Source organism: Mytilus californianus, unplaced genomic scaffold (genome assembly GCF_021869535.1).
Source record: "Mytilus californianus isolate M0D057914Y unplaced genomic scaffold, xbMytCali1.0.p SCAF_7, whole genome shotgun sequence".
Taxonomy (NCBI): domain Eukaryota; kingdom Metazoa; phylum Mollusca; class Bivalvia; order Mytilida; family Mytilidae; genus Mytilus; species Mytilus californianus.
The window spans coordinates 48,742,682-49,031,039 of NW_026262723.1; the positions used below are offsets into that span (position 1 = coordinate 48,742,682).

General features: G+C 32.8%; 4 protein-coding genes and 1 long non-coding RNA gene across 7 annotated transcripts; 4 read left to right on the forward strand and 1 right to left on the reverse strand.

Moving 5' to 3' along the window:
• Positions 1 to 26,702: 26,702 nt before the first annotated feature.
• Positions 26,703 to 201,846, forward strand: LOC127709696 (folliculin-interacting protein 1-like). 3 transcript variants are annotated; one of them, XM_052215330.1, is made up of 19 exons: positions 26,705 to 26,837; positions 37,264 to 37,329; positions 48,310 to 48,427; positions 56,647 to 56,745; positions 60,001 to 60,104; positions 84,441 to 84,512; positions 93,802 to 93,905; positions 96,654 to 96,737; positions 97,038 to 97,299; positions 98,218 to 98,338; positions 115,179 to 115,351; positions 117,048 to 117,218; positions 124,595 to 125,962; positions 129,132 to 129,242; positions 150,238 to 150,406; positions 151,392 to 151,453; positions 175,162 to 175,288; positions 175,613 to 175,743; positions 200,288 to 201,846. In XM_052215330.1, the coding sequence occupies exons 1-19, from the start codon at positions 26,758 to 26,760 to the stop codon at positions 200,358 to 200,360; spliced, it is 3,495 nt and encodes a 1,164-aa protein (XP_052071290.1). In that variant the 5' UTR covers positions 26,705 to 26,757; the 3' UTR covers positions 200,361 to 201,846. The 3 variants fall into 3 exon arrangements, with proteins under 3 accessions (XP_052071291.1, XP_052071290.1, XP_052071292.1); XM_052215331.1 differs by lacking the exon at positions 37,264 to 37,329 and having other exon boundaries at positions 26,703 to 26,837; XM_052215332.1 differs by lacking the exons at positions 26,705 to 26,837; positions 37,264 to 37,329 and adding an exon at positions 27,192 to 27,360.
• On the forward strand, positions 60,116 to 70,640 carry LOC127709766 (uncharacterized). The gene is made up of 2 exons (XR_007985749.1): positions 60,116 to 64,961; positions 65,108 to 70,640. It is a non-coding gene; the product is annotated as an uncharacterized LOC127709766 (long non-coding RNA).
• Positions 201,847 to 264,350: 62,504 nt separating the features above from the next.
• LOC127708444 (uncharacterized) lies at positions 264,351 to 267,384 on the forward strand. The gene is made up of 2 exons (XM_052213313.1): positions 264,351 to 265,417; positions 267,042 to 267,384. Exons 1-2 carry the CDS (start codon positions 264,631 to 264,633, stop codon positions 267,344 to 267,346), a joined length of 1,092 nt encoding a protein of 363 aa, XP_052069273.1. The 5' UTR covers positions 264,351 to 264,630; the 3' UTR covers positions 267,347 to 267,384.
• A 1,415-nt stretch (positions 267,385 to 268,799) lies between these two features.
• LOC127709718 (uncharacterized) lies at positions 268,800 to 274,570 on the forward strand. The gene is made up of 5 exons (XM_052215382.1): positions 268,800 to 269,382; positions 270,266 to 270,435; positions 271,020 to 271,136; positions 272,334 to 272,543; positions 273,635 to 274,570. The coding sequence occupies exons 1-5, from the start codon at positions 268,842 to 268,844 to the stop codon at positions 274,568 to 274,570; spliced, it is 1,974 nt and encodes a 657-aa protein (XP_052071342.1). The 5' UTR covers positions 268,800 to 268,841.
• A 1,661-nt stretch (positions 274,571 to 276,231) lies between these two features.
• On the reverse strand, positions 276,232 to 281,125 carry LOC127709745 (uncharacterized). Its single transcript, XM_052215419.1, has 3 exons — positions 280,789 to 281,125; positions 278,204 to 278,420; positions 276,232 to 277,051 (listed from the first exon to the last, which is right to left on the reverse strand). Exons 1-3 carry the CDS (start codon positions 281,102 to 281,104, stop codon positions 276,238 to 276,240), a joined length of 1,347 nt encoding a protein of 448 aa, XP_052071379.1. The 5' UTR covers positions 281,105 to 281,125; the 3' UTR covers positions 276,232 to 276,237.
• Positions 281,126 to 288,358: the final 7,233 nt, after the last annotated feature.

The following is a 288,358-nucleotide window of genomic DNA, read 5'->3' on the forward strand; positions in this document are numbered from 1 at the left end:
AACTTTACAAAAATGATAATTTGCATGAGTAGATGCACTCTTTGACTTTGGAATTTTCTAAATGGCTGCTGCTCGCCTGGCAATGGGGGAAGGGTGCCATCCGTTATTGCCAGCAATTACAAATCTAGTTAAGTCGCCAAAACGGTGTTTTTGGGACTTTATGTTTTTGTCCCGTTTCTTATAATTAGGTCTTTCCACTTTTCTGTGGAAAGACCTATTGTAATTGTTCTGATTATTAGGTCTTTCCACTTTTCGGTGGAAAGACCTATTGTAATTGTTCTGATTATTAGGTCTTTCCACTTTTCGGTGGAAAGACCTATTGTATTTGTTCTGATTATTAGGTCTTTCCACTTTTCGGTGGAAAGACCTATTGTATTTGTTCTGATTATTATTATTATTATTATTATTATTTTTTTTTTTTTCTTCCGCCAAATTTTGTTCGTGCGATAAATATTTGTTTCGCAATATGTCGCTTAGATATTTCTCATATTGTATCGTATAGTTTATGCGCTTTTAAATTTTACCCTGCTAAGCCGAACAATTATCTTTGTAAGAGTTATCTCCCTATTCACTGTTTATCAAGTGTGTGCATCTCCTTCGTAACAAAAAAAGATATCGACAAAATTCTTTTTCTGAATTGTTCGTTACATCCTCAGAAATTTTTGGCTAATTTGGATCGAAGCAATTCGATGAAATTTTATAGGAGTTATCTACCTTTATCAAATAAATTTGTCGTTATGTTTTTGTTACTCATAAACTGTAAGCCGTATAAACCTATAGTCTTTTTATTTAAGGTCCTTGGATCCTAATTTCAAAAATGAGGTCAAGGTCAAAGGTCAAGGTCATGTTCTGAATTTTGTCTTTTGCTTGTTTTTGCATTTTCTCCGATATTTTTAATGTGATATATTAAAGAACTAGTGCAAAATGTTTGTTATATTGTGATGAAGATATAATACATTTGGTCTGAGACAATCCAGCGACATCTTATTGGAGTTATTGCCCCTGAAATGTTTTATTTTAAGGTAAATTGATTATTACTTCATATTGGTACATGTTAAAGCCATAAGATCTTTTGCAAAATGTTGGGTGACATATGACCTTGAAAAATGTCAACCGGAAGCGACCTTGAGTGAACCGGGAGTAGTCATTTTTGCACTTATTTCATGTAGAAGTACATAGAAACCATATATTTTTTGAATGGTCATACATTAATCTATCATTTGAGACCGGAAGTGATATTTTATAAACCGGAAGTAGCATATTATCTCCCTTATTACAGGCATAAGTATATATAAACCATATATTTTTGGAATCAGTGTAAATAAAGCTATCAAATGAGACCGAAAGTGACATTTTCTAAACCGGAAGTAGCCAATTATCTCCCTTTTTACAGGCAAAAGTATATATAAACCATATATTTTTGGAATCAGTGTAAATAAATCTATCATATGAGACCGGAAGTGACATTTTCTAAACCGGAAGTAGCCAATTATCTTCCTTTTTACAGGCAAAAGTATATATAAACCATATTTTTTTGGAATCAGTGTATATAAAGCTATCATATGAGACCGGAAGTGACATTTTCTAAACCGGATGTTGACAATTATTTCCCTTATTTCAGGCAAAAATCTATAGAAACCATGTTTATTGAATCAGTATGAAGAAACCTATGATTGGACGCCAATAGTAGCTTTGAGTAAACAAGAATTATCTTCTCATCAATTATTTAGAAAATTGATGTGGAAAGACCTTCAATTGTTCTTTGAACAATTGGTTTTTAATTTTTCTTATTTTTCTTCCGCCAAATTTTGTTCTTGTGATAAATATTTGTTTCGCAATATGTCGCTTAGATATTTCTCATATTGTATCGTATAGTTTATGCGCTTTTAAATTTCACCCTGCTAAGCCGAACAATTATCTTTGTAAGAGTTATCTCCCTATTCACTGTTTATCAAGTGTGTGCATCTCCTTCGTAACAAAAAAAGATATCGACAAAATTCTTTTTGTAAATTGTTCGTTACATCCTTAGGAATTTTTGGCTTATTTGGATCGAAGCGATTCGATGAAATTTTATAGGAGTTATCTACCTTTATCGAATAAATTTGTCGTTATGTTTTTGTTACTCATAAAATGTAAGCCGTATAAACCTATAGTCTTTATATTTGAGGTCCTTAAATCCTTACTTCGAAAATGAGGTCAATGTCAAAGGTCAAGGTCATGTTCTGAATTTTGTCTTTTGCTTGTTTTTGCATTTTCTTCGATATTTTAAATGTTATATATTAAAGAACAAGTGCAAAATGTTTGTTATATTGTGATGAAGATATGGTACATTTGGTCTGAGACAATCCAGCGACATCTTATTGGAGTTATTGCCCCTGAAATGTTTTATTTTAAGGTAAATTGATTATTACTTCATATTGGTACATGATAAAGCGATAAGATCTTTTTCAAAATGTTGGGTGACATATGACCTTGAAAAATGTCAACCGGAAGTGACCTTTAGTCAACCGGAAGTTGTCATTTTTGCACTCATTTCATGTAGAAGTACATAGAAACCATATATTTTTTGAATGGTCATACATTAATCTATCATTTGAGACCGGAAGTGATATTTTATCAACCGGAAGTAGCATATTATCTCCCTTATTACAGGCATAAGTATATATAAACCATATATTTTTGGAATCAGTGTAAATAATGCTATCATATGAGACGGAAAGTGACATTTTCTAAACCGGAAGTAGCCAATTATCTCCTTTTTTACAGGCAAGAGTATATATAAACCACATATTTTTGGAATCAGTGTAAATAAATCTATCATATGAGACCGAAAGTGACATTTTCTAAACCGGAAGTAGCCAATTATCTTCCTTTTTACAGGCAAAAGTATATATAAACCATATATTTTTGGAATCAGTGTAAATAAAGCTATCATATGAGACCGGAAGTGACATTTTATAAACCGGAAGTTGACAATTATCTCCCTTATTTCAGGCAAAAGTCTATAGAAACCATATGTTTATTGAGTCAGTATGAAGAAACCTATGATTGGACGCCAATAGTAGCTTTGAGTAAACCAGAATTAGCTTCTCATCAATTATTTAGAAAATTGATGTGGAAAGACCTTCAATTGTTCTTTGAACAATTGGTTTTTAATATTGTTATTACATTTCTTCTCGAAAAAAATTGACCAAACTCTTGTGTCCGCTACTGTTCTAAAACTACATGTCCAATTGACCTCAAAATTTGCAGTCATCAGGGTATACATGTATTACATCTTCATAGAACAACGTGGTGCAGCTACCTCACAAGAATTTCCGTACAGAAAAGAAATTGCAATGCCGTAAAAATCGCTTGCTAGGTCCGTAAATCTCAGTGAAATCCTACAATAAAATGTCTGCTCCTAGATTAAAATACAAATCTGTGTTACAAACTGCTGCTGAAAAATGTACATTGTATGAAAATAATCGATAAACGTGTTTTAAAGTTACACCGGATCAATTAAATCCAAAGCATGCACTGCTTGTGAACTGTGATCGAAACGTCAATTTCCTACAATGACAAAAGAAATACATTGTGTGTATTCCGTCGCTATACATGTTGTCTGTCCAACGTCTCCACCTAAAAAGAAATAAAAATGCTAAGTTTTCGCTATTTTAAAGCGTCGTCACGTGACGCCACAATCTGGCGCGAGACAAAGACGCGCGCGGGACCTAAAATAGAATAAAAACTTTCCAAACTAAATATAGAAACTTAACCAACACAATAATATGGACTCTTGTCTGAAAATGAGGACTTGGGGTCCCTCCCCTCTTTTTATTTAGGGGGGGGCTATTAAACCTGTTTCTTTCTATTACTTGTGGTTTTATCTTTCTTTCTCTCTCCTTGTAATGTGAACAATTGACTGGTAGACGTTAAAACATGCATTGAATAAATAAAACAAACAAACAAACAAACAAACAAATCAAACCAACCAACCAACCAACCAATCATGTTTTCAGAGGGGAAAGACCGTTTACAATTGCTTTTTTAAAGCAATTGATTTATATTTTTTTTTTTCTTCCGCCTAATTTTGTTCTTGCGATAAATATTTGTTTCACAATATGTCGCTTAGATATTTCTCATATTGTATCGTATAGTTTATGCGCTTTTAAATTTCACCCTGCTAAGACGTAAGAGTTATCTCCCTATTCACTGTTTATCAAGTGTGTGCATCTCCTTCGTAACAAAAAAAGATATTGACAAAATTCTTTTTCTAAATTGTTCGTTACATCCTCAGAAATTTTTGGCTAATTTGGATAGAAGCGATTCGATGAAATTTTATAGGAGTTATCTACCTTTATGAAATAAATTTGTCGTTATGGTTTTGTAACTCATAAACCGTAAGCCGTATAAACCTATAGTCTTTTTATTTGAGTTCCTTGGGGCCTAACTTAGAAAATGAGGTCAAGGTCAAAGGTCAAGGTCATGTTCTTTATTTTGTCTTTTGCTTGTTTTTGCATTTTCTCTGATATTTTTAACGTTATATATAAAAGTATTGTTATGAAGATATGATACATTTGCTCTGAAACAATCCAGTGACATCTTATAGGAGTTATTGCCCCTGAAATGTTTTATTTAAAGGTAAATTGATTATTACTTCAGATTGGTACATGATAAAGCAATACGGTCTTTTAGAAAATGTTAAGTGACATGTGACCTTGAAAAATATCAACCGGAAGTGACCTGGAGTAAACCGGAAGTAGTCATTTTTGCACTTATTTTATGTAAAAATACATAGAAACCATATATTTTTTGAATGGTCATACATTAACCTATCATTTGAGACCTGAAGTGACATTTTAAAACCGGAAGTAGCATATTATCTCCCTTATTACAGGCATAAGTTTATACAAACTATATATTTTTGGAATCAGTGTAAATAAATCTATCATATGAGACCGGAAGTGACATTTTTTAAACCGGAAGTTGACAATTATCTCCCTTTTTACGGGCAAAAGTATATATAAACTAAATATTTTTGGAATCAGTGTAAATAAAGCTATCATATGAGACCGGAAGTGAAATTTTTTAAACCGGAAGTTGACAATTATCTCCTTATTTCAGGCAAAAGTCTATAGAAATCATATATCTATTGAATCAGTATGAAGAAACCTATGATTTGACGCTAATAGTAGCTTTGAGTAAACCAGAAGTAGCTTCTTATCAATTATTTAGAAAATAGATGTGGAAAGACCTTCAATTGTTCTTTGAACAATTGGTTTTTAATTATTATTATTATTATTATTATTTTTTTTTTCTTCCGCCAAATTTTGTTCTTGCGATAAATATTTGTTTCGCAATATGTCGCTTAGATATTTCTCATATTGTATCGTATAGTTTATGCGCTTTTAAATTTTACCCTGCTAAGCCGAACAATTATCTTTGTAAGAGTTATCTCCCTATTCACTGTTTATCAAGTGTGTGCATCTCCTTCGTAACAAAAAAAGATATCGACAAAATTCTTTTTCTAAATTGTTCGTTACATCCTCAGGAATTTTTGGCTAATTTGGATCGAAGCGATTCGATGAAATTTTATAGGAGTTATCTACCTTTATCAAATAAATTTGTCGTTATGTTTTTGTTACTCGTAAACTGTAAGCCGTATAAACATTTAGTCTTTTTATTTAAGGTCCTTGGATCCTAACTTCGAAAATGAGGTCAAGGTCAAAGGTCAAGGTCATGTTCTGAATTTTGTCTTTTGCTTGTTTTTGCATTTTCTCCGATATTTTTAATGTTATATATTAAAGAACAAGTGCAAAATGTTTGTTATATTGTGATGAAGATATAATACATTTGGTCTGAGACAATCCAGCGACATCTTATTGAAGTTATTGCCCCTGAAATGTTTTATTTTAAGGTAAATTGATTATTACTTCATATTGGTACATGATAAAGCCATAAGATCTTTTGCAAAATGTTGGGTGACATATGACCTTGAAAAATGTCAACCGGAAGTGACCTTGAGTGAACCGGGAGTAGTCATTTTTGCACTTATTTCATGTAGAAGTACATAGAAACCATATATTTTTTGAATGGTCATACATTAATCCATCATTTGAGACCGGAAGTGATATTTTATAAACCGGAAGTAGCATATTATCTTCCTTATTACAGGCATAAGTATATATAAACCATATATTTTTGGAATCTGTAAATAAAGCTATCAAATGAGACCGAAAGTGACATTTTCTAAACCGGAAGTAGCCAATTATCTCCCTTTTTACAGGCAAAAGTATATATAAACCATATATTTTTGGAATCAGTGTAAATAAATATATCATATGAGACCGGAAGTGACATTTTCTAAACCGAAAGTATCCAATTATCTTCCTTTTTACAGGCAAAAGTATATATAAACCATATATTTTTGGAATCAGTGTAATTAAAGCTATCATATGAGACCGGAAGTGTTATTTTCTAAACCGGAAGTTGACAATTATCTCCCTTATTTCAGGCAAAAGTCTATAGAAACCATATGTTTATTGAATCAGTATGAAGAAACCTATGATTGGACGCCAATAGTAGCTTTGAGTAAACCAGAATTAGCTTCTCATCAATTATTTAGAAAATTGATGTGGAAAGACCTTCAATTGTTCATTGAACAATTGGTTTTTAATTTTTTTTTTTTCTTCCGCCTAATTTTGTTCTTGCGATAAATATTTGTTTCGCAATATGTCGCTTAGATATTTGGTATATGATATCGAACAGTTTATGCGCCTTTGAAAATTACCCTGCGAAACCGAATAATTTTCTTTGTAGGAGTTATCTCCCCGAACACTGTTTTCCTTGTGCAAGGATGTCCTCCGTAACTGTAAAAGAAAGCGACAAATTTATTTTACCAAATTGCTCGTTATATCCTCAGGATGTTTTGTCCAATTTTGACCGAAGCGATACGTAAACTCCATATGAGAGTTATTTCCCCTTCTGTATTTGACATAAGGGATATATAAATGTATAGCATGAATGGTAAGTGATAGAGACCTAAGGTATTTTGATTTGAGTTCCTTGGTTCATTTAAATGAAATTGAGGCCAAGGTCAAAGGTCAAGGTCATATTCTAAATTTTGACTTTTCCTTGTTATTTGATCTCCTCTGTCACTTTTAAAATTACAAATTAAAGAACTAGTGCAAAATGTTTGCTTAATTGTGATTAAGATATGATACATTTGGTCTGAAATAATCAAATGATATCTTATATGAGTTATTGTCTCTGAAATGATTCAATTTAAGGTTAATTGATTATAACTTCAACTTGGTACATGATAAAGCCATAAGATCTTTTGCAAAATGTTGGGTGACATATGACCTTGAAAAATGTCAACCGGAAGTGACCTTGAGTGAACCGGAAGTAATCATTTTTGCACTTATTTCATGTAGAAGTACATAGAAACCATATATTTTTTGAATGGTCATACATAAATCTATCATTTGAGACTGGAAGTGATATTTTATAAACCGGAAGTAGCATATTATCTCCCTTATTACAGGCATAAGTATATATAAACCATATATTTTTGGAATCAGTGTAAATAAATCTTGGGATAAATTTTTGTTTCGCAATATGTCGCTTAGATGTTTCGTATATGATATTGAACAGTTTATGCGCCTTTGAAATTGACCCTGCTTAACCGAATACTTTTCTTTGTAGGAGTTATCTCCCCGAACACTGTTTTCCTTGTGTGTGCATCTCCTCCATAACCGTAAAAGAAAGCGACAAATTATATAACTCATTATATCCTCAGGATGTTTTGTCCAATTTTAACCGAAGCAATACGTAAACTCCATATGAGAGTTATTTCCCCTTCTGTATTTGACATAAGGGATATATAAAAGTATAGCATGGATGGTAAGTGATAGAGACCTAAGGTATATTGATTTTAGTTTCATTGGTTCATTTAAATGAAATTGAGGCCAAGGTCATATGTCAAGGTCATATTCTAAATTTTGACTTTTCCTTGTTATTTGATCTCCTCTGTCACTTTTAAAATTACAAATTAAAGAACTAGTGCAAAATGTTTGCTTAATTGTGTTTAAGATATGATACATTTGGTCTGAAACAATCCAATGATATCTTATAGGAGTTATTGTCCCTGAAATGATTCAATTTAAGGTTAGTTGATTATACTCCAACTTGGTACATGATAAAGCCATAGGGTCTTTTGCAAACTGTTGGTTGACATATGACCTTGAAAAAAGTAAACCGGAAGTGACCTTGAGTGAACCGGAAGTAGTATTTTTTGCACTTATTTCATGGAAAAGTACCTAGAAACCATATATTTTTTGAATGATCATAGGTTAACCTATCATTTGAGAACGGAAGTGACATTTTATAAACCGGAAGTAGCATATTATCTTCCTCATTACAGGCATAAGTATATACAAACTATATATTTTTGGAATCAGTGTGAATAAAGCTATCATATGCGACCGGAAGTGACATTTTCTAAACCGGAAGTTGGCAATTATCTCCCTTATTTCAGGCAAAAGTATATAGAAACCATTTATTTATTGAATCAGTATGAAGAAAACTATACTTTGACGCTATTAATAACTTTGAGTAAACCAGAAGTAGCTTCCTATCAATTACTTAGAAAATTGATGTGGAAAGACCTTCAATTGTTCTTTGAACAATTGGTTTTTAATTATTATTATTATTATTATTATTATTATTCTTAACCCTAATTTGTCCGACCATTTTCTTCCAAGCCTTAAAAGATGGAAACTTTATATTTGGTATGATGTTGGGGTAGTATCCCTAGGGGTGCATTCACTATTTTTTATTTCATATGGGAGTCAACTTGGCACTATTTGGGGGCCAGAACATGGGTTGGGTCATTTTTCGACTATTGATTCGCTACTGGTAGAACCTTTAAGTTTTGTGTAATACAAGAGACCTATGTCCAGGTGTCCATTCCACATTTTTTATTTCAGCCCGGGGTCTTCTTGGCATTATTTTAGGGGGTCAATTTTCATGGAACATTCTAGAACAATAGTCATGTGATTAGTCATGTGATAGTGTTGAATTATTCCTATGTACTTTTTATGTTATATAATGATAGATTATTACAGGTAGCATCATATGTAGCTGTAATTCGACTTTGGAATTTTTAGAATGGTCGCCGGTACCATGGAAACTGCAAAAATGTGATTTTTTTTTAAAATGCTTAAAATTTAATGAAATTTTACAGAGATGTTAACAAGTGTATGTAGATTTGGAATTTGACTTTGGAATTTCCAAAATGGCCGCCGTTGTCATGGAAACAACAAAAATGCGAAAAATCTAGATTTGGTCCAATCTTTATGAAACTTGACAGTAATGTGACCTGTCATGTGTAGATGTGCCATCCGACTTTGGAATTTTCAAAATGGCTACCGTTATCATGGAAACTGCAAAAATGTCAAAATTTCAAAATGCTTCAAACTTAATGAAACTTTACACAAATGTTGACTGTCTTATGTAGATGTGACATTTGACTTTGGAATTTCCAAAATGGCCACCGTAACCATGGAAACACGAATGCCTAAATTTGAAAATTGGTCCAATTTTTATGTAACTTGTAAGTAATGTGACCTGTCATGTGTAGATGTGCTATCCGACTTTGAAATTTCAAAATGGCTGCCGTTACAATGGAAACAGCAGAACAATGGTTGGGGACCGTTTTGGCGACTTTTGTGTTAGCATCCTAACACAGGATTACTTGTTATTATTATTTTTCTTCCACCTAATTTTGTCCGCCCGTTTTCACAGAGCCAAAGGAACCAATCTAAATGATGGGGCACTATAACAAGGAAGCCTGACTTTCGAGTTGCAGTGCAACTTTGGAACTAAAAAATGGCTGCCGTTACCATGGAAACAGAAAAAATATGAAAAAAAAATAAAAATTGCAAATCTATTAAATCTTTCATTATGGGACCCAACTAGATGAAACTTTAGTGGAATGTAGCCTGGCATGCCAAGATGTGTTGACCATATTTAGAAATTCCAAAATGGCTGCCATTACCATGGAAACTGGAGAAACATTTACCATTAGCCCCTATGGGAAATTCTTAAAAGTATCATTTACTCACTTATAATGGTAGGTCAAATTCCATGATACTTTCATGGTATATTCCTGGTCATCTGCCAAAGTGGCATCTGTCTTTAAAATTTTAGAATCGGTCACTGTTACCATGGAAACAGCATAAATACAAAAATGTCCAAAAATTTCAAAATCCTCCAAACTTTATGAAACTTTACAGAAATGTTAACTGGCATGTGCAGAGTTACTATTTGACTTTGGAATTTTGGAAATGGCTGCCGTTACCATGGAAACACCAAAAATGTCAAAAATTTCAAAATGCTCCAAACTTTATGAAACTTAATATTAACGTTATCTGGAAAGTGTAGATGAGACTTTTGACTTTTGAATTTCCAAAATGGCCGCCGTTGCCATGGAAACGGAAGAAATGTGAAAAATTCCAAATTGCTCTAAATGTACTGAAAATTTACAGACAGATGTATAGCAATGTATATACACCCGTATCTGTATTCACTGTTCAAAATTTTCGAAATGGCTGCCGCTAAGTGTCCATGGGGGAAGGGTGACATCCGCTATTGCTTGCAATGGCAAATCTAGTTATTATTACTTTTCTTCCACTATTTTTGTCCGGAGCAGTTCTCGGAATAGAATGGACCAAAGTTGATGGAACTATGGTATAATATTTACCACCATGCAAAGTTGTCCCTCTGACTTTGGAATGGTCAAGATGGCCACCGTTACCATGGAAACGGCAAAAATGTCAAAAATTTCAAAATGCTCCAAACTTAATGAAACTTTACAAAAATGATAATTTGCATGTGTAGATGCGCTCTTTGACTTTGGAATTTTCAAAATGGCTGCCGCTCGCCTGGCAATGGGGGAAGTTGTGCAGTATATACTGGTGTTGGATGATTTTGGCAATCATTGGAACTACTATGTTGCCATGGAAACTACACCAAAAATTTCAAAAATATCAAAATGTTCCAAACTTAATGAAACTTCACAGTAACGATGAGCAACATTGGAAGATGTTGCATTTGGAGTTGGAATTTCCAAAATGACTGTTGTTACCATGGAAACAATGCAAAAAGGTCAAAATGCTACAAAAACTTCAGGGTTTGGTGATTAATTTTGGTATGCTTTAACTTAAATTCATCAAATTTTTATACAATATAGTTGTCCATTATATTCAGGTTTTGAATGATTTTGACAATTATTGGAACTACCATGTTACCATGGATACAGGAGCAAAAATTTCAAATTTTTTAGAATGCTTTAAACTTAATGATACTTCTTAATAATGTTGACTGTCATGTGTGGAAACGGCAATTAGTGTTGGAATTTCCAAAAAGGCTGCCGTTACTATGGACACAAGGCAAAAAAAGGAAAAATTATGCGTAAAATTTGTAAATCCGCTAAATGTATTAAAAAATAACAGAAAGACGTATAGACATCAGTATATATGTGCAGTCACTGTTTAAAATTTTTAAACTGGCTGCAATCTAGTGGCAATAGGGGAAGGGTGCCATCCGCTATTGCTTGCAATGGCAAATATAGTTATGGCACCCTCAACGGAGTTTGGGTAACATACTGTTATTCTACGTTTCTTTTTTTTTTCTTATTTTTCTTCCACACATTTTGTCCGCGCGAGTTCTTGGAATCCAATGGACCAATGTTGATGGAACTCTACTATAATGAGGACCCACATGTAAAGTTGTGGACCTTGCTATGGAATGGTAAAAAATGGCCGCCGTTTCCATGGAAACAGCAAAAATGCGAAAAAAATCAAATTGTTCCAAATTGGAAGAAACTCCACAGGAATGTTAACTGGCATGTGCTGATTTGCAGTTTGACTTTTGAATTTTCAAAATGGCTGCCGTTACCATGGAAACAGCTAAAATATCAAAAATTCTAACTCTTTCGTTATAAGACCCAACTGGATGAAACTTTATGAAAATGTTACCCAGTCTATTAAGATGTCAAGACAATATTTGGATAGTCCAAAATGGCCGCCGTTGTCATGGAAACATGAGGCAAGTTTTACATTGACCCTATTGGAAAATGCATAAAATCAGCATTTTCTCAAAGAGTATTTCACCAAAGTCAGTGAAACTGTAATGATATATAACATTACATGTGGCAATGAGATGTCTGCTTTTAGAATTTTGGAGTTATCCACTGTAACCATGGAAACAGCAAAAATGTCCAAAATTTAAAAAAAAATCAAAATGCTGCAAACTGGATGAAACTTTACAGAAATGGTAACTGGCATAGGCAGAGTTGCATTTTGCAGTTGGAATTTTGAAAATGGCCGCCGTAACCATGGATACAGCAAAAATGTCCAAAATTTCAAAATGCTCGAAACTTAATGAAACTTTACAAAAATGATAATTTGCATGTGTAGATGCCCTCTTTGACTTTGGAATTTTCTAAATGGCTGCCGCTCGCCTGGCAATGGGGGAAGGGTGCCATCCGCTATTGCTTGCAATGGCAAATCTAGTTATTTTTATCATTCTTCCACACATTTTGTCCACGCTGTTTCTCAGAATTGAGTGATACAATGTTATTGGAACTATACTATAATGAGGACCTCCGTGTGAAGTTGTGCATCTGACTCTGGAATATTTTAATATGGCCGCCGTTTCCATGGAAACTGCAAAACAGTGAAAAATTTTCAAAATTCTAAATCTTTCATTATAAGGCCTAGCTTGATGAAACTTTATGTAAATGTTCCTTGGTATGCCTAGATGTTGTGACAATATTAGGAAATTCCAAAATTGCCCCCATTGTCATGGAAACAGGGCGAAAGTTTAACATTGACCCTATGGGAAAACACATTGAAGCTGCATTTATTGCAAGAATATTAGATCAAACCTTCTAGAACTTAATGGATATGTAACATGGCATATCCCAAAGTTGCACCTGTTTTTGGAATTTCGGAAATTGTACCCGTTACCATGGAAATAGCAAAAAATTTTAAAAATTTAAAAATGCTCCAAAATTGATGAAACTTTACAACAATGTTTATAGAAATCTGTAGATGCGCTCTTTGACTTTGGAATTTTCAAAATGGCTGCTGCTCACCTGGCAAAGGGGTAAGGGTGCCATCCGTTATTGCTAGCAATTACAAATCTAGTTATTATTATTATTCTTCCACCTAATTTTGTCCTGCAGTTTTCTCAGAGTCTAATGCACCAATCTTAATGGTTGTTCACTATAACAAGGAACCCTGACTTACGAGTTGCAGTGCAACTTTGGCACTAAAAAATGGATGCCATCACCATGGAAACTAAAGAAAGGTGAAAAAATAAAAATTAGAGTTTTGTGGATTATTTGAATATGCATTAACTTAGAATCATGATATTTTAATGCAATGTAGGTGCCCACTATATACTTGTTTTGGATGATTTTGGCAATCACTGGAACTACTATGTTGCCATGGAAACTACACCAAAAATTTCAAAAATATCAAAAATTTAATGAAACTTCACAGTAATGATGACAACATTGGTAGATGTGAAATTTGGCGTTGGAATTTCAAAAATGTCTGCCGTTACCATGGAAACAACGCAAAACAGGTCAAAATTATCCCAAAACCTAAAAGTGGCATTTACTTTCTTTAAATGGTATGCCAAATCCATTGAAATCTTAATGGTATGTGCCCTTCCATGTACCAATGTAGCACCTGTCATTAAATTTTGGGAATGGTCTCTGTTACCATGGAAACCAGCAAAAATTTAAAAAAATTTCAAAATGCTCCAAACTTTATGAAACTTAATATAAATGTTAACTGGTAAGTATAAATGAGACTTATGGCTTCGGAATTTCCAAAATGGCTGCCGTTGCCATGGAAACAGCAAAAATGTGTAAAAAATTTCAAAATGCTCGAAATGTTCTGAAAATTTACAGAAAGATGTAATGTCATGCATATATGTGCATTCACTGTTTAAAATTTTCGAAATGGCTGCCGCTAAGAGGCAATAGGGGGAAGGGTGACATCCGCTATTGCTTGCAATGGCAAATCTAGTTATTATTATTCTTCCTCTTCCTCTTCCGCCACATTTTTTAAATGAATAGATTTACTTAAGGTTTCACAATATGTTCAACTAACATGTCTAGTTGTGCAATAAGGGTTTCGTTTGTACATTGCGCTACAAACTGCTCAGAGTCTGAAAAGACCAGTTTTTGTGCTCGACTCGTAAAGTCGAGCACAGATTTTACTCGACTTGTCTCGACAGTACTTAACTGTACTCGACTTTGGTCTCGACTTTACTTAATAAGTCTGATTCAGTAATTGATGATCTTGGTGTAGTCTGAAATGGTCTCGACCAAGGCTCGACCTGTCTCGACTAGTCTTGACCTTCAAGTTTAGTCTCAACTTGTCTGAATCAGCCCATCTAACTAAATTAAATATTGATCTTACAAAATTCCAGGTTATTTGGTAGTTGGTTCATTGCTGGGAAATTAAAGAAGTAAATTAATAGGTAAAAAAAAAGCAAGAAATTTCAGTTTTGACTAAATTCAGATAGTCGTCTTTAATTATTTCTATAACTTTTTCAAATCAACTTGGATTTTCATAAAACTTTTCAGCTATCTCAATTATACATTGATCTTACTGAATCCCAGGTCGTTATGTAGTTTGATGTATTGCTGTCAAATTTAAGAAGTTAATTAATTGGTAAAAAAAAGCTAGAATTTTCAGTGGGACTGAATTCAGCTAGTCAACTTTAAATTTTGTTTATTATTTTTTCAAATTAACTTGGATTTTCATATAACTATACAGTTATCTCAGTTGTATATTGATCTTACTGAATCCCAGGTTATTATGTAGTTTGGTGTTTTGCTGTCAAATTTAAGGATTAAATTAACAGGTAAAAAAAAAAAGAGAGATTTTTCATTTTGGTTAAATTCAGATAGTCAACTTTAATTATTTCTATAACTTTTCAAATCAACTTGGATTTTCATCAAACTCTACATCTATCTCAATTATACATTGATCTTACTGAATCCTAGGTCGTTATGCCATCACCATGGAAACCAAAGAAAGGTGAAAAAATAAAATTTTAGAGTTTGGTGGATTATTTGAATATGCATTAACTTAGAATCATGATATTTTAATGCAATGTAGGTGCCCACAATATACTTGTTTTGGATGATTTTGGTAATCACTGGAACTACTATGTTGCCATGGAAACTACACCAAAAATTTCAAAAATATCAAAAATTTAATGAAACTTCACAGTAATGATGAGCAACATTGGTAGATGTGGAATTTGGCGTTGGAATTTCAAAAATGTCTGCCGTTACCATGGAAACAACGCAAAACAGGTCAAAATGATCCAAAAACCTAAAAGTGGCATTTACTTTCTTTAAATGGTATGTCAAATCCATTGAAACTTTAATGGTATGTTCCCTTCCATGCACCAATGTAGCACCTGTCATTAAATTTTGGGAATGGTCTCTGTTACCATGGAAACCAGCAAAAATTAAAAAAAATTTCAAAATGCTCCAAACTTTATGAAACTTAATATAAATGTTAACTGGTAAGTATAAATGAGAAAATTTTAAAAAGTAATAAACACATTTAAAATTAACTATCTGAATGCAGTCCGACTGAAAATTCTAGCTTTTTTTTTGCCTATTAATTAAATCCTTAAATTTGACAGCAATACGCCATACTACATAATGACATGGGATTCAGTAAGATCAATGTATAATTGAGATAGATGTAGAGTTTGATGAAAATCCAAGTTGATTTGAAAAAGTTATAGAAATAATTAAAGTTGACGATCTGAATTTAACCAAAATGAAAAATCTCTTCTTTTTTTTTACCTATTAATTTAATCCTTAAATTTGACAGCAAAACACCAAACTACCTAATGACCTGGGATTCAGTAAGATCAATATACAACTGAGATAGCTGTATAGTTATATGAAAATCCAAGTTAATTTGAAAAAAAAATAAACAAATTTAAAGTTGACTAGCTGAATTCAGTCTCACTGAAAATTCTAGCTTTTTTTACCTATTAATTAAATTCTTAAATTTGACAGCAATACTACAAACTACATAACGACCTGGGATTCAGTAAGATCAATGTATAATTGAGATAGCTGAATAGTTTTATGAAAATCCAAGTTGATTTGAAAAAGTTATAGAAATAATTAAAGACGACTCTCTGAATTTAGTCAAAACTGAAAATTCTTGCTTTTTTTTTACCTATTAATTTACTTCTTTAATATCCCAGCAATGAACCAACTACCAAATAACCTAGAATTTTGTAAGATCAATATTTAATTTAGTTAGATGGGCTGATTCAGACCAGTTGAGACTAAACTTGAAGGTCAAGACTAGTCGAGACAGGTCGAGACTGGTCGAGACTGAGTTAAAACTGGTTGAGACTAAGTCGAGACTGAGTCGAGACAGGTCGAGACAGGTCGAGCCTTGGTCGAGACCATTTCAGACTACACCAAGATTATCAATTACTGAATCAGACTTATTAAGTAAAGTCAAGACCAAAGTGGAGTACAGTTAAGTACTGTCGAGACAAGTCGAGTAAAATCTGTGCTCGACTTTACTGGTCGAGCACAAAAACTGGTCTTTTCAGCCTGTGAGCAGTTTGTAGTGTTGGGGTCTAAAAAGGGGTACTTTGAGGGGCCAAAAGAAGGGAGGGGTTTACTATAGAACCCTATGGGATTTTATTTTATTTTATTTTCAAATGATTATAACTTGAAAACCGTTAGTGATAAACACAATCTTTGTAATTGAAAATGTTCTACATGATAAAGCACATCAAATGAAATAAAGGGTTACTCCCCAGGGGTCATCCACACCCCTGCCGTTTGAAAAAGTTCTAATATCTTGTAAGTTGTCGAGATCCCCACCCCTAAACCATATATATTCTTGTTTGTCATGATACAGTCTATCAAATGAAATAAAGGATTAGTCCCCAGGGGGTAACCCCCACCTCCTGCCATTTGAGAAATTTCTTATGAATTGTAAATGGTCGAGATCCCCACCCCTAAGCCATATATATTCTGGTTAGTCATGATACAGGACATTGAATGAGTAAAATATTAGTCCCCAGGGGTCATCCCCACCCCCTGCCATTTGAGAAAGTTACAATATCTTGTAAATGGTTGAGATCACCTCCTCTAAACCATATATATTCCTGTTCGTCATGTCACAAAGATTCGAATGATCTATAGGGTCAGTCCCCAGGGGTCCCCCACCCCCAATGATTTAATATCTTGTAAATGGTCGAAATGGTCGAGATCCCCACCCCTAAACCATATATATTCCTATTCACCATGTCAAGAAGATTTGAATGATATAAAGGGTCAGTCCCTCGGGATGACCACCACCCCCTGCCATTTGAAAAAATTCTAATATCTTGTAAATTGTTGAAATCCCCACCCCTAAACCACATATATGCTGGTTTGTCATGCCAATATGAGTTGAATGATATACAGGGTCAGTCCCCTGGCATCACTAATGCATATAACTTTTCTGGACCAAATCAATGTTCGCTGGACTTTGCCCAATGTCAGGCGACCCTGGGGATGACGAATTATGAGAGCTTCGTTTGGGAGACTTCGTAACAGCATCCTGTTACAATCATTTCTTGTTATATATAATTTCAGTATTTATTGGAAACTAATTTTATTATTATTATAAACACCCACGATCCTTGACTTATCTAGTAAAACAGTGATTACATTTACCAGAAAAAACAAACGTCATAAACAGATTACAATAGTCAATAACATCGTACGTCACAGAAATGCTGATACTTACTTCTTTCTGCTTTTTTCAACCAAAAGAAAAGAGTTAAAAAAAAAGATGCATTTTAAGGTTTTCATTAGTATTCATTTAATTCATAAGTAGGTCGAATTGGTAGGCCTTAATTCAGTAATTTGGTAAACACGAGTGGGGCGAGTTGGTGAAAAAGGGGGATGATTTGGTGTGGGGCGATTTGGCAGTGGGGCGAGTTGTCATGAATTCGAATCTTTGTTCATATCGGCAACATCTTTGACACTTTCAAAAATAAGTGCTGATCAAAATTTTTTAATGAGTTATGCCCCTTGAAATATTAATTAAATTGGAAATCACATTGAATTTGCTCTGAAGCATTCACTCTAAGATATTTATCAACAGTTTTAAAGAACAAAAAAAAAGTATTTTTTACGCACTTGATCATCGGATAGATAAAATATGTGCAACGTGCGGGACATTGGAACTCTGTTCTTTTATTGTGAAATTAGTCGCAGGCCCCTAGGACATATGGTCTAGTGACTTTGAATTAATAAGCAATTTTCAATTTTAAGTTTTCTGCTTGAATTAGTTTGATAGGATCTAATGATAATTTGTATAAAGTTGCATTACTATCAGTACATCTCAGTATGTCGACCATTTTTAGGCCCTGCGGATGCCCACAAGATCATGGTCCAGCGACTTTGAATTAATAAGCAATGTTGCTGTCCATCAGATTGTCTTTTTCTGAATTTAATGCGGACAGAAGAGACATATCTCTGTGTCAACAGTTTGATTAAAAGAGTAATGCCCTATGGAAATATTAATTATATGGAAAATTGGATTGTAAGCGCTCTCATGTGTTCAATTCTTTCTAAATTTTTTTCAAAGGTTTACATCAGCAATATTTTGGACAAATTCGGAAGACTAACTATTTTTATACACTCGTTTTCGTGACGTATTTGTCCGTCCGTCCGCCTGTCGTCGCCACTTCGGACAATAACTCAAAAACGCTTTCACCATTTTTGTCGAGCCTGCGACTTCCATCGCAGAAAGCTCGACATAGGGATAGTGATCCGGCGGTGACGGCGTCGTAAACAAACTTCTTAAAAGCTTGATATTTCAGAGGGTAAGGAACCTGGATCCTTTATACTTTTTGTTCAATTTTGTCAAAATAAGCTAATAAACATCGCTGATGAATTATTCACTTGCAAGTGAACAATTCGACCTCATTGAATCCGTTTTCACGTGACCTTCAATTTAACCCTTTAGCTGAACATGAGTTACGCATGTATTCAGCTATTAAAAGGGGGAAAGAAAAAAAAGGCAACATTGAAAGTGAAACAAGGATGAACCATTTGGTTGACTGATTCGATCCACAAAAAAATCATTCTTATACAGGTGAAAACGATGATAAACATACTTTTTAACCTACAATATGGAATCGAACAGACTAAGAAAAATCCAATTGCACGAGGTCACGATCTGTTTATATTTATATTTATGTTTATATCGGGTTATATGACCGTCGGCAGTCTTCGGAGGTCATCTCGATGGTTACTTAGATGGCGTCTAGACAAAAATACACACGAAATGATGATAGATATTATCGAGTCCATGCATTGTTAATTGTTTATTTTAGACTTTTTGTAATTTTGATATATGTTTTAGTATATTATAAATTGAATATGAGAATTTGAGTCAAATCAGTGAACATGAATTCGACAGCTAATGCCCCTTTAATAGTACCAAATTATTCATTTTCTGTGTCAATGGGTACCACTGTGTGTGCATAATTTTTTTAGGGGGTGGGGTCTATTCGAACAGTGCAAACAGTATTTCTAGGTTAATCATATAAATTAATTTAAAGCATAAAGACGGGCGTATCCTGCGATCATGGCGCAGCTCTTTAAGAGTTATGCCTCTTAGAAATATCAATTTATGGATAATTGCATTAAAAGTGCTCTCACATGTACAATTCTTTCTAAATTTTTATCAAACTTACATCACAGGTTTATATCAGCAATGTCTCTGACAAGCTGAAAAATCAGTGCCGATCAACTGTTTTCAAAGGCAGTGCCTTAATGCCGTTAATGGTATCAGGCAATAGCCATTTCAGTTCTACGTGGGGGTAAATACGTCATCATAACAATCCCGAAAAGTGGAATTCTCTCTTGTTCTATTTGCGATATTCTGTGTTTTTTTATTGTAATTCATTGACACTGGGCAGTAAAGAATCGAACGGTTTATTTTGAGTTGGTATTTTAATCTTAAGTTGTTTTTAAGGTCGTCTCAGTCGTTGGTTTAATAATGAAAAGTCGACTGAACTATGCCTAGTCGCCACATGTCAATACTAACTCAGTTTTCTCGGGAATCCGATTAGTTTTCCTTTTCTCATTAGAACATTTGGTTAATCGAATTTTTCAAAAACCAACGCTGTTGAAAATTGTCTGACGTTCCGATATAGCTATCATGTCAGACCCTTTGTCAGGTAAACAATTTCGATCTATTACACGGTGTATATTCGGAACGCTTGCTTGCCGATTCCGGTAACGCATACTTTCCGATGTTGCAAAAGAAAACTACATAAAGGGTTGAAAGATAGGTTGCTACAATTGTAAAAAAAAATATCAACTACCAATTTTTTTTAATGAAAATCAAGTTGACGGAACAAAACAAATAAACAGGTATTCAGTTTTATAATATTTCATCTTTTTGAATGATAAATGAAAGTGATTTCTTTTACACCAGAACTGTGTTGTCTTGTTAAACAGACTCTACAGCCAAACCTATCAAAATTTTTACAATCTATCCACAATTATTAATCTTTCTCAGCACGGTTTTTATCAAAAAGGGTTGATATATCATTTTTGTCGAGCCTGCGACTTTTGTCGAAGAAAGCTCGATATTGGGATAGTGATCCGGCGGCGGCCACAGCGGCATTAACTAACTGCTTAAAAGCTTAACATTTCAGAAGGTAGAAGACCTGAATGCTTCATACTTTGTATATAGATGCCTTATGTTATAAAGTTTCCGTCTGTCATATGTTCTTTGTCCTTGACCTCATTTTCATGGTTCAGTGACTACTTGAAAAAAAGTTAAGATTTTTTGTAATATTAATTTCTCTTATTATGAGTAAAGGATAACTATATTTGGTATGTGCATACCTTACACAGTCCTCATGTCTGTCAGACAATTTTCACTTGACCTCGACTTCATTTCATTGATCAGTGAACAAGGTTAAGTTTTCGTGGTCAAATCCATATCTCAGATACTATAAGCAATAGGTCTACTATATTTGGTGTATGGAATGATGACCTCATTTTCATGGTTCAGTGGTTAAAGCTAAGTTTTTGTGTTTTGATCTATTTTTCTAATACTGTATGCAATAGGTCAGCTATATTTGGTGTGTGGAAATATTTTATGATGTACATGTCAGTCTAGCATGTTTTATTTGACCTTGATCTCATTTTCAAGGTTCATAATGTTAAGTTTTTGTGTTTTAGTCTGTTTTTCTTAAACTTAAAGCAATAGGTCAACTATTTTTGGTGTATGATATGATTGTATTGTTTATATGTCTGTCTGACCTTGACATCATTTACATGGTTCATTGGTCAATGATAAGTTTTCGAGGCTAAGTTTGCTTCTTAGATACTATATTTGATCCATGGAATGATTGTAAAAAGTGTACATGTCTGTCTGGCAGGGTTCGTCTGACCTTGACCTCATATTCATGGTGCATTGGTCAATATAAAGTTTTCATGGTTTGATCTGATTCTTGTTTACTATCATCAATAGCTAGGTCAACTATATTCAATGTATGGAATGATTGTAAGGTGGACATGTATTTCTGGCTTTATTTATCTGACCTTGACCTCATTTTCTTCGATCATGATAAGTTAAGGTGATACTTGTAGTGAAACTTTGTATTTAGGGCTATCAACATAAAATCAATGGTAGTAAAGTAGGCGAGATATTTCAGCGTGTGCACTCTTGTTATACAAAACATAAGACCACAAATGGTTTTATCAGGTTTATTCACCGTTTTAAAGTTTTTTCTGAAAATCAATGTGTAACGCTTACTTTGAGATTAAGGAAACGCTTACTTTAAGATTTAAAGGGATGGAAGGATGCAAGTTTAGTAAAATATGTAATGGTAAAAATTGTCTCAATGTAGAAAATCTCTCTATTAGGGAATAATCATTTAAAATTTGAGGGGGTGGTGTTTTTTTTTTTCTAAAATATATTCTGATTCCAAACTTTAAAGAATCATCATAACTAAATACATGAATGTTGGATGTACAAATACCGAGACACGTCTAATAGCAATGCGAATTTACACTCAGCAAAACAGTCATATTCGGGAATAGGTCACGTTCGGTACTTAGAAGGCCAAATGACGTAGATGGTAAACCACAATCTAAGACGTGGTAAAATGTCGTTAGTTAGTTTAGACACAGACACATCGTATTTCAACCAATTCGTGATGGTGTCCATAAAATTGTCATTTTTAATCTTTCCTCCTCATAACTCTGTTGGAGCAGTTTCTGCGTAAGGAGCACACTCCTGTATATGAAGTCCGTATAGTGTGAACATGCACGAGCATAACGTATCAACTGAGATATGTAAACACCGCATACGATGGGGCAGAGTGTATGTTACTGCTGAGAGATGGGAAATTGATAATTGGGAAGTTGAAATCGTCCCGTTTGTCATAGATTTTAGCGTGAAGTCGTCCATCTGTGTCAATATTGAGTAAAAGATCTAGGTATGAAGCAGTCCTCCTAGTATCAGTAGTATCCTTAATTTCAAGTTCACTGGGATATATGAGATGTAAGAACTGGCTGAAATACGGGTTATTCAGTGATAGGAAATCATCAATACATCTGAAAGTAAAATTTTAAACCCGCTGCAATTGTTTGCAACTGTCCTAAGTCAGGAATTTGATGTTCAGTAGTTGTCGTTTGTTGATGTGATTCATAAGTGTTTCTCGTTTCTCGTTTTTTATATAGATTAGACCCTTGGTTTTTCCGTTTGAATGGTTTTACATTAGTAATTTTGGGGCCCTTTATAGCTTGCTGTTCGGTGTGAGCCAAGGCTCCGTGTCGAAGACCGTACTTTGACCTATAATGGTTTACTTTTATAAATTTTGACTTTGATGGAGAGTTGTCTAATTGGCACTAGCTCATACCACATCTTCTTATATCTATTTAAATGAATTCTGCTTCATACGAGTACAAAAACAAATCGGCCAGTAGGGGTGCACAATTAGTACCCATTGGAATACCGACTGTTTGTTGAAATATCAATCCTCCAAACTCAACAAATATATTGTCGATCAAAAGGTCCAGCATTTTGATAATATCATCTTCAGTATATTTTCTGGTAGAATCGGTGTGGTTCTTCACAAAATAAGAATTATTATAACCCAAAACAAGAAATTTATATCTACGATTCCCATTTTTATAGAAAAAGCTCTGTTTAATGAGATGGTGAAGTCGATCTTTTAATTGAGCATGGGGAATAGTAGTGTAAAGCGTAGAAAATTCAAAAAGTTTTAATGTTGCTGCAAAATTGCAGAGATTGTGATCTAAGATTTAGCAGTAGATCTTTAGAATTTTTAAGAATCCACATCTGATTGACAACACTAGTGGAATATATCTCATCACAATATTTTTGAAGGCCATCTTTTACTGTAGAAAGAATAGTAGTCAGCACTTTAGAAAGATGTTTAGTTGAACATCTTGATGATCCGGCTATGTATAGTTCTTTATAAGGAGTTTTGTGAAATTTTGGTATCCAATATAATGACGGTAGATTTTCTTTGTTTTCTTTGATGTTAATACCAAAATAAGAAGAAGGACAGATTTCTGATTTCGTAAAATTTCATCCTTTGTAAATGTTGTTAAAGAATATGTAGGATTACCAGTTTTGTTGTATATTCCAAGCTCTTTTGTGAGACATTCCAAGTAATGGTTCTACATATGAAGACAATATTATTAGAGGCTTTATCTGCTGGAACAACGACATATTTGTCATGCAAAGAGGATAAAGCATCCACAACCTCCGGGTTCTTGAATGGGTTAGAAACCCTTGTGCTTATAGTACATCGTATTTTCTGAATGCGTTTCTGAATGCATGATCGAATAGCTTTGGTCCATTCAGACAAAGTGTCCAGTTCTGGTTCATCTGGTTCGCGCTTTACCCATTTTCTGGCATAGTCTTCAAATGCATCCATCAGTAACCTGAATTTTTTTTTCCAGTAACTCTCTCCCGGACGCAAAGAGGAATGAGCACGAAGAAAATATTTCCAAAAATATTACAAAGCATTTAGGAGTCCTAAGAAAATTAAAATTTAAGATGAATAGACAGAACTTAGAAAAAATGTATCTGGTATATATTCGTCCTATATTTGAGTATGCTTGCGAAGTGTGTGACAATTGTGGTATTTGCTATTCAAACAAATTAGAAAAACTTCAACTGCAAGCCGCGAGGATTGTAACAGGACTGCCAGTCTTTACTAAAACCGAATATTTATATTTAGAGACTGGCTGGGAACCCCTTCACAGTAGGAGCCACAGAAGAAAACTACAATTATTGTATTCTCGCTCCACAATATTTATGTGATTTAATTCCCCCAACTTTACAAAGTACAACTGTTTATCCACTGCGTAATGGCAATGACTTAATAGCCCCCTTTTGTCGACTCGCCTTAACAAATTCTGCTTTGATTCCCTCGTCCATCAGAGAATGGAACAAACTTGATAATTCTATCCGTACCGTACTTGACAAGTGACTCGATACCCTATCTAAGTTCAAACGCTCTTTCTTGAATAATACATACGAAGCAAAAAGTGTACAGTACCTAAGCGTTTTATGTGTGGTCCGCGGAAATTGAGTGTAATTTTAACACAGCTGCGATGTTCAGCCTCTTTTCTAAATAACGACCTATTTGAATCAAATATAAAACAAAGTCCATATTGTGCTTGTGGCGCTCCGCGTGAGGATTCATTTCATTTCTTCTTTAATTGCAATAAATACACCGATATAAGAAACGATCTATTAACCAACACTCATCGTTTTCAAGTGACAATAAATTTACAGTTGCTCACTGAGGGTAGCCAAACTTTAACATACGAGGAAAACTGTGAAATCTTTAAAGAAGTCTTTAAATGTATAAAAAAAAATCAAAAAGATTCCTTGTAGTTTAATCAAATAAGATATGCATAAACAAAAACACCGTGCAGGTCCACAGAATTTCATTTATCTATTTATTTTTTTTTATATTTGTATTATTTCTTATTTTTTCTTTTTTTTTCTTTTATTTATATTTTTTTTTTTCTTTTTCTCAATTCTCTATCCTTTTCCTTGTTAATTGTGTTAGGCATTTTTTTCCTTTTCTTCTAATATTATGTAAAGGAGAAGACTTCATAAGTTGGTTAAACTTGTGTCCGATCCTTTTTGTATCTTTGAGCAAATAAAATTGTTATAAACTAAACCGTATCACCTAGGACATAATAAAGTGAGTATAATAGTTCCAAGTATCACATAACAAAAATTAATTTAGTTTTGAAAATTCAGTTTTAATCTGTTATAAATACAAATTATTACATTCAATGTTTGACAACGGATTTGTATAGTGAGATTCTCACTCCCACTATACAAATCCTGTTTGACCATTATCGTCAGATCAGAGACACATGTATATATGTAAAGCAAAATATTGTTCTATGTAATACTGTCCCCCAAGACAATATTGCATGACTATGCATCATGAACTATTGTCCTCATCTATGAAAAAATGTCCGGAGAAGGACAAATTTCCATTATGAAATTTTGTCTGTATATAGACAATATTTCATAGATGAATACTATGAAATTTGTCCTGTTAAAGGGAGGCTATATTTTGTGTATATTGAGACAATATTTCATAGACAGATTGTCATGAAATTTTGTCTCATAAAAGGGAGGTATTAGAAAGGGACATTCCAGTTACTCCTGAACCTCCAAACGCCGTTGCAAAATTATTTATTCCTCAATCTAGTATTTACAAATACTATTAGGACATTCAATTTTGAACATATATAAAGTGATTGTCAGTACATTACTTATATTTATACAGTATATTGTGAGTACAATGGAACATAGGCAAGACAATTCTTTAATCTATTTAAGGAATGACTGTAATATTTTTTCTGTCTATGAAGAAATAACATCAAAAATGTGGTGCACACTGAATAAGCCGCGTAGCCCGGGCCCCCTCTTTCGTGGGAAAAATTTGGTTGATTATAGGGAATCACTGACCATGACTGTAGCGGGCCCCCTGTTGTGGCAGTCAGTACCCCCCCCCCCCCCATTATAAAATGTGCATGCTTCATGCTTGTGTACTGTTTTTAATTTTGTAATATATAAATTTGATTAAGAATTTTCATGGACTGTATTTCATAGTGAAATATATTCATGCACAGAATTTCACGGTGAAATAATGTCATATAGACAGTATTTCATAGTGAAATATTGTCATGGACAGAATTTTATAGTGAAATATTGTCCTAGCTGCAGGCAATATTTAAATGACATTTTGACCGATTCCATGGGGGACAATATTTTATGTTACATATGTATGTCTCTGGTCAGTCAGATCATATGCATGCTTTTTCAATGGAAATTGTGACGTCGAAACCCCATAATAATCATACGAGGATATGATTGCGCACTCGATATTGATAATTATTTCTCGAATAATTCTGCGCCCTCTATCGGTCAATGTCCTCTAATGTAAGCGATAGATAGTGAGCAGGTCGGGTTTAACGAAAACATAATTTGTGTCACATGCTATTGATTAACAGGGGGTATTCCCGATTTTAGCCAATCAAAACAGGTTTTGCTTTGACCTCATCGGCCTAAATAGAGTGGGTCATGTGAGGCAATTCAATGGAAAATCAATATGGCTCAACAATTTCTAAAGAAGTTGTTCCCGATTTCTCGGAGTAGTGGTGATAAATGGCGAACAGATTCTAAGTCTGAGTAAGTAACGGTGTAATGTATTCAAAACCCTTGTTTCTAATGATTACACATATTACAAACACGTCCAAAAACTCGAGATACATTGGTTTGTGTTTTTGGTCATGGAATCTCCTTTCAGTGAGCATCATTTTACTTCTGTCTTAAAACTGGGTCTGTTGATTATTTTTTTATTCGTCTTTAAGAAAATAACAATTACCGAACCACCTGTTTGTCTGACATTAGCTCGACAATCAATTCAATTGGCAATATATAATTAAACTTTTAGATGTATGTACGTGTTCATTGAATATGACAAATGTAAACAAACTTGTGACAAGCACATGACCATCCAGGTCATACACATCCGATGTCATCGAACAGTAGTAACTTACTTCTTACGTTTATAATCGGTGAATAATTTATTTATGGTCCAGTTTTTGATATTGACATGAGAGTATAAAACCAGTAAATGATGCAGATTCAAACAGAGAACCAAAATGTTTTCGTTGGCCTTTTTGAGTTCCAGTGTGAAAGCATATGACAGGTTTGACACCTTTTTTTTTAGAATGACTGTGTTTCAAAAGCTTTCCCTTAAGTTCATTTCCGAATTATGAAGCTAACTTATGTATAAATAATAATCCAATAAAAGTTATTCCAATGATGGTACTAGTGAATCTGATTTATCAGGTTGGGAAATACCCTCTTAAATGGGTACTACACCCATTTATGGGTTTATACCCAAAAACAAGTATTGATTTTTCGGTGATAAAGATCACGAATATATAAAACTTTATTTTCAAGATTTTTGCTATCATGGTGAAGGCATTCAGGTTTAGGACAAAATTTTGCCCAAAAAGACCATGCCATAAATATCGTCTGGGTAAAAGTCAGTTTTTTGGAGGCCATTTTTTGTGTATTCAGTTCTCATTTGAACTATGGTCTTAAAGGGAAAAATGTTGCCATTTATATGAATGTTAGCGCGCCATGACATCATACCTGCCAACTTTTCAAAATCTCCAAGGGGGATTTTAAGCGCAAGAGGATCTAATGCTCCTCTTATATTGTCATAAGTGTCCTTAATCTACTACTATATTGTTTGTATGAGTAAATATGTGCTTAATTACCCTTTTAACTCATTTGAATATCAGTTTTGATGTCTTAAGTTTATATAATAAAGAATTTCAAAATTCAGGTCAACACCTCTCATGGGGGATATCCCCATAAATCTGGATAGTTGGCAGGTCTGTGACATCCATTATGAAGAAATACAAAATTGTATTTTTTATCACTGTAGATTGATACCCGAGTTTGGGTATAATATCCATAAATATGAGGATATTCCCCAACCTGTTTATGGTACATGTAACTGTTACCATGGTTACTGAAATTATTTCCAATTGTATTATCTGACCTGAAATGTATCAGGTTAAAGAAAAGTTAAAAAAGGAACCTTCAGAAACAGGAACTAAATGTTTAAAAATCTAATATTGTCGATAGAATATTCTTTTTATGTATTGCAGGTATTTCTGGAATTCTTTTTCTTTTATCATCTTTATTATTTTCTCTTGTTATGAAAAGCAGTCCATTGCTTTCTTTAGTATTTTATTTTTTAAATACCTGGCCCTAAGGGAAGGAAATTGCCAGTCTTCAAACTGACATCTCATGTTTTTAATGATTGTTAACTGGTTAAAACAATAAAACCATTCCTGACTATTCAACAGCATGATAAAAATCTTCTAAATGCATGAAAAGGAAAGTTCGAAGGGTTATATATTCTAATAGTTGCTGTTTTTATACAACCCTCAAAAAGTCTGCAAATGGTATGGCAATGTTGTCGTCCGAAGACATTTGGTTTCCAGACTATTACTTGAGACAATGAGTACTGGTATAAGTGTAAGGATCTCTATGACTTTGTACCACAAGGTTTCATACCACAAAATGAAGGTTGGTTATGGTCCTAACTGTTTAAGAATTTTGGGCCAATAAGATGCCAAAAGCAAATATTTTTCTGGTTTCAAGAAAATAACTTGAGTATAACCTCAAAGTTCAAATTTGGGTAGCGTCACTTTTACCGTTCTTCAGTAATGTCCCTTTATAACTATATGATATGCAAGCAGGGGCATCATCTGTGTCCACATGTGGACACTATCCACATTTATTCTTCTTTTCTTTGGTAAATTGTTTGAAGAATTTTGTGGCATGTTTATTTGTTATTCTGTCAAAACTAATTTTCTAAATGCTATATTTTTTTTTTTCATGAAGTGAACTCCTTTAAAAACTAAGCTTATATTGTTTATTAATAAACATATATTTAGATTTCTGATTTTGGGCCGAGTTTTCAAGTTGGTCCAAATCGGGGTCCAAAATTAAACTGTGTTTGATTTCAACATAAATTGAATAAATATAGGGTTCTTTGAAATGCTTAATCTAAACCTGTATTTCGTTTCATTATTAATAATATAATACCACATTGAGGTCCAAAGGGTCCTAAATTAAACTTTTGTTTAATTTCATCAAAAATTGAATTCTTTGGTTCTTTGATATGCTGATTCTAACATTACAATGTTTGAGTGTTAAATCATATCTAATTTTTTAGAGAACTTAGTCATCACTTGTTGGTCCAAAATTAAACTTTGTTTGATTCAACAAAAAAATAATTTATGGGGTTCTTTGAAATGCTGAATGATAGAATCTAACCATGTATTGAGAGATTTTGGATTGTTGGCCCAGTTGTCTGTCCGTCCATTTATATCTATTGCCGTGAGCTCCCATTTGTTTTTTATAAATTTTAGATTTTATGTTTACGAGTTATGGGGTTTTATTCATTAAAATAAGGGGGATTTTCCAGTTGTCGGACAATAACTCAAGAATGCTTTCACCAACTTGCAAGAAGTTGTTGTGAATTGTTTATATATATTGACAAGTTCCCTTTTCGATTTTTATAAATTTTAGATTTATGTTTCCGAGAAACAGGGTTTTATTCATAAAAAAAGGGGGGTTTTCCAGTTTTCAGACAAAAACTCAAAAATGCTTTCAGCAGTTCTTATGAAACTTTGGTGAATTATTTAAATCTATTAATGTAAGCTCCCTTTAGAATTTTATAAATTTTACATTTTACATTTCTGAGTTATGGGGTTTTATTCATTAAAAAAGGGGGATTTTCCAGTCTTCGGACAATAACTAAAAAATGCTGTCAGCAATTCTCATGAAACTTTGGTGAATTGTTTATATCTATTGATGTAAGCTCCCTTTTGATTCATAAATTTCTAATATGACATTGAGAATTAATTGAACTTTATTTGTTTATAGTCCGAGAACAGATTTACTAAGTATTGCGCAACAGCACAGTGTATTGCACAACAGCAAGTAATCTTTAATTGAATATAAATTCAATTCATATAACCAATTTCAAGTTCTTTGACTACAATTATTCAGAAACCTATAATATGTCAAATATTTAATTACAATCCAAATTCAGATAGAATCAAGCTTGAATATTGTGTCCAAATTTGTCCCAGCTGTTCAGGGTTCGACCAATGCGGTCATATCAGGCTGCAGAGGGGGCATTAAGTTTTACCCTTGTCTGTCCGTACGTCCCAAAATTGGTTTCCGTTCTCTAACTTAAGTTTGCCTCGACCAAATGTTATCAAACTTATACACAATGTTTATTACCACAAAACACAGATCAAGTTTGAATTTTGGTGGCGTCACTTTAACCATTCTAGAGTTATGCCCCTTTATAAATGGAAAAATTGCAAAATTTTTCATTTCCGTTCTCTAACTTAAGTTTGACTCAACCAAATGTTTTGAAACACACAGTGCTTATCACCACAATACACAGATCAAGTTTGAATTTTGGGGCGTCACTTTAACTGTTCAAGAGTTATGCCCCTTTACAAATGGAAAAATTGCTAAATTTTTAATTTTTTTTCCAAAAATATCAATGTCATTATTCAAGTAATTTTTATACGACTGCAAATAAATTTTGTGGTTGTATATTGGTATGACGTTGTCGCCGGCGGCGTCGTCATCCGAAGACACATTGGTTTTCGCACTCTAACTTTAGTTTAAGTGAATGAATCTCTAAGAAATTTTACCATAAGGTTCAATACCACAAGAGGAAGGTGGGGATTGATTTTGGGGGTTATGGTACCAACAGTTAAGGAATTAGGGGCCAAAAAGGGGCCAAAAATAAGCATTTTTGTAACTTCCAGACATAACTTGTGTGTTAGTATATGGATCTCTCTGACATTGTACCACAAGGTTCCATATCACAAAGGGAATGCTGGGATTGATTTTGGGGGTAATTGCCTCCAAATTTTAGGAATTAGGGGCCAAAAAGGGGCAAAAAACAAGCATTTTTCTAGTTTCATGACAATAACTTGTGTGTAAGTGTATGGATCTCTCTGACATTGTACCACAAAGTTCCATATCACAAAGGGAATGCTGGGATTGATTTTGGGGGTAATTGCCTTCAAATTTTAGGAATTAGGGGCAAAAAAGGGGCAAAAAACAAGCATTTTTCTAGTTTCATGACAATAACTTGTGTGTAAGTTTATGGATCTTTATGAAATTGTACTACAACGTTCCATATCACAAAGGGAAAGCTGGAATTGATTTTGGGGGTAATTGCCCACAAAGTTTAGGAAAATGGGGCCAAAAATAAGCATTTTTCTAGTTTCCAGACAATAACTTGTGTTCAAGTGTATGGATCTCTCTGAAATTGTACTGCAAGGTACCATACCACAAAGGGAAGGCTGGGATTGATTTTGGGGGTAATTCCCCTAGAAATTTGAGGAATTAGGGGCCATAAAGGGGCAAAAAAACAAGCATTTTTCTAGTTTCAGGACAATTACTTGTGTGTAAGTGTATGGATCTTTATGAAATTGTACTGCAAGGTTCCATATCACAAAGGGAAAGCTGGGTTTGAGTTTGGGGGTAATTGCCCTAAATGTTTAGGAATTTGGGGCCAAAAAGGGGCCAAAAAACAAGCATTTTTCTAGTTTCCAGACAATAACTTGTGTTCAAGTGTATGGATCTCTCTTAAATTGTACATGTGAACCTCCCAACAGGAGTACAATAATCCCGTTTTCAGGGGTCTCCTCCCGACCTCCAGTTGAAGACAAAAAAATCCCGTGGATGAAATATTTCATGAATGAAAAATTTCAGCCCAACATATCTGGTGTAACTGACATTACCTGAAGTTATATTTTACCTGTAAATCAATTAACATGCATAATTATATGGCTTCACTTGTCACCTTGGGTGTCAAACATACTGGTAATCAACGATTTTTACCTCAGGCTAACTGCCGTTGTGTAATAAAACTTTGTGTATTTAAAATGAATGTTGGGTTACTTCCCTTGATTTATCCTGTTTTAAGTTACTTTCCTTTAAATAATGTAAATTTTTAAAAGAATATAAATAAAATATAAATTGAACAAATAATCATAAAAGGATGGTAATTAAATGATTTTAAATGTCTTAGGACAAATAAAAAAATAATAATTTGAAAATTATTTGAGGGTTCTATACTTCCTTTCAAGGCTTAAATTGAGATTTATATAATAACTATGACCCATCAGTACAGTCTAAATGTGTTATAATTACTTATCATGCATTTAAAATCTACTTGCAGATAGATAAGCAAATGTTCGGATTGCAATGAATATATAATGGTTAAAAAGATATGACCTAAAAAATTTAAAGAACATACTAAAAAAGAAGAATGTTAGATTGAACAAGTTGAAAGTTTAAAAAGATAGAGAAAATTTATAAGTACAAGGGTACATAATACATTCGGATGGAAAGTTGAAGAAAACACACTTTAACAGACAATTTCTACTACATTTACGACAGAATTTATGTCGATTAAAAACCTCCTGATCTGAGTCCTAATCTCCTGACCAAAAATTCCCAAACTCCTGATCTTAGTTTCACAGTCCATCACATGTACAGTACTGCAAGGTACCATACCATAAAGGGAAGGCTGGGATTGAGTTTGGGGGTGATGAAAAATTTTTTTAGGGGGGGGTTTTTTCCTTTTTTTTCCTTTTTTATACGACCGCAAAAAAATTTTTGTGGTCGTATATTGGTATGACGTCGTCGTCGTCGTCCGAAGACACATTGGTTTTCGCACTCTAACTTTAGTTTAAGTGAATGGATCTCTATGAAATTTTACCACAAGGTTCAATACCACAAAAGGAAGGTTGGGATTGATTTTGGGGGTTATGGGACCAACAGAAAAGGAAAAAGGGGCCAAAAATAAGCATTTTTGTAATTTCCAGACATAACTTGTGTGTTAGTGTATGGATCTCTCTGAAATTGTACCACAAGGTTCCATATCACAAAAGGAATGCTGGGATTGATTTTGGGGGTAATTGCCTCAAAATGTTAGGAATTAGGGGCCAAAAAAGGGGCAAAAAACAAGCATTTTTCTAGTTTCATGACAATAACTTGTGTGTAAGTGTATGGATCTTTCTGAAATTGTACTACAAGGTTCCATATCACAACGGGAAAGCTGGAATTGAGTTTGGGGGTAATTGCCGAAACGTTTAGGAATAAGGGGCCAAAAATAAGCATTTTTCTAGTTTCCAGACAATAACTTGTGTTCAAGTGTATGGATCTCTCTGAAATTGTACTGCAAGGTACCATACCACAAAGGGAAGGCTTGGATTGATGATTGGGGTAATTGCCTCAATATTTTAGGAATTAGGGGCCAAAAAGGGGCAAAAAACACATTTTCTAGTTTCCAGACAATAACTTGTGTTCAAGTGTATGGATCTCTCTGAAATTGTACTGCAAGGTACCATACCACAAAGGGAAGGCTGGGATTGAGTTTGGGGGTGATGAATCATAAGGGGGTTCAAAAAATTTGGGGAGGGGATTTTTTTTTTTCCTTTTTTTTCTTTTTTTCCTTTTTTTTTTCTTTTAAAATTTTCCATTTTAAGTTGGTTATTTCTGATTTATATTTAAAAGCAAATTATAATGACATGGTAGGAGATACACACCAAACAGGATGTGTAAATTATTATATAATAAGTATTGTGCAATAGCAAGAAATTTTCAATTGCACAGTATTGCACAATAGCAAGAAATCTTCAATTGCACAGTATTGCGCAATAGCAAGAAATCTTCAATTGCACAGTATTGCACAATAGCAAGAAATATCCAATAGCACAATATTGCGCAATAGCAAGAAATTGTCAATAGTACAGTATTGCGCAATAGCACGAAATATTTAATTGCACAGTATTGTGCAAAAGAAGATACTTCGTATAAATTGCTTATTTCTTGACCAATTTCAATGGGGTTTTATTCTTGAATTCTTGGGGTTCTTTATTATGCTGAATCTAACCGTGTATTTAGTTTTTGGAATTTGGGCCCCTTTTTAAATTGGTCCACATTGAGGTCCAAAGGGTCCAAAATTAAACTTTGTTTGATTTCATCAAAAATTGAATTATTGGGGTTCTTTGATATGCCGAATCTAACCGTGTATTTAGATTCTTAATTTTTGGTTCTGTTTTCGAATTGGTCTACATTAAGGTCCAAAGGGTCCAAAATTAAACTTAGTTTGATTTTAACAAAAATTGAATTCTTAGGGTTCTTTGATATGCTGAATCTAAACATGTATTTAGATTTTTGATTATGGGCCCAGTTTTCAAGTTGGTCCAAATCGGGGTCCAAAATTAAACTTTGTTTGATTTCAACAAAAATTGAATATATGGGGTTCTTTGATATGCTGAATCTAACCATGTATTTAGATTTTTGATTTTTGGGCCCCGTTATCAACTTTGTCCACATTGAGGTCAAAAGGGTCCAAAATTAAACTTTGTTTGATTTCATCAAAAATTGAATTCTTGGGGTTCTTTGATATGCTGAATCTAACCATGTATTTAGATTTTGGATATTGGACCATAATAGGTGAATGTCCAATTTAAAATTTTTAAGTTCTTAGACCACATTCATTCTGTGTCAGAAACCTATGCTGTGTCAAATATTTAATCACAATCCAAATGCAAAGCTGTATCAAGCTTGAATGTTGTGTCCATACTTGCCCCAACTGTTCAGGGTTCTACCTCTGCGGTCGTATCAAGCTGCGCCCTGCGGAGTATTTTATTTTCTTTAAAATTTTCCATTTTAAATTGGTTATTTCTGATTTATATATAAAAGCAAATAATAATGATATGGTTTGAAAAGATAAATTAAAAATTTTTAAGTTCTTAGACCACATTCATTCTGTGTCAGAAACCTATGCTGTGTCAAATGTTTAATTACAATCCAAATTCAGTGCTGTATCAAGCTTGAATGTTGTGTCCATACTTGCCCCAACTGTTCAGGGTTCGACCTCTGCGGTCGTATCAAGCTGTGCCCCAGCGGAGCATTTTATTAAAATTGGAGTTATCTTCCTTTGTCCATGATTATAGTTAAATCAACTGCAATCAATGCTTTATACAATACAATGTTTAATTTTGCCTTCCACTGATAAAACACAGATCAAGTTGAATTTGGGTAGTGTCACTTTAACCATTATTGAGTTATGCCCCTTTTTGAATCGAAAAATTGCTAAATTTTTAGTTTCCATTCTGTAACTTAAGTTTGCCCCAACCAAACATTAGCAGTCATGGGTACTACTTGTACAAGTAATCTTTATTTACTTGAAGAAGTAAATAAAATAAACTTATATAACTTATAATAAGTTAATTATAATGTTTGAATAATCTCCCCTTAATTTTCTCAGAAATTTACTTGTATAAGTAAATTTTTTTTACAATCCCACAAAAATTTTTGAGATGTAATAACATGCCTTTAACAATTTTTCTCAGGTTAGCTCATAATTTTTTTATTAAAGTTCAATGTTTCATCTCATTAATTCAGCAAAGAAACTGATTGCGCAAAGATCTTAAGTATTTGCGCAAGGCCTTCAAAAATTGCCCCTTGGGGGCTTGTAAATGAGCAGTGTTCTGAAGATAACAGACAAATGAGATTTTCATTGTCCATGAAATTACACTTAAATGATAAGTAAAGACATCTGCAAATGACAGACAATCAAAAATTCTATTAGAGCAAAGAAGTCCTAAGAATTCAAGAAAAGAAGATAGGATGACTTTTTTCCTTGTATAAGTAAAAAAATATGAATGTCTAAGGGACATAACTAAGCCCAATTTTTTTTTACCTATAGATACAAGTAAATAAAATACACTTGTATAAGTATCCTACAAATTTACTTATATAAGTATATTAATATTTACTTCTTCAAGTAAATAAAAATTTCTTGTACAAGTAGTACCCCTGACTGATTATGAAACCTATACACAATACTCATTACCACAAAACTAAGTTAAGTACAAATATTGTTTCCGTTCTCTAACTTTAGTTTGCCTCAACCAAATGTTATGAAACTTATACACAATGCTTATTACTACATAATACAGATTAAGTACGAAATTTGGTAGTGTCACTTTTACCATTCTTGAGTTATGTCCCTTTACAAACATAAAAATTGCTGAATTTTTCATTTCCGTTCTCTAACTTTAGTTTGTCTCAACCAAATGTTATAAAACTTATACACAACCGTTCAAGAGTTATGCGTGTTTACAAATAGAAAAATTGCTGAATTTTTCGTTTCTGTTCTCTACTAAGGTTAGCCTCAACCAAATGTTATGAGACTTACACACAATGCTCATTTCCACAAAACTCAGATCAAGTTCAAATTTGGGTAGCCTCACTTTTACCATTCTTCAGTTATGTCCTTTTATAACTATATGATATGCAAGCGGAGGCATCATCTGTGGACACATGTGGACACTAATCCACATTTATTTTTATTACATTTGAAAAAATTACTGTCAAGAAAACAAGCTGTTATAGTCTTTTGTTAATGACTGGTTCCATGGTGGCAAGAAATATATTCATAATTGATAAATATTCATTTAATCATGTTCAGTTACAATTTCATAAACTGTACAATAAATTAATCTTATTTTATAATTGTCCCCTGTGCAACATGGGTAACTACAGGATGTCTATTTATTCAGGCTTGTAAGGGCTTTTCATGAACAATTCATGTCAGATATTTATCAAACTTATATAAGAGGTTTATATCAGCAATGTCTAGGACGATTTCGAAAATTAGTGCATATCATACTTTTAAAAGAGTTGTGTCCCTTGGAAATATTAATTATATGGAAAATTGCATCGTCACCATGTGTACAACTCTTTGTTAGGCATTATATTTACATGTATTTCAAGGATTTCTCTTAAATATTCAAACACTTGTTAACTGATGTATATATACATTGTATATATATATATACATATATATTTATATATACATTTAACTTTAAATTTGGGAAAATTTTTAAAACTGCAAAAAAGCTATCTCAAAGAAATCAATGACTTTATATTGAAATAAACATTTTTATGTTCCAGTATGTTTGCTTTTCAGAATTCGAACTACCTGTAAACAGTGGGTTGAAAATGGTATAAATGACACAGAAATTAAGAAACCTGTGTAAGGGATTTATATATTGCTCACTTCCTGTGAATCTTCCCCATTTGTCAACACCAGAAACCTTCACATCTCAATAACATTTTATATTAGGAATTGGTAAAAAAGAAAGTTAATATCTGCATATACCTGATCTAAAAATACCATTCAAAGTTCATTTTCTTACAACACTTTTTGTTTCGTACCAGTAATAAAATTATAAGTGTCATGAAAAAAAAAGAAATTGGTCTAATATACTGTAAAGATCAGACAAATTTCTATAATGTTAATAATCATCAGACATAAAGTCATCTGTCAACCAGACAGTTGGAGAGTTGTCTCATTGGCACTCATACCACATCTTCTTATATCTATATAATAGAAGCTTGTTCAATCTTTTTATGAAAAGAAGTAAGAATATGATCATAAATCTGAACTATGACTGGTATTTTTAAAGGTGATGTTATCATATGTTCCATGCAATTTCCTAAAGCATACACAGTTCAAGACTTCATGATCTTAGTTCACACACACACTTTTCTGCCTTATAGTTCTCTTGATGACAAATTTATGAAAGTATGATATACAATGTATGCAGTACACTTCTTCCACCTTACCCAAGCTAAGAGCAAGGGAATATTTGCTGATGCTTTGTCATATTTCCCAGTGAAAACTATCTTACAGCACCACTTTATACTTGAATTAAGTTTTTATGTTTACAAATTACTCCAGTTCAAGTTACAGAAACATGTCTGATTATGTTTTTACTTCGGCTGGTTACTACATGTACAATGTATGAAGTGTTTAACCATTGGAAGTAAGGGTCATACTTACAATACTATTCCAAATTCATAGGATCTTTATAGTACCATTTGAAGACATGTTAAAAGATGAGTCATTTATACATGTATGTAAAATTACAAATATGTTTATAGCCATTATATATAATTATTATACCCCATGCAACGAGTTGCGGAGGGTATAATGTTTTTGACCTGTCTGTCCGTCCGTCTGTCCGTTTGTCAGTCCTGTTTCTTGTCATCGCAACTCCTCTCAAACCACACAACAGAATTTCACGAAACCTTTTTAGATAATAAGGACATACTACGTAGATGTGCATATCGACAGGAAATTACGATTCAATTATTTTTCTAAGAGTTACACCCCTTTGAAATTATTTACTTTAATGTACTACTGCAACAGTTTGTCATCGCAACTCCTCTCAAACCACACAACAGAATTTCATGAAACCTTTTCAGATAATACGGACATACTACGTAGATGTGCATATCGACAGGAAATTACGATTCAATTTTTTTTCCAGGAGTTACAATGTACGCCCCTTTGAACTTATTTGCCCAATATACTACTACTGCAACCTTTTGTCATCGCAACTCCTCTCAAACCACACAACAGAATTTCATGAAACCTTTTCAGATAATACGGACATACTACGTAGATGTGCATATCGACAGGAAATTACGATTCAATTTTTTTTCCAGGAGTTACACCCCTTTGAACTTATTTGCCCAATATACTACTGCAACCTTTTGTCATCGCAACTCCTCTCAAACAACACAACAGAATTTCATGAAACCTTTTCAGATAATAAGGACATACTATGTAGATGTGCACATTGACAGGAAATTATGATTCAATTTTTTTTCCAGGAGTTACGCCCCTTTGAACTTATTTGCCCAATATACTACTGCAACCTTTTGTCATCCCAACTCCTCTCAAACCACACAACAGAATTTCATGAAACCTTTTCAGATGAAAAGGACATACTACGTAGATGTGCATATCGACAGGAAATACGATTCAATTTTTTTCCCAGGAGTTACGCCCCTTTGAACTTATTTGCCCAATATACTACTGCAACCTTTTGTCATCGCAACTCCTCTCAAACCACACAACAGAATTTCATGAAACTGTGTAGATAATAAGGACATACTATGTTGATGTGCATATTGACAGGAAATTATGATTCAATTTTTTTTTCTGATACAATTTTTATACGACCGCAAAAAAAATTTTGCGGTCGTATATTGGTATCACTACAAACCAGTAAAAGTCTGAAATGGCCTATGTCTGTACTCGTCCTATACTGATTTTTACTCGACCAGTCTGAATTGGTCTGAAATTTACTCGACTTTACTTGACCCTAGTCTTAACCATACTCGACTGTACTGATTTGTACTTTACCCTTATCTTTGCCATTGAAAATAGTCTGAACTATTACTCGACCAGTCTGAAACAGTCTTAACTCATTCTCGACCTGTACTCGACCTATTTTTTTCAGTCTAAACCATACTCGACCAAAGGTCTGAACAATACTCGACCAGTCTGAACCATATTTGACCAAATAACCTCTACTTTTTCTAAATTTTAATTGTTAAAATAAATTTCTTTTTAACTGACATGACAACAGCCACAATAAAATAAAGATATATTATAAAAACAGATTTTTACATTCTTACATGATTCTCAGATTTATCGAATAGAGATAGTTAAATCAAATTATCTTATATAATAATTTAATTATATTAAATTTTTAAAGTTTTAGAGTTTTGTTAAAAAAAGATTTTCTTTTACCTAAAAATCACACATATACTGAGGGTAATTAACCTTATTAAGGTGCTTCTTGTTTTGCATGTGTTTTTTTTCTAGATAAAAACTACATATATAGGTTTCATGGTTACATACAAAAAATGTACAATAGTTATATAATTATCTTTTTAATGAGGTAACAACAGCCAACAAAATCACTGAAATTGTTTAACCTTATTTTAGAAATATATCTTTTATTATAATTTGGGATATATTATATACAATATATCAAAAAGGGATAAAAATTAAAGAAATTAATAAAATTGTTCTTCTGATTAGTGGTGAAGTATAAAGTAATACCTCCTGCTTGGGGCAAACTCATGAAAAAAATCACACCTGGTCAGAGAGTATTAAATTCTAAATAACATTCATTCAAAATTGCAACATCTTGTGAAACTTAAATCGCAAGGCCTTTTGAATTCATTAGATAAGTAATACACGAGTTTAAGAAAAATAGGGCTTTCTTTTTACCTGTAAAACACACATGTACTGAGGTAATTAAACCTTATTAAAGTGCTTCTTGTATGCCATGTCTTTAATTTTGACAAAAATTATTTAAATGTAATTGAAATAAATTTTTACTGTAACTTTGGAACACATTTCCTTTTTTAAAAGTTTATCACAGGATTACTATGGAAGTTCTATTATCAGGATTATATTAAATTCTTGGTTTAACAAAACAAAGGTGTCATTTTTTAAATTTATTAAGTTGCTTTATATGCTATTTTATATATATTTTAATAAAAAAAAATGTTCACTGCATTATTAACTAAACTCAACTGACACCATTATATACGAGGCTTAAGTTAATGGTGAAAATTGTCCAGTAACCATAAAATATATCTGAAACATTCAAAAAAATTTGAATAACATTGAAAATATAAGTCACAATTCAGTTTTGAGATTATTTGATCAGCTTGTTTTATTTTTATTTTAAAGGTGAAATATATGTATGTATATAAGTGTTGATGAATATGGTGATGAAGTTATATTATGTTTATTGTGAAATTTTGGTTTCAATGCTATATTGAATACATTTTTAATTTCAAATTGTTGTTCAAATTTCTAGCCAGGGGAAATAGTTGTTGTTAAAAACAGCTCCTAAATTGATGAAATACAATAGATAGATACAAAAAATAGGTCTAGGTTGGTTAAGACTTGGTCGAGTATGGTTCAGACTAGGTCGAGTATGGTTCAGACTAGGTCGAGTATGGTTCAGACTAGGTCAAGCATGGTTCAGACTAGGTCGAGCATGGTTCAGACACGTATAAAATGGTTAAGTACTGGTCGAGTAAGGGTCGAGTACAAGTTCAGACTGTTAAGTACGGTTCAGACTACAGTCGAGTATTATCAAGTAAATTTCAGACCAATTCAGACTGGTCGAGTAAAAATCAGTACAGTCGAGTACAGATATAGGCCATTTCAGACTTTTACTGGTTTGTAGTGTATGATGTCGTCGTCGTAGTCGTCGTCCGGCGTCGTCCGAAGACACATTGGTTTTCGCACTCTAACTTTAGTTTAAGTGAATGGATCTCTATGAAATTTTACCACAAGGTTCAATACCACAAAAGGAAGGTTGGGATTGATTTTGGGGGTTATGGTACCAACAGTAAAGGAATTAGGGGCCAAAAAGGGGCCAAAAATAAGCATTTTTGTAACTTCCAGGCATAACTTGTGTGTTAGTGTATGGATCTCTCTGACATTGTACCACGAGGTTCTATATCACAAAAGGAATGCTGGGATTGATTTTGGGGGTAATTGCCTCAAAATTTTAGGAATTAGGGGCCAAAAAAGGGGCAAAAAACAAGCATTTTTCTAGTTTCATGACAATAACTTGTGTGTAAGTGTATGGATCTTTCTGAAATTGTACTACAAGGTTCCATATCACAAAGGAAAAGCTGGAATTGAGTTTGGGGGTAATTGCCGAAACTTTTAGGAATTGGGGGCCAAAAAGGGGCCAAAAATAAGCATTTTTCTAGTTTCCAGACAATAACTTGTGTACAAGTGTATGGATCTCTCTGAAATTGTACTGCAAGGTACCATACCACTAAGGGAAGGCTGGGATTGATGATGGGGGTAATTGCCTCAATATTTTAGGAATTAGGGGTCAAAAAGGGGCAAAAAACAAGCATTTTTCTAGTTTCAGGACAATAACTTGTGTGTAAGTGTATGGATCTTTCTGAAATTGTACTACAAGGCTCCATATCAGAAAGGGAAAGCTGGGTTTGAGTTTGGGGGTAATTGCCCTAAACGTTTAGGAATTTGGGGCCAAAAAGGGGCCAAAAAACACATTTTTCTAGTTTCCAGACAATAACTTGTGTTCAAGTGTATGAATCTCTCTGAAATTGTACTTCAAGGTACCATACCACAAAGGGAAGGCTGGGATTGAGTTTGGGGGTGATGGGGGGGGGGTTCCTTTTTTTCTTTTTTTCCTTTTTTTTTTCTTTTAAAATTTTCCATTTTAAGTTGGTTATTTCTGATTTATATTTAAAAGCAAATTATAATGACATGGTAGGAGATACACACCAAACAGGATGTGTAAATTATTATATATCAAGTATTGTGCAATAGCAAGAAATTTTCAATTGCACAGTATTGCACAATAGCAAGAAATCTTCAATTGCACAGTATTGGGCAATAGCAAGAAATCTTCAATTGCACAGTATTGCGCAATAGCAAGAAATATCCAATAGCACAATATTGCGCAATAGCAAGAAATTGTCAATTGTACAGTATTACGCAATAGCAAGAAATATTTAATTGCACAGTATTGTGCAAAAGAAGATACTTCGTATAAATTGCTTATTTCTTGACCAATTTCAATGGGGTTTTATTCTTGAATTCTTGGGGTTCTTTAATATGCTGAATCAAACCATGTATTTAGTTTTTATACGACCGCAAAAATTAAAAATTTTTTGGTCGTATATTGGTATGACGTTGGCGTCGTCGTCGTCGTCGTCGTCGGTGTCGTCGTCCGGCGTCGTCCGAAGACACATTGGTTTTCGAACTCTAACTTTAGTTTAAGTGAATGGATCTCCATGAAATTTTACCATAAGGTTCAATACCACGAAAGGAAGGTTGGGATTGATTTTGGGGGTTATGGTACCAACAGTTAAGGAATTAGGGGCCAAAAAGGGGCCAAAAATAAGCATTTTTGTAACTTCCAGACAATAACTTGTGTGTAAGTGTATGGATCTCTCTGACATTGTACCACAAGGTTCCATATCACAAAGGGAAGGCTGTAATTGATTTTGGGGGTAATTGCCTCAAAATTTTAGGAATTAGGGGCCAAAAAAGGGGCAAAAAACAAGCATTTTTCTAGTTTCATGACAATAACTTGTGTGTAAGTGTTTGGATATTTCTGAAATTGTACTACAAGGTTCCATATCACAAAGGGAAAGCTGGAATTGAGTTTGGGGTAATTGCCCGAAACGTTTAGGAATTGGGGGCCAAAAAGGGGCCAAAAATAAGCATTTTTCTAGTTTGCCAGACAATAACTTGTGTTCAAGTGTATGGATCTCTCTGAAATTGTACTGCAAGGTACCATACCACAAAGGGAAGGCTGGGATTGAGTTTGCGGGTGATGAATTATTAGGGGGTTCAAAAAATTTGGGGGGGGGATTTTTTTTTTTCTTTTTTTCCTTTTTTTTTTTCTTTTAAAATTTTCCATTTTAAGTTGGTTATTTCTGATTAATATCTAAAAGCAAATAATAATGATATGGTAGGAGATACACACCAAACAGGATGTGTAAATTATTATATAATAAGTATTGTGCAATAGCAAGAAATTTTCAATTGCACAGTATTGCACAATAGCAAGAAATCTTCAATTGCACAGTATTGCGCAATAGCAAGAAATCTTCAATTGCACAGTATTGCGCAATAGCAAGAAATATCCAATAGCACAATATTGCGCAATAGCAAGAAATTGTCAATTGTACAGTATTGCACAATAGCAAGAAATATTCAATTGCACAGTATTGTGCAAAAGAAGATACTTCGTATAAATTGCTTATTTCTTGATCAATTTCAATGGGGTTTTATTCTTGAATTCTTGGGGTTCTTTAATATGCTGAATCTAACCGTGTATTAAGTTTTTGGATTTTGGGCCCCGTTTTTAAATTGGTCCACATTGAGGTCCAAAGGGTCCAAAATTTAACTTTGTTTGATTTCATCAAAAATTGAATTATTGGGGTTCTTTGATATTCCGAATCTAACTGTGTATTTAGATTCTTAATTTTTGGTTCCGTTTTCAAATTGGTCTACATTAAGGTCCAAAGGGTCCAAAATTAAACTTAGTTTGATTTTAACAAAAATTGAATTTTTAGGGTTCTTTGATATGCTGAATCTAAACATGTATTTAGATTTTTGATTATGGGCCCAGTTTTCAAGTTGGTCCAAATTGGGGTCCAAAATTAAACTTTGTTGGATTTCAACAAAAATTGAATATATGGGGTTCTTTGATATGCTGAATCTAAACATGTATTTAGATTTTAGATTTTTGGCCCAGTTTTCAAGTTGGTCCAAATTGGGGTCCAAAATTAAACTTTGTTGGATTTCAACAAAAATTGAATATATGGGGTTCTTAGATATACTGAATCTAACCATGTATTTAGATTTTTTATTTGTGGGCCCCGCTATCAAATTGGTTCATATTGAGGTCAAAAGGGTCCAAAATTAAACTTTGTTTGATTTCATCAAAAATTGAATTATTGGGGTTCTTTGATATGCCAAATCTAACTTTGTTATTAGATTTTTAATTTTGGGTCCCGTTTTTTAAATTGGTCTACATTAAGGTCCAAAGGGTCCAAAATTAAACTGAGTTTGATTTTAACAAAAATTGAATTCTTGGGGTTCTTTGATATGCTGAATCTAAACGTGTTTAGATTTTTGATCATGGGCCCAGTTTTCAAGTTGGTCAAAGTTGGGGTCCAAAATTAAACTTTTTTTGATTTCAACAAAAATTGAATATATGGGGTTCTTTGATATGCTGAATCTAACCATGTATTTAGATTTTTTATTTGTGGGCCCCGCTATCAAATTGGTTTATATTGAGGTCAAAAGGGTCCAAAATTACACTTTGTTTGATTTCATCAAAAATTGAATTATTGGGGTTCTTTGATATTCCAAATCTAACCGTGTATTTAGATTTTTAATTTTGGGTCCCGTTTTTTAAATTGGTCTACATTAAGGTCCAAAAGGTCCAAAATTAAACTTAGTTTGATTTTAACAAAAATTGAATTCTTGGGGTTCTTTGATATGCTTGATTATGGGCCCAGTTTTCAAGTTTGTCCAAGTTGGGGTCCAAAATTAAACTTTGTTTGATTTCAACAAAAATTGAATATATGGGGTTCTTTGATATGCTGAATCTAACCATGTATTTTGATTTTGGACATTGGACCATAATAGGTAAATTAAAAAAATTCAAGTTCTTAGACCACATTCTTTCTGTGTCAGAAACCTATGCTGTGTCAAATATTTAATTACAATCCAAATTCAGAGCTGTATTAAGCTTGAATGTTGTGTCCATACTTGCCCCACCTGTTCAGGGTTCGATCTCTGCAGTTGTATCAAGCTGCGCCCAGCGAAGCATTTTATTGATTTTGAATTCAAAGGACCGAAAAAAAAAATTTGCCTTATACTTTCTCCTTCAAAATTAAAAAATGTACAAGGCCAATACCTGAGACATTCACAGCAATAACAATATAATAAAAATTGCACATTTGAATATTCATAATGAGAATAAACATATTTATATTTTTATTATACCCCACGCAACGAGTTGCCGAGTGTATAATGTTTTTGACCCATCCGTCCGTCCGTCAGTCCTGTTCTTGTTTTGCAACTCCTCTCAAACCACACAACAGAATTTCATGAAACCTTACCAGATAATAAGGACATACTATGTAGATGTGCATATCGACAGGAAATTACGATATCATTTTATGGTTGATATTGGTATGACGTTGGCATCGTTATAGTTGGCATCGTCATCGTAGTCGTAGTTTTCGAACTCTAACTTTAGTTTAAGCAAATGGATCTCTATGAAATTTTACCATAAGGTTCAATACCACAAAAGGAAGGTTGGGATTGATTTTAGGGGTTATGGTACCAACAGTTAAGGAAAAAGGGGCCAAAAATAAGCATTTTTGTAACTTCCAGACATAACTTGTGTGTTAGTGTATGGATCTCTCTGACATTGTACCACAAGGTTCCATATCACAAAGGGAATGCTGGGATTGATTTTGGGGGTAATTGCCTCTAAATTTTAGGAATTAGGGGCAACAAAAGGGGCAAAAAACAAGCACTTTTTTAGTTTCATAACAATAACTTGTGTGTAAGTGTATGGATGTTTCTGAAATTGTACTATAAGGTTCCATATCACAAAGGGAAAGCTGGAATTGAGTTTGGGAGTAATTGCCCAAAACGTTTAGGAATAAGGGGCCAAAAATAAGCATTTTTCTAGTTTCCAGACAATAACTTATGTTCAAGTGTATGGATCTCTCTGAAATTGTACTGCACGGTACCATACCACAAAGGGAAGGCTGGGATTGATTTTTGGGGTAATTGCCTCAAAATTAAAGGAATTAGGGGCAAAAAACAAGCATTTTTCTAGTTTCAGGACAATGACTTGTGTGTAAGTGTATGGATCTTTATGAAATTGTACTACAAGGTTCCATATCACAAAGGCAAATCTGGGTTTGAGTTTGGGGGTAATTGCCATTAAACGTTTAGGAATTTGGGGCCAAAAAGGGGCCTAAAACAGGCATTTTTCTAGTTTCCAGACAATAACTTGTGTTCAAGTGTATGGATCTCTCTGAAATTGTACTGCAAGATACCATACCACAAAGGGAAGGTTGGGATTGAGTTTGGGGGTGAGTAATCATAAGGGGGTTCAAAAAATTTGGGGGAGGGATTTTTTTTTCCTTTTTTTTTCTTTAAAATTTTCCATTTTAAATTGGTTATTTCTGATTTATATATAAAAGCAAATAATAATGATATGGTTTGAATAGGTAAATTAAAATGTTTTAAGTTCATTCTGTGTCAGAAACCTATATATGCTGTGTCAAATATTTAATCACAATCCAAATTCAGTGCTGTATCAAGCTTGAATGTTGTGTCCATACTTGCCCCAACTGTTCAGGGTTCGACCTCTGCGGTCGTATCAAGCTGCGCCCAGCGGAGCATTTTATTTTTCTAGGAGTTATGCCCCTTTGAACTTATTTGCTTCAATATACTACTGCAACAGTTTGTCATTGCAACTCCTCTGAAGGTTGCACTTTGTAAATACAGCTGTTTCTCAAACCACGTCTCCCTTTTGGGGAGATATAGAATATTCATAGATAATTAATTTTGTTTACATACTGGTTCCCAGTCATGCCAGTTATGATCTCTAGGTTTCATCTGATAGAGACATAACTTGGGAATGTTACCAGTAAATATACATATGCATATTGTCTATATAGAAATCTGTGGTAATCCTGCAGTCAAGGTATTGATAGTTCAGAAATTTAGTGTTAGTTTAAACTCTTAGAAGTTGGGGGCATATAAACTTTGAAATTATGCGGCACAGCCCTATATTTTTACCTTTGAAAAAAATTGTAGTGCATATGAACTTTCCATTCTAGGATATGATTTTTTTCAAAACTTCATAGTAAAAGGGGTACAGTTTGAGCCGTAAAAGGAGTTCCTATGAGAAATTGCATTGTCAATATTTACAGAAATGCAACCTGAAACCAGACAACAGAATTTCATGAAACCTTTTTAGATAATAAGGACATACTATGCAGATGTGCATATCGACAGGAAATTATGATTCAATTTTTTTTCTAGGAGTTACGCCCCTTTGAACTTATGTGCTTCATTATACTACTGCAACAGTTTGTCATCGCAACTCCTCTGAAACCACACAACAGAATTTCATGAAACATTTTTAGATAATAAGGACATACTATGCAGATGTGCATATCGACAGGAAATTATGATTCAATTTTTTTTCTAGGAGTTACGCCCCTTTGAACTTATGTGCTTCATTATACTACTGCAACAGTTTGTCATCGCAACTCCTCTCAAACCACACAACAGAATTTCATGAAACATTTTTAGATAATAAGGACATACTATGTAGATGTGCATATCGACAGGAAATTATGATTCAATTTTTTTTTCTTACTGTTATTTTATTTCTCCAGTGACAATGTGGGGACGTGGGGTATGTGAGCGCACTCACTAAGGTTCTTTAATTCAAAAGAAAAATGGATGTAGAATTATTGTGCTTGGAATAGTGTTTGATTTGAGAGAAAAGAACACAAGGTAGCAATTAAAGTTTTATTTTTTAATGAATGATGTTTTTTTTGAAAATCATTAATGATATGAAAGTCTCTTTTGTTTTAGATGGAAACCACCAAAATTAGAACGTACCAAAATAAGATTGGTGCTTTACCACGATAATGAACGAGATAGAAATATTTTATATGATTCTACATCTGTAAGGAAAACGGAAGAATTGCAGGTAAATTTTAATAGTCCCCTAGGGTTGCTATTAGTTGTTGGGACTGTGTGGTACATGTAGCTATTACAGAATAGTAAAAGGTCATGACAGATAAGAAAATGTCATAGTAAGTAATTGTCAAATTTGGAGATACAATGTAATGCATTGATTGTAAGGAAATTGATTGGAAGGCCAGAGCTAAGCGTTTTGAAATTTTCCTGGAAATCCAGCAGGTTTGAGAGAAGATCCTTTATTTGAACATAAATCACTTAAGGAATTCTGTGGAACTTGGTCCTATTGACAGATCTAGATTTTGATACTAGTTATTATTTTGTGTTTGCAACTGCTGACAGTATTTTTTCAATATTTTATAATTAAAACATCTCCTCAAACATTGTCAAAGAGAAGCAATACAAAGAAATTTATTTCACTATTACATGTATATAAAGGCCCTGCAAATAAAGACAGTTTTGAATTTTGATTTCAAATTTTTATACTACCGCTAACAAATTTTGTGGTCAAATATTGGTATGACGTTGGTGTTGTCGTCGTCGTCCGAAGACACATTAGTTTTCGCACTCTAACTTTAGTTTAAGCGAATGGATCTCTATGAAATTTTACCATAAGGTTCAATACCACAAAAGGAAGGTTGGGATTGATTTTGGGGGTTATGGTACCAACAGTTAAGGAATAAGGGGCCAAAAATAAGCATTTTTGTAACTTCCAGACATAACTTGTGTGTTAGTGTATGGATCTCTCTGAAATTGTACCACAAGGTTCCATATCACAAAGGGAATGCTGGGATTGATTTTGGGGGTAATTACCTCAAAATTTAAGGAATTAGGGGCCAAAAAAGGAGCAAAAACAAGCATTTTTCTAGTTTCATGACAATTACTTGTGTGTAAGTGTATGGATCTTTCTGAAATTGTACTACAAGGTACCATACCACAAAGGGAAGGCTGGGATTGAGTTTAGGGGTGATGAATCATAAGGGGGTTCAAAAAATTTTGGGGGGGGGATTTTTTTTTTTTTTTTCTTCTTTTTTTCCTTTTTTTTTTCTTTTAAAATTTTCCATTTTAAGTTGGCTATTTCTGATTTATATTTAAAAGCAAATAATAATGATATGGTAGGATGTGTAAATTATTATATAATAAGTATTGTGCAATAGCAAGAAATTTTCAATTGCACAGTATTGCACAATAGCAAGAAATCTTCAATTGCACAGTATTGCGCAATAGCAAGAAATCTTCAATTGCACAGTATTGCGCAATAGCAAGAAATATCCAATAGCACAATATTGCGCAATAGCAAGAAATTGTCAATTGTACAGTATTGCGCAATAGCAAGAAATATTCAATTGCACAGTATTGTGCAAAAGAAGATACTTCGTATAAATTGCTTATTTCTTGATCAATTTCAATGGGGTTTTATTCTTGAATTCTTGGGGTTCTTTAATATGCTGAATCTAACCGTGTATTAAGTTTTTGGATTTTGGGCCCCGTTTTTAAATTGGTCCACATTGAGGTCCAAAGGGTCCAAAATTTAACTTTGTTTGATTTCATCAAAAATTGAATTATTGGGGTTCTTTGATATGCCGAATCTAACTGTGTATTTAGATTTTTAATTTTGGGTCCCGTTTTTTAAATTGGTCTACATTAAGGTCCAAAGGGTCCAAAATTAAACTTAATTTGATTTTAACAAAAATTGAATTCTTGGGGTTCTTTGATATGCTGAATCTAAACATGTGTTTAGATTTTTGATTATGGGCCCAGTTTTCAAGTTGGTCCAAGTTGGGTCCAAAATTAAACTTTGTTTGATTTCAACAAAAATTGAATATATGGGGTTCTTTGATATGCTGAATCTAAACATGTATTTAGATTTTAGATTTTTGGCCCAGTTTTCAAGTTGGTCCAAATTGGGGTCCAAAATTAAACTTTGTTTGATTTCAACAAAAATTGAATATATGGGGTTCTTTGATATGCTGAATCTTACCATGTATTTAGATTTTTTATTTGTGGGCCCGCTATCAAATTGGTTCATATTGAGGTCAAAAGGGTCCAAAATTAAACTTTGTTTGATTTCATCAAAAATTGAATTATTGGGGTTCTTTGATATGCCAAATCTAACCGTGTATTTAGATTTTTAATTTTGGGTCCTGTTTTTTCAATTGGTCTACATTAAGGTCCAAAGGGTCCAAAATTAAACTTAGTTTGATTTTAACAAAAATTGAATTTTTGGGGTTCTTTGATATGCTGAATCTAAACATGTGTTTAGATTTTTGATAATGGGACCAGTTTTCAAGTTGGTCCAAGTTGGGGTCCAAAATTAAACTTTGTTTGATTTCAACAAAAATTGAATATATAGGGTTCTTTGATATGCTGAATCTAAACATGTATTCAGATTTTAGATTTTTGGCCCAGTTTTCAAGTTGGTCCAAATTGGGGTCCAAAATTAAACTTTGTTTGATTTCAACAAAAATTGAATATATGGGGTTCTTTGATATGCTGAATCTTACCATGTATTTAGATTTTTTATTTGTGGGCCTGCTATCAAATTGGTTCATATTGAGGTCAAAAGGGTCCAAAATTAAACTTTGTTTGATTTCATCAAAAATTCAATTATTGGGGTTCTTCGATATGCCAAATCTAACCGTGTTTTTAGATTTTTAATTTTGGGTCCCGTTTTTTAAATTGGTCTACATTAAGGTCCAAAGGGTCCAAAATTAAACTTAGTTTGATTTTAACAAAAATTGAATTCTTGGGGTACTTTGATATGCTGAATCTAAACATGTGTTTGATTATGGGACCAGTTTTCAAGTTTGTCCAAGTTGGGGTCCAAAATTAAACTTTGTTCGATTTCAACAAAAATTGAATATATGGGGTTCTTTGATATGCTGAATCTAACCATGTATTTTGATTTTGGACATTGGACCATAATAGGTAAATTAAAAAAATTGAAGTTCTTAGACCACATTCTTTCTGTGTCAGAAACCTATGCTGTGTCAAATATTTAATCACAATCCAAATTCAGAGTTGTATCAAGCTTGAATGTTGTGTCCATACTTGCCCCAACTGTTCAGGGTTCGACCTCTGCGGTCGTATCAAGCTGCGCCCAGCGAAGCATTTTATTTATACTTAAATTATAGTATGGAGCTTCAAGGTATTTGTAAACTTTTAAATTAAAGACAAATTTTCATAAAACAGGTGATTACGGTTGGTGCAAATACATTTGGATCTTTTTGTGCAAAGGCATACATTCCACTGAAAGATAAGAAATTGAACTTTTTAAAGCATTTATTTGAATCTCAGCCCCTGGTATTAGTTTTTATACAACTGCAAAAAAATTTTTGCGTCGTATTATGCTATGGTGTCGTCGGCTTCTGAGTCGTCATCGTCGTCTTCTTCGTCGTCCGAAGACACATTTGGTTTGCGGACAATAGCTTTATTTTAAGTGAATTGATCTCTAAGAATTTTACCAGAAGGTTAAATACCACAAAAAGAAGGTTTGGATTGATTTTGGGGGTTATGGTACCAACAGTTTAGGAATTAGGGGCCAAAAACAAGCATTTTTGTAGTTTCCGGACAATATCTTGTGTGTTAGTGTATAGATCTCTCAGAAATTGTACCACAATGTTCCATATCACAAAGGGAAAGCTGGGATTGAGTTTGGGGGTAATTGCATCAACGGTTCAGGAATTAGGGGCCAAAAACAAGCATTTTTCTAGTTTCCAGACAGTAAGTTGTGTTTAAGTGTATGGATCTCTCTAAAATTGTACTACAAGGTTCGATACCACATAGAGAAGGCTGGGATTAAATTGGGGGTAATAACTCCAAGGGGGAGGGGGTTCAAAAAGTTTGGGGGGATTTTTTTTTCCAATTTATTTGGGGGGTTTATATTTTTTTTCTTCAAAATTTTTGAAATTTCAAATGATTGCACAGTATTGCGAAATAGCAAGAAATCTCCAATTCCTCAGTATTGCGCAATAGCAAGAAATCTTCAATAGCACAGTATTGCGCAATAGTAAGAAATCTTCAATTGCACTGTGCAATAGCACAGTATTGCACAATAGTACAGTATTGAGCAGTAGCACAGTATTGCATAATGGTAAGAAATCTTCAATTGCACTGTATTGGGCAGTAGCAAGAAATATTCAATTGCACAGTATTGCGCAATAGCAAGAAATCTCCAATTGCACAGTATTGCGCAATAGCAAGAAATCTTCAATTGCACAGTATTGCGCAATAGCATAGTAATGCGCAACAACAAAGTATTGCACAATAGCACAATATTTGGCAATAGCAAGAAATCTTCAATTGTACAGTATTGCACAATAGCACAGTATTGCGCAACAGCAAGAAATCTTCAATTGCACAGTATTGCGCAATAGCAAGAAATCTTCAATTATACAGTATTGTGCAATATCAAGAAATCTTCAATTGGCCAGTATTGAGCAATAGCACAGCCACAGTATTTCTTAATAGCAAGAAATCTTCAATTGCACAGTATTGCACAATAGCAAGAAGTCTTAAATTGCACAGTATTGCGCAATAGCAAGAAATCTTCAATTGCACAGTATTGCACAATAGCACAGTAATTTGGAATAGCAAGAAATCTTCAATTGAAAATAAATACAAATCTTTTAACCAATTTCAATTGGATTAATTTAAAGTCTTTAATTTTTTGGGGTTCTAACCTTGTATTATTTTTTGGGATATTAGGCCCCATTTTTAAATTGGTCTACATTGAGGTCAAAAGGGTCCAAATTAAATTATGTTTGATTTCATCAAAAACTGAATGATTGCGGCTGTATGATATGCTAAATCTTATTATGCATTTAGATTTTTTATTTTGCGCCCTGTTATGTTAAGTTTTACCATTGTCCATCTGTATGTCTGTCCGTCTGTACGTCTGTCCGTACATCCCAAAGTTGGTTTCTGTACTCTAACTTTAGTTTGCCTCAACCAAATATTCTGAAACTTATACGCAATGGTTATTACCACAAAACACAGATCAAGTATGAATTTTGGTGGCGTCATTTTAACTGTTCTATGGTTATGCCCATTTACGAATGGAAAAATTGCTGAATTTTTCGTTTCCGTTCTACAACTTAAGTTTACCTCAACCAAATGTTATAAAACTTATACACAATGCTTATTACCACAAAACACAGATCAAGTTAGAATTTTGGTGGTGTCACTTTCACCGTTCCAGAGTTATGCCCATTTACGAATGGAAAAATTGCTGAATTTTTCGTTTCCGTTCTACAACTTAAGTTTACCTCAACCAAATGTTATAAAACTTATACACAATGCTTATTACCACAAAATACAGATCAAGGTTGAATTTTGGTGGCTTCACTTTTACTGTTCTAGAGTTATGCCCCTTTACAAATGGAAAAATTGCTGAATTTTTCATCTCTGTTCTCTAAATAAAGGCAACAGTAGTATACCACTGTTCGAAACTCATAAATTGATAGAGATAAAAACAAATCCGGGTTACAAACTAAAACTGAGGGAAACGCATCAAATATAAGAGGAGAACAACGACACAACAAAAACACAACATTAAAATGTAACACACACAGAAACGAACTATAATATAACAATGGCCATTTTCCTGACTTGGTACAGAACATTTTAAGAAAAAAATGGTGGGTTGAACCTGGTTTTGTGGCATGCCAAACCTCTCGTTTTATGGCAATTTTAAATATAACATTAAAATGACAACATTACATGACATGACTACAATACCATGAATACAAATAAATGGGAGAACATATAGGACAAAGAAACACACGAATAATAGCTAACAAAAGGTACTAGGTTTAGAATTTAATACACCAGACGTGCGTCTCGTCCACACAAGACTAACCAGTGACGCTCAGATGAAAAAAGTTTGAAAGCCAAAACAAGTACAAAGCTGAAGAGCACCGAGGACCAAAACTTCCAAAAAGTTGCGCCTAACACGGCCAGGGTTTTCTGCCTGGGACAAGAACATCCTTATTATTTAGAATAATATATACTTTTGCAAACAGTAAATTTTATAAAATGACTAAATAATAGATATACATGATAAAACCGAAGTGGGGACTAACTACAGAATAAAAACTGATATATTACATAAAACAACTTAATCCAACACATAAAAATACACAGCCGAGTTAGACAAAGCCTCAACACACAAAGTGACGTCACATTTGAAATTCTAAAAAAACACACAAAGTGACGTCACATTTGAATTTGTAAAAATATTTCCCAAAAATAAGATAGAATTAGGATTGATTCAAGATTAGATCTGTAATACTGACATTACATTTATTAATAACAATGAAAATTACAATACTATTAATATCAAATTGTGGTGGTAATTAGATAATTAATTGTATTATCTAGCTATGTCGGTGTTTCTGCTGAATCAAACTGTAATTCAAGTATATCATAAATTTCGTTGAACCAAACTAATATCTAATAAATGAAGGGGGTGATTAATTATCTTTACCATAACACACGAATATAACAGAAAAGACGTTAAGACATTTGACAAAATCCGACGAGAATAACAAATATAACATCAAAATTAAATACATGAATTTGGGATAGAAAAGTACCGTGACACGTCTTATAGCAAAGCAGTTTCACACTCAGCAAAACAGTCACAATCGGGAATAAGTCACGTTCGGTGATTAAAAGATCAGACGATGTAATGACAAACCACAATCTAACATGTGGTAAAAATGTCCTTAGTTAGTTTTGACAAAGACACATCGTATGGATCAACCAATTCGTGATGGTGTCCGTAAAATTTACGGAGTGTCATTTTTGATCTGTCCTCCTCATAACTTTGTTGGAGCAGTTTCTGCGTAAGGAGCACACTAAACACCATGTAAACATATGTAAACACCATACAAAGGGGCAGAGGGTATGTTACTGCTGAGAAATGGGAAATTGATAATTGGGAAGTTGAAATCGTCCCGTTTATCATAGATTTTCGTTTGAAGTCGTCCATCTGTGTCAATATTGAGGAAAAGATCAAGGTATGAAGCAGTCCTTCTAGTATTAGTGGTATCCATAATTTCAAGTTCACTGGGATATATGAGATGTAAGTATTGGCTGAAATATGGGTTATTCAATATATCGGAAAGTAAAATTAAAGAATTTTGCAAGGTCGTTTTTCTTTTTGTCTTTTAGAAGGTTCTGAATGAATTCTGCTTCATACGAGTACAAAAACAAATCGGCCAGTAGGGGTGCCCAATTAGTTCCCATTAGAATACTGACTGTCTGTTGAAATATAAATCCTCCAAACTCAACAAATATATTGTCGATCAAAAAGTCCAGCATTTTGATAATATCATCTTCAGTATACTTTCTGGTAGATTCAGTGTGGTTTTTCACAAAATATGAATTATTGTAACCCAAAACAAGAAATTTGTATCTACGATTCCCATTTTTATAGAAAAAGCTCTGTTTAATGAGATGGTGAAGTCGATCTTTCAACTGAGCATGGGGAATAGTAGTGTAAAGCGTAGAAAAATCAAAAGTCTTTATGTTGCTGCAAAATTGCAAAGATTGTGATCGAAGATTAAGCAGTAGATCTTTCGAATTTTTGAGAATCCACATCTGGTTAACACCACTGGTAGAATATATCGCATCACAATATTTTTGAAGCCCATCTTTAACTGTAGAAACCATGTACCATGTCTAACAGTAACTTAAGGTTGCCTCAACCAAATGATATGAAACTTATACACAATACTTATTACCACAACACTCAGATCAAGTACAAATTTGGGTAGCGTCACTAATACCGTTCTTCAGTAATGTCACTTTATAACTTTATATGATATGGAAGCGGGGGCATCATCTGTGTCCCATGGACACATTTCCCATTTATTATATGCTGAATCTAACCATGCTGTTAGATTTTGGATATCAGACCATTCTAGGTAAATTAAATGTCCCATTTCAAATTTTTAAGATCTTTGAGTGGGAAATTGACCACATTTATTTTGTGTCAGAGACTATATTATGTCAAAAATTTGATCATAATCTAAAATTCAGACAGTATCAAGCTTGAATATTGTGTCCAAACTTGCCCCAACTGTTCAGGGTTCGACCTCTGCGGTAGTACCAGGCTGCGCTTAGCAAAGCATTTTATTAATCATCTTAGGCTTCTGAGCTTATATTTTTATAACAACTGTTTACCATGTCTACCCTACCAGTGGGTATTGTTTATAATTTCAGGGTTGTCATCTAAGGAAGAAAGGATGTATACAGAACAGATTGATATGTTCCGATGGAGATTTATCAATGAACAAGAAACATGTACCATCAAAGTACATGGTAATTAAAAAAAGTGTTATAAATATATGCTCTAAATGTGTTCTTAGATATGTAAAACATGTCAAGATACTGTCCTGCAACAGGAAGCAGTCCTTTCAAAAATGAACAATCTCTTTCATTGCTCTAGCACGATACTGTCAATTAAAAGGAAGCCAGTCCTTTCAATAAATACACAATCTCTTTATTGCTTTTTTTCAGCACGAAAACTGTCCATAAAAATGAAGCCAGTTCTTTCAAAAATACACAATCACCTTCATTGCTTTTGCACTGCTACATTATGGCATTACATCTAAGTGATCGAAATCAAAGAAAACACACAATAAAAAAATTTACATGATTATTATGTTAAAAAAAAACAGTGCTGTATCAAGCTTGAATGTTGTGTCCATACTTGGGTCAACATCTTTAATTGTTTTTCCATAGGCGGTAATGGTAAGGTTTTTTCCTGTAGCTCAGTCCATATCGTAAACTTGGATATGTATGATAGCTCATTTCGAAGCTGTGACATTTTCACATATGTGGTTAAATTTTCGGGGTACGAAGTGAGATTACTTTTTCCGTAAATTAGCATACCCGAACATCCTTTCGTGATGCGGCACCTCGTGGTAAAAAATCCCTTTTTTAACGCAATAAGTTCTTTGAAAATTTAATACTTTGAACACATTTAATAGCTACATAGTTTTTATACGACTGCCAAAAAAATTTTGTGGTCGTATATTGGTATGACGTTGGCATTGTCGTCGTCGGGCGTCGTCCGAAGACACATTAGTTTTCGCACTCTAACTTTAGTTTAAGTGAATGGATCTCTATGAAATTTTACCATAAGGTTCAATACCACAAAAGGAAGGTGGGGATTGATTTTGGGGGTTATGGTACCAACAGTTAAGGAATTAGGGGCCAAAAAGAGGCCAAAAATAAGTATTTTTGTAACTTCCAGACATAACTTTTGTGTAAGTGTATGGATCTCTCTGACATTGTACCATAAGGTTCCATATCACAAAAGGAATGCTGGGATTGATTTTGGGGGTAATTGCCTCCAAATTTTAGGAATAAGGGGCCAAAAAGGGGCAAAAAACAAGCATTTTTCTAGTTTCATGACAATAACTTGTGTGTAAGTGTATGGATCTTTCTGAAATTATACTACAAGGTTCCATATCACAAAGGGAAAGCTGGAATTAAGTTTGGGTAATTTGCTCAAAACGTTTAGGAATAAGGGGCCAAAAGGGGACCAAAAATAAGCATTTTTCTAGTTTTCAGACAATTTGTGTTCAAGTGTATTGATCTCTCTGAAATTGTACTGCAAGGTACCATACCACTAAAGGAAAGGCTAAGATTGATTTTGGGGGTAATTGCCTCTAAATTTTAGGAATAAGGGGCCAAAAAGGGGCATAAAAACAAGCATTTTTCTAGTTTTAGGACAATAACTTGTGTGTTAGTGTATGGATCTTTATGAAATTGTACTGCAAGGTTCCATATCACAAAGGGAAAGCTGGGTTTGAGTTTGGGGGTAATTGCCTCAAACGTTTAGGAAATTGGGGCCAAAAAGGGGCCAAAAAACAAGCATTTTTCTAGTTTCCAGACAATAACTTGTGTTCAAGTGTATGGATCTCTCTGAAATTGTACTGCAAGGTACCATACCACAAAGGGAAAGCTGGGATTGAGTTTGGGGGTGATGAATCATAAGGGGGTTCAAAAAATTGGGGGGGATTTTTTTTCCTTTTTTTTCTTTAAAATTTTCCATTTTAAATTGGTTATTTCTGATTTATATATAAAAGCAAATAATAGTTATATGGTTTGAATAGGTAAATTGAAAATTTTTAAGTTCTTAGACCACATTCATTCTGTGTCAGAAACCTATGCTGTGTCAAATATTTAATTACAATCCAAATTCAGTGCTGTATCAAGCTTGAATGTTGTGTCCATACTTGCCCCAACTGTTCAGGGTTCGACCTCTGCGGTCGTATCAAGCTGCGCCCCAGCGGAGCATTTTATTGTAACTTCCAGACAATAACTTGTGTGTAAGTGTATGGATCTCTCTCTGACATTGTACCACAAGGTTCCATATCACAATGGGAATGCTGGGATTGATTTTGGGGGTAATTGCCTCAAAATTTTAGGAATTAGGGGCAAAAAACAAGCATTTTTCTAGTTTCCAGACAATAACTTGTGTGTAAGTGTATGGATCTTTCTGAAATTGTACTACAAGGTTCCGGAACATATCACAAAGGGAAGGCTGGGATTGATTTATGGGGAAATTGCCTTAAAATTTTAGGAATTAGGGGCAAAAAATGGGCAAAAAACAAGTATTTTTCTAGTTTCAGTACAATAACTTAAGTGTAAGTGTATGGATCTTTATGAAATTGTACTACACGGTTCCATTTCACTAAGGGAAAGCTGGGTTTGAGTTTGGGGGTAATTGCCCCAAACGTATAGGAATTTGGGGCCAAAAAGGGGTAAAAAAACAAGCATTTTTACAGTTTCCAGACAATTACTTGTGTTAAAGTGTATGGATCTCTCTGAAATTGTACTGCAAGGTACCATACCACAAAGGGAAGGCTGGGATTGAGTTTGGAGGTGATGAATCATAAGGGGGTTAAAAAAATTAGGGGGGGGATTTTTTCCTTTTTTTTTTTTTTAAATGTTCCATTTTAAGTTGGTTATTTTTGATTTTTATATATTAAAGCAAATAATAATGATAAGGTTTGATTTCATCAAAAATTTAAATATTAGGGTTCTTTGATATCCTGAATCTTACCTAGTATTTAGATTCTTAATTTTTGGTCCCGTTTTCAAATTGGTTTACATTAAGGTCAAACGGGTCCAAAATTAAACTTAGTTTGATTTTAACAAAAATTGAATTCTTGGGGTTCTTTGATATGCTGAATCTAACCGTGTATGTATTTAGATTTTGGATATTGGACCATAATAGGTAAATTAAAAAAATTTTAAGTTCTTAGACCACATTCATTCAGTGTCAGAAACCTATGCTGTGTTAAATATTTAATCACAATCCAAATTCAGAGCTGTATCAAGCTTGAATGTTGTGTCCATACTTGCCCCAACTGTTCAGGGTTCGACCTCTGGGTCGTATCAGGCTGTGCCCAGCGGAGCATTTTATGTTTATTGGGAAACATTTTTAGTTTATTAGGATCAATTCTGACCTTTTTTTTGGAATTGTTATTCCAATTTTGAGATGACTTTGTAGGCAGCATTTAATTCATATTTATTTACATGTGCATAATTTATGAATTTCAGCTCACCAGAAAAATGGGATCAGATGTAAAAGTATTGGAGGAACTAATGTTTGGGTCTGTTGGGATGGCCTTCAAAGGCCCTTCATTCAAAGTACACTTTCTCAGGTAAACATCATTGTGATTAAGTATTTCTCATAACAGTTAAAGTACCTATACAGAAAAGCTGATTTGCAACATAACTTAAGGAGTCAATACAGTTTAAAGGAAGATAACAATCAGTAATGTCCTGCTAGTTTCAGTTTTAGTCTCCCCTGTGGTAAGTAATGTAATTTTGACCCACTCATTTTGATTCCAGTAATTGTGTTGCTTGCATAAGCAATTGTTTAAGTTTGTGTTAGGTCAGTTAGAGGAGAACCAATAAAAGTAACGTCTGATATTTGGTATGCAGATGTATAAGCATTTCCGAATCTAACCATGTATTTCGAATTTTTATTTTGGGCACAGTTTTCTTTCTTAATGTAACTTTCCTTTGTTCATTTTAAAATTTAATTTCCATGATTAGTTCATAGGTACTTGGGGACAGGACTTTTTTTTGTTTTTTGCCCTCCCTCTTTTTTCCAAAATCCGTTATTTTTTTGTTTTCTATTAATTTCAATTATTTTCGCCTCTTTCTGTATTATACGAAGATAAAGATACCACAAATAACTTGTATTTGCTATTTATTATCATTTCCAAGTTTACTATCCACAGCGGTCACTGATATATAATCTGTTTAAAAATTACTCCAACTGATCTAAAATGATGATATTTATTCATTTTAATTGCATCGATATATCTAAATTGCCAATACATATATATTTTGTCTATGTTGTAAAAGTTCAACCCCCATTACAAGGTAAACTTGCAATCAGTTGTCAACGTAAACATTCCTGGAGGCCCCACCACAAGGTAATCAAAGTACTGAAGTACTGAACATCGAATGACCGCAAGTTCTGGTGCGGATGATGAATAAATGACAGGGAATTCAGTATCATTCTATTCTTCTATACTAATGATAGTGCAGTGCAAGTGCATGGTGGACATTCTTCTGTAATAATTCGTTTTTGTAATAGATTGGATTTGAGTAGCATTCATATTTTCGGGTGTTTGTTGCAAAACGTCTTGAGATGTTCTTCCGCGTTAATACAAATTTTTGGTATTCTTGATTTGTTATTGATATATATATTTCTCCCGACAAAACATTTTGATATTATTTATCTATGTTCTTAAAAATTATGTTCACGAATATTTATTGATCAAATTAATACATGAGGGTAGGAATGACCTTTACCGTCAGGCGTCAAACAGTCATTTTTGGCTACCGTTAGTGTCAAATTGGTTAAATTTTTACTGTGATTTGTCAAAATATCCTTATTGTGATTCGTCAGAGGTCTCAATTAGATATGGTTATCGTTATTTTTGGAAAAAAATTAGCGTGATTCGTCAAAATCAGTCAATTTTTTTATAGTCTAAAAGAAAGTGTACATTTTATCATCATGCACCAAAAATTACCGTTAACGTCTTTTGGCAGGAATTTTTACCGTTATTCATCATGAATGTACCCCCATTACAACCCTGATATATAACAAGCGATAAGGAATGTTATTTTGCACTCGATAATATCCGCGTAATTATACGAAATACGTTCGGTTATCAGTCAAAAACGCAAGTCACATGGGTAGAAATGTCTGCGGCAACATAACACCGGAATGCCCTCACGGTCATCCGCTGTAAAAATGTAATCAGTTGTCAATGTAAACATTCCTGGAGGCACTGTTTGCACCATTAAATGCTAATTAGATCGCTAATTTGCCACTGAAATGATAATTAGGTTAGAGGTATACAGTATTTAACTACGATCTATTGATTTTTGAAGCATGGGGGACAAAAAATTAAGTGTTGTGCATGAAAATCAAAGGTGGCAGAGGGAAATTCAAGTGTGGCACACCACCACTCTTCAATAGGTCATTGTGATCCCTGAATTTCAGATCTCATTTTCAGGGAGATAATATATGGCTATGCCTCCTCAGACATGGTCTTATGACTGAAACGCAGGGGTGACATGCAAAAATTTAATCCTGGTATCTGTTTTACCACGCCACAATTTTGGGTCCAAGTCAGGAACCTCTAGCCTTTGTTTGTCTTGTGTTTTTTTAGTCCCCTACCGTCGAAGGGGACTTTAGGTTTGGCTCCGTCTGTCTGTCTGTTTGTCTGTCCATCCATCCATCCATCAGTCCGTCCATCCGTCAGTCCGGCAAATCAGTTTTCCACACTTTTTTTCTGTCATGCTTGAAGATATTGATTTGATAATTTGTATATAGTTTTATCATGACAAGTTACAGATCAAGTTTGAATTTTGTTCCGGTCTGATGATTTTGTGCACAGTTATGGTCCTTGGACTTAGAAAAGTCACTTAAATAATCAGTTTTCCACACTTTTTTCCATCATGCTTGAAGATATTGACTTGATATTTGTTATATAGTTTACACCATGACAAGTTATAGATCAAGTTAGCATTTTGTTCCAGTACAATGAATTTTTAACCGGTAGGGGACTATGTATTGCCATGCAATACTCTCAGAATGCTTGTTTAATTTTAGTTCATTTATAAATTTCTCAGTTCTGTGTTTACTTTACTGAATTAGTATAAATTACTGTTTAGGGGCCAGCTGAAGCTGCCTACGGGTGCGGAATTTTCTTGCTGCATTGAAGACCCTTAGTGACCTTGGACCTCTTTTGTCGTGTTGTTTCTGTCACACATTCCCCGTTTCCATTCTCTATTCTACATATATATATATATCTACATATTTTTAGATACCGGATTTTCGAAGGAAATATCGGTTATTAAAATGGTGATGTACGGTGGGTGGCTGGGCGGATCTTTTTATATAGATTGGTTCTTTTGAGTGCATGTTCAGATATTTATAAAACTTCTGAAAACAGGATACTCTTTAAAACTAAGCTTTTCCGGTTGAACCTACCATATTTAGCTGTGTATAGTACGCGGTTGTGTATAATACGCACCCCCTTTTCATCCCTCCAAAATCGTGAAAAGAAAGAGCAAATAAAATATTTTTTTAATTTTTTTTTTAAGTCTAGTTCACTGTAAAAAGCTTTTAATAGGGAACAATTAAATCATGTATTTAATCTTCATTTAAGTCTATTGAAAGAAAAAGATAAAAATAATAGGATTGATAGTTCAATCAAATAATTTTTAAGTCACAAACAATTAAATGGTAGAGCTTTTATCATGTAATTAACATTTATTAATTTTATAAAAGTAAAGTTATTAATAAAGATCTCTTTTGAAATCAATGTTTGTCTAAGCTTGTCCCAAGCTGATGTAGTGTTCAAATATTATAAAAGAAATAATTAGAATGTTATGGAACAAAAGAAGTTAGACCTCAAACAAAAGTTGATTAGCAGTAATTAAAATTTAATGGCTCTTTAAACTGATATTTCCTTTTCATTAATCATGTTGAATTAGAGCACTGCCTGAGGTTATTACATTGAACACCTGTCAAAAGTTGACATGATTATTCAATTGCTACACACCCATACTTAATCCTTAAGTGCAAGTCTTTGTAAGAATCAGGCAATTTTGAAAAAAATCAAAACATAGCCGAAAAAAACCATCGACCTAACCATGCTATTCTGAAGACACCCTCATTCTGAATAAGAAATGGTTGGTCTTTCATTTCTATGTGTCTGGTAATTCGAGAAATCTCTAGATAACTTTTGGTTAGAATGGTTGCAAATTATTAATTGTTAATTTCTAGTGCATTTCAACCAAACTATATCTTGAATTACCAGAACAGGAAAAGGTAACGAATGATATATTCGTGCACCATTATACATTTTGAACATAAAGTAATGTCAACTTTAGTGGGAGTTTTTGTTTGTCATGTTTTCACCACTGCCTGATTCTTAGTCAAATTGGCACTTAATTACATTTTAAGCTCACTCGTGCAGGATGTCACACAAGTACTTGTGTATTCAATGAAGAAGAAAAAAAACCTTTTTTTTTTAATTATAAATTAAGAAATAAAATAAAAAACGTCTTGAACATATCCAATAATAAAGAAAAAAACGCTATTAATAAAAAAAAAAAAAAAAAAAAAAAAATAAAAACTGTCTGTAGTCGTGTATAATAGGCACCCCTTCTACCAACTACTTTTTTGGGGGTAAAAAATGCGTACTATACACAGATAAAGTGCATTATTACATTTATTTTGTGGATATCTGTTTTCTCCGTTTACGGTTTGTTGTCGAGCCTGCGACTTTTGTCGCAGAAAGCTCGACATAAGGATAGTGATCCGGCGGCTACGGCGGCGGCGGCGTTAGCTAACTTCTTAAAAGCTTTATATTTTAGAAGGTGGAAGACCTGGATGCTTCATACTTTGTATATAGATGCCTCATGTTACAAAGTTTCCGTCAGTCACAAGTCCAATGTCCTTGACCTCATTTTCATGGTTCAGTGACTACTTGAAAAAAAAGTTCAGATTTTTTGGAATGTTAAATTCTCTCTTATTATAAGTAATAGGATAACTATATTTGGTATGTGCGTACCTTGCAAGGTCCTCATGCCCGTCAGATAGTTTTCACTTGACCTCGACCTCATTTCATGGATCAGTGAACAAGGTTAAGTTTTCGTGGTCAAGTCCATATCTGAGATACTATAAGCAATAGGTCTACTGTATTTGGTGTATGTAATGATAGTAAGGGGTACATGTCCAACTGGCAGGTGTCATCTGACCTTGACCTCATTTTCATGGTTCAGTGGTCATAGTTTAGTTTTTGTGTTTTGGTCTGTTTTTCTAATACTGTATGCAATAGGTCAACTGTATTTGGTGTATGGAAATATTGTACGATGTTCATGTCAGTCTGGCAAGTTTTATTTGACCTTGACCTCATTTTCACGGTTCATTGCTCAATGTTAATTTTTTGTGTTTTGGTTTGTTTTTCTAATACTGTATGCAGTAGGTCTACTATATTTGGTGTATGAAAATATTTTACGATGTACATGTCAGTCTGGCATGTTTTATTTGACCTTGACCTCATTTTCAAGGTTCATTGCTAAATGTTAAGTTTTGTGTTTTGGTCTGTTTTCCTAATACTATATGCAGTAGGTCAACTATATTTGGTGTATGGAAATATTTAATGATGTACATGTCAGTCTGGCAGGTTTTATTTTACCTTGACCTCATTTTCATGGTTCATTGCTTATGTTACATTTTTGTGTTTTGGTCTGTTTTTCTTACACTTTAAGCAATAGGTCAACTATATTTGGTGTATGGAATGATTGTAAGGTGTACATGTCTAACTGGCAGGTGTCATTTGACCTTGACCTCATTTTCATGGTTCAGTGATCAAAGTTAAGATTTTGAGTTTTGGTCTTTTTTTCTTATACTATATGCAAAAGGTCAACTATATTTGGTGTATGGAAGTATTTTATGATCTTTATGTCAGTCGCACAGTTTTTATTTGACCTTGACCTCATTTTCACAGTTCATTGCTCAGTGTTCAGTTTTTGTGTTTTGGTCTGTTTTTCTTAAACTATAAGCAATAGGTCAACTATATTTGTTGTATGGAAGAATTGTTAGCTGTACATGCCTGCCTGGCATGGTTCATCTGACCTTGACCTCATTTCCATGGTTCATTGTTCAATGTTTAGTTTTCTTGGTTAATGTTAAGTTTATGTGACAGTTGTAAGAAAGCTTTATATTTAGGGCTATCAACATAATATCAATGATTAGTAAAGAAGGCAAGACATTTCAGCGTGTGCACTCTTGTTATTTACAGTAATTTATTTATAAACTCTACACATGTTTCTTTCCGGTGGATTTAAAATTTGTCTATCATATTTTATCAAGGTAAATTTCTAAAATAATTAGTGTGCCACTTAGATAAAAATGACTTTATATGTTTACTTGTATTTGTGTATATATATATATATATTCAAAAAATATCTTTAATCTTTGGTATTATTCTGAATTAAATGTTCAATGAAATTAGATGCTTCAACATGTATGATTTCCTCAAAATTCAGCGTAAGAAGATATATTACTAATTTAGAAAACCGCCTTGTGTCCCATACTTATTTCTATGCGACAATAATAAAAACATCGTAACCCATTATGCAAGAAATCAGTGATTTTTATTGTGTAAAGGGAGAAAACTCTTTAGTATGTACATTACATGCTATTTGTCTTGCAATGTTTTTGTAAGTCATAACTGAATTCTCACACACAATCTTTGTTTTTCATATTATTGGTAATTTGGAATGGCTTTTTAGCTCACCTGGCCCAAAGGGCCAAGTGAGCTTTTCTCATCACTTGGTGTCCGTCGTCTGTCGGCTTCGTCGTCGTTAGCTTTTTACAAAAATCTTCTCCTCTGAAACCACTGGGCCAAATTTAACCAAACTTGGCCACAATCATCATTAGGGTATCTAGTTTAAAAATTGTGTCCGATGACCCCGCCAACCAACCAATATGGCTGCCATGGTTAAAAATAGAACATAGGGGTAAAATGTAGATTTTGGCTTATATCTCTGAAACCAAAGCATTTAGAGTAAAACTGATTATCAGGTCAAGATCTATCTGCCCTAAAATTTCCAGACAAATCTGACAACCTGTTGTTGGGTTGCTGCCCCTGAATTGGTAATTTTAAGGAAATTTTGCAGTTTTTGGTTATTATCTTGAGTATTATTATAGATAGAGATAAACTGTAAACAGCAATAATGTTCAGCAAAGTAAGATCTACAATTAAGTTGTCATGACCAAAATTGTCAGTCGACCCCTTAAGGAGTTATTGCCCTTAATAGTCAATTTTTAACAATTTTTCGTAAATTTTTGTAATCTTTTACAAAAATCTTCTTCTTTGAAACTACTGAGACAAATTTAACCATACTTGGCCATAATCATTATTAGGGTATTTAGTTTAAAAAAATTTGTCCGATGACCCCGCCTTCCAACCATCATGGCCGACATGGTTAAAAATAGAACATAGGGGTAAAATGCAGATTTTGGTTTATATCTCTGAAACTAAAGCATTTAGAGCAAATCTGATAGGTGGCAAAAATGTTTATCAGATGTAGATTTATTTGCCCTGAAATTTTCAGACGAATCCGACAACCCTTTGTTGGGTTGCTGCACCTGAGTTAGTTTTTTTTACAAAAATTTTGCAGTTTTTTGTTATTATCTTAGATATCATTATAATATCTAATACTATTAATTATGATTTTAACCTTATTTTACAAGATTTCCAAAGCATCAGTAAATACAGGTGAGCGACACAGGCTCTTGAGAGCCTCTAGTTTTAAGTTTTAGCAGTTCAGTTATCCAATTAGTTTTGTTTTTTAATTTCTTAAGTAACACCTTTTCTGATATTTTCTCATTGGTATCTAATATGTCATTGATATATTTTTGTCTCGCCTTGACAGAGTCAAAAAGCGAGACATAGGTATGCTGTTTCCGGTGGCGACGGCGGCGTCAACAATGTATTAGTTTGTGATTAGGTCTAGTTCATGGTGAACCACTAGTGGTAGGTCAATGATATTTGGTATGCAGTTGTCTTAGCATTGGCACATCTCATTACCATGGAGATTATTTGGCCCCGTCCCCTCAGTCAAGGTCTATTGACTTTGAAACTTTTCATAGTTAACATGTATTAGTTTGTGATTAGGTCAATTTATGAGGAACCACTAGTGGTAGGTCACATATATTAGTTTGTGATTAGGTCAATTTATGAGGAACCACTAGTGGTAGGTCAAAGATATTTGGTATGCAGTTGTATAAGCATGGGCATATCTCATTTCCATGGAGATTATTTGGCTCCGCCCCCTTAGTCATGGTCTATAGACTTTGAAAATTTTGCTAAGTTTACATGTATTAGTTTGTGTGTTTAGGTCAGTTCAAGGGGAACCATTAGTGGTAGGCTAATGTTAATTGGTGTTCAGTTGTATAAGCATTAGCACATCTCATTTCCATGGAGAATATTTGGCCCCACCCCCTCAGTCATGGTCTATTTACTTTGAAACTTTTGCTTAGTTTACATGTATTAGTTTGTGATTAGATCAGTTTAAGATGAACTGCTAATGTTAAGTCATTGATATTTGGTATGCAAATTTATTGGCATTTGCAAGTATCGTTTCCATGGAGAATATATATAGCCCCACCCCTGATCATGGTTCATTGACTTTGAAACTTTTACATAGTTTACAAGTGAATGTTTGTGTTTAGGTTTGTTTAATGGGAACGACTTATAATAAGTCAATGGTATTTGGTATGCAGTTGTATTAGCATTGGCACATCTCATTCCATGGAGATTGTTTAGCCATGTACCTTCAGTCATGGGTCATCGACTTTGAATATTTGCATTACTTACATGTTAAAGTATTGCAATTTTAATTTCAACATTTGCATTATCAAAATACAAAAAGGCGAGACATATCGCTGTGAAAACAGTTTATGTTACTATCAATCCAATTCTTAAAAACAAGGCTGTTTTTACATTGTATCATAGATCAAATTTATTTGTTCAGTGTATGTTCACTGGTGTTAATATGTCTTTTGATTGAGTTAAGCCATTTCAATTGATATTTTATCGTGTGTCTTTCTATGTTGTGATGTTACACTATTGTTTCAGATAAGGGTGAAGGTTTGGTACCATTAAAACGTTTAAACCCGCTGTAATTGTTTGCACCTGTCCTAAGTCAGGAATCTGATGTTCTGTAGTTGTCGTTTGTTGATGTTGTTCATAAGTGTTTTTCGTTTCACGTTTCTATACGACCGCAAAAAAATTTTGCGATCGTATATTGATATGACGTTGGCGTCGTCGTTGATCTAAGACACATTGGTTTTTGCACTCTAACTTTAGCTGGGGCGTCCCACGGCCCAAGCCTGTCTGGCAAAACAGCCGTTTGACGTCAGAGGAATCTCGGACTAATTTACAGGTATCCATGAAGTCATGGAGGAGTGGTTTCATCTTTGTCGTCTTCACAATGATTAATAGAAAATATTGCATACTTCAGGCTGCTGTGGAATTGTTTAACCACTGATATTGGTTCCATAAAGTCAGGCTCAAAAGATTCTGTACCCGATTTGTTTGAGACAGAAACGGTTATCGTGTCGGTTTTATTAATATCTGCTGCATCATTGTCAATGATGTCATCGAAGACATCATTCCATGTGCAACTCTGTCTGAATCTGTATAAACAGTTTACTATTAAACTTTTTATGCCCCCGCCGTGGCGGTGGTGGCATTAAGTTTTACCCTTGTCAGTCTATACGTACGTACATATGTACGTATGTCCCAAAATTGGTTTCTGTTCTCTAACTTGAGTTTGCCTCAACCAAATGTTATGAAACTTATATACAATGCTTATTACTACTAAACACAGATCATGTTTGAATTTTTGTGGCGTCACTATAACCGTTCTAGAGTTATGCCCCTTTATAAATGGAAAAATTGCAAAATGTTTAGTTTCTGTCTCTAACTTAAGTTTGCCTCAACCAAATGTTATGAAACTTATACACAATGCTTATTACCACAAAACACAGATCAAGTTTGAATTTTGGTGGCGTCACTTTAACCGTTCTAGAGTTGTGCCCCTTTATAAATGGAAAAATTCTGCAATTTTTAGTTTCTTCTAAATATCAAGTAATTTTTAAAATTGGAGTTATCTTCCTTTGTCCATGATTATAGTTGAATCTACAATCAATGCTTTATACAATGCAATGTTTAATTTTGACTTCCACGGATTAAACACAAATCAAGTTGAATTTGGGTAGTGTCACTTTAACCATTATTGAGTTATGCCCCTTTATAAATCGAAAGATTGCAAAATTTTTAGTTTCCATTCTGTAACTTAAGTTTGCCCCAACCAAACATTATAAAACCTAAACACAATATTCATTACCACAAAACTTAGATCAAGTACAGATTTTTTGTTTCCGTTTTCTAACTTAAGTTTGCCTAAACCAAATTATATGAAACTTATACACAATGCTTATTACTACATAATACAGATTAAGTACTAAATTTGGTGGCGACACTTTCACTATTCTTGAGTTATGTCCCTTTATAAACATGAAAATTGCTGAATTTTTCGTTTCCGTTCTCTTATTTTAGTTTGTCTCAACCAAATGTTATAAAACTTATACACAACCATTCTAGAGTTATGCGTGTTTACAAATAGAAAAATTGCTGAATTTTTAGTTTCTGTTCTCTTCTTAAGCTAGCCTCAACCAAATGTTATGAGACTTACACACAATGCCACAAAACTCAGATCAAGTTCAAATTTGGGTAGCGTCAATTTTATCGTTCTTCAGTTATGTCCCTTTATAACTATATGATATGCAAGTGGGGGCATCATCTGTGGACACATGTGGACACTATCCACATTTATTTGTTTGTTATTTGTCTCAAAATTGACAGAAGACGAAAGTGTAAAGTACTCCTCCATGACTTCAGATTGCAGTTTTGTAATTGACGGCTCCATAGGCCTACATGCTAAACAGCTGATCTTTGATAAAAAATGCTACATAGAAAACAAATTTCATGTTCATATCATGTATGTACTAATGTGAAATTGTGATTTAATCGGAAAAAAAGCGGGTCATGCCACGAAGAATAAAAAGTTATGTAACCCTGAAGTCAAAACTATTTTTTTTCTACTTTCTGTTTGCTGTTTTTACTAGGCAGTAAACATGATATCCTTCCACTTTCCTTGATTGATATCCCCAAAAAGATGCAAGATTTTTTAAAAATCTATATATATGTTTCAATTCAGTATAAACTTTTAATCAAACAGAAAAAATTGAGTCCAGAAAAAAATTCAGAAAAAAATGGACTATTTTATTTCCCTCCATGTTTTGACGCACCGGAAACTGGAGTTGTAATACAAGACTGGTACCTTCATAGATACCTGTAAACAATTGCTATGTGCTTTATCATTAAACTGTCCCATGAACGCTTGACAGGAAAGTAAGAGAAACGAACTTGAAACGTGTAATCGACCTAGACTTTAAATAATTCCGGAAACGACCAGAAGTTCTGGATCGCTTCAATGGAAGTATTAAAAATAATTTCTTCAAATTAGGCTAAAAGCAATAAAATTTTCACAGGGGGGCGGATTTTCGAAGGTCGGTTGGTAAACTGCAAACAAACAATATTTTAATTTAAGCCTTATTTTTAACCCTGAGCTTGTACCAAATTTTTCTATTACTTTGAGTATTAAATATATTTCCTTTTCATACGACCGCAAAAAAAAATTTTTCCGTTGTATAATGCTATGGTGTCGTCAACCTCATCATCGACCTCGGTGTCTGCGTCAGCGTCTTCCAAAGACACATTTGGTTTCCGGACAATAACTTTAGTTGAAGTGAATGGATCTCTAAGAAATTTTACCAGAAGGTTCAATACCACAAAAGGAAGGTTGGGATTGATTTTGGGGGTTATGGTACCAACAGTTTAGGAATTAGGGGCCAAAAACAAGCATTTTTGTAGTTTCCGGAAAATAACTTGTGTGTTAGTTTATAGATCTCTCAGAAATTGTATCACAAAGGGAAGGCTGGGATTGAGTTTGGGGGTAATTGCCCAAACGGTTCAGGAATTTTTTTTCAAATTTAAATATGTTGTTTCCTGGGACTTAATGAAGGTCTAGTTCAATTGTCAAGATTTTAGTATATCTCCTTTGTGAGTTATCGCCATTTTTAAAATCCAAAAGTGGAATTTTTAAATATTTTACTCTTGTTATCTTTTTTATGACTAAGCATAATGTCTTATCTCACAATAAAAATTGGAGTGACAGATTTATTTGAAAATTATCTATTTCCTAAGTGGTAATGATTATAAGCTATATTATTAGACATTTTGAAGTTAATTACATTATTAATCATTAATTAGATCTGGGTTATATCTTAGCATATAATATCATTGGAGTGACAGATTTATTTGAAAAAATTCTGTTTCCTGATAAGATCTGTAGGACTGTATATATAAAGTTTGAAATTAACTAGAAGGACTGTATAAATGAAATTTGAAATTTACTGTTCATTATTAGACATTTTGTAGATAATTAAGTCTCCCTAAACCATATATATTCTTACCCCCATCCCCCTTCAATTTGAGATTGTGCTTTTATCTTGTAAATGAGATCCCCACCCCTAAACCATATATATTCTTGTATGGGACAAAAAAAAACAAATCAAATGAAATATTTGGGGAGTCCCCAGGTTCACCCCCACCCCCCTTCTTTTTGAAAACTTGTAAACTGTAGATCCCCACCCCGAAACCATATATCTTCTTGTATGGGACAATAAAACAAATCGCATGAAATATAAGGTGAGTCCCCTGGGGTCACCCCCACTCCCCTCCTGTTTGAGAACTTGTAAATGGTCGAGATCCCCACCCCTAAACCATATATATTCTTGTATGGGACATTAACACAAATCAAATGAAATATAGGGGAAGTCCATGGGGGTCACCCCCCACCCCCCTTCTTTTTGAAAACTTGTAATCGGTCAAGATCCCCACCCTCAAACCATATATTTTCTTGTATGGGACAACAAAACAAATCAAATGAAATAAAAGGCGAGTCCCCTGGGGTCACCCCAACCCCATCCTATTAGGGGAAGTCCATGGGGGTCACCCCCACCCCCCTTCTTTTTGAAAACTTGTAAACGGTCCAGATCTCCACCCTTAAACCATATATATTCTTGTACGGGACAATAACACAAATCAAATGAAATATAGGGGAAGTCCATGGGGGGAACCCCCACCCCCTTCTTTTTGAAAACTTGTTAACGGTCAAAATCCCCACCCTGAAACCATATATATTGTGGTATGGGACAATAAAACAAATCAAATGAAATAAAAGGCGGATCCCCTGGGGTCACCCCACCCCATCCTGTTTAAAAACTTGTAAACGGTTGAGATCCCCACCCCTAAACCATATATATTCTTGAATGGGACAATAAAACAAATCAAATGAAATATAGGGGAAGTCCATGGGGGTCATCCCCATCCCCCTTCTTTTTGATAACTTGTAAACAGTCAAGATCCCCACCCCTAAACCATATATATTCTTGAATAGGACAATAAAACAAATCAAATGAAATTGAGGGGGAGTCCCCTGGGGTCACCCCACCCCTCTTTTTTTTTGAAAACTTGTAAACGGTCAAGATCCCTACCCAGAAACCATATATTATTGCATGGGACAATAACACAAATCAAATGAAATATAGGGGAAGTCCATGGGGGTCTCCCCCAACCCCCTTTCTTTTTGAAAACTTGTAAACGGTCAAGATCCACACCCTGAAACTATGTATATTCTTGTATGGGACAATAAAACAAATCATATGAAATAAAAGGTGAGTCCCCTGGGGTCACCCCCACCCCCTCCTGTTTGAGAACTTGTAAACGGTAGAGATCCCCACCCCTAAACCATATATATTCTTGTACGGGACAAAAAAACAAAACATATGAAATAAAGGGAGAGTCCCCAGGGGATCACCCCCCTTTTGACATTGCCCAATGTCAAGCGACAATGGGAATGACGAATTAATGGAGCTTTGTTTGGGAGACTTCGTAACAGCATTCTGTTACAATTATTTCTTGTTACTGATAAGTTTTATAGATTTTGAAATGACATTGTATTAATGATAAATAAAATTTTGGTTTATTTTCTTCTTTTCTTTGGTAAATTGTTTGTAGAATTTTGTGGCAAGTTTGTTTGTTATTCTGTAAAAACTAATTTTCTGAATGCTATATATTTTTTTTTATGAAGTAAACTCCTTTAAAAACTAAGCTTATATTGTCTATTAATAAACATATATTTAGATTTCTGATTTTGGGTCCAGTTTTTAAGTTGGTCCAAATAAGGGTCCAAAATTAAACTGTGTTTGATTTCAACATAAATTGAATATATATAGAGTTCTTTGAAATGCTTAATCTAAACCTGTATTTCTTTTCATTATTAATAAGATAATACCACATTGAGGTCCAAAGGGTCCTAAATTACACTTTTGATTAATTTCATCAAAAATTGAATTCTTTGGTTCTTTGATATGCTGATTCTAAAAATGTTTGAGTGTTAAATCATATCTAATTTTAGAGAACTTAGTCATCACTGGTTGTTGTTATTATATTATTGATTATAATTTGAAAAATTGCATCATATCTTATTTTATAGAACTATTTATCCAGTTTGAGTTATTTCCCTTTGCACAGAAAATATTATGGATAAAATTAACCTGTGTTTCATTTCAACATAAATTAAATATATATAGGGTTCTTTCAAATGCTGAATCTAAACCTGTATTTGAATATTAGATTTTTGGGCCCAGTTTTCAAGTTGGTCCAAATCAGGGTCCAAAATCAAACTTTGTTTGATTCAACAAAAAAATAATTTATGGGGTTCTTTGAAATGCTGAATCTAACCATGTATTGAGAGATTTTGGATTGTGGGCTCCTTTATCAAATTGGTCCACTTTGAGGTCCAAAGGGTCTTAAATTAAAATTTTGTCTGATTTCATCAAAAATTGAATTCTTGGGGTTCTTTGATATGCTGATTCTAATATGTACTTAGATTTTTGATATTGGACCATAATAGGTATTTAAATGTCCAATTTCAAGTATTTCAGTTCTTAAACCACATTCATTTTGTGTCACAAACCTATGCTGTGTCAAATATTCAATCACAATCCAAATTCAAAGCTGTTTAAGCTAAAATGTAGTGTCCATACTTGCTCAACTGTTCAGGGTTCGACCTCTGCAGGAAAATCCGGTTTGCTGTCACTCTGACAGCCTCTTCTTATAGTTTTCAGACAGTAACTTGTGTTTAAGTGTATGGATCTCTCTAAAATTGTACTACAAGGTTCCATACCAAAAAGGGAAGGCTGGGATTAATTTGAGGGGTAATTACTCCAAGGGGGAGGGGGTTCAAAAAGTTAAGGGGGATTTTTTTTTCCTATTTTTTTTGGGGGTTCATATTTTTTTTCTTCATAATTTTTGAAATGTCAAATGATTGCACAGTATTGCGCAATAGCAAGAAATCTTCAATTGAAAATAAATACAAATCTTTCAACCAATTTCAATGTGATTAATTTAAAGTCTTTAATTTTGGGGAGTTCTATCTAACCTTGTATTACTTTTTATACGACCGCAAAAAATTTTGCGATCGTATATTGGTATGACTTTGTTGTCGTCGTTGTCGTCGTCATCGACGTCATCCGAAGACACATTGGTTTTCGCACTCTAACTTTAGTTTAAGTAAATGGATCTCTATGAAATTTCACCATAAGGTTCAATACCACAAAAGGAAGGTGGGGTTATGGTACCAACAGTTAAGGAATAAGGGGCCAAAAAGGGGCCAAAAATAAGCATTTTTGTAACTTCCAGACATAACTTGTGTGTTAGTGTATGGATCTCTCTGACATTGTACCACAAGGTTCCATATCACAAAGGGAATGCTGGGATTGATTTTGGGTGTAATTGCCTCAAAATTTAAGGAATTAGGGGCAAAAAAAGGGGCAAAAAACAAGCATTTTTATATGGACAAATTCCTTAGTACAAAACATAATTTAAAGCAGTGTAAGGGAGATAAATCAAATACATCATTTGAATTACCTCCCTTACACTGCTTTTAAATTATTTATAAAGTAATGGTTAATGAACAATTAAGACAATTTTAAACAGTGTAAGGGAGGTAATCCACATACAACGTTTTGATTACTTCCCTTACACTGCTTTTAAATTATGTTTAAAGAAATGCATATTTATAAAGGAAGACCAGTAAAAATATCTGCAAATGTTGCATCTTTTTTTTTTACAAAAAAATCCATATGAAAGATTTGACACCATATTTTAAATTCTATTATAAAATAGATTAAGTTAGCACTATGGTAAATTTAAATGGGTAATTATGGTTGCAAATTCCATTGGAAATTTGAATTGAGATTATGACCATATCTTAAGGGAAAGAATTTTTTGGGGGAAAAAGGGTGGGGGGGGGGTGTAAAAAGAAATTGTGGGGGGTCAATTTTTTCTCATTTCAGATTTTAGAAATTAAAAAGAATTATTCTTCAAATATTATTTTTTTTTCAAATTTCAAATATTGAAAAATTTCAAGAAGTAATCTTTAATTGCACAGGATGGCGCATTAGATTTGTAAAATCTTTGACCACATTTATTTATTTGTATGCCAAATCTGACCGTGTATTTAGATTTTTAATTTGGGGTCCAGATTTCAAATTGGTCTACATTAAGGTCCAAAGGGTCCAAAATTAAACTTAGTTTGATTTCAACAAAAATTGAATATATGGGGTTCTTTGATATGCTGAATCTAACCATGTATTTAGATTTTTTATTTGTGGGCCCTGCTATCAAATTGGTTCATATTGTGGTCAAAAGGGTCCAAAATTAAACTTTGTTTTATTTCATCAAAAATTGAATTATTGGGGTTCTTTGATATGCCAAATCTAACCGTGTATTTAGATTTTTAATTTTGGGTCCTGTTTTTTAAATTGGTCTACATTAAGGTCCAAAGGGTCCAAAATTAAACTTAGTTTGATTTTAACAAAAATTGAATTCTTGGGGTTCTTTGATATGCTGAATCTAAACATGTGTTTAGATTTTTGATTATGGGCCCAGTTTTCAAGTTGGTCCAAGTTGGGGTCCAAAATTGAACTTTGTTTGATTTCAACAAAAATTGAATATATGGGGTTATTTGATATGCTGAATCTAACCATGTATTTTGATTTTTGGGCCCCGTTATCAAATTGGTCCACATTGAGGTCAAAAGGGTCCAAAATTAAACTTTGTTTGATTTCATCAAAAATTGAATTCTTTGGATTCTTTGATATGCTGAATCTAACCATGTATTTAGATTTTGGATATTGGACCATAATAGGTAAATTAAAAGATTTTAAGTTCTTAGACCACATTCATTCTGTGTCAGAAACCTATGCTGTGTCAAATATTTAATCACAATCCAAATTCAGAGCTGTATCAAACTTGAATGTTGTGTCCATACTTGCCCCAACTGTTTAGGGTTAGACCTCTGCGGTCTTATCAAGCTGCGCCCAGCGAAGCATTTTATTTGGATATTGGGCCTTATTTTTTAATTGGTATACATTGAGGTCAAAAGGGTCCAAAATTAAATTTTGTTTGATTTCATCAAAAACTGAATTATTGCGGCTGTATGATATGCTGAATCTTATTGTGCATTTAGATTTTTTATTTTGGGCCCTGTTTTCAAATTAGTCCATATAAAGGTTTGAAGGGTCTAAAATTAAATTTTTGGTGTTTTTTTATATGCTGAATCTAACCATGTTGTTAGATTTTGGATATCAGACCATTCTAGGTAAATTAAATGTCCCATTTCAAATTTTTAAGATCTTTGACCACATTTATTTTGTGTCAGAAACCTATATTATGTCAAAAATTTATCACAATCCAAATTCAGACAGTATCAAGCTTGAATATTGTGTCCAAACTTGCCCCAACTGTTCAGGGTTAGACCTCTGCGGTCATATCTGGCTGCCCTCAGCAAAGCATTTTATTATTTTTATACGACCGCAAAAAATTTTTGCAGTCGTATATTGGTATGACGTTGGCGTCGTCATCTTCCGAAGACACATTGGTTTTGCACAATAACTTTAGTTTAAGTGAATGGATCTCTATGAAATTTTACCATAAGGTTCAATACCACAAAAGGAATGGTAGGATTGATTTTGGGGGGTCAATTCGCAACAGCAAAGTGTATTGCACAAAAGCAAAAAATTGAATATAAATTCAAATCATATAACCAATTCTAAGTTCTTTGACTACAGTTATTCTGTGTCATAAACCTTTTATGTGTCAAATATTTAATTACAATCGAAATTCAGACCTGTATCAAGTGCAAATATTGCGTCCATTTTTGCCCCAACTGTTCAGGGTTGGACCTCTGCAGTCGTATCCAGCTGCTCTCGGGGAAGCAATTTATTTTAGAATAAGGTTGTGTAATCTCCTAATTGTGATATTTTAAGATTGGTATTTTCCATCAATTTTATTTCAAATCCTTTTATATTAGAATCTTTTCTAATTTTACATACCAATATTTGCAATGACATCCTTGTCTAATGCCTCAAAGAATAGATATGGGTTCTGATATTCAACTATTATTTGAACTTAGCTTTTAACATCATTGTAAATGGTTTTAATCCATTTCAAAATGATTCTTGAAAGCCAAATTTTTTTGTAACGCTGAATATATAAATTCCAATTCAAGTGTATCGAATGCTTTTGAGAAGTCTAAAAATAACAAGGCTACTTCTATTTTAAATGATTCAGCATAATCTATGATATCCTGAATTTGACTTACAATTACAACCAATATATCGATTTGCAATACAACCATTTTGATCCGCACTCATAATTTTTGGTTGAATACTTTTAATTCTTTGTGCTAGGGTATATGCAATCAGCTTTGTGTCAACATTTAGCAGTGTTCTAGGCCTGTAATTTTCTTAGAGTAATGGATCATTTTTTTTTGTGATTAAGGGAGATAATCCCCAGTGTTTGTGTTTCAGTTAGTCGCCCTTTTTCATAACATTTATTAAATGGATGTACTGCAAATTTCTTTGAGTCCTAGCAACATTGACAATATCATATTTATAATATAAAATATGGAGTTTTATTGGTAGAGATGGAGGACAATCAATAGTGACTACGTTATATACTGACCAGTAATAACAGTTTTGATCAAAGGTTCAGTTATATCACTTATATGACAATTAAAGAGTTTATTTTAACAGTTACATATTTTACAGATTTTATTTTTAAAACGTTTATTAAATTTGACATGTTTGATGTTTCATTAAAAGCGGTTTATATAATATTGCATATTTTGCATAAGTATAAAATGACTTGAAATGGACATTAACTGAAAGAAAAACTACATTAAATACAAAAATTTGTAAGCGGTTCCGCAAAACCCTGTGTCTAGCCTGCGATTACTGCTGTCAGTGTAAAAGTGTAATGTTGACTTAAAAAGTGAGTCCATATACATGTATAAGCAAAATACAGAGTTTAAAAAAAAATCAAACTTTTTCTATAGATTCTATTTCTTTGTCCTGAAGATTTAGCTTCTGTCTTAGTTTGATAAAAATCCAAGACGGTTTACAAATTTATCATGTCAAAAAAATTTAATCCCAGACTGTCTGTAAATGTTAACTATAAAAAAACTATGTCCATCTATCAGACAAATACTAAAAATGAAAAAAATATATTTTCCAAAGTTTGCTTCAGACTTTATCTCTAAATCATAAAGGTTTGACAAAGTAATTGATTTGTAATAAACTTTAACCCCAGACTGTATATCTACTTGTTAACTGTAATAAAAACTTAAGTCCATTTATCAGTAAAAAATGGAAAAAAATGAAACAAAATATTTTCAAAATTTTGCTCTGGATACTATATTTTGTTCATAAACAAGCTTCTGTCCAAATTTCATAAAATTCCATGAAGGTTTGAGAAATTTATTGATGACTGAGAAACTTTAACCTCAGACTAAACCTGAAATTTAACTTAAAAAAAAACAAAGTCCATTTATAAGTAAAATATGGAAAAATGAAAATAAATATTTTTAATTCAGTTTTTGATGAAATCAAACAAAATTTAATTTTGGACCCTTTTGACCTCAATGTATACCAATTAAAAAATAAGGCCCAATATCCAAATAAAATGCTCCGCTGGGCGCAGCTTGATAAGACCGCAGAGGTCTAACCCTAAACAGTTGGGGCAAGTATGGACACAACATTCAAGTTTGATACAGCTCTGAATTTTGATTGTGATTAAATATTTGACACAGCATAGGTTTCTGACACAGAATGAATGTGGTCTAAGAACTTAAAATCTTTTAATTTACCTATTATGGTCCAATATCCAAAATCTAAATACATGGTTAGATTCAGCATATCAAAGAATCCAAAGAATTCAATTTTTGATGAAATCAAACATTAAATTTTGCTCTGGATACTATATTTTGTTCATAAACAAGCTTCTGTCCAAATTTCATAAAATTCCATGAAGGTTTGAGAAATTTATTGATGACTGAGAAACTTTAACCTCAGACTAAACCTGAAATTTAACTTAAAAAAAAAACAAAGTCCATTTATTAGTAAAATATGGAAAAATGAAAATAAATATTTTCCAAATTTTGCTCTGGATACTATATTTGGTCATAAACAAGCTTCTATCCAAATTTCATAATATTCCATTAAGGTTTGACAAAGTTACTGATGTCTAAAAAAAACTTGAACCACAGACTGAACCAAAATGTTGAAGCCGCATACGCTGACGACAGAATCTAGGATCGCTGTGTCTCACTTTCGTGACATTAATGTCGCAGGCTCGACAAAAAGGCCAACACCAAACAAACAACAGAAGTACAAAGTATATTCTTTATTACTTCATGTTTTTATTATGCACGCTAGTATTGACAAAACAATGTAAACATGCACATTTATCTTTTATAAATGATTAAAAGAGTTTTCACATTTTCCCAGTTGTTTATCAACCATTATTTGATTGTATATAAGTGATGATTGATTATGAAATTTCTTCTGATTCCAATCACTAATTATGATAAGTCAATGCTATTTGGTTTGCAGTTGTATCAGTGTTACCATTTTTCATTTCTTGGGAAGTTATTTGGCCCTGTACTTTCAGTCATGGTTCATTGAATTTAAATATTTTGCATAGTTTACATGTTAAAGTTATTTGTCATTTAATTTTAACATCAAAATTACATACAAGTGAGACATATTTCTGTGTTTATTTACATTTCATATTTTCACATATTTAAATGTTTATAATAGACCTTTCCCAAGTGTTTAAGTAAAGTTCTGTGCAACCCTGCTATTTGAGTCTTAATTCTGAGTTTTTATACGTCCGTCTACGGGACGTATTATGGTAAACCATTGACCGTCTGTCCGTCCGTCCATCCGTTGTCAACATGTCGGACATTAACTCAAAAAAACTTTGACCAATATGCATGAAACTTTGGTGAGGCCACAATTAAAAATATTTCAGTTTGCCCAAACCCGACCCATGATGACTGGGTGTGGGTAGGTAGGTAGGGAAATTCTTTTTTTTTTTATCAGAATTTGCATGAAAATATTAAAACAGTATATCTTTTTTTTCCGTCAAACCTTTGTAGAGACAATCAAAAGCCATGAAAAACTGTCTGCCATTTTCACATGTTTTACTTCTTTACAGGGATGTCACTAGGTTTTGAAGTAGCAGGATTAATAATTAAAGTAGCAGGCAAGGATTGTGGACGTCATAGACGTCTGGTGCGACGAGCTTGCTTGTCGCCCATCACGGCGAGGGTTTTTTTTTCTAAAATGGTGCAAAAATCCTGCATTCTGGGGGCTCCTGAACTCTAATTTAGTCCTAATCAAACACCATTTTTTTTAATGATGATAAGGTAAATGAGCAGCTGCAAGATGGTCACATATTTCCATAAAGTTGATCACATAAATATTATTATCACTATAACAAGACTTTCAGCTAACAAGTAGTTGAAGTTGTTTGAGGAAAATGATGAAGGATGACTCTGTAAGACATGGTGATCATTCAGGAAAAGATTCAAATTTGATCTTATTAGTTGAAAATATTTTTAGTTTAACTGTAGACATGCAATTATTCAAATAATTCGTACCCATAGACATTTTTTTTTATTTCTCAGTATTAATAATTTCACATACTTATTACAATAAATCAAATGATGAATTGGACTGTTGCAGGCAAAAAGGTGAACTCTTTAAGGATGTACTTTGGTGAAATTAGAAAAATGTAGAATTTAAAATTGATACTATAAGTCAGAAGACTTCAAGAGCATTTAAGTTAAGAAGCAAACTAATGGAAAGAGAAGAAATCTACAATCTGCTTAAATTTTTGTATATGACCTTTTATGAGTTATTAATTGAAGTATTATATATGGAAAAAATGGGGGTCATGGGGCAAAATATTTTACCCTGTATCGTAGGAAAAAACCAGAGTCCAAACATCTGACAGAAATTCCAAGACCTGACCTAAGTACATCCTTAAATGCATAATCATGCAGGGCTCACACTACTTCAGAATCATAGGGAGAAGTGACTTCTCTTTTTGAAACTGATAGGGAGAAGTGCTACAATGTTTGGTTTTTACTACCTATAGTACAAAGGGTCATATGTAAATAATGTTCTTTTTATATTGTTCAATTCATATCTGAGTATACAATTAAAGTAAAAGTTCAAATTCAAAGTTGTTTAAGTTTAGGTTCTTGTGAGAAACTACCAACTAAATATCTAGCACTAAAAAGATTTTTTTTTTATGACAAAAAGATAAAGAAATTATAATATATAAATCACAATTCAATTAAAAAACTATCTTGTTTATCATGTTTATGAAATTCAGTGTTTCTCATCAAAAGATATACAAAGTTAAGCTGGGCCATATATATTGATATTAGTATTATAGTCCAAGAGTTAATTAAGCAAGTTTAATCAATATTTTGAAACAATCCATATATATGGAATTATATACATTAATCAAGTAAATCTAACAAATAGTCTGTTTATGCGTGTGGAATGCGCAATTTTTCCATTTGGGACCAATTTCCTTGTCAGCTGTTCCATTCATGCGTCCGTAGTTATTATTGTAAAAATACGGATTTCGGTCATAGCTGGTCCGTTTCCGATCCGTAGTTAGAAAACAGTTAATGGCGAACGAAGAAAATTTACCAAATAAACGATGTTTGACAAGCTATTTGGAAAGGAATTTAACGTTTTTAATGCAATAAATGGATTAAACATTTACTGGAGGCAATTTTTATCACGTTCAAATGAAGTAACAAACTTATTTTGTCGCCGAAAGTTAGGTTGATGTACGATCTCGTGTAACAAGTACCGGAAGTGAATGAAGTGATAAAAAGTTGTCTTTTTATTAAATAATCTGCTTCACACTGTAAAGACAATGCGTAAATCTCTGTTCTTCAGAAAATGAATCGTTTATGTCTGAATTTCTTTAATTATCAATGTTTCATCGACTTGGTAAAAAATGAAAACTTTGTGCAGTAGCCGGCGCCAAAGCAGAAGTAACCGTTCGTTAAATCAGAAGATAAAAACCGAGAACATCGAATATCGATTAAATGCGTCTCTTACACACTTTCTTTTAATCATATTCAAAGTTACGTTCAAACGCAAAGACGACGAACATTAAGTTCTGAGTTTTGGGGTTTTATTCATTAAAAAAGGGGGGATTTCCCAGTATTCCGACAATAACTCAAGAATGCTTTCACCAACGTGCAAGAAATTTTGGTGAATTGTTTATATCTACATATTGACATGAGCTCCCTTTTGGATTTTTATAAATTTTAGATTTTACGTTTCTGAGTTACAGGGTTTTATTCATAAAAAAAAGGGGATTTTCCAGTTTTCGAACAATAACTTATAAATGCTTTCAGCAGTCCTCATGAAACTTTGGTGAACTGTTTATATCTGTTGATGTAAGCTCCCTTTAGAATTTAAAAAATTTTAGATTTTATATTTCTGAGTTATGGGGTTTTATTCATTAAAAAAGGGGGGATTTTCCAGTTTTTGGACAATAACTCAAAAATGCTTCCAGCAGTTCTCATGAAACTTTGGTGAATTATTTATAGCTATTGATGTAATCTCCCTATTGATTTTCATAAATTTCAAATATGACATTGAGAAGAAATTGAACTTTATTTGTTTATTGTCTGACAACAGATTTACTAAGTATTGCGCAACAGCACAGTGTATTGCACAACAGCAAGAAATCTTTAATTGAATATAAATTCAATTCATATAAACAATTTCAAGTTCTTTGACTACATTTATTCAGAAACCTATAATATGTCAAATATTTAATTTCAATCCAAATTCAGACCTGTATCAAGCTTGAATATTGTGTCCATTTTTGCCCCAACTGTTCAGGGTTGGACCTCTGCGGGCGTATCCAGCTGTGCTCAGCGAAGCAGTTTATTATATTCAATACTGATATAAATACATTTCAAAAAGTAAATATGTCATTGCTTTTAAGATTTTTGACAACAATGAACTGAAGAATAAAGTGATTTCACACAACATTATTTAAAATTTTAAATATTGTTTCAACAAGAACTCACCAAAAACATATGATATAACTGTAGGCTATTCATTTTATCTTTTTTCAAGGCTCCTAGAAACAATATCACATATGTGTACATGTGACTAGGAGAATTTTCTATTTCTAAATTTAGTGTATAATTCAAAATTGACCACACTATATGGAAAATATGTAATAATTATAACTGATTCATACAAAATTGATTCTACTCTTGACATAAATGGTATTGACTTTAAAAATGTTAAAGCTATCTAAGAAAATTGAATTAATTACGCAATAATTGTATATTCTTATTCTCAGAAATCCATCACAAATGATGTTAACAAAAGTATTCATACCAGAAAACCATCTGATAAGAGAATCTTTATACAGGTTTGTGAATATATAGATTTTGTATATGAATAAAAGGAGATACATGTATGGGGTAAATGTCTATTAGAATAAAAGGGAGATATTGGGTATATGTCAATAAAAATAAAAGGAGATATGGAGTATATGTAAATGTCAATTAGAATTAAACAGGTTGGGAACAAACCCTCTACATGGTGTTTTTACCTGTATAGAGGGATAATCCTTCTATAGAGGGATAAAATTATCCCTCTATAGAGGGGTATTTTTGTTTAGACTGGATTTAAAGCAAAATAGGGCATTGGCATTTTCTAGTTATATTGGCTATAATCTATAGCATTGTATGCATCAATAAATGCACTTTATTAAAAATTGGGATGCCCAGTTTTTTGCTAAAGAGACAGAACTTGAAATCTATTGTATAGCTATCTGAACATCTGATCAACAACAAAAGGGACAGTTGACCTTTAAATTTTATGTTAAATCTAACAATAGAAATTCTGTTCAGTGAGGCATAACTGAGTAGAATTTACCTGATCATCACAGCTTTCAATTATGATGAACAATAGATTGTATATTCAGTCAGTTTAGCAGTAAACTGGGCATGTACAAATTAAATTAAGTACATCAATTGATGCATACAATGCTATAGATTATAGCCAATATAACTAGAAAATGCCAATCTGCCCTATTTTGCTTTCAATCCAGTCTAAACAAAAATACCCCTCTATAAAGGGATAATTTTATCCCTCTATAGAAGGATTATCCCTCTATACAGGTAAAAATACCATGTAGAGGGTTTGTTCCCAACCTGTTAAAGAGATATGAAGTATTTGTCAATTCAATAAAAGGAGATATGGAGTATATGTCAATTAGAAAAAAAGAGATATTGGGTATATGTCAATTAGAATTAAAGAGATATGAAGTATTTGTCAATTCAATAAAAGGAGATATGGGGTATATGTCAATTAGAATAAAAGGAGATATGGGGTATATGTCAATTAGAATAAAAGGAGATATGGGGTATATGTCAATTAGAATTAAAGAGATATTGGGTATATGTCAATTAGAATAATAGGAGATATGGAGTATATGTCAATTAGAAAAAAAGAGATATTGGGTATATGTCAATTAGAATTAAAGAGATATGAAGTATTTGTCAATTCAATAAAAGGAGATATGGGGTATATGTCAATTAGAATAAAAGGAGATATGGGGTATATGTCAATTAGAATTAAAGAGATATTGGGTATATGTCAATTAGAATAATAGGAGACATGGAGTATATGTCAATTAGAAAAAAAGAGATATTGGGTATATGTCAATTAGAATTAAAGAGATATGAAGTATTTGTCAATTCAATAAAAGGAGATATGGGGTATATGTCAATTAGTATAAAAGGAGATATGGGGTATATGTCAATTAGAATTAAAGAGATATTGGGTATATGTCAATTAGAATAATAGGAGATATGGAGTATATGTCAATTAGAATTAAAGAGATATGGAGTATATGTCAATTAGAATAAAAGAAGATATATGGAGTATATGTCAATTAGAATTCTTCTTCTTCTCTTCTTTATATACAGAAAAACATCAACTGGTTGATGATTACTTTCTGGCGCATGCCTGGTTTAACAATATTGTTAATGATTAAAAATATATTTTTAATTTATAATAATTTTTCAATTTTTATATATACAAATGTATATGTAAGTAATATTTTTCAATTTTTATTTTTATACGACCGCAAAAATTGAAAATTTTTTGGTCGTATATTGGTATGATGTTGGAGTCGTCGTCTTCGTTGTCGTCGTCCGAAGACACATTGGTTTTCGCACTCTAACTTTAGTGTAAGTGAATGGATCTCCATGAAATTTTACCATAAGGTTCAATACCAGGAAAGGAAGGTTGGGAGTGATTTTGGGGGTTATGGTACCAACAGTTAAGGAATTAGGGGCCAAAAATAAGCATTTTTGTAACTTCCAGACAATAACTTGTGTGTAAGTGTATGGATCTCTCTGACATTGTACCACAAGGTTCCATATCACAAAGGGAAGGCTGTAATTGATTTTGGGGGTAATTGCCTCAAAATTTTAGGAATTAGGGGCCAAAAAAGGGGCAAAAAACAAGCATTTTTCTAGTTTCATGACAATAACTTGTGTGTAAGTGTTTGGATATTTCTGAAATTGTACTACAAGGTTCCATATCACGAAGGGAAAGCTGGGTTTGAGTTTGGGGGTAATTGCCCTAAACGTTTAGGAATTTGGGGCCAAAAAGGGGCCAAAAAATAAGCATTTTTCTAGTTTCCAGACAATAACTTCTGTTCAAGTGTATGGATCTCTCTAAAATTGTACTGCAAGGTACCATACCACAAAGGGAAGGCTGGGATTGAGTTTGGGGGTGATGAATCATAAGAGGGTGCACAAAATTTGGGGTTTTTATACGACCGCAAACAAATTTTTGTGGTCGTATATTGGTATGATGTTGGCGTCGTCGTCGTCGTCCGGCGTCGTCGTCGTCCGGCGTCGTCGTCCGAAGACGCATTAGTTTTCGCACTCTAACTTTAGTTTAAGTGAATGGATCTCTATGAAATTTTACCATAAGGTTCAATACAACAAAAGGAAGGTGGGGATTGATTTTGGGGGTTATGGTACCAACAGTTAAGGAATTAGGGGCCAAAAAGGGGCCAAAAATAAGCATTTTCTAGTTTCCAGACAATAACTGTGGAACGGTGTATGGATCTCTCTGAAATTATACTACAAGTTTCCATACGACAAAGGGATGGTTAGGATTTGCTTTGAGGGGTTATGGCTCAAACCGTTTAAGAATTAGGGGCAAAAAAGGGGGAAAAACAAGGTTGTCCTGGTTAAGGGACAAATACGTTAGTACAAAACATAATTTAAAGCAGTGTAAGGGAGATAAATCAAATACATCATTGAAATTATCTCCCTTACACTGCTTTTAAATTATGTATAAAGTAATGGTTAATGAACAATTAAGATAATTTAAAACAGTGTAAGGGAGGTAATCCAAATACAACGTTTTGGTTACTTCCCTTACACTGCTTTTAAATTATGTTTAAAGAAATGCATATTTATAAAGGAAGACCAGTAAAAATATCTGCAAATGTTGTATCTTATTTTTTTACAAAAAAATCCATATGAAAGATTTGACACTATATTTTAAATTCTATTATAAAATAGATTAAGTTAGCACTATGGTAAATTTAAATGGGTAATTATGGTTTGGGGGGAAAAATGGGGGGGGGGGGGGGGGGGGTAAAAAGAAATTGTGGGGGGTCAATTTTTTCTCATTTCAGATTTCAGAAATTAAAAAGAATTATTCTTCAAATATTTTTTTTTTTTCAAATTTCAAATATTGAAAAATTTCAAGAAGTAATCTTTAATTGCACAGTATGGCGCATTAGATTTGTAAAATCTTTGACCACATTTATTTATTTGTTATGCCGAATCTAACGATGTATTTAGATTTTTAATTTTGGATCCAGTTTTCAAATTGGTCTACATTAAGGTGCAAAGGGTCCAAAATTAAAATTTGTTTGATTTTAACAAAAATTGAATATATGGGGTTCTTTGATATGCTGAATCTAAACATGTATTTAGATTTTTGATTTTTGGCCCAGTTTTCAAGTTGGTCCAAATTGGGGTCCAAAATTAAACTTTGTTTGATTTCAACAAAAATTGAATATATGGGGTTCTTTGATATGCTGAATCTAACCATGTATTTAGATTTTTTATTTGTGGACCCCGCTATCAGATTGGTTCATATTGAGGTCAAAGGGGTCCAAAATTAAACTTTGTTTGATTTCATCAAAAATTGAATTATTAGGTGAATGTCAAATTTAAAATTTTTAAGTTCTTAGACCACATTCATTCTGTGTCAGAAACCTATGCTGTGTCAAATATTTAATCACAATCCAAATGCAAAGCTGTATCAAGCTTGAATGTTGTGTCCATACTTGCCCCAACTGTTCAGGGTTCGACCTCTGCGGTCGTATCAAGCTGCATTTTATTAATTTTTGGTATAAGATAAAAACAAGATACATATTAAACATGTAGGTGTTTGTAAGTGTCAAGGAGCATCTCTCTAGTGAGTTTCTCCTTGAAGCACTCAGTAGTGGTGCTGCAGGCTATTGGTTCAGGTAATTTGTTCCAGTCTTTTATAGTTTGGCAGAAAAATGAAAATTTGTATCTGTCTTTGCTGCATCGAATTTGTCGGTATGTTTGTTCGTGGCTAGACCTGGTGTTTGATTTGCTTTTAATTAGTATGTCAGTATGTGGTATGGCAATTTTGTTGTTTGATGATATAGTTATACCTAAATATTTTGCATTTTCAACTGACTCAAGAATGTGACCGTGCATGTTATAATAAAAATGGATAGGTGTTTACTTTGTGGTCACTGGAAGTATGTTGCATTTGTCAGGGTGGAACTGCATTAGCCAGTCTTGTTCCCATTTGATTGCCCCTTCTAGGTCTTTCTGGAGTTTAAGGCCATCTGATGTTGATTCTATCTGTCGGTAATTGATGCTATCGTCAGCAAAGAGCCTGATATGACTGTGATGTAAATAGTCAGGTAAATCATTAATGTATATAAAAAATAGTATTGGACCTAATACAGTGCACTGAGGAACACCTGATGTAACTGGTATGTTGTCAGAGGAATGGTTTTCTAGCATAACTGTTTGTGAACGATTTGAAAGGAAAGATTTTATCCAGTTTGTAGCTTGATCTGATACACCGAAAAATTTAAGTTTATATAGTAAACAGTTGTGTGGAACTTTGTCAAAGGCTTTTGCGAAATCCATGATGATTAGATCGGTTTGTATGTTTTTGTCATTATTTGAACACAGCTGGTGAATTAGTGATATTATTTGGAATTCGCATGATCTATTTGCCCTGAAGCTTGTTGCAAGTCATAAAGTATGTTGTTGGATTCAAGGTGTTTCATGATGTTGCTTGCAATTATGTGCTCTAATAATTTGCAGGAAATAAATGTTAATGAAATTGGACGATAGTTACTAGGATGATGTTTGTCTCCTTTTTTGAAAACAGGTGTTACATTTGCGTGGTTCCAATCGTGAGGTACTTTTCCTGTTTGCATTGATTTTGTAAAAATTAGAGTGAGTATGTCTGTGCATGTGTTGATGTTTTCTTTTAGCACTATTCCAGTAATGTTATCTGGTCCTGTTGCCTTTTTTGGATTTATATTTTTAATTAATTTAAAGATGCCTTCTCTGTTGATGTCTATGTTGTCCATTATTGGATGTGTTGATGGACCTTTGTCAGGGATAACTGTATTAGTCTCAGATGTAATAGCTGATTTAAATTGTTCGTTTAATATATTAGCTTTTTTCAAGGGATCTGTATAAAGTAAACCTTCACTCCTAAGAGGTGCAATACCAGTGTTTTCATTGTTTTGGCCTTTTATGTATGAAAAGAGTTTTTTAGGTTGTTTGTTAAATCACCGATTTTCAGGCTCTTGTATTTCAATGTCAAAAATCATGTTTTCGATATAATTCCAATAGGCATTTCTCATCTCTTTCTGTAATTGTGTTTTAATTTGTTTGAACTTTTTAATATGTTTGCTATCATGTTTTTATACGACCCCAAACAAATTTTGAGGTCGTATATTGGTATGACGTTGGCGTCGTCGTCGTCCGAAGACACATTGGTTTTCGCACTCTAACTTTAGTTTAAGAAAATGGATCTCAATGAAATTTTACCATAAGGTTCAATACCACAAAAGGAAGGTGGGGATTGATTTTGGGGGTTATGGGACCAACAATTAAGGAATTAGGGACCAAAAAGGGGCCAAAAATAAGCATTTTTGTAACTTCCAGACATAACTTGTGTGTTAGTGTATGGATCTCTCTGACATTGTACCACAAGGTTCCATATCACAAAGGGAATGCTGGGATTGATTTTGGGGGTAATTGCGTTCAAATTTTAGGAATAAGGGGCCAAAAAGGGGCAAAAAACAAGCATTTTTCTAGTTTCATGACAATAACTTGTGTGTAAGTGTATAGATCTCTCTGACATTGCACCACAAGGTTCCATATCACAAAGGGAATGCTGGGATTGATTTTGGGGGTAATTGCCTCCAAATTTTAGAAATAAGGGGCCAAAAAGGGGCAAAAAACAAGCATTTTTCTAGTTTCATGACAATAACTTGTGTTCAAGTATATTGATCTTTATGAAATTGTACTACAAGGTTCCATATCACAAAAGGAAAGCTGGAATTGAGTTTGGGGGTAATTGCCCAAAACATTTAGGAATAAGGGGCCAAAAAGGGGTCAAAAATAAGCATTTTTCTAGTTTCCAGACAATAACTTGTGTTCAAGTGTATGGATCTCTCTGAAATTGTACTGCAAGGTACCATACCACAAAGGGAAGGCTGGGATTGATTTTGGGGGTAATTCCCTCAAAATTTTAGGAATTAGGGGCCATAAAAGGGCAAAAAAACAAGCATTTTATCTAGTTTCAGGACAATAACTTGTGTGTAAGTGTATGGATCTTTATGAAACTGTACTGCAAGGTTCCATATCACAAAGGGAAAGCTGGGTTTGAGTTTGGGGGTAATTGCTCTAAACGTTTAGGAATTTGGGGCAAAAAATCAAGCATTTTTCTAGTTTCCAGACAATAACTTGTGTTCAAGTGTATGGATCTCTCTGAAATTGTACTGCAAGATACCATACCACAAAGGGAAGGCTGGGATTGAGTTTTGGGGATTCATCATAAGGGGGTTCAAAAAATTTGGGGGGGGGGGGGGGGGAATTTTTTTTCCTTTTTTTTCTTTTAAATTTTCCATTTTAAATTGGTTATTTCTGATTTATATATAAAAGCAAATAATAATGATATGGTTTGAATAGGTAAATTAAATTTTTTTAAGTTCTTAGACCACATTCATTCTGTGTCAGAAACCTATGCTGTGTCAAATATTTAATTACAATCCAAATTCAGTGCTGTATCAATCTTGAATGTTGTGTCCATACTTGCCCCAACTGTTCAGGGTTCGACCTCTGTGGTCGTATCAAGGTGCGCCCCAGGGAGCATTTTATTTCTTTTTATATAATTTGTTTTTCTTATTTATAAGTTTTTTCAATTTTGAATCTATCCATGGTAGGTTTGTTTTATTACCTATTAGCTTAGTTGGTATATGCTTTTGGATACTTTCTGTTGTTTTTGTTTTAAAGAAATTCCACATATTGTCTATATCAAGTTTTAATTTGTGTTTTTCCATATGTGTGTATGTTTCTTTTAAATCTTTTCCAATTTTTTCCCAGTCTGCTTTCTTGTAAATGAATACTTTGTGTGGTGACTGTTTGGCTCTCGCGAGGGAAAGATTAATTTCACTGAAGATTATATCATGGTCACCTAGTGGTGGTAATGTTTCTACTCTGTTTACTAGGGATGGATTTGACATGCACAGTAGATCAAGTGTGCGGTCGTTTCTTGTTGGTTTGTCAACTACCTGTGTGAGATTGTGAGATTGTAATATGTCTAATAGGTGTTGATGAAGAGAAGGATCTGGTTTGCTAGGTATTACTGATGAATTTGACCAGTCAATATTGCCTAAATTGAAATCACCACTGAGCATGATATTTGCACTGGATATGTTGCATATCCTGTTTAGTGAGGTACTTAGATGTTCCAGTGATTCCCCTTTGTCTGATGGTGGTCTATAATATGCATCAAGATAGGTGGTTTTATTTCCTGTTGGAGTTATTTTTGCCCATATTAATTCGCAATCTGTGTCTAATTCAGGCACATGTGATGTAATAAGTGTGTTTGTGATTGCGAGTGTGATTAAAGAGATATTGGGTATATGTCAAGTAGAATAAAAGGAGATATATGGAGTATATGTCAATTAGAATTAAAGAGATATTGGGCATATGTCAATTAGAATAAAAGGAGATATATGGAGTATATGTCAATTAGAATTAAAGAGATATTGGGCATATGTCAATTAGAATAAAAGGAGATATATGGAGTATATGTCAATTAGAATTAAAGAGATATGGAGTATTTGTTATTTAAAATTAAACGAGATATGGGGTATAATGTCAATTCGAATAAAATGAGATACATGTCAATTAGAAAGCAAACCAACAACACAAGAAACAGAAGACATCTAGAGATCAAGATGTATGATTATTTTAGACACCAATTGAACAGCATTGCAACACAGTTCTTAAAAAACAGACAGATCATGTTCAACATTATATACCATGTATACTGAATTATAAACTCTAAATTACCAAGAGTCTAGACAAGTTGTGAAAGAATTCTCCAGTGACAACCATATACCTAACACCTACACTGACTTCCCAATAAACAAAAAAACATGAAGAAAGAACTACTTAGGAGATTTGGCAGTCTTATGAATTATAGATATATCAAATTTTGTATCTTATAAATTATGAATCTATCAAACTTTGTATCTTAGAAATTATGAATAGTAAACGTTGTATCTTAGAATTTATGAATATATCAAATGTAACATATGTAAGTCAAATACAAAATATCAAATATTTGTCTTCGACTTGAAACTTTTAGGAATTATGTGCATTTATTATTACAATTGATGATAAATGGGCACAAATATGAGATTAATTATTGTGATTTCAAGAAATGCTGCATACAAATAATGCTATCAAAATTTAAAATCCAAATAATAAAAACAATGCAAAAATTTCTGATATTACAGTAATATTTCAGAACATTGTTTAAACATGCTAAAATATAAAACAATGTAAGAATATGTTTATAAAGAAAACTAAAGATATATTCGAAATTAGAATATTGTAATAATGTTGATTAAAGGTTGCCAAGATATTTTTATGCCCCCGCCGCAGCAAAGGGGGCAGTAAGTGTTCCCCTTGTTGGTCTGTACGTCTATCCCTACGTCTGTACGTCACGAAATTGGTTTCAGTTCTCTAACTTCAGTTTGCCTCAACCAAATGTTATGAAACTGATACACAATGATGATGTTTATTACCACAAAACACAGATAAAGTTTGAATTTGGGTGGCATCACTTTTACCGTTCTAGAGTAATGCCCATTTAGAAATGGAAAAATTGCTGAATTTTTGGTTTCCGTTCTCATACTGAAGTTGGATTAAGCAAATGTAATGAAACTTATGCACACTGCTTATTACCACAAAACTTTGGAATTCGGGTGGCGTCACTTTTATCGTTCTTGAGTTATGTCCCTTAATAACGTTATATGCAAGCGGGGACATCATCTGTGTCCAATGGACACATTCTTCATTTATTTTTTTTTTTCTCAGTGATTTAGATTCAATTGACTCACTAAGTATACATAGTAATCAGGATCTGTCAATAAGTGACCCAAAACAGATATTGCAACATAACAGACATGGTTCTTACATTGGTAAGTACATCATATGTACCTAGAATTGAAACAGACATTTCATTAATTTATTCAATTTTGCTTTAAACTTTAGGACATTTTTGTGATGCCTTCGAGGAAAGTTGCAGAAAGCTAGACGTAGGTGTTGCTTTTCTGGCAGCTGAGGCATCAACAATTGTTAAGTTTTCTGCTTAAGTCAGATTGATAGGAACTACTTGTGATAGATCAATGATATTTTCTATAACACAAGATTTGCAATAAAAGTCAATTATTCAGAATACCATAAAAACATAATACAACTGACTGTTAAGAACCAAAACTGAATACTGTGGATTCATTTATTTTCGTGGATTGAGGAACAATTGTATTTTCGTGGATATTTGATTTCGTGGTTTTGCCAAAGTCTGCATACAAGCCTATAGAATATTTGTACTTCGTTGAACATTTGAATTCGTGGTTTACCTATACCCACAAAATCCACGAAAATTGGTATCCCACGAATAATAATGAATCCACAGTAAATGACAATAATTTGCAAAGGTGAGGAATAGATACTGCCACCATCAATAAACGAATTACAAAAAGTCAATAAACAAATATTGTACAATCAAAAATAGAAATCATTATCATAAAATAATAAATAAAAACCGGGTATATATATATATATATCTGTTAAAGAATCAAGGGAGTAGGTGGGTAGGAAATTTAAAATCTTCATTTATATTTACAAAACAAAAATGACGTCTGCTAGCATTCAGTGCAATTGCGAGAATGCCGACACATCTAAACGTATGTGAAGAGATAGAATACACTTAATCCTCATTTGGTCAATTAGATATCACTTACCAATGATACTAGTAATTAATCTTGATCCTAATCACGAGATGACCATACTGACCATAACTGCCTGTTTTCAACAACTTGCTGATGCGGCGTAAAGCAATCACCAATCAATCAATGAAAAAACTTGCATAATTCCAAAACAACCCCATGCAAATAAACAGTTTTATATTACACTGTTGATAAGAATAATTTCCTGCCAAAAATGTTTTTATGTACCATAAAATGATTTTCCTAAAAACATAGTGCTGTCTCAAATAAAAAAATAGCACTGACAGAAACTAACATATAAGTATTGTGTAAATTGGCCTAATCTTATTTATACCTAAGGTAATAATTGATAACAAAAAATTTACTGCAAATAAAGGACCACAAGATTCGTAGTATTGTTAGTCTCTGAGCTTAAATCTCAAAGTTGGTCCATCAGCAAGAAGCAAAATTTCACTGCAAGTTCAAGAGGGCCTTGAGCACTGGTTTGAGCGATATTATTTGCCGGATGTTGATAACACTACATATATATAATATATATATATATATATATAAGTACGTCTGAACCAGTGACAACTCTACAACAGATTTATCCATCTGATCACCAGCAGTGATGGTGATACATGGCTGTGTACATATTGTATATACAACTCGTCTAAACATCAGCTCAACATTGTTAGATCTGTAAATTTGCTTTCGCAAATTTTTTGTTCTTCCCCTAGCCGGGATTCGAACTCATGCTACTGAGATATCGTGACACCAAATCGCCAGCACTGTATCCGTCCCACTAGACCACTCAACCACCTAGGCTTCAATAATAAAGCTTTCGGTGGCCAGGTGTTACCTTTCCTCGTCAGTTTTAATCTAGCGTCGTAATACAGTACATGATATATAAGGCATGAAGATGGAATATTTACAGATCAGCTAAAATATCTATTGTAAAGGATCCTACAAATTAATGCAAGATACAGTCACAGAAATAATTATATTTATAAGTACGTCTGAACCAGTGACAATTCTACAACAGATTTATCATGAGTTCGAATCCCCGCGAGGGAAGAACAAAAAATTTGCGAAAGCAAATTTACAGATCTAACATTGTTGGGCTGATGTTAAGACGAGTTGTATATATATATATATATAAACAAGTCTAAATTGAAAACAACGTTCAAACCTATGATTGCGTTGGATAAAAAACCGCATTTTTTATACGTGTGCATGCAAAACAAATTTCTTGGTAGAGTGGTCTAAATACAGCACAAACAACATTTTCCAAAAGACCAAAAAAGTGAAAAAGTATATTTTAACAAAACGCATTTGACTAGCAGGTCGAACAACGGATGTTCTTAAACCCTGCTGACTGCCATGGCGATTGCCAAATAAACAGATCACCAGATGTAAAAATGGATCTTAATTTATTAATAATATATCAAACAGAAAACAATAAACTTGCGGAAAAGATGGTATACCGCAAACATAAGGTGCAAAAATTTGTACACCATATCCGGATTTCGACAATAAATGTCTCTTCAGTGATGTTAGGAATCGAAACGGTATTTGGAAGGCCATATAATTTACCTCAATTTGGGATTGACTCTTGAATTTTGAAGAGTCAAAATAGGATGAACGGATCATATAAACCCGAAGGCAAATATAATACAAGCCCAAACAAAAAAATATAAACAAGTCTAAATTGAAAACAACGTTCAAACCTATGATTGCGTTGGATAAAAAACCGCATTTTTTATACGTGTGCATGCAAAACAAATTTCTTGGTAGAGTGGTCTAAATACAGCACAAACAACATTTTCCAAAAGACCAAAAAAGTGAAAAAGTATATTTTAACAAAACGCATTTGACTATATATATATATATATATATATATATATATATATATATGTGCATTGAAGCACACAGATGTACACCTTAACTATTTTTCAGCACAAAGTATACCTGTAGATGTACCATCCATGAGTCAAAAGAGACACAGTTTTGACTTATTTGAGGAGGATAGTGGGTTATCTTGTGAGTTTAATCTTTATGGTAGTGTTGCTAGGAGTGTGTTGTTCTGTATTGTTAAGAAAAGAATATTAATTTTGTCAGAACAAATTTTTTGTTTCGGTACATTCAAAGAAAGATATAACTACAGTAAGACATTTTACATACATTCATTCCTCCATTGGAGTGATCTCAATTTGTCTGATGGAAATTATTCCGTTTGTGTTTTTGTAATGAATAACAGCAAGACCATGGATATCAAAATAGTTCAACATGGTTCAATCTGGACACTATAATAAATGAATGGATTTACTTCTTCCATTTAAGTGACTTCGAGTGGGAGTTTTCATGCTTCATTCCCGTCCCCTGGTAGTAATCCTAATAGTTATACAAGTTTGCATCGAAGATGGATGAGAAGTCAATCCATGTCACTTGAGGGATATACTATGAGAAAGAGAAATTCCCAAGACAATCTGGTAGCGCAAGATCGACAAGATGTGACCCTTCCAGCTAGGAGACGTAGAAGTAAAATTGCCATGGGGATACTGTTTGAATTGAATGACAATGATAAGAATACAGAACAGAATAAGTGAGTGGAAGTTTAGTGAATATTGACTTGTTGCTTTTTCATAAAAAAGAATTTCTTGAGAAGCATGGGCATGTGCAAAAAAACATTTTTTAACCTACACTATCAGACTACTCGTCATAAGAGTTATTGTCCTTGAATTACAAAATGTACAATTTAAAAAAAAATTCTTGATCCAAATGCACATGATTCCGATATTCAACAAAATAAACATGTTATCCTCAAATTCAGACTTGAATTGTCTGCGGTCTTTTACTCCAACATTAAAATGACCAGACAAGGTGCAGATTATAGAGTCAAGAGAAAAACTCAAGTTTGCGATGTTAGTATACACATTCCGCTGGCGATCACCATTTTCGCATTATTCAGATTGGTCCACTTCATCTTATAAATACAACTTATGAACATTTGCCTTGTATGCATCAGTCTTTTTTGCCTCCCATAGAAATGTGCAAAAGGGTGGGGGGGGGCTTCCTGACATGTCAGTTTTCTCTAGTCTATCTTTAAGGCAAAAAGTCTCTTTGTTCTGATATATGTTAAAATGGAAAACACATGCTTGTTCTCCGTGCATAAGCCAGACATGGGATGTGGTTCGGCATTCATTACTCTAAAATACTACCATTTTGAAAGCTATGGTGTACATGATCATTATGATATAAACTTTATAAATTATAATCCAAATCACAATTTTTACCCTGATTTCAGAGTTGACTGACCATAGAAAGTTGATATTGTGAATCCAGTTCATTCTCAGGTTAATGTTTTTGGTCTTGAAAGGTAGTAAACCATGAAGTTGTAGTCACATCAACTTGAAACTTGTGATGTGAAATTTTATGCCAGAATTCATAGACTTATTGAAAAGTAGAAGTTATTTACATGTATATGAATCAATAATTTTTTTCATTTTTGATCTCTATACAGAATGTTTGAGAACTTTTTCTTTTCCCACATTACCCTGTTGGAATCACATTTAGAAAAGTTAAAGTTAGCCATTGAAAAGGCTCATTATAACAGAGGAAAATTTGTTGACATAGTAACTGAGGTAAGTTTGTTGACATAGTAACTGAGATAAGTTTGTTGACATAATAAATGAGGTAAGTTTGTTGGCATAGTAACTGAGATAAGTTTGTTGACATAATAAATGAGATAAGTTTGTTAACATGATAAATGAGGTATGTTAATTGACATAATAAGAGGTTGGTCATTTTAAAATGTATCAGATACATTGATGTATAAGTATCTAGGGATATAGATATGCAATTAGTGACCATTATCCTATCTGTTTAACAAGGAAAGAAGCAAATATAGGAAAAAAGAATACACACAGTACAATTACTTACAGAAATTTCAAAAATTTCAACCAAAATGAATTTTTATTAGATCTGCAAACTACACCTTTTCATAAAATTGAATTTGAAAAAAAACCCTCTGTCTACAATTGTTTTACGATATGTTGAACAAGGCTTTAGATAAACATGCTCCTGTTGTTAAAAAGAGAGTTAAAAGGGACAGACAGCCTGAATGGTATAACAGTGAAATCATTTACGCTAGGAACATGAGAGATAAATATAATGTACTTGGTTTATGGAGTGAGTATAGATTTTGGGGAAATAAAACTAAACAAATTATAGATATCTCAAAAAAGAATTATTATAAAAATATGGTAAAAGACTCCAATGACCCTAAAACTTTATGGAAATGTCTTCACAGTCTGAACCCAAAAGTTAAAAATACACCATATGAGTTAGCCACAGAAGATAACAATACAACTAAAAGTAAAAAATCAATAGCAGAAACTTTTAATAACTTTTTCACTTCCTGTGCTGAAAAATTAAGAGAACAAGGAAGTTATACACCTGTAAACAAAGCAGATTTCAGTAATCTTGATAAATTTGTTAAAAATAAATTACATAAACATGATAAATTTTCTATACCACCAGTGATCATGAATGAGCTATTTAATGAGTTAACAAAACTTGATATAAACAAAGCATCTGGTATGGATAATATTGGAACAAAAAACCTAAGATTAAGTGCCCCTTTTATTGCATCACCTCTCACATACATATTTAACTGAATGATAGATACTGGCATATATCCTTCTTTACTGAAGAATGCTAAGGTAACAGTTTTCAAGGATGGTGACAAGCTTTTAGCAACAAATTACAGACCTATATCTGTTCTTCCAACTTTATCAAAATTAATAGAAAGACATGTTTCTAATAATATGTACAATTACTTATCTAAACTTAAACTTTTACACCCTACACAATCTGGTTTCAGGCCGCAGCATTCTTGTCAAACTACACTTATTAACATCATTGACAAATGGTTGCAAGAAATGAATGATGGTAATTTAAACCTAGCAATTTTATTAGATTTTAAAAAAGCTTTTCATTTGGTTGATCATGACATTCTTTGTTTAAAGCTTGAAATTTATGGATTTAGTGAGGCTACTGTTAGTTTTTTCAAGTCATACCTAAATAACACAAAACAGCAGGTAAACATTCGTAATGTTTATTCTGAACAACAACATGTAAAATTTGGTGTCCCCCAAGGTCCTATATTTGGTCCTCTATTGTTTGTGTTATTTATAAACGATTTTCCCTTATGCATTGAAAATTGTGAAACAGACCTATATGCTGATGACACCACTCTTCATAAATCAGGGAAAAATATAGAAAATATACATGATGATGTTCAAGAAGATTTATACAGGGTTGAAGAGTGGTGCAAACTGAATAACATGTTCATTAATGCAAATAAAACAAAATGTTTGGTTACTGGAACAAAGCAGAAACTATCAATTCAGACTTGTCAACCAAACTTGATAATAAATTCAAAAGTATTACAAAATTCTTCATGTGAAAAATTATTAGGTGTTAAAATTGACAGCACACTTAATCTGGAGAAATCAAATTGACCAAGTTTGTGCTAATATATCATCCAGAATATACCTTCTTTCTAGAATAAAGAAATATTTAGATATAAATGCACGGAAAACATATTACAATGGGTATATTCTGCCCCTAATTGACTACTGCTGTATTATTTGGGGTGAATGTAAAAATGAAGGGATAACGAAGAATTTTTAAACTCCAAAAAAGGGCAGCAAGACTAATTCTAGATGCAGATCATTTATCCCCCTCAGTCCCCTTATTTAAAAAACTTTGGTGGATGACAGTTGACAATAGAATCAAATACCACAAATATTTACTTCTATATAAATGTATGCGTATGGAAGCACCAATATTAATGTACCTAGTTCAAAAGTTTAAACTGAAATCAGATAATAATCCTTACTCCTTGAGAGGTGTTACTCAAGGTAATCTGATAGTTCCTAAGCCAAAAGCTGAGCTATTTAAGAAATCTTTTGTTTATTCTGGATCAGTGTTATGGAATGGACTACCACACAAAATGCGTAAAGCTCAAAACACTTATACTTTTAAACAAAGTATCAAGAAGTACTTAACACAGTCCTGATAAGATTATGTTTTCTACAATGTCTTTGTATATTTTTTTTTTTTAATTTTTATTTGATTTTTTGACTACATGTACATCTTGAACAGCTTTATATCTTATCATGTTAACAATATTACATTGAACTACTTGACTGTAAATTAACTATGTGTAAATATCTGTTTTTGATTGTATTGTAATTTGTATGTGAGGGCCTCAGGGAAGATTAGTTTATTGTAACTAACTGAGTTTACCCTCTTTAAATAAAGTATTTATTATTATTATTATTATTATAAATAAAATGATATGACTACGATTGTGTACTCTTTTTATACAATCACAAAATTTTTGCGTTTGTATAATGCTATGACGATGGCAAAATATTTGGGGTCGTATATTGGTATGACGTTGGCGGCGTCGTCTTCGTCATCGTCGTCCGAAGACATTTGGTTTTCGCACTATAACTTCAGTATAAGTTAATAGAAATCTATGAAATTTGAACACAAGGTTTATGACCACAAAAGGAAGGTTGGGATTGATTTTGGGAGTTTTGGTCCCAACAGTTTAAGAATTAGGGGCCAATAAAGGGCCCAATAAGCATTTTTCTTGGTTTTCGCACAATAACTCTAGTATAAGTAAATAGAAATCTGTGAAATTTTATCACAAGGTTTATGACCACAAAAGGAAGGTTGGGATTGATTTTGGGAGTTTTGGTCCCAACAGTTTAGGAATTAGTGGCTAAAAAAGGGCCAAAATAAGCATTTTTCTTGTTTTTTGCACAATAACTTTAGTATAAGTAAATAGAAATCTATGAAATTTAAACACAAGGTTTATGACCACAAAAGGAAGGTTGGGATTGATTTTGGGAGTTTTGGTCCTAACAGTTTAGGAATTAGGGGCCAAAAGGGTCCAAAATTAAACTTTGTTTGATTTCATCAAAAATTGAACTATTGGGGTTCTTTGATATGCCGAATCTAACTGTGTATTTAGATTCTTAATTTTTGGTCCCGTTTTCAAATTGGTCTACATTAAGGTCCAAAGGGTCCAAAATTAAACTTAGTTTGATTTTAACAAAAATTGAATTCTTGGGGTTCTTTGATATGCTGAATCTAAACATGTACTTAGTTTTTTTATTATGGGCCCAGTTTTCAAGTTGGTCCAAATCGGGGTCAAAAATTAAACTTTGTTGGATTTTCAACAAAAATTGAATTTTTGGTGTTTATTTATATGCTGAATCTAACCATGTTGTTAGATTTTGGATATCAGACCAATCTAGGTAAAATGAATGTCCCATTTCAAATTTTTAATTGGATATTGGAATACCACAAAGGGATGGTAAGAATTGTCTTTGGGAGTTATGGCTCAAACCGTTAGGGAATAAGGTGCAAAAAAGGGGGGAAAAGGGTTTCCAGGTTAATAGACAATTACTTAAGTACAAAACATAATTTAAAAGGCAGTGTAAGGTTGGTAATTGAAACTCATTTGAATATCTCACCTAAACTGCTTTTAAATTATGTATATTGGAAATTTTCCAAAAATTTTATTATTAATAAATTCCATTGGAAATTTGCCAATAAATTTAGTTTAATGAACTTCATTGGAAATTTGTCAATATAAAATGTTGCTGATGAAGCTTTTTTGTTTATCTCACGTAAACAGCTTTTAAATTATGTATATTGGAAATTTTCCAAAAACTTTATCATTAATAAATTCCATTGGAAATTTGCCAATATAAAATGTTGCTGATGAAGCTTTTTGGTTTATCTCACCTAAACTGCTTTTGGCAAATTATGTATATTGGAAATTTGCCAAAAACTTTATTATTAATAAATTCCATTGGAAATTTGCCAATAACTTTAGTTTAATAAATTTCATTGCATTTTTTCTAGTTTCCAGACAATAACTTGTGTGTAAGTGTATGGATCTCTCTAAAATTGTACTACAAGGTTCCATACCACAAAGGGAAGGCTGGGATTGAGTTTGGGGGTAATTACTCCAAGGGGGGGGGGATTTTTTTTCCCAATTTTTTGGGGTTCATATTTTTTCTACAAACTTTTAGTAATCTTCAATTGCACAGTATTGCGCAATAGCACAGTATTGCGCAATAGCAAGAAACCTTCAATTGCACAGTATTGAACAATTTCACAGTATTGTACAATAGCACAATATTGGGCAATAGCAAGAAATCTTCAATTGCACAGTATTGCGCAATTGCAAGAAATCCTTATTTGCACAGTATTGCGCAATAGCACAGTATTGCGCAATAGCACAGTAGTGCGCAATAGCACAGTATTGCACAATAGCACAGTATTGCGCAATAGCAAGAAATCATCAATTACACAGTATTGCGCAATAGCAAGAAATCTTCAATTGCACAGTATTGCCCAATAGCAAGAAATCTTCAATTGCACAGTAGTGTGCAATAGCAAGAAATCTTCAATTGAAGATAAATACAAATCTTTTAACCAATTTCAATGGGATTAATTTAAAGTCTTTAATTTTTGGGGGTTCTTACCTTGTATTACTTTTTGGATATTGGGCCCCATTTTTAAATTGGTCTACACTGAGGTCAAAAGGGTCCAAAATTTAAACTTTGTTTGATTTCATCAAAAACTGAATTATTGCGGCTGTATGATATGCTGAATCTTATTGTGCATTTAGATTTTTTATTTTGGGCCCTGTTTTCAAATTAGTCCATATTAAGGTTTGAAGGGTCCAAAATTAAACTTTTGATTGATTTCAACTAAAATTAAATTTTTGGTGTTTTTTTATATGCTGAATCTAACCATGTTGTTAGATTTTGGATATCAGACCAATCTAGGTAAAATGAATGTCCCATTTCAAATTTTTAAGCTCTTTGACCACATTTATTTTGTGTCAGAAACCTATATTATGTCAAAAATTTTATCACAATCCAAATTCAGACAGTATCAAGCTTGAATATTGTGTCCAAACTTGCCCCAACTGTTCAAGGTTTGACCTCTGCGGTCGTATCAGGCTATGCTCTGCGAATCATTTTATTTGTTATTATTTTGAATATTATTATAGATATATATAAACTGTAAGCAGCAATAATGTTCAGCAAAGTAAGATCTACAAAAAAGTTAATATGACCAAAATTGTCAATTGACCACTTAAGGAGTTATTGCCCTTTAAAGACAATTTGACACAATTTGTTCAAGTTTGCTAACATTTAAAAATCTTCTCCTCTGAAATACAGGTGAGCGATTCAGGCTCTTGAGAGCCTCTTGTTTTCTTCGTGCTTGAAGATATTGATTTGATATTTCGTATATAGTTATATCATGACAATTTACAGATCAAGTTGGAATTGTGTTCCAGTCTGATGATTTTGTGCAGAGTTATGGTCCTTGGACTTAGAAAATTCACTCAATCAGTTTTCTGCACTTTTTTTCGTCATGCTTGAAGATATTGATTTGATAATTGGTATATAGTTTTATCTTGACAAGTTACAGATCAAGTTTAAATTTTGTTCCGGTCTGATGATTTTGTGCAGAGTTATGGTCCTTGGACTTAGAAAATTCACTTAAATAATCAGTTTTCAACACTTTTTTTCATCATGCTTGAAGATATTGACTTGATATTTGTTATATAGTTTACACCATGACAAGTTATAGATCAAGTTAACATTTTGTTCCAATACAATGACTTTTTAACTGGTAGGGGACTATGTATTGCCATGCAATACTCTCAGAATGCTTGTTTTGTATAAATTAATTTTCAAAATGCTATGTATATATATATATATATAAGTGCCTAAGAATGTAACTTTAACACACTAATGAGTGTTATAAAATTAGTTGTTATATTTTATATTATTCACGCAATATTTTGCTAAACAAATTAGCTTCATCAGGCACGCGCGTGATATTGGACCATAATAGGTAAAAGTCCAATTTCAAAATTTTCAGTTCTTTGACCACATTCATTTTGTGTCAGAAACCTATGGTCCGAGTACACAGTTATCGTCCTTGATTTTTCGTTGTCCACAAATATAGTCCCTAATGTGGACAATGTGTTACTTGCTAATTTTTTTTAAACCCCTTCCAAATTTATTTCTCCATGTTTTATGACTCAAATAGCAAGTAGGGGGGTGAAATGACACTGTAAAAAAATTTGGGTCATGAATTTTAAAGTAAAGTAGTGATTTGGTCCAGCTGAAAAATGTTAAAAATTAGCACTTCAGAAGCTGTCAAAAGATTTGAAGACCCCCTTAACATAAAATTGTCCATATTTTGAGTTAGATCCGATGAAGTTTTCTATAATTTTGATATAATTTGTCCCAAAAGTAGTACAACACACTGTAAAAATATTATTGAGAAAGCACAGGAGGGATTTTTTTAATTTTCATTTATTGTCTAAAAGAAATGCACTACGAAATAACTGTGTACTCGGACCCTATGATGTGTCAAATATTTAATCAAAATTCAAATTCAGAGCTGTATCAAGCTTGAATGTAGTGTCCATACTTGCCCCAACTGTTCAGGGTTCAACCTCTGTGTTCATATCAATATGCACCCAGCGGAGCATTTTATTAGGGAATAACAGGGATCAAACTTCATACTTGGAAACTTTGGGGCAAAAGTTAATTTGAATTTCGTTTTTAATTCATTCATGTCTTTATTTCCTCAAAATTGAGATGTAATGAATATACAAAATTAATTAAATATTACACAACAAAAAGAATGTAAAAGAAATAAAAAAAGGAAAAAAGTTTTATTAAAAACAGACAAATATATACTTTTAAGTCACTCGGCATAAAGTCCTTATGCAATCGTTAATGATAACATATCATGTATTGAACAACCTGACACAATGTCCATATGTTGCTATGCACAGAATTTTGTAGAACTTTGCTATTGAAACGCATGTATGATATTTAAACGACCTAACCTGAATAGTACATTCAACATTTTTAGCTCACCTGGACCCTGGGGGTAAAAAAATTTTTTTTAGGGGGGGGGGGGGCAATTTTTTTCCTCAAGATTTAAGAAATTAAAAGTAAAATTTCTTCAATTATTATTTTTTTTGGAGGGGAGGGGGTAAATAAAAAAAAAATGTTTTGGGGGGTCAATTTTTTTCCTTAAGATTTAAGAAATTGTCAATTTTCCAAAGAAAAATTGGGGGTCACAATTTATTTTGTTAATTCTTTGTATATAGTCTGAAAACAGATTTCTAAGTATTGTGCAACATACAACCAATTTCAAGTTCTTTGACTATATTTATTCTGTGTCAGAAACCTATAATGTGTATAATATTTAATTACAATCCAAATTCAGACCTGTTTCAAGCTGGAATATTGTGTCCATTTTTGCCCCAACTGTTCAGGGTTGGACCTCTAGGGTCGTATCCAGCTGCGCTCGGCAAAGCAGTTTATTGTCTTATATCTTAAAAACTATGATAGATAGAGAGAAACTTTAAATTGCAAAAATGATCAGCAAGACAAGTTCTACATATAAGTCTTATGGTCGAAATCGTCAGTCGACTCCTCATTAGAGTTATTGCCCATTGATGATGATTTTTACCATTTTTTGTCGAGCCTGCGACTTTTGTCACAGAAAGCTCAACATAGGGATAGTGATCCCGTGGCGGCGGTGTTAACCAACTTCTTAAAAGCCTTATATTTTAGAACGTTGAAGACCTGGATGCTTCATACTTTGTATATAGATGCCTTATGTTACGAAGTTTTTGTCTGTCACATGTCCATTGTCCTTGACCTCATTTCCATGGTTCAGTGACTACTTGAAAAAAAGTTAAGATTTTTTGTAATGTTAATTTCTCTCTTATTATGAGTAATAGGATAACTATATTTGGTATATGCGTACCTTGAAAGGTCCTTATACCACAACCTCATTTCATTGATCAGTGAACAAGGTTAAGTTTTTGTGGTCAAGTCCATATCTGAGATACTATAAGCAATAGGTCTACTGTATTTGGTGAATGTAATGATTGTAAGGTGTACATGTCCAACTGGCAGGTGTCATCTGACCTTGACTTCATTTTCATGGTTCAGTGGTCATTTAGTTTTTGTGTTTAGGTCTGTTTTTCTAATACTGTATGCAATAGGTCAACTGTATTTGGTGTATTGAAATATTTTAAAATGTTCATGTCAGTCTGGCAGGTTTTATTTGACCTTGACCTCATTTTCATGGTTCATTGCCATGTCAGTCTGGCAGGTTTTATTATACGACCGCAAAAATTAAAAATGTTTTGGTCGTATATTGGTATGACGTTGGCGTCGTCGTCGTCGTCGTCGTCCAAAGACACATTGGTTTTCGCACTCTAACTTTAGTTTAAGTGAATGGATCTCCATGAAACTTCACCATAAGGTTCAATACCACGAAAGGAAGGTTGGGATTGATTTTGGGGGTTATGGTACCAACAGTTAAGGAATTAGGGGCCAAAAAGGGGCCAAAAATAAGCATTTTTGTAACTTCCAGACAATAACTTGTGTGTAAGTGTATGGATCTCTCTGACATTGTACCACAAGGTTCCATATCACAAAGGGAAGGCTGTAATTGATTTTGGGGGTAATTGCCTCAAAATTTTAGGAATTAGGGGCCAAAAAAGGGGCAAAAAACAAGCATTTTTCTAGTTTCATGACAATAACTTGTGTGTAAGTGTTTGGATATTTCTGAAATTGTACTACAAGGTTCCATATCACAAAGGGAAAGCTGGAATTGAGTTTGGGGGTAATTGCCCGAAACGTTTAGGAATTGGGGGCCAAAAAGGGGCCAAAAATAAGCATTTTTCTAGTTTCCAGACAATAACTTGTGTTCAAGTGTATGGATCTCTCTGAAATTGTACTGCAAGGTACCATACCACAAAGGGAAGGCTGGGATTGAGTTTGGGGGTGATGAATCATAAGGGGGTTCAAAAAATTTGGGGGGGGGGGGGGATTTTTTTTTTTTCTTTATTTTTCTTTTTTTCCTTTTTTTTTTCTTTTAAAATTTTCCATTTTAAGTTGGTTATTTCTGATTTATATTTAAAAGCAAATAATAATGATATGGTAGGAGATACACACCAAACAGGATGTGTAAATTATTATATAATAAGTATTGTGCAATAGCAAGAAATTTTCAATTGCACAGTATTGCACAATAGCAAGAAATCTTCAATTGCACAGTATTGCGCAATAGCAAGAAATCTTCAATTGCACAGTATTGCGCAATAGCAAGAAATATCCAATAGCACAATATTGCGCAATAGCAAGAAATATTCAATTGCACAGTATTGTGCAAAAGAAGATACTTCGTATAAATTGCTTATTTCTTGATCAATTTCAATGGGGTTTATTCTTGAATTCTTGGGGTTCTTTAATATGCTGAATCTAACCGTGTATTAAGTTTTTGGATTTTGGGCCCCGTTTTTAAATTGGTCCACATTGAGGTCCAAAGGGTCCAAAATTTATCTTTGTTTGATTTCATCAAAAATTGAATTTTTGGGGTTCTTTGATATGCCGAATCTAACCGTGTATTTAGATTCTTAATTTTTGGTTCCGTTTTCAAATTGGTCTACTTTAAGGTCCAAAGGGTCCAAAATTAAACTAAGTTTGATTTTAACAAAAATTGAATTCTTGGGGTTCTTTGATATGCTGAATCTAAACATGTACTTAGTTTTTTTATTATGGGCCCAGTTTTCAAGTTGGTCCAAATCGGGGTCCAAAATTAAACTTTGTTGGATTTCAACAAAAATTGAATTTTTGGTGTTTTTTTATATGCTGAATCTAAACATGTATTTAGATTTTTGATTATTGGCCCAGTTTTCAAGTTGGTCCAAATCGGGGTCCAAAATTAAACTTTGTTTGATTTCAACAAAAATTGAATATATGGGGTTCTTTGATATGCTGAATCTAACTATGTATTTAGATTTTGATTTTTGGGCCCCGTTATCAACTTTGTCCACATTGAGGTCAAAAGGGTCCAAAATTAAACTTTGTTTGATTTCATCAAAAATTGAATTCTTGGGGTTCTTTGATATGCTGAATCTAACCATGTATTTAGATTTTGGATATTGGACCATAATAGTTGAATGTCTAATTTAAAATTTTTAAGTTCTTAGACCACATTCATTCTGTGTCAGAAACCTATGCTGTGTCAAATATTTAATCACAATCCAAATTCAGAGCTGTATCAAGCTAGAATGTTGTGTCCATACTTGCCCCAACTGTTCAGAGTTTGACCTCTGCGGTCGTATCAAGCTGCGCCCTGCGGAGCATTTTATTTGACCTTGAGCTCATTTTCATGGTTCATTGCTTATGTTAAGTTTTTGTGTTTTGGTCCGTTTTTCTTAAACTTTAAGCAATAGGTCAACTATATTTGGTGTATGGAATGATTGTAAGGTGTATATGTCTGTCTGGCAGGTATCATCTGACCTTCACCTCATTTTCATGGTTGATTGGTCAATGTTCACTTTTCCTGGTTAACTTTTTTCTTAGATACCTTAAGCAATAGGTCAACTATATTTGATGCATGGAATGATTTTAAGGTGTACATGTCTGTCTGGCAGGGTTCAAATGACCTTGACTTCATTTTCATGGTTCAGTGGTCAGTATAGAATTTCCATGGTTTGGTCTGTTTCTTTTATACTAAAAGCAATAGGTCATCTATATTCTGTGTATGGAGGGATTGTATTAAAGGTGTACATGTATTTCGGGCTTGGTTTATCTGACCTTGACCTCATTTTCTTGGATCATAAATGTTAATGTGATACTTGTAGTAAAAATTTTATATGTAGGACTATCAACATAAAATCAATGGTCAGTATAGTAGGCGAGACATTTCAGCGTGTGCACTCTTGTTTGCGTTTTTGCCTTATATCTTAAAAATTATAATAGATAGATAGAAACTTAAATAAGCAAAAATGATCAGCAAGACAAAGATATACAAATAAGACATTTGGAGGAAATTATCCGACAACTCCTTATTGGTGTTATTGCTCTTTAATAACGATTTTTACTATTATGCCCCCCCCCCCCCCCCTCCCCAATAGTGGATGGGGCATTAAGTTTTACCCTTGACCGTCTGTACGTAGGTACGTACGTACGTCCCAAAATTGTTTTCCATTCTCTAACTTTAGTTTGCCTCAACCAAATGTTATGAAACTTATACACAATGCTTATTACCACAAAACACAGATCAAGTTTGAATATTGGTGACATCACTTTTACCATTCTAGAGTTATGCCCCTTTACAAATGGAAAAATTGCTGAATTTTTCGTTTTCGTTCTTTTAGTGTGCCTCAACCAAATGTTATGAAACTAATACACAATGCTTATTACTACAAAACACAGATCAAATTCAATTTTGGTTGGGTCACTTTTACCATTCTAGAGTTATGCCCCTTTACAAATGGAAAAAATGCTGAATTTTTCGTTTCTTCTCTGTAACTTTAGTTTGCCTCAACCAAATGTTATGCAACTTATACACAATGCTTATTACCACAAAACACAGATCATGTTTGAATTTTGGTGGCGTCACTTTTACCGTTCCAGAGTTATGTCACCTTACAAATGGAAAAATTCCTGAAATATTTGTTTCTGTTCTCTAACTTTTGTTTGCCTCAACCAAATGTTATGAAACTTATGCACAATGCTTATTACCACAAAACTCAGATCATGTACAAATTTGGGTAGCATCACTTTTACGGTTCTTGAGTTATATCCCTTTATAACGTTATATGCAAGCGGGGGCATCATCTGTGTCCCATGGACACATTCCCCATTTATTTTTTTGTGTTTTGCCCTATATGATAAAAATGATAATATATATAAATAGACACTTTCATTAACAAAAATGATCAGCAAGTTGATAATTGTACACTGATGGCCAGTCATGCTTTGGATGTCTTTTATCTTTGATGAATTTGGTGATTTTATACTGTCTTCATGTCATTGACCCATATCAATTCTTTTGCAGAAGCCTATTTCAGTCAGTGATGAATCACCCATTTTGCAAAACACTACCACCGACAATCTAGAAAAAAAAATTTGTTAAATGTTTAAGGTTTCCCCTTAAATAAAGATTTTTTACATGTCACATAGACTTAAAACTCGGGATCAAATATTTTTTTTGATATTTCTCCAGATACTTATACGTCAAAGTATCTGATATGAGTGGATATGATTTAAAACGACTGACCTTTATAACTGAGTCAAGTTTATTGACATAATAACTAAGGTAAGTTTGTTGATGTAATGAATACATATTCTGGTTAGACCACACAGAAATTTTTCTTACATGTATCTTTTTATGCCCCCCCCCCCCCCCCCCCCCCCCCCCCCGGTGGGGGGGCATTAAGTTTTACCCTTGTCCGTCTCTACGTACGTACGTGCCCCGCCAGAAGTTATACGTACATACAATCATAAGTCCCAAAACTGGTTTCCGTTCTCTAACTTGAGTTTGCCTCAACCAAATGTTATGAAACTTATACACAATGCTTATTACTATAAAACACAGATCAAGTTTGAATTTTGGTGGCGTCACTTTAACCGTTCCAGAGTTATGCCCCTTTATAAATGGAAAAATTGCAAAATATTTAGTTTCCGTTCTCTAACCTAAGTTTGCCTCAACTAAATGTTATGAAACTTATACACAATGCTAATTACCACAAAACACAGATCAAGATAAAATTTTGGTGGCGTCACTTTAACTGTTCTAGAGTTATGCCCCTTTAAAAATGGAAAAATTGCAAAATATTTAGTTTCCGTTCTCTAACCTAAGTTTGCCTCAACTAAATATTATGAAACTTATGCACAATGCTCATTACCACAAAACACAGATCAAGTTTGAATTTTGGTGGCGTCACTTTAACTGTTCTAGAGTTATGCCCCTTTAAAAATGGAAAAATTGCTAAATTTTTATTTTCTTCTCAATGTCAAGTAATTTTTATACGACCGCAAAAAAATTTTTGTGGTCTTATATTGGTATGACGTTGACGTCGTCGTCGTCGTCCGGCATCGTCCGAAGACACATTGGTTTTCGCACTCTATCTTTAGTTTAAGTGAATGGATCTCTATGAAATTTTACCACAAGGTTCAATACCACAAAAGGAAGGTTGGGATTGATTTTGGGGGTTATGGTACCAACAGTAAAGGAATTAGGGGCCAAAAAGGGGCCAAAAATAAGCATTTTTGTAACTTCCAGACATAACTTGTGTGTTAGTGTATGGATCTCTCTGACATTGTACCACAAGGTTCCATATCACAAAAGGAATGCTGGGATTGATTTTGGGGGTAATTGCCTCAAAATTTTAGGAATTAGGGGCCAAAAAAGGGGCAAAAAACAAGCATTTTTCTAGTTTCATGACAATAACTTGTGTGTAAGTGTATGGATCTTTCTGAAATTGTACTACAAGGTTCCATATCACAAAGGGAAAGCTGGAATTGAGTTTGGGGGTAATTGCCCTAAAGGTTTAGGAATTGGGGGCCAAAAAGGGGCCAAAAATAAGCATTTTTCTAGTTTCCAGACAATAACTTGTGTTCAAGTGTATGGATCTCTCTGAAATTGTACTGCAAGGTACCATACCACAAAGGGAAGGCTGGGATTGATGATTGGGGTAATTGCCTCAATATTTTAGGAATAAGGGGCCAAAAAGGGGCAAAAAACATGCATTTTTCTAGTTTCAGGACAATAACTTGTGTGTAAGTGTATGGATCTTTCTGAAATTGTACTATAAGGTTCCATATCACAAAGGGAAAGCTGGGTTTGAGTTTGGATGTAATTGCCCTAAATGTTTAGGAATTTGGGGCCAAAAAGGGGCCCAAAAACACATTTTTCTAGTTTCCAGACAATAACTTGTGTTCAAGTGTATGGATCTCTCTGAAATTGTACTGCAAGGTACCATACCACAAAGGGAAGGCTGGGATTGAGTTTGGGGGTGATGAATCATAAGGGGGTTCTAAAAATTTAGGGGGAGGATTTTTTTTTTTCCCTTTTTTTTTTTTTTTCCTTTTTTTTTTCTTTTAAAATTTTCCATTTTAAGTTGGTTATTTCTGATTTATATTTAAAAGCAAATAATAATGATATGGTAGGAGATACACACCAAACAGGATGTGTAAATTATTATATAATAAGTATTGTGCAATAGCAAGAAATTTTCAATTGCACAGTATTGCACAATAGCAAGAAATCTTCAATTGCACAGTATTGCGCAATAGCAAGAAATCTTCAATTGCACAATATTGCGCAATAGCAAGAAATTGTCAATTGTACAGTATTGCGCAATAGCAAGAAATATTTAATTGCACAGTATTGTGCAAAAGAAGATACTTTGTATAAATCGCTTATTTCTTGACCAATTTCAATGGGGTTTCATTCTTGAATTCTTGGGGTTCTTTAATATCCTGAATCTAACCGTGTATTTAGTTTTTGGATTTTGGTCCCCGTTTTTAAATTGGTCCACATTGAGGTCCAAAGGGTCCAAAATTAAACTTTGTTTGATTTCATCAAAAATTGAATTATTGGGGTTCTTTGATATGCTGAATCTAACCCTTATTTAGATTCTTAATTTTTGGTTCCGTTTTCAAATTGGTCTACAATAAGGTCCAAAGGGTCCAAAATTAAACTTAGTTTGATTTTAACAAAAATTGAATTCTTTGGGTTCTTTGATATGCTGAATCTAAACATGTATTTAGATTTTTGATTATGGGCCCAGTTTTCAAGTTGGTCCAAATCGGGGTCCAAAATTAAACTTTGTTTGATTTCAACAAAAATTGAATATATGGGGTTCTTTGATTTGCTGAATCTAACCATGTATTTAGATTTTTGATTTTTGGGCCCGGTTATCAACTTTGTCCACATTGAGGTCAAAAGGGTCCAAAATTAAACTTTGTTTGATTTCATCAAAAATTGAATTCTTGGGGTTCGTTGATATGCTGAATCTAACCATGTATTTAGATTTTGGATATTGGACCATAATAGGTGAATGTCCAATTTAAAATTTTTAAGTTCTTAAACCACATTCATTCTGTGTCAGAAACCTATGCTGTGTCAAATATTTAATCACAATCCAAATGCAAAGCTGTATCAATCTTGAATGTTGTGTCCATACTTGCCCCAACTGTTCAGGGTTCGACCTCTGCGGTCGTATCAAGCTGCGCCCTGCGGAGCATTTTATTAAAATTGGAGTTATCTTCCTTTGTCCATGATTATAGTTGAATCAACTACAATCAATGCTTTATACAATGCAATGTTTAATTTTGCCTTCCACTGATAAAACACAGATCAAGTTGAATTTGGGTAGTGTCACTTTAATCATTATTGAGTTATGCCCCTTTATAAATCGAAAGATAGCAGAATTTTTAGTTTCCATTCTGTAACTTCAATTTGCCCCAACCAAACATTATGAAACCTATACACAATATTCATTACCACAAAAATAAGATCAAGTACAAATTTTTTGTTTCCGTTTTTATAACTTTAGTTTGCCTCAACCAAAAGTTATGAAACTTATACACATTGCTAATTACTACATAATACAGATTAAGTACAAAATTTGGTGGTGACACTTTTACCATTCTTGAGTTATGTCCCTTTATAAACATAAAAATTGCTGAATTTTTTGTTTCCGTTCTCTAACTTTAGTTAGCCTCAACCAAATGTTATGAGACTTACACACAATGCTTATTACCACAAAACTCAGATCAAGTTCAAATTTGGGTAGCGTCACTTTAACCGTTCTTCAGTTATGTCCCTTTATAACTATATGATATGCAAGCGGGGGCATCATCTGTGTCCACATGTGGACACTATCCACATTTATTTTCTCTTAAATTGTAAATGTATTTGATTCATTGGATTTTTCCTAATATATTTTTTTGCATTGCTTTTTTATAAAAGTAAAATATCTTAAGTCATTTGATACTTTAAATTTGAGAATTTGAGACCTCTTGTTAGAACTTCGGCTACCGCACAGCGCAAGTGCGAGGGAAAAACAGTGATGAAAGAAAATAAATGTGCACTGGAAGGTGAATAGTAAAAATTGATTCTTAAAGAACAAATTAAATACAAATATTCATGGAACAACTGTTATGGAAAAGTTGAATTTACAAAACTTGAATGCATGGAGTATATAAAAAACAAATTAAAACATGCCGTATCAATTTACAATCACTGAATGAAATATTATTTGTCAATAATATGTTCTAGATTCATAATAAATGTCAAAAGCGTGCATAGAGGACTTAGTTTATTATAAATGCATGTATTGATTAAATAATTTCCTTAACATTAAAATTACAAGTCTCTCATTTCATATGACTTTAAAGATGACTTTAAAGATCTACAGAAAAATTGTTTATACAGATTTGTTAAAATTTAATATTTATAGTGGCAATGGTTTAATAATGAAGTATATACTATGTAGTTATTAAAAAAACAAATTGAAATGTCTTTCAAATATTTTAGGCCTTAGAAATATTTAGAGATGATGTCATAGATCTCTACACTACACCAAGATTATCTGAACCAGTGTGGTTAAATATGATGTCACATGCAAGCTATCGTTATCCCTTATGTGAAAATTTTATGAAGGATTTCATGTCATTAGTTACAAAACATGAAAATAAAAATAACAATTTGTAAGTATTATTTTCTTATAACAGTATATATAACTTTGGCATTTTGTGGTTATTTCTGTTCTTTGATTTCAGAGACTGATTTTCAGGAAAGTTGCCCTTCAAACTTAACAAAATGTTGGAGATGGCACCAACTATTGTAAACAAAGGGTCACAACTACAATTGCATATTTTGGCATAACCTAACATGCACATTTGTACCAATTAAAGAAGAAGTGTTCAAAACCAAGAATTTGCAAGCACAATACAATCATAATATTTTAATTGTGAAAAAGAACAAATTTTAACAGAGATGTAACTAAACACAATTTATGTGTGCTTCAAAATTTGCCTAGCAAACTGTGAATTCTTCTGGAATTTTCTTGAACTGTTTAATAATGTCGCACCACCATCATTAAATTATCTTCTGCCATTGACAAATGATCCTCGCCATTGTTAAATTGTCCTCCGCTATCATCAGATGAACTGCGCTATGATTGAAGCGTGGTGCTTACAAATATTTCCAATGATTGCTAATCACTTGTACAGATAGATCAACACACTTTACAGGATAAAACATTGATCAAGACAGACGATTGATTGCATTATTTAATTACTTTAAAGCAAATGCTAATGAAAATTCAGATTAGAAAATAATTTTGAATTCAATTACAAAGAAAAATGTTTAACAAGTCTAGCACATGCTTATACATGTTATATTGCTTATGCAATCTGCACCCCCATTTAAAACGAGTACAAGATGAGACTGTTAATGGTTAAACGGAACATAATTTCATACCATATAACATGAGTACAACAATTATCGACCAAATTGAATTACTTTTCAAACTTGTAAAGTGAATACAGGAATATTAACTGCAACTTGATAATCTGAAGAAATTTATTATTCATTATGCTTGTTATGCCCCACCTACGATAGTAGTAGGGGCATTATGTTTTCTGGTCTGTGCATCCTTTTGTTTGTCCGTCCGTCCGTCTGTCCCACTTCAGGTTAAAGTATTTGGTCGAATAGTTTTTGATGAAGTTGAAGTCCAATCAACTTGAAACTTAGTACACATGTCCCTATGATATGATAATTTGAATGCCAAATTAGAGTTTTGACTCCAATTTCACGGTCCACTGAACATAGAAAATGATAGTGCGAGTGGGGCATCTGTATATTATGGACACATTCTTGTTTTTATTCTATAATTACATTAAATGATAAACAATATATCAGTCTATTCACTATTTCTTACAATGAAATATGAGACCATATTCCCTGTGAACCACGAATAACAATTATATTATATTGGAGTGTCCTTATATTTCAACATTAATATAATCATTCCGGTCATCGATTTTTGCTCACTTGGGATATGAGCTCATAAACCCTGTCATGGTAACCAATAAAATTGCAAGGATTAGCTGGGATATTTTACTCCAGAATAATATATGTATATATATAATTCAATATACAACATTTTATATAACATGTATACACACATTATAAATAATGAATGAATTTAATGATCCACATAAAAAGAAGGTGCACTTTAATTCATTGTACTTTGTACACACTTAAGTTGTAAAAACAATGATTTTTCAAATTAACTAAATTGCCTCACAAACATTTTGTTCAATTTGACAAAAAGTATTGTTTTATACTATTTTGTTTAAATTGTTATGATTTATAAATTGTATTTTATCTTTATTTCAGTTTTATAAGTACTCTAGTCACAGCAGTGCTAACACACCATTTAGCCTGGGTTGCAACTGTGACACCTGCAGGTGCTACAACATCAAAAACATATCTTCACAATCACTCTGCCAAATGGGTAGATGCACTTGCTAAGTCACATCCTTACAATCCAATGTGGGCTCAGTTAGGGTATGTATTTCAAAAGGTGCTTTGTAAAATTTATACAGTTAAAGATTTTCTAAACAGAACCCAAATTTCAGGCTACCATAATCCAAACAAAGGAGTAGGGGCAATACAAGCCAAATTCTGTCCTATTGGAAAAAATAATGGTAAAGTTCCTTCAAAATTTAATGTAATTCACTGAAATATACATTGTAATGCATAATATAGCAAATGTTCTTTTTTCATTTAAAAGAACCACGAAAAAGCCATACCGGGTAATTTGTAAAAACAACTCAAAACAAGGTTTTTAAAGCAATTGCTTTCATGCTATAGCATATAGCCATCTTTGTGACCTAGATCAGAGACACTGCCCAGATCAAGCCAAAGTCTTTTTTTCAGCAGATTCCTGGTCTGTCATTCTAAAACTCCCTATGTATGTTTTCTAATGCAATACATGAATTGAAACAGTTGAAAAACATTAGTGGGTTTGAGAAGTTTCAACATATGTTTTTATACATTTTTTTGCGGTCGTATATTGGTATGACGTTGGCGTCGTCGTCGTCGTCCGAAGACACATTGGTTTTCGCACTCTAACTTTAGTTTAAGTGAATGGATCTCTATGAAATTTTACCATAAGGTTCAATACCACAAAAGGAAGGTTGGGATTGGTTTTGGTGGTTATGGTACCAACAGTTAAGGAATTAGGGGCCAAAAAGGGGCCAAAAATAAGCATTTTTGTAACTTCCAGACATAACTTGTGTGTTAGTGTATGGATCTCTCTGACATTGTACCACAAGGTTTCATATCACACAGGGAATGCTGGGATTGATTTTGGGGGTAATTGCCTCAAAATATTAGGAATTAGGGGCCAAAAAAGGGGCAAAAAACAAGCATTTTTCTAGTTTCATGACAATAACTTGTGTGTAAGTGTATAGGTCTTTCTGAAATTGTACTACAAGGTTCCATATCACAAAGGGAAAGCTGGAACTGAGTTTGATGGTAATTGTCCAAAACGTTTAGGAATAAGGGGCCAAAAAGGGGCCAAAAATAAGCATTTTTCTAGTTTCCAGACAATAACTTGTGTTCAAGTGTATGGATCTCTCTGAAATTGTACCACAAGGTTCCATATCACACAGGGAATGCTGGGATAGATTTTGGGGGTAATTGCCTCAAAATATTAGGAATTAGGGGCAAAAAAAGGGGCAAAAAACAAGCATTTTTCTAGTTTCATGATAATTACTTGTGTGTAAGTGTATGGATCTTTCTGAAATTGTACTACAAGGTTCCATATCACAAAGGGAAAGCTGGAATTGAGTTTGGGGGTAATTGCCCAAAACGTTTAGGAATAAGGGGCCAAAAAGGGGCCAAAAATAAGCATTTTTCTATTTTCCAGACAATAACTTGTGTTCAAGTGTATGGATCTCTCTGAAATTATACTGCAAGGTACCATACCACAAAGGGAAGGCTGGGATTGAGTTTGGGGGTGATGAATCATAAGGGGGTTCAAAAAACTTGGGGGGGGGGGGATTTTTTGTTTTTTTTTCTTTTTTTTTTCTTTTAAAATTTTCCATTTTAAGTTGGTTATTTCAGTTTTATATTTAAAAGCAAATAATAATGATATGGTAGGAGATGCACACCAAACAGGATGTGTAAATTATTATATAATAAGTATTGTGCAATAGCAAGAAATTTTCAATTGCACAGTATTGCACAATAGCAAGAAATCTTCAATTGCACAGTATTGCGCAATAGCAAGAAATCTTCAATTGCACAGTATTGTGCAATAGCAAGAAATCTTCAATTGCACAGTATTGCGCAATAGCAAGAAATATCCAATAGCACAATATTGCGCAATTGCAAGAAATTGTCAATTGTACAGTATTGCACAATAGCAAGAAATATTCAATTGCACAGTATTGTGCAAAAGAAGATACTTCGTATAAATTGCTTATTTCTTGATCAATTTCAATGGGGTTTTATTCTTGAATTCTTGGGGTTCTTTAATATGCTGAATCTAACCGTGTATTAAGTTTTTGGATTTTGACCCCCGCAAAAAAAGGGCCAAAAACAAACATTTTTATACGCCCGTTTACGGGACGTATTATGGTATACCTCTGTCCGTCCGTCCGTCTGTCCGTTGTCAACATGTCGGACATTAACTCAAAAATGCTTTCACCAATTTGCATAAAACTTTGGTGAATTGTTTATATCTATTGACGTGAGCTCCCTTTCATTTTTTATAAAATTTAGATTTTATGTTTCCGAGTTATGGGGTTTTATTCATTAAAAAAAGGGGGATTTTCCAGTTTTCGGACAATAAGTCAAGAATGCTTTCACCAACTTGCAAGAAATTGTGGTGAATTGTTTATATCTTTTGACATGAGCTCCCTTTCGATTTTTATAAATTTTAGATGTTACGTTTCCAAGTTACAGGGTTTTATTCATAAAAAAAGGGGGGATTTTCCAGTTTTCGGACAAAACTCAAAAATGCTTTCAGCAATTCTTATGAAACTTTGGTGAATTGTTTGCATGTATTGATGTAAGCTCCTTTTAGAATTTTATAAATTTAAATTTTACATTTCTGAGTTATTGAGTTTTATTATTAAAAAAAGGGGTGATTTTCCAGTTTTGGACAATAACTCAAAAATGCTGTCATCAATTCTCAGGAAACTTTGGTGAATTGTTTATATCTATTGATGTAAGCTCCCTTTTTATTTTCAAATTTCTAATATGACATTGAGAATTAATTGAACTTTATTTGTTTATAGTCTGACAACAGTTATACTAAGTATTGCACAACAGCAAGAAATCTTTAATTGAATATAAATTCAATTCATATAACCAATTTCAAGTTCTTTGACTACATTTATTCAGAAACCTATAATATGTCAAATATTTAATTACAATCCAAATTCAGACCTGAATCAAGCTTGAATATTGTGTCCATTTTTGCCCCAACTGTTCAGGGTTGGACCTCTGCGGGCGTATCTAACTGCGCTCAGCGAAGCAGTTTATTCTAGTTTCCAGACAATAACTTGTGTGTAAGTGTATGGATCTCTCTGAAATTGTACAACAAGGTTCCATACTACAAAGGAAAGGCTGGGATTGAGTTTTGGGGTTATTGCTCCAAGGGGGGGTTTCAAAAAGTTTGGAGGGGGGGGGATTTTTTTCCCAATTTTTTTTAAGGGATACATATTTTTTTTTCAAATTTTTCAAATTTCGAATTTTTGAAAAGTTTCAAGAAGAAATCTTCAATTGCACATTATTGCACAATGGATTTATACGATCTTTGACCACATTTATTTTGTGTCAGAAACCTATATTATGTCAAAAATTTGATCACAATCCAAATTCAGACAGTATCAAGCTTGAATATTGTGTCCAAATTTGCCCCAACTGTTCAGGGTTCGACCTCTGCGGTCGTATCAGGCTGCGCTCAGCGAAGCATTTTATTTTCTTCTTGCTTGAAGATATTGATTTGATATTTAGTATATAGTTATATCATGACAATTTACAGATCAAGTTGGAATTTTGTTCCGGTCTGATGATTTTGTGCAGAGTTATATATGGTCCTTGGACTCGGAAAATTCACTCAAATAATCAGTTTTCCCCCCTTGTTTTCGTCATGCTTGAAGATATTGATTTGATAATTGGTATATAGTTTTATCATGACAAGTTACAGATAAAGTTCAAATTTTGTTCCGGTCTGATGATTTTGTGCAGAGTTATGGTCCTTGGACTTAGAAAATTCACTTTAATAATCAGTTTTCAACACTTATTTTCGTCATGCTTGAAGATATTGACTTGGTATTTGTTATAAAGTTTACACCATGACAAGTTATAGATCAAGTTAGCATTTTGTACCAATACAATGAATTTTTAACTGGTAGGGGACTATGTATTGCCATGCAATACTCTCAGAATGCTTGTTTTTATTAAATTATCTGTTTTTGGTTATTTTCTTTAATATTATAATAGAGAGAAAGTATAAATGGCAATAAAGGCTTAGCTAAGTAAGATCTACAAAGAAGTCAACATGATCAAAATAGTCAATTGACCCCATAAGGAGTTATTGCCCATTAAATGTTTTTTTTTTAACTTTTTTGTGAAAGTCTAATTACTTTTTAAAAAATTTTCTTCTGTTAAACTACTTTACAAAATACTTAAAAAAACTTTAATCGAATGTTCCTTAGGGTATTTATTTATAGATTGTATTCGGGGATTTGATCCATTCAAAAACATGGCGGCAGTTTCTAAAAGTAGAACATAGGGTCAAACGAAGTTTTTGGCTTTCATCTCAAAAACTAAAGCAGTAAGAGCAAAACTGACACAAGTGTTAAACAGGTTAAGATCTACCTGTCAAGTAATCTTCAGACCAATAGGACAACTAATGGTTCGGTTACTGTCCAGAAATAGTTAATTTTTAGGAAATTTTACAGTTTTGGGTTATGTATTATATTTAATATTATTATAGAAAGAGAGAAAGTGTAAATGACAAAATTGATCAGCAAAGTAAGATCTACAAATAAGTCAAATGCCCAAAACTGAAATTGCAGGTGAGCGATATCAGGCTCTCATGAGCATCTTGTTTTCTGTATTCACGAAAATTGAGACCCATGAAAATAAATGCATCCACAGTACTTGCTTTTATATTTTGCAGTCATATATAGCTATCACGTCGTCGTTGTCCGAAGACATTTGGTTTCTGGACAATAACTGTAGATTAAGTGTATGGATCTCTAATTTAACAAAAAGGTTCAATACCACAAAAGGAAGGTTGGGATTGTTTTTGGGAGTGATGGTCCCAACTGTTTAGGAATACTGGGCCAAAATGGGGGTCAAAACAAGCATTTTTATACAACCGCAAAAAAAATTTGGTATATTGGTATGAGGTTGGCGTCGTCGTCGTCGTCTGAAGACACATTGGTTTTCACACTCTAACTTTAGTTTAAGTGAATGGATCTCTATGAAATTTTACCATAAGGTTCAATACCACAAAAGGAAGGTTGGGATTGATTTTGTGGGTTATGGTACAAACAGTTAAGGAATTAGGGGCCAAAAATAAGCATTTTTGTAACTTCCAGACATAACTTGTGTGTTAGTGTATGGATCTCTCTGACATTGTACCACACGGTTCCACATCACAAAGGGAATGCTGGGATTGATTTTGGGGGTAATTGCCTCAAAATTTTAGGAATTAGGGGCCAAAAAAACGGCAAAAAACAAGCATTTTTCTAGTTTCATGATAATAACTTGTGTGTAAGTATATGGATCTTTCTGAAATTGTACTACAAGGTTCCATATCACGAAGGGAAAGCTGGAATTGAGTTTGGGGGTTATTCCCCAAAATGTTTAGGAATAAGGGACCAAAAAGGGGCCAAAAATAAGCATTTTTCTAGTTTCCAGACAATAACTTGTGTTCAAGTGTATGGATCTCTCTGAAATTGTACTGCAAGGTACCATACCACAAAGGAAAGGCTGGGATCGATTTTGGGGGTAATTGCCTCAAAATTTTAGGATTAGGGGCAAAAAAGGGGTAAAAAACAAGCATTTTTCTAGTTTCATGATAATAACTTGTGTGTTAGTGTATGGATCTTTATGAAATTGTACTACAAGGTTCCATATCACAAAGGGAAAGCTTGGTTTGAGTTTGGGGGTAATTGCCCTAAACGTTTAGGAATTTGGGGCCAAAAAGGGGCCTAAAAACAAGCATTTTTCTAGTTTCCCGACAATAAATTGTGATCAAGTGTATGGATCTCTCTGAAATTGTACTGCAAGGTACCATACCACAAAGGGAAGGCTGGGATTGAGTTTGGGGGTGATGAATCATAAGGGAGTTCAAAAAATTTGGGGGAGGGATTTTTTTTAACTTTTTTTCCTTTTTTTTCCTTGAAAGTTTTCCATTTTAAATTGGTTATTTCTGATTTATATATAAAAGCAAATAATAATGATATGGTTTGAATAGGTAAATTAAATTTTTTTAAGTTCTTAGACCACATTCATTCTGTGTCAGAAACCTATGCTGTGTCAAATATTTAATCACAAATCCAGTGCTGTATCAAGCTTGAATGTTGTGTCCATACTTGCCCCTGTTCAGGGTTCGAACTCTGCAGTCGTATCAAGCTGCGCCCAGCGGAGCATTTTATTCTAGTTTCAGGACATTAACTTGTGTATTTTGATTGCTCTGAAATTGTACCACAAGGTTCAATACCACAAGTAGAAGGTTGGGATTCGTTTTGGGGGTAGTTGCCTAAACTGTTCAGGAATTAGAGGCCAAAAAGGGTCTGAAACAAGCATTTTTCTAGTTTTCAGAAAATAACTTGTGTTTAAGTGTATTGATGTCTCTTAAATTGTACCACATTTTACAAAAAGAAAATTTCTTCAAATCTTTTTTTTTTAGGGGGAGGGGGGGCAATTTTTTTCCTCAAGATTTAAGAAATTGTCAATTTTCCAAAGAAAAATTAGGGGTCACAATTTATTTTGCTAATTCTTTGTATATAGTCGGAAAACAGATTTACTAAATATTGCGCAACAGCACAGTGTATTGCACAACAGCAAGAAATCTTCAATTGAATATAAATTCAAATCATATAACCAATTTCAAGTTCTTTGACTACATTCATTCTGTGTCAGAAACCTATAATGTGTCAAATATTTAATTACAATCCAAATTCAGATCTGTATCAAGCTTGAATATTGTGTTCATTCTTGCCCCAACTGTTCAGGGTTGGACCTCTGCGGTCGTATCCAGCTGCACTCGGCGAAGCAGTTTATTTGTAAATTGTTTTGTTATAAATTAGGATGTTAATTTTCTCAATTGAATTGTTTCAAATTTTCATGTCGGTGCCATGTCATGTTACAGCTGACTATATGGTATGGGTTTTTCTCATTGTTAATAGCTGTACAGGTACCTATAATAGCTTACATACACTTCATTTGAACTTTTGTGTATAGTTGTCTCATTGGCAATCATACCACGTTTTTTATAAGGGTGATAGGGTCATATTTGGACATAAAAAGAATTAATTTATTGGCCTGCACCTGTCAACAAGTGCCATATTCCAATTAAATCATGAGATGACAGTCGTTCTTCCTTAATCAATCTTGATTTTTACAGAAAAAGTACAAATAAGGATGTCCTCATTTTTGATTAAAATTCTTGTGAAAAAGTTTGAAATTAATCATCTCTGCAATCATATATCAACTTCTAAAAAACGAGTAGAAACTGAGTTTAAGGTCCACATCAAATATTTTGTTGATCCACAAATGAGGGAGTACTTTTTTATGGCAAAACTGTGGTTTATTGTCACTGCCAAATATAACTATTGAAATCTGCAACACAGGAACCTACCTTGCTAAAAACTGATGTGGACTTTAATAAAACAATGTTTTTTTTTTTTCAGAGATTTATATGGTGCAATAGGATATCCACTAAAATTAGCAAGGACAGTGATAGTAGGCAAAAAGGCAGATCTTGTGAAAAAGCTTTTGTACATCCTAACATACTTCATTAGGTGTAGTGATGTCCAAGAAAATACAGATCTTTCCTCCATGATGAAATGTATGGAAGATATGAATTTAGATGATAGTGAAAAACAGGACATCACCCCAATTAAAGAAGACTGCAATTCAAACTGTTCTATTCCTTTTGGTAATGAAGATGCATGTAGTGTTTGTTCCAATGATATAACAGTTAGTGTTAGAACCAAAGAAGCAGGAAGTAAAAATGAACTAAGACACTCTTTTAGTTTTGATCATTATGATACAAAAAATAAATCAATAGAGTCAGTAGAATCTGATATACCATTTCCTATAACAGTAACTGGAAAGAGTGTTTTTTATGTTGAAAATGATGATCTTCAACTTGAAAACTGTTTATCTCATAATGAAACTGGAAATAAAGTAGATTCTAGTCAGATAAATCAAAATGAAAAGAGAATAGATAGGTCCTCATATTGCTCAGATGAAATGAAAGTGGGCTCTAGTCAATCTGATCGCACTGAAAATAAAAGAATATCAAGGTCAAGCATGCTTGATAGTTTGGACTCTGTTGGTCATCAAACAGAGGATGAGGGTTATGATTCTATTCTAAGCAGTGGAAACTTTGAAGAAACTTTATTGTATAAGCCTTGTAGGCTATCTGGTTCTGAGATCAAAGAAAATGTTGCTGTTGAAAATGTCCAGTTAGTGTCTAGAGCTGTAGTAGATACAAAGAAGCATTCTGATCTGACTTTGCCTTTAATATCTAAAGATTGGTCTGATAGCCATAGTGAAGATATTATCTCTATAAAAAGTGAAGAAGAAAACAAGGTTATAAGCCCTAGAAAGAAATCATTACTGTCAGAAACATTGTCTAACGAAAGTAATAAAATTAGTTCCCAAATTTCTGAAAATAATACTAATAGACCAAAATTAACCACAGCACAAATCAGAAATAATTTTCTAAAGGTTGGCAGTAATAGCCTTTTTAACGAATATTTTGATGATGATAATATCCATACAAAGACGATTGATGAGGTTGATGTCAAAGACCGAGTGCTACAGCATCCATTGGCTTGTGGGCACTCTAAGTCATCTGGAAATATTGCTGACACCAACAAAAAAGAAGATTTGTATGGAAGTCAGTCTGAGTTGGAATTCATTCACGCCACTAGGTTGAATTCTATTGGAAATGGAGTCCGTCCAAGAATTTCATCATTTACACGACAGATAAGTTCAGATAAAAGTCACAAAGCAAACAGACCTAGCTCATTGGCACCTGGTAGATGCAGGTATGTTACATGTGCCATTTTCTAACCTGATATTTCAAATACTATATATTTTCTTGGTTCATAGAATATTTTGCTGACAGATTTATGTTATTTCAATGAGTAGAAATTGACAAACTTAGATAAATTATGAGCCAAGGCAGGAATAGCAGCTGCAGTATACTCAAAATTAGCAGTGTTTTATTAAGTCACTTATTAGTGTGAATTTTAAAACTTAGGTGTACAAGAATATATCTACTGTAATTTCATATTTTGGAAGAGTTTATAGAGGTATTGGTATGATGTTGGCGTCGTCGTCTTTGTCCGAAGACACATTGGTTTTCGCACAATAACTTTAGTTTAAGTGAATGGATCTCTATGAAATTTTGCCATAAGGTTCAATACCACAAAAGGAAGGTTGGGATTGATTTTGGGGGTTATGGTACCAACAGTTAAGGAATTAGGGGCCAAAAATAAGCATTTTTGTAACTTCCAGACAATAACTTGTGTGTTAGTGTATGGATCTCTCTGACATTGTACCACAAGGTTCCATATCACAAAGGAAATGCTGGGATTGATTTTGGGGGTAATTGCCTCAAAATTTTAGGAATTAGGGGCCAAAAAAGGGGCAAAAAACAAGCATTTTTCTAGTTTCATGACAATAACTTGTGTGTAAGTGTATGGATCTTTCTGAAATTGTACTACAAGATTCCATATCACAAAAGGAAAGCTGATATTGAGGTTGGGGGTAATTGCCCAAAACATTTAGGAATAGGGGGCCAAAAAGAAGCATTTTTATACGCCAGTCAATTTTTGACAGGACGTATTATGTTAAACAAATGTCCGGTGTCTGTCTGTCCTTCTGTCTGTCCGGCGTAAACATGTCGCACCGTAACTTGAGAATGACTTATCCAAATTTCATGAAACTTAACATAGTTGTTTCTTATGATGGTCAAACGATCTGTATACTTTTTGGTGAAAATAAGATTAAAACTTTTTGAGTTACGGGACTTAGTAACTAAAACAGGTGTTTGTTTTTTTTCACATGTCGCGCCGTATCTCAAAAACAATTTATGATTATTGCTTAAAACTTTACACACTTCTTAGTTATATTAATCTTAAGATCTGTATACTTTTTGGTGATGATTCAAAATTTTATTTTAGAGATATTGAGTATTTTGTTAAAAAGGGGAGAGGGGTTTTTCACATGTCGCGCCGTATCTCAAAAACAGTTTATGATTATTGCTTAAAACTTTGCACACTTCTTAGTTATATTAACCTTAACATCTGTATACTTTTTGGTGATGATTCAAAATTTTATTTTTGAGTTATTGAGTATTTTGTAAAAAAAGGGGGTGGGGTTTTTCACATGTCGCGCAGTATCTCAAAAACGATTTCAAAGATGATTCAAAATTTTATTTTTGAGATATTGATTTTTTGTTTTTTTGAAGGGGGTTTTTCACATGTCGCGCCGTATCTCAAAAACGATTTATGATTATTGCTTAAAATTTTACACACTTCTTAGTTATATTAATCTTAAGATCTGTATACCTTTTGGTTTTGATTCAAAATTTTATTTTTGAGATATTGAGTTTTTTGTTAAAAAAAAAAGGGGGTTTTCGCATGTCACGCCGTATGTCAGAAACTATTTATGCTTATTGCATAAAAATTCACACACAAGACGTAGGGCATATCATGCGCTCATGGCGCAGCTGTTTATTTCATGAGTAATGTCCCTTATTATTTCAACATTATATGTTTTATTCTATTTCTTTTATGTGCCTTTGTTAAAGGTAATTGGTTTTTAGAAAGAAAAAATTGAGTTTTTTGTAAAAAAAAAAAAGGGGGTTTTCGCATGTCACGCCGTATGTCAGAAACTATTTATGCTTATTGCATAAAAATTCACACACAAGACGAAGGGCGTATCATGCGCTCATGCCGCAGCTGTTTATTCTAGTTTCCAGACAATAACTTGTGTTCAAGTGTATGGATCTCTCTGAAATTGTACTGCAAGGTACCATACCACAAAGGGAAGGCTTGGATTGATTTTGGGGGTAATTGCCTCAAAATTTAAGGAATTAGGGGCCAAATAGGGGCAAAAAAAAACATTTTTCTAGTTTCAGGACAATAACTTGTGTGTAAGTGTATGAATCTTTATGAAATTGTACTACAAGGTTCCATATCACAAAGGGAAAGCTTGGTTTGAGTTTGGGGGTAAATGCCTTAGAACAAGGAATTATTTGAATCTGGAATAATTTTGAATTCTGGAAAATTGATTAGAAATGTATGATGAAAACTAACCCAACTAAATAGGGTTAGCCATGCGTGCATGGCTAAGGTTAATTTTACTTTCACTATCATTTCAGTATGAACTAACTAACCCACCTTAGCCATGTGCGCATGGCTAACCCTATTTAGTTGGGTTAGTTTTCATCATATATTTCTCATCAATTTTCCAGAATTCAAAATTATTCCAGATTCAAATAATTCCTTGTTTTAAATGTTTTGGAATATTGGGCCAAAAAGGGGCCAAAAACAAGCATTTTTACAGTTTCCAGACAATAATTTGTGTTCAAGTGCATGGATCTCTCTGAAATTGTACTGCAAGGTACCATACCACAAAGGGAATGCTGGGATTGAGTTTGGGGGTGATGAATCTTAAGGGGGTTCAAAAAATTAGGGGGGGGGGTTTCCTTTTTTTCCTTTTTTTTTTCTTTAAAATTTTCCATTTTAAGTTGGTTATTTTTTATTTATATACAAAAGATAAAAGCAAATAATAATGATAAGGTTTGATTTCATCAAAAATTGAAATATTGGAGTTCTTTGATATGCTGAATCTAACCGTGTATTTAGATTCTTAATTTTTGGTCCCGTTTTCAAATTGGTCTACATTAAGGTCCAAAGGGTCCAAAATTAAACTTAGTTTGATTTTAACAAAATAAGTTCTTAGACCACATTCATTCTGTGTCAGAAACCTATGCTGTGTCAAATATTTAATCACAATCCAAATTCAGAGCTGTATCAAGCTTGAATGTTGTGTTCATACCTGCCCCAACTGTCCAGGGTTCGACCTCTGCGGTCGTATCAAGCTGCGCCCAGCGGAGCATTTTATTTTTTAAAGTAAAAGCAATTTAAACATACATACTAATGAATATTGGCTTTTAATTAATATTGCTTTTTCTTCTGTAAAAAGGTCAGTTACTCCTACCGAGCTTGGAAGAAGGCGTCATCTATCATCAACAGGTAGTTTTGATATTGATTGGTCTGACCCTATTCAGCATTTGAAAGAAATAGATATTCCAAGGTAATTACTCTGATTACTTAATATTCATCATTTGACATATAGTTACTGATATAGAAATAAGGAGATGTGGTATGATTGCCAATGAGACAACTATCCACCAAAGTTCAAATGAAGTGGTTGTAAGCAATTATAGGCAACCGTATGGACTTCAACAATGAGAAAAACCCATACTGTATAGTGGGCTATAAAAGGCAACCCATACTGTATCGTCAGCTATAAAAGGCCCTGCCATGAAAAATATGAAACAATTTAATTGAGAAAACTAATGCCCCAATTTATAACAAAACAAGATATGAAAAACAAATATGACAGATATGAACCAACGACAACCACTGAACTACAGGCTCCTGACTTTGGACAGGCACATATGGAATGTGGCGGGATAAAACATGTTTGAAGGTACCAACTCTCCCCTTAACTCGGGACAACGGTGTAATGCTACAACATAACAAACTTTAAAAATTAGTCAAAAAGGGCTTAACTAATCAGATCCATACAAAGCAGAAAAACATCTAAGAAAAACACAGACCTGACATGGCAGAGTATTTATACATCCCTCACAACAAAAAAGACCCAAAGTACAGATCTGAGAGAACTTGCAGTTATTGGCAGCTAGTTCAAAGCCAATAGCAACTAATGAAAAAATTATGTATCTAAGACTAAAATATCAATCAGTACACATTCAACATACATTGGAATTTAGTGTAAAGACCTCATTAACAGTCAGAGAAAAACATGACCTAAAATATAGGTATCAACAGATTGTAGAAACCTGAAAGTGCATATGTGTTTAATATTAATAATAAATTGGTTTAAATTTACTGATAACAAATCAATATTTATACCAATAAAAACAATATTTAAAGATCTAATTACAGTGTTGAATTGGTAACCTTTTAGAATAAGTTTATTTAAAGGATTAATAAGTTTACCTGGATCGTATCTAAATTTCAGAGCTCGGTAAACAACTTCTCCAAAAAAAAATAGGATGTGCTATCCCATTTGAAATAAGATTTCTACAGATACAGCTAAACTTCCAAACCAAATCTTAGTATCTGTGGAAGAATTTAGTAAAGGTTTTAAGTAATTTGTGGTAATTAAATCCCTGCTTTATAATTTACCATTAATACATAGATTAGGCTCATTGAAATCCAAAAGTCTCTACAGAAACAGGCATAGTGAACAAATTGGGATATATAAACACTGTAAGACGATGCAAAAGGAACATCACCATCCAAAAAAGGAAAATTGACAATAGTGAAAGAAAAATTGTCCCTTTTGTCAAAGATTTTTGTGTAGAGTTTCTAGTAAATAACTGCAATATCTAAATCTAGGAAAGGATGGTTATTACAGTTTATATTTGATTTATTTAAAGAAAGTTCCTTTGGGTAAATTTTGTAAGCATATTTAGAGAATTCTTGATTATTTAAAGAAAAAATATCATCAAGATAATGGTAAGTATTGTTGAATTTATTAATTAAATGGAATTTAGACGGGTTTTTACTGAGTTTGGCCATAAATTGTGATTTATAACAGTACAGGAACAAATCTGCTATTAAAGGGGCATAATTGGTTAAGGAACTAGTTAAAAGCATTGAAAGATTTGTACAAAATGTAGTAGAACACTTACAAGACGCTGAGATGAAACCGAATTTTACGGGTTTTTTGTGTAGATAAGTTAACCAATACATAGTTGGGGACCTTTAATGTTCAGAGGAGGCCTTAAGCTTAGATGTGGTAGTGACATGATTATTTACTATTTGACTCTGTGGAGCGCACGGCCTTGAATGTAGTTGAATGCATAATTTCATTCTTAAGGACTTCTGTATAGTATTTATGTCATACCACCACCACATTGTTGGCTGCTTTGTCAGCTGGTACAAACACAAAATCCTTTGCGAGTACTTGAGTTTTGTTTTAATCCTAGAAATGGGCATATTACTTACTCTTATATTTATTTCTAAATTATATTCGAATATGATATGCGAATATATACAAACATTTATTTAAATAGGAATCAATTGACTTTTTGTCAGATTTATCCCATTTACACAAATTTTTGTACGACCGCAAAATTTTTGCAGTCGTATAATGGTATGAAGTTGATGTCATCTTTGTTTGAAGATATTTGTTTTCCAGACTGTAACTTGAGAATAAGTGTATGGATCTTATGTACCACATGGTTCCATACCACAAAAGGAAGATTGGGATTGATTTTAGGGGTCGAACTGTTTAGTAATTAGGGGCCATAAACAAGCATTTTTCTTGTTTCAGGACAATAACTTGTGTATAAGGATATGGATCTCTATGAAATTGTACCACAAGGTTCCTTACATCAAAAGGAAGGTTGTGATTGATTTTAAGGGTTATAGCCTAAACCTTTTTTGGTTTCTGGACAATAACTTGAGTCTAAATATATGGATCTCAGTGAAATTGTACAGCAAGGTTCCATACTAGATTTTGGATTCTGGGCCCTGTTTTTGAATTGGTTCACATTGCGGTCCAAAAATTCCTTATTTGATTTCATCAAAAATTGAAATATTGAAGTTCTTTGATATGCCGAATCTAACCGTTTTTTTAGATTTTAATTTTGGGGCCTATTTTATATGAATTTGGTTAAATATACTTACCATGAAATTACATTTATATTATATAGAATATGTTTGCTTTCAGAACATGTTCTCATCACAATTAACTAGGTGATTAAAAATTACATCCATAAGATGTACTCACCTATGTCATAATTTACCTGTGTAACACACAATATCTTCAGTTTTAATTTTTGCGTTCAAGTGAACGCATGTTTCTCGTCGACAAGGATTTTAACAGTCTACTGTTGAAAATCCTTATGGTTTATAAAAAAACATTATTTGTTTTTGGAATATCGTTTAACCTTTGTTGAGTCACCATTTTCAAAATTTTAGTCCGGTGCGAGGAAAGGCAGAACTTTTCTGTCAAAATCGGACATGTTACATGAGTACTCCGTTTATAAAAATAAACGTATGTTTAAATTCTTCTTCCACGCTGACCGAATTTTAGCTGTTTTGAGCAATCTACGAAACGGGTCAAGTGGAAAGTTCGGATGAGTTGATTGTTTACAGTTTTTACACGAGACGGAGTAAACACATCATTAAATTACAATCAGAATAGGTATTATGACCAGATCTGATTATTTTAATGTGGAGAACGTCCTTATGGGAGCGTAGACCACTATTGTCACTAAGTTTGGATGAGTTGATTGTTTACAGTCTTTACACGAGACGGAGTAAACACATCACTATTCAAGTTTACAATCAGAATAGGTATTTTAACCAGATCTGATTATTTTAATGTGGATAACGTCCTTATGGGAGCGTAGACCACTATTGTCACTAGAACCTAAAGTGATTCAATAAATTTCAATCAGAAATGGGAATTTGCCCATAAACGATTGTTTTTATTTGGAGAACGTTCCATACAGGGAGCGTAGACCAAAATTGATACTACTATTAAAAGTAGATAGATAAATCACAATCAGAATAGCGAATTTGCCCAGAACTGATAATGTTTATTTGGTTAACCTTCCATTTAGGGAACATATACCATATTTATTGAAAATAGAAAGTGGTTGATGCAACACAAATAAAATTAAAATTAGAATAGGGATTTTGCCCAAGTCTATCTGATTAATGTTGACATCGTTTCATCCAGGGAATGTAGGAACTAGAACAACATGCATGATTTTGGATCTGTACGTTGCATGCATTGTAAAGATTTGATCTTTCCTAAAAATCATAATTATTAATTGATCGCACATTGATATTTAAGGAGCATAGATCATTCTTGGAAATACAATTTTTAGTATTTGACGTACTGAAATAAAATTAAATCGAATCAGAATAGTGAATTTTAGTCCAGGTCTATCTGATTGTTGTAGAAATCGTTCCATCTAGATAACGTAGGTCTACCTTTATTGTATTTAAAACAACTTGCAAGCACAAGCAGGTTGCATGTTTAGTACAAACACTCATTTTGATATTAGCTAATTTTTGGTTGCACATTGATTTTTGTGATGAACTAACAGTTTATATTGAAAGAGTGTCTGCAAAAGGTCAAGACAGATAAAAAACACTGAAATAGTACAGAGTTATTTAGTACTTACAAATGTGTATGTAGTTTAAACATGTCAATACACAAAATTTATAATTATGTCCAGATTTAATCAGGACAGTAAATTCTTAGAAGCCTGAAATATTTTCTCGGAGCAGGAACCTGCTGTAAATTTTTCTTTACTGATAAATTATTCTCTTACAGATGTTAAGAAACTACTAATATGTTGAGTCAGTAAGAATGGAACACCGTTCTAAAACCTGTTGATAGCATGTGACAACTCATATTATATTTTTTTTATTTTCAAGGTCAGTTTATTACTGACAAGAAGAACATTAATATTATCAGTATGTAATGCTATGACCAATTGGTTGTTTGTGTGCATTAATGAAACACAGATTTTTATATGTTTTTAAGTAAACATTAGGTTGTTTCTTGGGTTCAGAAGAGTTTAGGGGATCATTGCCATTATGGTGCATTTCACAAAGACTCGATTCACGGAAATGGCTTATATTTTGATTTCATAAATCAGAGTGTACATTGCCAATGCATATGACATATAATATGTACTTGTGCTATTTTGCGTTAAGTACACAAAAAAGGTGATAACATAAGACTTAAGGGTATATTTTACCCTCACCATATGAGAATCACTGACAAATAATACATGTAATTTCCAATCATGAAAGGAAGAGATTTTTGGGAAGCTCTTTAAAAAGATAGTAAATAGCCATTACGTCTTGTTTTCAAAGCAATGACAACAAGTTTGGCAAGATTCTACTGTCTTCATTGGGTCTGTTTTTAATCTTAATGTGAGATTGCTAGTTAAAACAGCTAATCAAACTGCTACAAGTTTTTCCTCGAGTTTATATTGAATATTAGAAAGCTGAACTATAGAGGACTCAAAGATACTGATATATAAAAAAAAAAACTAGATTATCATTAGGATTTGTTTTTTGAGAATTTAGATTAAGAATAAAGGCATATCATATAGATTTTGCACAAATTAGATATAACTAGTAAAATATTACTAAATAAATACAGAAAATATAAAGCATTGTTGATGCAAGATTCATTAAAAATACTAGACATTGACGTGGAGATTAGAGTAGTTTACAAGATTCAGCAATGAACTATCTAATACATCTCTTTATATAAATCTTCTTTTTAGCCAGTCTTTACAAGATGGAGGAAAAAGAAGAAGTCTTTTGGGCTACATTGTACCAATAAACATATATATATATATATTTCAATTGCTTCTCATATTTTAGCACCTGTAGAAACAGTTAATCTAAAAGCAAAATACATGAAAAGCAGTTTATTTAAAAGACTGATTAATAGTTAGCAAATAACATTAGAAAGATGTGATTATATAAATCCCATTCATTTTGTTTGTCAAATCTGTGGACAAATGCAAAATTTTTCTGAGTGACTTTTAGTTTAACCAAATGACTGGGTTGAAGTCACAAAAATAATACCAAAAGTGTTTTGGTTAGTTTATATTGAACCATATCAGAATGTATAGAATTCAGATAAGGTGAACTAAGAGAGAAATGAAATAAGCATTTCTGATTGTGAAACCATTTCTTAAACAACTAAGAACACTTATCAAAAACAAGCTAGTACAAGTGTTTTCCATATTGTCAAACATGTGTTTTCTTAAAATACATGTATAGAACTAAATTTGACATGCTAGTATTTCTGATTGCGAAATATTTTCTGAAACAAATAAAAACAATTGTCAAGAGCAACAGTTTAAGAGTTGTTCAATATGTCAAACTTTTATTTCTTTAAATTTGGATCTGTGCATGGCAATTTATAATTTAAAAACAATCGTGGCTTAAGGTTCACATTTTAGACAGTATACCATTGTGAGATATTAATTAGAAATGTCAGAACAACATTGACAGACAGATTTTTCATAGTTTGAGAAACTCATCTGTTGGCATTCTTTTTGGCTTATTAGGACAACAGTTTTGGCTTGATCAACATCCAAATGCCCTGTAGAAGCATTATGATACCATTGGAAAACATGTATACTAAAACATTTCCACTGATTTGTCCATTTTGTTTATTTTTACACTTAAGTAGTCTAATACGAAACACAAAGATAATGTGTGTTCATTGTTGGACTGGTAGACATTGTATTCAAAGGTTCTACCACTCATAGAAATTTTTATCAGACTATAAAATTTAGTTGGTTAACTTAGGAAAATTATCATGTCATTCCTATAATGCAGGACTTCTCTTGACAAAAAATATTTTCTTTCTAAATCTATTAGATATGAACAAGAGTAGTATATCTAGAAGAATATGTACTCAAGGAGACTATAACTTCAAAAAAGTTTATAGATTGATCCAGATTTAGCATAATCATGAAACAACTTTCGTTTGAGTCTTTATTATACTTTGTTGGTAAGGACACTTATTTACAAAGTATATTTTAATTGATTATAATTCTTTGACAATTAAACAGAAAAGAATTTATTTTGAAAGATATTGATAATGATCAGCAGTCATATATTCTCTGTTGTTATATAAAACTATAGAGATAACAATGGAAAATTAGATAGAAGCTAATTGTTTTTAAATAAACTAAAGTTTTGAAAACTAAATATTTCAAAGTTTAAAAGTAAATGATACTAAGGTTGGATTACTTCTTGTCGATTTGTACAAGCAATAAGAACAACCTATTCACATGACAAATTAAAAAATAAATAAAATAAATGCTTATTTACTGTTGCAATAATATTACAACACATTTAACTCATAATGTAGGAACTTTAATGAAATAATTTCTATACTGGCCTGCAGATTATTTATTCAAGTCTATTTTTGCAAAGTTTTATTTATGCAATCTGCAGAGTTTTGCCACTGATACATATAGTTATACAGCATAGCTTTATTGTGTAATAAATTTAAATTTTGTAATTTCGGTTTTGTCTAATTTCAGTATTTACAAAATTTAGCGGAGTTATTTTTTAACAATTTTGACATAGTTTTTGTCGAGCCTGCGACTTTTGTCGCAGAAAGCTCGACATAGGGATAGTGATCCGGCGGCGGCGGCGGCGGCGTTAGCTAACTTCTTAAAAGCTTTATATTTTAGAAGGTGGAAGGATGGATGCTTCATACTTTGTATATGGATGCCTCATGTTACGAAGTTTCTGTCAGTCACATGTCCAATGTCCTTGACCTCATATTCATGGTTCAGTGACTACTTGAAAAAAAAATTAAGATTTTTTGTAATGTTAAATTCTCTCTTATTATAAGTAATAGGATAACTATATTTGGTATGTGCGTACCTTGCAAGGTCCTCATGCCCGTCAGACAGTTTTCACTTGATCTCAACCTCATTTCATGGATCAGTGAACAAGGTTAAGTTTTGGTGGTCAAGTCCATATCTCAGATACTATAAGTAATAGGTCAAGTATATTCGGTGTATGGAAGGACTGTAAGGTGTACATGTCCAACTGGCAGGTGTCATCTGACCTTGACCTCATTTTCATGGTTCAGTGGTTATAGTTAAGTTTTTGTGTTTTGGTCTGTTTTATTTATACTGTATGCAATAGGTATACTATATTTGGTGTATGGAATGATTGTAAGGTGTACATGTCTAGCGGGCGGGTGTCATCTGACTTTGACCTCATTTTCATGGTTCAGTGGTCAAAGTTAAGTTTTTGAGTTTTGGTCTTTTTTTCTAATACTATATGCAATAGTTCAACTATATTTGGTGTATAGAAATATTTTATGATCTATTTGTCAGTCACGCAGGTTTTATTTGACCTTGACCTCATTATCAAGGTTCATTGCTCAGTGTTAAGTTTTTGTGTTTTGGTCTGTTTTTCTTAAACTATAAGCAATAGGTCAACTATATTTGTTGTATGGAAGAATTGTTAGCTGTACATGCCTGCCTGGCATGGTTCATCTGACCTTGACCTCATTTTCATGGTTCATTGGTCAATGTTTAGTTTACTTGGTTAATGTTAAGTTTATGTGACAGTTGTAATAAAGCTTTATATTTAGGACTATCAACATAATATCAATGATTAGTAAAGAAGGCGAGACATTTCAGCGTGTGCACTCTTGTTTATCTGTCATCGTCGTCTGACGTCGTAAACTATTTCAAAAATCTTCTCCTCTGAAACTACTGGGCCAAATACCTTCAAACTTTAACTAAATGTTCCTTAGGGTATCTAGTTTATAAATTGTATCCGAAGTTTTGATCCATCGACAAACATGGCCGCCATGGCTAAAAATAGAACATAGGGGTCAAATGCAGTTTTTGGCTTATATCTCAAAAACTAAAGCTTTTAGAGCAAATCTGACATGGGGTAAAATTGTTCCATATGTCAAGATCTATCAGCTCTGAAATTTTCAGACAAATCGAACAACCCATTGTTGGGTTGCTGCCACCGAATTGGTAGTTTTAACAAAATTTTGCAGTTTTTATTTGTTGTTATTTTGAATATTATTATAGATATATATAAACTGTAAGCAGCAATAATGTTCAGCAAAGTAAGATCTACAAAAAAGTTAATATGACCATAATTGTCAATTGACCCCTTAAGGAGTTATTGCCCTTTATAGACAATTTTACACAATTAGTTCATCAAGTTTGCTAACATTTAAAAATCTTCTCCTCTGAAACTACTGGGCAAATTACCTTCAAACTTTAACTAAATGTTCCTTAGGGTATCTAGTTTATAAATTGTATCCGAAGTTTTGATCCATTTACAAACATGGCCGCCATGGCTAAAAATAGAACATAGGGGTCAAATGCAGTTTTTGGCTTATATCTCAAAAACTAAAGCTTTTAGAGCAAATCTGACATGGGGTAAAATTGTTCAATTGGTCAAGATCTATCAGCTCTGAAATTTTCAGACGAATCGAACAACCCATTGTTGGGTTGCTGCCACCGAATAGGTAGTTTTAACAAAATTTTGCAGTTTTTTGTTATTATTTTGAATATTATTATAGATATATATAAACTGTAAGCAGCAATAATGTTCAGCAAAATAAGATCTACAAAAAAGTTAATATGAACATAATTGTCAATTAACCCCTTAAGGAGTTATTGCCCTTTAAAGACAATTTTACACAATTTGTTCATCAAGTTTGCTAACATTTAAAAATCTTCTCCTCTGAAACTACTGGGCCAATTACCTTCAAACTTTAACTAAATGTTCCTTAGGGTATCTTGTTTATAAATTGTATCCGAAGTTTGTATCCATCGACAAACATGGCCGCCATTGCTAAAAATAGAACATAAGGGTCGAATGCAGTTTTTGGCTTATATCTCAAAAACTAAATCTTTTAGAGTTAATGTAACGGGGGGGGGGGGGGGGGGGGGGGGGGGGGTAAAATTGTTTAATTGGTCAAGATCTATCTGCCCTGAAATTTTCAGACAAATCGAACAACCCATTGTTGGGTTGCTGCCACCGAATAGGTAGTTTTAACAAAATTTTGCAGTTTTTATACGACCGCAAAAACATTTTTGTGGTCGTATATTGGTATGACGTTGGCGTCGTCGTCGTCCGGCGTCGTCCGAAGACACATTGGTTTTCGCACTCTAACTTTAGTTTAAGTGAATGGATCTTTATGAAATTTTACCACAAGGTTCAATACCACAAAAGGAAGGTTGGGATTGATTTTGGGGGTTATGGTAATAACAGTAAAGGAATTAGGGGCCAAAAAGGGGCCAAAAATAAGCATTTTTATACGACCGCAAAAAAATTTTGTGGTCGTATATTGGTATGACGTTGGCGTCGTCGTCGTCGTCGTCGTCGTCGTCCGGCGTCGTCGTCCGAATACATATTGGTTTTCGCACTCTAACTTTAGTTTAAGTGAATGGATCTTTTTGAAATTTGACCATAAGGTTAAATACCACAAAAGGAAGGTTGGGATTGATTTTGGGGGTTATGGTACCAACAGTTAAGGAATTAGGGGCCAAAAAGGGGCCAAAAATGAGCATTTTCTAGTTTCCAGACAATAACTGTGGAACGGTGTATGGATCTCTCTGAAATTATACTACAAGTTTCCATACCACAAAGGGATGGTTAGGATTTGCTTTGGGGGGTTATGGCTCAAACCGTTTAGGAATTAGGGGCAAAAAAGGGGGAAAAACAAGGTTGTCCTGGTTAATGGACAAATACTTTAGTACAAAACATAATTTAAAGCAGTGTAAGGGAGATAAATCAAATACATCATTGAAATTATCTCCCTTACACTGCTTTTAAATTATGTATAAAGTAATGGTTAATGAACAATAAAGATAATCTAAAACAGTGTAAGGGAGGTAATCCAAATACAATGTTTTGGTTACTTCCCTTACACTGCTTTTAAATTATGTTTAAAGAAATGCATTTTTATAAAGGAAGACCAGTAAAAATATCTGCAAATGTTTTCATCTTTTTTTTTAACAAAAAAATCCATATGAAAGATTTGACACTATATTTTTATTAATTCTATTATAAAATAGATTAAGTTAGCACTATGGTAAATTTAAATGGGTAATTATGGTTGCCAACTCCATTGGAAATTTGAATTGAGATTATGACCATATCTTGAGGGAAAGAATTTTTTTGGGGGAGAAAGGGGGGGGGGATAAAAAGAAATTGTGGGGGGCCAATTTTTTCTCATTTCAGATTTCAGAAATTAAAAAGAATTATTCTTCAAATATTATTTTTTTTTCAAATTTCAAATATTGAAAAATTTCAAGAAGTAATCTTTAATTGCACAGTATGGCGCATTAGATTTGTAAAATCTTTGATCACATTTATTTATTTGTTATGCCGAATCTAACAGTGTATTTAGATTTTTAATTTTGGGTCCAGTTTTCAAATTGGTCTACATTAATGTCCAAAGGGTCCAAAATTAAACTTTGTTTGATTTTAGCAAAAATTGAATATATGAGGTTCTTTGATATGCTGAATCTAAACATGTATTTAGATTTTTGATTTTTGGCCCAGTTTTCAAGTTGGTCCAAATTGGGGTCCAAAATTAAACTTTGTTTGATTTCAACAAAAATTGAATATATGGGGTTCTTTGATATGCTGAATCTAACCATGTATTTAGATTTTTTATTTGTGGACCCCGTTATCTAATTGGTTCATATTGAGGTCAAAAGGGTCCAAAATTAAACTTTGTTTGATTTCATCTAAAATTGAATTATTGGGGTTCTTTGATATTCCAAATCTAACCGTGTATTTAGGTTTTTAATTTTGGGACCTGTTTTTTAAATTGGTCTACATTGAGGTCCAAAGGGTCCAAAATTAAACTTAGTTTGATTTTGACAAAAATTGAATTCTTGGGGTTCATTGATTTGCTGAATCTAAACATGTGTTTAGATTTTTGATTATGGGCCCAGTTTTCAAGTTGGTCCAAGATAGGGTCCAGTATTTAAACTTTGTTTGATTTCAACAAAAATTGAATATATGGGGTTCTTTGACATGCTGAATCTAAACATGTATTTAGATTTTTGATTATGGGCCCAGTTTTCAAGTTGGTCCAAATTGGGGTCCAAAATTAAACTTTGTTTGATTTCAACAAAAATTGAATATATGAGGTTCTTTGATATGCTGAATCTAACCATGTATTTAGATTTTTTATTTGTAGGCCCCGCTATCAAATTGGTTCATATTGAGGTCAAAAGGATCCAAAATTAAACTTTGTTTGATTTCATCGAAAATTGAATTATTGGGGTTCTTTGATATGCCAAATCTAACCGTGTTTTTAGATTTTTAATTTGGGTCCCGTTTTTTAAATTGGTCTTCATTGAGGTCCAAAGGGTCCAAAATTAAACCTAGTTTGATTTTAACAAAAATTGAATTCTTGGGGTTCTTTGATATGCTGAATCTAAACATGTGTTTAGATTTTTGATTATGGGCCCAGTTTTCAAGTTGGTCCAAGTTGGGGTCCAAAATTAAACTTTTTTTGATTTCAACAAAAATTGAATATATGGGGTTCTTTGATATGCTGAATCTAACCATGAATTTAGATTTTTTATTTGTGGGCCCCGCTATCAAATTGGTTCATATTGAGGTCAAAAGGGTCCAAAATTAAACTTTGTTTGATTTCATCAAAAATTGAATTATTGGGGTTCTTTGATATTCCAAATCTAACCGTGTATTTAGATTTTTAATTTTAAGTCCCGTTTTTTAAATTGGTCTACATTAAGGTCCAAAGGGTCCAAAATTAAACTTAGTTTGATTTTAGCAAAAATTGAATTCTTGGGGTTCTTTGATATGCTGAATCTAAACATGTGTTTAGATTTTTGATTATGGGCCCAGTTTTCAAGTTTGTCCAAGTTGGGGTCCAAAATTAAACTTTGTTTGATTTTAACAAAAATTGAATATATGGGGTTCTTTGATATGCTGAATCTAACCATGTATTTTGATTTTGGACATTGGACCATAATAGGTAAATTAAAAAAATTCAAGTTCTTAGACTACATTCTTTCTGTGTCAGAAACCTATGCTGTGTCAAATATTTAATAACAATCCAAATTCAGAGCTGTATCAAGCTTGAATGTTGTGTCCATACTTGCCCCAACTGTTCAGGGTTCGACCTCTGCGGTCGTATCAAGCTGCGCCCGAGCGAAGCATTTTATTGTAACTTCCAGACATAACTTGTGTGTTAGTGTATGGATCTCTCTGACATTGTACCACAAGGTTCCATATCACTAAAGGAATGCTGGGATTGATTTTGGGGGTAATTGCCTCCAAATTTTAGGAATTAGGGGCCAAAAAAGCAGCAAAAACAAGCATTTTTCTAGTTTCATGACAATAACTTGTGTGTAAGTGTATGGATCTTTCTGAAATTGTACTACAAGGTTCCATATCACAAAGGGAAAGCTGGGTTTGAGTTTGGGGGTAATTGCCCTAAACGTTTAGGAATTTGGGGCCAAAAAGGGGCCAAAAAACACATTTTTTTCTAGTTTCCAGACAATAACTTGTGTTCAAGTGTATGGATCTCTCTGAAATTGTACTGCAAGGTACCATGCCACAAAGGGAAGGCTGGGATTGAGTTTGGGGGTGATGAATCATAATGGGGGTTCAAAAAATTTTGGGGGGGATTTATTTTTTTTTCCTTTTTTTTCTTTTTTTCCTTTTTTGTTTCTTTTAAAATTTTCCATTTTAAGTTGGTTATTTCTGATTTATATTTAAAATCAAATAATAATGATATGGTAGGAGATACACACCAAACAGGATGTGTAAATTATTATATAATAAGTATTGTGCAATAGCAAGAAATTTTCAATTGCACAGTATTGCACAATAGCAAGAAATCTTCAATTGCACAGTATTGCGCAATAGCAAGAAATCTTCAATTGCACAGTATTGCGCAATAGCAAGAAATATCCAATAGCACAATATTGCGCAATAGCAAGAAATTGTCAATTGTACAGTATTGCGCAATAGCAAGAAATATTTAATAGCACAGGATTGTGCAAAAGAAGATACTTCCTATAAATTGCTTATTTCTTGACCAATTTCAATGGGGTTTTATTCTTGATTTCATGGGGTTCTTTAATATGCTGAATCTAACCGTGTATTTAGTTTTTGGATTTTGGGCCCCGTTTTTAAATTGGTCCACATTGAGGTCCAAAGGGTCCAAAATTAAACTTTGTTTGTTTTCATCAAAAATTGAATTATTGGGGTTCTTTGATATGCCGAATCTAACTGTGTATTTAGATTCTTAAATTTTGGTTCCGTTTTCAAATTGGTCTACATTAAGGTCCAAAGGGTCCAAAATTAAACTTAGTTTGATTTTAACAAAAATTGAATTCTTAGGGTTCTTTGATATGCTGAATCTAAACATGTATTTACATTTTTGATTATGGGCCCAGTTTTCAAGTTGGTCCAAATCGGGGTCCAAAATTAAACTTTGTTTGATTTCAACAAAAATTGAATATATGGGGTTCTTTGATATGCTGAATCTAACCATGTATTTAGATTTTTGATTTTTGGGCCCCATTATCAACTTTGTCCACATTGAGGTCAAAAGGGTCCAAAATTAAACTTTGTTTGATTTCATCAAAAATTGAATTCTTGGGGTTCTTTGATATGCCGAATCTAACCGTGTATTTAGATTCTTAATTTTTGGTTCCGTTTTCAAATTGGTCTACATTAAGGTCCAAAGGGTCCAAAATTAAACTTAGTTTGATTTTAACAAAAATTTAATTCTTAGGGTTCTTTGATATGCTGAATCTAAACATGTATTTAGATTTTTGATTATGGGCCCAGTTTTCAAGTTGGTCCAAATCGGGGTCCAAAATTAAACTTTGTTTGATTTCAACAAAAATTGAATATATGGGGTTCTTTGATATGCTGAATCTAACCATGTATTTAGATTTTTGATTTTTGGGCCCCGTTATCAACTTTGTCCACATTGAGGTCAAAAGGGTCCAAAATTAAACTTTGTTTGATTTCATCAAAAATTGAATTCTTGGGGTTCTTTGATATGCTGAATCTAACCATGTATTTAGATTTTGGATATTGGACCATAATAGGTGAATGTCCAATTTAAAATTTTTAAGTTCTTAGACCACATTCAATCTGTGTTAGAAACCTATGCTGTGTCAAATATTTAATCACAATCCAAATCCAAAGCTGTATCAAGCTTGAATGTTGTGTCCATACTTCCCCCAACTGTTCAGGGTTCGACCTCTGCGGTCGTATCAAGCTGCGCCCTGCGGAGCATTTTATTTGTTATTATTTTTAATATTATTATAGATATATATAAACTGTAAGCAGCAATAATGTTCAGCAAAGTAAGATCTACAAAAAAAGTTAATATGACCATAATTGTCAATAGACCCCTTAAGGAGTTATTGCCCTTTAAAGACAATTTTACACAATTTGTTCATCAAGTTTGCTAACATTTAAAAATCTTCTCCTCTGAAATACAGGTGAGCGATTCAGGCTCTTTAAAGCCTCTTGTTTATATGTTGGAAATTGTATATGTGTGAGAGAATTTTCATCCACCAAAATAAAACACTGCTTGTTAATCAGTGAATATTCTATATAATATAAATGTAATTTCATGGTAAGTATATTTAACCAAATTCATATAAAATGGTTATTTTTGAAATCTCAAGAAGAGATTTTATATGAATTTATTGGGTTAAATATACTTACCACAAGCCACCACCACCCCTAGTATAAATTCAGTTTTTTGTTTCACACAATTGTAATTATTCAATAAAACGACAAATTAAAACTGAAGATATTGTGTGTTACACAGGTAAATTATGACGTAGGTGAGTACATCTTATGGATGTAATTTTCAATCACCTAGTTAATTGCGATGAGAACATGTTCTGAAAGCAAACATATTCTATATAATATAAATGTAATTTCATGGTAAGTATATTTAACCCTATAAATTCATATAAAATCTCTTCTTGAGATTTCAAAAATAACCATTTTCAATAAGTCCACATTAAGGTCCAAAATTAAATTTTGTTTGATTTCAACAAAAAATTGAATACTTGGGGTTCTGTGATATGTGGAATCTAACTTTGTATTCAGATTATTGATTTTGGGCCTAGTTTTCAAATTGGTCTACATTAAGGTCCAAAGGGTCCAAAATAAAACTTAGTTTGATTTTAACAAAAATTGAATTCAAGGGGTTCTTTGATATGCTGAATCTAAACGTGTATTTAGATTTTTGATTTTGGGTCCAGTTTTCAAGTTGGTCCAAATCAGGGTCTAAAGTAAAAAAAAGTGTTTGATTTCAACAAGAATTGAATATATGGGGTTCTTTGATATGCTAAATCTAACTGTGTTTTTATACGACTGCAAAAAAATTTTTGTGGTCGTATATTGGTATGATGTTGGCGTCGTCGTCGTCCTCGTCCTCGTCGTCTGGCGTCGTCCGAAGACACATTGGTTTTCGCACTCTTACTTTAGTTTAAGTGAATGGATCTCTATGAAATTTTACCACAAGGTTCAATACCACAAAAGGAAGGTTGGGATTGATTTTGGGGGTTATGGTACCAACGTAAAGGAATTAGGGGCCAAAAAGGGGCCAAAAATAAGCATTTTTGTAACTTCCAGACATAACTTGTGTGTTAGTGTATGGATCTCTCTGACATTGTACCACAAGGTTCCATATCACAAAAGGAATGCTGGGATTGATTTTGGGGGTAATTGCCTCAAAATTTTAGGAATTAGGGGCCAAAAAAGGGGCAAAAAACAAGCATTTTTCTAGTTTCATGACAATAACTTGTGTGTAAGTGTATGGATCTTTATGAAATTGTACTACAAGGTTCCATATCACAAAGGGAAAGCTGGAATTGAGTTTGGGGGTATTTGCCGAAACGTGTAGGAATTGGGGGCCAAAAAGGGGCCAAAAATAAGCATTTTTCTAGTTTCCAGACAATAACTTGTGTTCAAGTGTACGGATCTCTCTGAAATTGTACTGCAAGGTACCATACCACAAAGGGAAGGCTGGGATTGATGATGGGGGTAATTGCCTCAATATTTTAGGAATTAGGGGCCAAAAAGGGGAAAAAAACAAGCAAATTACTAGTTTCAGGACAATAACTTGTGTGTAAGTGTATGGATCTTTCTGAAATTGTACTACAAGGTTCCATATCACAAAGGGAAAGCTGGGTTTGAGTTTGGGGGTAATTTCCCTAAATGTTTAGGAATTTGGGGCCAAAAAGGGGCCAAAAAACACATTTTTCTAGTTTCCAGACAATAACTTGTGTTCAAGTGTATGGATCTCTCTGAAATTGTACTGCAAGGTACCATACCACAAAGGGAAGGCTGGGATTGAGTTTGGGGGTGATGAATCATAAGGGGGTTCAAAAAATTTGGGGGGGGGGGGATTTTTTTTTCCTTTTTTTTTTCTTTTTTTCCTTTTTTTTTCCTTTTTTTTCTTTTTTTCCTTTTTTTTTTCTTTTAAAATTTTCCATTTTAAGTTGGTTATTTCTGATTTATATTTAAAAGCAAATAATAATGATATGGTAGGAGATACACACCAAACAGGATGTGTAAATTATTATATAATAAGTATTGTGCAATAGCAAGAAATTTTCAATTGCACAGTATTGCACAATAGCAAGAAATCTTCAATTGCACAGTATTGCGCAATAGCAAGAAATCTTCAATTGCACAGTATTGCGCAATAGCAAGAAATATCCAATAGCACAATATTGCGCAATAGCAAGAAATTGTCAATTGTACAGTATTGCGCAATAGCAAGAAATATTTAATTGCACAGTATTGTGCAAAAGAAGATACTTCTTATAAATTGCTTATTACTTGACCAATTTCAATGGGGTTTTATTCTTGAATTCTTAGGGTTCTTTAATATGCTGAATCTAACCATGTATTTAGTTTTTGGATTTTGGGCCCTGTTTTTAAATTGGTCCACATTGAGGTCCAAAGGGTCCAAAATTAAACTTTGTTTGATTTTAACAAAAATTGAATTCTTAGGGTTCTTTGATATGCTGAATCTAAACATGTATTTAGATTTTTGATTATGGGCCCAGTTTTCAAGTTGGTCCAAATCGGGGTCCAAAATTAAACTTTGTTTGATTTCAACAAAAATTGAATATATTGGGTTCTTTGATATGCTGAATCTAACCATGTATTTAGATTTTGGATATTGGACCATAATAGGTGAATGTCCAATTCAAAATTTTTAAGTTCTTAGACCACATTCATTCTGTGTCAGAAACCTATGCTGTGTCAAATATTTAATCACAATCCAAATGCAAAGCTGTATCAAGCTTGAATGTTGTGTCCATACTTGCCCCAACTGTTCAGGGTTCGACCTCTGCGGTCGTATCAAGCTGCGCCCTGCGGAGCATTTTATTATATTTTGGATTTTGTGCCATGTTATTAAATTGTTACATATTGAGGTCTAAAGTGTCCAAAATTAAACTTTTTATGCCCCCGACGTAGCAGAGGGGGCATTAAGTTTTACCCTTGTCCAGCTGTACGTATGTAAGTTATGCCCCTGCAGAAGCAGAGGGGGCATTAAGTTTTACCCTTGTCCATCTGTACGTACGTACGTCCCAAAATTAGTTTCCGTTCTCTAATTTTAGTTTGCCTCAACCAAATGTTATGAATCTTTTACACAATGCTTATTACCACAAATCACAGATCAAGTTTGAATTTGGGTGTTGTCACTTTTACCGTTCTAGAGTTATGCCCCTTTACAAATGGAAAAATTGCTGAATTTTTCGTTTCCGTTCTTTAACATAAGTTTGCCTCAGCCAAATGTTATGAAACTTATACACAATGCTTATTACCTCAAAACTCAGATCAAGTATGAATTTGGGTGGCGTCACTTTTATTGTTCTTGAGTTTTGTCCTTTTATAAGGTGATATGCAAGCGAGGGCATCATCTGTGTCCCATTGACACATTCCCCATTTTTTTATGAAGCGAACCCCTTTAAAAACTTAGCTAATATTTTCCATTAATAAATAGATAAATTAAATTCTTGGTGTACTTGGATATGCTGAATCTAACCGTGACGTTTTCAAACCTCGTTATTTTAGTGTTCATGCTTTTTCAAACCAGATAGTTTATTGTCCATTCAGTGTCAAAGGTTATTTTTGTTGAGCCTGCAACATTTATGTTGCGAAAGCGAGACATAGCGATCCTAGATTCCGTCATCGGCGTCGTCAACATTTAGGTTCAGTCTGTGGTTACAGTTTTTTTAGACATCAATATATAACTTTGTCAAACCTTCATGGAATTTTATTTATTTTCATTTTTCCGTATTTTACTGATAAATGGACTTAATAGAAAAAAAATAGGTTTTTTTTTACAGTTAACAAGTAGATACAGTCTGGGATTAAAGTATAATTTTATGACACTTTGGCAGAAACTTTTTTATGATTAAGAGATAATGTCTGAAGCAAACTTTTGAAAATATATTTTCATTTTCACTATTTTTCTGATTGATGGACTTAGGTTTTTACAGTAAAGATTTACAGATAGTCTGGAATGAAATTTTTTTTACATGATAAGTTTGTAAATCTTCATGGATTGTTATGAAAATTTGATAGAAGCTTATCTTCAAGACCAAGAAATAGCATCTAAAGAAAAAGTTTGAATTTTTTTTTTAATTCTGTATTTTACATTTTTACTGATAAAGGGACTCACTTTTTAAGTCAACATTACACTTTTACACTGACAGCAGCAAACATAGGCGAGACACAGGGTTCCGCGAAACCCCTTATGAAATTTTTCAAAGTAGTTATTTGAGTAACGCGGCTGTTTCAGTAGTTATACCCCCTGCAAACAAAGTTTTGGGGGTATATAGGAATCACCATGTCCGTTTGTCCATCAGTCCAGCTTCGTGTTCAGTGCATAACTTGTGTACCATAAAATTTGAACTTTGTATACAGTTGCATCATGAGCTGGGGGTGTGTCATACACCAAAGTCAGGTCACTCTGAATTTGAAGAATTTTTTCTTTCATATATTATATATAATTCTATGTAATATCCTTTACATGTATTTGTATAATGCTAAATTAAAAATGAAATAATCAAACTTTGACCTTTGACCTCTATGACAGTAAAATCTTATCCAATTTCTGTCTGGCTCATATCTTTTGTACAGTAAAACCTGAGTTAACCAACATTAGTATGCAGTTGCATCATGGGCTTGGGATCTGTACCCAAATGAGGTCACTCTAACCTTTGAACCCTATCATAGTAAAACCTTGTAGGATTTGTGTCCTGCACACAACTTTTGTACCATAGAACTTGGATTGACCAAACTTGGTATGCTGATACATCATGGATGGGGTGTGTCATATATTAGTCAGGTCACTCTGACCTTGAATTTGATCTTTGATCCTTACCATAGTAAAACATTTTCTGATTTGTGTTTGGTGCATAACTTTTGTATTGTAGCACCTAGATTGACAAATTTTGTATGCATAAGCATTATACAGACCTTGATCTTAACCTTTAATTTCTGAATTTACAGTTAACCTCAGACATTGTTCCTTGTCAGTATAATTAGATTGCCAGGTGTCAATCTATTAAATACAGAGGCAGTGATTATACAATGAATGGCTGAAAACAAAATCTCAAAACGTCATTGCCTCAATACTGAATTTAACAGCAGCAACCGAAATGCATGTATTAGTCCTGATATGCACACAGCTCTAGTTGTATTTCAATCAAATGATGTGTCAGTGGTTGTTTTTCAAACCCATTATATTAGTGTCCATGATGTGCTGGTGGTTGCTTTAAGACTACCGGGTAATTATTATCTGAATTCTCCAGTCTTCATTTGTTTTTCTGACCCATGACTGACAGAGTGCAAACCTTTGCTGGTCCCTCAAAACATTTGGTGGTCTTTCTTTTTCAATTGAAAGGTTTGCTCTTTCTCTTTCTCTTTTTCTTTTTCATGTATAATTTTTAAGTCAATCAATTGGGGTCACTTTCCTGAAATGCAACTCCATTGGTATCTTTGATGAGTTTATTTACAAACACTGGTTCAATGCCACTGCTAGTGGAGATTTCCTCCCCAGCCCAGTAGTCAACACTTCTGCGTTGACATGAATTTCATTAATATGGTCATATAATCCTCCATCTAAAATAGGTTGGAAACAGTGTTGTCAGGTCATCAAAATGTTCTTACTGGTACATAATATTGTTAAAAAATCTCTTGATTCTTATTTAAATAAATATATTGATATTGTGGATATTCGAATATCACATTTTGAAAATAATTAAGAAATAAATAAAATGGTACTGGTACATAATACACCTATTTCTAGAATAAGAATAAAAATTGGGTGTAAATGGGATAAATCGGACAAAAAGTCACTTGATTCCTATTTAATTAAATGTCTGAATATTGTCGATATTCATCAGTATATCAAAATTAAACTAAATATTATTGTTATACACATTTTATATTTTTAGCATATGTGATAAGATGTCTGGCAGAAGTATTAACTTATTTGACAGGAATTTTGGCAGGTCACTTTTAGCAGGTTATTCTAATCATTACCTGTCAGACTTTGTATTACATGGTACATCAGAATCTAGTTTTAATTGTAAAATGATGAAGGATTTACAGCTATCTGTTCAGGTGAGTTTGAAAAATAATTCAGGAATTTTTTTTTTATTATTCCCCCGCCATAGCGGTGGGGGCATTAAGTTTTACCCTTGTCCTTCTGTACGTACGTCTGTCATCCCAAAATTGGTTTCCGTTCTCTAACTTGAGTTTGCCTCAACCAAATGTTATGAAACTTATACATAATGCTTATTACCACAAAACACAGATCAAGTTTGAATTTTGGTGGCGTCACTTTAACCCTTCTAGAGTTATGCCCTTTTATAAATGGAAAAATTGCAAAATTTTTAGTTTCCGTTCTCTAACTTAAGTTTGCCTCAACCAAATGTTATGAAACTTGTACACAATGCTTATTACCACAAAACACAGATCAAGTTTGAATTTTGGTGGCATCACTTTAACCGTTCTAGAGTTATGTCCTTTTTTAAATGGAAAAATTGCAAGAAATTAAGTACGAAACTTGGTGGCAACACTTTAACCATTCTTGAGTTATGTCCCTTTATAAACATAAGAATTGCTGAATTTTTTAGTTTGTCTCAACCAAATGTTATAAAACTTATACACAACTGTTCTAAAGTTATGCGTGTTTACAAATAGAAAAATTGCTGAATGTTTAGTTTCTGTTCTCTACTTAAGTTAGCCTCAACCAAATGTTATGAGACTTACACACAATGCTTATTACCACAAAACTCAGATCAAGTTCAAATTTGGGTAGCGTCACTTTTACCGTTCTTCAGTTATGTCCCTTTATAACTATGTGATATGCAAGCGGGGGCATCATCTGTGTCCACATGTGGACACTATCAACATTTATTTCTGAAATAAAATAGGATCTTTTTGAAAAAGTTTTGTACTAATTCAAGAAACACAACTCTGACATAATTTCTATTTTGCAACATAAGAAAAGAAAAGATAAAATGTTATTAATGTCTTCTTAAAAATCACTCATTATCAGTTAGAATATGTGATTTCAATGTAATAAAAACTTTTCAAATTTTAGCATTCTGTGTTAGATGAAACAATATCTGAAGCTGTTGGTATAGTTGCTGATACAGATAAATGGTAAGTGCCATTGAAAAACAAACAGCAATAACTTTCTTTATGGTGTAATATTAGGTTGCTATCCAGTTGAAATTAAACTCTTTATAAGAGAATATATTTGGATTGTTCACATCTGTTTCTATGGCCTTTAAAGTTTACAATAGGTCCATAATTTGTGTTTTTTGGCAACTTATATACATGTTTTTACTCAAATTATAGTATGGAGCTTCGAGATATTTGTAAACTTGACAAATTTTCATAAAACAGTAGATTATGGTAGGTGCAAATACATTTAGGTCTTTTATGCATAAGCATAAATTCTTCCGAAAAAATCCACAGAAAGGTAAAATGTTGATATTTTTAAAGCATAAAATTAACATTTAATATTTTCAAAAATATTTGATACATTATCTTGCTTCAGATTCCATTATTATTACTTATAAAGGCTATATGATAAAGTATCATTCAAAAAAAATCACAGTACCTAAAAATGAAAGATAAGGCCACACCAATTTGATTAATAGTTCTTTGGATTTTCCCACTCCTGTTTTGGAGAAATTATGTTTTCAATCAAAAAAATAATTACCGCTTCCTCAAATTTTTGGTCCACATGCCGCTCCAAAATTAGTTTCTGCTTGAATTTTTTTTTCACACATAGATGTTTTTCTATTGCATATATTGCTCCGATCGATTCAAACGCACATGTGATAAATCGATTTGTAAATAAGGTCAAAAATCGGGATGCCAACATGCAGTTGTGTCAGCTCATTACTGTGGACAAGTAGTTATTGAACACAGAGTTATCTGAAATGCATCTCATTTTACCTTTGAAGACCTGTTCTAGGAGGCAAAAATTAAAACACTTTCGTTAGATGACCACAATCACATCAATATTTGGTAGAACCTACGTCATTCCCGATCCTTGTTTCAACAGGCATAGACATACAATTATCTATCTTGGATGAAATTAATTGTAAATTCCCCTGAACTTTTAAAAAAATCACAGAATTATATTATTTTGAAGAAACCCCATATTCCCTTGTTATTCTATTTTGCATGCAAGCAGAACTCTTTTGTAAGGGGAAATTTAAGAGTTCTAACGTTTGAGAGCAAGGTGGTGGTATTGTGATTGGCATGCTCATAATAATTATGGATGTGTAATTGGTTCAACCACTTCTAGTCAAGCTTAAGAGTTTTAAATGCATTGCAGCTTTTAGGAGCAAAAGGAAAGAGTATTTTGCTCAGTCAGAATAATGCATGTGAATGTGGTGTTTTTTTAAGGGGAAGGTTGAGCACTCACAAACATGTTTAACCCCGCCACATTCTTTATATGCCTGTCCTAAGTCAGGAGCCTGTAGTTCAGTTGTTGTCATTGGGTTCATGTCTGTCATATTTGTTTTTTCAGAAATTGTTTTGTTATAAATTAGGCCGTTAGTTTTCTCAATTGAATTGTTTCATATTTTTCATGTCGGAGCCTTTTATAGCCGACTATACTGTATAGGTTTTTCTCATTGTTGGAGACCGTACGGTTGCCTATAATTGCTTACATCCACTATATTTAAACTTGGGTGGATAGTAGTCTCATTGGCAATCATACCACATCTCCTTATTTTTATATTAAAAGTACATTAATTAATGCTTTATAACTAGAAGATACATTTGTATTTTAGAATACAACTGTCATATAAGGATCATTATGATGCCATGTGGATAAACTTATCCATTTTCAAGAGCTTAATTGACAGCGTGTCATCCCTGCATTGGCTTCCATTTTCCAGCTTTAAAAATTATATGGCATGATGGGGAGACAATTTTGACAAAGTAGAATCCTTACTGATATGAAACTTATTTTATAATATATGTACTTATATTGCTCCTATTTATCTATTAAATATCGGCTGGTCCATATATCATATATTCAACTGGAACAGCAGGACTTTGTTTATTGTACTGTGACATCTTGAATATTGATAAAGAAGGTTTTGATAAAGAATTTAAAAATTATTTCAGTTAAGTGGGTTAAAAATAATAAATTTTCAAATTAATTAAGAAAATCATTTTGTTCTCATTGTTATCTGAAATAGAGCAGTTGCATTTAGAAAGTAAATGTTTTGTGCTGTTTAAATATAAAACTGATATATGAATTTGGCTTCTAAATTATTTTTTTTTAAATGAAATTCTGCTGATTTGTATGATCTCTTTAACAGTTCAGTATAATATAACAAATAATTCATATCACTTCAGGCCAAATGGCAGTTTATGGATGCTTGATCTTGTCAATGCCATGTAATATAATATGTTACGAGTCATACCTCTGATATAGTAATTATCCCATCTGTATTAGGGTGTATTGCACTGAAATTATGAAATTTTTATGAAAAACCTAGAATAAAAAGAAGTTAAAATTGAGGAAAGAAAGTGCAAGTGTAAAAAAGTGAATAAACTCATCATAGGTACCAGGATTAAATTTTGTACGCCAGATGTGTGTTTTGTCATCAGTGACGCTCTCATAAAAAAAAGTTAAAGCGGCAAAATAAAGTACATATGCACTTTAATGTTACTACAATCTGTCTATAGCTATATTTTGGCATTGCACAAGGTCATGTTTTTGTCTGACTGTTAATGATTTCTTTAGACTAAATCCATTATTGGATGTTGGATGTGTACTGATTGATATTTCAGTCTTAGATACATAAATTTTTTGTTAGCTGTTATTGGCTTTGAATTAGCTGTCAGTAATTGCTAGTACTCTTAGATCTGTACTTTGGGTCTGCCATAGCGGAGAGGGCATTAAGTTTTACCCTTGTCCGTCTGTACGTCCGTCTGTACCTACCAAAATTGGTTTCCATTCTCTATCTTTACTTTACCACAACCAAATGTTATGAAACTTATACATAATGCTTATTACCACAAAACACAGATCAAGTTTGAATTTTGGTGGCGTCAGTTTTACAGTTCTAGAGTTATGCCACTTTACAAATGGAAAAATTGCTGAATTTTCGTTTCCATTCTCTAACTTTAGTTTGCCTCAACCAAATATTATGAATCTTATACAAAATGCTTATTACTACAAAAACACAGATCAAGTTTGAATTTTGGTGGCATCACTTATACTGTTCTAGAGTTATGCCCCTTTACAAATGGAAAAATTGCTGAATTTTTCGTTTCAGTTCTCTAACTTTAGTTTGCCTCAACCAAATATTATGAATCTTATACACAATGCTTATTACTACAAAACACAGATCAAGTTTCAATTTTGGTGGCATCACTTATACTGTTCTAGAGTTATGCCCATTTACAAATGAAAAAAAATGCTGAATTTTTCGTTTCCCTTCTCTAAATTAAGTTTGTCTCCACCAAATGTTATGAAACTTATACACAATGCTTATTACCACAAAAATCCGATCAAGTACAAATTTGGGTAGCGTCACTTTTACCGTTCTTTAGTAATGTCCCTTTATAACATATACAAACGGGGGCATCATCTGTCCCAGGGACATATTCCCCATTTATTATTTTTAGGGATGTATAATAACCCTGCCACGTCCGGTCTGTGTTTTTATGCACCACCTACTATAGTAGTAGGGTCTTTATGTTTTCTGGTCTGTGCGTCTGTTTGTTCGTCTGTCCGTTGGTCCGTCCGTCCATCTGTCCTGCTTCTGGTTAAAATTTTTGGTCAAGGTAGTTTGTGATGAAGTTGAAGTCTAATCAACTTGAAACTTAGTACACATGTTCCCTATGATATGATCTTTCTAATTTTAATGCCAAATTAGAGTTTTGACCCCAATTTCACAGTCCACTGAGCATAGAAAATGATAGTGGGGCATCCGTGTATTATGGACACATTCTTGTTATTGGATATTTTTCTGCTTATTATCGATCTGATGAGTTAACCCCTTTCAACTAATTAATATAGTTTGTTCTTATGTTGTGCTGTAACACCACTGTCCCAGGTTAGGGGGATGGTTGAGTACTCACAAACAAGTTTGACCCCTCGAAATTCTTTATGAGCCTGTCCCAAGTCAGGACCCTGTGGTTTAGTGTTCGTTATTGGTTCATGTCTGTCATATTTGTTTTTATGCCCCCTGCCGTAGCTGAGGGGACATTAAGTTTTACCCTTGTCCTTCTGTACATCCGTCCTTCCATCCTTTTTCCGTATGTCCCAAAGTTGGTTTCCGCTCTCTAACTTTAGTTTGCCTCAACCAAATGTTATGAAACTTATACACAATACTTATTTTTACTAAACACAGATCAAGTTTGAATTTTGGTGGCGTCACTTTTACCGTTCTAGAGTTATGCTCCTTTACAAATGGAAAAATTGCTAAATTTTTAGTTTCCGTTCTCGAACTTTAGTTTGCCTCAACCAAATATTATGAATCTTATACACAATGCTTATTACCACAAATCACAGATCAAGTATGAATTTTGGTGGCGTCACGTTTAAAGTTCTAGAGTTATGCCACTTTGCAAATGGAAAAATTGCTGAATTTTTCGTTTCCGTTCTCTAACTTTAGTTTGCCTCAGCTAAATGTTATGAAACTTATGCCCAATGCTTTTTACCACAAAACACAGATCAAGTTTGAATTTTGGTGGCGACACTTCTACTGTTCTAGAGTTATGCCCATTTACAAATGAAAAAAAATGCTGAATTTTTCGTTTCCCTACTCTAAATTAAGTTTGTCTCCACCAAATGTAATGAAACTTATACACAATGCTTATTACCACAAAAATCCGATCAAGTACAAATTTGGGTAGCGTCACTTTTTTTTTTTTTTTTTTTTTTTTTTTTTTTTAATTTATCATATTTTATTGAAATCAGTACATTTGTTAGTGGAAAACATCAAGTACCGGTACCTTATCCCGGCCTCGTTAACATTAGTAAAATAACATATTTATACAGCTGTTAGTTTTTGTTAGTACTATACATACAATTTTCCATACTTAAAAAAATTATGTACCATGTCAGTAATATCAATAAAGAAGCTTACCATTAAGATTATCAAACATATAATTATCTAATATAACAAATGCACAGGTTATAAAAAATATATAATTTGTGTTGTTTTAGTAGTAAAATATAAATATATATAAGATATTTCTGTAGATTTTTTTAATTCAAATAATGAAAAAAAACAAAAAAAAGAAAAATAAAAAATAATTGAAAGATAGATAATCAGATGAATTTCAAAGAAATTAAAAGTTGTTTTGTTTGTTTTGGTTATTTATTTGCACAGATGAATCATGTAGTTTTTTCTCATATAAGAGACAATATATCATATGCAAATTCTATGTCTATTAATTTATGTACACATATACAATGTAAAAAATAACTGATCATTCACTGAAAAGGATGGCAAAAGTATTCCAACTCTGGTCAAAAATATCTACTCTTTAATTTTTAACAGCAATTAATTTTTCAGTGCTGTATAAAGATTTTATTTTACTTTGCACTGCCTGCAATGTTAAAGCTTTCTTAAAATATTTGCAGTTGAAAATATATTGTTTTATTTGCAAATAAATCAAATTTGCAGCATTCCCCCTAAATGATTTTGTAATATCCCCAAACAGAAAATGTTTTATGGTAAATGGAACACTTATACCATTAGACAAAAACCATGAGTCAATTTCATCAATGAATGTTTGAACAATTTCACAATTCCAAAATAAATGTACAATAGTTTCTACTTCTTCTTGGCAAAATGTACAATTTGGATTGTCAGTGACATTAATTTTATTCAAAAATTTATTTGTACCTAGAATATGCTGATTTATTCTATATTGTAACCACTGCAGTTTGGTATTTTTTGTGACTACAAAAGGTAATTTGAAAATTATTCTCCATTCATTTTCATCTACATTTAAAATTTGATCCCATTTTTTCTGACCCGTTGAAACTATATTATTTCTAACTAATAGTGAATACATGTCTTTAGTTCCCCTTGAGCTTTTAAAAAAAATCTTGGCAAATGAAGGAATAAATGGAGTGACTAGTTTATAATTATCAAAAACATAGCCCTTTCTTGCATTCTTTACAGCAGAAATTATGCTGTTGTATTTCATAACATTTCTGTCAATTTTAAATGTTTCTTCTAACTGTTCCAAACTGAGAATTTTTCCAGCATCTGATATAATGTCATTAATGAAAACTATACCTTTATTAAACCAGTTTTTTATAAAATACAGGTTTATTTTCCATTTTTATACAATTATTCATCCACAGTGGGCTTGACAAAAAATATTCCCACGTATTGTTTTCATCTTTATCAATGATAATGTCCCATGCATGGAATACATCATGCCAAAATTTATTTTTCATATTTACTTTAATGTTTGACAGATAACCATTACCAAATTTAAATAATTTTTCTTGATTTATTATGGAAAATAAAACATTTTTCCATTTATTGTCAGATTGGAAAAGTTTTCTAACCCATGTAGGTTTGAGGGCTGTGATAAAGGAGCTAAGGTTGATCATTTTCAATCCACCTTCACTGTAATCTTTTTGCAACAGCTCTTTCTTGACTCTATGAACAGGTGAATTCCAAATAAATTTAAAAATAAGCTCATTGATCTTTTTCACAAGTTCTTGATTTGGATTTGGCAATGTAATTATAAGGTGATTAAGGACAGGTAAAATCAGAGTTTTCACAACTGTAATTTTACCTATTACTGTAAGATTTCTTTTTGACCATATCTTAATTAGATTTTTTATCTGCAAAATCCTCTCATTATAATTAATGTTAATAATTTTATCAAGATCAACATCAAAATTTATACCCAATAACTTAAAAGATGTTGTACCCCAGGATAAATTTCTGTTTGGACAAAGTTTATCACTACAATATTTTTTACTCCCAATCCAAACTACCTGTGTTTTAGAAAAGTTTATATTTAGCCCTGAAAGTTTTGCATACCAATCTAATTCATTTAAAGTTTCATTTAAGGACTGTTCACTTCCATCTAAAATAAGTGAAGTATCATCTGCAAACTGTGATAACTTATATTCTATCCTAGTCACAGTTATACCAGTAATATTTCTATTCCCCCGTATTCGAATTGCCAAAATTTCTGCACAAATAATAAAAAGGTAGGGTGATAAGGGATCCCCTTGTCTACAGCCACGTCCTATTTGAAAAAAGTCTGAAAGATTTCCCCCCTGAATGACTGCAGATGAGATATTATTATAAAATACTTTAACCCAGTTAATAATAGATTCACCAAAATTGAAAAATTGCAAAACTGACACCAGAAAGTCCCAAGATAGAGAATCAAATGCTTTTTCAAAATCAATTAAAAGCAATAAACCTGGAATGTTATGTTCTTCTGTATACTGTAAAAGATCATAAATTAATCTTATGTTATCCCCAATAAAACGTCCACTGATAAAGCCAGTTTGATCTAAATCAATCAGTTTGTCTAAAACTTTTTTAAATCTACTAGCAATAACCCCTGAACCTATTTTGTATACAGTATTCAGCAAGGAGATAGGTCTCCAATTTTTGAGTAAATGTCTTGGTTTATTGTCTTTTGGTAAGCATGTAATGATTCCCTGCCTTTGAGTCACTGATAAGTGTCCTAAATTTGACCCATAATTTAAAGATTTAACAACAAAAGATTTCAAATCATTCCAGAAAAACTTAAAAAATTCTGTTGAAAAACCATCTGACCCTGGTGATTTATTATTATTCATTTTCTGTAAAGTAATGCTGGCTTCATTTATAGTTATCTCCCCTTCTAAATTTAACTGTTCATCCACTGATAATTTATTAAAATTTAAATCTTTCAAATCTCTTTCTAAATCACTCAGTTTACACCCATTGCCATATTTGTCTCTAGTTTTGTATAAATTTTCATAAAAGTCTTTTGTCTCCTTTAAAATATCAAATTGGTTTGTAATAATTTTACCATCATCCTTTTCTACTTTGGGAATTATTTTGCTTGTAAAATTTTTTGATTCAAGACCACAAAAATACTTTGTAGGTTTTTCACCTTCTTCAATCCACTGAACTCTAGAGCGTATAAATTTACCCCTAATCTTTTCTTTTCTTATACTTTCTAATTCTTGTTTTTTAATTTCTAAGCTATGTACTAAATTTTCTTCTAGTGTAGATTCTAATACTTCAATATCACATAATAAATCTTTTTCTTTTTTATCCCTTTGTTTTTTTCTTATAGCTTGAATAAGAGATGGTTTTACCTCTAATTTCTAACAACAAAGTTTCAAGAAACAACTGGCTATTTACAGTAAAATGGAGATCATCATTACAAATCTCATGTATATTTTCGAAATTATAAACCAATGCAACATACTGTCTTTTAACATCTTAAATCTTATCTTTAACAATATTTATGTATTCAATATCATAAAGTAATGAATTATTGAATTTCCATAGACCTTTGCCTCGAACAAAAGGATTAAATTCAAATTCTAAAACTACCATGAAATGATCTGAACGATAACTAAGTTCGATTTTACAATTTCTTAAATTTGTCAACAAACAGTCTGGAATAAGAAAAAAATCAAGATGTGCTTGTTTGAATGGTGATTTTTTTCTCCAAGTGTATCTGTGTAGATCAGGAAACAGTTCTCTGAAAGGGTCCACAAGGGACCAGTGCTCTATAATTTCAAGAACTTTATCTCTGGCATTGGGATTATTAACATGTAAATAATTACAATAATCAATGCATGGATCTAATACTAAATTAAAGTCACCACAAAGTATGTAACTTTCATTTCCAAAATCTTCAATAACTTTCATAATCTGATCATAAAAACCAGGACTATCCATATTAGGTCCATATAATGACAAAAGTGTAAGTTTCTGTTTATCTATTATAACATCTAATGCTAAGTAATTGCCATTCAAGTCTTTTTTCTCTTTTAGCACTTTAAATTCAAAATTATTATTAAACATGATTGATACGCCTCTTGAATTAGAGGAAAAAGAAGAGAAAAAATATTCAAAATCCCACATGGATCTGACAGCATTCTCAATTTCAGTAGTAAAATGCGTATCTTGTAAGCAGTAAATATTATAATTTTTTGTTTTCAGTATATTAAACACATCTTTTCTTTTTGCACTATCCCGCAAACCCTGGCAATTTACTGTTAAAAGTTTCAGAGACCCCATAATGAGGTAAATACATTTACACTATACATGTACATACATGTACCAATATTCACAAAATATTGATAACACAAATTCATCAGGCAAACAAACAAATGTTTTTGAAAACTGTTGTCTTTGAATAAATGTTGAAATACTGAATAAAAACATAGACACAAAACTAAGATAATTGCATCATTTTATACTTGAAGTAAAGTACAATTTTTGCAAATTCTAGAGTTCTTATTTCTTTTTTTTTTTTTTAGATTTATACATATATAAAATATTCAATTGTATTGTTACAAAATAGAGCCTTCCTCATGAAATTGTTTTAAATATATTTGTTTAAAAAAAAGTTTGGTTTTTTTTCAAATTTTCTCAAATTTACATCTAATAATTGTCAGAAATATTTTTTTCCACAAAAGTTAATGCCCAGACCTAAATTGTCTGAGTCGAAAGTTGATGTCATCATACATTCCAAACTTTATCTGTGCACCACTTTCTGTTCTACCATATACACCACAATTAAAATACCAAACCTGTTCAAAATGATTGCTCTTCTCCAGCCGATGAATAAGCTCCATATTTCTTTGTGTGACATCATCAATGAATTTCACCTTCCCATTCAACTGTTTCCTAACCCGCATAACACTTCTCTTCACATCACTATTAAAGAAGCGAACAATAAGTGGACTTGGCTCGTGTACAGCTGGTAACCTGTGTATTGCCACAACACCCCTATCTTCTAAAGTAACATCTAAATCTCTTTTTACCATTTCAATGAAATCCTTGCGAAGGTTTTGTCTGTCTCTCCTTGGAAAGTTAAACACCTTGATATTGTTTTTTCTGGAATATTGTTCGTTGTAATTGCTACTCAAATTGGCTATTTTGGCAACTTTTGCTGTTTCTGCTAGGTCAGTCTTAATAGGAGACATATGAGAGGACACTGCATCAAGTCTCTTTTTCAGGTGCTCATTTTCAATAGATAGTGCCTCTGTTTTCTCTTCCATCTCTTTTTCAATTTTTGAAATTTTATCGTTCATTTTTTTTTCCAGTGATGACTCAAACTTACTGAACAATTTCTTCACAATTCCAGTAACAAGATTTTCTAAGTCTGAAGTCTTGACAAGGTCTTTCGTAATGTCAATCAAATCATCTTTTGTGGTTACATCCCTCAAGCTAAATTTTATTTCATCAAGGTCTTTTTGAAAGTTTATAAGACCTGATAGATCAAGACTAGTGTTTGAGTCATTAGAAACTTCAGAGTGAGTTCTTTTAGCCTTAGGTTCTTTATCATCTTTGTTGTCCTTTTTAGCTGCCAATAATGTCTGAACACTCCTTACTGTTCTATTATGTGTAGGTTTAGTGGAAGTTTTGTTTAAAGTATTACTGCCTCCAGGCATAATGACCAATAGGTGTGTGTATTAATCTATAGCTGAAATTCCTTTTCCTTATATACAATATGTAATATTTCAATGTCTTTGAGGAAAAGTCATTAATTTCACAATTTTAACATATATAGATCCATCTTCAGATAAGTCATGCCAATATACATCAGAAAATCACAAAAATATGTAAATCCACACTTGATTAACAAAGAATTTTGCAAAAATTGCAGGAGCTGACTTTTATAGTGTTAACAGCTCGGCGGCCATCTTAATCATTGGGTAGCATCACTTTTACCGTTCTTTAGTTATGTCCCTTTATAACATATACAAACGGGGGCATCATCTGTGTCCCAGGGACACAGTCTCCATTTATTATTTTTTAGGGATGTATAATAACCCTGCCACGTCCGGTCTGTGTTTTTATGCCCCACCTACGATAGTAGTAGGGTCTTTATGTCTTCTGGTCTGTGCGTCTGTTTGTTTGTCTGTCCGTTGGTCCGTCCGTCCGTCTGTCCCGCTTCTGGTTAAAATTTTTTATCAAGGTAGTTTGTGATGAAGTTGAAGTCTAATCAACTTGAAACTTAGTACACATGTTCCCTATGATATGATCTTTCTAATTTTAATGCCAAATTAGAGTTTTGACCCCAATTTCACAGTCCACTGAGCATAGAAAATGATAGTGGGGCATCCGTGTACTATGGACACATTCTTGTTATTGGATATTTTTCTGCTTATTATCGATCTGATGAGTTAACCCCTTTCAACTAATTGATATAGTTTGTTCTTATGTTGTGCTGTAACACCACTGTCCCAGGTTAGGGGGATGGTTGAGTACTCACAAACAAGTTTAACCCCTCGAAATTCTTTATGAGCCTGTCCAAAGTCGTGATCCTGTGGTTTAGTGTTCGTTATTGGTTCATGTCTATCATATTTGTTTTTATGCCCCTGCCGTAGCGGAGGGAACATTAAGTTTTACCCTTGTCTGTCTGTACGTCCGTTCTCTAACTTTAGTTTGCCTCAACCAAATGTTATGAAACTTATACACAATGCTTATTTTTACTAAATACAGATCAAGTTTGAATTTTGGTGGCGTCACTTTTACCGTTCTAGAGTTATGCTCCTTTACAAATGGAAAAATTGCTAAGTTTTTAGTTTCCGTTCTCGAACTTTAGTTTGCCTCAACCAAATATTATGAATCTTATACACAATGCTTATTACCACAAAACACAGATCAAGTATGAATTTTGGTGGCGTCACTTTTACAGTTCTAGAGTTATGCCACTTTGCAAATGGAAAAATTGCTGAATTTTTCCTTTCCATTCTCTAACTTAGTTTGCCTCAACTAAATGTTATGAAACTTATGCACAATGCTTTTTACCACAAAACACAGATCAAGTTCGAATTTTGGTGGTGACACTTCTACTGTTCTAGAGTTATGCCCATTTACAAATGAAAAAAAATGCTGAATTTTTCGTTTCCCTTCTCTAAATTAAGTTTGTCTCCACCAAATGTTATGAAACTTATACACAATGCTTATTACCACAAAAATCCGATCAAGTACAAATTTGGGTAGTGTCACTTTTATCGTTCTTTAGTTGTGTCCCTTTATAACATATACAAACGGGGGCATCATCTGTGTCCCAGGGACACATTCCCCATTTATTATTTTTAGAGATGTATAATAACCCTGCCACGTCCGGTCTGTGTTTTTATGCCCCACCCACCGTCCGTCCGTCTGTCCCGCTTCTGGTTAAAATTTTTGGTCAAGGTAGTTTGTGATGAAGTTGAAGTCTAATCAACTTGAAACTTAGTACACATGTTCCCTATGATATGATCTTTCTTATTTTAATGCCAAATTAGAGTTTTGACCCCAATTTCACAGTCCACTGAGCATAGAAAATGATAGTGGGGCATCCGTGTACTATGGACACATTCTTGTTATTGGATATTTTTCTGCTTATTATCGATCTGATGAGTTAACCCCTTTCAACTAATTGATATAGTTTGTTCTTATGTTGTGCTGTAACACCACTGTCCCAGGTTAGGGGGATGGTTGATTACTCACAAACAAGTTTAACCCCTCGAAATTCTTTTTGAGCCTGTCCCAAGTCAGGAATTTGTGGTTTAATGGTAGTTATTGGTTCATGTCTGTCATATTTTTTTTTATGCCACTGCCGTAGCTGAGGGGGCATTAAGTTTGACCCTTGTCTGTCTGTACGTCCATCCATCTGTCCGTACGTCCCAAAGTTGGTTTTCGTTCTCTAACTTTAGTTATGCTCCTTTTCAAATGGAAAAATTGCTAAATTTTTCGTTTCCGTTCTCTAACTTAAGTTTGCCTTAACCAAATGTAATGAAACTTATACAAAATGCTTATTACCACAATATACAGATCAAGTTTGAATTTTGGTGCCGTCACTTTTACTGTTCTAGAGTTATGCCTTTTACAAATGGAAAAATTATTAAATTTTCCTTTTATTTTTTTTTCTAAATATCAAGTCATTTTTATACGCCCGTTTACTGGAAGTATTATGGTATACCGTTGTCTGTCCGTTCGTCTGTCCGTCCGTCGTCAACATGTCGGACATTACCTCAAAAACGCTTAAACCAATTTGCATAAAACTTTGGTGAATTGATTATATCTATTGACGTGAGCTCCCTTTCGTTTTTTTATAAATTTCAGATTTTTCATTTCCGAGTTATGGGGTTTTATTCATTAAAAAAAGGGGGATTTTCCAGTTTTGGGACAATTACTCAGGAATGCTTTCACCAACTTGCAAGAAATTTTGGTGAATTGTTTATATCTATTGACATGAGCTCCCTTTTTCGATTTTTATAAATTTTAGATTTTACATTTCCGAGTTACAGGGTTTTATTCATAAAAAAGGGGGATTTTCCAGTTTTCGGACAAAAACTCAGGAATGCTTTCAGCAGTTCTTATGAAACTTTGGTGAATTGTTTATATCTATTGATGTAAGCTCCCTTTAGAATTTTATAAATTTTACACTTTACATTTCTGAGTTATGGGGTTTTATTCATTAAAAAAGGGGGGATTTTCCATTTTTTCGGACAATAACTCAAAAATGCTGTCAGCAATTCTCATGAAACTTTGGTGAATTGTTTATATCTATTGATGTAAGCTCCCTTTTGATTTTCATAAATTTCTAATATGACATTGAGAATTAATTGAACTTTATTTGTTTATAGTCTGACAATAGATTTACTAAGTATTGCGCAGCAGCACAGTGTATTGCACAACAGCAAGAAATCTTCAATTGAATATATATTCAAATCATATAACCAATTTCAAGTTCTTTGACTTCATTTATTCAGAAACCTGAAATAATATGTCAAATATTTAATTACAATCCAAATTCAGACCTTTATCAAGCTTGAATATTGTGTCCATTTTTGCCCCAACTGTTCAGGGTTGGACCTCTGCGGGCGTATCCAGCTGCGCTCAGCGAAGCAGTTTATTAAAATTGGAGTTATCTTCCTTTCTCAATGATTATAGTTGAATCAACTACAATCAATGCTTTATACAATGCAATGTTTAATTTTGCCTTCCACTGATAAATTAAAGCAATTTTTAACCTGCCAAACAGTGTCTCTTCAATAACATGAAAACCCTTTGACAAAAACTTAAATAGGTTGTTTCCTGCGACTAAATGAAGGTCAAGTTCAATTTTTATGCTTTTAGCTTTTCTCGTTTGTGAGTTATTGCCCTTTTTAATATCCATAAGTGGTATTTTTTTGTGATTGAGTTATTTTCCTTTGAACAGAAATTGTTAATTATATACATAAAGTTTGATTACACTAAGCCTTTAAAGATAATTTTCACCTGTTTATATGTCCTGTTATAAGTTTACTTAACATATGGTTAATGTCTTATCTTGAGTGACAGATTTATTTGAAAATTTTCTGTTTTCTAAGTGTTGATGATTAAAAGCTATATTGGAGTAAATATAGTTAGAAATTTACTATTCATTATTAGACATTTTGAAGATAATTACAGATAAGTTTTATCGATTTTTAAAAGACATTGTATTAATGATAAATAAAATTTTTGATTTTTTTTTCTTTTCTTTGGTAAATTGTAAATTGTTTGTTATTCTGTAAAACTAGTTTTCTGAATGCTATATATATTTTTTTGATTAGGTGAACTCCTTTCAAAACTTAGCTTATATTGTCTATTAATAAACATATATTTAGATTTCTGATTTTGGGCCCAGTTTTCAAGTTGGTCCAAATCGGGGTCCAAAATTAAACTGTTTGATTTCAACATAAATTGAATATATATAGGGTTCTTTGAAATGCTGAATCTAAACCTGTATTTATTTTCATTATTAGTTAGATAATACCACATAGAGGTACAAAGGGTCCTAAATTAAACTTTTGTTTAATCAACAATTGAATTCTTGGGTTCTTTGTTATGCTGATTTTAACAATGTTTGAGTGTTAAATCATATCTTATTTTAGAGAACTTAGTCATCACTGGTTGTTGTTATTGTATTATTGATTATAATTTGAAAAATTACATCATATCTAATTTTATAGACCTTAGTCATCACTTCACTGGTTTAATGATTATAATCATATCTATTTATCCAGTTTGAGTAATTTCCCTTTGCACAGAAAATATATGGATAAAATTAAATTGTGTTTCATTTCAACTTAAATTAAATATACATAGGGTTCTTTCAAAAGCTGAATCTAAACCTGTATTTAAATATTAGATTTTTGGGCCCAGTTTTCAAGTTGGTTTAAATCAGGGTCCAACATTAAACTTTGTTTGATTCACAAAAAATTGAATTTATGTGGTTCCTTGAAATGCTTAATCTTACCATGTATTGAGAGATTTTGGATTGTGAGCTCCTTTATCAAATTGGTCCACATTGAGGTCCAAAGAGTCCTAAATTAAACTTTTGTTTGATTTCATCAAAAATTGAATTTTTAGAGTTCTTTGATATGCTGATTCTGACAATGTACTTAGATTTTGGATATTGGACCATAATAGGTAAATGTCCATGAATATTATTTTAATCAAAGGAGTATGGCTTTGATTTATTTGCTTTGCAAAATTCTTTTGATTGAAAAAAAAGAATTTTTCAGTGGACCATGATTTTAGATTTGAATGTTGTGATTATAATCAATTTTTCACTATATAAAGCTTGTAAACAAACATTTTACTATTGAGTCAGAGAACTGACATTGCAATGGCAAATAATCAAAATGATAAAACAATTTATGATGCAATATTCTGTATTTAGTTACAGATGAGTTCATATTATACAACAAATCACTCCCTTCATCAAGAATTCTAAAAGCCCAAAGTGTCACTGTGCACATTATCAATATGTTAGATTTGTAACTTTGAATTCGGGAAAGTGAGTTAAGATGTCGGACAAGTTGATTTTCTTTCAATTTGTCCGAATGAACATGTTAGAAAAACTGATAATGTAGAGGCCTGCAACACAATGGTTGTAAATAAACTCATATTCAATACCAGGATTAAATTTTATAAGCAAGACATGTGTTTTGTTCAACAAAAGACTCATCAGTAAGGCTCGAATCAAAACAGTTAAAATGACCAAATAAAGTACGAAGTTAAAAAGCCTTGACGACCCAAAATTCCAAAAGGTTTTGCTAAATACAGCTAAGGTAGTCTATTCCTGATGTATAACATCCTTAGTATTTCAAAAAATTCAAAGTTTTGTAAACAGTTTTTATACGACCGCAAAAAAATTTTGCGGTTGTATATTGGTATGACATTGGCGTCGTCGTCGTCCGAAGACACATTGGTTTTCGCACTCTAACTTTAGTTTAAGTGAATGGATCTCTACGAAATTTTACCATAAGGTTCAATAACACAAAAAGGAAGGTTGGGATTGATTTTGGGGGTTATGGTACCAACAGTTAAGGAATTAGGGGCCAACAATAAGCATTTTTGTAACTTCCAGACATAACTTGTGTGTTAGTTTATGGATCTCTCTGACATTGTACCACAAGGTTCCATATCACAAAGGGAATGCTGTGATTGAATTTGGGGGTAATTGCCTCAAAATTTTAGGAATTAGGGGCCAAAAAAGGGGCAACAAAACAAGCATTTTTCTAGTTTCATGACAATAACTTGTGTGTAAGTGTATGGATCTTTCTGAAATTGTACTACAAGGTTCCATATCACAAACGAAAAGCTGTAATTGAGTTTGGGGGTAATTGCCTTAAAATTTTAGGAATTAGGGGCAAAAAAGGGCAAAAAACAAGCATTATTCTAGTTTCAGGACAATAACTTGTGTGTAAGTGTATGGATCTTTATGAAATTGTACTACAAGGTTTTTCATATTACAAAGGGAAAGCTGGGTTTGAGTTTAAGGGTAATTGCCCTAAACGTTTAGGAATTTGGGGCCAAAAAGGGGCCCAAATAAAAGCATTTTTCTAGTTTCTAGACAATAACTTGTGTTCAAGTGTATGGATCTCTCTGAAATTGGACTGCAAGGTACCATACCACAAAGGGAAGGCTGGGATTGAGTTTGGGGGTGATGAATCATAAGGGGGTTTAAAAAATTTGGGGGGGGGATTTTTTTTCCCTTTTTTTCCTGTTTTTTCTTTAAAATTCTCCATTTTAAATTGGTTATTTCTGATTTATATATAAAAGCAAATAATAATGATATGGTTTGAATAGGTAAATTAAAAATTTTTAAGTTCTTAGACCACATTCATTCTGTGTCAGAAACCTATACTGTGTCAAATATTTAATCACAATCCAAATTCAGTGCTGTATCAAGCTTGAATGTTGTGTCCATACTTGCCCCAACTGTTCAGGGTTCGACGTCTGCAGTCGTATCAAGCTGCGCCCAGTGGAGCATTTTATTTTATAATTATGACCATAACAATGATAGTTTTCATTTTCAACTAATGAATAAACCATGTTTGCCTAGACTAAAATTTGTTGTTTTTTCTGCAGAAATGGCTTTGTTGTTAAATCATTAAATACATGTAACATTGTTGTAGAGACATTTGTAGACATTGAGATATCATGCATCCCAATTAGGCCTCAGTGTCCAGATACAATAAACATAAAAAATGTAACTTTTCAAAATTGCAAATGAAAAATATCTACAGGTGGGATTAGAAAACCTTAAAAAAATTCAATGCTAGTTGAAAAATACTTCACATTTATCTGAAATCCATGTTTTGAGGAACAGAAAGCTTGTAATGAATTAATCATTAAAAGACATTATAAATTATTTTTATTTACCTGTATACGTTATTTTATTTGGCAGCATTTTGTCCAAGGTTATGGTTGTCCTTTTGATATTGTTTTACATTTAACCCCCTTGTTTTATTAATTTTTTATTTACATTGTGTCATAGATCAAATTTATTCGTTCAGTGTATGTTCACTTGTTTTTATACGACCGCAAAAATCGTATATTGGTATGACGTTGGCATCGTCGTCCAAAGACACATTGGTTTTTATACGACCACAAAAATTTTTGCGGTCGTATATTGGTATGACGTTGGCGTCGTCGTCATCGTCGTCGTCGTCGTCTGGCGTCGCCCAGCGTCGTCCGAAGACACATTGGTTTTCGCACTCTAACTTTAGTTTAATTGAATGGATCTCTATGAAATTTTACCATAAGGTTCAATACCACAAAAGGAAGGTTGGGATTGATTTTGGGGGTTATGGTACCAACAGTTAAGGAAAAAGGGGCCAAAAATAAGCATTTTTGTAACTTCCAGACATAACTTGTGTGTTAGTGTATGGATCTCTCTGACATTGTACCACAAGGTTCCATATCACAAAGGGAAAGCTGGAATTGAGTTTGGGGGTAATTGCCCGAAACGTTTAGGAATAAAGGGCCAAAAAGGGGCCAAAAATAAGCATTTTTCTAGTTTTCAGACAATAACTTGTGTTCATGTGTATGGATCTGTCTGAAATTGTACCACAAGGTTCCATATCACACAGGGAATGCTGGGATTGATTTTGGGGGTAATTGCCTCAAAATTTTAGGAATTAGGGGCCAAAAAAGGGGCAAAAAACAAGCATTTTTCTAGTTTCATGACAATAACTTGTGTGTAAGTGTTTGGCTGAGATTGAGTTTGGGGGTGATGAATCATAAGGGGGTTCAAAAAATTTGGGGGGGGGGATTTTTTTTTTTTTTACTTTTTTTTCTTTTTTTCCTTTTTTTTTCTTTTAAAATTTTCTATTTTAAGTTGGTTATTTCTGATTTATATTTAAAAGCAAATAATAATGATCTGGTAGGAGGTACACACCAAACAGGATGTGTAAATTATTATATAATAAGTATTGTGCAATAGCAAGAAATTTTCAATTGCACAGTATTGCACAATAGCAAGAAATCTTCAATTGCACAGTATTGCGCAATAGCAAGAAATCTTCAATTACACAGTATTGCGCAATAGCAAGAAATATCCAATAGCACAATATTGCGCAATAGCAAGAAATTGTCAATTGTGCAGTATTGCGCAATAGCAAGAAATATTCAATTGCACAGTATTGTGCAAAAGAAGATACTTCGTATAAATTGCTTATTTCTTGACCAATTTCAATGGGGTTTTATTCTTAAATTCTTGGGGTTCTTTAATATGCTGAATCTAACTGTGTATTAAGTTTTTGGATTTTGGGCCCCGTTTTTAAATTGGTCCACATTGAGGTCCAAAGGGTCCAAAATTAAACTTTGTTTGATTTCATCAAAAATTGAATTATTGGGGTTCTTTGATATGCCGAATCTAACCGTGTATTTAGATTCTTAATTTTTGGTTCCGTTTTCAAATTGGTCTACATTAAGGTCCAAAGGGTCCAAAATTAAACTAAGTTTGATTTTAACAAAAATTGAATTCTTAGGGTTCTTTGATATGCTGAATCTAAACATGTATTTAGATTTTTGATTATGGGCCCAGTTTTCAAGTTGGTCCAAATCGGGGTCCTAAATTAAACTTTGTTTGATTTCAACAAAAATTGAATATATGGGGTTCTTTGATATGCTGAATCTAACCATGTATTTAGATTTTTGATTTTTGGGCCCCGTTTTCAACTTTGTCCACATTGAGGTCAAAAGGGTCCAAAATTAAACTTTGTTTGATTTCATCAAAAATTGAATTCTTGGGGTTCTTTGATATGCTGAATCTAACCATGTATTTAGATTTTGGATATTGGACCATTATAGGTGAATGTCCAATTTAAAATTTTTAAGTTCTTATATCACATTCATTCTGTGTCAGAAACCTATGCTGTGTCAAATATTTAATCACAATCCAAATTCAGAGCTGTATCAAGCTTGAATGTTGTGTCCATACTTGCCCCAAATGTTCAGGGTTCAACCTCTGCGGTCGTGTCAAGCTGGGCCCTGCGGAGCATTTTATTGCACTCTTACTTTAGTTTAAGTGAATGGATCTCTATGAAAATTTACCATAAGGTTCAATACCACAAAAGGAAGGTTAGGATTGATTTTGGGGGTTATGGAACCAACAGTTAAGGAATTAGGGGTCAAAAATAATAATTTTTGGAACTTCGAAACATAACTTGTGTGTTAGTGTATGGATCTCTCTGACATTGTACCACAAGGTTCCATATCACAAAGGGAATGCTGGGATTGATTTTGGGGGTAATTGCCTCAAAATTTTAGGAATTAGGGGCAAAAAAAGGGGCAAAAAACAAGCATTTTTCTAGTTTTATGACAATAACTTGTGTGTAAGTGTATGGATCTTTCTGAAATTGTACTACAAGGTTCCATATCACAAAGGAAAAGCTGAAATTGAGTTTGGGGGTAATTGCCCAAAGCGTTGATGAAAAAGGGGCCAAAAATAAGCATTTTTCTAGTTTCCAGACAATAACTTGTGTTCAAGTGTATGGATCTCTCTGAAATTGTACTGCAAGGTACCATACCACAAAGGGAAGGCTGGGATTTTTTGGGGGGGGTAATTGCCTCAAAATTTTAGGAATTAGGGCCAAAAAGGGGCAAAAAACAAGCATTTTTTCTAGTTTCAGGACAATAACTTGTGTGTAAGTGTATGGATCTTTATGAAATTGTACTACAAGGTTCCATATCACAATGGGAAAGCTGGGTTTGAGTTTGGGGGTAATTGCCCCAAACGTTTAGGAAAATGGGGCCAAAAAACAATCATTTTTCTAGTTTCCAGACAATAAAGTGTGTTCAAGTGTATGGATCTCTCTGAAATTATACTGTAAGGTACCATACCATAAAGGGAAGGCTGTGATTGAGTTTGGGGGTGATGAATCATAAGGGGTTTCAAAAAATTGGGGGGGGGGGGATTTTTTTTCATTTTTTTTGTCGAGCCTGCGACTTTTGTTGCAGAAAGCTCGACATAGGAATAGTGCAGCATTAGCTAACTTCTTAAAAGCTTTATATTTTAGAAGCTAGTAGACCTGGATGCTTCATACTTTGTATATAGATGCCTTATGTTACGAAGTTTCTGTCTGTCATATGCCCATTGTCCTTGACCTCATTTTCATGGTTCAGTGACTACTTGAAATAAAAGTCAACATTTTTTGTAATGTTAATTTCTTTCTTATTATGAGTAATAGGATAACTATATTTAGTATGTTTGTACCTTGCAAGGTCCTCATGCCCGTCAGACAATTTTCATTTGACCTCGACCTCATTTCATGGATCAGTGAACAAGGTTAAGTTTTCGTGGTCAAGTCCATATATCAGATACTATAAGCAGTAGGTCTACTATATTTGGTATATGGAATGATTGTAAGGTGTACATGTCCAACTGGTAGGTGTCCTCTGACCTTGACCTCATTTTCATGGTTCAGTGGTCAAAGTTAAGTTTTTGAGTTTTGGTCTTTTTTTCTAATACTATATGCAATAGGTCAACTATATTTGGTGTATGGAAATATTTTATGTTGTACATGTCAGTCTCACAGGTTTTATTTGACCTTGACCTCATTTTCACGGTTCATTTCTCAGTGTTAAGTTTTTGTGTTTTGGTCTGTTTTTCTTCAACATAAAGCAATAGATTAACTATATTTGTTGTATGGAAGGATTGTAAGGTGTATGTGTCTGTCTGGCAGGTATCATCTGACCTTAACCTCATTTTCATGGTTCATTGGTCAATGTTAAGTTTTCATGGTTAAGTTTGTTTCTTAGATACTATAAGCAATAGGTCAACTATATTTAATGCATAAATTGATTGTAAGGTGTACATGTCTGTCTGGCATGGTTCATCTGACCTTGACCTCATTTTCATGGTTCATTGGTCAATGTTAAGTTTTCTTGGTTAAGACTGTTTCTTAGAAACTATAAGCAATAGGTCAACTATGTTTGGTTTATTGAATCATTGTAAGGTGTACATGTATTTCTCGTTTGGTTTATCTGACCTTGATCTAATTTTCTTGGATCATGTTAAGTTTATGTGTTACTTGTAGTAAAGCTTTATATTTAGGACTATCAACATAAAATCAATGCTTAGTAAAGAAGGCGAGACATTTCAGCGTGCACACTCTTGTTTTCTTTAAAATTTTCCATTTTAAATTGGTTATTTCTGATTTATATATAAAAGTAAGTAATAATGATATGGTTTGAATAGGTAAATTAAAATTTTTTTAGTTCTTAGACCACATTCATTCTGTGTCAGAAACCTATGCTGTGTCAAATATTTAATCACAATCCAAATTCAGTGCTGTATCAAGCTTGAATGTTGTGTCCATACTTGCCCCCACTGTTCAGGATTTGACCTCTGCGATCGTATGAAGCTGCGCCCAGCGGAGCATTTTATTGTTAATATGTCTTTTGATTGAGTGTAGCCATTTCAAATGATATTTTATAGTGTGTCTTTTTATGTTGTGTTATTACACTATTGTTTCAGGTACGGTGAAGGTTGGCGCCATTAAAACGTTTAAACCCACTGCATTTGTTTGCACCTGTCCTAAGTCAGGAACCTGATGTTCAGTGGTTGTCGTTTGTTGATGTGGTTCATAAGTGTTTCTCTTTCCTCGTTTTTGTCTCGCCTTGACGGAGTAAAAACACAGACAAAGGTATGCTGTTTCTGGCTTCGGCGACGACGACAGTGGCAGCGTCAACAATGTTTTAGTTTGTGATTAGGTACAGTTCATGGTGAGCCACTAGTGGTAGGTCAATGATATTTGTATGCAGTTGTATTAGCATTGGCACATCTCATTACCATGGAGATTATTTGGCCCCGGCCCCTCAGTCAAGGTCTATTGACTTTGAAACTCTGCTTAGTTTACATGTATTAGTTTGTTATTAGGTCAGTTTATGGGGAACCACTAGTGGTAGGTCAATGATATTTGGTATGCAGTTGTATAAGCATTGGCATATCTCATTTCCATGAAGATTATTTGGCCCCGCCCCCTCCTCATTGGTCTATTGACTTTGAAACTTTTGCTTAGTTTTCATGTATTAGTTTGTGATTAGGTCAGTTTAAGGGGAACCGTTAGTGGTAGGTCAATGATAATTGGTATGCAGTTGTATAAGCATTAGCACATCTCATTTCCATGGAGAATATTTGGTCCCTACCCCTCAGTCATGGTCTATTGACCTTGAAACTTTTGCTTAGTTATCATGTATTAGTTTGCGATTAGTTCAGTTTAAGATGAACCACTAATGTTAAGTCAATGATATTCGGTATACAAAGGTATTGGCAATTTCAAGTTTCGTTTCCATGGAGATTATATAACCCCACCCCCTAATTATGTTTCATTGACTTTGAAACTTTTACATAGTTTACAAGTTAATGTTTGTGTTTAGGTTTGTTTAAAGGGAACGACTTATGAAAAGTCAATGGTATTTGGTTTGCAGTTTTATTAGCATTGGCACATCTCATTTCCTTGGAGATTGTTTACCCCGTACCTTCAGTCGTGGTTAATTGACTTTGAATATTTGCATAACTTACATGATAAAGTATTGCTATTTTAATTTTAACATTTGCATTATCAAAATAACAAATAGGCGAGACATATCTCTGTGTTAACAGTTTATTTATATAGATTAGACTGTTGGTTTTCCTGTTTGAATAGTTTTACACTAGTCAATTTTTGGGACCCTTTATAGCTTGGTGTTCGGTGTGAGCCAAGGTGCCGTGTTGAAGGCCGTACTTTGACTTTTAATGGTTTACTTTTACAAATTGTGACTTGGATGGAGAGTTGTCTCATTGGCACTCATGCCACATCTTCTTGTATCTATTATAAATACAAAACTTACTAAATTATAAATTCTTTTTAACAGGACTGTAGAAATAAATAGTAGTTTATTCCCAGAGAAGTCACCTCAGCCAGTTGTAGCATCACAACTAGTCTGTAACTTAATAGAAGACGTCCTACAATTATGGAAACTTAAAATGAGTCCAGAATTTGTAAGTAAAATAATAGCATTCTTTATTTGAAAATTAATTAATGTGTGAGAGTTAAAATGGTTTTGATTAAAATTAGATGTATTTATATGGATAAAGATGATCTTTAAAAGAAAAGTGTATGGAGCTCCGAGCAGCCTTATAATAATAGCCTTGGTCAAATGCACATATATTTGTTTTGTAAGTGTGTATATAAATATACCTTCATTCCACTTTTACATAAGACATCATGAACAATTAAAACATATGTCATTGTGGTCCAAAAATGTAAGCTATAGCTATTGACTAAAAATTTAATTTTTGATAAATAAATCCTTTTATTTGCAGTGTCTGATGCATTTAGAAGATAGACTGCAAGAAATTTACTTTAAAAGTAAAATGTTAGCAGAATATCTGAAGGATATTACTACAGATGGTTCTAAAAAATGCAGTGTTCATGATTTAACACATGTGTTGGGGTAAGATTCTGTTCTGTATAAATAAGATATGTGGAATATTAACTGCTTGTTTAAAAACAAAAGTATAAAGCAAGTAATGGGATGTACATGTACACCAGGTAAGAAAATAATCATTAGCTCACTTGGCCTTACAGGCTTACAGCTTTTCTAATCACTTGGTGTCCGTCGTCCGTCATTGTTAACTTTTACAAAAATCTTCTCCTCTTGAAAATACTGGGCCAAATTTAACCAGACTTGGCCACAATCATTATTGGGGTATCTAGTTTAAAAAATGTGTCCTACAACCCCGCCTGAATCAACATGGCCGCCATGGCTAAAAATAGAACATAGGGGTAAAATGACGTTTTTGGCTGATATCTCTGAAACTAAAGCATTTAGAGCAAATCTGACAATAGGTAAAAATGTTCATCAGGTTGAGATCTATCTGCCCTGAAATTTTCAGACGATTCAGACAATCCGTTGTTGGGTTGCTGCCCCTGAATTGGTAATTTTAAGGAAATTTTGCAGTTTTTATATGCCAGTTTACGGGACGTATTATGGTATACTTTTGTCAGTCTGTCTGTAGTCAACATGTCTGACAATTATTAGTCCCCTACTGACGAAGTGGAAGGGGACTTAAGGTTTGCACTCCGTCCGTCTGTCCATCCGTCAGTCCGGCAAATCAGCTTTCCACACTATTTTTCTTCGTTCTTGAAGATATTGATTTGATATTTGGTATGTAGTTTTATCATGACAAGTTATAGATCAAGTTCGAATTTTGTTCCGGTCTGATGATTTAGTCCAGAGTTATCATGGTCTATATCTAATGTTAGAGTACTACATTTTGTATGTTAGACCATATTTCTTTACAAAGAGAGATAACTCATTTTTTTAAAGACATTCTTTGGTTAATTGTTTGAAGTGTTTTTTATTTTGTATAAACTAATTTTCTGAATGCTATATACATAAAATAAAAAATTATAAAGTGAAATCTCTTAATAAGATAATAATCTATTTTTATTAAGGTATATATTTCATTACATTACATTGTGTATAGATAAAATTTGTTGACATTTTTTAGATAAGTTACAAATCTATATTAGTTTGTGACAAATGAAAGAAAAAATATTTGGAACTATAACATGTATTAATTATATTTGATTATAACTTGAAAATAAGTATACATTGTATTACATCATATCTAATTTTAAAGAGAACTATTAATTATATCTAATGTTAGAGTGTTTTCCACACTTTTTTTCATCATGCTTGAAGATATTGATTAATAATTGGTATATAGTTTTATCATGAAAAGTTATAGATCAAGTTCAAATTTTTGTTTTGGTCTGATAATTTTGTGCAGAGTTATGGTCCTTGGACTTGAAAAAATCACTCATATAATCAGTTTTCCACACTGTTTTTAGTCATGCTTGGAGATATTGACTTGATATTTTCTTTTTGTTTACACCATGTTATAGAACAAGTTAGCATTTTGTTCCAGTATAATTAATTTTTACCCGGTAGGGGACTATGTATTGCCATGCAATACTCTCAGAATGCTTGTTCAAAAATGCTTTAACCAATTTGCATGAAACTTTGGTGAATTGTTTATATCTATTGACGTGAGCTCCCTTTCGATTTTTATAAATTTTAGATTTTACGTGTCTGAGTTGCTGGGTTTTATTCATTAAAAAAGGTGGATTTTCCAGTTTTCTGACAATAACTCAAAAATGCTTTGAGCAGTTTTCATGAAACTTTGGTGAATTGTTTATATTCATTGACTTGAGCTCCCTTTTAATTTTTTATAAATTTTAGAATTTACGTTTCCGAGTAATGTGGTTTTATTCATTAAAAAAGGGGGATTTCCCAGTTTTGGAAATAACTCAAAAATGCTTTGAGCAGTTTTCATTAAACTTTGGTGAATTCTTTATATCTATTGACATGAGCTCCCTTTCGATTTTTATAAATTTTAGATGTAACGTTTCCGAGTTATGGGGTTTTATTCATTAAAAAAGGGGGATTTTCCAGTTTTTCGGACAATAACTCAAAAGTGCTTTGAGCAGTTTTCATGAAACATGGTGACTGGTTTCTATCTATTAAAATAACCTCCCTTAAGTTTTTTATAAATTTCTGAAATGACATTGAGGAGTTATGGAATTTTATTCTTTGAAAAAGCAACGAGCGTATCATGCGCTCATAGTGCAGCTCTTTATTAGTCCCCTACTGACGAAGTCGAAGGGGACTTAAGGTTTGCACTCCGTCTGTCTGTCTGTCTGTCTGTCTGTCTGTCCGTCCATCCGTCAGTCCGGCAAATCAGTTTTCAACACTTTTTTTCTTCGTGCTTCAAGATATTGATTTGATAATTGGTATATAGTTTTATCATGACAAGTTACAGATCAAGTTCGAATTTTGTTCCAGTCTGATGATTTTGTGCAGAGTTATGGTCCTTGGACTTAGAAAATTCATTCAAATAATCAGTTTTCTGCACTTTTTTCCGTCATGCTTGTGGATATTGATTTGATAATTGGGATATAGTTTTATCATGACAAGTTACAGATCAAGTTCGAATTTTGTTCCGGTCTGATGATTTTGTGCAGAGTTATGGTCCTTTGACTTAGAAAATTCATTCAAATAATCAGTTTTCCACACTTTTTTCCATCATGCATGTGGATATTGATTTGATAATTGGTATATAGTTTTATCATGACAAGTTACAGATTAAGTTGGAATTTTGTACTGGTCTGATGATTTTGTGCAGAGTTATGGTCCTTGGACTTAGAAAATTCACTTAAATAATCAGTTTTCAACACTTTTTTTCTTCGTGCTTCAAGATATTGATTTGATAATTGGTATATAGTTTTATCATGACAAGTTACAGATCAAGTTCGAATTTTGTTCCAGTCTGATGATTTTGTGCAGAGTTATGGTCCTTGGACTTAGAAAATTCATTCAAATAATCAGTTTTCTGCACTTTTTTCCGTCATGCTTGTGGATATTGATTTGATAATTGGAATATAGTTTTATCATGACAAGTTACAGATCAAGTTCGAATTTTGTTCCGGTCTGATGATTTTGTGCAGAGTTATGGTCCTTGGACTTAGAAAATTCATTCAAATAATCAGTTTTCCACACTTTTTTCCATCATGCATGTGGATATTGATTTGATAATTGGTATATAGTTTTATCATGACAAGTTACAGATTAAGTTGGAATTTTGTACTGGTCTGATGATTTTGTGCAGAGTTATGGTCCTTGGACTTAGAAAATTCACTTAATTAATCAGTTTTCCACACTTTTTATACGCCCGTTTACGGGACGTATACTGGTATACCGCTGACCGTCTGTCCCTCCGTCGTCAACATGTCGGACATTAATTCAAAAATGCTTTAACCAATATGCATGAAACTTTGGTGCATTGTTTATATCTATTGACGTGAGCTCCCTTTTGTTTTTTATAAATTTCAGATTTACCGTTTCCAAGTTTTGGGGTTTTATTCATTAAAAAAGGGGGGATTTTCCAGTTTTCAGACAATAACTCAAATAAAATTTCACCAATTTGCATGAAACCTTTTTATGAGACTTTGGTAAATTGTTTATATCTATTTTTGTAAGCTCCTTTTTGATTTTAATGAATTTTCGAATTTACATTTCAGAGTTATAAGATTTTATTTGTTTATAGTCTGACAACAGATTTATTAAGTATTGCGAAATAGCACAGTGTATTGCACAACAGCAAGAAATCTTTTATATAACCAATTTCAAGTTCTTTGACTACATTTATTCAGAAACCTATAATATATCAAATATTTAATTACAATCCAAATTCAGACCTGTATCAAGCTTGAATATTGTGTCCATTTTCGCCCCAACTGTTCAGGGTTGAACCTCTGCAGGCGTATCCAGCTGTGCTCAGCGAAGCAGTTTATTTTCATCATGCTTGAAGATATTGACTTGATATTTGTTATATAGTTTACACCATGACAAGTTATAGATCAAGTTAGCATTCCAGTACAATGAATTTTTAACTGGAAGGGGACTACGTATTGCCATGCAATACTCTCAGAATGCTTGTAGGTTATTATCTTGAATATTATTATAGATAAAAGATAAACTGTAAACAGCAATAATGTTCAGCAACGTAAGATCTACAAATAAGTCAACATGACCAAAATTGTCAATTGACCCCTTAAGGAGTTATTACCCTTTAAAGTCAATTTTCAACAATTTTTGTAAATTTTTGTTATCTTTTAAAAATATCTCCTCTGAAACTAAGAGACAAATTTAACCAAACTTGGCAACAATCATCATTAGGGTTTTTAGTTTAAAAAGTGTGTCTGATGACCCCGCCAGCCAACCAACATGGCTGACATGGCTAAAAATAGAACATAGGGGTAAAATGCAGTTTTTGGCTTATATCTCTGAAACTAAAACAAAAGTATAATGGTTGCATTATTTCATGCATCAATTGTAAACAAAAATATCAGGTGAGTGACACAGGCTCCTTGGAGCCTCTAGTTTTTCTTTTGTCATGACTGTTGTAAAATACATATGTGTCTTTCTATGTTGTGATGTTACGCTATTGTTTCAGATAAGGGTGAAGGTTTGGTACCATTAAAACGTTTAAACCCACTGCAATTGTTTGCACCTGTCCTAAGTCAGGAATCTGATGTTCAATAGTTGTCTATTGATGATGTGGTTCATAAGTGTTTCTTGTTTCTCGTTTTGAGCTCACCTGACCCGAAGGGTCAAGTGAGCTTTTCTCATCACTTGGCGTCCGGCGTCGTCGTCGTCCGTCGTCGTTAGCTTTTTACAAAAATCTTCTCCTCTGAAACCACTGGGCCAAATTTAACCAAACTTGGCCACAATTATCGTTAGGATATTTAGTTTAAAAAATGTGTCCGATGACCCCGCCAACCAACCAAGATGGCCGCCATGGCTAAAAATAGAACATAGGGGTAAAATGTAGATTTTGGCTTATATCTCTGAAACCAAAGCATTTAGAGGAAATCTGACACAGGGTAAAACTGATTATCAGGTCAAGATCTATCTGCCCTGAAATTTTCAGACAAATCAGACAACCTGTTGTTGGGTTGCTGCCCCCTGAATTGGTAATTTTAAGGAAATTTTGCAGTTTTTGGTTATCTTGAATATTATTATAGATAGAGATAAACTGTAAACAGCAATAATGTTCAGCAAAGTAAGATTTACAAATAAGTTGTCATGACCAAAATTGTCAGTCGAACCCTTTAGGAGTTATTGCCCTTAATAATCAATTTTTAACAATTTTTCGTAAATTTTTGTAATCTTTTACAAAAATCTTCTTCTCTGAAACTACTGATACAAATTTAACCATACTTGGCCATAATCATTATTAGGGTATGTAGTTTAAAAAATTTGTCCGATGACCCCGCCAACCAACCAAGATGGCTGCCATGGCTAAAAATAGAACATAGGGGTAAAATGCAGTTTTTGGTTTATATCTCTGAAACTAAAGCATTTAGAGCAAATCTGACAGGTGGCAAAAATGTTCATCAGATTTAGATTTATCTGCCCTGAAATTTTCAGACCAATCCGACGACCCATTGTTGGGTTGCTGCCCCTGAGTTAGAAATTTTACAAAAATTTTGCAGTTTTTTGTTATTATCTTAGATATCATTATAATACATGTATCTAATATCTAATACTATTAATTATGATTTTAACCTTATTTTACATGATTTCCAAAGCATCAGTAAATACAGGTGAGCGACACAGGCTCTTGAGAGCCTCTAGTTTATATAGATTAGACTGTTGGATTTCCCGTTTGAATGGTTTTACACTAGTAATTTTTGGGACCCTTTATAGTTTGCTGTTCAGTGTGAGCCAAGGCTCCGTGTTGAAGACCGTACTTTGACCTATATTGGTTTACTTTTATAAATTTTGACTTGGATGGAGAGTTGTCTCATTGGCACTCATACCACATCTTCTTGTATCTATATAACTGAAATCAGGGAATTTGGATTTTTAAATTTACCAGACAATTTAATTCCCTTTTTAGTCAAAAATTGTATTGTTTGGTTAGAAATTACAAGGCTATGCTTGTAATAAAACTGACACACAGTATTTTTTTTTAATACTAATCCACAGTGCCTTTAAAGTTTTACCTGTGTTGACCACTGACAGGAGAACATATTGGTTAGGTTCAGGTGAAATTATTTTTTTTTATTTAACAGAAAAAGAACCATTGTCATTTTTATTCAAATTTGCTTTTCACAAGTCTTTCATGTGCTTTATTAACAATGAAATATGCATGCATGCAAGTGTTCCCCATTTGAGCTATGTGGGCTTTTCCCATCACTTGGCATCTGTCGTCTGTTGTCGTCCATCATCCATTAACTTTTACAAAGATCATCTCCTCTGAAACTATTGAGCCAAATTTAACCAAACTTGGCCATAATGATCATTTGGGTATCTAGTTTTAAAAATATGTCTGATAACCCCGACTGCCAACCAAGATGGCGGACAAGGCTGAAAATAGAACATAGGTGTAAAATGCAAGTTTTGCCAATTATTTCAAAAACCACTATAAATAGAAAAAATCTGACAGGGCAAAAACGTTCAGAATGTTGAGCTGTACCTATTGTCCATTGAAGTCAAAACTGTCAGATGACTTCTTTTAGGAGTTATTGCCCTTAAATGTTGAGTTTTGCCATTTTAAAAAATAGTTTGCCTATTATCTCAAAAATTATAATAGATAGAAACTTTAAAAAGCAAATATAATCAGCACGACAAGATTTACAAATAAGTCAACATGACTAAAATCGTCAGTCAACTCTTTATTAGAGTTATTGCCCTTTAATTTTTACCAGTTTTTTGCATTATTGCCTAATTTCTTAAAAATTATAATAGATAGAGAGAATCTTTAAAAAGCAAAATTGATCAGCACGACAGAGTATACAAATGTGTCATAATGGCCGAAATCTTCAGTGACTCCTTATTAGAGTTATTGCCCTTTAATGGCAATTTTTTTTTACCACTTTTTATTTGCCCGTCAATTTTTGACGGGACGTATTATGGTATACACATGTCTGGTGTCCGTCCGTCTGTCTGTCCGTCTGTCTGTCCGTCTGTCTGTCCGGCGTGAACATGTCGCACCGTAACTTGAGAATGACTTATCAAAATTTCATGAAACTTAACGTAGTTGTTTCTTATGATGGTCAAACGATCTGTATACTCTTTGGTGAAAATAAGATTAAAACTTTTTGAGTTACGGGACTTAGTAACTAAAACAGGTGTGTGTTTTTTTTTCACATGTCGCGCCGTATCTCATAAACAATTTATGATTATTGCTTAAAACTTTACACACTTCTTAGTTATATTAATCTTAAGATCTGTATACTTTTTGGTGATGATTCAAAATTTTATTTTAGAGATATTGAGTATTTTGTTAAAAAAAGGGGAGGGGTTTTTATACGACCGCAAAAAAATTTTGTGGTCGTATATTGGTATGACGTTGGCGTCGTCGTCGTCGTCGTCGTCGTCGTCCGGCGTCGTCGTCCGAATACACATTGGTTTTCGCACTCTAACTTTAGTTTAAGTGAATGGATCTTTTTGAAATTTGACCATAAGGTTAAATACCACAAAAGGAAGGTTGGGATTGATTTTGGGGGTTATGGTACCAACAGTTAAGGAATTAGGGGCTAAAAAGGGGCCAAAAATAAGCATTTTCTAGTTTCCAGACAATAACTGTGGAACGGTGTATGGATCTCTCTGAAATTATACTACAAGTTTCCATACCACAAAGGGATGGTTAGGATTTGCTTTGGGGGGTTATGGCTCAAACCGTTTAGGAATTAGGGGCAAAAAAGGGGGAAAAACAAGGTTGTCCTGGTTAATGGACAAATACTTTAGTACAAAACATAATCATTGAAATTATCTCCCTTACACTGCTTTTAAATTATGTATAAAGTAATGGTTAATGAACAATAAAGATAATTTAAAACAGTGTAAGGGAGGTAATCCAAATACAACGTTTTGGTTACTTCCCTTACACTGCTTTTAAATTATGTTTAAAGAAATGCATATTTATAAAGGAAGACCAGTAAAAATATCTGCAAATGTTGCATCTTTTTTTTTACAAAAAAATCCATATGAAAGATTTGACACTATATTTTTAATTCTATTATAAAATAGATTAAGTTAGCACTATGGTAAATTTAAATGGGTAATTATGGTTGCCAACTCCATTGGAAATTTGAATTGAGATTTTGACCATATCTTGAGGGAAAGAATTTTTTGGGGGAAAAAAAAGGGGGGGGGGGATAAAAAGAAATTGTGGGGGGTCAATTTTTTCTCATTTCAGATTTCAGAAATTAAAAAAATTATTCTTCAAATATTATTTTTTTTTCAAATTTCAAATATTGAAAAATTTCAAGAAGTAATCTTTAATTGCACAGTATGGCGCATGAGTTTGTAAAATCTTTGATCACATTTATTTATTTGTTATGCCGAATCTAACAGTGTATTTAGATTTTTAATTTTGGGTCCAGTTTTCAAATTGGTCTACATTAAGGTCCAAAGGGTCCAAAATTAAACTTTGTTTGATTTTAGCAAAAATTGAATATATGAGGTTCTTTGATATGCTGAATCTAAACATGTATTTAGATTTTTGATTTTTGGCCCAGTTTTCAAGTTGGTCCAAATTGGGGTCCAAAATTAAACTTTGTTTGATTTCAACAAAAATTGAATATATGGGGTTCTTTGATATGCTGAATCTAACCATGTATTTAGATTTTTTATTTGTGGACCCCGTTATCAAATTGGTTCATATTGAGGTCAAAAGGGTCCAAAATAAACTTTGTTTGATTTCATCTAAAATTGAATTATTAGGGTTCTTTGATATTCCAAATCTAACCGTGTATTTAGATTTTTAATTTTGGGTCCTGTTTTTTAAATTGGTCTACATTAAGGTCCAAAGGGTCCAAAATTAAACTTAGTTTGATTTTAACAAAAATTGAATTCTTGGGGTTCTTTGATATGCTGAATCTAAACATGTGTTTAGATTTTTGATTATGGGCCCAGTTTTCAAGTTGGTCCAAGATAGGGTCCAGTATTTAAACTTTGTTTGATTTCAACAAAAATTGAATATATGGGGTTCTTTGATATGCTGAATCTAAACATGTATTTAGATTTTTGATTATGGGCCCAGTTTTCAAGTTGGTCCAAATTGGGGTCCAAAATTAAACTTTGTTTGATTTCATCAAAAATTGAATTATTGGGGTTCTTTGATATGCCAAATCTAAACGTGTATTTAGATTTTTAATTTGGGTCCCGTTTTTTTTTAAATTGATCTTCATTGAGGTCCAAAGGGTCCAAAATTAAACTTAGTTTGATTTTAACAAAAATTTAATTCTTGGGGTTCTTTGATATGCTGAATCTAAACATGTGTTTAGATTTTTGATTATGGGCCCAGTTTTCAAGTTGGTCCAAGTTGGGGTCCAAAATTAAACTTTTTTTGATTTCAACAAAAATTGAATATATGGGGTTCTTTGATATGCTGAATCTAACCATGAATTTAGATTTTTTATTTGTGGGCCCTGCTATCAAATTGGTTCATATTGAGGTCAAAAGGGTCCAGAATTAAACTTTATTTGATTTCATCAAAAATTGAATTATTGGGGTTCTTTGATATTCCAAATCTAACCGTGTATTTAGATTTTTTAATTTTAAGTCCCGTTTTTTAAATTGGTCTACATTAAGGTCCAAAGGGTCCAAAATTAAACATAGTTTGATTTTAGCAAAAATTGAATTCTTGGGGTTCTTTGATATGCTGAATCTAAACATGTGTTTAGATTTTTGATTATGGGCCAAGTTTTCAAGTTTGTCCAAGTTGGGGTCCAAAATTAAACTTTGTTTGATTTTAACAAAAATTGAATATATCGGGTTCTTTGATATGCTGAATCTAACCATGTATTTTGATTTTGGACATTGGACCATAATAGGTAAATTAAAAAAATTCAAGTTCTTAGACCACATTCTTTCGGTGTCAGAAACCTATGCTGTGTCAAATATTTAATAACAATCCAAATTCAGAGCTGTATCAAGCTTGAATGTTGTGTCCATACTTGCCCCAACTGTTCAGGGTTCGACCTCTGCGGTCGTATCAAGCTGCGCCCCAGTGAAGCATTTTATTCACATGTCGCGCCGTATCTCAAAAACAGTTTATGATTATTGCTTAAAACTTTACACACTTCTTAGTTATGTTAACCTTAAGATCGGTATACTTTTTGGTGATGATTCAAAATTTTATTTTTGAGTTATTGAGTATTTTGTAACAAAAGGGGGAGGGGTTTTTCACATGTCGCGCAGTATCTCAAAAAAAAAAGGGAGGTTTTCGCATGTCACGCTGTATGTCAGAAACTATTTATGCTTATTGCATAAAAATTCACACACAAGACGACGGGTGTATCATGCGCTCATGGCGTATCATGCGCTCATGGCGTATCATGCGCTCATGGCGCAGCTGTTTATTTTTTTTTGCATGTGCCTAATATCTTAAAAACTACAATAGATAGATAGAAACTTTAAATAGCATAAGTGATCAGCAAGACAAGATCTACAAATCAGTCTAATAGCAGAATTCTTCAGTCGACTGGTCATTGAAGTTATTGCTCTTTAAGGTAACAGGTACTTAAATGGCTTGTGCAGCGATTATTAAAAGAAATTATATACACTTAGAACTTCAAAAACTACAATGAAAAATCAAAATTATTTAAGTGGGTAACCGATTTACTTTCGGAGTTACAGCCATTTGAAAATGTAAGGAAACCACTATCAGGTACATTGACATAACGTCAAATGTACCTTAAAAATTTGAAATTTAATGGTTAATTTATTCTGCCATGAAAACCAATCCTACAATTTTTTTTATAAAAATTAAATGTTGTTAGGATGGAAATTTCCTTTCTGTTAGTGTATAATTTTATGGGGTTACTGAAGTCCTTTTTATACGACCGCACATAAATTTTGCGGTCGTATATTGGTATGACGTTGGCGTCGTCGTCAGCGTCTGAAGACACATTGGTTTTCGCACTCTAACTTTAGTTTAAGTGAATGGATCTCTATGAAATTTTACCATAAGGTTCAGTACCACAAAAGGAAGGCAGGGATTGATTTTGGGGGTTATGGTACCAACAATTAAGGAATTAGGGGCCAAAAAGGGGCCAAAAATAAGCATTTTTGTAACTTCCAGACATAACTTGTGTGTTAGTGTATGGATCTCTCTGACATTGTACCACAAGGTTCCATATCACAAAGGAAATGCTTGGATTGATTTTGGGGGTAATTGCCTAAAAATTTTAGGAATTAGGGGCAAAAAAGGGGCAAAAAACAAGCATTTTTCTAGTTTCATGACAATATCTTGTGTGTAAGTCTATGGATCTTTCTGAAATTGTACTACAAGGTTCCATTTCACAAAGGGAAAGCTGAAATTGAGTTTAGGGGTAATTTCCCAAAACGTTTAGGAAAAAGGGGCCAAAAATAAGCATTTTTCTAGTTTCCAGACAATAACTTGTGTTCAAGTGTATGGATCTCTCTGAAATTGAAATGCAAGGTTTCATATCACAAAGGAAACGCTTGGATTGATTTTGGGGGTAATTGTCTCAAAATTTTAGGAATTAGGGGCCAAAAAGGGGAAAAAACAAGCATTTTTCTAGTTTCAGGACAATAACTTGTGTGTAAGTGTATGGATCTTTATGAAATTGTACTACAAGGTTCCATATCACAAAGGGAAAGCTTGAATTGAGTTTGGGGGTAATTGCCCAAAATGTTTAGGAATAAGGGGCCAAAAAGGGGCCGAAAATAAGCATTTTTCTAGTTTCCAGACAATAACGTGTGTTCAAGTGTATGGATCTCTCTGAAATTGTACTGCAAGGTACCATACCACAAAGGGAAGGCTGTGATTGATTTTGGGGGTAATTGCCATAAAATTTTAGGAATTAGGGGCAAAAAAGGGGCAAAAAACAAGCATTTTTCTAGTTTCAGGACAATAACTTGTGTGTAAGTGTATGGATCTTTATGAAATTGTACTACAAGTTTCCATATCACAAAGGGTAAGCTGGGTTTGAGTTTGGGGGTAATTGCCCTAAATGTTTAGGAATTTGGGGCCAAAAAGGGGCCAAAAATACAAGCATTTTTATACGCCCGTTTACGGGACGTATTATGGTTTACCGTTGTACGTCCGTCCGTCTGTCCGTCCGTCCGTCGTCAACATGTCGGACATTAACTCAAAAACGCTTTAACCAATTTGCTTAAAACTTTGGTGAATTGTTTATATCTATTGACGTGAGCTCCCTTTCGTTTTTTATAAATTTTAGATTTTACGTTTCCGAGTTATGGGGTTTTATTCATTAAAAAAAGGGTGATTTTCCAGTTTTTGGACAATAACTCAAGAATGCTTTCACCAACTTGCAAGAAATTTTGGTTAATTGTTTATATCTATTGATATGAGCTCCCTTTGGATTTTTATAAATTTTAGATTTTACGTTTCCGAGTTATGGGGTTTTATTCATAAAAAAAGGGGGATTTTCCAGTTTTCAGACAATAACTCAAAAATGCTTTCAGCAGTTCTCATGAAACTTTGATGAATTGTTGATATCTATTAATGTAAGCTCCTTTTAGAATTTTATAAATTTTAGATTTTACATTTCCGAATTATGGGGTTTATTCATTAAAAAAGGGGGGATTTTCCAGTTTTCAGACAAAAACTCAAGAATGCTTTCAGCAATTCGTATGAAACTTTGGTGAACTGTTTATACCTATTGATGTGAGCTCCCTTTAGAATTTTATAAATTTTATTTGTTTATAGTCTGACAACAGATTTACTAAGTATTGCACAACAGCAAGAAATCTTTAATTGAATATAAATTCAATTCATATAACCAACTTCAAGTTCTTTGACTACATTTATTCAGAAACCTATAATAGATGTATGTCAAATATTTAATTACAATCCAAATTCAGACCTGTATCAAGCTTGAATATTGTGTCCATTTTTGCCCCAACTGTTCAGGGTTAGACCTCTGCGGGCGTATCCAGCTGCGCTCAGCGAAGCAGTTTATTCTAGTTTCCAGACAATAACTTGTGTTCAAGTGTATGGATCTCTCTGAAATTGTACTGCAAGGTACCATACCACAAAGGGAAGGCTGGGATTGAGTTTAGGGGTGATGAATCATAAGGGGTTTCAAAAAATAAGGGGGGGGGGGAATTTTTTTCCTTTTTTTTTCTTTAAAATTTTCCATTTTAAATTGATTATTTCTGATTTATATATAAAAGCAAATAATAATGATATGGTTTGAATAGGTAAATTAAAAAATTTTAAGTTCTTAGACCACATTCATTCTGTGTCAGAAACCTATACTGTGTCAAATATTTAATCACAATCCAAATTCAGTGCTGTATCAAGCTTGAATGTTGTGTCCATACTTGCCCCAACTATTCAGGGTTCGACCTCTACGGTTGTATCAAGCTGCGCCCAGCGCAGCATTTTATTTATATATGAGCTGTCGAAAAAAAAGTGTATATACAATATGTCGAGCTCTAAATCGTACAGAGTTTATAAAAGTTATGAATACTTTTCTATTGTTTTGCTGATTTCTCTTTCTCGTTCTTTGAAATTCTTTACTGCAATTGGGGAAATTTTTATGCCAGCAAGGAAATAAAATGTCTGATGTGGACCCATTCCTGCACCTAAATAGGCTAAACATATATTTTTTGCATAGATATTAGATTGTTGATTTACAAAAAACGTATTTGTCAACATTTGTTTTATTCTTCCCGTACATTTATACGAAAAGCATGATCCTTTACTTGTGAAAAACTGCCCGGATAAAGAAAAATTTTCATTTTCAGTTTATTGAAAAATGTTACATAAATTTTATTGCAGAAATTTTTGTGATATTCTAATTATTACCAAAATTGCAAAAATAAAACCTTGAATTTTTATTTTGTAAGCAATATTTGTTTAAACAGTTTTTACTGAAATCGCAATGATTAGTCACGAAATTTTGTCGATATTGCAAAAATAAGAACTTGAATTTCGATAGCAATATCTGTTTACACTTTTTACTGAATTTGTAATAATAAGTCACGAAATTTTGTCTATTCTTAAAATTGCAATAATAAATGCAAGCACAAATGTCTGAAGTTTCAGTATAATATATGAACTTTGGTGTTCAGTGTTTGTTTTTCAAAGCGACAGTAAATGGTAATTTTCGTGCAACGGTTTTGCAATTTTTACTTAACATATTTTCGTGCATGAAGCTTATTATTCACCATGTTTTGTATTAATTGGTCAAAAGCTATTTTTTTAAATTTTTTCGTTCATCTTGAAATTGCCATTTTACTTCCCGTTTGTCCAGTTAAAAGGCCCTCCTCTCCCCATTTACAATTTTTATTCAAATTTCTTTTTCTCTTCCCTCTCTTACACTATTCCACCGTAATCGTCAATTTTTCCAATGAGGGTGAATCTTCCGACATCTTGAAAATATTTTTTTTTCTGGTGTAAGGGAGATAACTCCCATAACAACGAACATATTTTTTCCCGTTTTTCTGTTGGAGGCGCTGACGTACCTATCACCTTGATGATTTTTACCAATTTTTGGTGTTTTTGCCTATTATCTTGAAAATTATAAAAGATAGATAGAAACTTTAAACTACAAAAAATGATCAGCAAGAAAAGATATACAATCAGGTCATATTCTGCCGAAAAAAAGTTAGTAGATAGGAGTGATTGCCCATAAATGACAACCCTCTTTTGTGTTTTAGGGCAAAAACTAAATAAGAAAGAGAGAAACTGTAAACAGTAGTCTACAATGTTGAAGATGCACATAGACCTAGGTGAGCGACATAGGCTCTTTAGACCTTTCTTAAATCAAAAATGTGCAATACTTTCATGCTAAACTACAAGATTAAAACTATAATCATATTTAAACTCTGTTACCAGTCTGAATTTAAAATATGTTTTACTGCAATCTTGTCAGAATCAACTCAGTACTGTACATTTTTAAAAATTTATGTACAGAGGTATGCAATAAGTATTTGTTACTAACATTCTTTTGCTGTATATTTTATATAATGATTATGAGGTCATTTCTGGTTGAATTATATCAATGTGGTACCAAAGTTGTCTTCAACCTATGCCAACATTTGAAAATATATATTCAACCTATGCCAACAAACAAAATTCAGGAAAAATATTCGGTATTTTTAAGCATTTAACATTTCTACCTGTGAATTAAACAGAAAAAGAAAATATTTACAAAATTATGTTCCAGTAAATATGATATTTAAAATAAACTGTTGACGCAGAGATATGTCTTGCCTGTCAGCAGAAAATTTGAAAAAGACAATCTGATGGACAATTCATAGTCGCTGGACCATGATCTAGGGGGCAGTGCCTCAAAATAGTTGTCACACTGATATGTACTGATGGAATGCAAATTTATAGAAAATATCATTGATCTATCTCAAGTAGTTCCTAACAAATTGACTTAAAGGGAAACTTTGGAAAAAAAAATGAAAATTTATATTACGATATGTTTATTCCAAAGAAATATGCATACATTCATTATTATTAACGTTTTATTCTCCTGGATAAGTGATGATATAGATTTTTAAATCCAACTATCAATTGTCGACATGACGCCATTTTGACAGCATCTCAATACAAATTAAAAAGTGATAACTGAATACCACAAAGTCCCAAAACAAACATGGCAAACCAAAGTTTCATTCAGTGTCAAAATGATGTATATAGGTATATTGTATTGGGTTTTATAGTAAAACAACTTTTATTCATTCTTGTTCATCCCTAATTTGATAATTGGCATGGGTTGATAAATTATTGCCAGAGGTCGTGTGAAAGTGGCACATTTGGGTTTTCTAACATGGCAAGGTTTCAAATAATTGGAATAGAGCATTCCCGATGAAGTAAGTAAAAAGCGCTTCAGATGCACCAAATTTTTAAAATGTGTTTTCTTACTTTTCTAGAAACATTTAATTTAATACCGGTACTAGGTTCCCGAGGTTAATTTAAATTGTTCATTTCTTAGTTTGTTTACTTTACTTTTCCATTTTATTTTTAAATTATTCAATTATTTCAATTCAACCTTTTCTTATCATTATTATAATAACATTATTATTCATCGTTCAGGTATGTGAAAAACATGTTTGATGTCATGATTTAATTGCAATGGAGTGTACTCAAATGATAATGATATATTCCACAGCAATCTACACCATCACTTTCCCCCAAAAAAGTGAAATATTAGATATTTTTGAAATCTTTGTGTTTTAAACTGGCACTTCTGTCTTATAATCCATCTGAGATGTTATTCACACCTGTAATGCTGAACGCCTGAGGATTAAAAAAGAGGGACGAAAGATACCAGAGGGACAGTCAAACTCATAGATCGAAAACAATCTGACAACGCCATAGCCAAAAATAAAAAGACAAACAGACAAATAATAGTACAGATGACACAACATAGAAAACTAAAGACTAAGCAACACGAACCCCACCAAAAACTGGGGGTGATCTCAGGTGCTCCGGAAGGGTAAGCAGATCCTGCTCCACATGTGGCACCCGTTGTGTTGCTTATGTTATTACAAATCCGGTAAATAGTCTAATTTGGTAAGTCACATTCGTGAAAAGGGAAGGGTATTGTAGTTACGACATAAGGAACATATCCGATATCATCTGTGAAACGGTTATTCCATAACAGTCAACCAACTCGTGATGGCGTCCGTAAAATTTACGAAGGGATGATTTCAACTTCACCATTTGGAACTCTTGGCTTAATAGCTTCCTTGTGAGCAGCAATCCTCTATCAAGGAAATCATGATAGGAAACACAAGCCTGGGAATATCGTATCAATTGGGAGATATATACTCCGTATGCAGGCGCTGCTGGAATGTTGCTACATAGAAATGGAAAGTTCACAATTGGAAAGCTGAATTCATCTCTTTTGTTGTAAAGTTTTGTTTTCAACTGACCCTCAATTAAAATGCACTCAGGTGAAGATCAAAAGAATAGATTTTCAGACAATTGATCTTTTAAATACCGTGAATTAACCACGCCTTCACAAGGTATTGTCAGAGAATAATACAAATATTATATTAATTTACACAATCCAAGAGGTGAAATGTTTGCTAGAATTAAAAAGGTAAGAAAACGTACATATATTGTCACCACAGTATCAGTTATATATGTTTGTCCAACATATCCGTCTTAAATGATATTTAAAAAAAAACATTATTATACGATCCACTTTTAGCACATTTAGCATATAAAATGTCAAAATTTATATCAGCCTTTACCATAGGAATTTTAACTAATAAATGAAAAAAAGTTTTACGTCTGTTTGTTTTATTTTCTAATTTTCTAATTTTAAGTTGTTTATAAGCTTTGCAAAACTGTCATGGACGCGCTTTATTTTACGTTAAAAAATGATAAGGGAACAAGTCTTTAAATGAAATTAATTTCACTATGGCATGTCCCAGTCTAAAAATACGTCACAATAGACTGATAATTCCTATAAATAAAATCTTCTTTTATTAGTGTTCATATAACGATTTAACTTGTTGAATATGTTTTTTATGTTATTACATGTATAAACATATTTAGATGATAAGTAAAAAAATATGAAGTTTCCCTTTAAGCAGAAAACTTAACATTGAAAATTGCTATTTAATTCAAAGTCACTTGACCATGACATAAAGGCAGGGCCTAGAAATAGTAGTCAAACTGATAGTAATGCAACTTTATACAAAATATTATTGATCTATCACAAGTAGTCCCTATCAAACTTACTTAAGCAGAAAACTTTATATTGAGAATCACTGCTTAATTTAAAGTCACTCTATCAGTTTTCCACACTTTTTTTCATCGTGCTTGAAGATATTGATTTGTTGTTATGTCCTTGTCCGTCTGTACGTATGTCCGTATGTCCCAAAATTGGTTTCCGTTCTCTTACTTGAGTTTGCCTCAACCAAATGTTATGAAACTTATACACAATGCTTATTACCACAAAACACAGATCAAGTTTGAATTTTGGTATGCGTCACTCTAACCGTTCTAGAGTTGTGCCCCTTTATAAATGGAAAACAATGCAAAATTTTTAGTTTCTGTTCTCTAACTTAAGTTGCCTCAACCAAATGTTATGAAACTTATACACAATGCTTTTTACCACAAAATACAGATCAAGTTGAATTTTGGTGGGGTCTCTTTAATTATTATCGAGTTATGCCCCTTAAAAAATCGAAAAATTGCAAAATTTTTAGTTTCCATTCTGTAACTTAAGTTTGCCTTAACCAAATGTTATGAAACTTATACACAATGCTTATTATCACAAAATATGGATCAAGTTTGAATTTTGGTAGCGTCACTCTAACTGTTCTAGAGTTGTGCCCCTTTATGAATGGAAAATTACAAAATTGTTAGTATCTGTTCTCTAACTTAAGTTTGCCTCAACCAAATGTTATGAAACTTATGCTTAATGCTTATTACCACAAAACACAGATCAAATTTGAATTTTGGTGGTGTCACTTTAACCGTTCTAGGGTTATGCCTTTTTATAAATGGAAAAATTGCAAAATTTTTAGTTTCTGTTCTTTAACTTATGTTAGCCTCAACCAAATGTTATGGAACTTATACACAATGCTTATAACCACTAGACACAGATCAAGATTGAATTTTGTTGTCCTTTAACTGTTCTAGAGTTATGCCCCTTTACAAATGGAAAAATTGCTGAATTTTTCGTTTCAGTTCTCTTACGTTTGCCTCAACCAAATATTATGAAACTTATGCACAATGCTTATTACCACAAAATACAGATCATTATGAGTTTTGGTGGTTTCACTTTTACTGTTTTAGAGTTATGCCCCTTTACTAAAGGAAAAATTGCTGAATTTTTCGTTTCCGTTCTCTTACTAAAGTTTGCCTCGACCAAATGTTCTGAAACTTATACACAATGCTTATTACCACAAAATACAGATCAAGTTCGATTTTTGGAGGTGTCACTCTTACTGTTCTAGAGTTGTGCCCCTTTACAAAAGGAAAATTGCTGAATTTTTCGTTTCCGTTCTGTAACTTAAGTTTGCCTCAACCAAATGTTATGAAAATTATACACAATGCTTTTTACTACAAAACTCAGGTCAATAACTTATTAAAAATCACTTTTACTGTTCTTCAGTTATGTCCCTTTATAACGTTAAATGATATGCAAGCGGGGGCATCATATTTTTGACTTTTTTACCTATTGTGTCTGTTTGTTTTGTTCACGCATCGTTGTCAATATAATGGAATTTGATGCGACTGTCATACAAGTGAGAGGTTTAGCTAGCTATAAAACCAGGTTCAATCCACCATTTTCTACATAAGAAAATGCCTGTACCAAGTCAGGAATATGACAGTTGTTATCAACTTGTTTGATGTGTTTGTTTTTTTGATTTTGCCATTTGATTGGGGACTTTCCTTTTTATACGACCGCAAAAATTTTTGCGGTCGTATATTGGTATGACGTTGGCGTCGTCGTCGTCGTCGTTGTCGTCGTCGTCCGAAGACACATTGGTTTTCGCACTCTAACTTTAGTTTAAGTGAATGGATCTCTATGTAATTTTACCATAAGGCTCAATACAACAAAAGGAAGGTTGGGATTGATTTTGGGGGTTATGGTACCAACAGTTAAGGAAAAAGGGGCCAAAAATAAGCATTTTTGTAACTTCCAGACATAACTTGTGTGTTAGTGTATGGATCTTTCTGACATTGTACCACAAGGTTCCATATCACAAAGGGAATGCTGGGATTGATTTTGGGGGTAATTGCCTCAAAATATTAGGAATTAGGGGCCAAGAAATGGGCAAAAAACAAGCATTTTTCTAGTTTCATGACAATAACTTGTGTGTTAGTGTATGGATCTTTCTGAAATTGTACTACAAGGTTCCATATCACAAAGGGAAAGCTGGAATTGAGTTTGGGGGTAATTGCCCGAAACGTTTAGGAATAAGGGGCCAAAAATAAGCATTTTTCTAGTTTCCAGACAATAACTTGTGTTCAAGTGTATGGATCTCTCTGAAATTGTACTGCAAGGTACCATACCACAAAGGGAAGGCTGGGATTGAGTTTGGGGGTGATGAATCATAAGGGGGTTCAAAAAATTTGGGGTTTTTTTTTTTTTTTTTTTTCCTTTTTTTTTCTTTTAAAATTTTCCATTTTAAGTTGGTTATTTCTGATTTATATTTAAAAGCAAAAAATAATGATATGGTAGGAGATACACACCAAACAGGATGTGTAAATTATTATATAATAAGTATTGTGCAATAGCAAGAAATTTTCAATTGCACAGTATTGCACAATAGCAAGAAATCTTCAATTGCACAGTATTGCGCAATAGCAAGAAATCTTCAATTGCACAGTATTGCGCAATAGCAAGAAATATCCAATAGCACAATATTGCGCAATAGCAAGAAATTGTCAATTGTGCAGTATTGCGCAATAGCAAGAAATATTCAACTGCACAGTATTGTGCAAAAGAAGATACTTCGTATAAATTGCTTATTTCTTGACCATTTTCAATGGGGTTTTATTCTTGAATTTTTGGGGTTCTTTAATATGCTAAATCTAACCGTGTATTAAGTTTTTGGATTTTGGGCCCCGTTTTTAAATTGGTCCACATTGAGGTTCAAAGGGTCCAAAATTAAACTTTGTTTGATTTCATCAAAAATTGAATTATTGGGGTTCTTTGATATGCAGAATCTAACCGTGTATTTCGATTCTTAATTTTTGGTTCCGTTTTCATATTGGTCTACATTAAGGTCCAAAGGGTCCAAAATTAAACTAAGTTTGATTTTAACAAAATTGAATTCTTAGGGTTCTTTGATATGCTGAATCTAAACATGTATTTAGATTTTTGATTATGGGCCCAGTTTTCAAGTTGGTCCAAAACGGGGTCCAAAATTAAACTTTGTTTGATTTCAACAAAAATTGAATATATGGGGTTCTTTGATATGCTGAATCTAACCATGTATTTAGATTTTTGATTTTTGGGCCCCGTTATCAACTTTGTCCACATTGAGGTCAAAAGGGTCCAAAATTAAACTTTGTTTGATTTCATCAAAAAATGAATTCTTGGGGTTCTTTGATATGCTGAATCTAACCATGTATTTAGATTTTGGATATTGGACCATAATAGGTGAATGTCCAATTTTAAATTTTTAAGTTCTTAGACCACATTCATTCTGTGTCAGAAACCTATGCTGTGTCAAATATTTAATCACAATCCAAATTCAGAGCTGTATCAAGCTTGAATGTTGTGTCCATACTTGCCCCAACTGTTCAGGGTTCGACCTCTGCGGTCGTATCAAGCTGCGCCCTGCGGAGCATTTTATTTAATTTTCCTCGGAGTTCAGTATTTTTGTGATTTTACTTTTTATCATCTGTGTCCCATGGACACATTCCCCATTTATTTTTCTTTTCTTTGGTAAATTGTTTGAAGAATTTTGTGGTAGGTTTGTTTGCTATTCTGTATGAACTAAATTTCTGAATGCTTTATATATTTTTTTTTAATGAAGCGAACTCCTTTAAAAACGAAGCTTATATTGTCTATTAATAAACATTTAATTTTGGATCCAGTTTTCAAGTTGGTCCAAATCGGAGTCCAAAATTAAACTGTGTTTGATTTCAACATAAATTGAATATATATAGGGCTCTTTGAAATGCTGAATCTAAATCTTTATTTAAACTTTCGATTTTTGGGCCCAGTTTTCAAGTTGGTCCAAATCAGGGTCCCAAATTAAACTTTTTTTTTGTTTGATTTCAACAAAAATTGAATTTTTGGGGTTCTTTGAAATGCTGAATCTATCCATGTATTTAGATTTTGGATTTTGGGCTCCTTTATCAAATTGGTCCACATTGAGGTCCAAAGGGTCCTAAATTTAACTTTTGTTTGATTTCATCAAAATTTGAATTTTTGGGGTTCTTTGATATGCTGATTCTAACCATGTACTTAGATTTTGGATATTGGACCATAATAAGTAAATGTCCAATATCCAATTTTTCAGTTCTTTCATCACATTTATTTTGTGTCACAAACCTATGCTGTGTCAAATATTCAATCACACTCCAAATTCAGAGCTGTTTTAAGCTTAAACGTTGAGTCCATGCTTGCCTCAACTGTTCAGGGTTCAACCTCTGCGGTCGTATCAAGCTTGCGCCTAGCGGAGCATTTTATTATAGTTTGTTCTTATGTTGTGCTGTTACACCACTGTCCCAGGTTAGGGGGAGGATTGAGCTCTAACAAACATGTTTAACCCAACCACATTATTCAGGAGCCTGTAGTTCAGTTGTTGTCGTTGGTTCATGTCTGTCATATTTGTTTTTCTTAAATTGTTTTGTTATAAATAGACCGTTAGTTTTATCAATTGAATTTTCATATTTTTCATGTCAGGGCCTTTTATAGCCGACTATACGGTATGGATTTTTCTCATTGTTGAAGGCCGTACAGTTGCTTATACTTGCTTACATCCACTTTATTTGAACTTTGGTGGATAGTTGTCTCATTGGCAATCATACCACATCTCCTTATTATACGACTGCAAATTTATTTGCGTTCGTATTATGTTATGGTGTTGTCTGCGTCTTAAGCCATTTTGGTTTGCAGACAATAACTTGAGTATAAGTTCATGGATCTCTATGAAATTTTAGCACAAGGTTCCATACCACTAAAGGATGGTTGGTTTGTTTTTGGGGGCCAAAAAAGGTCAGTTTTACTGGATCATGGAAAATAAATTAGTTCGCAGACAATAACTTAAGTATAAGTGTATGGATGTGTAAGAAATTTTAGCACAAGGTTCCATATCACAATAGGAGGGTTGGGATTGATTTTGGGGGTTATTGTTTTAGCTGTTTTGTAATTAGGGGCCAGAAAGGTGCCAAAAACAATTCTTTGTCTGGTTTTAGGACAATAACTTGAGTATAAGAGATATTTCTCTGGTCAAAATTTTAGCGCAAGGTTCCACACCACAATAGGAAGGTTGGGATTAATATTGGGGGTTATTAGTCCCCTACCGACGAAGTCGAAGGGGACTTTAGGTTTGCACTCCGTCTGTCTGTCTGTCTGTCCATCTGTCCGTCTGTCCATCCGTCAGTCCGGCAAATCAGCTTTCCACACTTTTTTTCTTCGTTCTTGAAGATATTGATTTGATATTTGGTATATAGTTTTATCATGACAAGTTTTAGATCAAGTTTGAATTTTGTTCCGGTCTGATGATTTAGCCCAGAGTTATGGACTATAACTCTGGACCATATCTTATGTTAGAGTACTATGTTAAACCATATTTCTGTACAAAGGGAGATAACTCATTTTTTAAAAGACATTCTTTGTTAAATTATTTGAGGAATTTTTTTGACAGGTTTGTTATTTAGTATAAACTAATTTTCTGAATGCTGTATATATAAAAAAAAAATATGAAGAGAAATCCTTTAATTAGATAATAATCTCTTTTTATTAATGTATATATTTCAATACATTACATTGTGTAGATAAAAGTTGTTGACATTTTATAGATAAGTTACAAATCTATATTAGTTTGTGACAATTGAAAGAAAAAATTATTTGGAACTATTAATTATATCTGATTATAATTTGAAAATAGATATACGCTGTATTAATCATACCTAATTCTAGAGAAGTATTAATCATATCTAATGTTTTTTTTCATCGTGCTTATAAGATATTGATTGATAATTGGTATATAGTTTTATCATGACAAGTTACAGATCAAATTTTTGTTTCGTTCTAAAAATTTTGTGCAGAGTTATGGTCCTTGTACTTGAAAAATTCACTCATATAATCAGTTTTCAACACTGTTTTTAGTCATGCTTGAAGATATTGACATGATATTTACTTTTTGTTTACACACCATGACAAGTTATGGAACAAGTAAGTATTTTGTTCCAGTATAATGAATTTTTACCTGGTAGGGGACTATGTATTGACATGCAATACACTCAGAATTTTTGTTGTGATAGCTGTTTAGGAATAAGGGGCCAAAAAGGGCCTAACAAAAACAATTTTTTGGTATATAAAAAAAGGTCCTAACAAAAACAATTATTTGTTTGGATCACAGACAATAACTTGAGTATAACTGTATAGATCTCTATTAAATTTAAGCACAAGGGGTTCCATACCACAATAGGAAGGTTGGGATTTATTTTGGGGGTTATTGTTGTAGCTGTTTAGTAATTAAGGGCCAAAAAAGCGTCAAAAACAAGCATTTTTCATGTTTCAGGACACTAATGTGTGTATTAGAGTATGGATTTCTATGTCACAATCAAAATTCAGAGCTTTATCAAGCATGAATGTTTGTGTCTATACTTGCCCCAACTGTTCAGGATTCAACCTTTGCTGTGGTATCAAGCTCAACCCTGCAATCATTTTCCTCAAAATTTATTTACTGAAAAATATCATTTCAAGTTTCCAAAATAATTTATTTATTTGTATAATATAAGTAATGTATTTATTTATTCCAGGTTTGAAAGAGGAGACCTTCCATTACTGATGGCAATAGCAGGAACACATTCTCTTCTTCCAGTATGCCTATAGTTTCAATTTATTTAAAGTTTTAGAAAAAAACAGTAGAATATTTAATGATTTATGAAATCTTAAAATGATTTTCAATATTAAATTTACTGTTTGAAATCTCAACTGAAATTATTTTTTGTATTTGATAATATTTTGAATCTTTATTGTTATAGGTATATCAATATTTTAGGAGTTTTGGAATTAAACATGCAATTGCAGGGTAAGATGAATGCTGCATAATTGTTTTATTCAAATAAGGAATAATGTTTGGTTAATGTAATCTTTTGTTTATGTACTGATGTTTCATTGTAAAGGCCACACAAATTGATTTTAAGTTCAGTGTGTGCACTTGCACAAGTTCACCCTGCAGACAAAATGCATAAATTATGCACATAAAAGAAATTTAAATAACAGATAATATTTTCGTGTAAATCAAAATCATTTACTGCTGAATAGCAAATTTTTTGTCATTTGCACCTTCGAACCTGTTTTCTTTTCATTTGGTGTAGCCTAAAGGTTGATTGTATTCTGAAATGTGTTGAAAAATAAGTCTTCATTTTAAAAGACATTTTTGTATTGCATTATTGATATTGAGGGGCAAATTCTGTGTCTTAATTTCTTACTTTTGTTACTCTTTTGCCCCTTTTCTTGTTTGATTCTTTTCCAATTACCCTATGTACCCCTTCAATATTAATGTTAAAAGAAGTTTTAATTTTGTACGACCTATAAATAATATTATGTGACCGCACAATTTTTGTTCACAGTTTTTGAAAATTATTGATTTAATGAAACAGTGCTATAGATATTACTAGATTCTGTGAGATAGATGAATCCGAATTTAAAACATTAAAAATGTTTTGTAATTTGAAAAAAAAAACAATGCAGACAGGACACACGACACACTGGCTGTAAAGACATTTGATCCTCCTGTTTTAAGCTTGACAAGCACAATATCTGTAACAACTTTCTTAAACAGTGGAACTTTCAAAGAAGTTTTGTCAGTTTACACCTTTTGTTTTTTTGTGCCAATTGAATAAAAGAGAGAAGGGATAGCGGAAGATTTATAAAAAGTTTTCTTATAATTCAAGATTTTATGCCCAACAAGGGGAAACGGAATGTATTACTAATAGATGAAATATGACAGTTTTGCCGGATATAAAGCAATTTTTCATATAGAACAAAAATGATGGATTTAACTTAAACTAATACACAACAGACACAACTACAAATTAAGTTTCAAAGAAGTAGTACATTTTCACATAAATGAACAAAAAAACAATTGTTAAATATATTTTCCCAAATACTTAATTGTTTTATTTTCATTTGCATAATCAGAATGTATTTAGTTGTTTCCATAAGCCTTTGTATGTAGTTATTTTTGTGTTATATATTTATATTACATATCAACTTGCCAAACTGAGGGCTTATATACTGGTATGAATGCTAAATGCAGCATAATTGTATTTATTTAAAGCAGCAAATCAATTAAAACAGCTCAATATATTAACCTTAGTTGCAGTTTTATTTGGCCAAAACATTGTAAAGTGGAATACAAATAAATGTTGATGGTAAGTACAGAACAATCAGCTAATGAAAACAACTTGAGAATTAGGAGGCGTGGTGGGTTACAGATTTATGCTATCACATCACTATAGATGAGAACACACAATATATTGCAGTGATTTATAATTTACAAGTAATATATTTTCAGGTGTTCAATTTACAAAATGATGTGTATGTGTATTACCATACCTTTTCATTACAGATTACACAAGTTGCAGAAAGTATACCAATTTTCTACAAATATTCACTAATGTATTTATTAATTATATAGATATTTAAATTAATTATCATTACTTAAATATCTTTCTAAACAATGCCCTCCAATTGCTTTATTCACACAATTTTTATACTACAATAACTTTAGTTTAATTAATGGATCTCTGTGAATTTATACCAGAAGGTTAATAATAGGAAAAAGGGGCCAAAAACAAGCATTTTTGTAGTTTCCGGACAATAATTTTTGTGTAATTGTATGGATCTCTCTGAAATTGTACCACAAGGTTCCATATCACAAAGGGAAGGCTGGGGTTGAGTTTGGGGTTAATTGCCCCAAACATTCAGGAATTAGGGGCTAAAAAGGGGCAAAAAACAAGCATTTTTTCTAGTTTCCAGACAATAACTTGTGTTTAAGTGTATGGATCTTTCTAAAATTGTACTACAAGGTTCCATACCATAAAGGGAAGGCTGGGATTGAGTTTGGGGGTAATTACTCTAAAAGAGGGGTGGGGGATTCAAAAACTTTGAGGAATTTTTTTTCTCCAATTTTTTCAAGGGGGGGGTCATTTTTTTCTTCAAAATTTTTTGACATCTTCAATTGCACAGTATTGCGCAATAGCAGGAAATCTTCAATTGCACAGTATTGTGCAAAAGCACAGTATTGGGCAAAAGCAAGAAATCTTCAATTGCACAGTATTGCACAATAGCAAAAAATCTTCAATTGCACAGTATTGCGCAATAGCAAGAAATCTTCAATTGCACAATACTGGGCAATAGCACAGTATTGCACAATAGCAAGAAATCTTCAATTGCACAGTATTGCGCAATAGCAAGAAATCTTCAATTGCACAGTATTGCGCAATAGCAAGAAATCTTCAATTGCACAGTATTGCGCAATAGCAAGAAATCTTCAATTGAAAACAAATACAAATGTTTTAACCAATTTCGATGGGATTAATTAAGTCTTGAATTTTTGGGGGTTCTTACCTTGTATAATTTTGGATATTGGGCCCCATTTTTAAATTAGTCTACATTGAGGTCGAAAGGGTCCAAAATTAAAATTTGTTTGATGTCATCAAAAACTGAATTATTGCGGCTGTATGATTTGCTGAATCTTATTGTGCATTTAGATTTTTATTTTGAACCTTGTTTTCAAATTAGTTCATATTAAGGTTTGAAGGGTCTAAAATTAAACTTTGTTTGATTTCAACTAAAATTAAATTATTGATGTTTTTTTATATGCTGAATCTAACCATGTTGTTAGATTTTGGATATCAGACCATTCTAGGTAAATTAAATGTCCCATTTCAAATTTTTAAGATCTTTGACCACATTTATTTTGTGTCAGAAACCTATATTATGTCAAAAATTTTATCACAATCCAAATTCAGACAGTATCAAGCTTGAAAATGAGTCCAAACTTGCCCCAACTGTTCAGGGTTCGACCTCTGCAGTCGTATCAGGCTGCGCTCAGCGAAGCATTTTATTTATAAATGAATTTCATAAACTTCAGCTATAAGTAGAAATCAGTTATGGCTATTGTGCTCCTTTACACAGGAGGAAGATAAGAAAAAGAAGTAATTGTGTTTACTTCCAGTGCAATATCTAGAGCATATAGATTTGATTTAAGCTTTTACATTTAAGTGATAACAAAATTTTTTTTTATTCTATTCTACCATATAGTGACCGCCTTCAACAAATTGAAGATTATGTCACAGGAGGAAACTTACAACAAGACATAGGTTAATATATATACAGTCTTTAAAAAATACAAAAAAATAAAAAAAATGCTTTGTATAATAAAGTATGATGTAATAGTTGAGTTAATATTGATGCTTCGAAATTGAAGATTTGAAAGAGTCTACTGAAGTGCAATTTACAATGTTGTCCGGTAGTTTGTTCCAGTCGGTAATAGTTCTTAGAAAATAGGATTCTTTTCTGTACTGTGTTTTGCAGGATGGAATTTGGAAGCTGTTTGAATTTGAATGTCTTGTTTGTCTTTTTTGTGGGATTAATTTATTATGTTTAAGTATTGCAACCTTTTCGTGTTTAATTTTATGAAGCATTACCAATCTTGAATCTTTTCTTTGTCAGAGAGGCTGCGCCATTCAAGATGTTGTAACATGTTACCAACGCTTGAGGTGTTTCTGTATTTGTTGATAACAAGACGCGCAGCCCTCCTTTGAACTTTTTCAATGCTATCTATGTCTTGTTGTAAGTATGGATCCCAAACAGAGCAAGCATACTCTAGTGATGGTCTTACTAGGGACTTATATGCTTGCTCTTTAATTGATGTTGAGCTTATGTTCAGATTCCTCCTTAGAAAGCCTAGGGTGCTATTAGCTTTCTTGCATATGTTGTTTATGTGCACATCCCATTTAAGGTTGGAACTGATGGTAACCCCCAGATATTTTGCTGTTGTTACATGTTCTAATGAGTGATTGTGTAATGTGTAGTTAAATTTGATTGGTTTTTTATTTCTGGTGACTGAAATTACATTACATTTATCTGGGTGGAATGCCATTTTCCACATAGTTTCCCACGATGACAGTTTGTCAACATCTTTTTGTAATGTGGATGCTTCGGAATTTGATTTTATTGCCAAATACACTATTGTGTCGTCTGCAAATAAACGTACTGTAGATGTAAGACCAGTTGGAATGTCGTTAATATAATACAGGAAGAGACTTGGTCCAAGAACTGACCCCTGTGGAACCCCTGACTCAACTGCAACATACTCAGATTTTCCCCCCTCTAGAACTTCTGCCTGTTTACGATTGCTTAGAAAATTTTGTATCCAGTAATTTAATTCCCCCTGTATCCCGTAATAGTGAAGCTTATTAGTTAGAAGAGAATGTGAAACTTTATCGAATGCTTTAGAAAAATCCATGACCAAAATATCTGTTTGTTTACCGTTTTCCATGTTAAGTGAGACATCATCTATAAATTCAAGTAGTTGTGTTTCGCAGGATCGACCTCTGCGAAATCCATGCTGTAGGGGATATAAAATGTTGTGATTATCTGCATGTGTCATGATGTGTTTAACTACTATGTGTTCTAAAAGTTTGCAACAAATACATGTGAGAGATATAGGGCGGTAGTTTTCAGGGTTATATATTTGGCCTTTTTTGTATACAGGAGAGACATGGGCAGTTTTCCAGTCATCTGGAACAACACCTGTTTTAACTGACTTCTCAAAGATAATGGTAAGTATTGGTGCAATTTCATGTGAAAGTTCTTTTAAAAAATCTTGGTTTAATTTCGTCTGGTCCTGCTGCTTTGTTAGGATTTAAGTTATGTAAAAGTTTTTGTATACCTTCTGTTTTTATGATTAATTTTGTTATGGGTGGAAAAAGAGTATTCTGTGGCATGTTACACTGTTTGACAAATTCTTTATGGGAGATATTTGATGCTGGTGTGAATACAGACTGGAATTGTGCGTTAAGTGCCCCAGCTTTTTGTAGTGGATCAGTTAAGAGTTTGCCATCTTGTTTAATTTCAGTAATACCACTATAATCAGTTTTTATACGACCGCAAAAAAATTTTTGTGGTCGTATATTGGTATGACGTTGGCGTCGTCGTCGTCGTCGTCGTCGTCGTCGTCGTCCGGCGTCGTCTGCGTCGTCCGAAGACACATTGGTTTTCGCACTCTAACTTTAGTTTAAGTGAATGGATCTCTATGAAATTTTACCACAAGGTTCAATATCACAAAAGGAAGGTTGGGATTGATTTTATGGGGTTATGGTACCAACAGTAAAGGAATAAGGGGCCAAAAAGGGGCCAAAAATAAGCATTTTTGTAACTTCCAGACATAACTTGTGTGTTAGTATATGGATCTGTACCACAAGGTTCCATATCACAAAAAGAATGCTGGGATTGATTTTGGGGGTAATTGCCTCAATATTTTAGGAATAAGGGGCAAAAAAAAGGGCAAAAAACAAGCATTTTTCTAGTTTCATGACAATAACTTGTGTGTAAGTGTATGGATCTTTCTGAAATTGTACTAAAAGGTTCCATATCACAAAGGGAAAGCTGGGTTTGAGTTTGGGGGTAATTGCCCGAAACGTTTAGGAATTTGGGGCCAAAAAGGGGCCAAAAAACACATTTTTCTAGTTTCCAGACAATAACTTGTGTTCAAGTGTATGGATCTCTCTAAAATTGTACTGCAAGGTACCATACCACAAAGGGAAGGCTGGGATTGAGTTTGGGGGTGATGAATCATAAGGGGGTTCAAAAAATTTGGGGGGAGATTTTTTTTTTTCCTTTTTTTTTTTCTTTTAAAATTTTCCATTTTAAGTTGGTTATTTCTGATTTATAATTAAAAGCAAATAATAATGATATTGTAGGAGATACACACAAAACAGGATGTGTAAATTATTATATAATAAGTATTGTGCAATAGCAAGAAATTTTCAATTACACAGTTTTGCACAATAGCAAGAAATCTTCAATTGCACAGTATTGCGCAATAGCAAGAAATCTTCAATTGCACAGTTTTGCGCAATAGAAAGAAATATCCAATAGCACAATATTGCGCAATAGCAAGAAATTGTCAATTGTGCAGTATTGCGCAATAGCAAGAAATATTTAATTGCACAGTATTGTGCAAAAGAAGATACTTCGTATAAATTGCTTATTTCTTGACCAATTTCAATGGGGTTTTATTCTTTAATTCTTGGGGTTCTTTAATATGCTGAATCTAACCGTGTATTTAGTTTTTGGATTTTGGGCCCCGTTTTTAAATTGGTCCACATTGAGGTCCAAAGGGTCCAAAATTAAACTTTGTTTGATTTCATCAAAAATTGAATTATTGGGGTTCTTTGATATGCTGAATCTAACCATGTATTTAGATTTTTGATTTTTGGGCCCCGTTATCAACTTTGTCCACATTGAGGTCAAAAGGGTCCAAAATTTAACTTTGTTTGATTTCATCAAAAATTGAATTCTTGGGGTTTTTTGATATGCTGAATCTAACCATGCATTTAGATTTTGGATATTGGACCATAATAGGTGAATGTCCAATTTAAAATTTTTAAGTTCTTAGACCACATTCATTCTGTGTCAGAAACCTATGCTGTGTCAAATATTTAATCACAATCCAAATGCAAAGCTGTATCAAGCTTGAATGTTGTGTCCATACTTGCCCCAACTGTTAAGGGTTCGACCTCTGCGGTCGTATCAAGCTGCGCCCTGCGGAGCATTTTATTTTATGTTTAATATAGGTCCAAAAATTTTTCATAGTGCCAAAATTTGTTCCATCTTGTGGTGGTAATATGATGCTTTCAATGTATTCCCAGTTTGATTTTCGTATACATTTCTGTACCTGGTGTTTAACCTCTTTGTTTTTTTTAGTAAGAGATGCATCCCGGATTTTTTTGATTTTTTATATAGTCTATCTCTTTTTCTAATGAGCCGTTTTGTTTCCATTGTGATCCATGGGTGACCGTCCTTTGTTTTTGCTGTTTTATGTGGGATAAAAATGTGCTTTAAAACAGTTCCACATTTCATTTACACAAAGATGTTGCTGGTTTTCAAAGAGATGTTTATATGAAGTGTTTATTTCTTGTTTAATTGTGCTCCAATTTACTTTTTTATATAACGGAATTATTCTAGGCTTTTGTTTAAGTTTTGATGAAGCTATTGCAAATTCAGCAAACACAATATCATGATCAGATAGGCCGGGAATAACTTCAACACGCTGTACTTGGTTTGGTAAGTTTGTAATTATCAGATCAAGAATATTGTCTTTACGTGTAGGGACATCAACAATTTGGGTGAGACATGTGTCGTCAAGTGAGTTGCCAAAGAAGTAATGAAGGTGTGGGTAATTAGTGTTTGGTTTTAGTGATCTGTTGTTCCAATCCCAACCAGGGAGATTAAAGTCTCCCCCTATAATAAGCGTGGAATTTTTTATTTGTGTGGCTTTTCTTATCATTTAGTCAAAGTTTTTGAGACTAGTTTCGTCAGATGTTTTTGGATTGTAGAAAGAGCTTAAGTACAATGTTTTCTAACCAACAATGTCTACTTTTGCCCAGACCATTTCTGTTTTGTCCAGGGGTGCAAGTTCATATACCTCAGAGCTAATAAGTTCTTTCTTTATAGCTATAAGAACACCACCCCCTTCTTTGTCTGTTTCTGTCTTCTTTCTGTCATTTCTGTACAATTTGAAATTGTCAGGAAATATTTCGACATCTTTTATTTTTGGGTTTAGCCAAGTTTCTGTGCCAAATATTATGTCAGGCTTTGTGCTGTCAATGATGTTATTTACTAGGTGTTGCTTGTTTTTAATTGACTGAAAGTTGATATTAAGTACTCTCAAAGGCTTTTTAAAGGATGACACCCGAGTTTTTTTACGTATGGGTGTAGATGCATGAAGAGGCTTGATGTTTTGATTCTGATAATCTGGACTTGATGGAGAATTTGAGTGATTGATGTCACCAATGTAAAGGCTTGCAAATGGATTCGGTGAGTCAAGACTATGTAGATCAAAAAGTACCGTGCTGTAGTTTGGTTTGTCACAGTTTGGTTTGTCACAGTGCCAGCTTATCATGCTGTCATTAAGATCTTCGTAACTTTTTGAGTGGATACCTTGGCAATTGATATGAAACCACTGATCACATGTCTCACATACAATGCCTTTGTGGTCCCAGTTTACTGACTGATCACAAGTACCACATAAATATTTTGTGCTGTCGTTACTAGGGCCAGGATTTGTCTGGATATCATTCGACTTTACGATCATGAGTAAGAGGAAAAGTTGAATGGTTTGAAATAGTTTAAAGGGACTTGTTTCTTGTATTTAGAGGTTCAAATTGTTTTTAAAGGATTTTTAAAGGATAATTGATATATATTTGCTAACGACATAAAATTGTATATGTCAAGCTTGACTGGTTTCAACTTTCTGGGGTATAATTATCGAGATTATCAGTGAATTGTTATTTTTCAATCAAAGGAGTTTCAAAATACGTTTTGATAGTTGTATTCATTCAATTAAGAGAAAGGTAAATAAGCAAATTTTTTTTTTTACTTTTCAAGGTGTAATACCACCAAATCATAGTACGTCATACGCAAAAGGGTCGAAAAAAAATATTCCCTTGAATTTGACAGTTGTAGGAAATAAATCTACATTTCATTGCAAAAAACAATTTCTGAGGAATAAACATATATCTTGGGTGTTTCAAAGCACCATTCTTTTTTAGTCCCCTATTGACGAAGTCGAAGGGAACTTTAGGTTTGCACTCCATCCGTCTGTCTGTCTGTCTGTCCATCCGTCAGTCTGGCAAATCAGTTTTCCACACTTTTTTTGCCCTCGCCGTAGCGGTTGGGGCATTAAGTTTTACCCTTGTCCGTCTGTACGTACGTCCCAAAATTGGTTTCCGTTTTCTAACCTGATTTTGCCTCAACCAAATGTTATGAAACTGATACACAATGCTTATTACCACAAAACACAGCTCAAGTTTGAATTTTTGGTGGCGTCACTTTAACCGTTCTAGAGTTATGTCCCTTTATAAATGGAAAAATTGCAAAATTTTTAGTTATTTTCTCTAACTTAAGTTTGCCTCAACCAAATGTTATGAAACTTATACATAATGCTTATTACCACAAAACACAGATCAAGATTGAATTTTGGTGGTGTCACTTTAACCGTTCTAGAGTTATGCCCCTTTATCAAGGGAAAAATTGCAAAATTTTTATTTTCTTCTAAATATCAAGTAATATTTATACGACCGCAAAAAAGTTTGCGGTCGTATATTGGTATGACATTGGCGTCGTCGTCGTCGTCGTCGTCCGAAGACACATTGGTTTTCGCACTCTAACTTTAGTTTAAGTGAATGGATCTCTATGTAACTTTACCATAAGGCTCAATACAACAAAAGGAAGGTTGGGATTGATTTTGGGGGTTATGGTACCAACAGTTAAGGAATAAGGGGCCAAAAATAAGGATTTTTGTAACTTCCAGACAATAACTTGTGTGTTAGTGTATTGATCTCTTTGACATTGTACCACAAGGTCCCATATCACAAAGGGAATGCTGGGATTGATTTTGGGGGTAATTGCCTCAAAATTTAAGGAATAAGGGGCCAAAAAGGGGCAAAAAACAAGCATTTTTCTAGTTTCATGACAATAACTTGTTTGTTAGTGTATGGATCTTCCTGAAATTGTACTACAAGGTTACATATCACAAAGGGAAAGCTGGAATTGAAATTGGGGGTACTTGCCCAAAACGTTTAGGAATAAGGAGCCAAAAAGGGACCAAAAATATGCATTTTTCTAGTTTCCAGACATTAACTTTTGTTCAAGTGTATAGATCTCTCTAAAATTGTACTGCAAGGTACCATACCACAAAGGGAAGGCTGGGATTTATTTTGAGGGTAATTGCCTCAATATTTTAGGAATTAGGGGCCAAAAAGGGGCAAAAAACAAGCATTTTTTCTAGTTTCAGGACAATAACTTGTGTGTAAGTGTATGGATCTTTATGAAATTGTACTACAAGGTTCCATATCACAAAGGTAAAGCTGGGTTTGAGTTTGGGGGTAATTGCCCTAAACGTTTAGGAATTTGGGGCCAAAAAACAAGCATTTTTACAGTTTCCAGACAATAACTTGTGTTCAAGTGTATGGATCTCTCTGAAATTGTACTGCAAGGTACCATACCACAAAGGGAAGGCTGGGATTGAGTTTGGGGTAGATGAATCAGAAGGGGGTTCAATTCAAAAAATTGGGGGAGGGATTTTTTTTTTCCTTTTTTTTTTTCTTTAAAATTTTCCATCATAAGTTGGTTATTTTTATTTATATATAAAAGCAAATAATAATGATATGGTTTGATTTCATCAAAAATTGAAATATTAGGATTCTTTGATATGCTGAATCTAACCGTGTATTTAGATTTTTAATTTTTGGTCCCATTTTCAAATTGGTCTACATTAAGGTCCAAAGGGTCCAAGATTAAACTTAGTTTGATTTTAACAAAAATTGAATTCTTGGGGTTCTTTGATATGCCGAATCTAGCCGTGTATGTATTTAGATTTTGGATATTGGACCATAATAGGTAAATTAAATTTTAAGTTGGGTCATAGTTAAAAATAGATATATAGCATCATATTCTAATTTTAGAAATTATGTTTAAATATAGTTTGAAATTTACTGTTCATTATTAGATATTTTGAAAAGAGGTAAGTTTTATAGATTTTTTAAAGACACTGTATTATTGATGAATGATATTCTCGAAAAAAAATTGTAAATTTTTTGAAGAACTTCGTGGTAGATTTGTTTGTTATTTTGTATATATTAAATTTCAGAATGTTATATATATATATTTTTTTATGAAGCAAACCCCTTTAAAAATATAGCTAATATTGTATATTAACAAAAAAATAAATTAAATTCTTGGTTTACTTAGATATTATGGTCCATTAATAAGTAAATGAATTAAATTCTTGGTGTACTTGGATATGCTGAATCTAACCGTGTATTTAGATTTGGGATATTGGACCATAATAGGTAAAATCTTTCAATTCTTAGACCACATTCATTCTGTGTCAGAAACCTATGCTGTGTCAAATATTTAATCACAATCCAAATTCAGAGCAGTATCAAGCTTGAATGTTGTGTCTATACTTGCCCCAACTGTTCAGGGTTCGACCTCTGCGGTCGTATCAAGCGGCGCCCAGCGGAGCATTTTATTAAAATTGGAGTTATCTTCCTTTGTCCATGCTTTATACAATACTTTGTTTAGTTTTGACTTCCACTGATAAAACACAGATCAAGTTGAATTTGTGTAGTGTCACTTTAACCATTATTGAGTTATGCCCCTTTATAAATCGAAAGATTGCAAAATTTTTAGTTTCCATTCTGTAACTTAAGTTTGCCCCAACCAAACATTATGAAACCTATACACAATATTCATTACCACAAAACTAAGATCAAGTACAATTTTTTTGTTTCCGTTTTCTCACTTTAGTTTGCCTCAACCAAATGTTATGAAACTTATACACAATGCTTATTACTACATAATACAGATTAAGTACGAAATTTGGTGGCGACACTTTTGCCATTCTTGAGTTATGTCCCTTTATTAACATAAAAATTGCTGAATTTTTCGTTTCCGTTCTCTGACTTATGTTTGTGTCAACCAAATGTTATAAAACTTATACACAACCGTTCTAGAGTTATGCGTGTTTACAAATAGAAAAATTGCTGAATTTTTTCTTCATGCTTCTTTTAAAGATATTGATTTGATATTTGGTGTATTGTTTTATCATGACAAGTTACAGATCAAGTTCGAATTTTGTTCTGGTCTGATGATTTTGTGCAGAGTTATGGTCATTTAACTTAGAAAATTCACTAAAATAATAAGTTTTCCGCACTTTTTTCGTCATGCTTGAAGATATTGATTTGAAAATTGGTATATAGTTTTATCATGACCGGATCAGATCAAGTTCGAATTTTGTTCCGGTCTGATGATTTTGTGCAGAGCTATGGTCCTTGTACTTAGAAAATTCACTTAAATAATCAGTTTTCAACACTTTTTTTCGTCATGCTTGAAGATATTGACTTGATATTTGTTATATAGTTTACACCATGACAAGTTATAGGTCAAGTTAGAATTTTGTTCCAATACAATGGATTCTTAACCGGTAGGGGACTATGTATTGCCATGCAATACTCACAGAATGCTTGTTAGTCCCCTACTGACGAAGTCGAAGGGGACTTTAGATTTGCAAGTCCGTCCGTCTGTCTGTCTGTCTCTCCATCCGTCAGTCCGGCAAATCAGTTGTCCACACTTTTTTTCTTCGTCCTTCAAGATATTGATTTGATAATTGGTGTATTGTTTTATCATGACAAGTTACAGATCAAGTTCGAATTTTGTTCCGGTCTGATGATTTTGTGCAAAGTTATGGTCCTTTGACTTAGAAAATTCACTCAAATAATCAGTTTCCCGCACTTTTTTTCGACATGCTTGAAGATATTAATTTGATAATGGGTATAAAGTGTTATCTTGACAAGTTACAGATCAAGTTCGAATTTTGTTCCGGTCTGATAATTTTGTGCAGAGTTATGGTCCTTGGACATAGAAAATCCACATAAATAATCAGTTTTCCATACTTTTTTTCATCATGCTTGAAGATATTGACTTGATATTTGTTATATAGTTAACACCATGACAAGTTATAGATCAAGTTAGCATTTTGTTCCAGTACAAAAGGTAGGGCCTATGTATTGCCATGCAATACTCTCAGAATGCTTGTTTAAAGTAAGTTCAGCAGGATAAATCTCTTTAGTGTACATACTAACATGGTTACTTAAGCTTGTAAACGGGTAAAAAGGGGTGAAAATTTGATTGGTTAACTTCTAGTGATGGTTATTATCTTATATGCAATGACATGTTATGTGAAATATTGTCTGTAGTACTGGACAGGATAAAACTTTACTCATGCCAAGTATTTCTTTATTTGAACCAAAGATAAATTCTGCACAATTTTTTGAAAAGTGCCAATTTTACAAAGACTAATTTGGGAAAAAACACCTCAATTGTTCTCTTTTTCAAAGTAAAAAAGCCGATAAAACCGAATGTATTTTTCACTTCTAAATACCGGAAACAATACCTGTCAGAAATACGGTTGAAAACGGTTCATTTTCTGAATTGGCGGGTTATTTGATCACTCGTCCGTCGGATGGGAGGGGAAATTCACGGGTGTGACCAGCAAAATACGAGTCAGTTACCAGGTATGAGTGCATGGTGTATGAATCTTATCTTTTCTATCCACAATTACGGACAAATGGAGATTACTCAATTCAAAATTTTGCCTCAATATGCTTCTTAGCTAAAACAAGACAACGTTTAAATGTAAATACACAATGCACAAGATTAATCAAAAATACAGTCCTAGATAATCAAATAATCATGAAACGTTTGGTATAGTGAACAAATAATCACTAAAAAACGGCCAATTAAAAACCTCATGAGGAGGCCAGTTCACAACGCAGTCCACCCATATTATTGAGCCTTGATTATGTTATTACTTGGCCGTTTTTTAGTGATTGTTTGATTACTATACCAAATTTTTCATGATTATTTGATTAATTGATTACCAAATGTAGCAATATTAGAAGGAACATGACTGAAATAACTTCAAAAAAGTTTTTGCATGAAGTAACATGCGCTATTTACAAAGCTTGTCAAGATAAACCAGCTGTAAGGGAGCAACCATTTGATTCTCCGGAGGGGGGAAAGGGATTGCTTTTGAATATTGAAAAAATAAATAAATTGTTTGCACAAAGAATTAAAAAAAAATGTTTTGAATATCTGACGAAAATAAATTGTGAATAGCAAAATTATAAATTTGGCTTAATTGTTTAGATTTAAATCCTAAGTTTGAACGCCTTCGTCCATTTAATTATTTTTATCTGAAGTTAATTTACTAACTTCTTTAATAAAGGATATGAAAAATGTGCTGAAATTGAATGAAGGTGTGGTAAATGTCAATGAAACCATAGCAGGCATTTCCAAATAAAGTTCCCTGAGGTGTTAATTAAACAACTGCCCTCATTTGGAGATTTAGATCCACTACTGATGCAATATTGTAATTATCAATAATAATAATGTAAATAGAAATTGCAATGCATGTATTTGGGTTATAAAGAATAAAAGTATTGAGAAATTTTAAGTGTGTGTGTGTATGTGGGGGTGGGGGATATTCATGTCTTGAATTTATTTTCTATCCTAAAGGTGGAGATTTGAAAAAATATGAGAAATTCCAATGTTTCCTCCCAGGTACCCCCAATTGAAAGAAAAATTCCAGTCCCTTAATTAATATTTATATTAGAGTAAAGTTATGAGTTTGTTATTGATGTGTCTTGATGAACCTTTTAGTTTTGATTAGATTTTTGACGTTTTACTGAGCCCTTGGATTTGATTGCTCTTATTGTGTTTGGGCCATCCAGAGCTGACTGTTCTCAGCAGTAACATACCCTCTGCCCCATCGTTTGGTGTTTACATATCTCAGTTGATACGTTATGCTCGTGCATGTTCACACTATACGGACTTCGTATACAAGTGATCCTTACGCAGAAACTGCTCCAACAGAGTTATGAGGAGGACAGATTAAAAATGACACTCCGTGAATTTTATGTACACCATCACGAATTGGTTGGTCTATACGATGTGTCTGTGTCTAAACTAACTAACGACATTTTTACCATGTCTTAGATTGTGGTTTACCATCTACGTCGTCTGGTCTTCTAAGTACCGAACGTGACCTATTCCCGAATATGACTGTTTTGCTGAGTGTAAATTCGCATTGCTATTAGACGTGTCTAGGTATTTGTACATCCAACATTCGTGTATTTAGTTATGACGTTTCATTTGTAATTCTGGTTGGATGTTGTTTTATGTCTTATCGTTTGTGGTTTTAAGTCTATTTTTATTTTCTATATGTATGTAAAAGTAAAGATATTAATCACCTTGTTCATTTATATGATTTTTAGTTTAAAGCAACTATATGCACAGGATTTATTTGTTTTTACAGTTTGATTTAGAAGAAAAACCGACTTGGTTATAAAATACAAATAATTACACCATTACTAACACAATTCTATATTAATATTCTTGTAATGGTTAGAAAATACATCAAATAATACCATTACAAACTTAATCCCAATTTTATATTCTATTTTTAGAAATTTACCTGTGACGTCACTTTTTGTGGCGTTGGTACATTCGTGTGACGGACAGTTCATTATTCTATTGTGCTGTATTTGTGTTCTGTCGTTAATTAATTTAATGTGTTCGTTTTATATTCTGTGGTTTACATGTTGAAATGTACTATTATATTATTTATTTATGTATTTCTCTGTCCTGAATGTTCTTGCATTTATTTGTACTGTATTCCTGTCACGTAATGTTGTCATTTTAGCGTTATTTTTAACATTGCCATATAAGCGGGAGGTTTGGATAGCCATAAAACCAGGTTTAACCCGCCATTTCTTCTTAAAATGTCCTGCACCAAGTCAGGAATATGGCAGTTGTTATCACATAGTCCGTTTCTATGTATGTTGGCGTTTGTTTTTGTAGCAGTTCAATGTTTGTGTTGTTCCGTTTTGTTTCCTCTTATAGTTGATGTGTTTCCTTCAGTTTTGGTTTGTGACCCGGATTTGTTTCAGTTAAATCGATTTATGACTATTGAACAGCGGTATACTACTATTGCCTTTATTTAGTGCATTACATTTTGGTGATTTGGTGATGTCTTCGTGCCATTGCCCATTACTTTATAGAGACATCTTGTCAACCTGATCTATCAAAGTGGACAAATGATTACCAAAGCTCTCCTGGCCTTTTAAATAGTCCAACGAAAACCAAGATATAAATTAACTTGGCTTGTATATACATGTACATGTATCAAATAAACTAAACACCTATAAATTCAAGTGAAAATGATATTTTAAAACAACATAAAAATATAAAAGTGTAAAACAAAAATGTTATATATGCTAAAAAAAATAATTGTGTTTGTGATTGGCCATGAAACTTTTTTTTATTTCTGTCCTGGGTAAAAAAAAGTTTGACTTGAGGTACAAATCCCTGCCCACCCCAGAGAATCAAATGGTTGCTCCCTTAGGAATAAACAAACCTTGAAGATGTTGAGGAGGAAGATGATACAATTGTTCTTACATCAGAATTGTACACAACTATTCTTATACCAGCAAAAGATACAAGAGATACCGTTTCACCCGAGGAAGACATGCCAGAGAAGACCCAGATTTAATTTATAAGTTAACGTTTTTTTTTTTGTTATTTTAAAATATTTTACATTTAAATTGTTATTAATGATTACCAAGCTTTTAGTTTATGATTATTTGATTCCTAAAGAAAATCAATTTCTCATCACCAAAGCAAATATATAATGATTATGTGATTATATTTGCAAAAAAATGGTCTTTGTCTCTGCCATGACCTTCACCGTTTGTGTACAAGACCAAAATTAGCATCCAATGAGATTATTGGGGGGGGGGGGGTCTATAGAAAGAGAAAATGTTTTTATTATTTTTCATTTCATCACGTATACTGTCCTTTTCATACAGAAAACAGAATGAATAGTATATACAGTGTATATATATTTTCCAAATAAGATGATTTATACCAAGTTATGTATACATTTCACAATAAGTAACCAATCAGCTTAAGCAAGCTTGTTATTTCTTGCTATTAAATAAGGAGACTTGACATTTAAGGATATATAATTTTCCTAGTCATGAAACATATCATAGACTAGTAAGGTAAATAAGTTCATTAAAACTGGGCAACTTTTCTTTAACAGACAGACAGACAGACAGATTGTCGGACAGATGGACGGACAAATAGACAAACAAATTGACGGACGGGCGGATGGATGGACCGAAAAGGCGATTACTATAGTTTGTGTGTATATAATTAACAAAAAAAGCGTTTGAATTTAAGTGTCCAAGTAACCTTGTTTGTATTGGTTCAATAAATGTCACATGATGCATATCAAAGCAAGCTAATGAATATGTACAAGTCCATAAATTAATGGATACTGACAGTAAAAATGTTCTGATTTAATTTATGAAAACAAAAAATAAGCAGTAACACACAAATAAATACCCACTAGTTGACTTTCTAATGTTTTTCTTAGTGACAAATCTAGTCAAAACTTTCCTAAAATTTATAAATTAAGAACACTCCATGTGTGCAAATGCGGATGAACATCCAGTTGTCGACATCCCAATACTGTGGTGTGGCTACCTCTGTAAACTCCTCAGCCGATCCCAACTTCAATCACAGACAGTCTGCATGAATTCCTTCTCTTAATTCACAATAAGAAGTAACAGAAACGTCACTAAAAAGCTTGTTTGAAATAAGGTGCTCCAGAAGGGTGAACATTACCTTCACCGTTAACGAGTCACCTCTCTCAAAAGAACCTGAACAAAATTGCCACTAATAATCTAATAATCCTTTGAATACAGAATTATTTTATGTGTCAAACATATTGGGCATTCTCTGGTAAAAGTTGACTCGCTCATAGTGTGAATAGTGTTCAATGTGGACCTGGGATCACTAGCGGATTTAGGGGGGTTTGAGGGAGAGGGTTCCTCCGCTTGAAAATCTGAAAATAATTTTTGTATTAACCATTTCTTATTTAATGTTATCTTAACTATAAATTAAATATCCAGCACTGAATATAGGGTGACACGTTGTCGCTACACTCCTTTATACACATGTCATAATTACATTGGCCTGAGGGGAACGTAATTGAAGATCAAAGGATTTAATTAGGACAGTCCAAGGCTGATATCCCTATATTTTATTACTTTTTTGGTTTTATATGATTAAAACGACATTTTCTGTTAGCTTGGTTTGAAGAAAAATACTTTTTCACCCTATATCATATCCATAAGTTTTTTTTTAGAAAAGGACACCTGCTGAAACTTATTATATTGCAAACTTTATTTCCACATCTGTACCTAGTGCTCAAATGTATAGCATTCTAAATGAAAACTTAAATCCACCAAGTTCGTTTCCTTTTCAAAAACGAGAAATGTACGGGTTAAATAGATGCTTCAAATATGCGTGGCTGCACTATTTCCCATGTATTGTCTATTCAACTTCACAGGACGGAATTTAATGCAAATTTTGCGTTTTGTCCGCTACTGGCGACAACCCCTGACAGTTTGTATAGAATTGGGTAAAGCAAATAGTGAATGTTAATCTAAAAAAACAAAACAACACCAAACAGCCTTATTAAGATCACAAGATTTTACCAACACACATGATAAGACGGCTAGTGGAAAAGATGTAAGGGATGATACAGCAATTGCAAAACGGGTGGATACGATCTGTAATTAAATAATTAAACTAATCTAAAAAGTTTATTTTGAGTAACCATATGCCGGATGAACAAAAAGTGTGCCAATTCTTGAAAAAAACATATGTTTGGTATAACAAGACAACTTCTCTAATATTCAAAAACATTTCTCACAACCCCCCCCCCCCCCGCTTTAAGATCTGGATCCGCGCCTGGGGATAATTGTATTCTGTCAAACAATCTCCAACATTTTCTATTCCTGCCAAGTAAATATGTTTTATAATAATAATTTCAATTAGTTAAAATATATTTTGCAATCATTCATCTTAAGGGCTTACTATTTAATATATTTACTTCATGTAATCATTCATTTTTCTCAATATCTGTCCTAGAGTCAGGAGAGTGTTTTCCCTAAAATGACTGAAAATGACAAAACTCAACCATTGTTATACGACCGCAAAATTTTTTGCGTCCTTACTATGTTATGGCGATATCTGCGTCAGCGTCCGAAGACATATGGTTCGCAGACAATAACTTGAGTATAAGTAAATGGATCTCTATGAAATTTTAGCACAAAGTTCCATACCACCGAAGAATGGTTTGGATTGTTTGTGGGGGGTATTGTCATAGCGGTTTTGTAATTAGGGGCCAAAAAAGGTCAGTTTTTCTGGTTCATAGAAAATAAATTGGTTCGCAGACAATAACTTTAGTATAAGTGTATGGATCTGTATGAAATTTAAGCACAAGGTTCCATACCACAATAGAGAGTTGGGATTGTTTTTGGGGGTTATTGTCATAGCTGTTTTGTAATTAGGGGCCAGAAAGGGGCCAAAAACAATTATTTGTCTGGTTTTAAGACAATAACTTGAGTATAAGTGTATATATCTCTATTAAATTTAAGCACAAGGTTTCACACCACAATAGGAAGGTTGTGTTTAATTTTGGGGGTTATTGTCATAGCTGTTTAGGAATTAGGGGACAAAAAGGGCCTAACAAAAACAATTGTTTGTCTGGTTCACAGACAATAACTTGAGTATAAGTGTATGGATCTCTATTAAACTTTAGCACAAGGTCCCATACTACAATAGGAAGGTTGGAATTTATTTTTTGAAATTTTGGCGTATCTGTTTAGTAATTAGGGGCCAAAAAGGGGCCAAAAACAAGCATTTTTCATGTTTCAGGACAATACTTTGTGTATAAGAGTAAAGATTTCTATGAAATTTCACCACAAGGTTCCATACTTCAAAGGAAAGTTGGGATTGATTTTTGTGGGTCATGGGTTAAACCGTTTAACAATTAGGGGTCGAAAAGGGGCCAAAGCAACTATGTATCTGGTTTGCAGGCAATAACTTTAGTATAAATGCATGGATCTCTATTCAATTTTTGCACAAGGTCCCATACCTCAATAGGAAGGTTGGGGTTATTTAGGGGGTTATTATAGTAGCTGTTTAGGAATTAGGGGCAAAAAAAGGGGCTAACAAAAACGATTATTGTTCTGGTTCACAGACAATAACTTGAGTATAAGTGTATGGATCTCTTTTAAATTTAAGCACAAGGTTCCTTACCAGAATAGGAAGGTTGGGTCTAATTCTGGGGGTTATTTTCGTATCTGTTTAGTAATTAGGGGCCAAAAAGAGGTAAAAAAAAAAAGCATTTTTCATGTTTACATGGATCTCTATGAAATTTTAACCACAAGGTTCCATACTTCAAAGGGAAAATTGGGATAGATTTTGGGGGTCATTGTCCAAACCGATAATAATTAGGGACCGAAAAGGGGCAAAAAAACTCGGATTTTCTGGTTTCTGGACAATAACTTGAGTATAAGTCTATTTATTGCTATTTAATTGTGCCACAAGGTGTTACACCATAAAATAAAGTTCGGGATTGATTTCTATAACCGTAACGGTTTAGTTAAAAGTAGCCAAAAATAATTCGTTTGTAATACTTTGTATAAATTGCTTATTTCTTTAGCAATTTCAATGGGGTTTAATTCAAAGTCTTGAACTAATTTTTTTGATATGCTGAAACTTATTGGGTATTTATTATTTGAATTTTGGGTCTGTTTTTTAATTGATCCATATTAAGGTTCAAAGGGTCCAAAATTAAACTTTGTTTGATTTCTTCAAAAATTGAAATTTTGGTGTTCTTCTTTGATATGCTGAATCTAACCATGCATTTAGATTTTTAATTTTGGGGCCTGTCTTCAAATTGGTCCACATTAAGGTTCAAAGGGTCCAAAAATTAAACTTTGTTTGATTTTAAAAAAAAATGAATTCTTGGGGTTCTTTGATATGCTGAATCTAACCATGTTTTCTTAAATTAAAATATATAAATAGACGTATTGATTTTATTAACTTATCTAGTATATTCAATGACTCTACCATCTAAAGCCAAATACCTCCAAATTTTGATAATATAGAACCACCTATTATTTCGTATTCTTATAAAAAAAAAACAGCAGAAGTTTGATTTTTAATTATACGTCAGTTACATCAGACGTCAATATAGAAAATAATGTTCCTTCCACTTGTGATTGTGAAACATCTAGTTTTAGATATGTTCCCTATGGTCATGTCCTTACAGGAGACCTCAACATCGTCGAAGACCGTGAGGTCATAACTTTTCTTAAGAATGGACCGAAATATCATCCTCCATCTAAAATAGATTGGAAACAGTGTCGTCAGGTCATTAAAGACGCTCTGTCTGTCTCCTGTAAAAATTGGTGTAGACGTGAAAAATCTGATAAAAAATCTCTAGACAGTTATTTGAATAAAATTATAAATACTGTTAATATTCGTATATCTCATTTTGAAAACAATTTTGAAATTAGTAATAGGGTCCATGAAATTCCCATTTCCAGAATAAAAAATAAACTCCAAGTACTCGCAAAGCGGTTTGTGTTCGTAACCGGCAGACAAAGCAGCAAATAATGTAGTGGTGGTGTGACGCATATACTACACGGAAGTTCTCCAAAACGAAATTACAAATTCATCTACATTCAGGTCCGTACGCTCCACAGAGAGTCAAATTGTAAACAAGCATATCACTGCCACTACCCAGCTTAAAGCCTCTTCCGAACATTTGAAAGTCCCTACTATGTACTGGTTACCTAAATTGTACAAAAAAAAACATTTAAATTCCGTTTCATCTCCGCATTCTAGTAAGTGTTCTACTACCAATCTATCAGTGCTTCTAACTACCTCCCTTACTACTATCAAAGAACTTGTCATTAACTTTTGTAATAAAGCTTATGAAAATAATGGTATTAATTATTTTTGGAGTGTTAAAAATTCTTTAGAGGTTTTAGATAAAATACATGCTTTTGATGGTCCTTTTAATTCTGTTGACAGTTATGATTTTTCTACTCTCTATACTACACTTCCACACAATCTTATAAAGAAAAAGTTTTCATATTTAATTAAATGGTCTTTTGAAAAATCTCATTACAAATTTATTTGCTGTAACTCGTTTAAAGCCTTTTTTCTGTAACGAAAAAGGAAAGTATGCTAGATACACTTACTGGAAATGTGAAGATATGATTGAAGCTTTAAATTTTCTCCTGGACAACATTTATGTACGTTTCGGCGATAAAGTATATCGACAAGTAGTAGGTATTCCTATGGGCACTAACTGCGCCCCTTTGATAGCAGATTTATTCCTGTATTGCTATGAATCTCAGTTTATGACCAAACTCAGTAAAGACATGTCATTGTTACATTTGGTTGATACATTCAACAATACCTTCCGTTATCTAGATGATATTTTTTCGTTAAATAATCCGGAGTTCTCTAAATATATTACCGAAATTTACGCAATAGAACTTATTTTAACTAAATCTAACATAAACAGCAGTAGTTGTCCTTTTCTGGATTTGGACATTTCAATCTCTAAAGGAAAACTCCATACGAAAATTTACGACAAAAGAGACGATTTTTCATTCCCTATTGTTAATTTTCCTTTTTTAGACGGCGATGTTCCTTTGGCTCCATCATACGGTGTTTATATATCCCAACTCGTTCGTTATGCCCGTGTGTGCAGTGCTATCATAGATTTCAACGAACGTAATCAATGCATCACTGGTAAATTATTAAGTCAGGGATTTCGTTACCATAAAACTTTTGCTAAGTTCTTTCATAGATACAAAGATTTGATTAGTAAATTTGGCTGTACCTGTAGAAAACTAATTAAAAACGGTATTTCACATCCTAAATTTTACGGTAATATTGTACTTAAAGCGCGGAAATCACTATGTGATCCGTGTAAACTCATTGAACCTTTAAACAAACTTATTAGTAAAGGTTATCTTACCAATGTTGTAATTAGATCTTTGAATATAGTTTACATTGGCACTAATGTCGATTTTGTCATCAGCAAATTAAAACATAACTAAATTTGTATTCTTTTCGAACGGGATGTATAAAGACACACCCACGTTCATTTTGATCTATAATAAGGTTAAACTCCTAACTATCCTGCTGTCTGTCGATACATTTATTTTTGGCATTGCACAAATCATGTCTTCTTTGACTGTCCATGACGTTAAAATACTAAATCCCTGGGATGTGTTTTAGTTGATTTTAGTCTCTGGTGCATGATTTTTTATTATTAATTGTTTTGGCTGTCAGTAACTGCGAGTACTCTCAAATCATACTTTCTTGTTTTTTTTACCTGTTGATACTAATTGAAATGCTTTTTTGTTATTTAATGTTATTCAGGGTTATATCTGGTCTATATACCAGCTTTGATAAGTGTTTGTTATTACTATAAATTTTCACTTCGTACTATGAACTTCAAAATTATTTATTTTGTAAAAAATATTTCCTTTCTCTATTGGAACTGTACACGTAGACCTAACAACAAAATTATTTTCATTTACCTGTGTTTAAAGTTATTGCAAATGGCTGATATTTTTGTTCGAGCATATTGTTTTTCTTAAATTGTTTAACATTTCATACCGATATAAAATGTTACTTTTATTATTCTTCCCTTAGTTTATTTATTTTGTATTTGCATTGTATCATAGGTCAAATTTATTTGTTCAGTGTATGTTCAGTGGTGTTAATATGTCCTTTGATTGAGTTAAGCTATTTCAGTTGATATTTTATAGTGTGTCTTTCTATGTTGTGATGTTACACTATTGTTTAGAAAAAGGGTGAAGGTTTGGTACCATTAAAAAGTTTAAACCCGCTGCATTTGATTGCACCTGTCCTAAGTCAGGAATCTGATGTTCAGTAGTTGTCGTTTGTTGATGTGGTTCATAAGTGTTTCTCGTTTCTCGTTTTTTATATAGATTAGACCGTTGGTTTTCCCGTTTGAATGGTTTTACACTAGTAATTTTTGGGGCCCTTTATAGCTTACTGTTCGGTGTGAGCCAAGGCTCCGTGTTGAAGACCGTACTTTGACCTATACTGGTTTACTTTTATAAATTTTGACTTGGATGGAGAGTTGTCTCATTGGCACTCATACCACATCTTCTTATATCTATTTAGATTTTTTAAATTTGGAGCCTGTCTTTAAATTGGTCCACATTAAGGTTCAAAGGGTCCAAAAATTAAACTTTGTTTGATTTTATTAAAAATTGAACTATTGGTGTTCTTTGATATGCACAATCCTACAGTGTTTTACATTTTTGATTTTGGGTCCGTTTTTCAAAAAAAAATGAAAACAACACGTTATAAATTTAATGCGTCCGAAGCGCTTTTCTGGATTTACCTTCGTCAGGAACGCTCAAAGCCTAATATTTGAAAGCCAAGAATGTATAAGAACCAAAACAGTTGAAAAGCTATATGACCAAAAGTACCTAAAAATAGCCAAATCCATCTCACGTCAACTTTGCCTGAGGGAGTTGAAACCTCAGTTTCTTTATAATTTCAAAATTTATAAACGGACAATTTTAGAAGTTAGTCCAAATTGGGGTTCAAAATTAAACTTTGTTTGATTTCATCAAAAATCGAATTATTGTTGGTTTTTTATGTGCCCAATCTAACAGTGTTTGAGATTTTTGATTTAGGGCCCTTTTTCAAACTGGTCCACATTAAGGTCCAAAGTATCCAAAATTAACTTTAGGTTGATTTTAACAAAAAATGAATTCTTTGGGTTCTTTGATATGCTGAATCTATGCATAAAAGTCTTGGGGTTCTTTGAAATGCTAAATCTATGCATATAATTTTTTTTTAAATTTTGGGCACAGTTTTCAAGTTGGTTCAAATTGGGGTCCAAAATTAAACTTTGTTTGAATTTAACAAAAAAATGTAAAACTATATAGAGTTCTTTGATAGGCTGAATTTAAGTGTGTATTTAGATTTTGGATTTTGGGTCCTGTTATCAAATTGGTCCACATTGAGGTCCAAATAGTCCAAATTAAAGTTTGTTGGATATCTTCAAAAATTTAATTCTTCGGGTTCTTTGATATGCTGATTCCAATCATCTATTCAGAATTTGGATATTGGACCATAATTGGTAAATGTCCAATTTTAAGTTATTTAAGACCACATTCATTCTGTGTCAGAAACTATACTATATCAAGCATTTTATCAGAATCTAAATTAAGAGCTGTATTGCACAGTTGTTAGAAATTTTAAGTTGAGTCATAGTTAAAAATAGATATATAGCATCATATTCTAATTTTAGAAATTATGTTTAAATATAGTTAGAAATGTACTGTTCATTATTAGATATTTTGAAAAGAGGTAAGTTTTATAGATTTTTTAAAGACACTGTATTATTGATGAATGATATTTTCGAAAAAAAAATTAAAATTTTTTGAAGAACTTCGTGGTAGATTTGTTTGTTATTTTGTATATATTAAATTTCAGAATGTTATATATATATATTTTTTTATGAAGCAAACCCCTTTAAAAATATAGCTAATATTGTATATTAACAAATAAATAAATTAAATTCTTGGTGTACTTAGATATTATGGTCCATTAATAAGTAAATGAATTAAATTCTTGGTGTACTTGGATATGTTGAATCTAACCGTGTATTTAGATTTTGGATATTGGACCATAATAGGTAAAATCTTTCAGTTCTTTGACCACATTCGTTCTGTGACAAAACCCTATAATGTGTCAAATAATTAATCACAATCTAAATTCAGAGCTGTATCATGCTTGAATGTAGTGTCCATACTTGCCCCAACTGTTCAGGGTTTGACCTCTGCGGTCGTACCCAGCTGCGACTATTTATTATTTATCGTGGGAAAGTAATAAAAATAAAAATATTGGTAATATGCAAAAAGTCTCAGCATAAAACATGTATCACACAATGGAGATAATGGATAGGTTTAAAAGGGAAAAGTCCAAAGATTGATTGTCAGAGGGAGACAAAAAAAAAAAACAATAATTGGTAAAATTAATACCTGTAGTTTGATTGTAAGAATCCCAAGGCATCACACAAACATTGTGTAGGAACGGGTCAAATTTCATGTGTAATACTGAGAGCAACTCAATGAAACGAATGTCAAAGGCAATTTTAGGATTTGATGGTGTTGCAGACCACATATTGTACCTTAATAGAGTTGCTGCTGCAGCTTCACATCTACAAAGCTGGATTTTGCAGATATGTTGAGTTCCTAAATAAATAAAGAATGAGCTGTAAAAGCATTCTGATATTTTGAAAACTATCGTGTTTTAAGTGCCAGTCATTGTGACTCAATTTAAAACTAGATGTGTTGGAACGACACGAATGGTCCTACTTGCAATTAAAGCTTGAAGCAATTTTTAGGAGTGGAAATTTGAGAATGAAAGTTTGTATAACTGTTTTTTTCAAGACATTTTCAAAGTTCAAAGCCCGTAATTTAAGCACATTGTGGAGCGGAACCAGACGTAAACTCTATATGTAACTCATCAGAGAAGAATTTCCATTCTCAATTTTATCACATACAATAAATTAGCTCAATATTAGAAGATTTAGAAAAAAAGTCTGTATAACTACTAATTTTCAAATCCAAAGCCCATTGTGTCCGCAAAAGTCAGCGGAGCGGAACCAAACAAAAACTCGATCTGTAACTCATCATAGTAGACTCACATACTAAAAATCAGATCAATATGTGAAGGCGTTTAGAAAAACAGTCCGTATATAACTATTCGTTGCAGAATGACGGAATGAAGGATAAGGGTGACACTATATAGCCCCGACAACTTTGTTGCAGGGCCATAAAAACGCAAATAATGGTCAGAAAAAAACCGCCAACCTCGCCATGCTATTTTGAACAAGGATTTGAATTAACTATACAAATCTTTGTTTTGAAGTTACCATCATCCTGTAAGAAATTGTGAGTCTTTCGTTTCTGTATTCTGGTAATTCTAAATAACTCAACATAAGTGTTGGTTAGAATGATAGCAAATTACGGAGTTATCTCCCCTTTGATATTAATTTCTAGTGTATTTCAATTAAATTGTATTTTCTATCACTAGAACAGGAAAAGGAAACGCATCTTATTTTCGTGCATTTCTATATATTATGAACTAAAATCAATGTTAACTTGAGTGGATTGGTGTTTGTCATGTTTATCCCATTGCCTGATTCTTAGGCAGACTGGAACTTAATTCTCTTTCTTAGCATTACCTTTTATGGTTTATCTAATAATATATAATAAAAAAATCTAACATATATTTTATGTTTTTGTACGAAGTATAGGGTCTGAAGAAGGCTTCGATTCACCAGACCAGATATTGCTTTTGCCTAATGGTTAAAATCTATATATCCGACCTTTTTATTCCAGGTATGTACAACAAACTGTTTGATCATTTCACTGATTTTATATAAACTGATGTAAATTATCCTCCACAAAACATACTTTTTTAGTGACCTGACATTTAATAAATTGTCCTTAAAATAACCTATTTATCATTATCTACATGCATTCTGTAAAGAAAATTAAATCAAATTTTAAATTCTTATAACCAATTAAACAAGAAAATCTGACATGTCAGCAAGAGCTATGCGGGTAGAGGCATATAGAAAGAAGTTATGAAACAATTTGTGATTTTTAAACAAAAACTCATTTTTTTCTCAAATTAATGAGCCAAAATAAAATGCACAACAACTGTGCAAAATTTCATTGACCTCCTACCTATATTTTTGAAGTTTTTGCTTTTTCAAAAGACACTTCTCAATATTTGTGATTTGTTAACAAAAACAAAGTTTTTCCCAAAATTACTGAACCGAATTTCACCAAAATATAATAAACACATATTATGCACAACAACTGTGCAAAATGCTATTAGCCTCCTACCTAAACTTTTGGTGTTTTTGCGCTTACAAAAGAAATTTCTCAAAATTTGAGCTTTTTTAATAAAAAAAAAATAAATAAGCCCAATTTCACCAAAATATAATATGCACATCTACATAATATACACAACAAACTTTTGGAGTTTTTGGACTAAAAAAACTTAAGACAGATGGACAGACAGAAGGACGGACAAAGTGAAAAATATAGTCATCCGCATCAATAAAAAAAAAATACTGATTTTAAAGAATCACTTTAAGTACTTCCAAATATTAAATAATAATGGTGATATGATATGATCAACTACATAATATGGTTAACAATCCAACAAAGTTGAAAAGTTTTTTGGCAAATGGTTTCAGAGCAGTCGCATTCACAATGAAGTCTTCAGAAAGGACAGAATGACAGACTTTTTCTAATATTTTAAACTGTAAAAGTCACAACCACAATCATAGAAATTATTTCATCCTCTTGAAAGATTTATAATATGTTTATCTTGATTATCATATTATCTCATCAATTGTTCTTTTTTTAAACAATGGTATGATTGTAAGTTTGTCAAAGTACTACATGTAGCAAGAAACATAACAACGGTTATCACTATAGAAAAGCATACCTTTCATATCAACAGCATAAATATGGCTGAAAAATGCCTGGTCACAATTGTGATCTTTTCTTGTTAGCACATTGACCAACTCTATTGGTACATACATAGATCTCTATAAAACGAAAGCTAAAATAGAGATTTTGGTTATCCCCATAACTATAAGTTAAGACAAATACATAATTTAACTGTGTAGAAAACCATACATTAAACCATTGGGGTCAACAACATTATTTTTGACTAGACCATGTAGACCATTATTAGTAATTCCAAGTGTAAACCTCTAAAGGACAAGGCCGATAAGACACTCTTTGCCATAAAATTTTACAAAATCATATTGTAATTCTGATCTCTAGTAACCAACTGAAGAATAATATTGTTTTTATAAAGTTTTACCCTTGTCCGTCTGTCCGTACGTCAGTCCGTCCGTCAGTACGTCCCAAAATTGGTTTCCGTTCTCTAACTTTAGTTTGCCTCAACCAAATGTTATGAAACTACAACACAATGCTTATAAACACAAAATACAGGTCAAGTTTGAATTTGGGTGGTGTCACTTTTATCGTTCTAGAGTTATGCTCCTTTAAAAATGGAAAAATTGCTTAATTTTTCGTTTCCGTTCTCTAACTTTAGTTTTCCTCAACCAAATGTTATGAAACTTATACAAAATGCTTATTAACACGAAACACAGATCAAGTTTGAATTTTGGTGGCGTCTATTTTACCGTTCTAGAGTTATGCCCTTTACAAATGGAAAAATTGCTGAATTTTTCGTTTCCGTTCTCTAACTTTAGTTTGTCTCAACCAAATGTTATGAAACCTATACACAATGTTTATTATCACAAAATACAGATCAAGTTTGAATTTTTGGTGGCGTCACTTTTACCGTTCTAGAGTTATGCCCCTTTACAAATGGAAAAAATGCTTAATTTTTCGTTTCCCTTCTATTACTTCAGTTTGCCTCAACCAAATGTTATGAAACTTATACATAATACTTATTACCACAAAACTCAGATCAAGTACAAATTTGGGTAGCGTCACTTCTACAGTTCTTGAGTTATGGCCCTTTATAATGTTGTATGCAAGCGGGGGCATCATCTGTGTCCCATGGACACATTCCCCATTTATTTTTTTTATTAATTTCATTGAATACCTGTTTTGCTTGTTTTGGTAAAAGGTATGGCAGAAAAGTGCACCTCAAAATAATAATCCTGACATGAAGATACATGTAAACTAATAACGTTGACTAGAAGATACACATTAAGCGAATAAACAAAATGGGAATCTGCATATTAAACTAATAACCCTTTTAATCAATTGTTTAGTGCAATACAATAAAACAAATATGTCTTTCATGATGAGTTAATAGCCATAATCATCAAAATCCCTTCCTCTCATGTCAGCAGAAAATAATACAATTCTCAATTTGAAAAAAATAGATATAAACTTTACATGATGCCCATAATTGTATACAATATTTTACTACTAATATATGCTTTCTACAAAAAAAAACCCAACTGTTCTATGAACATGATGAATATGTTCCCTAGTGAAGAATCATAATTGTATACAATATTTTACTACTAAAATATGCATTCTATAAAACAAAAACCCAACTGTTCTATGAACATGATGAATATGTTCACTAGTGAAGAATCAATGATGTATTCCAGCTTTTCACCCGTGACCGTGTTTTTTTTGCTTTACATAGAAACTTCACTCATACTTTGTAAAAAAAATTATCTTGAAATCAAAACATTTGTTGTGTTATAGTCTGCGAGCTCTGTTATTGCAACACCTGAATATGAATCAATTTGGTCTTAAAGATTTTCTAGGAAATATCAAAATGCTGCAGACTTTGACATTGAATTATTTTGTACATACAGCATAAAATTTTAAAACTAGCATCATTTTTGATTACTTAAGGTATTTCAAGTAGATGAGTTTGCGTATTTGAAAATTTAATTTTGAGATTTTTATCACTAATTCCCTTAATACCACTTTTTGTCTGTGTAGTAACTGCAAAAGACAGCAGTTTTATTTTCGAAATAACACAAATTTTGATTCCATTTAAAAGGTAATTTATTTGGACTTGCCTTCCATTAGTGTGGTTTGTAAAATAAAATATTCCTATGGATTCTCTCACAGCAGCCGGAACAGTAATATGCTTGAAGCCCACAATCCAGACTAAGCCAAATAATGTCCTGTTTCACATCACTACAGAAACCACACTCATGTGTTGCTGGACTCAGCTCGTGTAGTCTCGTAGTTATGAGTCCTTCTCTTTATCCCTCCCATGCTTCAACATTTGTTCAATGAGCTTCTTTTTTTCGGCATAGCTGTTTGAAGCTGATATTTCTTGGTGTTCAGTAATGCTTTTTGTATCTGCATAAGAAAATAAAAAGGTGTGTATATCTCTTCAATACAAAATTCAAGATCAAAAATAAAAATATAAATATAAGATCAAGTAAAAGCAAGATCTGTAGAATGCTCATAGTTACTAAGAGCCCAAATTATGAATTATGAAGGAATTATGAAAAATGCAACATTTCTAAAATTTGTAATCTGTTAAGTTACAAAAACCTGATATATAATGCATAAAAATGATGAATAAACCTTTACAAATTAAAGATATAAAGTATATAATTCAGATAGTAAAAACTCTGTTTTTATCTTGATTGATTAATTAGTGGTGTTTTAATGCCACTTTTAAGGACACTTGGGCTATTTCATGGCAGCCAAATTTTATTGGTGGAGGAAGCAGAAGTCAACAAGAAAATCTTTGAAAGGAAAACTGACAATCTTAGTAAATTAAGGTTGAAGTCCAGTGCACCCACACAAATGAGGTTCTAACTCACAACCTTGTCAGCTGGAAAGAATAAGGTATAGCATTGGGTTTATTAAGTCCCTGATTTAAAAATTATTGTAAACTGATCCAATTTGATTACGGATGTTGTAAGTGAAAAGCCAAAAGGCTTTACCTTTCATTTTTGAACAATTCAGCTCTGAAAACTTAATGAATAATATATAGTTATTCACATTCAAACCCTGCAAAATCCTGTATGTATGGTACATATGAACCAGTAATTCAATATTTTGAAATTGCCTACACCAGTGTACCAGTATGTTTTAAAGATGTAAAAGAAGGGGGCAATATAGTTCCCTATGATACCTTATTGGTGATCCAGTAAAAAATCAATTATTGAAGCAACAATATACCTGAAGCCTCTCTCAAACTAACTTTTGTTCAATTTTTGCTTAAAAATATAATTACCATCTCATATTACCTTTTAAGGAAAAATTAGATGTGTGAATTGTAACTGAATTAATGCCACTTTCCTCTTTTCTGATTTATGTAATAAAAACAACGAACGAAATACAAATATGATATACAGCAGCAAACGACAACCACTGAATTACAGGCTCCTGACTTGGGACAGGCACATACAGAATGTGGCGGGGTTAAACATGTTAGCGGGCGCTCAACCCTCCCCTAACCTGGGACAGTGGTCTAACAGTACAACATATGAACAAACTTCAAAAATCAGTTGAAAATGGCTTAACTCATCAGATCGATACAAAGCAGAAAAACAAGTAACAATATCACAGACCGGACGTGACGGGGTATTTATACATCCCTATAACAAAAAAGACACTAAGTAAAGATTTAAGAGTACTCGCAGTTACTGACAGCTAGTTCACAGCCAATAAAAATTAAGAAAAAAAATCAAGTATCTAAGACTAAAGTATCAATCAGTACATATCCAACATCCAATGGATTTAGTGTAAATAATATTCCGACTCAATATCGATCGCTACATTAGAGGACACTGACCGGTAGAGGGCGCTGAATCATTCGAGTTAGTTTTTTTGGTAAATCATCAGTAATTAACAATATCGAGTGCCCATCATATCCTCGTATTATGGGTTTTCGTGCTATTTAGAATGAATTGTGACGTCACAATTTCCATTGAGAAAGCATGCATAGTACGAATTCATATGACGTACGAAAACATATGATCTGACCAGAGACATATATACACATGTGTTTCTGATCTGACGATAATGGTCAAACAAAGGATTTGTATAGTTAGAGTGAGAATCTCACTTTACAAATCCGTGGTCAAACATTGAATGTAATAATTCGTATCTATAACAGACTAAAAAATCAATTTTCAAAACTTTTTCAAAACAAAATTTTCAAAACTAAATAAATTTTTATTATGTGATACCTGGGACTATTATACTCAATTTATTATGTCCCAGGTGATACGGTGCAGTCCGGTGTGTCCGCGCACCTCACATAAGACTTCTGGCTGCGCTTCTACATCTACATCTACATCATACGACGATCCATTAGCACATTGATGACTATACGTCGGCGCATCGCAAACAGACTTATTAAAAGATAACAATTTTATGAGTGCAATAATCAAAAATAATTTTGTTCAAAAATTTTTAAAAATAAACACATTTACATATTTACAAGAAATGTAGATGTCTTTTAATGTACTGACTTTGGATCAGTATTTTAAACTGATTCAAAGAGTAACTTCTGATGATGTTGTGAATAGGAAAAAGCTGTCTGTTCTGGTGCTGAATGTTTGATATTGTAGTGAATGGTGAATCTGCATGGTGTTTGTTACTAGCTGTGGTGAAAGGGAAAGGTTTGAATCTACTGCTATAAGTTTGTGTGTGATTTTGTACATTATTGTTACTCGATTGATGTTTCTGCGAGTTTTAAGTGACTTCCATTTAAGATGGTTAATCATGGAAGTGACACTACTAGATCTACTGGGGTTATGATACCTGTTGGTGACGTAACGTGCTGTCCTTTTTTTGTACTTTTTCAATGTTATTTTGTTTGTTTTTGGGTGTTAGACCAAACTGAAGAGCAGTATTCTAGGTTTGATCGTGCCATAGATTTGTAAGCCAAACTTTTTGTTTCTTCCTGATTAATTTTTAAAGTTTCTTTTTAAAAAGCACAAGATCTTATTTGCTTTAGCAGTGATGTTGTTAACATGGGTATCCCATGACATGTTGTTAGATAAGGTGATACCAAGATATTTAGTTGTGCTGACGGATTCTAAAATGTGGCCTCATGTTTGTATGGTGACTGTGATCTTGTTACAGTGAGGGAGTTGCATTATTCTTGATGCAATTGCATACCCCAATTTTGTTCCCATATATACTAGCAGTTTAAGTCATTTTGTAGGTTGGTACAATCTTGTCGATTTTTAATTGTTCTGTATAAAATACAGTCATCTGCAAACAAGCGTGTTTTTTATGTCACTGTTGCAGGGGGTCATTTATGAAAATCAGGAAAAGTAGCTGACCAAAGACTGAGCCTTGAGGCACCCCACTGACCACAGGCATTTGACTAGATACCTCCCCAGGAAGGACAACCTGTTGCGTTCTATTATTAAGGAAGGCTGATACTCATTTCCGGGTATTTCCCCTTATGCCATAATTATCCATCTTCCCTAATAATTTTTTGTGAGGTGCCTTGGAGAAGTCTAATATAATAAGATTAGTTTGTATGCCATTATGAAGGTTACATTATGAAGGTTACAAAGTAATTCATGACTTAATGTAAGAAGTTGAGTTTCACAGCTGCGTTTTGCTCTGAAACTATACTGATTGTCCATTAGAATGTTATGTGTGTCCAGATGTTTTCGGATGTTACTTATTACACTGTGTTTTAAAAGTTTGCAGAATATACAGGTTAAGGAAACAGGCCGTAGCGGTGGGAACATTAAGTTTTACCCTTGTCCGTCTGTACGTACGTACGTCCGTCCGTACGTCCCAAAATTGGTTTCCGTTCTCTAACTTTAAGTTTGCCTCAACCAAATGTTATGAAAATTATACACAATGCTTATTACCACAAAACATAGATCAAGTTTGAATTTTTGTGACGTCACTTTAACCGTTCTAGAGTTATGCTCCTTTATAAATGGAAAAATTGCAAAATTTTTAGGTTTCGTTCTCTAACTTAAGTTTGCCTCAATCAAATGTTATGAAACTTAAACACAATGCTTATTACCACAAAACACAGATCAAGTTTGAATTTTGGTGGGCGTCACTTTAACCGTTCTAGTGTTATGCCCCTTTATAAATCGAAAAGTTGCAAAATTTTTATTTTCTTCTAAATATCAAGTAATTTTTAAAATTGGAGTTATCTTCCTTTGTCCATGATTATAGTTGATTTAAATTTAGATGGATCTAGAATTCTTAGAAGTTTTTCTATACCATTTGATGTTACATGTATTTCTGACATAGATGGATAGTTGTCTGAAAGAGTTGATATTTGTTCTTTATCATTTTCTGGTGTAAAAAAGAGTGATATTGTTTATTTAGTACTTCAGCTTTTTGTTTTGTGTCATCTATCAGCAGGCCCTTAGATCTTAACGGTGCAACTCCCGAACTGTTTTATTTTTGGTGGACCTGAAGGAGCAATAAACAGTTAGGAAAAAATATTAAAATTTTCCCTCATAAATTTTACCATCCCCTTTTCATTGCCTTCTTGCAATATTAAGCTTACTATTTGTGTCATATATGTGCATATGTATGTAATCAGAATCTTCCATAGATTTCATATCCAGTATATAAAATGGTAAAATATAATTTCTTTTTAATGAGACTATCTGCATTTGTTTATTATAAAATATAGCAAAAAAGGGGGAAAAGATGTCACATATTTCCTCAAAATTTGGCCAAAAGTAGAATTTCAATCACTTCAAGTAATACCTTTTCTGAAACTGTTTACATATATCTTTCAATAAATCCAATGAAAATCATATGTCTTTCGTCTCAATTTTTTGTAAAATTGCGTCAAAAAGTTCGTGTAGAAAAAAAGTGTTTTGTAAACATTACATTAATTTCTGGACCGATGACCGGTCTACCTATGAAAATACAGAGAGTCAAACAGAAAATAGCCCATAAAACATGTAAAAAATAATCTTGATGATCTTATAAACCACCTTTGAAGGCTAAATTAGTACTCAGCTTTCTAAAAATGAATTTTATTACACAATAACTTTCATCTTTGAAACATCCACCGGGGCCAAAATGCGAAACCAAACTCCTAACTGTGTATTGCTACTTTAATAGTAAATATTTTTTTCAAATTCTCCCTTTTAACTAATTTTCTGTGTTCTGCTGGCTAAAACAAGTAAAATGGTCTTTTATTTTTGAAAATTGGTTGAGTAATGAATATTTTATGAAGGTTAGCAGTCGACACTGAAACGCGATAAAAACTGATTTAAAGAAAGGTGCCAAGTCAAAGTGTAAAATCTTGTTTCTACCTCAATTTTTGGAAAAATCTTAAAAACTATACCTCTTTTGTCAGTTTTTAATGTTGAAAATCTTTATAAGACCTCTGATAATGCAAAATTGTACAAAATTTAACAATTTCAAGCATGAAAATGTTAATCTTTATGTTTAATGTATACCAAAGACTTGATTAAAAAACTTGGTAATGGGGAATCAATTTCTTACAGCTGCATCAACTATACATTTAATATATGTCAAAATGTAACATGAAATCTTGATAAAAATAATAATTTGATATATTCGCAAGAAAAAATACAAAACATTCAATACTTAGACTACTACATACTGCGCAATCCTTCAGAAGCAAGGGTTAAGCAAATAGAGTACAATTATAAGCCTTGTGTCAAAATGTCTAATTTTGGTTGCTAAGTACAGTAAACAATAAAATTGACATGTATTGTCATTCTTAAACACTTAATCCCCTCAGAAGTTGATTAAGAATCTAAATATCAATAGATATGTGGTATGAAAATTCTTAAATTATACAATTCTGAGCTTGGTAAGTATGCCATAATGGTAGCAATAAACAGTTAGAAAAAAATATTAAAATTTTCCCTCATAAATTTTACCATCCCATTTTCATGGCCTTCTTGCAATACTAAGCTTACTGTTTGTGTCATATATGTGCATATGTTTGTAATCAGAATCTCCATAGATTTCATATCCAGTATATACAATGGTAAAATATACTTTCTTTTTGGTGTATCCATGGCAACAATCTGCATTTTTTTGTTATAAAATATAGCAAAAAAGGGGGAAAAGATGTCACATATTTCCCCCAAATTTGGCCAAAAGTAGATTTTCAATTACTTCAAGTAATACCTTTTCTGAAACTGTTTACATATATCTTTCAATAAATCCAATGAAAATCATATGTCTTACGTCTCATTTTTTTGTAAAATTGCGTCAAAAAGTTCGTGTAGAAAAAAAGTGTTTTGTAAACATTACATTAATTTCTGGACCGATGACCGGTCTAGCTATGAAAATACAGAGAGTCAAACAGAAAATAGCCCATAAAACATGTAAAAAATAATCTTGAGGTTCTTATAAACCACCTTTGAAGGCTAAATTAGTACTCAGCTGTCTAAAAATGATATTTATTACACAATAACTTTCATATTTGAAAAATCCACCGGGGCCAAAATGCGAAACCAAACTCCTAACTGTCTATCGCTACCTTAATAGTAAATATTTTTTTTTCAAATTCTCCCTTTTAACTAATTTTCTGTGTTCTGCTAGCTAAAACGAATAAAATGGTCTTTTATTTTTGAAAATTGGTTTTAGTAATGAATATTTAATGAAGGTTAGCAGTTGACACTGAAAAGCGACAAAAACTGATTTAAAAAAAGGTGCCAAGTCAAAGTGTAAAATCTTGTTTCTACCTCAATTTTTGGCAAAATCTTAAAAACTATACCTCTTTTGTCAGTTTTTTAATGATGAAAATCTTTATAAACCTCTGATTATGCAAAATTGTACAAAATTTAACAATTTCAAGCATGAAAATGTTAAACTTTATGTTTAATGTATACCAAAGACTTGATTAAAAAACTTGGTAATGGGGAATCAATTTCTTACAGCTGAATCAACTTTACATTTAATATATGTCAAAATGTAACATGAAATCTTGATAGAAATAATAATTTGATATATTCGCAGGAAAAAATACAAAACATTCATTACTTAGACTACTACATACTGCGCAATCCTTCAGAAGCAAGGATTAAGCAAATAGAGTACAATTATAAGCCTTGTGTCAAAATGTCTAATTTTGGTTGCTGTAAACAATAAAATTGACATGTATTGTCATTCTTAAACACTTAATCCCCTCAGAAGTTGATTAAGAATCTAAATATCAATAAATTTGTGGTATGAAAATTCTTAAATTATACAATTCTGAGCTTGGTAAGTATGCCATAATGGTAGCAATAAACAGTTAGAAAAAAATATTAAATTTTCCCTCATAAATTTCACCATCTCTTTTTCATTGCCTTCTTGCAATACTAAGCTTACTGTTTGAGTCATATATGTGCATATGTATGTAATCAGAATCTTCCATAGATTTCATATCCAGTATATAAAATGGTAAAATATAATTTCTTTTTGGTGTATCCATTGCAACAATCTGCATTTTTTTGTCATAAAATATAGCAAAAAGGGGGAAAAAGATGTCACATATTTCCCCCAAATTTGGCCAAAAGTAGAATTTCAATCACTTCAAGTAATACCTTTTCTGAAACTGTTTACATATATCTTTCAATAAATCCAATGAAAATTATATGTCTTTCGTCTCATTTTTTTGCAAAATTGCGTCAAAAACTTCGTGTAGAAAAAAAGTGTTTTGTAAACATTACATTAATTTCTGGACCGATGACCGGTCTAGCTATGAAAATACAGAGAGTCAAACAGAAAATATCCCATAAAACATGTAAAAAATAATATTGATGTTCTTATAAACCACCTTTGAAGGCTAAATTAGTACTCAGTACTCAGCTGTCTTAAAATGAATTTGATTACACAATAACTTTCATATTTGAAAAATCTACCGGGGCCAAAATGCGAAACCAAACTCCTAACTGTGTATTGCTACCTTAATAGTAAATATTTTTTTTCAAATTCTCCCTTTTAACTAATTTTCTGTGTTCTGCTAGCTAAAACGAGTAAAATGGTCTTTTATTTTTGAAAATTGGTTGAGTAATGAATATTTTATGAAGGTTAGCAGTTGACACTGAAACGCGACAAAAACTGATTTAAAGAAAGGTGCCAGGTCAAAGTGTAAAATCTTGTTTCTACCTCAATTTTTGGCAAAATCTTAAAAACTATATTCGCAAGAAAAAATATAAAACATTCAATACTTAAAATACTACGTAATGCGCAATCCTTCAGAAGTATGGGTTAAGCAAATAGAATTGAGAATGGAAATGGGGAATGTGTTAAAGAGACAACAACCCGACCATAGAGCAGACAACAGCCGACGGCCACAAATGGGTCTTCAATGCAGCGAGAAACTCCCGCACCCGAAGGCGTCTTCAGCTGGCCCCTAAACAATTATGTATACTAGTTCAGTGATAATGGACGTCATACTAAATTCCAAATTATACACTGGAAACTAAAATTAAAAATGATACAAGACTAGCAAAGGTCAGAGGCTCCTGACTTGGGACAGGCGCAAAAATGCGGCAGGGTTAAACATGTTTTTTGAGATCTCAACCCTTCCCCTATACCTCTAGCCAATGTAGAAAATACAAACGCACAACAGTACGTACAGTAAAACTCAGTATAAGAGAAGTCCGAGTCCGATGTCAGAATAGGAAACAAAAGAAAATAAACAAAATGACAATAATACATAAATAACAACAGACTACTAGCAGTTACTGACATGCCAGCTCCAGACCTCAATTAAACTGATTAAAAGATTATGTCTTCATCATATGAATATCAGGCACAATCCCTCCTGTTAGGGGTTTAGTATTATACCGTCATAAAATATATGAGAAGAACATAACCCGTGTCATGCCAACAACTGGTTTTAGAATAAATGTGTTTAATTCCGATGCAAAGACCCTTTAAGTGAATTAATATTAAAGCCAAAATATCAAATCTTTAATGACCTGACAACAGTATCGTAACTATATCCCTTCTAAATTAGTCTGTTTAAAGGTTTTGTTAGCTTTTGAGGTGAACACTGACATTTTTGTGCTTTGTAAAGAATATTATCATAAAAGATTGGATGTGAAATACCCGAATGTATAAGATATCTGCATGTTGAGTTATATTTACGAATGATGTCCTTATACCGATGATAAAATTTAGTGAATGTTTTGACTAGTTTATGATATCGAAAACCCTGGTGTAATTATTTTTCAGTAATACATAAATTTCTCTCGCTAAAATCTAATACGTTGTTACATACACGAGCGAATCGTACAAGTTGAGATATAGAAACACCATAAGATGGTGACAAGGGAACGTCACCATCTAAAAATGGATAATTTACGATAGGAAATGAAAAATCATCTCTTTTATCATAAATTTTTGTATTAAGCTTCCCGTTAATGATATAGATATCAAGATCGAGGAAAGGACAGTGGTCATTGTTAGTATTAGCTTTATTTAAAGTAAGTTCAACAGGATAAATTTCTTTAGTATACATACTGAAGTCATCATTATTGAGAGCCAATATATCATCCAAATATCTAAAAGTATTGTTAAATTTTTGTATCAGATGTTGTTTCGATGGGTCTTTGCTGATTTTAGTCATAAATTGTAACTCATAACAATACAAAAACAGGTCCGCAATAAGTGGTGCACAGTTAGTCCCCATTGGAATTCCGATAACTTGACGATATACAGAATCTCCAAAGCGAACAAAAATGTTATCAAGTAAACATTCAAGAGCAGATATAGTATCAAAGCATGTCCAATTAACATAGTTCTTTTGTTTGTTGCTACTAAAAAACGACCTAAAAGAGTTTGAACATATGTATTCGCATTCAGACTTTTTAAATGCCCATTTAATTAGGTGTGTGCATTTTTTCTTAATAAGAATATGAGGTAAAGTGGTATATAGGGTAGAAAAATCAAAACTTTGAACCGATTCAAAATCACCAATATATGCATGCAATTTATCAAGTACTTCCAACGAGTTTTTGACACTCAAAAAGTAATTAATTCCACTAATTTCGAAGGCCTTATTTGAACAATTTATTATCAGGTTTTTGATTGTACCAAGTGTACTAGTAAGTAGAATAGACAATTAAGTAGTGGACTTGAAGACGAAATAAATCTATATTTGTAAGGTGATTTGTGTAGCTTCGGAAGCCAGTACATAGTTGGGACTTTCATTGTATTTGGTTCTGCTTGTAAAGAAGTAGCTAATAGTTTATGTTTGTTACAGATATCGTTTTCTGAAAATGAAGTCAGTTGGAATGTTGGTGAATTGGTAATTTCCTTTTGCAGAACCTCAATGTAAAATTTACGTCGAACTATAATAATATTATTAGCAGCTTTATCAGCCGGGACAAAAACAAATTCCTTGGCTAGTTCTTTTAGTTTATGTTTGATACGAGAAATAGGATTTTTATGGTTGTTGTTAAGAGTAAAATGTTCTTTAAAATGTTGTATACGTATATCAACTATCTTCATTACTGAATTAAAAAAAGAGTCCAAAGATTTTTTGTCAGCTTTTTTCCCGTTTTATCCATTTCAAACAATAAGCACGAAGTGAGTCGTTGATGATATTACGACACTGATTCCAATTAATAATTGACGGGGGACGATATTTAGGTCCTTTACTGAGGAATGATTTTAACTCTCGGTCGCGAACGATGTTAAGGTCTCCTGTTATAACATGGGAAATGGGGCAATAAGTGTATTCTGAATTACTACAATTACATGACGTAGGTGTATTTTCACTGATATTTACATCTTTACAGACTTGGCTATAATTAAACACAAATTTCCGGGTAGATTTCTTGTAAATATAACAAATAAGAGGGAGTTCAGTATTATCAAAATATCCAGGAATTTGTTCTTTAACAGAATGATCGTTAAAAATACCGGCAATATTTACAAAATCAAAACCTTTATTGACATACTTTATTTTAATAAAATGTTTTTTATGATCTTCAGGGCGATCAATTTTGGGAAACAGTTTAGGATAACAATATGCCATTATAATTTGAACGATTTCATACTTAGGACTGCAATATGAAATTGAGTTGCAATCCTCTAAAATTTTATTTAATTGATTTATAGGTAAAGAGCAGAGCTTGGTCAATAGATAATGTCTGCCGTTGTTTTTTTGAAATAGAAATTAGGTCTGAAATATTTGTATGGTTGGTCCGAAATTTTCTTTGATTGCGATTTTTTCTACGCCCATGAGAACGGTTTTTACGAACAGTTTTAGAAACTATATCCAAAATGTTAACAGAATCGGTTCTTGATATATTACCAATTCCCATGATATTATCATCAAGACCGAGAGGGTAGACTGTCTGTAATTGTTTAATTCAATTTAATTCAATTATTTTCCGCGATCGTACAAACTTTGAATGAGATTCACCAGGCTGCTTATTTACTACTTCTAAAGGTTGAACTGTTAAATATTTAATAAGATGATTGTGCTTTTTAAGATGTTGATAAATGATACTTTTGAATTTATTGGGTCTTTTAAAACGATAGAGGTGTTCTCGGGTGCGTTTAGATAAATATCGTCCAGTTTCACCTACGTACTGAATACCGTATCCCGGTTTGTTTCATGTGAGTAAATAAATAATACTGTTTCTTTTTCAAGTTATATCAGTTTCAAAATTTAAAGAAAATGTGCGACCATTAAACGTAACCCTTACCGTATTGTTGGTTGAAAGACGGAGACATGTAAGTCATTTTTTGGCATGACACTTATCGATAGAAGGGTAACCACGATTTTTATTGTTAAAAATGTTAGCGATGGTAGTAATTTTAGATAAGCGATTTTGAAGATTGAGACGTGTAGATACCCTTTGAACGAGTTTAGTATTTAATATCTTTCCATTTCTAAGCTTCATATTTGTTTTTGGTATGTGGATTTTATTAGAAAGGAGCAAAGACTGGCGTCCAGAATATGAACCAGCACACAATAATTTGAATTATGTGAATATGATAAAACTGTTCGGCTAAAGACGTCAAACGCTATCCGTCATAAATTACCCGAAAAATACAACAAAAGATAGGGTATATCAGGGTAGCGACTGACGTCTGACTAAATAGAAGAATGGGGCTGAATGTTGAAATACTACTTTTTGATAAATATTCCTAAAGTAATGAACATAAAGAAGTTAGAGTACAATTATAAGCATTGTGTCAAAATGTCTAATTTTGGTTGCAAAGGACTGTAAACAATAAAATTGAAATGTATTGTCATTCTTAAACACTTAATCCCCTCAGAAGTTGATTTAGAATCTAAGTATCAATAGATTTGTGGTATGAAAAGTCTTAAATTATACAATTCTGAGCTTAGTAAGTATGCCATAATGGTAGCAATACAGTTAGGAAAAAATATTAAAATTTTCCCTCATAAATTTTACCATCCCCTTTTCATTGCCTTCTTGCAATACTAAGCTTACTGTTTGTGTCATATATGTGCATATTGTTTGTAATCAGAATCTTCCATATATTTCATATCCAGTATATAAAATGGTAAAATATAATTTCTTTTTGGTGTATCCATGGCAACAATCTGCATTTTTTTGTTATCAAATATAGCAAAAAGGGGGGAAAAGATGTCACATATTTCCCCAAAATTTGGCCAAAAGTAGAATTTCAATCACTTCAAGTAATACCTTTTCTGAAACTGTTTACATATATTTTTCAATAAATCTGATGAAAATCATATGTCTTTCGTCTCAATCTTTTGTAAAATTGCGTCAAAAACTTCGTGTAGAAAAAAAGTGTTTTGTAAACATTACATTAATTTCTGGACCGGTCTAGCTATGAAAATACAGAGAGTCAAACAGAAAATAGCCCATAAAACATGTAAAAATAATCTTGATGTTCTTATAAACCACCTTTGAAGGCTAAATTAGTACTCAGCTGTCTAAAAATGAATTTTATTACACAATAACTTTCATATTTGAAAAATCCACCGGGGCCAAAATACGAAACCAAACTCCTAACTGTGTATTGCTACCTTAATAGTAAATATTTTTTTTTCAAATTCTCCCTTTTAACTAATTTTCTGTGTTCTGCTAGCTAAAACGAGTAAAATGGTCTTTTACTTTTGAAAACTGGTTGAGTAATGAAAGTTGATAATGAATATTTTATGAAGGTTAGCAGTTGACACTGAAACGCGACAAAAATTGATTTAAAGAAAGGTGCCAAGTTAAAGTGTAAAATCTTTATAAGACCTCTAATGATGCAAAATTGTACTACATACTGCGCAATCCTTCAAAAGCAAGGGTTAAGCAAATAGAGAACATTTATAAGCCTTGTGTCAAAATGTCTAATTTTGGTTGCTAAGGACTGTAAACAATCAAACTGAAATGTATTGTCATTCTTAAACACTTAATCCCCTCAGAAGTTGATTAAGAATCTAAATATCAATAGATTTGTGGTATGAAAAGTCTTAAATTATACAATTCTGAGCTTGGTAAGTATGCCATAAGGTAGCAATAAACAGTAAGGAAAAAATATTGAAATTTCCATCATAAATTTTACCATCCACTTTTCATTGCCTTCTTGCAATATTAAGCTTACTGTTTGTGTCATATATGTACATATGTATGTAATCAGAATCTTCCATAGATTTTTATATCCAGTATATACAATGGTAAAATATAATTTCTTTTTGGTGTATCCATTGCAACAATCTGCATTTTTTTTGTTATAAAAAATAGCAAAAAGGGGGGAAAAGATGTCACATATTTCCCCAAAATTTGGCCAAAAGTAGAATTTCAATCAATTCAAGTAATACCTTTCCTGAAACAAACTGTTAACATTTATCTTTCAATAAATCCAATGAAAATCATATGTCTTTCGTCTCATTTTTTTGTAAAATTTCGTCAAAAACATCGCGTAGAAAAAAAGTGTTTTGTAAACATTACATTAATTTCTGGACCGATGACCGGTTTAGCTGTGAAAATACAGAGATTCAAACAGAAAATAGCCCATAAAACATGTAAAAAATAATCTTGATGTTCTTATAAACCACCTTTGAAGGCTAAATTAGTACCAAGCTGTCTAAAAATGAATTTTATTACACAATAACTTTCATATTTGAAAAATCCTCCGGGGTCAAAATGCGAAACCAAACTCCTAACTGTGTATTGCTACCTCAATAGTAAATATTTTTTTCAAATTCTACCTTTTAACTAATTTTCTGTGTTCTGCTAGCTAAAACAAGTAAAATGGCTTTTTTTTTTGAAAATTGGTTCAATAATGAATATTTTATGAAGGTTAGCAGTTGACACTGAAACGCGACAAAAACTGATTTAAAGAAAGGTGCCAAGTCAAAGTGTAAAATCTTGTTTCTACCTCAATTTTTGGCAAAATCTTAAAAACTATACCTCTTTTGTCAGTTTTTTAATGTTGAAAATCTTTATAAGACCTCTGATAATGCAAAATTGTACAAAATTTAACAATTTCAAGCATGAAAATGTTAATCTTTATGTTTAATGTATACCAAAGACTTGATTAAAAAACTTGGTAATGGGGAATCAATTTCTTACAGCTGAATCAACTATACATTTAATATATGTCAAAATGTAACATGAAATCTTGATAAAAATAATAATATGATATATTCGCAAGAAAAAATACAAAACATTTAGGCTACTACATACTGCGCAATCCTTCAGAAGCAAGGGTTAAGCAAATAGAGAACATTTGTAAGCCTTGTGTCAAAATGTCTAATTTTGGTTGCTAAGGACTGTAAACAATAAAATTGACATGTATTGTCATTCTAAACACTTAATCCCCTCAGAAGTTGATTAAGAATCTAAATATCAATAGATTTGTGGTATGAAAAGTCTTAAATTATACAATTCTGAGCTTGGTAAGTATGCCATAAGGTAGCAATAAACAGTAAGGAAAAAATATTAAAATTTTCCCTCATAAATTTTACCATTCCCTTTTCATTGCCTTCTTGCAATATCAAGCTTACTGTTTGTGTCATATATGTGCATATGTGTGTAATCAGAATCTTCCATAGATTTCATATCCAGTATATAAAATGGTAAAATACAATTTCTTTTTGGTGTATCCATGGCAACAATCTGCATTTTTTTGTTATAAAATATAACAAAAAGGGGGTAAAGAAAGATGTCACATATTTCCCCAAAATTTGGCCAAAAGTAGAATTTCAATCACTTCAAGTAATACCTTTTCTGAAACTGTTTACATATATCTTTCAATAAATCCAATGAAAATTATATGTCTTTCGTCTCATTTTTTTGTAAAATTGCGTCAAAAACTTCGTGTAGAAAAAAATGTTTTGTAAACATTAATTTCTGGACCGATGACCGGTCTAGCTATGAAAATACAGAGAGTCAAACAGAAAATAGCCCATAAAACATGTAAAAAATAATCTTGATGTTCTTATAAACCACCTTTGAAGGCTAAATTAGTACTCAGCTGTCTAAAATGAACTTTATTACACAATAACTTTCATATTTGAAAAATCCACCGGGGCCAAAATGCGAAATCAAACTCCTAACTGTGTATTGCTACCTGATGTAATTCCAAAACTTTTTTGTTTATTTACGCCCGTTTACGGGACGTGTTATGGTATACCGTTGTCCGTCTGTCCGTCCGTCCGTCTGTCCGTCCGTCGTCAACATGTCGGACATTAAATCAAAAACGCTTAAAATAATTTGCATAAAACTTTGGTGAATTGTTTATATCTATTGACGTGAGCTCCCTTTCGTTTTTTATAAATTTTAGATTTTACGTTTTCGAGTTATTGGGTTTTATTCATTAAAAAAGGGGTGATTTTCTAGTTTTCTTTAAATAACTCAAGAATGCTTTCACCAACTTGCAAGAAATTGTGGTGAATTGTTTATATCTATTGACATGAGCTCCCTTTCGATTTTTATATATTTTAGATTTTACGTTTCCGAGTTACAGGGTTTTATTCATAAAAAGGGGGATTTTCAGTTTTCGGACAAAAAATCAAAAATGATTTCAGCAGTTCTTATGAAACTTTGGTGAATTGTTTATATCTATTGATGTAAGCTCCGTTTAGAATTTTATAAATTTTACATTTTACATTTCTGAGTTATGGGGTTTTATTCATTAAAAAGGGTGGATTTTCCAGTTTTCGGACAATAACTCAAAAATGCTGTCAGCAATTCTCATGAAACTTTGGTGAGTTGTTTATATCTATTGATGTAAGCTCCCTTTACATTTTCATAAATTTCTAATATGACATTGAGAATCAATTGAACTTTAATTGTTTATAGTCTGACAACAGATTTACTAAGTATTGCGCAAGAAATCTTTAATTGAATATATATTCAATTCATATAACAAATTTCAAGTTCTTTGACTGCATTTATTCAGAAACCTATAATATGTCAAATATTTAAAACAATCCAAATTCAGACCTGTATCAAGCTTGAATATTGTGTCCATTTTTGTCCAAACTGTTCAGGGTTGGACCTCTGCGGGCGTATCCAGCTGCGCTCAGCGAAGCAGTTTATTGTGAAGTTTTTAAGCTTTCATCATAGCAAATGATGTTTTCTAAAAAAAATATGCCCCTTTTTGTCTCTTTCTGAAGTAGTTTCTTTGTATTTCTGTACTGTTTACTGATTTTATTGTGTGAGTCTGTTTTCATTTTTTTTAACAATTTATTCCTTTTTCTAACAAGTGATTTTATCTCTTTATTAACCCATGGTAGTTTCTGTTTTGTGTTCTTTATCATTTTGGTTGGAATTGACTCTTCCATGGTTTTCAATGCCATTGTTTTGAAATTATCCCAAATTTGATCCATTGTAAGTTCTTCTATGTTTGCAATATTGTTAAAGAGGTAATGAAACACATGTAACAAGTAATTCTTGTCTAAAAGGTCGAAATAGTTGATCAAAAATGCAAACAAACCGATGCAATTTGGTCCACTAATAACAGAGATAATTGGAGGTAAAGTTCAACTATTTTTACCTTAGGAAAATCCAATCAACGCTACTTCCGGAAACAGCACTAAAAATAAATCTACCGGAAGTGACGCACACTGGGTAACTTCTTAGGCTTATCTAAACGTACTTCTTTAAGATCTAATTTAATTAGTTTTTGGAAATATACTTTCCTAAGGCATCGGCCTCAAACCGGAAGTAGGACAGACTAACTTACTTCCGGTGTTACTCCTAGACAATGTAGTACTAGTGTTTGAATACTAGGAAGATGCTTTTGAAATTTTGAGGTACTACTTTTTTGATAAGCTTACAGCTGGAATAAAAATGGACTGAATGTGCACCGACAATTCAAATGAATTCAACTTCATTTTGAAAATGGGTATCACAAACACTACTTCGCGGATCTGCCTGCGCGGAAGATAAAATCAATACAAATCTACATGAGACAGCAGTTTCTACGTTTAATTCATAGAAACATTTAGAGGGCCTGATATTTATTTCGAGGTGGGTGTTGTTTCCCCCCCCCCCACTTTTTATGCCCCCGCCGTAGCGGTGGGGGCATTAAGTTTTACCCTTGTCCGTCTGTACGTACGTACGTACGTCCGTCCGACGTCCCAAAATTGGTTTCCGTTTTCTAACTTAGGTTTGCCTCAACCAAATGTTATGAAACTTAAACACAATGCTAATTACTACATAATACAGATTAAGTACGAAATTTGGTGGCGACATTTTTACCATTCTTGAGTTATGTCCGTTTATAAACATAAAAATTGCTGAATTTTTCGTTTCCGTTCTCTAACTTTAGTTTGTCTCAACCAAATGTTATAAAACTTATACACAACCGTTCTAGAGTTATGCGTGTTTACAAATAGAAAAATTGCTGAATTTTTAGTTTTTGTTCTCTACTTAAGTTAGCCTCAACCAAATGTTATGAGACTTACACGCAATGCTTATTACCACAAAACTCAGATCAAGTTCAAATTTGGGTAGCGTCACTTTTACCGTTCTTCAGTTATGTCCCTGTATATCTATATGATATGTAAGCGGGGGCATCATCTGTGTCCACATGTGGACACTATCCACATTTATTTATTTATGAAATAAAAGTATTCTTATTGTTAAGAATATTGAAATCTTTTCAATTTTTACGTTTGTAAATTGTATTAGGTTTGACCTCTATAAATTATGCATACTTTGAACTGTCAGCCATTTTGTATGTTTATGTTACCTGTATGCTTTCCTATGGGATTCCCAAGACATGCGTGAGATCCATACATGTGAACCTCCCGACGGAAGTACAATAATCACGGCTTCAGGGGTCTCCTCCTGTCCTCCGGTTGAAGAGGAAAAAATCATGAATGAACATTTTCCGGCGCCATTTTTTACTACGATATTTACAAATGTTATTAAAGACGTAAAAGCCCGAGTGTATCGAAAGTATCTGGTATTACTGACAACATTGATTACGCAACATGTTTATATTTTGACCAGGCCGGCAGGTAATTAACAAGTGATTATAGTTTGATTGAACAATAAACAGGTGACAGGATATTAAATACTCGATAATCATATTGCTTCTGTCTATGTCACACGTCAGGTAAATACCGGCTTTGATAGAAAAGTGCATTGTTTTTGTCAAAACATCGATCAGAAGGTTTTGATGCCAAAAAACATTTATAAACTTTCAATTTAGCAAAGAAATACTAGCTATTTCACATTCCAATGCGGATATAAGGACCTTCAGCATGCTCAAGTGGATCCAAACTGACAGCAGAAAAACATTGACTCAACGATAGTTCACAGCCTCCTAAGTGTTAAGATTAACAACTACAAAAACTGTTACAAGGATAAGGATTACTTTAGTACAGAGTCAAGTGTATTAAAAGCAGCCAAGTCAGCTTCTACTTCTTAGAATAACACTGTGTGCCAAGACAAGTTCTGTAGAACTTATTAAAAAACATGTGTCCATGTAATATAGACAGTGCTTTACCTTATATATTTTAAAGTGTTTAAAATAATGAGTCTTAAGTTTTCTAGCAAAATGACTTTCTTAAAAACCATGCTGCTGCATAACTTTGGTTATTGTTTGTTTGTTTATTTATCACGTTATAAATATGTATAGCAAATAATTTTTAAACGACCGCAAACAAATTTTGTGGTCGTATATTGGTATCACGTCGTCGTCGTCTTGAAGTGATTAGCTGTCAATTTATTTTTAGAAGTTACTAATAAAAATGCTGATTAAAGATATATTATTTTTAGACATGGTTATGTATGTCATTTTCTATTTTAAGACTTTTATGATGTATTTAAATGGGTAATTATGGTTGCAAACTCCATTGGAAATTTGAATTGAGATAATGACCATATCTTGAGGGAAATATTTTGTTTTTTTGGAAAAAGGCGAGGGGGGAGGTGAAAAAAAATTGGGAGGGGGAACAATTTTTTTCTCATTACAGATTTCAGAAATTAAAAAGAAAATTTTTTCAAATATTATTTTTTTTTTGCCAAAAAAAAGGGGTGTTGTGAAAAAAAAATTAATGCCAAAAAAAAGGGGGTGAAATTTTTTTTTTGAGGGGGGGGGGGTCAATTTGCAACAGCATAGTGTATTGCATTAAAGCAAAAAAAAGAGGGTAATTTTTTTTGGGGGGTGGGGGGCAATTCGCAACAGCATAGTGAATTAGACAAAAGCAAAAAATTGAATATAAATTCAAATCATATAACCAATTCGAAGTTCTTTGATTTACAGTTATTCTGTGTCAGAAACCTATTATGTGTCACACATTTAATTTCAATCCAAATTCAGACCTGTATCAAGCACGAATATTGTGTCCATTTTTGCCGCAAATGTTCAGGGTTGGACCTCTACGGTCGTATCCAATTTGTGGCCGTTTCATAAAGTTTGTGCTTTAAACTTTGGGTTATCAAACTCAGTAGGCAGTTGCATCATGGTCTTTGGACGTGTCATATATCCCAAAGTCGGATCACTTTGACCTTGACTTTGTCCATTGATACCTACATGTATGATAGTAAAACCTTGTACAATTCGTGTATGGGTCATACCTTTTGTACCTTAATATTTTGGTTAACCTACTGGGCTAGCGAGTAACTGCATGGTATGCCGCTTAACTATTGCATTTGGGCTTGGGGTGAATCATATACCAAAGTCAGATCATTCTGACCTTTCTCATTTGACCCCTATGATAGTTAAACAGTGTATGGTTTGTGTTTGGTGCATACGTTTTGAACTGTATCACTTTAATTGACAAAACTTTGTACGCAGAAGCATCATACTGACCTTGACATTCAATTTCAGAATTTACACTTATGAACCTCACACGTTGTTCCTTGGTCAGTATGATTCTTAACGATTGACCTATAATTAACAATGTGTCAACTCAACACAGAGGCAATGATTATATCAAATGAATGGCTGAAAACCAAAAAATCTCAAAGTGTCATTGCCTCAATGCTGAATTTCACAGCAGCAATTAAAATGTATTACATGGTTATAAGTACCTCTATGAATCTAGTGTATATTAACTTTTTATTCCTGTCTAAATATTGTCATTGTTGGTTAAAGCCTTTATTAATAAAATCACTTTCATTACAGTTGTATTGATTTACGTTTGCTGTCTTTAATATTTAAAATAGGAGATGTGGTATTTTTTGCGAATGAACCAGCTATCCAAAAGAGTTCAAAGGAGGAAGATATATAAACAATTATAGGTCACCATACGGTCGTCAACAATGAGAAAAACTCATACCATATAGTAAGCTATAAAAGGCCATGATATGAAAAATGTGGAACAATTCAAACAAGAAAACTAACGGCTTGATTAGTAACAATACAATTTACTAAAAACAAATATGAAGGACCTGAATCAATAAAAAATACTAAAATCACAGGCCCTTGACAGGGGATTTCACATGAATAAATTAACAGAGCTTTCTGTATACTTGATTATTTTAAATCTACAGTTTAAGGTTGCAATAGAAAATATCAAAATTTTACATGACATGAAAAAAAAATGATTTTTGATAATTACTGATGAGACAATGATTAAGTAAAAAACATAAGAGCTGTGATTAAATACATACTTGAAATAATACACATCTACAACCTATTTGAAATAATACACATCTACCGTTGCAAACTTTCCATGAAATCTTCTTTAGGTATGACTTTACCCCAAAGATTTTTTTGTTATGGGTGTCCCAAAATAGGGAAACCCCTTTTTGACAGTTTTATACGAATGTCCGGTGAGTTTATATTGAACAAAGGAAAGATTTTACACCATCAAATGGCCCGAAAACACAGTTATTTCGTAGTGAATTTCTTTTAGACAACAGATGAAAATTACAAAAATCCCACCTGCGCTTTCTCAATTAATTATATTTTTAGTGTGGTGTACTACTTTTGGGACACATTATATCAAAATTATAGTAAACTTCATCCGCTCTAACTCAAAATATGGACAATTTTATGTTAAGGGGGTCTTGAATTCTTTTGACAGCTTCCGAAATACTAATTTTTAACCTTTTTTAGCTGGACCAAATCACTACTTTACTTTAAAATTCATGACCCAAATTTTTTTACAGTGTAATTTCATTCCCCTACTTGCTATTTGAGGCAAAAAACATGAAGAAATAAATTTGGAAAGGGTATAAAAAAAAATTACAAGTAACACACTGTCCACACTAGGGACTATATTTACACTGTCCACACTAGGGACTATATTTTTTAAAGGACGATAACTGTGTTCTCGTACAATTATAATAGTCCCACGAGGTATATAAGAGGTCCTAGCAAGTATTTGTATAGGAATCTCGTGGTTTATCGTTTCCTCTTACGCGGCGAAACTTCACTACTCGCCACTGCTACTTGTCACTTATGTTATATACTTGATTTGTATATGGTTTTTGGAAACGTAGTTCAGTACATATCATACCGGAATCACAAGGGTGCTCCGGGATGATGTTTGTAAATAGTAAACCATCTATATCATCTGTATCATGCCTTCTCTCTCTCTCTCTTTCCCACATGTTAGGTAGTTACACACAAATATATTGAGAGCAGTAAAATTAGATTTTAGAAACGATTTAGTGCTTTATTAGCCCCTAGCTCAAGGACGTTGGATGGTGGATGACCTCAAATACTTCCCGCTGAGGTAATGAACATTTTATATTTTGTTTGCATTCCGTCTTTATAAATGAATTAATTGACATTTTGATTGTGTATATCAAATGCAAATATATTACTTGAACAAATTTTGATTTTGAAACTTGAAGTTAATTGGTAAAGTGTTTAAGTAAGAAATTGGCTAAGATATTGGATTTTTTAACTGGTTATGAAATCCTTTTCTCTGACAGATTAATCATAATTAAGCAATAAACTTGTGTTGTAATAATCTTAAACTCTAGTGTCCATGGTATTACTATAATGTGCACTATAAAGTACAAATTATTAACACTCGTCAATTAAAGTAAGGTTCAATTATATATTTACACTTATGATAAAATAGTATACATGTTTTAAGCAATAATGATCTTAAAGTAGATTGCCAAAAAGAATTGAAGTTTTCAGGCTCCTTAAAAAGTTTATGGAATCAATTATTAAGGAAAAACCTCGAGGGAAAAACATAACATTTAATATCCCAACACAAATGCAAGTACATAAAATACAACATAAGCTTGAAATCATAAAAAATAAAAATCCTTGTTACTGCTATAAGCGACTATTTGATAGATTAAAAGGTTTAAGAAAAATTATTTAAGGAAAACAAAAGGAAGAATTTTTTTTTGGCGAGCTACCTTTTGATAAATTATTTATGGATTTAAAAATACAGTAAGTGGGAAACACCTTCAATGTCGTCCCTCCTCTGGGTACGGTGGGGAGATAAAGATTTTTATTGTTGCGAGCAACCATTTGATGAAATATAACTGGGTATAAGAATTTTTTTAAGTAAGACAGGAGAAAGATTTTTACCGCGCGACCATTTGATGAATTAAAAATGGATTTCAGATTATTGTATTAAGATAGGCAGGACAAATGTATTAAGAAAGGCAGAACAAATAGCAGATTTTATTTATAGTAAGGGGTAAATCTCTTAGTTAATTTATCTTAAACCGGCGTTTTGCATTTGCGCCGATCTGCATTTCACTTGTGACGATTTTTTCTTTCAATTGCACCAGTTTTATACGAGAGCATGACATATGTAAGGTATCCTTAAGTATTTAACGACTAAAAAAACCTATTTAAAAACGTAACTATAATAAGAAAAAAAAATCATTAACCTCGCAAGATCTTTCTATGATTTTTTTTAGTATTTATATTGTCTTTCTATTTTTTCCAAATTAGATTACTAAAAAATCATTTGAATAGGCTATTGTCTCATTCGTAAAGTCTACATCTCTCTCCACCTGCATGGACTTTCAATGTAGCCATTATGTCAACATATGGTAACAACAGGCGTCGCTCTATATAATTAAGATTCTCTCAGTATCAATTATAAATAATTTTATACTCACTTACTGTCTTGTAATCTAATTAATTAGTACAACAACCGATTTGTTTTTGCAACGCAACTTTAACATCACAAAGAAACACTTGATGAAAACAAATAATACAAAGAACAAACCGGCTGGGACGTCGCCCGGGCTACCAAGGTCTTGATTGGGGACTTTCCTTTTTGAATTTTCCTCGGAGTCCAGTATTTTTGTGATTTTACTTTTTACTTACAACCCATACACCGTAGCTGTTATATAAGACATCAGAGAAAGTTTAGTTTACACAGTTATGAGAACAGTTGACCAGGAGCTTTTAATTAATTAGATAACGCGTTTACATTGGTACATTATCACAATGGTCACACAAAGTTCTGCTACTTGTGGTCAAAATTATAAAAATATAACATAAATAAAACAAACTTCAAAATTTCACTATTTTACATGCATAACACCTAAGTATCAATTACCCTGTCGTCTTTCAAAATCTCCTTGTACTATTGTACATTTTCGTATTTAATATATTAAAACCGAAAATTCATCATCTTATCGTTTTCAAGACATAATAATTTTTTATTTTTATTTTGACGAACATTTTGAAGAGCCTTAATTACTACAGGTTAGATAATCTGTTCCCTGGCCCAGATAACTATAAATAGAAATTATTTTTCTTATCTTTGCCTGCATCTGTCATCACTCGGTGTCTATAAATAGACACTTGATATCTTATCGCTGACCCTGTTAAGTCTGCTGAAATTGCATGCATGATTAATTTTAAGGTTATCGATCGTAATTAAAGCGGCACATTTTTTATTTCATTGCTTGAAGTATTATTTCTTTCATCTGCATGGTCAAATGTATTTGGTTTTTTTAATATATTTTAGATTAAGATTTCAGTTTTTTTTTTTTTTTTTTTTTTCATATTCAATATCTATTTATTCACATTCTAATAACGAAAAAGGATCCAGATATACCTATAACAATCTGATTTGTTATTTTAATCAAGGAGGTTATATGACCTCCTTGTTTTTTAAAAAGGAAATAATGTTGCAATATTTAAACAAAGAAAATAACTGTATTTCAATTTGCAATGTACTTTCATAATTAATTTAAACGTTATTTTTAATAGACGATATTTTTTTCGAAAAATCCTCGTTTTTATACGACCGCAAAAAATTTTTGCGGTCGTATATTGGTATGACGTTGGCGTCGTCGTCGTCGTCGTCGTCGTCGTCCTCGTCCTCGTCCGGCGTCGTCGTCCGAAGACACATTGGTTTTCGCACTCTAACTTTAGTTTAAGTGAATGGATCTCTTTGAAATTTTACCATAAGGTTCAATACCACAAAAGGAAGGTGGGGATTGATTTTGGGGGTTATGGTACCAACAGTTAAGGAATTAGGGGCCAAAAAGGGGCTAAAAATAAGCATTTTCTAGTTTCCAGACAATAACTGTGGAACGGTGTATGGATCTCTCTGAAATTATACTACAAGTTTCCATACCACAAAGGGATGGTTAGGATTTGCTTTGGGGGGTTATGGCTCAAACCGTTTAGGAGTTAGGGGCAAAAAGGGGGGAAAACAAGGTTGTCCTGGTTAATGGACAAATACTTTAGTACAAAACATAATTTAAAGCAGTGTAAGGGAGATAAATCAAATACATCATTGAAATTATCTCCCTTACACTGCTTTTAAATTATGTATAAAGTAATGGTTAATGAACAATTAAGATAATTTAAAACTGTAAGGGAGGTAATCCAAATACAACGTTTTGGTTACTTCCCTTACACTGCTTTTAAATTTTGTTTAAAGAAATGCATATTTATAAAGGAAGACCAGTAAAAATATCAAAAAAATCCATATGAAAGATTTGACACTATATTTTAAATTCTATTATAAAATAGATTAAGTTAGCACTATGGTAAATTCAAATGGGTAATTATGGTTGCAAACTCCATTGGAAATTTGAATTGAGATTATGACCATATCTTGAGGGAAAGAATTTTTTGGGGGAAAAAAAAGGGGGGGGGGGGGTAAAAAGAAATTGTGGGGGTCAATTTTTTCTCATTTCAGATTTCAGAAATTAAAAAGAATTATTCTTCAAATTTCAAATATTGAAAAATTTCAAGAAGTAATCTTTAATTGCACAGTATGGCGCATTAGATTTGTAAAATCTTTGACCACATTTATTTATTTGTTATGCCGAATCTAACCGTGTATTTAGATTTTTAATTTTGGGCCCAGTTTTCAAATTGGTCTACATTAAGGTCCATAGGGTCCAAAATTAAACTTTGTTTGATTTTAACAAAAAATGAATATATGGGGTTCTTTGATATGCTGAATCTAAACATGTGTTTAGATTTTTGATTATGGGCCCAGTTTTGAAGTTGGTCCAAGTTGGGGTCCAAATTTTAAATTTTTTTTGATTTCAACAAAAATTGAATATATGGGGTTCTTTGATATGCTGAATCTAACCATGTATTTAGATTTTTTATTTGTGGGCCCTGCTATCAAATTGGTTCATATTGAGGTCAAAAGGGTCCAAAATTAAACTTTGTTTGATTTCATCAAAAATTGAATTATTGGGGTTCTTTGATATTCCAAATCTAACCATGTATTTAGATTTTTAATTTTGGGTCCCGTTTTTTAAATTGGTCTACATTAAGGTCCAAAGGGTCCAAAATTAAACTTAGTTTGAATTTAACAAAAATTGAATTCTTGGGGTTCTTTGATATGCTGAATCTAAACATGTGTTTAGATTTTTGATTATGGGCCCAGTTTTCAAGTTTGTCAAAGTTGGGGTCCAAAATTAAACTTTGTTTGATTTCAACAAAAAATGAATATATGGGGTTCTTTGATATGCTGAATCTAATTATGTATTTTGATTTTGGACATTGGACCATAAAAGGTAAATTAAAAAAATTCAAGTTCTTAGACCACATTCTTTCTGTGTCAGAAACCTATGCTGTGTCAAATATTTAATCACAATCCAAATTCAGAGCTGTATCAAGCTTGAATGTTGTGTTCACACTTGCCCCAACTGTTCAGGGTTCGACCTCTGCGGTCGTATCAAGCTGCGCCCAGCGAAGCATTTTATTTTACATCCATTCAAGGACGTATAATAGATTACATACGTCCTTGGTCTATTCTAGACGTAAAATTTTAATAAGGTGCAAGAAAGACTTCTATTTAATTTCAGTATAAAAAAAATGAATTAGCCTGCTTTGTATATCAAGTACATCTTCCCTAGACTCAAAATCTTTAAATGAAATGCTAGTAATACTTCTTTTATAGATTTTAGTTTTAACGATTCTCGTTCCGAATATAAATCGCATTGTTTACACGAAATCTTATCTCATATCTAAACACAGCTGGTTTCAACGTTCGACTCTAATTAAATTAAGTACGCATATATGTAGGTAAATATTAGCAGCTTGTAATTGCGTGCAAGGAAGTATTTAAATGCTTATTAAAGTAGCTTGCATCATAATAAATTTCGCATCATATGTAACATATCTCTATAGCAACTTTAAGATGCTAATGCTTATTCAACAAGTCAATTAATAAGCTATTGCGCATGTATATGAAAGGTGGTCATAGAAAGAACAGATGTATTCCGAATAACATCCGGTGTTCCGAAAGACTACGGACATCGTCCAATATATACTGCGTAAACCCTCAGGGGTTTACGCAATAATGAGCAATGATGATGATGATAAAACATTCCTTATCTCCCTACTTTATATTTAACACCACTCTCAACATGCCATAATTGTCCTTATTTACAATAAAAAGAAAATATTATCCTCCACACACATGGTAATGAAAATACTGAGATATAATTTACAATTCAGTTGAAATAATAATTAGCATAAAAAAAGTTCTAAGGTTCACGTATTGACTTTTTTTTTTAAAAAGCAACTTGTTACTCAATTTACCAATTTCACGATGTAGCTTAGCATTGCTCATTATCATACAGTTTGTCACTGCAGTCTAAAAACACATTCCTTATCTGCATGGTGATTTTTTGCAGACGATACATGTATAATGCACATTCTAGTGACCTCTCTGGATATTTATTAAGTGACAGTTTTATATCAAAGCAAGCCATTCAAGAAACGAATTTAAATCATTACCGACCATACACGTTCATTTGACAACATAACCAACATTCCAAAATCTACTCCTCGAACGGACATTTCTCATTTACAATATACAAGAAGCACAACTTCATTAAAGTCTTCGCCATATTCATCCGCTACCATTCCAATGGAGAACATTGTAAAGTGTAGGGAATTTTCGGGTTATCCACAAGAAAACTTTCTTGCTGAATTCAAGTCTTACTCAACTCTGTATGATCTGCAAGATCCTAAACGAAAAGTTGCAGCATTTCACCTGCATCTCAAAGGTCCAGCACTGACATGGTTTAATGATGTGAAAAGGGCTTCCAATTCTGATTGGACTGTATTATCAGCTTTGTTTAAAACACAATATATGGATTTCGCAGGTCAAAGTTCAACAATGCTGATGACAAATGAAATTTTTCAAAATATTCGGCTAAGTTCAGGCAAAGCAATTGAAGATTTTTACTGTAATTTGGTCGAAAAAGCACAAATTCTGTCGAAACCAGAACATGAGGTTTTATCAAAATCTATTACTGGTATTCCGGACAAGATGGCGTTTTTCGTTCGTGCCGGAAACCCAACTACCCTACAGGCAGCATTGACTTCATCAAACTGAATGGCAGATGCGTGTGGATATCGAACAGAAGGGGTTGTTACACAATCCATTAAGACTGAGGCTAAGCCAAGACCTGATCCCACCACGAAAAATGAAATGGACGATCTTAAAGATCAAATAAAGACGCTTACATCTATGGTGGCCAATATCACGGTACAAAATAATAGTTCAAATCAAACACCTAATTACCGACGCCAAGACTACCGCCAGTCACCAACCCACCCGCCTCGGCAACAAAATTCTCGTGAATGCTACGGTTGTCGAGGGCAAGGTCACATTCATCGCAACTGTAATTGGACAGTAACTGGACCTGTCAACACATCAGCCACATGTCAGTTATGTTCCCAGCAAGGACATACTGCACAGTTTTGCAATACATACCCTTCAGCAATTCCAGTCGGGAAAAGGCTAAAACCCGGGGGACAGGCACGGTTGTCCGGTCAAAATTTAGTTAGTGCCAGCATAAATAAAAACAACGGAACTTCTTTTGTACATTTGCAAATTTCATTTGAAGATGTAAACATTGCAACATTGGTAGATACTGGTAGTTCAATTAATGTTATTTCACAAACTTTGTATAATACTCTTCCATACAAATCTAAATTGAGTTTTGAACAATTTCCGTCTGAAGTGCAACTTGCCGATAATACAAAGGTTAAAGTTTTTGGTTTAGCAAAAATCTTGGTTACGTGTTACAATGAACAACATGCAATTGAAGTTTATATTTTGCCGTTTACGTCACATCCGCTAATTTTAGGAACTAATTACTTGCATAGTAACAATATCATTTTTGATTTTAGCAATTTTCCCGCTAATGTCAAGTCAGTCAAAGTGCAAACACACAAGAAACTTACAATTCATCCTAATTCCGAATGTATTGTATGGGGACATGTTCCTACTTATGTTCTGCCTGGATTAAATGGTGTTTGTTCGAATCATAAGTTCATACTCGAAAAAGGTTTAATGGTAGCTAAATCTCTTATCACAGTTTCTTATAATCACAAGGTTCCTGTGAAAGTTTTAAACGCAACAGCACTGAGCGTTATTATTCCGAAAGATAGAGCTATAGCGGAGTTTTTATCGCTTAATTCCGATTACAGTTATGTACCTATTGACCAAAGTTGTCCAGTTGTACAGAATATTGATATTGTAAATAATTGTGTTACACCTGATTTTAAAGATTGTAGTGATAGTTGTAGTAATGAATATATAGAGAAGGTAAAGGATCAATTCACCTTGTCTGATCACCTTTCAGAAAGTCAACAAACTGAACTTGCATCACTTCTTTACAAAAATATAGATTTGTTTTTTTACCGATGACAATCCTAACTTGGGATATACAAAACTAATCGAACACACGATTCATTTGAAGCCCGATGCTACTGGTAAACACCAGAAACCGTATCGATTACCACCATACAAACGTGAGATTTTGAGACATCACTTAGATAAACTTTTGAAACAAGGTATAATCTCACCAGTCAGTGAGACCGAAGATATGCCAATAACAAGTCCAATTGTTTTAGTAACCAAACGTTCGACATCTTCCGACCAGCATGCTCCTCAGAACTTTCGTTTTTGTTGTGATTTTTGTTACTTGAATTCTCATACACAGGAATTTAAGTATACAATACCAAACCTGCAGGAGCTTACTGAATCGTTTTCGGAAATGACGCCGAACTATATAACATCCATTGACTTGTCATCGGGATTTTTCCAAAAGGGCATAACACCTGAATCTTCCCATTATACAGCTTTTAATATATGTTTTGGGACTTATAAATTTTTGAGACTACCTATGGGTCTAAAAACGTCACCCAATACATTTCAATTGTTGATGGACAGGGTGTTACATGGACTCAAATTCAAATCTTGCTTACTAGTATGTTATTTAGATGATGTTTTAATAATATGTCCCGAGTCTTTTGACCAGCACATTTCTGATTTAAGTGAAGTACTTAGCCGTTTTAGGAATGCAGGCTTGAAGCTTGGACCGAAAAAGTGTTCTTTTGCGGCACAATCATGCGTTTGTTTGGGTCATCTTATTTCGAAAGATGGAATATTGTCACCTGCAGATCGTGTTCAAGCAATCCTGCACCTCGAAATGTAAAAGAACTTAGAAAACTTATTGGACTTTTTAACTGGTTAAAGAAATTTATTCCGAATTTTAGCGCTACAATTAGCCCTCTTACTAGACTTTTGTAGAAGAATCAAACATTCAAATGGGGAAAAGAACAAGACATATAATTTAACGATTTAAAAGATCGCCTTGTCAACTCTGAAATGTTGAGTTTTCCTCAATTTAATATGCAGTTTCGTTTGAGCGTCGATACATCTTCTCGTGAATTTTATATGTTGTACCAACTTGATCCGGAGGACAAAACTTGTAAACCACGAATTATTCGTTTTGGGTCTAAAAACCTTAGTCGTTGGCAGCAATCGTATGGGCCAACTAAATTATAGCTCTTAGGAATGGTTGTGAGTATATTGGATTGTTCTGACTATCTTAGAGGAAACCAGTTTATTGTGGAATGCGACCACCAAGCGCTGAAGCCTTTATATCAAAAGCAATTTAAGGGTGCAATTTATGAGCGTTGGCTTTCTATTCTTCAACAATTTAATTTCGAAATAGTATATAAGAAAGCAGAGCAAATGGAAGTACCAGACGCTTTGTCGAGATGCCAAAATCTCCATGCAGACATTGTCGAAAGTCCCGTGGAAGATGACCCGTATTTTCCTTTCCTTCCGGACAAAATTGGACATATAACATTACCAAACGGTCAAAACTTTGCAAATTTATTTCAAAATAAACTAGAGGCCGTTCAGGCTATACATGTGTCAACAGAAGAACAACAATCAGAACGTTCTGATCCATATGATTCCGATACAGATGAACCGCAAGATGAAAACAAACAATTTAAGATAAAGCGTCAGCGCATATTACATGAATCGTCAAAATCAGATACGGACATTGGTATTGATAAAGTTGTTAATGACAAAATTTTAGCTAAAATTTCTATGCCTATCAATAACATTAAAGAGATACAGCGGCAAGATCCGTCAGTGTCCCCCATTATAGACTATTTAGAAAACGATATACTTCTTGATTTACTAAAGGAAGCAAGATGTGTGCTATTGAAATCTAACGATTTTGCGCTCATTGATGGTATACTGTTCCATTCAAGAGTTGCAAAATCTAAACGCAACAAAATGATGTCACATTATCAAATTGTTATACCTCGAGCGATGATACCTTCTGTATTAAAAGTGGTTCTTGATTCGCCTCTCGGTGGCCATGTCGGAATGAACAATACACTTGACAGAGCCAAGGAACATTTCTTTTTTCCAAGAATGGGAAAAATTATAACTGATTATGTACAAACATGTCATTTTTGTCAAGTCCGGAAAGTTACAAATTTTAAAACCAAGCAAGCCATTGTGGCATTTCCGACTCCTTCTGAGCCGTTCGAAGTGTGGCAAATCGATTTATGTGGTCCGTTTCCAAAGTCAGTAAATGGAAATACTTATGTTTTCACTGCGGTCGACATGTATAGCAAATTTATATTTGCGCATCCATTGAGAAATAATGATGCTTTGACAGTTTGTGAAGTAAAAAGTTAAATAACAAAAATACTGAACTCCGAGGAAAATTCAAAACAGAAAGTCCCTAATCAAATGGCAAAATCAAAAGCACAAACACATCAAACGAATGGACAAAAACTGTCATATTCCTGACTTGGTACAGGCAATTTCTTATGTAGAAAATGGTGGATTGAACCTGGTTTTATAACGCTAGCCCTCTCACTTGTATGACAGTCGCATCAAATTCCCTTATATTGACAACGATGCGTGATTAAAACTAACAGACATAATAGGTAAAAATGTCAAAATAGGGATACAGCAGTCAACACCGTGTCACAATCTTAATCACAACAAAAACAAACAAATATTTAACAAAGAAGCACAAAAAAGAATATATCACATTTAACAACCTCGTTCATTGCTTACTTAATTTTGTATTTTATTTATGTATGCCAAATCAACCCATAAAGGATCGAGGGATTTTAAGCACTTGGACCGAATCGTAATTTTAACATTAACTCTGGCGTAGAATGACGTCAGAATGTAAACGTCACACAGGTAGAGATATAAAATAATTTTGTCGTTCAAAGTATGCAAAAAATATAATAGAACAATAACATAATGGCGGGATGTTTAAAGTACAGAGACACGTCATATGTATCAAAGAAACATAAAAAGTCACACGGACATAGCACACAAGTAAAAATGAAAAAATAATACAAACAACACAATGACGGGATGCATAAGTACAGAGTCACATCATATGTATATCACCAAAAACAGACCAAACAGTAAAAGTAATATTAATAAAGACAAATAAAAGAACACTTTAACACGTTATTAAGATGATAAAGAGCGTCAGTACGCAGAATCTATACTTCAAGACCATCATGTATTATTTGTGAAGTTGATACGGAATATTTATCCACAAGGTCTTGGTACCTTCCGATAACTTTTTTAGAAAAAGGACGAGACGTTCTTTGACATACCCCTGGTTCATCAACTTTTTGCTCAGACACTGGTGACGTTTTACAAAGTCTGAGTAGGAACTGCAAGCTCTTGCATACCGAATAAGTTGGAAATGTATATCCCATATGCAGGTGAAGTTGGTATATTGCTACTAAGGTGGGGGAAATTGATAATTTTAAAATTAAAATCGTCTCGTTTGTCATAGATTCTGGTACTGAGATGACTGTGTATGTAAAATTCGATGTATAAGTCTAAAAATGAGGCGGAGGGAGCCGTGTCTGTTGTTTCTTTAATTTCTAGTTCTGGGGGATTTATTAATGGAACCCAATCAGAAAAGTTCGGATTGTTAAGGGCATACGATACAGTAGCAGGGGCAGATAATTACGTTTTCAAAACTGTTTGTGTTGTTTTCCCGACGTTGTTAATCAGAACGTTGTAATTTCGCGATGTTTCTAATAAGAACGATTACATTTCGCGACCATTCGTCACAACTCGGCCGATTCCGTACCTTCATCTAACCTCGTCCGTGATACGTAGGTTTCCATTACTGATCTCCTGTAAAGGAGGGGAATAAAATATTAAAAATATTGCAATTTTACAAATCATCATGGCTGCGCCCATCAGAAAAAATAGACCCTTTGAATGACTGAATATTATCCATATTATCATGTTATATTTCGTTTGTGAGGAATTTATGTTATCATGGTTAACATTGAATACTTATATATAAATTCCGGTGGTATAATATCCTATCTTCAAAATGTTTGATAATTTTAATATTCATTACTGACATTAGACAGTAGTTCATGTCGTGAGCTTTGCGTAAAATATGTAAATATAGCAATGTGAATTCAGCTGCAAGTATGTGAATATTCCTTTGAAATTGACAATGGACATTTTTGTCACCGTATTGACTTATTTGTGAATTAACAATGAAATGTACAATGAAATGTAACAAATTTTACATTCATAACAATGGTATGCAATGGTATGATCAAACATAACTCACAAATTATCATGTATATAGTATATATATATATATACATCACACTATGCCTATGACTATGTATCGTGCAGACCTGATAATTCACTTGTTTTAATTTTGTTTACCCAAATTTATTGTATAATGGATACACCAATTAAAACTGTATCCAATAGCAAGTGCTGTTTGTTGTGTGGTGACACTGAAAAGAGACTCCATTGCCTTACCAAACATAAATCTTCAAATGAAGGATATATTCAATCAATCGAAACAGCATTAGATAATAAATTGGATTCAAGTCTGCTTGAATTTATGTTTATTTGTGAGAAATGTGCTAATGCATGTAAACATTTTAATAATTTTAGAGACCGAGCTAAAAAACATTTAGATTGTTTTGTATCAAACCTAAGTAACCGTAGAACAAAAAGGATGCCTAAAACACCTCCTTCTTCCATGAAAATCAGTACTGCTGATCAAATTGAAAAATCCGTAGAAAAACTGAGAAATTTAAATTTATGTGAAAAAGAAACCAGTGCTAGGGTAGCCAAAAAATCTAGACAGCAACTAAATTTTAGTACAGAGTTAGAGCATGCATATTCTCAACAAAATGTCATCAAAATGCAACATGAGGAAGAAGATCAAGTGCTATTAAATGATCATGAATATTCAATTCCAAACAAAGCTCTTGAAACCAGCGAAAAAGTGTCAGAAGATTTTATTAAGGAAGCTGTGTCAATAAATACATCTATCAATTCTTACAACAGTCATGACAGTCTCGATAAGCAGCTTTTGTCTGTATGTAAGCTTGGCAAAAGTGTGTTGTTTAAATCCAGTGCTAAAGACCTAAGTGAAAGAAATTGGTTTCTAGATATAGGAAGAGAAATGCTACAACACTGTCCAGAATTTCTGTCATTACTTCTTTCAGCAATAGGTAAATTGATTAAATACAATTGTAACTAGTAGTTTTTATGTCACCCGACTGCATACAGATTTAAAATATAGGGATCACTATCCACTGTCTTGCATCTTCTTCAGTGTTTAAAAAAAAATGGTCACACTTTTCTCAACAACTATATTGGGCACACACTTTGACTCAAAGCTAAATGAAAAATATTTTTATAGCAAAAAACTTTAATATTTACATGTACCATACATGTAGATGATAGAATTAATGTCTCCTGACTTTGAACAGGCACTTATATTGTGTTAGCTGGTTACAAATGAGGGAAGTGCCAGTGGTAAAATAAGCTAAACAAAAGAAACACATGTTTGAACTCATTACCTTGACATAATACCTAACAACTAACAAACAGACCAAGTACACAAAGTAACAGTGAAATTGAGAATGGAAATGGGGAATGTGTCAAAGAGACAACAACCTTACCAAAGAGCAGAAAACAGCCAAAGACCACCAATGGGTCTTCAACACAGCATATATATGAGTACTGACAATTACTTATTGCTAACTAAATGTTGTTCAAAAGCCAATATTACCAGTTTCCACTACATGTATCTTTATTTTAGAGTGATTTTGTTAACATAACTGATCAGGATAATTCTTCGTATGAGGGTTCGATTCCCTCCCTAGGTAACATATGTACGTAATCTTTTGAGCTGGTGCAAAGCGGGTAAATAGCCTAGTGGCCCCACGTTGAATCTTTCCTGATCAGTTATGATGACAGTATCATTCTGAAATAAAGGTTAACAAATTACATTAAAAAACTATAAACATGATAAAGATGTCAGATATTTGAGTTTTTTATCAAATATTTTCATGAACAGTTTGCATAATGCATTATGGCTCTCTTGATCTTTCTTGCTGATAACACCACTATAAACTTTCTGTTAGTACATATCCTATGGATTAAGTGTAAAAAAATATGTTAAAACACTTTTAAAAACACGTGATCTTGTGCAAAACAATTGCTTATATAGCCGATTACTAGCCTTATAATTCTGAATTAAAAGAAACCTTTGTATTACAATACAATAGGGCTATGAAACACAAGTTGATAGGTTGTAACTGCAAACAAAATGGTCACGGCTCTTAAAACGAGAACAGATCACAACTTTTTTTTTAATCATGGAGCACAGAAATTTATCAATGGCACAAGAAAATTAATTGAAGGCGCAACACCATCATAAAACAGGTCATGGAGATCCATGTTTAACGAATGATTAACTCGACAGTGAGATGATCAGGTGTTACTTATTTGTGTCATGAGCAGTTACCTTTCTTTTCAGTCATTGAAATCAATTAATCAATATATTTTAGTTCTAATAAAAAATAATAATATGTTAAAATAAACAAACTCAAAGTACTGCACCAATATTACCTAGATATAAGAAGATGTGGTATGAGTGCCAATGAGACAACTCTCCATCCAAGTCAAAATTTATAAAAGTAAACCATTATAGGTCACAGTACGGTCTTCAACACGGAGCCTTGGCTCACACCGAACAGTAAGCTATAAAGGGCCCCAAAAAATTACTAGTGTAAAACCATTCAAACGGGAAAACCACAATGTAAAACTATGTTGTTCTTAATACCGTAGGTGACAAAATCACAGCTGAATCAAAACTAGCAACAGTTTGCACCATATATGGTATGTTGATGCACTGCAGGAATACACGAGCTAGTGCTATCCAGAAACTTTACACTTCCTTTTGTATCAGATATCATACAGACAACAAGGTTTGTCAGAAGGCAAAATTGATTTCGTGTTTGTTTGTTTTTTTATTTTGTTTTTTTTCCTATAAATTCAAAGAACCAGATATCAAGCTGTTTTGGAACATATTCAAACTCATTTTTCTGAAAACCACCAACATGACCAACTTTTTCTGTAAACATTCGAGCTAAAATTGTGGATTGTCCCAATGCCTCTAGAAAATACATGAAAAAAAATCATCAGGAAAGAGGAAAGTCTTGGACCTAACTGTATTTTTAAATTGAACACTTTGAAGGTCCAACTTTAAAGACATTAAAACTGAGAAATTTTGATCCCTTTTCCGTATGTTTTTTTTTTCAAAAGCACAATAGTTAAAGTGCATTTCTATTTATTTGACATTTCTCATTTAAAACACCAATTTTATACTGATATTTCATTGTATTTGCCTTTGATTAAAACAAAAACAAATGGTGTCTAAAGATACTAAATATATGCTCTTATCTGGAATACTGAAACACTTGGTTTTATTTTCAATATTTTAATTATTTTTCCTCATATATGTTATCTGAAAAGTTTTATAGAATAAAGAAAGGAAATTGGAATGTGCCAAAAAAACAACAGCCTAACCAAAATGTACAAAACAACCCAAGACCACCAATTGACATTAAAAGTGTCATGTTTGCTTAGATTCGGTACAATTTATGTCCATTTTTGCATACTTTTATAATTATTTTCTCATTGTTTATAGTGAAAGGTCAATTTCAACCTACTTTATAGCCTGAATCAACCTTATGGTTTCTGTTTTATAACATGTTTAATATCTTGCATAATCCAAGCTGGCAAAAACAATATGATTTATCTAAATGAATTGATAATTACCTATTTTTTGTACACCTTGGTATGGGCTTGTCAGTTAATTGTTTTTGTTTTTGTTGATGTTGATTATTGCTTGATTTACTTATATGTTACTATTTAGGTCAAATATATTAACCTATTGTTAATAAATTGGTCCTTAACTTGCTGTTAATTGTTACTTGTTATTTTTGTTATTTTTCTTTGATTTATAGAAGTTTTGTATGTTGATGAAGCTGAAAAACAACATTTTTTTCTGGAGAGCACAGAGGTTTGTGGTTATCAATTTATACTTTACATCCTAAAGAGGTAATACATGTATTCTTTAATTTTCAAGTAGTTTTAATAGAAACTATTAAATTCAGAAAATAATTCACTTAACTCTTATATTTTTGAACTAATGAATGAAAGACTGTTTAATGTCAAATAGCAAGTTATGTGTATATTTAGGATCAAAACATGATAATGGAATAATTGATAAACAGATAAATAGTTTTCATTAGACTGACACATTTAGCAGGATTTTATTTGTGATAGTTCACACAGAAACGGTCCACAGTGTTTTACATAAAAGAGATATTTTTTTTTGTTTCCTTTACTTACAAATATATTATCTGTCTCATTTTGATTAATTAAACAATATGTCTAAAATGAAACAAAGCTTTGTATAGTGTTTAAGGGTTCTTGAACATTTGAAATTTTAACCAACTTCTAACATTTTATAGATTCTACAATAACAAACTTTAAACATGATCATGATAAACCAATATGTTGAAATGAAGATTTTTAATTATCTTTCAGCTATTACACAGACTTAATAAAGTTCATATAACCATGTCAGATGAGTCAAAAAGACATATCATGAGGGACTTGTCCAACCATTCAGATGAGATGATAAAAGAACAAATCGCTAAGGGCAATGATGGCAAATTGAATGGGGATAACCTAGATATATACGTCACAACAAATGATATTAGAATGGAAAACAAGAACAAAGATTACCACTTTTTTGCGTCAGATATCACCTTTGATCGAGTAAAGGTTAGCCATCTAAGTAATTCAACACCAATAGGCAATACTGATACAGTCGCTTTAAAGGAAATGATACCTTCATTGGAAGAAGATGCCTTATACAAAAATGCACTGAAAGTGATACTGAGTCGAATTATAGTTAACTACTGTGAAAGCTTCAATTGGATGAAACCTATTATTCCCAAGCACATTCAACATCCTCTTCAAGAAGTAATGAGCCAAAAATCATCAATCCATTGGTTGCCAATCATGCTAAAGAATGAAGCCAAGTATGCTGACTGTGTTCAGATAATGGCTTCATATGAAGACCATCTGTCAACTTGGTACAGAAAGGCAGGAAGAGGTTCTTAAATACATTTTATTATTAAGCAAAACTTACACCCATAAGTCGTAAATGCATAGTAACAATTACATTTTACAACATTATCATTAGGACATTTAGATGAAAATAAATACTTGTGTGCATGATTTCATTTAAATTAAACATACCATACCAATACTCAAATGATTTGACAAAGTATTGACAGATTCGATCATTCTTACTTTCTAAGTATTAATATCATTTATGAGATTTTCTTATATATGTAAAAAGAAATATTGTTTACATCAATCTGTATTTAATTTTTCCTTTTCAAAATGTTGTATGCTGATGATTTCTAGTATGTTTATGAAACTATAATCAGCTGACCTTTCAAAAGTCATTAAGGCAATTAGAAATAATGGTTGTTATGTGTATTTACAAACCTTAGACAAAATGTTACAACAGGTGAATTTTTGCATCAAAAACATGCAATAGTTGAAAATTTCCCTCTCAATCTGTTATCAACTTAAGCAAATATAAAAAAAAATACAAAAGTCACATTACCGGTATGTTAACCGACCAATTTAGAAAAGTTCTTTAAAAAGTACAAATGAATCAATGGACAGTTTTTGTGTTCAATTTCAGAGTTTATCTGTACATTCAAAAATTCTTGGAAAAGGGAAGGGTAAGACAACTCTCCATCCAAGTCAAAATTTATAAAAGTAAACCATTATAGGTCAAAGTACGGTCTTCAACACGGAGCCTTGGCTCACACCGAACAGCAAGCTATAAAGGGCCACAAAAGTTATTAGTGTAAAACCATTCAAACGGGAAAACCAACGGTCCAATGTATATAAAAAAGGAGAAACGAGAAATGCATGTTTAATTGCATTTTTATTAGTTTCATAGAAATATTCTTTAACAGGTGGAGACCTTGACAACTTACAAGTTCCAGTAGGTGGGGACCAATTGACCAGGGTTAGACTCCAAGGAGCGAAATCCTTAAGAGCTGGAGCATTCACTGCAGAAGACAGATTGGAGCATCTAACCCCAATTGTTGTGGAAATGTTTCACACATTGCAAGACTTTTTAGAGGTATAATTTGTCATTAAAATGAATAAAATAAAATGGGACAGTATTTCAACTACTAACCAAAACATGATGATAAAATGAGGCAAACAAATTAATCTCTGCTTTAATATCTAATTTAAAAGTTTTATTTTAACTGATTTGAGTCATGTTTTCTATATTATTCCTGATTTTATTAAATGACAGTCATATAAAAAAGAAGATGTGGTATGATTGCCAATGAGACAACTCTCCACAAGAGACCAAATGACACAGAAATTAACAACTATAGGTCACCTTACGGCTTTCAACAATGAGCAAAGCCCATACCGCACAGTCAGCTATAAAAGGCCCTGAAATGATAATGTAAAACAATTCAAACGAGAAAAATAATGGCCTAAAAAATGAAAGAAAAACAAATATATAACACATAAACGAACGACAACCACTGAATTACAGGCTCCTGACTTGGGACAAGCACATACATACAGAATGTGGTGGGGTTAAACATGTTAGCAGGATCCCAACCCTCTCCCTAACCCGGGACAGTGGTGTTACAGTACAACATGTTCTCTTGCAAATAGCATTTTATTATTCCTTTTACTTTCTAGAAAATGTATAAGAGATTCTTTAAGACTGACAGTGGTAGAGACAAGGGGACTCTATATAGTCTGAAACTTCTAATTCAGAGAAGCAATGTCAATGGAAAGGTCAAAAGTCGTTTTGAGGTATTTATTCATCAACAGTAAATAATGAAATCTTCATCTTTTCACTGTTACCGCAATATTAATTGTTATAGCTATAAGATAGATTATGTACAGGAAAAATCACACGTCAGTTATGATCAGGAAGAAAAAGTCTAACCTTCTTAATACATCTGCACAACCAAGAATTTAGTTCAGATTGGAAGTTATAAAGTAAAAAAAAAAATTATTTATCTTTTGTAGATAAATTCAATTAACCCGTTTCTTAAAAGTGAGCAGTGGAAACTTAAAATCAGGACACATTAGTATTTGAGAATAATTTTTCCTATCAATATCATAAGTTTGCACTGATATATAAAGTTATGAAAGTTAAAAAAAAACCTTTAGATTTATATACAGTCAAACCTGCTTAAGAGACCACCTGTATTAAGCAAAACCTGTGTTAAAAGACCATCAATTTTAGATCCTTCTGTAGTACATTTCATATAAATTGAACCTGTATTAAGAATGTTCGCTCCTCTTGTTTTTGATTTTTGTCAGATATTCGAAATCCTCTGGCCATGGTTTTATCCATGTTTTTCCATTAAGAAATTTTGTCCACTAACCCCTACTTTCCATAATTTTATTACATATAGTTTAAAAAGCCATATTTGAAAATCTTATAAAATCCTTGTTTTTTTTTCAATTTTTTTTAAAGAAACAAGGTGCCAATGTTAAATGTATGAAAAATCTGGAGAGAATCATTTCCCGCCAAATTTTCAATGGCTTATATCTCGAAAACAAGCTAGCACACTTACCCTTCATTTTTTTCTGCTTTTTTAGTTCCTTCATTTATATACTATCAATTTATGGCTGTCTTTCAAAAAGCTTGTTATTTTGAAACAGAGTAGCGAACATCCTTAAGAGACCACCTGTCTTAAGAGACCATTTTTTTGCACTCCCTTAAGTGGTCTTTTAAAACAGGTTTGACTGTATATAAAAAAGATGTGGTGTGATTGCAAATGTGAAAACTCTTCACAAGAAACCAAATGACACAGAAACTAACAACTATAGGTCACTGTACGGCCTTCAACAATGAGCAAAGCCCATACCGCATAGGCAGCTATAAAAGTTTTTTTCAGTTTAATTAAATAACAAATCTTTGTGTTATGCCAATAAGTTCATGAAAATGTTGATGAAAGATTATGTGGATAATAGCTAACAATTTGGTTAATATTTTAGGCACACGAAGATTTTGCCTTAACTGTCGGCTGTGCATATTTCTTGAACTTCATTATGCAGCACTTTAAAATGAAAGATCTGGCTGATACACCATCACACCCAAAAATGCAGAAGAACATCAAAATGATGCATAACAATCACAAGAAGGAACTTTGGTCAATACTTATGAATGATATTGTAGATGAACTTGTAGAAACATTTCCAAAAAAGGTAGTCACTAACATTTGAAAGTTTCACCTACATACCAAATATATTGTTTAATTATATATGTTGTGTACAAGTTATCAGTGTTTTATGAACTGCTTATCACAAATGGATGATACAAGCACACAGTCAGTTGTTTCCCATATATCTGTCATATTTCCAGTTTAATACTGAGTATTAATATAATACACAAAAGACTTTTAATGGATATGATTTTGTTATAAGGAGAAAATAAAAATTGAATTTAAACCATTCAGTTGTCATTGTTTCCAGTTTTTGAGCAAGGAGAATAGCACTTAATGTAACAGGTTGAAGTATATAAATTTTATCACCTGGTGCAAATAGGTATGTGTCAAAAAATATATAACTTGTACAAAAACACTGTACAATTTATAATGTATGTACCAACTGGCATCTTGTACACAACATATATATTTCTGTTTTAAATTTTTCAGCAATTATACAGTCCATAATTATAAAGGCTGTGAACACATCTACTTCACACAATGCATTACAACTAACAAACAGACAAAGAATACATTTACAAAATAATAGTACTAAAAGCTGACATGTACAATTTCAAAGCTAATTATGAGTGTTTCTTGCCACTTTCATTTTAGGGTGATTTTGTTATCATAACTGATCAGGATAATTCTACGTTTGAGGGTTCAAATTCTAGGTAACATATGTACATGTACATAATCTTTTAAGCTGGTTGCAAAGTTAGTAGTTAGCCTAGATATGTTTATAATAACGTTCTTAAATAAAGTTAAAATATAAGATATTAATTTTTTCTAGATTTCATGAACAGTTAGCCATGTGTCCCTCTCCCCCTTTATTGTGTTTTCTTGATCATACTTGTTGACACAATCACTCTAAAATAAAGGTTTAAACAAAAGATGAAAAAAAATACTATAGTACAAAGTTTACACTTAGAGACAATATAGGTCAAAGAACAAATTGTCAGTTCTGAATCCCAGGTCGATTATACTGTACAGTGAATTTCCTGTGATATCAATTTGTTATAAGATATGTCTGACAGCTCTATGTTATCAAATATGTTATTTGGGTGATATCTATCTTCATATTATTTTTAGGCTACACCAGTGAAACTTCAAGTGGAAATTTATGGACAAGTATTTTTTGTACAAAGCCAACAACAAGGAAACATGCTTGCCTTTGAACTATTTATAGGAGAGAGAAAATATATCATTAACATAACCCATGAACAAGCAGCTGCTGGTGCAAAACTCTCCTTAAATGACTTAAACAACACTAGCATTATTATATCCGTTATCAAAGACGAGAGAGATGACTTATACAACTATGTTAACCAGTTTATGCAGTGGTATTTCATTATTCTAAGCTTTAAAGATACAATTTCTGAAGGAGATATTTATAGAAATAACATTAATCTGAAGTTTTGTATACCTTTCTTCTTCAGCCATTCAAATTTATCGAAGTACATGACCGAATGTATCGATTACATTTTGAAGACAGAGATCATGCTGTCAGAAAAAATGGCATTAAAAGTTAGAGCTGGTTCATTTGTCAATATAACTGGCAGAAAAGGGGAAAACAAAGCAGCTGATTTGCAAAAAGAAAACCAAGTGATGGTACTGAAAGACTTGATTAGGGGTTTAGGGTCAAACAAAACAGAAAATTCCATTATAACAATATCAAAAGCAGCACCTGTTGTAAAACAAATTTGTGAAAATGTGGATACTATGCTAGGTGTGATTGATAAAAAAACTAGGCATAAAAAAAGATCTTTTGAAGACGACGTTAAGGAAATAATCAAAGAACTTGAACCCTTGAAACCGTGGGTAAAGCAAACAGGTCGTCAGTTGTTCAGTTTCAAAGAAATAAAGAAATCATCATTTTCGTTTGATCGATCTGATTTTGAAACCAGCGTGATGAGAACAATTAATCGACTTAAAAGAGACCTTCCACCACTACACAATGAAGGAGATGAAGATGAAGACAAAGATGAAGATGAAGATGAAGATGAAGAAGATAGTGATGAGCAATAAACATTTTTGAACAAATAAAAGCACTTATATCAAAGTAAACATAAAAAACATTTGTTAATATTACATTCTTAAATACAAGACTAATGTTTCTAAGGCAAAAAAAAAAATATATGTCTGTTTAAGGTTACATACTTTTAAAAAATAGGGTAGGTAGGTCGGTATTTCCTTTTTATTTTTTTTTTTGTGACATGATTTTGAGTCCTGCCGTTTCGTCTTGTCATGGTCCAAGTTGATCATGGGCCGAGTTTACCAGTTTTTTAATGATTGGATTATTTCCCTTGGTTATTGGTTGGAAAAAAATGGCGGCATAGTGTTTATTTCATCACGAGAGTTGCGAATTTCCTTAAAATAGCTGTCATATTCACGATTGTGAACATTTGGATGTATCAGGCAATTGATTTATATTATTTGCAACACTAACTTTGCTTTTGACAGAAGTTCAGTTTATTTTTCACTTTACAACGGAAATAAAATGACTTAGGGTCGGTCGGGTAACCGTAAACAGACATATATTTTTTTTGGCCTAATATACATGTATAGAATTCAATATTTTTCAGTTTTAAATCAAATATGGAAAAAAAAATATGATATTGTTGCTGCTTCAGGAAACTACTTGAATATTGAAATAAGGGGGGGGATACAGAAGTTCATATATTAAATTTTTGATTGAATGTTTACATATTTAAGGTGCTTCTATTAAAATTCAATTTACAAAATTTGATGGATAGACTTAAAAGTATAAGAGTGTTAAAAATAATTAAAAAAAAATTATAAATGAAATTTCTTTGATTAAAGATATTTTTATTTAAACATGTTAAATGAAAATTTTCTTTAATTTTGTATTTTTCAATAATTGAATGTTATAATCATAAGCTGCAATAGTGTCCTAAAGAAGAAAGTTTCAACAACAACAAAAAATTTGGTTTACATCACTTTTTTTTAAATGCAAAAATCATGACTTAGATGGAAGTTTGTCTCATTGGCACTCATATCATACCATATATTCTATTTACATAAACATGTCCTTATTAAGGTAGATAGGGTGTCTTCCTCCATCTTGGATTTTGAAATACCAGAAAACAATCGGTCTAGATCTTTAATAATTTGTGCAAATTTTGAGAGAAGTCAGTCATTCATGTGTAAGAATTTTCATTTCAATATAGAAAATGACATGTTTTATCATATTTATGGTTGTATTTTACAAAAAACAGAATACTTTTGTTTGATTCAATTTTTTCCAACTTTGTCACATAAGGGGAGGCAACTCAAATGTAAGGGCAGATAATTCAGATAAAGTTACTTTTACAATAGAATGTGTTAGGAATTTACCTATTTTATTATGTAGCAAGAAAACGGGTCCCGTGACCCTATTTTTTCTTTTTCTTATCTGAAAGCATAATATTAGAGCTATCTTCTCATATTTAATCTCAAAATTCTATGATTTAGTTTTCGTTTTATGGCAGAAAATTGGGTTTTTCATGCATAATCTATACAAAAATCTGTCAATTTTGCACAACTTGTAGCGTGAAAATAAGCCCTGTGACCCATTTTTTTTTTTTTTTTTTTTAAAAGCATGAAATAAACTACATTTTGGCAAATTATTAAAAAATTCTATGGATTATAATTTAGACACCCCATCTACCTTAAGGTCTTTTCTTGGTTCTAACTTAATTGCTTAAGCTACAGAATGAACAACATCTTTTCTTGTCACCAGCATATAATACATCATCAAATCCAAAATATTTTACCAATAGTTTCCTGAAGCAGTTATTTTCATTTTTACAATATTCAATTACAGAACTGGTCAACCCTGCACGTGCTTTTGATAAGTCACTATTGTTAAAATACATAATAGCTTCAGCATTGTCACCATTTCGACCAGCTCGTCCTATTTCCTGCATGTATTTCTCTAATGTTGTAGGTGGTCGGCAATGAATAATTCTCCTTATAGATGGTGCATTTAGTCCCATGCCCAGGGCAACTGTTGCTAGTACCAGTCTTAATATAGGCTTACTCTGGCAAAGGTCCTTCACAATATGTTGCTTCATAGTCTCTGGATAGTCAGAGTGATATTGAGCAAACATTCTATTTTCAGTAATGTTTTCTCCATGGTATCCCTTTTCCTTCAGTTCATACTCCAAATAGCGGAAATAGTACCCAAGACTCTCCAAATTTTCCACATAGATTACAGTTAATGGAAAATCACTTTGCTGCTCATATAATTGTTCCGCTATAGGTTTAATCAGTTCATCCAACTTGTCAACTTTCCTGATATTTGGGAGTCTTCTCCTTACCTCCAAAAATATATTGGGACGATCCGGATTACTAATAATCAGAGTTGTTTCCCTATAGTTCAATATAACTTCCAATTCCTTGAGTGCCTTTGGTGTAGCTGTTGCTGTAAGAGCAAGATGCCCTGCTGTTTCAAAAAGGCATGTTAACTCACCCAACTTCATAAATTCTGGTCTAAAACTTTCACCCCTACAAAGAAATAAGGAATTATTTACAGGGCACTGAATTCACCTCCGAGGATTGACATGTTCTCTTAATTGGATTAATACACAGATGTATATATATATATATATGTGTCATTAGAAGATGAAGATTGACATTGACAAAGCTGTATCATTAAACCTTATTCATGAAACATGTATTTCAACTTAATATTCATGCATTTATAAACTTTTTTTGTGTTGGAGAGAAATTTCTGTTTGTTAATTGATTATTTATCAATTTGTATTATTGTCTTTTCTCATTTTCTTTCTCAATTGGAAAGAATTGAGTGTTTTATTTTTTATACATGTAAAATCTGGTTTCCTTATGGACAAGATTTAAATGCGCTATGTGAAGATTCGGTTTTTCTTGATGTTATTGTATATTGCCTGATTTGCCACTATTTGTTAAAGTTTATCATATGGGAATGTAGTATGATTCAATTACAATGCTACTAATAATGTGGACTTCAAAAATGATCAAAGCCTCTACTTTAAACAGCTATAAAAGGCTCAAACATAACATGCATAATAGAAAGTTAAATTATGTATACACATACAGTATAGCTGAGGCTTTCCATGAAATATCTGTAAATAAAAGTCATATCTTTGTTTTGAATGATTTTTGCAGTAATTTACCTATATCATGTACAAATGTATATACTTTAGAGCAGTATTGTTAACAAAACAGAGCAGAAAAAACTCAACACAGGTCCACTATGCTACATATGTAGCAACTTGATACTACCGCAATTACAGAATTTAGAAAAAAGTCATACATGTGATAACTTTGCTTTTTTTTTTTGTTATTATATTGCCAACAAACTGATCAAGACTCAACGTGGGGCCACTAGGCTTACTACCCACTTTGCAACCAGCTGTAAAGTTTATGTACATGTATGTACATATGTTACCTAGGGAGGGAATCGAACCCTCGTACGTTGAATAATCCTGATCAGTTTTGTTTACAATATTATTCATGAATATCATTATGCAACTTTTTTTAAAGAAATAAGTTTTGGGCTGTTAAATATAATTTCAGAAGTTTTTACAAATTTGTCTTCAATATAATTATAACCAATGTAAGCATAGGAGATAAATAATTGATATTGACCAAGTTTTTTTTCTAAATTATTCATACCACTCTGAAATCATGTGAACTTCATCAATTACTATGCAGCAAACATTGGTCTGGTAGGCTTCTGATCTCATTAACTTCCCAAATTTCTTATTTGAAAAAGTTTCTGGATGCACATATAGGATTTGGTACTCTCCTTTTTGTAGTTGTTCAAATGGCACATCTGTTTCCAATTCATTTTCAGTGTCATCATCTTCTTCAAAGGTTATTCCTTTGGTGCCTGTTTGGTAGGATAAACATGTATATTTATATGTTTGTACTAGATGAATTTCATGTAGGCTCTAGATCTGTATTAGACACTTTTAAATCTAAAAATTGTGAGTTAGAGTATAATTGAAACTTCAACTCGAAACATTATACATGTATATATTCTATACATGTAATGTATGTACATGTCCAAATTTTAAAGTCACACCCTAATTTCTTGTTTTCAATTGTTGCTGTATTTCATTTTTTTTTGTCAAATATTTTGTATATAAAGGGGTCAGAGTGTAGGCTTTATCTATTACTTTCCTATACAGTGTGATTTAAAGCTCGGGCCTCTGCATTGAAGGTCAAAGTGCAACATAAAATTGCTAACATAACATGTGATTTTGGATTTTGGCAATTACACTACATCTTCTTATTTTTATGTACATGTTCATGTTTGTTCAGCAATGGAGTTATTAATATGTGATAAACATGATAAACAATAACTGATAATGTGTTTCAAAATTAAATGATGCCAAAATATAGAGGTTTATGTAATATTCAAGTTCTCACTTAAGGTGTGTCACCTTTATATATAATTTATATTAAACATTGTTAAACATGTACTGTTCTTTATTTGAAAATTTGTATTTGTAAAATAAATACAGTTGCTCAAATAGATTTTTTTTTATCTATATCCAGCCATTATCATGACAATTTAACACAATACAAAGAAACAGCTAGTAAAGCATCCAATTGGAATTTCATTTATGAAATCTTATAAATCAGAAAGAACTAGTGAATCTGTGAGCTGCAATGTACGTCACCTACACACCTTGATCATAAAATCTCAATCGTTGAACAAATGTTGTTTTAATATTCAGAACACTTATACTTATATTTCAAGTATTCATATTCTCGCTGCGTTGAAGACCCATTTGTGGCCTCTGGCTGTTATCTGTTCTTTGGTCGGGTTGTTGTCTCTTTGACATATTCCCTATTTCCATTCTCAATTTTATCATGTTTATATTGCTTTTCTTATGCAACATTTTTTGAAAACACATGAATTGGTATCCCATGAATATATATGAATCCATAGTAGGAGAAATAGAAAATAAAGGAATATACATGAATAATGTATATATTCAATGACAGTATATATATGCAGTAAACATGGTAAATGTGCGTGGTACAAAATCCCACAAAATGCATAGAACAAAAAACAAATTATCAAAAAAAAAAGCTTTTATTACTTCTCTTCATCTTGACAGTACTGGCCCACTGGGGATCATCAGGAATGAACAAATCATTCATACAAGTTCAGGACAGCCCATAAACTGCATAGTACTAGTGTCGACTAACTCTTAACAAATATATCATAATTTTATTCCTCTATACAGGTATAAACACCATATAGAGGGTTAGTTCGAATTCCCAACCTGTTTAAGGTTCATCGTAACAAATGGAGAAAAATGGGTGTAAAAATAAACTAATGAGAAACTTGGGATACAACTTTGAGATGTTCAGACTCCCTCTCAGGTAAAAACTGTATTGAATTGTATTGATTGTCCTTGATTGGCATGGACAATAGGCAGATAATAGATATCTACACAACTATAGGTGAGTTGAAGGGTGTAACTGAGTGGACAGTATCAAAAACAATTGAGGTGTTTGTTTATTTTTACACCTTCTGCAGGAACGAAAAGAAATGCCCATCAAAATCAAAAAAAGATTTTATCTTTCTGAAAAACAAAATGCATTTAACTTTTATATATCTAGAGGATGCCAGGCCTTAAAACTTTTCCAACTGCACAGGTTAGTCTGTAATCAGAGTAGTTTTTGAGGTGTAAATACAGCCATTTTTGTCCATTTGTTATGATGAACCTTAAGCGGTTCTATTGGTAAACATTACAAGCATACAAATTATATGTTTATTCTACATTAGCTACTGGTAAAGGGGGAGGGTTGAGACCTCACAAAACATGTTTAAACCAGTCACATATTTGCACCTGTCCCAAGTCATGAGCCTTTTGACAAGTTATGACTTATATTATAACTTATATGTTGTTGTCTTTCTTATCGTTTTATTTTACTTATTTAGTGAAAGACAACTAAGAATACCTTTCGGTATCCACCAGAGGGGGATTTAGGGGGCGGGACCCTGCCCCCCCCCCTTTTTGTGGGTAAAAATTGGTTGATTATATAGGGAGTCACTGAAGCATGACTGGAGCGGGCCCCCACTGTTTTAAACTTCTGGATCCGCCACTGTCCACACACCCGCACGATTACCACTTCAGGTGTTGGTTCACCTTGTTTAAATACATATAATTTATAACTGTCAATCATTCTTTATCTTATCTAATATAATTTGTATGTGCGAGCGCTACACTACACTATACCTGAGATGTTTAAGCTGCATGCTTTTATTCCTTTTTTTCGAAGACTGAGTACCTGATCTTGCATTAGAGAATTCAGAGGTGATGCAACCAGAACGGTCATTGGTTGTAGTCTATTAAGTTTCTTTTGAAAAAACCAAGGTAAAATCTGGAAGATCAGGCTTTTACCATAGCCAGTCGGTAACACTGAAATGCAGTCTTTGTTAAAATACAACGCCTTTAATGTTTCCAACTGCTTCTCTTTTAAAATTATATCTAACGATGAGAATAAGCCACTTTCAATCTTACAAAAGTTAATACAATCTTCAAAGGAAGCCATTTTGAAATTTTATCCTTCCACTAGCAGTAAACCGTTCATTTTCCGGCGAAGAAATGTAAGGCGTAGACACATATCACATACCGTATTACAGCCGAGGGATAGAAGGAGAGTAGCGGATTCACCCGAGGATTGCCGATTGATTTCGCGACGTCGCTTTAGATGTAGTCACATTTGCGGAAATCCACTGACGTCATAATCCCGATTGCGCGGATTAGAAAAAAGTACCTGCAATGAAAATCGGCCAAATCACGAGAATTGTTATATTTATTCATGAATAAGGAAGTCAACAATATTAACTTCGAATGGGAAAAATATCAAATCCACATTCCTAATTTTGTATGTCTGTTCTTTCATTTAGGAAATGAATAAGAGATATGAAAAACATAAGACGTCGATGAGAGAGAAACCCAACTACACAAAAAAAAAAAACAATAAGTAATGTATAAAGTAACTTCACCATTTGGCTAACTCTAAATCGTAATGAGAATTGTACGGATAAATTTAACAGAGACTATCAACAAAATGACAAAAAAAAAACGTAATAAATAATAACAGCGCATTCCTGACTTTGAAAAGGTACATTAAAGAATTTAACGGCATTTTTAGAATTTAACCCGTGGAATATATAAGTGTATGAAGAAGAACTGTCAGTTAAAATGACCCAGTTATAAGACACGTATTATAGACCAAAAACAAAAACGCACCCGTTGATATGCTAAGCATATCCTCTATGTACATATTGAGAGAGAAAAATCGGCACACAGGAATTATATAGTATTTGACAGACCAGAGTTGCAACTCATTGATGTTAAGTTACTGACCAAATACGAAGTCTTTTTGTAAAGTAGTTTCTCAGATAAGAAACAAAATATTTGTTGGACCGGACAAACAACGTGGTTGCACTCACTCCTAGATTGAAGGTATAATACAGACAAGTAATTCAATAATTATATGTACCGTAATAAAAATAAATACCCGGCTGAAGACAAGCTTTGGTAACTTATCTATTGATACAGAATCATTAAATTTCATGCTCTAATATCGACTGCTGTATGAAATGTTATACTAAACTGTAATGGACTTAGCTGACCCGATTTAATGAGGGTATTATTTTGTGTTCATGTAATGCCTATAGAGTAGGTCGTTAGTTTTCTTGTTTGAATTATTTCACATTTTCATGTCGGGGCTTTTTAAAGCTGACTATACGGTGTGGCTTTTTCTTTTTCTTTTTTTTTTGTGTTGAAGGCCGCGTAGGGTGACCTTTAATAGCGTTTATCTTCGTCATTTGAACTATGGTTGATTGTTGTCTCTTTTGCAATCATACCAAATGTCCTTATTTTTATATCATCCCCCTTACTTTATAATTGTTGCACATTTTGTCATGTCGGGGCCTTTTGAATAATTAAAACTATGTTCAAGCTGTGTTGTCTACATGAATTGTATTACTAATGTCGGACAGAGATGCAAATTAATTTTGTTATTATATATATCTATTTTGTTTCCGAACATTTCTTTTCTAAAAGTAATTTACTAGAATACTTTTTCTATCCAAGTTTCGTAACAATTCATAAAGGTTTGGCAAATATGATGCTATTTTACGAGGATCCAGCTTTATTAATTTTCATGATTAATATTATTGGTTTAAAAAAAACACCTTGGCTCTATCATTGAAATTGACAACGTAGTAGTGAACGGCGGGAAAGATTTCACGACGTTGTTGCGAATAAAACTTATTCCAACGTAGTTTGGCGCCTTATTGGCAAACGTCCCAATAAAAATTAAGGTTTATTGCTTTTATTGAAAAAACAAGCACATGGACCCCCAGTTTTTTCTTTTGCAATCGATCAAGTTCTGTTTCAAGAACGCTCCGCCAAAATTTTAAGAAAAAATCAACGATAGAATGTTTTCTGCACTTCTGTGTAGACGCAAAAATATTTTCAACTTCTTTATTTCACTTGTATTAAAAGAATTTAGGATATAATTATTTATTTCAACCGTTAACTTGTTACAGCATGCTGATGCCATGGATCAAGGGAACATTTTACAAAAAACCCGGTTAAATTATGACTGTTCGTTCAAAAGTATTGGTTCTTTCCTTAAAAGTCCTTATTTATGAATTTTCAGGGTTTTTACTTCAAATATGCAAATTTCGAACCAAATTATCTCAAAAAGTAAGTCATGAAGGTATATTTTTCTTTGCATATTTCAAAAGTACACGTCGGAATTGACCTTCTACCAAAATATCAAGAAAAAATCAACGAGGGATCTCTACTGTATCGTATGCCCTTAATGGAAAGAACATCATCAATATATCTGAAAGTGAAATTAAATAATCTGGCTTCTTTGATCTTCATGTTTTTGACAAAGTGTCTGAAGGAACTCCGATTCATATGAAAATAAGAAGAGGTCGGCAAGGACAGGCGCACAGTTCGTTCCCATAGGAATGCCGACAATTTGTTGAAAAAGTCCACCTCCAAATTCAACAAAAATGTTGTCGATAAGAAACTCCAGCATACTGATCACTTGTTCCTCTGTGTAGCATGCTCTATGGTCGGGTTGTTGTCTCTTTGACACATTCCCAATTTCCATTCTCAATTTTATTTACCCTTTTGTTCGCTATTAACAAAATATGCCTAATGGTATCCCAAAGTTATAAATTTATTTATTTGTTGAAAGGCATTGTGGATTATTTCTTTTAGGCGATTTTTCAAGTTCACAATGGGAATGGTAGTATACAGGGTTGAAAAATCAAAAGTTTTGATAGAACTTATCGAATGTTTACTCAATTTGGTTTGTGCCGAACCTTAGTTTCAGATCGTGGCTCAGAATTTGTCAATCAATGCACCGCTGGACTGTGTAAACTTTTAGAAGTGACACAAGAGTTCGCGCCCGCCTTTGCTCATCACTGTCTAGGAGCATGCGAAAGACAACATAGGACACTCAATGAACGCTTAGCTGCGCATGTTTTGAAAGAAAAATCATGGGAAACGGAGATCAATTCTGTTACTTTTTCAATGAATTCGTCAGTCAACAGTAGTATAGATTTTTCCCAGTTTGAAATTGTTTTCGGGAAACGTCCAAATTTCCCGTATTCGGTGCACATTTCAACCTGAATGATATTCATCCCAATATGCAAAATTATTTTTCGGATTTAAAGGATCGTCTTGAAACAATATGGGAAATGGTTGTGCAAAATGCTAAAGCTTCAGGAGAAAACATGGAAGAAAACGCAAACCTTAAACTAAATGAACTAAAACTTTCGATATGCGATTACGTATATTAACAAAGAACCCTAACCGGTCAGGGTAGAAAATTTCAGCCACTGTACGACGGACCATACATATAAGAGCACCAGATCCCCAAAATTATTTAGTACAAGTTCCACTGCAAAATCCCGTTTCAACAAGTTCCGATTCTGATTCCGAAAGTTCCCAACATGAAATAAATACTGAACAAGATATTCATCTACAAAATGATAATCCTACTCCGTTAAGGCGAACATCTCGGGTTGTTAAAAATCAGATACCGTGATGAAAATTTTCTAAGTGAATTAAGTTCATGCGATGGAGCTCAGGAAAAGATAAAGTGAATCCTGGCAAAGAAACAACACGGAAGTTCATTTCTCTATCTGGTGCAGTTGATAGGCGAGCCTGCACAAAATGCAAAATGAAAACCGTTGTCGGAGCTACCACTGAAAGCTCAGGAACTAATAATTTTTAGGCCACCTCCGCTAGTGTAGTACCGTGATTGTTTCAATAATGTTTGATAGCAAGATTATCACGCATTCAGTGCGCATTGATATATAGTAATTATTCGGTGATAATTGTATCGCCAAAGTGTAGTTTTTAACCGTTTACTTGTGTTTTTGTAAATACCTACGAAGATGTTCAAATGATCGGTGATGATTGCATCGCCACATACAGGTGATTTGGTGTTCGGTGATGATTGCATCGCCTAACTTGTTGGACAATGATGATGATATAATCGGTGATGATTGCATCGCCAAACGTGCTGAATCCAGATGTTGTGTTAATCAGTGATGATTGCATCGCTATTATATTCCTCCAGTACCAGGTACCAGTTATCGTTGATAACAGTTGACGATATTGAAACTTGTTTAACGTGTAAACATTTGATTTGTCTGTTATTGTATATCGAGATTTATTATTTCTGAATGTACTGTGTGTGACTGCCACACTTCTCTTATCATTGTATTATTTTTACTTGTTTTATTGGTCGTTTCATGAGTAGAGTTTGTGTCAAATGAGGTTGAATGACATGTTCTAGATATAAAACCTGTGTATGTTCCAATATTAGGAGTTTCAGGTGTCTGCTAGACTTATCAAATAGACTATGATTCCTCAATTGCATAACTGAAATAATGATTCATTTAAATGTTTTATGCATAAGACCAGAACAGTGATGAGAAGATATTACATTGTAAGAGGCGTGTGTGGTAGTCGGCATCAGAGATTTGTTAGTTTGAAGTTTAGTGAGAAACTTATACGATATTCCCGGGCTTGTATTTCCTATCATGATTTCCTTGATAGAGGATTGCTGCTCACAAGGAAGCTATTAAACCAAGAGTTCCAAATGGTGAAGTTGAAATCATCCCTTCGTAAAATTTATGGAATAACCGTTTCACAGATGATATCGGATATGTTCCTTATGTCGTAACTACAATACCCTTCCCTTTTCACGAATGTGACCTAATGAATTAGACTATTTACCGGATCTGTAATAAAATAAGCAACACGACGGGTGCCACATGTGGAGCAGGATCTGCTTACCCTTTCGGAGCACCCGAGATCACCCTCAGTTTTTGGTGGGGTTCGTGTTGCTTAGTCTTTAGTTTTCTATGATGTGTCATCTGTACTATTATTTGTCTGTTTGTCTTTTTATTTTTGGCCATGGCGTTGTCAGTTTGTATTCTATCTAAGAGTTTGACTGTCCATCTGGTATCTTTCGTCCCTCTTATATATATATTTTTTTAATTATCGTTTTGATTATGGTCGACTATAATGTTTGCTGTCTTATTATAGTTTCATATTCTCTGACCTACGTTTACCAACAACCATCTCGAAATTTTATCTTTCGAGGCAGTGATGTTATATACTTGATTTGTATATGGTTGTTGGAAACGAAGTTCAATACCGGATATCACAGGGGTGCTCCGGGATGATGTTTATAAAAATAGTAAACCACCTATATCATCTGTTTCATATTTCATTAGCATGCCTTCTTTCTCTCTCTTTCCCACCGCATGTTAAGGTAGTCACACACAAATATATTGAGAGCAGTAAAATTAGATTTTAGAAACGATTTCGTCCTTTAATCACAGGGGTGCTCCGGGATGATGTTTGTAAATAGTAAACCATCTATATCATCTGTATCATATTTCATTAGCATGCCTTCTCTCTCTCTCTTTCCCACCGCATGTTAAGGTAGTCACACACAAATATATTGAGAGCAGTAAAATTAGATTTTAGAAACGATTTCGTCCTTTAATCACAGGGGTGCTCCGGGATGATGTTTGTAAATAGTAAACCATCTATATCATCTGTATCATATTTCATTAGCATGCCTTCTCTCTCTCTCTTTCCCACCGCATGTTAAGGTAGTCACACACAAATACATTGAGAGCAGTAAAATTAGATTTTAGAAACGATTTCGTCCTTTATTAGTCCCCCAAGGACGTTGAACTTACGATATCGGAACAATTATTCGGTAATTTTTTTTGTACACATGTATCGAGTTATTTTCTTATTTTTGTTACGTATAGACACTGTTGTGATGGTAAGGAACTTTAATTATTTTTAAATATAATTACTATTGATTCCCGCTCAAGTTACTTTTAAAGACAAATCGTAATTAAAGTGTTTACTTTTGATGAATATGCGTAATTCAATGTGTAAGAACAATGTGTTTATTTGTTAACTTCTGTAAATTTTTTATTTCATTCAATTGCCAAAACATTGAAAAAAATATGTCATTCTTGTAAATGATGACATTTTTGCTATATGCAACTTTGCTTCTTCCCGAACTATCAATTTCGGGAAATAGGCAACTAATCTTATCACAAGAAGTGATTGCAAGTGTGAGCTGCTATTTCGCCAATTACATAGTTTGAGAACTGACCACACATTTCAAGAAGAATGACTGTATTGTGTATTATATCCAAGTAGCCGGTTTCATTATAAAGGCATTGAAGAAACGTTACTCAGTGTGTTATAAATTATCCACTGCAAGCAAATGTTTTGAACTGTACTAATAACATTACAATTTTAAATGCATATGGGAAATGGTTTAACAAATAGGACAGAAGGGGTCTTCGGAAACCAAGTGATACATTTTTCTTTCTTGTCAGAGAACTTGAAACAAGTGTGCATAAATTAATAGGTCAACCTTATAGTGTCAGCTCTCTGTCAAAAGTAGGACAGAAAGTCACAGACAAAATATTACAGGACAAAAAGTCACAATTCAGTTTTGAGATGGTTTTTCTTTTAACAAGAAAACACTTAATTTTAAATTTTGTTTTTCTTGAACTCTTAAATATAAAGCAATTTTGTTATCAAAATTTATGCAATAAATATCAATAATGATCAAATAATTGTTATGAAGACAAAATGTCAAAGTGGCTTGGTATTTAAATGGCTTCATGGTGCAAAGAATATATCCTTTGCATGATTAGAATTTAATAAATTTTTCATTTATCAAGACTTATGAACAATTTCCTAAACTTAAAAATGAATATATGTAATAAAAAGAAAATATTTTAAGATCTTTCTCTTATATATATTCGAACAATTATCAACAAATTATTTGTGACTTTTTGTCCCATCAAGTTTGTGACTTTGTGTCCTGTGACTTTTTGTCCTGTGACTTAATGTCTGTTTACCTCTCTGTCATAACAGCCGCTCAAATAGTCAATCATGGAATTATTCATGGTTACGTATTATACAGACATTATCTTGAGAAGAGAGACTTGTGTCATCTATCACAGAAGACTTCGTTCATCTTTTTCTGATTGTACGTTGGTACGCTTTCACATGTTTTGAAAGAAATAAGGTAAGCAGTAAAGCTTCATCTGGTTTACGTCACGTATTAAGGTGGTACCTAACACTACAGGGAGATAACTCTGTAAAAATCAGCTAAACGTTTTAATTACGTTGTATTGTTAAGGAAATATTAAGCTTCTCAATGACCAAAATTAGTGTTTGTCAAACTGCTATATAACCAATGAAATTTTTCTGA

Coding starts and splice junctions, on each gene's coding strand:
- LOC127709696 (XM_052215330.1), top strand. CDS start 26,758: ATGGCTCAACAATTTCTAAAGAAGTTGTTCCCGATTTCTCGGAGTAGT. Junction 37,330..48,309: donor ACAGAAATTAAGAAACCTGT/GTAAGGGATTTA, acceptor CTTTTGTTTTAG/ATGGAAACCACCAAAATTAG. Junction 175,289..175,612: donor TTAAAATGAGTCCAGAATTT/GTAAGTAAAATA, acceptor TTTTATTTGCAG/TGTCTGATGCATTTAGAAGA.
- LOC127708444 (XM_052213313.1), top strand. CDS start 264,631: ATGGATACACCAATTAAAACTGTATCCAATAGCAAGTGCTGTTTGTTG. Junction 265,418..267,041: donor ATTACTTCTTTCAGCAATAG/GTAAATTGATTA, acceptor TTAATACCGTAG/GTGACAAAATCACAGCTGAA.
- LOC127709718 (XM_052215382.1), top strand. CDS start 268,842: ATGTCAGATGAGTCAAAAAGACATATCATGAGGGACTTGTCCAACCAT. Junction 269,383..270,265: donor GTACAGAAAGGCAGGAAGAG/GTTCTTAAATAC, acceptor ATTCTTTAACAG/GTGGAGACCTTGACAACTTA. Junction 270,436..271,019: donor CATTGCAAGACTTTTTAGAG/GTATAATTTGTC, acceptor TTTACTTTCTAG/AAAATGTATAAGAGATTCTT.
- LOC127709745 (XM_052215419.1), bottom strand. CDS start 281,104: ATGGCTTCCTTTGAAGATTGTATTAACTTTTGTAAGATTGAAAGTGGC. Junction 278,421..280,788: donor ATGCAGCTTAAACATCTCAG/GTATAGTGTAGT, acceptor CCTACCAAACAG/GCACCAAAGGAATAACCTTT. Junction 277,052..278,203: donor GTTCACATGATTTCAGAGTG/GTATGAATAATT, acceptor ATTTCTTTGTAG/GGGTGAAAGTTTTAGACCAG.